The 242,953-nt window shown below is 39.4% G+C and overlaps 1 protein-coding gene across 2 annotated transcripts; it reads right to left on the bottom strand.

Moving 5' to 3' along the window:
• Positions 1-7,880: 7,880 nt before the first annotated feature.
• On the bottom strand, positions 7,881-241,381 carry LOC126474648 (ATP-dependent helicase brm-like). Of its 2 annotated transcripts, none has more exons than XM_050102137.1 (26): positions 241,365-241,381; positions 228,763-228,935; positions 226,215-226,373; positions 215,562-215,730; positions 209,663-209,927; positions 201,160-201,298; positions 174,871-175,032; positions 173,467-173,663; positions 168,260-168,401; positions 160,952-161,069; positions 149,430-149,597; positions 137,850-137,985; positions 111,197-111,278; positions 103,023-103,180; positions 76,673-76,850; positions 70,929-71,171; positions 57,168-57,334; positions 44,299-44,487; positions 39,274-39,604; positions 36,694-36,924; positions 36,241-36,408; positions 35,968-36,078; positions 27,444-27,745; positions 20,452-20,578; positions 12,716-12,887; positions 7,881-8,639 (listed from the first exon to the last, which is right to left on the bottom strand). In XM_050102137.1, exons 2-26 carry the CDS (start codon positions 228,913-228,915, stop codon positions 8,485-8,487), a joined length of 4,422 nt encoding a protein of 1,473 aa, XP_049958094.1. In that variant the 5' UTR covers positions 228,916-228,935; positions 241,365-241,381; the 3' UTR covers positions 7,881-8,484. The 2 variants fall into 2 exon arrangements, with proteins under 2 accessions (XP_049958094.1, XP_049958086.1); XM_050102129.1 differs by lacking the exon at positions 241,365-241,381 and adding an exon at positions 240,740-241,051.
• Positions 241,382-242,953: the final 1,572 nt, after the last annotated feature.

The following is a 242,953-nucleotide window of genomic DNA, read 5'->3' as shown; positions in this document are numbered from 1 at the left end:
TCATCATTTATACAGATAAAAAGTAGTAAATATATAGGAAAGGAAGAGTTGCAGCGTCAGAACGAAAAGTGATACATCGCTCAGCAACGAAGAAGGACGTAAACAGTGGGCGTTACATGGTGAAAACGAATCAACTGATAAAATAGTAAGTCTGTAATTAAGCATAAAGCCACGTAACACTGCAGTTGAAAGGATACTAACAGTGTTTTGGGTTTGTTTGATGTTCCAATGATGTTGTCTACTACGCCATTTATATATTGTGAAAATCAAATGAAACAATATAGTTCCAGAGACCTTTCAAGTTGCCATTTATATATTGCAAAAACCAAATGAAACAATATAGTTCCAGAGGCCTTCCAACTCTCAGACATACATGATGTATATATAAGCAGACTGGAGTGGTGAAAGAAAATTCGTACTACGGCCAAGATTTGAACCCATGTCTCCTGCTCACCAGGCAGATATGCTAACCAATACGCTACCCTGGCACAGTGGCTTTGCACAACTGCATGGATTACCCTGGTATGCCTCCCTACTCAATCAATCCAAATTACCATTCAAGCCTCAGCCCACTTGGTATGCCCCGTTAACTTGAAGGGAACACCAAGTGTGCTGAGACTTGAATGGGAATTTGAATTGTGGAGTGAGATGTGCTAGTGCAGTCCATGCAGTTGTGTGAAGCTAATGTGTCAGGTCGGTGTATTGGTTAGTGCATCTGCCTAATGAGCAGGAGACTTGGGTTCAAATTTTCATTCATTGCTCCAGTCTGCATTTATACATATTGTGAAAAGCAATGGACCTATAACAATTCCTTGAGATATGCCTAAAGCTACATTTACATCTTTGACTTCTCTCCATTAAGAATGACAAGCTGTGTTTTGTTTGCTAGAAACTGTTCAATCCAGTTACACAGTTGATCTTATTTTGTGCAAAAGGCAACAGTGTGGAACTATATCAAATGCCTTACAGAAGTCTGGCAACACAGTGTCAACCTGGATACTGTTATCTACCGCCATCTGGGTCTTGTAAATCAACAAAGTGAGAAAGGTTTCATACAACTGTTGTTTTCGGAATCCATGTTAATTTCGAAAGAGGAGATTTTTGGACTCTAGAAATGTCATAATATGCAAGTGTAAAGAAGTCTCAAAATACTCATACTGGTATCCCATCAGGCCCAGGAGCTTTCCCTCTGCTCAGTGATTTCAGTTTCTTTTCTACTCCAGGGCCATTTTCTCATTTTTGCAATCATTTAAAGGTGACACTACAGCACAATCTTCTTATCTGAAGCAGTTTTAGAAAAATATGTTTAATATTTCAGCCCTTTTTGCATTATCCTCTGTTTCAGTGTCATTATGGTTACAAATTACATGGACAAATGGCTTCTATATGTGCACTGATTTGACATAAGACCCAAACTTCTAACCATTTTCTGTCAAGTCGGGAGACAGAATGATACTTTCAAGTTCATTGAACACTTCACATTTAGTTTTCCTTATGCTAATTTTGGCTTTGTTTAGTTTTTGTTTATCTGTGAGGTCTGGCTATATTTAAATTTGCAGTGAAGCTCTCTGTGTCTTTATAGCAGATTGCTAGTGTGACTGACAAACCACAGTGGGTCTTTTCCATCCCTCACAAATTTGCTCTACACATACCTGTCTAAAGCATATTGTACAATGCTCTAGAGCTTTGTCCATTGATACTCCATGTTATTAGTGCTGGAGAATTTTGATGCTTACAGCTGAAGTGATCTGAAATCCGTTTCTTGTCACTCTCGCTAAGCACGAAGGTCTTCCAACCTTTCTTTGTATTCCTGTTTACAGCGCTATTCAGTGACGCTGTAATGGCCTTACGATAACTGATTCCCTGGTCTGTGCTAACTGAGTTGAAATGCTTGGCTCTGTTTGTCTACAGCAGATCTAATATGTTGCCTTTACTAGATGGTCCTCTGGTTAACTGCTCAAGGTAACTTTTGGAAAAGGCATTTAGAAGAATTTCACATGATTATCTGTCCCTACTACCAACCATAATCTCTTGAGTCACCATCTATAGCTGTTAAGTTGAAATATCCACCTAACACTACAATGTGACCACGAAATCATGCTACATATTCTTCTAGTTTCTGCTCAGGTGTTCCACCAGTACTTCTCCTGAGGCAGGGGATCTATAAAGTATCCAATGGCCATGTTTGATCCACCTTAAAACTTGTCTTCACTGAAATTATTTTGCTTTAGGAATCTGTGCTAATCTCACAAGATATTATCATATTATTAATGCTTATAAACATGCCTTCACTACCAGCATTCAACCTATCTTTGTGATATATGTTACATCTGAAGTTTAGAACTTCATTGCTATTGACATCAGGTTTCAGCCTGCTTTCTGTTCCTAGTATATGTGGGCATGTTACAGTTTATAAGCGAGACTAGTTCCAGGACTTTTCCATAGACAATTCCTGCAGTTAACTATTACCATATTAACATTTTCTTTCTGCTAACGGCTAAGACAAATGTTGCCATTCTGGATTTAGAACATATCCTATCGCATCTGTGGGAGATTTCCGTATCCTAAAAAAACTCACATGTGCATGCCACATGTACTCTGCTATCCTAGTAGCTGCTTCGTGTGTGTAGTGCACACCTGACGTATTAAGGGTGTCCTATAATTCTCCACCTGATACTGGAAGTCGAGAAACCCATATACAAGGTTGTCATAGAATTGTCTGAACATCTGGTTTAAGCCCTTACACTTCCTCCAAACCAGAAGACCACAATAAGTTCTGGTAAGTATGCTGTGAAACTATAGTTCTGCTTCCGCCCCATGGGCGAGACTAACTGCCATCACCAAATTGGCTGACTGCTTGTAGGAACTGAGGACGGCCTCCAAAATCAGGGGAAGGTGTCATTCACGCTGACACGAGCCATGATATGCAGTCCACATCTCAGATGAAAGCTTGCGGAAAGCAAATAGTGTGAACATGAACATCCTTTCACGACATGTCCACTATTTCCCCAAGGAGCTTTATCAACTGTCTAACACTGGAGCTCCCAGTGACAAGCAGTCCTACTTTGCGCGTTTGTCCAGACCTATTAGAAAGACTCGCCACATTTGCAACAGGTGGAGTGTCTTTTGCTGACTCACATGTACTGAAAGGAGTATACTGGGCACATTTGTATGTGGCACCTAAATAAGATAAGAATATTAATAAATTAAAATGAAACTAGTATACTATAAACAATGAATGTCTCCGATAGGCTCGATAATGCGGATCGCTGCCTGTGTGCGACCACAGAGCGAAAGATACTGTACTGTTTTGTTGGAATAAGAGAGTGCTGGGCGCACAGTTGTAGGTAGCTGTCTGTGGCAGAAAGATGATGGAGTAAACAGTTTCTGCGGTGTGCTGTGTGAAGCCACCACGAGTTAGATTAATTTAGGTATGTCAATATTGTTGAACTTGGAAGCAGAAGTCTTCATGTAAGCAAGGTAAAGATTTAAATAATTATGATTTCTGTTTTTTCCAGCGTGTTAGTACCGATGAGTTGGCTTATAGTTTGTAATTGTTGAGTAACACCAGAATGTACGTAAACATTTTTGATCAAAAGGCTAGTTGGATATTTCATTTTTGTAATGCTTTTAAAATTTGTCAACAGAGCAGTATGTAATTTGATTATTTACATTTTTTTAAAACTTTTTTTTATTTAATTAAGTTTGATAATACTTGCTGTTTAAATCTCATCGTTTGTGAATCAATTGTGTAAAATGTAACTTTGTCAGATGTTTTTCAAAAGCCAAACTTAACTTGCAATATAATTTTACTAAAAAAACTAAGTGTTAGTAAGTCACCATAATCAGTACCGCCTCCTAGTTTTATCAGCCAAATGAATTTCATGTGCATTTCAAGTATTATGGCCAGCATTGCACACTGCTGAGCCTGTAGCTAGCATTCATATTTTTTTTCAGAGACCAAAATATATCACATTACTCGCTGCCTTAGAGGTAAGACAATTTAATTTATTTGTTATGTGAGCAGTGCCAGATGATTCAGTGCCTAAGGGGCTGAATGTATTTTGCATTGACTCTGTTTCTTTATTGTCACTGGGAGTTGCATAGCCCAATCGATTCTTAAAGTTTTGCTAACAAGTAAGTACACCACTTGCAGTTACAACACGCCACATGACAATTAGAGTTTTGTACCCATTCCACAGTTCAGACTTCATTCAACGTAACTGTAAAGTTTTATTTCACATTTTTTAAGGAACATTACAGTACTTTCAGCAGTAGACAGTACCACACGCCTCTTTTTAAGATGTTAAGGGGACAGCTGTACACATGATACCCACTTTCGCCTTCCACCCAGAGAATTGTGACCCTGTTGCTGTTCACCAATCACTGTCAGGTAAATGTTGACCATCTGGGACATGCAAGTCAGAAGACGCAGCAGTATTGGGGGCTCAGGTGATGCTATAGGCTCCGGAGGTGTCACAGCATTTGTCTCAGATACACCAACACAACCTTAGATCAGAGTAGCACATTGAAGCCTATCGACCTTAGCCAACATAGCTTCCGGCTATTTGTGGACAGTGGCCAATTCTCCCTGTATCCATACACAATTTGCACAGTTCCTAGCCTTCTTTAAACAATGTTTGTCTGTACCATAGGTAATGTATCACTAACCTAATATGTTAAACTCATTCTACTCTGTTACACTCACTCTACTCAAACGATTAAAAATACAAAAATCTTACAACAAAATAAATATCACAACTAAAAACAGGTAAAAAAAACAACTACTGTTCACTTGAACACTTAGGAATGCCACTAAACTAAACAATGTATATAATCTGGGTGCAAACAATAAACTGCTGCTGCTACTGAACTCTGCTCTGCTCTGAGACAAGGGATTCAGTATGGGTACGATAGCCATTGATGTGTAACGGTGCTCCAAGGTGGGAGAAAGAAGTCAACAGGTTGGACAATTTTTGGAGGTGGTGTCCGGACTGCTCTTCCAGATATTGGAGGGCAAGCGTTTCAATTTTGGAAATGTGATGTATGTAGTTTGGATTGTGGAAGCAGTAAGGGTTGTTCTGTGATCCCCATACCTTGGAAGACGTGCTTCTGCAACACATCCTTTGCTATGGTAACCTTCCCGGCCTCAATCTCCATAAACCCCACAGCCTTCACCCAACAGCTTCCCCTTTCTCTGTTCTGTCACCCCCTCCAATCCCTGTCACCTTCACTGTGTGCTGCATCCTAACCCTCCCTCCTGCACTCCTAGCCAACAAACTTGTTGTCTCCATCTGAGCTGCTAGCTGCCAATCCACAAACCCTCTTCCTGCCTCCTGCCTCTCTCCCCATCTATCCACCCAACCCTGAAAGTTTATTTTCATTCCATTTATGTATATTTTAATAAACACCCATTTTACAGTCAGAAAATGTGTCAATTGCCCATCACTAATTGCCTCATCATAACTCTATAGCTCTCTAATTTCGTGACTGGCCACCTGAAAGTGACCTTTACAGTTGCACAATATACCGTATTTACTCGAATCTAAGCCACACTTTTTTTCCGGTTTTTGTAATCCAAAAAACCGCCTGCGACTTAGAATCGAGTGCAAAGCAAGCGGAAGTTCTCTAAAATGTTGGTAGGTGCCGCCACAACTAACTTCTGCCGTCGAATATATGTAGCGCTACACAAGCATGCTTTGTAGGCACAAAGATAAATACTGGCGCCAAAACCTCTGCATCAGTAAATAAATTTTTAAAACAGGTGGAAGACGAGCTTTTTTTCTCCGCCCCGAGTTTCGACCACTGCATTTTCATACATTATCCAATGAAGTAAATACAAATTCCGTATTGTTCATCTTCGAATGTAGCAGAATTTCAATGTACTACGAAAATCCGACTGGCAAGACTGTTTGGGATGTTTGTCAATATGGCCAACTCTACGTTCTGAATTTTTTCCTACCTGTGAGAAGAGATGGTTGCTAATAAATAGGAACCTGATGAAATATGAATCACATACAGTATTCTCTTCACCATAAGAATAATACGAATATATACATTTTGCCATGTATTCTTTCGTGTTTGCTGCTATCTCATTTAAATCCTGTCTGCCTAATAAACTACGAAACTAGAGTGAGACAACAGCAAATGCGGAAGAATATATGTATAATTTCATGTTTATATTTGTATTATTCTTATGCCTAATATGATACAGTCAGAAATGAAGAACGGCAACTGACTAGATTTTTAAATCTAAGATGACTCTCACTTCTGTGCAGAATCTGATGTAAACACGCACTATCAGAATGCGACGAACAATGCATGACACAGTACAATAATGTATTTTCAGCTTACAGTGACGTAAACACCTATAACAAAGAAAACGGCACTTATCAGATCAAAGCAAAATAAACAATCGATTCAAACCAGACGAAGCACGTGAAAAAGGAAGGGTACCTGTATAAATACGGACGGAGCGCCTGACGCATAGCAATGGCTACCTGGTAAAGTTTAACTGCTAAGCTTACAACTTGAACCAAACTACTGTAGGTGTATCGCCATTCATTCGACCTAAATTGTCTCTCATATTACAATGGACCAACTTTGTTTCGATTTCGAAGTGCGGCCTTAAATTATTCCCTCCCCTTGAATTTCGAGTTTCAAATTTCAGGTGCAGCTTAGATTCGGGAAATTTTTTTTTCCTTTATGTCGAGTCTCATTTTTCGGGTGCGGCTTAGATTCGAGTAAATACGGTATTTCATTTGCTCAGCTATCTAAACTTAATACCTAATTAACAAAAATGCTGTTCTAGACTGAGAGGATTTAGTTTACATACAATATAGTAAGTGTAAACTGATTAAAATTAAATTCTTCTGGGTCCTGTGGGACCCAATAAATTTGAAGAACATTCTTCCACAAGGTCATGTTTAAAATTATTTTATTTGTACTACCAGTTCCAGGCACTGCCTTTTCAGAAGTGCATTATTAGCAGACTTCAGTTTACTGGTAGAATACAGGGAAATGTAAGCAGTTACAAAGGAGACTGCTTACAAGTTATTTGTGCGAGCCATTGTAGAATATTGCCCAAGTGTGTGGGGCTCGTACCAAATAGTACTAGCAGGGGATATTGAATGTATACAGAGAAGGGCAGCACGAATGGTCACAGGTTTGCTTGGTGTCACTGATATGTTGAAATAACTGAACTGGCATACTCTTGAAGACAGATGGAAACTATCCTACAAAAATCTACTAATGAAGTTTCAAGAACTGGCTTTAGATGATGACTGTAGGAGTATACAAACAGCCACCTGCATATCACTTTCATAGGGACCGTGAGGATAAGATTAGATTAATTACAGCATGCACAGAGGCATTTAAACAATCATTTTTGCTATGGCTTTGAGCACTATGGGACTTAACATCTATGGTCATCAGTCCCCTCATTTTTGCTATGCTCCATGCATGAATCAAATGGAGAAAAGCCCTACTAACTGGTACAGTGGGACATACAGTCCACTGTGCATTCACAGTTGTTTGCAGAATGCGTTTTTGTGAGAAGCACAGTCATCAACGCTCCTCATCTGGTAATGTTTACTGAGTTTTAACTAATATAATTTGAAAGACATTGGTATCACCTTATGAAATAAAATTTCATATTATTATTGAGTAAAATTGAAAGTAATTATCAACAAAGGAAGTTCCTCTTTCACAAATTACATTAGGTAGCAGAAGAGAATGGATGCACGAACAACAAACACACAATTTTTGTGGGCTAAGTGATAGACCATATTAGACTTGGAAAATGAGTTCTTTTGACACCGTACAAATTTTTTCCACGATTCACAAAACTGCATATTTTTTACAATATATTGAAACAAAAATGAACAAGAATTTATCACATTTATTGAATTAATATGGTAGGATGCACATATTTCACCAGGAAACATACAGCACAGGGGACTGTTCTCACAGTCTAGAATGTCAATATTTCAAATTATTCTACCAAAGAACTCTGCCTGTATTATAGATATCAGGTAACGTGTGAAATTTGTGAAGTATGACAGAATTAACATTATATTTGAGGCAAACACTAAAGCAACATTGTATGAAGCATGATTTAGTGATTCTTCAAGGAAAGTAAATGATATTTGCAATTTCTGACACTTTTTTGTTCTACTTGATACAATGCAACAAATATCAATTGCAGTGATGTAAAAAGATAACTTGAGTATTTGCTACAGTAGATTGGCAAATGATGGTTTTTTTTCATGCTTATGTCAAAATTAAGCATTGAAATTACTGAAAGCTATGTAAAGTTCCATATGACAAACATCTATAAATAGACAATGTAAACTGAGGATGGCAACACACCAAGCAATAATAACATATGTTACATTCATGTTTAATAATAGTTTTCAAGTTAAATGAATGCAGTGCTGGCAGAAATTATAAAAATCTCACTGGTCAGTATCCTCTATTGTTAAGTTAAGATAAAGGGGGACCATCATCAGCTTCTTCTTCACTTTCATGATGAAGTCTCCTTGCTAATTTTTTATGACTTTTGCGACCAGTTTTCAGTCTGATATGTACTTTCACTCCCTCTGTGGCAGCTTCTGTAGTTTCTACTTCTTCTGTAGCCACTGAAAAGAAGTATAAGAATTGAATTAGGCTCTTGCAGCAATATGAAACTGCTCATTTTAAAATGGCTACTGCAGCAATTAATTGTTATACAGTGTGTCTAAAAGGAAATAGGACTGTATGTAGCCCTTTGAAGAGTGCCAGTGCCATAATTATTTACATCCAAAGTGTTTACTTTAACAATGAGCTTCAAGGCTCTGTTAACGTAGGATTACTGTATTTACCCAATTATAAGACAATTTTTTTCCCAAATTCATCATTTGAAAAATACATTTACAGATGAAGCTTTGGCTATTGAGATCATGTGCAAATTTATTTTGAAGAATTTGGAAGGGCAGGTTGGTCAAATGATACTCGTATTTGAACAGGCTTGATACATTATTGACTTTGTTCGCACAACCATGACTTGTGCGGCTCTAGTGCAAGGGATACATGAGGAATTATTAACTAGCCAATACAACAATCTATTGCTCTTCTGAAAATTTGACAATTTTTTTGAAACCCAGGTGGAAACAGCTGTAAATTCTATCATCTTACAAACCTGTATTGGTGTATCAGCTCCTGGCTCCATACAAGCAATGACAGAGGGGCGGGCAGATGATATTTTTGGAAACAAGAGACATTGAACATTCTCATGTCAGTGTATGCAAGTGAAATCTGTCAGGATACAAGCGAAATCCAATATGTTCCCACGGTAACCAGAAACTCAGAAGTCGCTACATATTTGGAAAAAAAAGCAGGATATTGCGGAGACATGGCTTAGCCACAGCCTGGGGGATATTTCCAGAGGCTGTGGCTAAGCCACGTCTCTACAATATCCTTTCTTCCAGGAGTGCAAGTTCTGCAAGGTTTGCATGAGAGCTTCTGTGAAGTTTGGAAAGTAGGAGATGAGGTACTGGCATAATTGAAGCTATGAAGGCGGGTTGTGAGTCGTGCTTGGGTAGCTCAGAAGGTAGAGCACTTGCCTGTGAAAGGCAAAGGCAGTTTTATTTGTCATGAAGTTTCATATCAGCGCACACTCCACTGCAGAGTGAAAATCTCATTCGGGAGTCCACAAATTAATGCAAACGATTTCTTTTCATTTATTTTATTTTGACTTGTGTTATCATGATGTAGACAATCAATAACTGACATACATTTAGAAGAAGTATAATATTAACTTTTTAGACAGATATTTTATGTCAATAAAACAGTTTCTAATTTTAATTAGCCGGAATATGATAAAAATAAACTTTTCTCAAAAATTGTCTTAAGAAAAAAGGGGAGTCATCTTATAATCAGGCTCATCTTATACTCATGTAATAAGGTATTTGGTGGAAAATGCATTAAGTTAGTTAGTTACGTGTTCCATAGATCAATAGCATGGAAAAACCGCTATGATGTGGAACGTGTTAAATGCACAAGAAATGTGTACAGGAAACAAGTTTTTTTGTTTACATTATAGTGTTATACCTAAATATTTCTATATCTATCCCATTCCCTTAAATGGCACAAAATGCATATATTATATCTCCAGATTTATTTACTCATATTCAAGAATTCATCTATGGTATAGAAGGAGTTGTCTAGGAGGTATGATTTCAATTTGTTTTTGAAACTATTACTGCTGTCTGTCAGACATTTTACTTCATCCGGTAATTTATCAAAAAGTTTTATTGCAGCATATTTTACCCCATTCTGTGCCACAGATAGGTTAAGTAAAGGATAGTGTAGGTCTTTCTTTTTTCTGGTATAGTAGTCATGAATGTCGCTGTTGATTTTAAACTGGTCCATGTTGTTGAGAAAAAATTTCATTACTGAGTAAATGTACTGTGAAGCAGTCGTAAGGATTCCTAACATTTTAAACAGATGCCTACAAGATGTGCGACTATGAACCCTCCTATTTCAGAGGAAAGGTTCTTGCCTAAGACTATCAGAACTTCTTTGATGGTTAGAAGGTAATTAGTTACACATACTCCACGCTCTTATCAAAAAGGAAATACTGTTTTCCTTCTCTGTTAGTTATGCACCATATTATTTGACATATACTCAGTGCCCACATCACTATATACAATTAACATACCCAACATCCAACATGTCCATAATTTACCACCAACATATACTTTTGTTCTACAACCATATTTTCTGTCATTTTATTGGAAAGATCAGCATATTATCATCTGGCAGGAGCTGTCAGGGTCTGCATTTAGTAAACTCACGTGACAATTTTCCATTTGCGCTTTTAACCAACAGTGCGGCTCCCCCCGTTGCAGTTTCGAGTCTTCCCTCAGGCATGGGCATGTGTGTTGTCCATAGCGTAAGTTAGCTGAAGTTAGATTAAGTAGTGTGTAGGCTTAGGGACCGATGACCTCAGCAGTTTCGTCTCATAAGACCTTACCACAAATTTCCAATTTTTTTACCCAACAACAGTACAAGATTGGGTACTTCCTGGGTTCCAGTAGCAAATATGTTTTAATTAAGTTTAATATAGTTTTATCTTTTTAAAGCGCTGTCATAAAAAGATGTAGGGACTAGGGGTTATTAGCTCAACTATGTACAACAATGCTCCCCAGAGAGGTGAGGACAGGGTGGAATTAAATTCACCCCACACATGGACTGCCTGTTGAAGTAAACATGAGGGGTAGGATAAGTAATCGCCCTCTTCTTAATGTAATTCCATCATTCTCCCTAGTGTATCCCAGACATACTCTATTGGATTCAAATCGGGAGAGCAAGAAAGCCATGCCATGCATGCAATATCTTCTGTTTCCAATAAAACATCAACCACACATACTCTATAAGGTTGAGCATTATCGTCCATCAATACGAAGTCTGGGCCCACAGCACCTGGCAACAACTGCACATAGGTCCCAAAATCTTGTCTCAATACCTGATAGCAGTTAAACCTTGCCAGTTCATCTGTACAATTTCGTGATGGGGTGTTCGTGGTTAACATAATCGCTGCCCACATCATTAGGGTCCTCCTTGATGTTGGTCTCTTTCCACACTCTTTGGGTCCTGAGATCGAGTTCCATGTTCCCTCCAGATGTGAATCCATTGAGAATCATTCGCCGGACCAAATCGGGACTCATCCGCAAAAAGAACATTGGCTCACTTTTCGACCGTCCAGGTGGCATGTCAACGACTCCACTCTAGAAGTTCCCTTCTGTGAAGATGTGTTAGAGGTAAACATGTAAACAATAAAGGCCAATGTTTTTAAGCCTTCTGCACACTGTTTGCCTCATTACGACATGCTCAGTGGATGCTGTGGGGTCAGATGCCAGTTGCCGACACACTACTAAAGCGGTACTGTCGTGCCCTCACAACTAAATAAAAGTCCTCTCTTTCTGATGTCAAATGGTCCGTCCTGTCCTGGTCTTTGGGATACAGTTTCGGTCTCTATAAACTGTCACCGCATCTGAGAAACAACAGAATGATTCACATTAAGCCACTGGGCCACATCAGTTTGCAATTCTCCTGCTCACATTCTTCCTATGGTCCTCCACTGCAGAGTGTCTGGTAGGCTGCTTCTCTGTGCCTTACTGCACCATTTGTAACTGTGTACACAGCAGTTGCGGATAAGGACTACCCGGCAAACACTACCTCATTTGATTGGTGCCCTGACGTCATCGTTGGCATGGTTGCCAATCGACTGGAATGCTACCTTCTGTGCAGAACACAATTGCATGGACATATGCTGACAGTTTGTATGATTGTATCATGAATTAGACACAGAACGGTAAAGTAGTGGTTTGTTGCTTTAATTTTGGACAACAGTGTAGTTTGCAACATACTTATTTTATATAATATCACACTCTAACATTGAACAATATGGATGTTATCTGTCAGTGTCAAAACACACACACACACACACACACACACACACACACACACACAGAGAGAGAGAGAGAGAGAGAGAGAGAGAGAGAGAGACTGGCAATGTGGCTTAAATTTTAAATTGAGTATGAGGCAACTGTCCGTTTTTAATTTGGTTGCAACAATATTTGAAAGAGCAGCGTAAGATTTTATCAGTAGGTCCTCAAAGTAAATTCTTAAGAAGTCAACTTAATAAGTGAGCTTGAACATCAAAAGCACTTACCTGCATCAGAATCACAGGATGGTACTTCTAACTCCACCTGCTGCCTCGCTGTTGAGAACACACTTTCCAGTACAATAGAGTCTTCATGCAACAAAGACGATTCTTCATTGTATTTTCGTGCATTGCGGCACATCAAATTGAAGTCTCTCTCCAGGTCATCGACAGTACTGTACTATGTTAAAATGGGGACATAGTAGAGTTAATCATCAAGATAAATATCTGTATAAAACATATACAAAGACAACAACACTTTGAGCATATTTACCACGAAAGTACCAGTCCTGTGAATTTTAAAGTCACCTCTTCCACAATACTGGACAGGAAATTAGAATGAGCAAAAAAGGAACTGCAGCTATTAATGGTGCTGGTCAATAAATGATACATCAATTTTCCCCATGTCTATATTATTGAACTTATCTTTCAAGTGAACAAGGTCAGTATTACTTACTACATTTACCAACTATGTTTTGTGCAAATGGTGTTTTCAGAGAACTTTGCTTCTAATAGATTTGAGTTTATTGGTTGAAGATAGAGAACAGACACTCATTTTTTTATGCAAGATGCAACAAATATCCCATCAAATCCTAGACATATGGTGAAATTGAAAAATAAAGAACAGATTTCAACTGGTTATTGAAGATAAACTATGAAAGACAGAAAAACATTTTACATTTCACTGCACAGAGGAAGGTTCAAAGTTCTACATTCCATGGACACTATACCACACATCCAACATTAGCACTATGTGTTGATCAAGAAACACTGAAACAGAAGTCAGGGTTCCCACAGGCTCTGGAAATAATGGAAATTTGAAAAAACACTGGAAAAATCTCATTTCTGTCTCAGTAGATGAAATGGTTAGTTTATTGAGGTGTTATGCATCCTTGCTGGCTCGGTGCAGCTGAGTACGTGCACTGCTTCTCTAGTCCCTCATTCCTATTGCTTCTTTCATTCCAATCACTCCCCTAATCTTGCAGTCACGGCTGCCACCACTTCTTGCCACTAGCCTAGCAGCTGCTGAGGAGAGGCAGGGAGGCATGAGAGTGGTTTATTTGGATCTGATTTTCAGAGACCGAAGATGCAGGAGCTGGAGACAGCGGTCATGTGCGCATGAGTTGTGTCCGAGTGACTGTGTGATGTATTTGTGCTCTCATTTTCTGACAAAATCTGAGGCTGAAAATGTAATTGTAAGAGTGTGATTGTCTTTTCTATGTGCCTGTCTGCATCTTTATGGCGAGCTGCTACCGATCCTCGTTATAAATTGGCCCTCAGAGTATTTGAACAAGTTATCTGTTGCATGGATTGATCACCGATGTCTCAATTCATTAACATGCTGTCTGTGGCTCATGAATAGCTGGCAACACGAGTGGATTTCCATGATGGGCAAAAACTGGAGGCTGTCTCTGTGGGTATCTGTAATGGATTGGGCCTGCCGATTTGAAGCCATTCGGATCCCACTAATATGCAGGCTCTGCCTTTGGATCTAGTCTCACCGATCTGCCTGCAGGCCGGGTCTGTTTATGTGTGACGTAATGCAACAAATTTTCATGTTTTATCCATGGACCCAGGACTGCAGTGCTCCTCAGCAGGCAGAGAACATGGGTGATAAATTTCAGGAACTGTGACTGTCTCACTGCAAGTACTTTGTGCAGTGTGGTGCTTTATAAACATTTTATTTGTTCTAGCAAATTTGGCACTTCAAATGTAGTTTATATGTTAGAAAGTATAGACGATAAGAAGAAGAAAATTGTGTCAGTTGCTGGCGGTTTGTACACTATGTACTCGCATATTTCTAAAAAGAAAAATCACACAATACCTGTAAAATAATAGACATAACACAGTGGCAATAACCGACAATAATGAACATACTAGAACCAATATTTTATTGGCACTTACCTACAGTGTTGGTTTACACAATTCTTCCCCTCCTTATACACTTCTTTCAAGAGGCCTACTTTTTTCTGAGGTTATTTCTGATATCAACGCAGGTATTTTAAATCTGTCTTGCAACTCCAAGGAAATGCGCATTTTTATCACCAAATGTGTTTCGTTTTATTGAAATAAAATAACATCAGTGGCCTTCATGAAACACATATACCATTTGGCTTGCTTTCTCTGTATAAAAACAGTTCATTACAAAAGATATTGATGTTAGTACTTAAGATTTTTGCTCACGCCAGGAAACGCCATCTGCTTGCAAGTTTTTTTTTAGATATTTCCTCAATTGCACTATTGTTTCTTGTACCGTAGCTGCAAAGACAGATCGTCTTACTCTTGATATCTCAAAATTTGTCAGGGAAAACTGCTAAAACTTGTCTGGAAATCAGGGAATTTCACTTAGAGAAACTTGTGGCAACCCTGGCACTCCATTTCATTTTACATGAGAAACAACAGGTCCCAGTAACACCTCAAGGAGAAAGTGAGACATTCATGCATGAAAATGAAATCATTGGAATCTTCATGGTGCTGAGTAAAGAACCAATTTTGCAACATGTCCAGGTATGACATTTCTCTCACAGTTTCCTCCATTAAAAGAAAATTCCATACACTTTGTGAACATAAATGCATTAAACACATTCAGTTTCAGTGAGGCTCTTTCACGTTTGACCACAATGCTGGATTTTGTGACCCCCCCCCCTCCCCCCCAAAAAAAATTCTTACATTATGGCAGTTTACTTTATCTAACAGTGGATATGTTGATTTGCCCAAATGGTGAGTCAGTCAGAAAAAGTGTCCTCTGCCATATCCTGGAGTACTGAAATGCAGAAGTTGTACTTTGTGTTAAGGTCACCGGGAGAACTGCTGCAGCAACTGTAACTTATAAGGCTTCATATGCAAGCGTCATTTCAGAACACACCACACTATTGTTTGAGAAAGTTGAAACTCCTGGCCACCTCATATTGTGGACTTCCAAGGGCTCCATGTGAATGCATCCCAAATATGCTCAAAATTTTCATCAAATGTGTGTGGCCAACCAGTGCTCTTCGCTTCACATATGCAACACATTTCCAAGAATTTTGTATGCCTGCTTACAGCAGGATTGGGATCACGTGTCTCTGACCTGGCTATCACTGACACCATGACCCTGTCAAGCGTGGGTACTCCAGTGTTGTGAAAGAGCTGACTGGTGAGCGGAATGGCACTCTGCTGTCTTCACTGATGAGGGCAGGATATACATGTGTATGGATGATCCCCATGAGCTGCCTATTCCAGAATGCATTTACCCACAACATACAGGTCCCACCCCAGACTTTGGTTTGTGTGTGTGTGTGTTTTTGTGTAAGGGGTGGGGGCATCAGTTACAACATGCAGTCGGTTATGGTGTTTCTGCAGGGTAAAGCAACCAGAGACTGCTACATTGGCCAGGCAGTTATCCTCAGGCTACCGCCATTTCTTCGAGAGGGAAGTGATGGGCTTTTTCAGCAGGACAAAGCACATCCACATATGGCTGCTGCGATGCAACACGCTCTTCGTGGTGTACTACAACTTCCCTGGTCATCAACATCACCAGATCTCCCAGCAAACTGAACACGCATGGAACATGACAAAGTGGGAACTTACTCGTTCCCCATGGCCTGTAAGAGCCATCACAAAATTGCAAGAAAAGGCACAACATGCTTGGGAAAATCTATTGCAGGATGCCATCAGGACACCTTTATTATCATCTGCATGTGAGGATACATACGAGTTGCCTACAGACGGGGGTACAGTGCTTACTGATGAGACTGATCTGAATTTTTATCATATACTTCTACAATGATGAACTGTGTGTGCCCCTCACACGTCAATAAGTGAGGTTGTCCAACAATGGAAAATCCAGGATGGAATATAACAATATTATGAAAAGGATAGTTCTGCTCACCATATAGCAGAGATGCTGAGTTGCAGATAGGCACAACAAAAAGACTGTAATGCAATAAGCTTCTGGCCAACAAGGCCTTTGTCAAAAATAGACAACACACACACACACACACACACACACACACACACACACACACACACACACAACTGACACACACATGAACACAGTCTCTGGCAGATGAAGCCAGACTAGGCTACATTGTCCTTGAGACTGTCACACTCCCCTCTCCTAGCAGTGTGTAATCACTGTCTGTAGATGTGAGCGTAAACACTGAAGTGGTGGTGACGCCCACAGAAGGTGTCATACCAAACTAAAATTTTTCTAGACTTGTACTAATAAATGGGTAAATGTTTCTTGGTTTTCTTGTGGCATCTGACTTGTGTGTTTACTCAAGTTGTCAACAACTTCCTTTTTTGTTGTCACTGTCAGGAGTTAGCTCTCATTACTACATCACGGAAATCAAGACAGTCTCTGACGGCATGTGGAAGGAACATTAGTAGCCTTTCAACATAGCGCCCATTTTTATGCACCATTAAGGGAGCAGGGACTATTTTGGTTGAAGTTGTTGTTATAGTTCTAGCACAGTGGCTTCTTTGATGACCAAATTCCAGTAGGTAGATACAAAGGATAAGATTTTCATTTCATCAACTATAATCATATCTTTTAGCAGTGAATGTCATAACTCACTGAGTGTAGTAGAGGCATTGAGTAGTTGAGAAGCACACAAACAACTATTGAAAACTTTCTATTTGTGTCCATGCAGTCCTGTACACTGAGCCTGTATTCCTCTGCTGATGAGTACTTAGGTCGCTGCTCAGCCTCTCAACAGCCAGTTCTGCTCTGGGCTCTAGACCAACTGCTAGCCGCCCTCACTCACGTCTATGCTTCAGACCACAACGATTGCTGCTGCTACCCATCAGAAGTGCCATCTCACACATTTGCTGGGATCATCAGCTGCTTGGACATCTGTCAGTCACTCCTGTGCCTGGGCCTGCATCTTGACAGCCTATGAGCTCACACCCTCGTGGTAGAGTGGCGTTAGAGTGCCTGCTCAAGATTCGTGCACTCCAGCCCCCTGCTCATGGTTTACCAGCTGCAGTGCCAGGTCCTCGTCTCACCTGTTACCCATCCGCCACCCTCCTCCACACTGACACTGTTGTTGCCACGCCATGTCGTGTTCTGCCTGGACAATACAGCCATGGCCGACACTCTTCCTGAGGGTGGCACTGGCCAGACAGACAGGGATGACAAGACGTCTTCAACATGTGTGTTTCTGTGTTTCTGTCTTCGCATTTCGTTGGAGCAGGGTTCGTTCTTTCTCAACTGTTCATGTGTTTTTCAATCATATGCATTTCTGCTTGTGTCATCTGTCTTGATGGGGCAGCAAATTCATGTTATTCTGTTGTGACAGTCTGTATTCACATCCTACTATAGTACACCTCATCCACCTATGTACTGGATGTGGACTCTTCCTTTCTTGGGTTCTGTATCTAAGCTCATTTGTGTAGTTGTCTCACTTTCGGTAGGCATTCTTTTTTCCATTTAGTTTTCATGTTTCTTGGTAGATGAAAGTTATTGGTCTACGGAATAGTTTGAGTGGTCCGTTCATGTACTGTCCAATGTGCATTCTCTCACTTGCTGTTGTTGGTCTGGGTTGTTTTCAGTAGTTCCTTAGCGAGTTTCTCATCTTTCTGTGGCTCACTGGAGCCATTGTTGCCTCGAGCCTTTCATCCAGGGTCAGCCAATGCTGAATCTGCTATGGAGCATCTCTCTGCTCACTCTGGTACTACAGTTTTTCCCACAGTGTTCTGAGTGGGCACAATCAGGACCTGTGTTCGGATGGGGTGTCCAGCAGTTTGTGATTTACAAGGTGGATTACCTTCCATCAAGTTTGTTGCAATGTTGTCATATCGCAGAACACACCCTTTAATGTTCACCGAGTTCTCAGATAGAAATACTTTTGGTATCAACCCAGCCCTCTCACATGACAATGTCAGATACAAACTTCTCTTCGAAGGCCCATCAGCTTCAGTCCAGTTGTCATTGGCCTAGTCGTGGCTGGTCATCTGATTGCCAGTCCCATTGGCGTTGATGCCCGCTCTCTCACCAGCTGGCCCTCCAGTCATTACTAGTTCTATTCCAGCTGGCACTTAAGATGCAGTTACCAGCCACCGCTGCCACTGAAGCCGTCTCAACAATTTCAGTGAGTGGTGCCGCGGCTGTCCATTCGGGCACTTCCACAGCCACATTCAGCCTCGCCGTAGTCAGCTCTCTTGGCACTGTTACCAGGTATCACCACCACAGCCTCCTCTATGACCGTCGCCACCTATCCTGTTGATTCCATCATGTTTTTCTGAACCTTGTGCTGAACATTTGCCACCAGCCCTGCCTAAGCCCGGTTTTCCCCGTCATTGACTATGGAGCTCAGTGGCTGTTCCCCTACGTGGGTGAAGTGTGGTCCTTTAGTTAGGATAATTTTTGATTGTATTAGATTGTATTACAGTGCTCACCAAGTCCCTCCTCCCTTGGGTGCTGAGATGATTGTGCTATCTCTCTTAAGGGGGCACGAGTGTAGTACATGCAGGGCAGGGGTCCTGCATATTCGGCCATCACGTCCACAGATGTGCTTTGCAGGCTAAGTACAGTTCCTGCTTTACGTTGGGTCACATCTGCTGTTGAAGCTGATTTATACAATGTCTCTAGATATTAGCGACAGTTAATGTATTTCTCGTTAACTTTATCTCAAGAAATGTATGACGTATGATAAACATGTAATATTTTCTTTGCTGTGAAGATGGTTTAAAACTGAAAGTGGTTGCAAAAAGATATTATAATAGACAGCACAGTGTCATCCATTTTTTGAAGTTGCGTAGCGAGGTTGCTTTTCAACAAAAGATTCACTGGGCCGTTTACCGCCAAGCCTCCCGCAGCCGCTACAATGTTTACGCATGCAGGTCACAGTAATCAGCACTGTAGTTGCAGGCAGTCTTGTGTCCATGTCACATCACACCTGTCTTCCTCTGCTGACGGGTACTTAAGTTGGCCCTCAGCCCCTCAATTGCCAGTTTTGCTCCGGGCTCCAGAACAACCGCCAGCTGTCCTCAAGGCTATGCTACTGACCATAACACCTGACACTGCTGCTACCTATCACGCAGTGCTGTCTTACACCTTTGCCCTGACCTTGAGCTGCTGAACATCCATCAGCTACTCCCACGCCAGGACCTGCCTTTCGATGCCCCATGAGTTAACAGCCTCATGGTACAATGCTGCTGATCATGCATAGTACCTCCTGATTCATCACCACTACTGAAAATTATGGATTTCACCATTGTGGGCACCCACTACAAGTAATCTAGATGGACTATTCAAATGTACTCAATAGTGGACTTCCGTTCTCTCAAAGCTATACTGAGTTTAGTTCTAGGTTAATAAACAATGAATAGTTGTTGCAGCATGTGAATTCAGTTGCTACCAGTCAAACAATTCAAGCTGGGGTTTTATCATAAACAAATCTGATGTGCCAAAAAACTAGGAACAATTATCCAAGAATTTCACTGCAAAAAAATTACAGCCTCATAATACTAGTAAATAAACAAATATCTATACAATAGGATCCTGCTAATAAATCGGAAGAGTCTGACTGGGCAAACATTGTCAAAAAACAGATGAGTCAGCAATTGTGAACACTTACCATATTAAGTTGCCTAACACTATAGATATGCAATTCAATAATGAACTTCACATTTTTCCACTAAATACCCAAATACAATTAATATTGTAAGATTAGGAAAGCACTCCTCTCAATAGGATGTATCAGAATTTGAATCCTGGTACGTAACACAGTTTTAGCGTATTACAAATTATTTATATTTACCTTGTTTTGATCAATTTTTCGAAGCAATTTCTTGATGTCTACTGGCCGCTTTATTATTTCATAATAGTGGGGGCACTCTTTCTTTGATGGTAATTTCACAAAAGGTTCACTGATATTTCGCCCATTTCTGGAATAGAGGTTGTCATTAAAAGTTGCTGAAGTGTAACTTATGGTGCATAATTCATGCCTCTCTCTAATTTCTTTCTATTAAAAATAAAATAAGAACATCAGTAAATTTTATAAACATGTCTGCAGTCACACTGAATAAATTAATAATTGGCTTTTGGCTCACCAGCATGAAAAGACTGTCACATTCCAAAATAATATTGCAGGATAGATTTAAAAGTACTACAACAGTTTCACAAAGACGGGGAAAACATGGGTGAATCATGTCCTATCAATTTCAAACATTTCATATAAATATATAATTTTTAGTGAATGTCTGCAATATCTAATGCAACCAACAACCACCAATGCAAAAGTGGCAGAAGACCTGTGACATTCAAAGACATACAGTATAACCCTGCTTTTACATTCCCGGAATTAACATTTTCCTGCTGTTTATGACATTTTTTATCATTCCCATCAAATTTCCTATGACCACAATATTAATTTGCACCTGAATTTGTCTCAACATATTTATAATTTTCCCATGATTTACGCATCATGGGAAAAAAAAAAAAAGCCGAGAAACAAAATGACACTGGCACAATGTTGGCCGTCCAGTAGTGTTTAAAAATATTATGTAGTTAAGTTTCTTGACACCAGGGTGCTTAGCGGATTTGAACCAGTAAACGTGTAAAAGTTGGAAAAATTTGTGCTGTTATCTACCGCCGCTGCCAAGCACTTCTTGGCGTGATGGCTGATGGGAGTAACTAAGTTCATTCGAATAAAGATATCATGACCATTCACAAACATTTCCAAACTCTCTACCATGCAAATGCAGTTTCGTAATTGTTGTGATTATCGTGACGCCTTTGTCAAACCATATTTAGCATGTTTTAGCATTTGCCCTATTGTAGCACTAGTTGACACCATCATTCACACTACATTACTCGAATGTTTTTCGTTTAAACGCATCACCGGTAACAATTTTTTTTTCATATTGAGCAAAATGTGTTTTGAGAATTTATTCTCGTTGTCAAGTGCAGTATTTTTTAACTATCTTTTGTGATGTTACACAAGCAGTGTGAGTGATAGTCTGCATGTGTGTGGTTTTCTACATAACTGAGGATGCACAGCACCTGATAACCTCAAAAAGATGACTACAGTGCTTGAGAGGCATAATAACACATATGCAAACACCACACAAAATACTTATGTACATATTTGCACTTGACAACGAGAAAAATATCTCAAAACTCATTGTTAAGCATGAAAAAATACGTAACTAGTGCAGTATTTCATTATTTAAATAATGAATAAACACTGATTATGATATCTGAAATTAAGTCAAAACGTTTTTACTTCCCAGACAGTTATCAATTCCAGTTACATCAGCGGTTTTTATTAGATAATAAACCTTTATTGGATAATAAAAAAAAGTCCCTGACAAGTCTTTTGAACCTGTTATGTACATATACCATGTACAAAGTGCGAAAATGCAAGGGGGTATCCTATACATAACTTTTACAGCTTAAAATGTTATTTCGCACATTTTACACCATTTTTTTGGAGTCCCTTGAAAAATGTAAAAGCGGGGCTTCACTGTATATGAAAGCTTACAGACAGGCGAATGGTAAAAACAGAAGCAAAAAGGAATGGTTGTTAAGTTATCAATATCTCCAAGCAGGAGAACAAAAATGACATATTTTAGGCTTGTTGTGCATAGTTTTGGAATAAGTCCCAAACAATCTAAGATTAAGCCACAAAGTAAGAGTCTCCTGCCTCATCACAGAAAGCAACTGAAAGCATTTTAAAAACTATCTGAGCATTATATTAAGTTTGTAGAAGGGCACAACTTAAACAGAATCAAACCATGTGGCACATGAAACAAACAGGGAATGGTACTGGATAACAAAGTTCTTACATAACAACTATATGTCCTCTTTTTAATAAGAGATGAAAATAGTACAACAATAAAACAATACTATGTTTTAAATAATAACACTAAATAGTAGTAGTATTAATAGTAATAATAATAATAATGAATAGATTAGAAGAACAAGCTGACCCACAAATAGAAGAATACCAGGCTGGTTTTCGCAAGGGACGATCATGCATAGAGCAGATCTGGAATCTGAAAATGATTCTCCAGATGAGAAACACCCGAAACACAGTGGTTACTTCTGTAGATTTTAAAAAGGCCTACGACTCAATAGACAGAGTAGTGCTCTGCAAGACGCTGGAAGAATTCAGCATTGACAGAGAGACAAGAGCAATCATTCAGGAAACATTAACTGACACAGTCTCCAAGGTTAAATTTATGGGGGATATCTCGGAACCATTTGTAATCCAAACTGGAGTGCGACAGGGTGACGGACTTTCACCATTACTCTTTAATATCATTCTTGAAAAAAATCATCAGGACATGGGAAAAAGAAGTCAAAGGAATCCAAATTGGCATTAGAAAAGATAATAGATTCAATGTGAAGTGTTTAGCTTTTGCAGATGATCTTGCAATCCTCACAAATAATAGAAAAGAAGCCACTAACGCCATAGAGAAGTTACACGAAATTGCACAAAGAACTGGCCTGCAAATCTCATATGAGAAAACCCAGTACATAGAAAGAGTGCCACAAGACAAATTGCCTATTGTGACAACCCATGGGAAAATCGTACAAGTACCACATTTTAAGTACCTGGGAGAAACCATCCAGCCATCAGGGATCAACCTAAAGGCCAATGAGGAAAGAATAAAAAAACTACAGAAAGCATATAAACTCACGTGGAACCATTATAACAAAAAGTCCATATCCATTAACGCAAAATTGAGGCACTACAACACTGTCGTACTTCCGGAGGCACTGTATGCATCTGAAACAACACAAATAGGTGGGCAAACTAAAATCAAAGAAATAGAGAAACAAGAAAGGAAAATTCTCAGGAAAATTTTTGGCCCGATACAAGAGCAAGGAATCTGGAAGAAGAGACCAACATCAGAATTATATAAATATACAGACAAGATTACAGATACAATAAGGAAAAGAAGAATGCAGTTCTACGGACATATCCACAGGATGAATGAAAACAGAATTTCAAAGCGAATTCTTAAAGTCATCAACTCAGGCAGGGGAAAAACAAAATGGATAAAAGAAGTTGAAGAGGACCTCAGACAAGCACACATAACAGTAAACGATGCAGAAAATAGAACTGAATTCAGGAACATCATCAAAAAACATAAATTTGACACCACTACACAGAAGACACCAGGATGCAAATGGACAGCGGAGCGAAAGAAACAACACAGTGAACACATGAAGAAAATTTGGGCTCAGAAAAAACATAAACAATCATCATAAAGGAATTCAAGTTCAAACGCTCTCTTAAATGGGAATAATCGAAATTAATAATAATAATAATAATAATAATAATAATAGTGTCTTTTCCTATTTGGTCAAAAGCTGATTATAACCTAAAACCTGCTTAAACTAGTTTTTTTCTGTTTTTATTATTCTTTTTGATAGGACATGGCATGGTGTGATGGTTTATGTTTGGATGACATCAGAGAAAACTATACTGTAAGCATATATTTCTAACAGATATGCATATATGGGGATTCTGAATGTCAATGAACTTGATTACATTAATAATTCTGTTTTATATTCATCATCTTTGCAAGAAAATCAATTGTGAGTCTTTAAGGTTTCTTATCAGTTAAAATGAGTATGGTGAATTAACTGTGCTTCCTTCCAGGAGTGGACAGATGTAAGTACACCATATGTTCATTGCAAAACTAGTGACTGTGGTGCCAAAACATTTTGAAATGTTGTGGTACAACTACGAGGGCGGTTCAGAAAGTAACCTCCGATTGGTCACAGTGCGGGTTGTGGGGGGAGTAGCGACGCCATCTGTGCGTTCACGCACTCAACAGGTCAGTCGGCATCAAGCCGTGGTCGAGTGAACGTCGTACCTGCGCTAGTTTAGTTTTTGTGGCAGTTTGAAATGTGTGCTGCAATAGAAAACCCCACCAAATGTGAAGTGCGTGCTGTCATAAGGTTTTTTACAGCCAAAGGATATTCTGCAGCAGCTATTCATCGTGAGCTTTGTGCCGTGTACGGACCAAGAGTTATGAGTGAAGGAGTTGTCCGTGAATGGGTACGTTTATTTAAAAGTGGACGAGAAAACGTTCATGATGAAGAGAGGAGTGGTAGACCATCATTGGTGACTGACGAACTCGTTCAGACAGTTGATGCAAAAGTTCGTGAAAATCGACGTTTCTCAATGTCGGAGTTGTCTACTGGTTTTCCACAGATTTCTAAGACTCTCTTGTACGAGATAGTGACAGCAAGATTGGGTTACCGTAAGTTCTGTGCACGATGGGTGCCCAAAATTCTTACCGACCACCACAAAACTCAAAGAATGGCCTCTGCATTAGACTTTCTGTCACGTTATGAGGACGAAGGAGAACCATTGTTAAACAGAATCGTGACCGGTGACGAAATCTGGATTAAGTACGTGAACCCTGAGACAAAAGAACAATCAAAGATGTGGGCACATTCAAATTCACCTACCAAACCAAGAAAAGCCTCGCAAGATTTTTCTGCCAGAAAACTGATGGCAACGGTGTTTTGGGATGCCAAAGGGGTGCTGTTGGTTGAATTCATGGAACGTGGTACGACCATTAATCAAGACGTGTACTGTGAAACAATGAAAAAGTTACGACGGGCTATACAGAACAAACGCCGTGGTATACTGACTTCCGGTATCGTTTTTTTGCACGATAACGCCCGTCCTCACTCTGCTCGCAGAACAACGGCCCTTCTTGAGTCCTTCAAGTGGGACGTTATCAACCATCCACCTTACAGCCCAGACCTGGCGCCAAGTGATTATCGCCTCTTCATGCATTTGAAGAAATGGCTCGGGTCACAGCGGTTTGATGACGACGAAGAGCTCAAAGATGCAGTCACAGGCTGGCTCCAGGCACAAGCGGGTGATTTTTATGCAGAAGGAATTTCAAAGCTTGTGAAGAGATACAATAAGTGCCTCAATCGCTATGGAGACTATGTAGAAAAATAGTGCAAAGATGTAGTTGTAAGATGTATGTATTTAAATATTTTTATTTAACTTGGTGTATTTTTTTTAAATCAACCGGAGGTTACTTTCTGAACGGCCCTCGTAATAATGAGTTTGAGGGAAGACAGTGGTCTCTCATGTCTTGGGGCGGTGCCAGTAATCTCCATCAGCATAGCCCAAGGTTACAGTAGGCCCCAAAAAAGTGTACTGACACAGGCTTTGTTCTACGAAAGTCAAAAGGGTCACCACTCTAAAAGTGCTAGCTTGAGCATTGGCTCCTTGGGTGTGGAGGACTGTATGTAAGGCACCGACAGTCAGTGAGAGGGACTATGCATGCAACAGATGAAATGACACACACAAATGAAGTTACGGTTAAAATGCAGTACGTTTTCATTGTAAGAGGGCTTTAATGAATTTGAAGAATAACGACAAAATTGTGCAAAGCACAATGCATAACATGAATGAGCACTCTTTCACAAAGCAACAATGTATAATACATTGTACAAGGTCACATGAAAATAGGGCAAACAACAATCCACAAGTTGTACAAGGTGGTATTAACAGGCAGACGTTTCAAAGCAGGACCTACAGAATAACCCAAGGAAAGAAAGGAGAGAAAGACCTCTGTAAATGGAAGGCCTGTATGAATGAGAGCAGACAACACATAGCAGAAGACAATTATGGTGGTTGGTAGACAAGACCAAAACTTTACTTCTGTTGTCAGACCATAGGAAGTATGCAGCTAAGTTACAAATTTCATACAGCTAAAGGTATTTTATTACAAAATTATTATTACTACTATTATAACTGTTATTTGTACAATGTTGCTGCTGCTGTCAACAAAAGTAACATAGTAAACTTACAGCATAAACAAACACAGTATTTGTTTGGTGTGAGAATGGTGCCTTCTCAAAACTAATTATAGCCATATGGGTCACCCAGGTTGTTGCATCCAACTGAATCTACATAAACGAACAAGGCATGAAACAATAAGGCAGGGTTGATGCATTTTTTTGTTGATATGGTATTCTCCTAATTGTTTTAACTAATGACAAGACTTCTTTTCTTCTTCAAATTTTTATGGTTCTTGAATGCAACAAAAATAATCATGACTATTCCATGTGTCACTTGTGCTAAGTACCCAATTCAACTCCCCCCCCCCCCTCCCCTCCCCCGAAAAACAACACACTAATACTTTCAATGGCATGCACGCTTTTTAGTTGGCCCAACTACCCAGCTATACACTTTAGTTGCTTGCTGCATCAACAGCATACCGTGGGGCTTTACAACATAGCTTTCATTTTTTGAAATACATCAATTTGCCACACTGGCTGTTGTTTTCAGGATTAAACCATCCTTTTACTTCGGAATGTTGGCTCTGTAGTCATTCTCAAGGGCAAAGTATAACCTCACAAACACATGTACTTTGATTAGTCAATGTACTTGTCTGCATCACACAATTATGTTGACTGTAATGCAAGTATTTTGTTGAAGAGTTATACTTTGCGCTTGAGAATGGCTATGCAACCAAAACTAAGTAGTAGTAGTTAACAATATACAATAGCAGCCAGTGTGGCAAACTGATGTCATTCAAGAAATGTATCACAGCTGCTGACTCCACTGCAAGTAAGATATTAGTAACTGTCATTTAAAGCCTTTTGGATACTTGCTCTTATTCTGAGAGCAGCGGCATTAGATACCTAGCAGCCAGTGTTCTAAATACTTACTTGCTGAAATACCAGTTGCTAGAATCAAACTATTCAGAGTATAGTACTTTGTGACCTGTTCCAAAGACAAAAGTAATGTTTTTGACTAACCGATCTGTGTAGTTCATGACAATGCCGAGAATGTTGTGCAGGCACTGTCTCAAGGCAGCTTGCTGGGGAGTGTCACAGGCATCTGCTCCCTGTTGGCTGCGCCGCTGTTTCTTGTGTATCACTGGTGTAACCTCTCGAGACGGTCCTGCAATTGCATCATCTCGTTCCACAGACTCTATTTCCTGTATTTCCACATGCTTTCTTTTGCGTGTCTTCTTCTTTATCGATGAATGCTGTCGCTCTAACTGTTCCTGTAGAGGATCTTCTCCATCCACGTGTTCCTCTTCCTCACCTTCAATTGCCTGTTCAAATAAATAATTAGTTTAAAATGTTCAACAAATACTCATACCTATTATTGTATTTGTTTAAATATTCATTTAATTTAACTATTAATCTGTAGGGGCAAAATGAAGCTGCCACATAGATAAGAAACACTGACTGATGTTATATGAATAACATCTGCATATAATGAATGATTACTACAGTAAAAGTAATAACTGTAGATCCACACAGGAGATCAGCTTTAAATCACTAATAATGGGGAGGTGGTGTGGAAGATGACAGCTGAACTCTACTTATCAGGAATTACCACATCATTCACACAAAATGTCCTGGAAAAAGAATGAACAACCGAAATCAGAGAGGCTGCATTAGGCAATAAACCTAATTCCAAATCACACAAACAATATTTTCTGAACTCAATCTATTTTAGCAAACAAGAATAAGAACAAACACAGTCAAATGAACCTTGGGTATTTGTGCACAACACAGAAGCAATAGGCAAGGATGAGGCCTTTACAGGCTCATTCAATTGAACTAAAAATATTATTTATGTTTGGATTGAACTGCCTAAAATAAGTACTTTTTATTGTAACAGATATTAGCACTTCTTCCTGTTCCATTCATGGAGGGAGCATAAGAAGAATGATTACTTGTATGCCACTGTGCATGGTGTTACTAATGAAATTTTATCTTTCTCATTTACACAGGAATGATACCAGAAGCTGAGTAGTATTGGAAGAATCAAACTATTTTGCCTGCCAACCCAATTGGATTCCCCACATTTCCATTACTGGCCACTGCATGGCCAATTAGCTAGCTACATTGTTCCCCAGGTGTTGTAGATGTGTGAAAGTGCATCACTTGGGTTTTCCTACAGTGCTATGGATGTCTGAATGCATCCTGAGCTATTCACCTCACTCCTGCAGACGAGTTACTTCCATATCTCTGTGAATAAAAAGATGTCGAGTATTTATAATACAAATACGTGTCTTATTGTGTGCTATCATTTGCAAAAAATCTTGTTTTGATATCTTGAATCATTTATGAGATGTGACGAATGTTATGACTACATGATTCGTGATGCACAATGATGTGAATGGGCACATCGCATGTGACCCTCCTTCAGATATAAAACCCAATAATTCGACAACAGAATGACATATCCCCCAATTTTAAATAAAATTTCGATATCTTATCTATATTTTATTCAGTGCAATGTTTGAGCTAAAATCAACCATATGCGAAAGTTTACGCAATGCATTTTTACCTCTGTGAACTCTTTAAAATTTCACACAATGTTTTACTTAATTTGATGCAGCGTAGTAAGTATGATGGGTAATGAAAAGAAATTCAGTTCTTTATCAACTGAAATATCAGACTGCAAGATGGGCAAAAGTCAGTTCTTTTACTTAATAATTTTTAAAAAGTTGGACGATAAGTAATTCCTGTTGGCCAAAACGTTGTCTCTCAGCAGGCTCTAGCATTTGGTGAGCAGTGCAGTTATAATAAAAGTCCCCCTCAGCACAGGACGCAGAGAGCACATCTGTAGCAATGAAAGAGTCAATCCAATGTCCTATGGATGCTACACATTTGACCACCACTTCAATATTGCATGGATAATTGTACTGTATGTAATAACTTTCCTATACATAGTACAGTTTCTCAGCACCCTGGCAATAAATTTGAAGGCTGCTCTCTCCTAGAGAAACTGCCAAAAAATCAAAGGCTGCATTCTAGTTAATGTGCAGCTGAGCTCCACGTGAACCAGAAGTGATGACAGTGGACAATAATGCAATTATAAAGGTAGCTGCAAACAACCTCCAAGAGGGCTTACCCTCTATCCTCAATCTCACTTATCGTGCTTCCAACGGAAGGGAATAAAATGTCACACCTAACTGAGTAATGCCTGAAAAACTGAGCATATTGTGTTTTAATGTAATGTATTTCACATGAAACGGGATTTGTACCCATTATGTTTGTCTCATCAATACATAAAAAACTTGGAAGCTATCAGGTACACACTAATTATTGAATTATATCAGGGAAAGAACTGGTCCAAACATGAACCCTGTGGGATGCCCCAATTTACAGTTGGCCTTATGTGGTATAATTTGTGATGTTCTCCAGAAAACTAGCAAAATGCTGAAGGATAAAAAATAAATGCGTTATGGGTGAGAAAATCAACTCTGCCTGTTGGAGGAAACCTCAAACTGCATGGTGACAATAATTATGGTACTTGTTAGGTCTGCTACAGGCTTCAAAAATCCAGTTTAAGCTGGTTATGCATGGTAACTAAGTTATGAACTATTTATGATAATTCATTAAAATTAACCTTACAGTTGTAAAAATACACAAAATATTCTCTCTTAAATCTAAGAACTTCTAGTCCAGACAAAAATTAATCTTATTTGCAGTAGTGTCAGAATGTATATATAAAAAATATATATGTATATGCAAATGTCTATCTTGGCATATAATGCTGATGAAAAACTCTTGGGTTTACAGGTGGGTGGCAGCATTAAAATACCATGACATTTTGACAGACATCATAATCATCATTTTCGGATCAATTGCCGAGATATGTGGATGCTGTTATACAGGTATGCCCCCCGCCAACTGGCCACAGGCAGCCAGGTACCATTCGACTGGTGGGCAGGAAGGAGGGTGAGGCTGCGGTGGTGAGGATAGCAGAGGATAGCAGGCACACCGTTTGCATCTCTGCGTGAGCATTTCACTTGTGTCTTGCAAGTTGGATGGTGCTGACCGTGCTCTTGGCACACTGCCCGCTATCGCAGGATTTCGAGTGGCATTCAAGTTGGTATCGTTTGTCTCTGTTGACTAGGATCTCATGAGCCTGTATTTAAAAGGATTCTTTTATGATGTTGTCCTAGTAGCCAGGCACTTGACAAAGTACCTTCAAGTTCTGAAAGTCAAAGGTGCGGTATTTCCGGATGCTATGTTCTGCTATTGCTGATTTCTCTGTCTGTTCCAGTCACACACCCCTGATGTGCCCCTCGCAGCATTCCAAAATACAGTGCTATGTTTGCCACTGTGCTGTTGGCCACAATCACAGGCCACCTGGTATGGGTCACAATATATTTACTTTTGCCTCTGTATACGGTTTCTGGGGCTGTTTGCTTATAGACGATACAAGACTGCATCACTTTTCACCTCCAATTAGCAGTCAGTCAGCATGAAATCAGCAGCTTCCCAATGTGTGTGACCCCTTAATGGGCTGACGGAAGTGGCTTGCACTGTATGACTCTACATAAGTTACAAGACTTACTAATACTTAGGAGATTTTTCTTTTTTTTCCTGGCAACCTTTCAGGATTTGGTCATTCACTATATATTCAAGGTTCACACTTATGTGGCCAATAGTACCCTGGGCAAACACAGTGCTGTATTTTGAAGTGCTGTGAGGAGCAAATCAGGCATGTGTGACTGAGGCAGATAGAAAAAACAGTGAGATCACAGCATAGTATCAAAAAGACCACACCTTTGACTTTCAGAATATGAAGATGCATTGCCGAGCAATCGGGTATTGGGACAGCATCATACAAGAACCCATCGAAATACAGGTTCACGAGAATTTGGTCAACAGCGATGAAGGATGCCCGCTAATTACCGCATGGAATCTTGCATTTGCATTAATACGCTGAGAGTGCACCCAGCACTGTCCAACTCGCAAGATTTGGTTGGAATGCCCACACAGAGATGCGAACGGTGCACACGCTACCCCTGCCACTGCAGCCTCACTCCCTGCCCAGCCGCCGGCCAGACAGTCCCAGATGCCCGTAGTTAGGTGGAGGGAGGCACACCACTAGTACAAGTATTACAGCATCAGCATATCTCGACACTGTCGGAATATGATGAGTATGACACTTGTCAAAATGTCACAGTATTTTGACACTGCCATCCAGCTGGAACCCCGAAAGCTTTTCACCAAAAGAAAAATATGATTTTCCAATTTTCTGAAGATATTAGTATATTGTAAATTAATATTTCATATTAGGAATTATGACAATTTTCAAAAGTAAAATTAAGAATAATGTTTCAAATATCATACAAATAGAACCAAGAAAAATGTTGTGAGAAAGAAGTAAAAGTTCCACATTTTTGAATAATTTTACAATTTCAAATTACTTCTCAAAAAAAAATTCTCAATCTAGTACAAATGTATTTTACGTATCAAATCTTTAGTCTGCAATATTTGCGAAAGTAAAGCTTAAAAGATGTAAAACATATCATGAAAAGAAGAATGACAGGTACATTATACACTAGGTATTTAGTTTCTTCCTCTAGCATTAACAAGAAACAGATCTGTGTTTCTCATCCAACACACCCACTTGAAAAGATAAGAATGAATTATAGAGTATGATACGCTATACCACGTAAATAAAAAAATCACATTTATGATCGCTGCATAACATGTAACTTGTTTTCATAAGTTTGGCAACTAACAATGGAGGAAAACACTTCTACAACTTGATAAAAAGATAGGACGTAACCATGAGAAAATGACAGAACATAATGGTATGCAGATGAGTGCCATATATTTTTGTACATCTCTTTACCGTATGTCAACAAAATAAATTCTGGTAAGGCCAAATCAGGACAAAAAAACTGGAAATTAAAATTATATTACAATGAAATAGTTTAAATATAATCTGGAAAATACAGAGTCAACTAGCACAAATATTACATTTTGAGAATTTCATTGACTCTATTACATTTTGAGAATTTCATTGACTCTGAATCCGTCCTGGTATATGATCTCAGTTTAGGGAGAAGAGAGTATCATTATACTTTAAGGTAATACACAACAACGTGTTTGACAATTCGCTGATTTAAAATCCAGTTTCCAGTTTATTCCTGTGTATCAGTATCTTTAATTTGGTGTAATTAATTCTGTCATTTTCTACTGTTCCATAACTACAACAAATTTTTGGCAAGATTTAGTTATTCCTACATGTATCTTGGAAGTATTTTCATGAGGTATTTATTTTGAGTGTAGCCTGTACCACCCACAACTTCTATTTGGAAAAGCACTTTCCAACAGTGACAGCTGTGTTGGAGAAGTTGAAGACTGAAATGGAAGAGTGGAACAACCCTTTGGCACGCTATTCAAAAATTGTGTTTCAGATACACGAAGCTCAACAAAAAACCTGTGCTGATGCAGAATAACGAAGTAGCAGATAAAAGAGGTGAGTTCTTGCAGGATAGTACAGGATAGACTATTTATCATAGTGATGAGAGATGGTGTGGTGCAAATCATTCCAGAAAGTTTTATTAGCAGGAAAAAAAAAAAAAAAGGGCTTTTGTATCAGAAAATATATACAATTGTCACAGAGGAAGTACTCAGGAGTGGAATGGCTGGAAAGGAGGAACTCAAACATTGTCCGGTTCAGGAAAAAGGATTATAATGTGCCACACTGGGAACAAAGATGAGTTCAAGCAAAATGCTGGTTTATGTTTTATTGGGCAAAAAGGTGTTCATGACTTAACAATGACTGCTGTAATGCACATCTGTTGTTTACTGTTGTTAACTCAAGGAGCCTCTGTAGTTACTGCATTGACATTGCTTATACACCAGGAATAAAATCATTCTCTGGACTTTTTGGACATACAGGATACGTTCCCTCTCCATCAGGAACCAGCATCCAATAAAATCAATTTCTGAACTTTTTGGACATACAGGATATGTTCTCCCTCCATCAGGAACCAGCATCCAGGTAAGCTCAGTGCATACTGAGACTGAATTAACAAGCACTGATCCAAAGTGTCATCTGATACTCCAAACTGTGCCCAAGAGCTATCAGTGGACCATTTGGCTGAAAAACTAACATCAACCTGTCAGCACCTGCACACTTGGCTGCATAATTGGAGAACATGTTTCCGAGTGCAACATAGCAGACATCAGTATTTAGTTTAAGATTCAAGACATCGTGATCCTTGGAACTACACCAGCTTCTCTAAACTATATGGGTCACAATTATCTCTCCAGCTCATTGTTTAGTCTGGCAAAACAGTCTGCTAGTGCCAGTCCAGTCCTCCTTCCAGCGTTGCCTCCCTAGTACTCTCCCCACTTTTTACCATTTTCTATTCAGGTTCAATCTCTCTCTCTTCTTAGCAATGTCTCTCTCTTCTTAGGTAGATAGCTTCCCTGTCTCTAGGACCTCCTACCTCCACTGTGATCTGGCATTGCTTTTATCTAATATTGCATTTTATAATGATCTCCTGATCAAAACCTACTGCCTTTTCCTCGTAAATAATACAAGCTCCACTACTAACACTAGAAGCCAGACATATGAGGCTGCTGCAGCACTACTTCCATATGGTGGAGAGCTGTCATTTCCCTTATCCAGTGTTCTTATTTTGATTTTTGCTTGGTACCTCCTCCCTCTTTTCAAAATGTGAAATTGCTGCAGTAATGTCAAACAAAACATATGGGAAAGATTGGTTCTACAAACCATATCAAGGGAAATGCTCTGACATGCATCCCATTTAAACATTTTATTTCATATTGAGAATTTATTCTACACGAATGTCATGATAGAATACGAGGGTAGTTTGAAACATTCCTGGAACGGAATAGAAAAAAAGTACTTACATCACTGAAACTTTTTTTATTTTTCAATGTAGTCCCCTTGTAGATTATAGCACTTGATCCAATGATGTTCCGGTGCCTTAATCCCATCTTGAAAATGAGTTTCTCCAGGCCTGCAAAATCGTTGTAAACTCCAGCTATCAATTCTTTGCTTGAAGTAAATCTTTGTCCACCAAGAAAAATTTTCAGTTTTGTTAAGAGATGGAAGTTGAAGGAGTCCTATCGGGTGAATAAGGCGGGTGTGGCAACAATTCATATCTTAGTTCATGTAATTTTGCCATGGCAACAGCACGTGTGCAGGCGCGCGTCTAGAGTCGCAGCATCCATCTTGCAGATAATTTTTTCATTTCTAATTCTTCAGTTAAAGTGTGATATACCCTTTCAGGTGACATCCGACAAGTGTGAGCAATTTCCTGCACTTTCAATTGGTGATCGTCCATGACCATTTTGCAATGATTTCTGGAGAAGTGACACATCTTGGCCAACCACTGCGCATACCATCATCTAAGCTCTCCCAATCAAATTTAAATTCATTTGTCCCAATCAAATTTAAATTCATTTGTTCACTTGGTAACAGGTAAATACGAAGGAGCAGAGTCCTCCAGTGTATTCTGGAAATCAGCATTAACGTCCTTTGCCTTCATATCTTTCTTTACGAAGTATTAATCACTGCCCGAGTCTCGATTTTTTTCCATCTTCGCAAATCACTATGTGGGAACAACAACAGAGCCATGTCATTGCCATAGCTCTCTTCCAAGAGCACTGACAAACCCCGTGTTTACAGGGAACATTCCAAAGAAAATCAAGTGAATAACTTGTCCCGCTAGTGCTGACCTCTCGTAGTGATTCTGAGAACTTTTCAAACCAACCTCGTAGCTGCAAGTTTGTGATGCTATAGTACTTGCCTTTTAGTAAAGTAGTGATAAATAATTTCAATTTGTATGGCATGCAAGTCATGAAATTTTGGCTTGAAAAATCTGGAAAAGTTGTGCAATGTTTTGTTGGTAAGTGCAGGAATGTTCCTTGTGGTAACTGCAGGAAAAAAGAAGAAGAAATCCGCCACCCATTTCTCATCCCACGATTATGGCTGCACCTCTTCTTTCATTTCCGTAAATATATAGATTTCCTTCTGAATCACAGAAAACAAGTAAAGAACTTTTCCCCTGCCATCCCAATGTACTGCACTATGGCAAGTATGTCACCATGCATTGCTTCCATTTTTCACAAAAGGCCTCTGATGAGACAAGGTGGTCCTGTATAATATAAACCAGTGCATCAAGATTTTGATATGACCAAACAGTCTCGTGGGTGACCTAGCAGACACATGATCCCAGGGCATGATATGCAAGTACTCTGATGCCCATAACTCATGGGACAGAGTTGAAACAGCCTGATCTGTGTTACCACATGTCGCACCACACAAAAATCAGGAGCACCTACTCATTTTGCAATAGGAGATGCACTTATATGCTAGCAAGGGCAAAAGATACAACATATGTTTGTGGTTACCATTTGGGTATATTTTAACAAAAATATAATGAATTACCGTTCAGCTAGTTTTTCCAAGGAATACTAACGTTCTTGTAATTGTTCACAAAAAGGAAATTTGCAGAATCAAAAGAAACAGTAGTACCTTCAGCCATTCCTTGTCGGTGAGGCTATCTGAATAATCTACCTCTTTGCGCTGACGTGTACCTCGGCCATACACTCTTTGCTCTTCCTCTTCCTCACCAGACCACTCACCCTGGAATTGCAGTAAGCAATAAACTTATTTTAGACTGTAAAAGTGGCATGCATGTTGGTAAAATTATTGCAATAAAGTAAGTGACTTTTTGCATAGAAAACATGTTGGTCTCCATGATACTGCTACCATCAGATTTCATGAAATAATGTTTTTTAACTCAACCTCATCATCTTTCAACAGCCATGCAGGAAGCTCCTCCTCTCCCATGAGACGAGGCTTTGCTTCTTCAGTCTTTCGTTCTATATCCATCTTTTGGAAAACATCAAATTCAGCTTCACTTCGAGCTATCATCTGATTCACAGTTTCATCATCAGGAACTTCATTTTCTTCCTGAAAATGCACAACAATATGTCAAGTTTTGTGATTATGTGCTCTCTTTCTATCTACAAAAATTTAAGTACTGCACTATGATTTTCGTTGTAATATGAGGCACAAAAAAACTGTAACTGATATGACTTCCTGGAGAGTACTACTTGGTCCATAATACATGTGACATTAGTGCAGATTACAAGAATCTGTCTGCTGTGGCTTAGATGGATTACTAATTAATAAAGAGTAGGCATACTTGCTGCGACAGTGCTAGAACTCATATAAATCACAGAAAACTGAACAAACCTCATCATCTGCTTCATCTTGTCGTAGAATAGTCTTTAGGAACTGCTGTCTTTCTGAGCCTGTTGATTTCTGATCAAACATTCCAGCTTGTATAACTTTCTCATCCATGTTGAGCTTGTAACGAGCAGCTGCCAAAATACGTTCCTCTACTGAATTTACTGTCATCAAACGAAGCACACGTACTTCATTCTTCTGCCCAATTCTATGGGCTCGATCTTGGGCTTGTAAATCCTGAACAACATCAGAAAATGGGTACAACAGAAACAATAAAATCAACGTGATTAGCAACAAGCCAAGAGAAAGACATGCTATAAATGTACTGGGTGGAATAGTTATAAAAAATGTCTATGAGGCTTTTTGAAATATGGAACTGTATTTCTGGACGGCAGTGTTAATGCAATAAGGCACTACATAGTGACTTTCTTTAGCTGCTGTTTGGCATTAATCTAAACAAATGTCACTGTCTCATTGCCTTTGGCGAAACAGTTGTGGCAAATTTTGTGAATGGGCAAACATGAAAACCCTTGGAGAATTATGTATACATTAACATACCATGAGTGATTAGCAGAAAGTTACAATAATATCAGTAAGGAAACAATTTCTTGGTGTTCTGCAGCTATAATCTATTCACAAACCATTATGTTGGTCAGTTAGGTAGAACTGTGACAATTAGGTTATCAGAGGAATTAAAGAGTGTGAAAGAAATTCAACTTCTGCAGGACATCTTTTAACAGAAAACATACGACACAGAATGCTGTTTTAGTTTCAAAAGACCAAACATGACTTACATTTTTTCTCTTTATTTAATTAATTTTAATCACATACCACATCCCTCACTGAAACTTTTGTTTCATGTATATTTTGTTTGCGTTAACACTCAAGCAGTCATGCCTACGCATAAAGTGCGCGAACCAAAATAACATTGTCTGTTATCGTTCAATTTTTGTTTTACAACTGTGAGCCCATATCCATTCCTTCATTATTGCTTCAGCTAACACAGTGATAAGTTGTGTTGTCATATGTTTAAGTGAGCACCAGTAATGTAAAATAAACAGCAAGCTTGCTGTGAAAAAATTTACAATCTGTGCACGAAAATGCTCCAGATTAAGAGCTAGCAGCGGAATCCCACAATGAGGCAGTTGTCTACGAGAAAATTAGTTACTGAATGAGTGTTTGGCTGGGACATGATGCACCTGCACTCTTTAATGCTCTGAGTGGGTCATTACCGTAGGATAATGCGTGCACGTGGCACGAGAGTGGTACAATAAAAGTTTTTTTTAATTATAAACAGTGATTTAGCTTATTTAATATAAGTTTATTTCATCATTTTTTAATTACACCAAGATTAAATAGTGATTTTGCTTGTACATGTGCACCTCAGTAACATAAAGACAGCTATCCTTTACATGTATACAAATTACACAGCAAGCCCACTCATGTTATGAAAATCAGCACGTCCGCTCGAGGGTAACATTCTGCTGTGATTATGGAAATTATTCTGTGGTTACAACTGCACATGTTAGAAGTTTAGCACAGAAGAATGATACATGATTAAGAAAGTAAAACTGTCCTCAGTCTGAAAATTAGTCTGAACATCATAGTGCTCTAGACAGGGTCCTGTTGAGGCTGGTGTGCCTATGCATTGAGTTACCCTACCCAGCCAGTTATAGACAGACCTACATTATGGCATCGATTCCAAATCACAATACTTAATTATAACACAAATACGATGAATACTTGTTAAATGTAGGTGGTTCGCACATGTATGTATTACTGTCATTTGAAAATATAATTTTATTACTGTGTACTCACAGTATTGACATCATTTGTTGTACTTTTACTTGCAATAATTGCGGTTTTAATCGTCATATATCATTTTGTATGTATGTGACCATAGAAATGAAAGCAAAGTATTCCCCATCCGTGCTGCATCTCAGCTTGCATTTGGATTTGTGCAAGTTGTTGAGTAATCAGCTGACATCCCACTTTGGTGAAGTTTTTACTGCTAATTGACACTGAACTTTTGTTTCAGAAGTTCTAAATTTAGTGGACAATATTCTTTATTGGTAACTGTTAATGTTTTTAAATATTTTTGTTCTCAACTACAGGATCTGGTGATGGCAATAGCTGAAATATGTTATATCAACTCTTAGTGTTTCATGAAAACAAAATTCGCATTTATTTTGCACTTGTTATATGACAGTTTTTCACCATAAGTGAGGTAATTGCTATACCACATATCTGCTATTCAAACAGTTTGACAACAGCAAGGTTTATTCTTGTTTACTCATTTGAAAACCAGCCTAAAAGGACACCATTTTCAGATCTCTGCACACATCCTACAAGAGGTATTTCAAATTTCTTTCAACAGTGGAATTACCATTAGTGTGGGATATCAATTCCATAAGAGAAAGTTTTGGAGGAGACAAAATCAGCCAAATTGTATAGTAAAACAGTAAAGTAATATGACCAAGTTCTGTTTATTTTTAAACACAACTCACATACTGTTACGAAATGTTGTATCACATGTTGCACACAAAACACAAAAATGAGAAGAAAACAAATAAAACAAATTCTGACCTGATGAGGATTCCAATCAGAATCAAAGATAATGACAGTATCTGCTGATTGTAGATTCAATCCAAGGCCACCTGCTCTGGTGCTCAACAAGAAAACAAAATATTCTGAGTCTGGAGCATTAAATTTCCTCAGCAGTTCACCACGTTCTTCCGCTTTTGTTGTCCCATCCAGTCTGAGGTACTGAAAGCCACGCCAACCCAAATAATCCTCCATTATTGTCATAAGCTGTGTCATCTGACAAAATAGCAGCACACGATGGTTTGATGCCTTCAGCTTTGGAAGAATTCGGTCAAGAAGTTCAAATTTACCAGATGCTCGGTACAGGTCTGGCCTAGATTACAGATGTGATGTAAGTTTCATACTCAATCATTATCAGAATTTAAATAAACTTTATATTAGTTACCTAAAAGGAATAAATTCACAATCAATAAATAACAGCAGAGCAGAGAAACACATAAAGAAGCATACACAGGATTTTGAATCCTGGTTTCTTTATGAATGAACATACAGGAGAAACAGTCAAAGAAAAAGGAATTTTGTAATCATCATGTTATCTCCTAATTATGCTCAACCACGGATCAAAGGAAATACAGTAGGACAGTAAGCTTAAACAACGTTATATTAGTGACAGACTAAACTGAAAAAAATGTTATCTGTGGCCATTTTGCAATACACGCAAATACAGATGCAAATTCGTCTCAAAACATGAAAATACAAAATTATCTAATAGATGTTATTTCGTAGCGAGCTGTAACAAGAGTACCTATTGTATCAGAGATAGTTGGGAAAGCTTATTTTCTGCACATAAATATCAAAAGTGTAACCAATTTTCGGTTACTGCCATTTCATATCTTCTCGCAAAGCCTGATTTGTAAAGATAATGTGCATAAGAATGTGTTTGAGTAATGAAAACTGCACGAATAGTATGATGTATCAGTGCAATCAATGCTCCGGTGCCACGCGAACTGTGGGGAGCTGAATAATCTGTGTAAGATACACACAGCATATTCAACTTAGTACTCAGCCATGGGACTCAGCACGTTAGAACAAAGAAACGGGTACATTTGTCTGCTAGTCAAAAGTTCAAACAGGTGATATAATATGGACATTTTTAACATGATAGTTTTAGGTGCCATGTGTTGCTCGTTGTTTCTCTTTCCATATTTTGCAATGAGTGAAAAGACTAATCCTGGTCCATCATGGAGTCTGATTATGAACCTCACACACCCAAAGGTATCAGTGATCTCTATGACCACATGTCCGGTCAGCTTTTGCGGAAACGCAGAACAAAGAACAAAGGTGTAGGCTAGTGCCCTCCAAGAACGAGGCAGGGCTTCTTTCCCAGCATGACTACATTCCACTCTGATGGTCACAATTCTAATTTGTTCATGCTCCTGGCTGAATGGTAGTTTATAGTGGCCGCATGCTGCACTATAGTGATGGAACAACAAAATCTGTCAATGTATTTCCACGCCATCGAAATTATTTTGCTAACATGTGAATAACATTATTTTCAGTCCTACTTCTATATTAAGTACCTTATCAATTCTATCTGTAGCGGTGCCAAGTATGGGTTGCTTGGCTATGAATGATCACAAAAGGTTGAAAGTAATATTTTCTAATTATCAAATTGGAGAGGAAAAGAAAAACAATATCAGGTAGCATCTTAAAACACATACATCTACATCTACATCTACATCTATACTCCGCGAGCCACCTTACGGTGTGTGGCGGAGGGTACTTATTGTACCACTATCTGATCCCCCCTTCCCTGTTCCATTCACGAATTGTGCGTGGGAAGAACGACTGCTTGTAAGTCTCCGTATTTGCTCTAATTTCTCGGATCTTTTCGTTGTGATCATTACGCGAGATATATGTGGGCGGTAGTAATATGTTGCCCATCTCTTCCCAGAATGTGCTCTCTCGTAATTTCGATAATAAACCTCTCCGTATTGCGTAATGCCTTTCTTGAAGTGTCCGCCACTGGAGCTTGTTCAGCATCTCCGTAACGCTCTCGCGCTGACTAAATGTCCCCATGACGAATCGCGCTGCTTTTCGCTGGATCACGTCTATCTCTTCTATTAATCCAACCTGGTAAGGGTCCCATACTGATGAGCAATACTCAAGAATCAGACGAACAAGCGTTTTGTAAGCTACTTCTTTCGTCGATGAGTCACATTTTCTTAGAATTCTTCCTATGAATCTCAACCTGGCGCCTGCTTTTCCCACTATTTGTTTTATGTGATCATTCCACTTCAGATCGCTCCGGATAGTAACTCCTAAGTATTTTACGGTCGTTACCGCTTCCAATGATTTACCACCTATGGCATAATCGTACTGGAATGGATTTCTGCCCCTATGTATGCGCATTATATTACATTTATCTACGTTTAGGGAAAGCTGCCAGCTGTCGCACCATGCATTAATCCTCTGCAGGTCCTCCTGGAGTACGTACGAGTCTTCTGATGTTGCTACTTTCTTGTAGACAACCGTGTCATCTGCAAATAGCCTCACGGAGCTACCGATGTTGTCAACTAAGTCATTTATGTATATTGTAAACAATAAAGGTCCTATCACGCTTCCCTGCGGTACTCCCGAAATTACCTCTACATCTGCAGATTTTGAACCGTTAAGAATGACATGTGTTCTTTCTTCTAGGAAATCCTGAATCCAATCACAAACCTGGTCCGATATTCCGTAAGCTCGTATTTTTTTTACTAAACGTAAGTGCGGAACCGTATCAAATGCCTTCCTGAAGTCCAGGAATACGGCATCAATCTGCTCGCCAGTGTCTACGGCACTGTGAATTTCTTGGGCAAATAGGGCGAGCTGAGTTTCACATGATCTCTGTTTGCGGAATCCATGTTGGTTATGATGAAGGAGATTTGTATTATCTAAGAACGTCATAATACGAGAACACAAAACATGTTCCATTATTCTACAACAGATTGACGTAAGCGAAATAGGCCTATAATTACTCGCATCTGATTTATGACCCTTCTTGAAAATGGGAACAACCTGCGCTTTCTTCCAGTCGCTAGGTACTTTACGCTCTTCCAGCGATCTACGATAAATTGCTGATAGAAAGGGGGCAAGTTCTTTAGCATAATCACTGTAGAATCTTAAGGGTATCTCGTCTGGTCCGGATGCTTTTCCACTACTAAGTGATAGCAGTTGTTTTTCAATTCCGATATCGTTTATTTCAATATTTTCCATTTTGGCGTCCGTGCGACGGCTGAAGTCAGGGACCGTGTTACGATTTTCCGCAGTGAAACAGTTTCGGAACACTGAATTCAGTATTTCTGCCTTTCTTCGGTCGTCCTCTGTTTCGGTGCCATCGTGGTCAACGAGTGACTGAATAGGGGATTTAGATCCGCTTACCGATTTTACATATGACCAAAACTTTTTAGGGTTCTTGTTTAGATTGTTTGCCAATGTTTTATGTTCGAATTCGTTGAATGCTTCTCTCATTGCTCTCTTTACGCTCTTTTTCGCTTCGTTCAGCTTTTCCTTATCAGCTATGATTCGACTACTCTTAAACCTATGATGAAGCTTTCTTTGTTTCCGTAGTACCTTTCGTACATGATTGTTATACCACGGTGGATCTTTCCCCTCGCTTTGGACCTTAGTCGGTACGAACTTATCTAAGGCGTACTGGACGATGTTTCTGAATTTTTTCCATTTTTGTTCCACATCCTCTTCCTCAGAAATGAACGTTTGATGGTGGTCACTCAGATATTCTGCGATTTGTGCCCTATCACTCTTGTTAAGCAAATATATTTTCCTTCCTTTCTTGGCATTTCTTATTACACTTGTAGTCATTGATGCAACCACTGACTTATGATCACTGATACCCTCTTCTACATTCACGGAGTCGAAAAGTTCCGGTCTATTTGTTGCTATGAGGTCTAAAACGTTAGCTTCACGAGTTGGTTCTCTAACTATCTGCTCGAAGTAATTCTCGGACAAGGCAGTCAGGATAATGTCACAAGAGTCTCTGTCCCTGGCTCCAGTTCTGATTGTGTGACTATCCCATTCTATACCTGGTAGATTGAAGTCTCCCCCTATTACAATAGTATGATCACGAAACTTCTTCACGACGTTCTGCAGGTTCTCTCTGAGGCGCTCAACTACTACGGTTGCTGATGCAGGTGGTCTATAGAAGCATCCGACTATCATATCTGACCCACCTTTGATACTTAACTTAACCCAGATTATTTCACATTCGCATTCGCTAATAACTTCACTGGATATTATTGAATTCTTTACTGCTATAAATACTCCTCCACCATTGGCGTTTATCCTATCCTTGCGGTATATATTCCATTCTGTGTCTAGGATTTCGTTACTTTTCACTTCCGGTTTTAACCAACTTTCCGTTCCTAATACTATATGCGCACTATTTCCTTCAATAAGAGATACTAATTCAGGAACCTTGCCCTGGATACTCCTGCAGTTTACCAATATTACGTTAACTTTTCCTGTTTTTGGTCTCTGAGGACGGACGTTCTTTATCAACGATGATAATGTCCTCTCTGGTAAGCTGTCAGGTATTTTATCGTTTCGCCCAAGGGGGGGTCCCTCTAACCTAAAAAACCCCCGTGTGCACGCCACACGTACTCTGCTACCCTAGTAGCTGCTTCCGGTGTGTAGTGCACTTAGTTCGCCAGTGGGAAAATACTCCTCAGCAGAAGCAATCAGAAACTTAAAAAAGCAGAAAGAAGAAAAAAAGTGAAGACCATTTCGGGGAAAAAGCTAGAAATTTTTGCAAAAGCATACATTCCAATCAAAAAGCTCTCCAATCTCAACTTTTTTTAACTGTCAATTTCAAAGCACTAAGGTTTAATCTTCAAGCAAACAGCATGACAATCTTTCAAATTTGTACATTAAATCTTTTACACACACATACACACGGAAAAGAAGAAGAAAGAAAGAAAGAAAAGAGAATTTCGCCAAAAAATGATGTGAATTTTGTAAAAATAGGTGTCTCACATTCAGATCTCTGTTAGCTCTGTGTTTACTTACCCAGTAACAACGGTTCCCTGATATCCAATATGATCACAATAGGCTTTCTCAATATGCTGGAACATGAATGGATGATTGCATAATTTTCTTAACTGCATGATGATGTTAAGTAAAGCCTTAGCTCCACCTCGACCTTGCTTTCCCTTTTCTGATCCATCAGTAAGCAAAACACCTTTGTTTTGCATATGACTGTAATAAATGTACATAGAAATAAAATAGTTAACTGTGAACCCCACATACAAAAAAATCTCAAGTTTATGCCAAAAAATAAATTATTAATGTTAATTTTTAGCCTCCAATACTGAAGTTATTGCACATAACTGACGCAAGAAGTTACACAGAGGTTTTATTCTCCACTGTGGCAATGCTACAGCCTAAATGAAACAAGCTAATTATATACATTGCCAACATTTCAGAGTTTCACTGGGTGATGTGAAAGTACTTACGAAATAGTATCAATGTTTAAACATGCTGACGAAATGTATTTAACAAGGTATGAATAAAGATTTGTCCATGACAGTGAGCAAAGCTATGTACTTTGATGGCTTCTTGAGGAAGAAGAAAATTTCCATTGCAAGGCATCTGAAAAAATTTTAATGACTTCTCACACATTCTCAAAATCTGAAACACAATTCACAAGACCTAAAGTACGCTAATTGTCAAACACTGCCAGTGCAAGGCTTTCACTTGCCGGAAATTTGGTGACAACATAATTTTCTTGACTGTTTCCTGCATTTACACTGAAGTGCCAAATAATCGGCATGCGTATTCAAGTACAAAGATATGTAAACAGAAAGAATACAGCACTGTGGTCGGGAACTCCTATATAAGGTGACAACTGTCTGGCACAGTTGTTAGATTGGTTACTGTTGTTACAATGGTAGGTTATCAAGATTTAAATGAGTTTGAACGCGGTGTTATAGTCAGCGCATGAGCAATGGGACATATATGATTATTTTATGAGTGTACCATGAATATCAGGAATACAGTTAAATGTCAAATCTCTGACTTTACTGCAGCCGGAAAAAGATCCTGCATGAATAGGACCAATGATGACTGAAGAGAATCATTCAATGTGACAGAAGTGAAACACTTCTGCAAATTGCGACAGATTTCAATGATGGGCCATCAACAAGTGTCAGCATGTGAACCATTCAACGAAACATAATCGATATGGGCTTTTGGAGCTGAAGGCGCACTCGTGTATCCTTTATGACTGCACGATACAAAGCTTTACGCCTTGCCTGAGCATGTCACCACCATCATTGATGATCGGAAACATATTACCTGGTCAGGCGAGTTTCATTTCAAATTGTATCGAGCAGATGGACATGTACAGATATAGAGATAACCTCATGAATCCACAGACCCTGTATGTCAGCACGGAACTGTTCAAGTTGGTGGAGGCTGTGTAACGGTGTGGAGCATGTGCAGCTGGAGTGATATGGAACCCGTGATACAGCTAGATACAACTCTGACAGGTGACATGCATGCAAACATCCTGTCTGATCACCTGGATCCATTCAATTCATGTCCATTGTGCATTCCAAAGGACTTAGACAATTCCAGCAGGACAATGCGACACCCCACATGTCTAAGAATTGCTACAGAGTGGCTCCAGGAAACTCTTCTTAGTTCAAACACTTCTGTTGCCCACCAAACTCCCCAGACATGAACATTACTAATCATATCTGGTATGCCTTGCAACATACTGTTCAGAAGAGACCTCCACTATGTCGTACTATTACAGATTTATGAACAGCCCTGCAGGATTCATGGTGTCAATTCACCCCCGGCACTACTTCAGACATTAGTCAAGTCCATGCCATGTCGTGCTGCGGCACTTCTGCTTGCTGGCGGGGGCCCTACATGATATTGGGCAGGTGTACCAGTTTTTTTGGCTCTTCAGTGTATTTTTGAATTGTAACAGTAACCATTATCTGCAGAGCGTATTTTTATGTATATTTTGGTACCAAACATTGTATCTGTTGGGTTACTCTGAAAATATGAAAGCCTGCCCTTGATGTACATCACATATTCATCATATGAACCTTACCCTTTGAAATCTGACAAGCCCTCAAACAACCTAATCCTCCTCAAGCTACAATACTGTGTTTCTGAGGAATCAATAGCAATACCTTGATATGGTTGTGAATTTTGTCTCAATATCATTGTTTCAGCATAAACTAGTGTTTCAAATATGTTTATCTTTTGCCACTCTCCATGAATGGAAAGTTTCCTAGCCCGTGACATGGTGATTCAATGAGCACAGCATGCTTTCAGGTCTGTAACTGTTACGGGAAACTAATCTTATTTACCATCAATTGAATCAACAACATACTGCTTACATTTGTGGTATCTCACTTGCAACTGACCTGAAACATAGTGTTTGGATTAATTCACAAAGAACTTGGAGTTCTCAAAAATTATGACTCAGGAGTTGAAGTGCCATGGAATCTTATTTTGGATTTGAGGCTGTAAGAGCAATTATTAGGAATGTTAATTACACATAGTTAGATTTTCAGTCGGTAATCTTAGAAGTATGTCACACTTTTTATTGTTACAATGGCATAAATTTGCTGTGTCAGCATATTTTATTGCATGTCAGTGTGGACTGACTTGATGGAGCCCACCACGAAATACTTTCCTATGCCATCCTCTTGATTTCAAAGTGGCACTTGCACTCAATAACCTAAGTTATTTGTTGGATATATTCCAATCTCAGTCTTCCACTACAATTTTTATGACCTATAGCTCCCTCTACTAACAAAGAAATTATTTCATGGTGTCTTAACACATTTACTATCCTTGTGTCCCTTCTTCTATCACTCATATGTTTTATTGCCTTCCTTATAACCTGAACCACTACCATCACACTTGTTTCCAAAAGTGAAGTCTTTTGGATTATACTTCATGTGGATTGGCCACTGTAGTATCTAAAAGTCACAAACTCCAAATTAAATATTACTTCACTAGCAACGTGGGCTCTATATAAAAAAATGTACATCTAATGCGAATTACGTTGATAATATCTGTCACCGCACTGAAATTGACAGAAATTTAGTAATGATTATAAATGTCATTGTAAGAAAATGTATTAAAGAAGCTTTCAATCCCATCTGATATCAATAAATTCTGGCCCTTGAATAACAACACAAAGTATATTAATTATGTTGTAATGTAAGACACAAGTTAATGGTTTAGCCATGAAGAATAAGAGTTTATTGTTTCACATTCAAGTGCCCACAAACATACAAACTGTAGAGTCGGCAGTAGAACACATCTGAGGACAATCGCCTGCCGCTCTGTCCTTACAAAGAGAAGGGCTCCAGTGGACGATGCAGAGGGTGCTATGCCCTGTGCACATATCGCAAGAGGCCTTTGGTGGCCAGCCTGGGCAGATGCCAACAGTGGACTGTTCGCATGTAATGTGTTGGCGGCCACATCTGCAGCGATTATCCAACTATGATGTACAGGATTTTACCAACCCCCCCCCCCCCCCCAACCCCTCTGGGGGAAAGGACACTACTCCGTACAGGCATAAGGCAACTGTTGACACATCGATGGGATCAGCAGCAAGCACTGGTAGTGGGAGAAGATGCTGGGCAAGTAACAGAAGAGAGGCTGGACAATGAGGAGACATGAAGCATCTACGTCCGCCAGCTCGAAGTAGCGGAACTGTGCTGATGGCAAAGGTGCCAGCTGTTCCAGTGAAGGTGCCAGGGATGCCGGTGCAGAAAAACCCAACGGCACTGGGCCAGCCAGCGGTGGAAGTGCATACAGTAGCAGTGCCTCGTGGGAAGGGCCAGCAGCAAGTGTGAGGGCACCAGACCCCAGACGAGAGGCAAGAGGCGATGACATCCACAAGGAGGGCAGGTCTGTCTGTTCAACAGGGATGCTCCGCAAGACCTGGAGAGGTGCTGAGGGAGGAAGCCGAGACAGCTGCAGCAGACTCGCAGCTCTCGCCGTGACATAAAGATGCATCTAACATGATGCCGTGTCACCAGCCTATCACCAGTGGCGCCATACTGAGGTGGTGGCAGTTCCAACTGTAGACCATGGCCAGAATCCATTTCGGTTGGTGGCCAAACCCCCATGTCCAGACCACAGAGTCAGGAACATACCACAACAAGGAGTGTATCAACGGACATTGGTAGGACAGCATGAGCAGTCGAGGAGAGTGCAGGGTTGATGGCCATTAAGCATCTCAGCCGGGCTCCGATCCCTGCCGGCGTAAACCTGTAGGAACTCAAGAAGTGTGTCAAAGCGTCCGCTGTGGAAGAGTCTGTGACATACTTGTTAATTTGTACTTTGAACATGTGGAAAAGACGTTTTGCCTTGCCATTACAATGGGGTGGAAAGGAGGTGCACTCACGTAACGAATGCAATGTCAGGTGCAGAAATCACGGAAGGAATAAGCTGCTTGTTGTAATTCACCAACCATCGAGTAACAGGAGACAATGCCGCAGATCCTAAGTCCACATAAGTTTGCGAGTTCAGCAATATTGTCGCAGAAGAAGCTGAGTAGCACCGTGGTGTAGTGGTTATGATACTAAACTATTGCATGGAGGGTCGTGAGAGCAAAACTCACATGTTGTTGTTGTTGTTGTGGTCTTCAGTCCTGAGACTGGTTTGATGCAGCTCTCCATGCTACTCTATCCTGTGCAAGCTTCTTCATCTCCCAGTACCTACTGCAACCTACATCCTTCTGAATTTGCTTAGTGTATTGATCTCTTGGTCTCCCTCTACGATTTTTACCCTCCATGCTGCCCTCCAATGCTAAATTTGTGATCCCTTGATGCCTCAAAACATGTCCTACCAACCGATCCCTTCTTCTAGTCAAGTTGTGCCACAAACTTCTCTTCTCCCCAATCCTATTCAATACCTCCTCATTAGTTACGTGATCTACCCACCTTATCTTCAGCATTCTTCTGTAGCACCACATTTCGAAAGCTTCTATTCTCTTCTTGTCCAAACTGGTTATCGTCCATGTTTCACTTCCATACATGGCTACACTCCATACAAATACTTTCAGAAACGACTTCCTGACACTTAAATCTATACTCGATGTTAACAAATTTCTCTTCTTCAGAAACGATTTCCTTGCCATTGCCAGTCTACATTTTATATCCTCTCTACTTCGACCATCATCAGTTATTTTATTCCCTAAATAGCAAAACTCCTTTACTACTTTAAGTGTCTCATTTCCTAATCTAATCCCCTCAGCATCACCCGATTTAATTTGACTACATTCCATTATCCTCGTTTTGCTTTTGTTGATGTTCATCTTATATCCTCCTTTCAAGACACTGTCCATTCCGTTCAACTGCTCTTCCAAGTCCTTTGCTGTCTCTGACAGAATTACAATGTCATTGGCGAACCTCAAAGTTTTTACTTCTTCTCCATGAATTTTAATACCTACTCCGAATTTTTCTTTTGTTTCCTTTACTGCTTGCTCAATATACAGATTGAATAACATCGAGGAGAGGCTACAACCCTGTCTCACTCCTTTCCCAACCACTGCTTCCCTTTCATGCCCCTCGACTCTTATAACTACCATCTGGTTTCTGTACAAATTGTAAATAGCCTTTCGCTCCCTGTATTTTACCCCTACCACCTTCAGAATTTGAAAGAGAGTATTCCAGTTAACGTTGTCAAAAGCTTTCTCTAACTCTACAAATGCTAGAAACGTAGGTTTGCCTTTTCTTAATCTTTCTTCTAAGATAAGTCGTAAGGTTAGTATTGCCTCACGTGTTCCAACATTTCTACGGAATCCAAACTGATCCTCCTCGAGGTCCGCTTCTACCAGTTTTTCCATTCGTCTGTAAAGAATTCGCGTTAGTATTTTGCAGCTGTGACTTATGAAACTGATAGTTCGGTAATTTTCACATCTGTCAACACCTGCTTTCTTTGGGATTGGAATTATTATATTCTTCTTGAAGTCTGTGGGTATTTCGCCTGTCTCATACATCTTGCTTAGCAGATGGTAGAGTTTTGTCATGACTGGCTCTCCCAAGGCCATCAGTAGTTCTAATGGAATGTTGTCTACTCCCGGGGCCTTAGACTGTACAATTTTAATTTATATACATGGTTTGAGTACATTCTAGAAGTATCCACAAATGTCAAGAATCACTCTACTGGAATGTTATGTAGTTGTATATATGCTGTATGTGTTCTGGCCGGACACAGTTCGCCCCATGCTCTTGTATGTGCAAGTGGTGAATAAACCTTCATTAAGTGAAGTTAGTGTTCATCATTAATCTAATTACATCTTCTTCTATGTGACATTATTCTAGTGGAGGTGCTGGGTATTGGAACTTGTGATAGGCCACATTATCGACAACACAGTGGCTCCTATTAGGCCATGACAGAGCTGCCGTTTACGTGGTGAGAAACCCGAGTTCGAGCCATATTCAAGAGATCACAATCTATCAGAGACAGAAGAAGCAGAAGAGGACATTACAATGACAGCAACTGTGTGCCACCACATGAGACACCCTTCCAGGTTCTCTGATGACGATGGCCAAGATCGAAACAAGTAGTTGAAGGTATATGAGCATATAGCCATATTTAACAAATGGGATGACACCATGTGTTTGGCTAACGTATTTTTCTACTTGGAGGGCACTGCCAAGCAATGGTATGAGAACAACGAGGAGTAGTTCATAAGCTGGGAAGTATTCCAGGCGGAACTGCGCAAGTATTTCGGCGACACACAATGACAGAAGTGCAAGGCTGAAGATAAATTAAAGTGCAGGGCACAGCATCCAGGAGAAACTACAGCATCCTACATTCAAGACGTCTTGGAGCTGTGTAAAATAGTGGATCCTAGAATGAAGGAGGAAGATAAGGTTGCACATCTCATGAAGGGTTTTGCTGAGGGCACGTATAAAGCCCTACTCCTGAAGGAGGTTTCGACAGCAGATGACTTCATAAAATGGTGCCAGTATATCGAGACAATGCATGAAAAAAGAATTAGATGCAAGAAGTTTGAATGGCTTCCAAATGTCGTATCAATGTCTGTGATGGAGGAAGAAACTGATTTCACAAGCGTTCTTCGTCAGATAGTGAGAGAGGAAGTTCAGAAGGCACTTGGATTGCATGGCGAGCAAAACACCGAGACACTTCAAGAGGTCATAAGGGAGGAAGTGGAACAGACATTGAACCCAATCTCTCGTCATTAATTTCCCTTTAAAACAGTGAAAAAGTTGCGACCCATGCAGAGTTAGGTTCCTACAATGCCGCATGAGGAACCTGTTTGGGCACCAAGGAAGATTGGCGTCTGGAGGACCCAGGATAACCAACCAGTATATTTCCACTGTGCATGAGCGGGACATGTGGTGCGCTATTGTCGAGAAAGGCGGAAGATATTTGATGATGCCCATACCAGAATACAGCTGACCGATCTTAGCCGACGCCAACTCCGGGACGATGAAGATCAACAAGAAGATGTGGGTGCAGGCCAATGCAGGTCACCATCGCTGCAAGCTATCCGCTGAAGAGGACGCTACCCAACACACCGATCAAGGTCTCCATCACTGTTTAGAAGCTCCAGCTGATCACCTGGCCGCTGCAACCTGGAAAACTAAAGGGAGCAACCTTCTTTGGAGGTGAGGCCGCCAAAGAGAAAAATCCTCCGCCGTCGATCACTGCAAAACTGATAGGAAAATATGTCGATATCCTCATGGGTGGCCAACCAGCCCACGCTCTTGTGGGCTCTGGAGCATCTTAATCAGTCATTTTGGAGAAGTACTGTCGCCAGTTGCAGAAAACTGTATTCGTTGACAACAAAACATCTCTGCTGAATGTGGCTATTGGGAAATATGTAAAACCTACAGGAAGATGTATCATTCGTGTGAGTATAAGTGGCCATACACAGCCCTTAGAATTCATCATCTTACAAAAATGTAATCATCAAGTCATTCTCGGATGGGACTTTTTGAAAGCTTCTCAGGCAATTAAAGATTGTGGTCACTCAAAGATTATGCTAGACAAGATGAGATACTGTGGACAGGAAGATGCGCATCTGAGTGTGTGGAGACTATGTGTGCTGAATGAAGTGATCATTCCTGCAGTCAGCACTAGAAAGGTAGCTGTCACGTGTCGTGCCATGCATCAACCCATGGGTCTTGTAGTGGAATGTAAGAGAGCCACACCACTGAAGAATAACTTGGTCATCCCAGCCTCTGTTGTCTCCTTTAAGAACAGATACGGCGAATTGTGGATAGTTAACTGTCACCGAGAACCACAGATCCTTCCAAGACGCATGAGCGTAGCAAATGCTGAGCCATTAATTGAAGAACAGCTGAGCCTCATAGAAACCTCCCATGCCGAGTCTGTGGGCGAAATTAGCGCTACCACTACAAGACACAAGATCTTCTAGCTTGACTATCACCAGATATCACTAAGGAACAACAGAAGAAGCTACTTGCCATTCTTCAAAAGTTCTCTGAATGCTTCAATCCAAGGTGAAGTGCAAATCAGACAAATTGACGGTGAAGCACCGGATAACCACTGGAGACCATCAACGAATAAGCCAGAGAGCACACTGTGTGTCAGTAACGGAGTGTCAAATAATTCGCAACGAGGTAGAGAAAATGATGAAGAATGACATCATTCAGCCATTACAGAGCCCATGGTCGTCACCAGTGGTCCTCATCAGGAAGAAGGATGTCAGTTGGTGCTGTTGTGTTGATTACAGGAAGCTTAATAAGATATCTCATTTACCCTCTTCCACGAATTGATGATACACTAGACTGTCTTAAAGCGGCTAAGTTTTTCTCAATCATGGACATGTACTTGGGATACTGGCAGATCGAAGTAGATGAGGCTGATTGTGAGAAAACTGCATTCATCGCCCCTGTGGGCCTGTATGAGTTTAAGGTAATGCCATTTGGTTTGTGTAATGCACCAGCAACTTTTGAACGGATGATGGATAATCTTCTACATCACCTGAAGTTGATGATGTGTCTTTGTTATTTTATGACATTATAGTGTTCTCAGAGACATTTGATGAACTTATAAAAAGACTGAAGGCCGTTCTTAAGTGTCTCCAACAAGGTGGACTGAAACTAAATCCAAGAAAGTGTCTCTTTGCAGCAAAAGAAATCACAATACTTGGACACCTTGTGTCAAACGAAGGTGTGTGGCCAGACCCAGAAAAGGTGAGATCTATAATGGAATTTACTATTCCTAAAAGTATTAGAGACGTGAAAAGCTTCCCCGGATTATGTTCTTATTACTGTCATTTTATCAAAGACTTTTGTATAAAAGCCAGGCCACTCCAAGAGTTGTTAAAAGCTGATGCTAAATTTATCTGGGGTGGTGCTCAACAAGATTCTTTCAATGTCCTGTGAAAAGCTCTGACGATTGACCCTGTACTGTATGATGAGAGAGCACCTACAGAACTACACACAGATGCCAGTGGGTATGGGATCGGTGCTGTGCTGGTGCAAATTTCGGATGGAAAAGAGAAGATTATAGCCTATGCCTCTAGGACACTTACAAAAGCTGAGATAAACTACTCAACTACAGAAAGAGAATGTCTTGCTGTGATCTGGGCCACGTGCAAATTTCGACAGTCTCTCTATGGAAGGCCATTCATATTTGTTACAGACCATCATTCACTTTGTTGGCTGACAGGTCTTAAGGGTCCAACAGGACGACTTGCTGGGTCTTCAAGAGTATGACATTATCATAGTGTACAAAACTGGAAGAAAACACTAAGATGCCAACTGTCTCTCAAGAAACCCTGTGCAAGACCATCAAGACATTGATGATGATAGTGACTGTCTCGCTGCTCTCCAGGATCTCTCTGGTGAGCAGAAGAAGGACGCCAAAATATCTCAAATTACGCTTGCCTTAAATTGGTCAGAGGATGTGAAAGGACAATTTAAGGTAGTTAATGGATTATTTTGCAAGAAAAACTTTGATCCATTTGGAAAGAGTTGGCTACCTGTGATTCCTGAACACATGCGCTTAGATGTTCTACAGAAATTCCACGACACACTTGAGGCCGGACACTTAGGATTTATTAAGACATATGAAAGAATCCGCAAGAGATTTTTCTCGCCAAGTTTATTTAGGAGTGTCCGTCACTATGTGTCGCACTGTCGAGAGTGCCAGAGGAGAAAGGCAGTCCCTCAGAAACCACCTGGTCGAATCATACCAATTCCACCAGCCGAAACGCCTTTCCAGCGTGTTGGGATTGACCTACTCGGACGATATCCAAAGTCTGCTAGTGTCAATAGATGGATTATCATTTGCACTGATTATCCGACACGCTACGCCATTACAAAAGCTGTGAAAACAGCCGAAGCATGCAAGGTAGACAAATTCATTGTGGAAGACATTGTATTAAAACACGGTGCCCCAAAGTTATTAATTACAGATTGAGGGAAAGTTTTCTAATCTAATCTTGTGACACAGATAAATCATCAGTGCAACATTATTCATCACATGGTGACTGCCTAATATCCGCAAACTAATGGGCTTACTGAATGCCTTAATAAGACCTTGGCCAACATGCCATCAATGTTCAGCAGAGCAACTGGGATGAGGTGCTACCTTTCGTGAAGTTTGCCTACAACACCGCCAAACAAGACACCACGGGATTTACGCCCTTTTTCCTGCTGCACGGGCATGAGGCGACTATGACGACGGACACTGTGTTTCTGTTACATCCTGATGATACGGATGACGACTAAATCAGGCAGGTGTTAACCAGAGCAGAGGAAACTCGGCAGTTAGCTCAACTCTGCACACTGCAGGCTCAAGAAAACAATCGCCGAAGGTATGACGCGAGCCACCGCCCTGTTGTTTACCAGCCTGGTGACCTCGTCTGGATCTTCACTGCTGTTCAGAAGATTGGTGTCTCTGAGAAGCTCCTCAGGTGCTACTTTGGACCTTATACGATTGTAAGACAATCGTCTGATGTTACTTATGAAGTTGAAGATTTCGACCCCGACACAAGACGACAAAAGATCAGAGATACGGTCCATGTCCTTTGAATGAAGCCCGACAAGGATTCTGCAACACAGAGTAAATTCGAAGCTCCAGTGACAGGCAACAAGCAGAAAGGTGACGAAGAGTGTAGAGGCAAAAGAAGTTTTAAGATCACCACCAGGGCTAACACCAGTTGTCGGAAGTTGGAGTACCCAGGACTGGTGACTCATTCCTGGACTAGGAGGACGTAACACTGAGATGCTGTTCTCTTAAGGAGGGAGCAATGTCACAGAAGAAGCTGAATAGCACCGTGATGTAGTGGTTATGACACTAAACTGACGCGTGGAGGGTCGTGAGTTCAAAACTCACATGGACTGTACAGTTTTAATTTATATATTTGGTTCGAGTACATTCTAAAAGTATTCAGAAATGTCAAGAATCAATGTACTGGAATGTTCTGTAGCTGTATATATACTGTATATGTTCTGGCTGGAGGCAGCGCGCTCCACGCTCGTGTATGTGCAAGTGCTGAATAAACCTTCGTTAATTGAAGTTCGTGTTCGTCATTCATCTAATTACACCTTCTTCTATGTGACAATATCAAACAGCTGTCCAATTAGAGCTGACAACATCATACAGCTGTACCCATGTCCAATTAGAGGCAGAGTACTTTTTGTCTATCACTCACCCTTCAATAAACAGATTATCAGTATGTGTAAGCACTGAAGACACATGGTTAACATCTATGTACATATTTGCAGGAAAGGCTTGGTAATGACACAGTGATTCACACCAAGCCTAAATATGGTCGCTAGCAGCACAAGACCCCTTGAAAGATTGAGCAATATTTAACACTTCATCCAAAAGATGCATTTTCACACTGTGTTGCAGGTTGATACAGCTCCTTGTCGGGAGCCAACCAAATGATGGCGTCATATGGCAGCATAAGAATTGTGACGGGCATCAGTAACAAACTGACATTTGCGACTGAGGCTATGGGGTTCGGCCACCAAAGCCACGTAGGACTGAAGGGGCTGTTTATGATGATTGGTGGAGCTGTTTATAACAACAATAGAACTAGACATGTGCCACAATGACATGCAGGTGTTTACGGTGATAATTAGACAACAATTCACACATTTCATTGAACGAAAGTGATTCTGGATCCTGGAGCAGGTCTAACTGGCACAGCAACTAGTAAATCCAAGGGGAAATCCAAGACAGAAACATAGCCTTTTTGTTAGCATCAGAGACACCACAGACAAAGAAGTGTTGCCAAAGCCACTTCTCATACGCTTCCCAGTCTTCAGCCACATCATCATAAGGGGTGAATGGCGAGGGTATGCCGACAGCATAGAAAATGTGGCCGAAAAATCAGCAATAGTGACCATAAAAGTCTGTTGCTGCTTGACAAGAGACTCGAGTACTGGCTCCATAGACATGAGAACCGAAGGAAAAAACTGAGCACACAGATGCGAACACCACACTTGTCGTCATTTTGTATTGTAATGTAAGACACAAGTAATAGTGTGGCCACAAAGAACACAAGTTTATTAAGCCACATTCAAGTACACATAAGTATACAAATAGTCCAGTCAGCAGTAAAACATGTCTGAGGATGAGCGCCTGCCATGCTGTCATGTATGGAAGAGATCCAGTACATGCTGTGGCAGATGCCGTGTCATGTGCACAAGTCTCAGGTGGCCTTCTGGTGGCTGGCCAGTGCAGAGGCTGCTGGTGAAGTGTTTGTATGTAGTGCTCCCGTGGCCACACCCATGGCACATATCCAAGTATGATGTAAAGAGTTATAGCAAATTACAATTTGCCAAATGATCAAGATATTAAGAACACATTTGGAATGCAAAACTTTGAGACTAACATTAAACCACATAAATTATATGAAAATCTACACAGTATTTGCATACCTGTACAAAACCCGCTGCAGCCCTGACATGTCACATTTTATAATGTATTCCACCTTATCCGGTAACTGTGCTTCAACTTCTTTCTTCAATCGTCTCAATAAGAATGGCCTCAGGACCTTGTGAAGCCGCCGAATGATTAAAATGGTTTCTTCTTCATTCAACTCCACCTAGACAGTTTTCAAATATTTAGATACTACTGTTAAATTCTGACTTCTCTTTGTGTCTCCTTGTCTTTCTTTCTCGTAACACACAGGGCTTACGGCTGTAATATCATATACTGCAATAATAATTTTTGTCAATGAGTACTCTTTTCTCTGTATTCTTCCAAAACCTCAAAGTTTCTGAGATTCTCTTATAAACAATTACATGAAATAATTATTTTTCAAACACATTTGTCTCGCCAAATGTTTCTGAAGTTCACATAAAACTGTTGATGTATTGTCAAGTGGAAACATACAACCCCACAAATCTTTATATAATAATTTGTCGAACAACAAAAAATCAAGATGGGTTGTAACAATATTATGAAAAAGATAGTTGCTACTCACCATATATCAGAGATGCTGAGTCACAGATAGGCACAAGAAAAAAAGACTGTGAAAAAATGAGCTACAGCCAACAAGGCCTTCATCAGAGATAGAACGCACACACACGCACGCACGTGCGCACAGCCAACGAGGCCTTCATCAGAGATAGAACACACACACACGCACGCACGTGCGCACACACACACACACACACACACACACACAAATTCAACTCACACAGACATGACAGTAGTCTCTGGCTGCTGAGACCTCAGCAGCCAGAGACTCAGTGCTCCCAATCTCTCTGTATATAGAGGAAATTCTGTGTGCAAGTGTGAGAAAGTGTAAATGTTTGCACAGCATGTGTCCCAGGCAGAATGTGGGACCAGTCTGGTGTTCACCTAGTTAGAGGAGGAGGAGGAGGAGATTAGTGTTAAACGTCTCGTCGACAACGAGGTCATTAGAGACGGAGCATAAGCTTGGATTAGGAAAGGTTGAGGAAGAAAATCGGCCAGGCCCTTTCAAAGGAACCATCCCGGCATTTGCCTGAAGTGATTATGGGAAATCATGGAAAACTTAAATCAGGATGGCCGGAGACGGGTTTGAACCATCGTCCTCCCGAATGCGAGCCCAGTGTGCTAGCCACTTCGCTCGGTCACCTAGTTAGATGTGGTAAACTGCCTAAAATCCACAACCAAGCTGGCCCCCGCACAGACCCCTCTTTGTTAATCTGCCAGGAGGAGTTGATTGATGCCAGGGTGCCTGTTCTGTATCTTTATGCCATTGTGCCGATCGTTTCGGTACTCAAGAGCACCGAACGGTCTAGTACTCAAATTAGAGTCGCTGCATTATTCAGTATGCATTTCGGTAGCGATACCGTTCGGATCTACAGAACCGAAGTGCTGTCGTCGGTTCGTGTCGCGGAAGCCAATCAAAAGCAAGTGGCCGCAGATCCGCGCATGTGCACTGCAGTGCCATGGACACAAAGTGGCTAGCAGACGACACAGGTGCGCTATTCTTCCAAGTACCGAAAATTGCGTTTACGTTGCCATAACGCATGACGCCGCATTTCATTGAGCTGACGTCCCCGATTTCATCGCCCTTGCCTCCTCCTTAACAGTATCAGGCACAGTATATCCGTTTCCATGATTTTCAGCTGAAATGGGTAAAATGTTTTACAGTTTCTCTGATCGCATGTTTCCATGCATGCATAATAACAACAGCCTATTTGACTGTATTCTGCAGATTGTCGTAAATGCCACATTATGTCATCTTATTCTCGTTCACACTGACATCGTGTTTTGGATTTTACGTTTCAGAAAATTAGTTAAGAATAGTGTGTAGTACCACATTGTACTAATACATATATAAAAACACCTGAAAAATTGATTCTGTCAAAGAATAAGAAGATAAACAGAATGTGGTTATAACTCGCTCCTAGAGATCCAAATGATTAAGTAGCCCACTTCTCTATATGATACGTCAATGATTTGGGTCTTAAAAACAAAATTGAAGAAACACATTTTCGAGAGCTCCTGCAGTTTGTTGAAGTTTATAATACGCATCTCATGAATGAAAATGTTTCATATATGGTGCTACAGTCTAAAAATATTATGGCAGAGATCTCTCATCTCTGTCTACTGTGGTTGAGGATTCGATTGCAGATAAATACTTGTGACAAGCAAGATTATGAAGATGACTGCTGCTAGTTACATTCCCAGTAATTTAAGCTGTGCTCTTAGATTCCTGTCTAAGATACTTGGAAATCGCTACATATTCAGAAAAAAATGGTGAATTATTTCTGACAAGAAAAAATGTAAAGGTCACTGTCGGTTGTTTCACTCACTGCGATTTCATCTCCAACAATTTCATATTTCGTATTTTAAACACACAGAAATCATGAAATCATTACTGAGGAAGTGCGCTCTTACATGTAAGTAATAGCGAATATTGCAGAAAAATCTTAACTTACACGAATAACAATGTCTCAGAATGCATTGCATATATGAAGAGGAAAAAAACAATTTTTCATTCATCCATGCATGAACCCGTGTCCTTTTGTACGCATTCCAGTGCGCTAACCACTTGGCCACACCAAACAACAGATCGACACTGCTCAGTTCTTATAGTATTGAGGTAGAGGAACGTAGGATGACTTTATTGCCAAACGGTGCTGTGCAAGTCATAAATGCGTGATAGTTCGGAAGGTTTCCAATATCAGGCTTCACATAATTGCTTTCCATTGTTACTTGAAAGTTGTAAACACGTTTCGATAATTACTAACTAAACCATTTGTGGGAAAAAGTACACAAAGACACTAGTAACGTCAGTTCACACTCATGTAATATATGTAAGCAGAGCCAATGTCTTGATATTTAATGATCTTTAAACTCTTATTTGCATAAAAAATAACACTTTTTTTTTTTTTTAAATGTAATCATGCACAGTAACAACCTAACCAAACCATATTTCTAACAACGGAAAATAGTCTATTATGAACTCACTTTCCAACCGGATACGTCCTCTGGTGATTCTTTAGTAACACAATCACTAAATCCAAAGCTAAAACTGCTAAATTTGTTTAAAATAAAACAAATTACAGGTGTACATAAAAAACAGCTCACCGATCGACAAGGCCAGACCGAAATCCAAAACCTCTTGGTACAACTGTTGTAAAATCGGTGGGAGGACCGTTTGGTAATGAGTCTCAGAAGCTTATTGAATAGGATATTTCGATAAAGAACTGAAAATGACGTCAATACCGAGACTAAATTACTACACCAATCGGTATGAACAATACAGAATAGGGCCCCTGGCATATGTCCCCATCCTGGAAGCAGTCAATGGTTACTGGGATGGACGCAAGAAGAAAAAGTGCTGTTTCACATACTTTTATGTAATGTTCAGATTACCCTGTACTCCTCACATAGAGCATAGCCTTTAGATTAACTGGCAAAAAGATTACAAGATATGTATATCTCCTAACAGTTAATAAACAGCCTGTCAGTACCTGCAATTACACAAACACAATGTCTGTTAATCAAATGATTACTTTCAACACAAAATATGACACGTGTCTCATATGCAGCACTTTTGAGATAATATTTGTTACAACAGCAGCTTTTATTCTTTCATCCTACATCAATTTCTCCACAAGTTATAGTTCAAAATTGAAGTTAGAAAACAACATGTTTACAAGAAAATTCATGCCACTGACACCAGCACTTGTATCATTGCTAATCACCATAAATAAGCAAACCCCCCATCACTAAGATCTACTGTGTATGTGGGCTGCCCATCCTCATTCTCTGTCAGGACTTTCACTGTCTTTCATTGTACTATGAAATGAAGAGTGTTTCACCCAACATATTTCTCACTTCCTTGCCATTAAAGTGATGTAATATACTGGTCTAGCATTAGAAACCTCTTGCTCAGAGTCTCATGATGCATTATGTGTATCCCTGAGAACAATACAGGTGTAAGACCTACTTCCTGCATCCACCCACTATTTCTCATGCGGATACAGTAATGGCCACCTCTCACCCCACAATGTGTAGAACAACTTGTGAGAGAAGACATAGCACATTTGGTGTCCTGGTTAGGAACTGAAACGAGAATTTGGAAACTGAGATGAGAATCTGGCTGCCTGTCAGTAGAAGATAGTACCTGCATTTAATACCTACAGTCTCCAGAGGGCTTCACTATTGGAATTTCACCATATTACAGACACCATGTAAGTTTTGGATGAATGCTACATTTTCGCTTCCTCCATTAAAAACACAATTCTGTGATATGGAACCCACACACTACCTGAAAATGACAATGAACCATTCACTAAGATGAATTGGTGCTGCCCAAGGTTCACAGAGGATGGCTTTAGGAACTGTGCTTTTCTAACTGTGCAAGACATGACTTTTACAGCTGTGCATTCTGAATGATTTTGTTCACCTTACATGCATTATGAACATTTCCTTCAACTTCCACGTACCCGATTTTCATATCCTGCTCTTTAATCTCAGAGATATCGGGTGCTTATAATTAAACTGACAGTATTCCAAGAGCCGCAGTGCATACTGTATACATCTCAGGACATTGAAATATTGTATTTATGTTCATTAATTAGTGTGCTTGTGGAGTATGCCAAAACAAATAATAGTTCTACTCCCTACCACCAGGTGAAAATATGGTGTTGTAAACTCTTTGTCACTTAGTAATGATTGCTGATTTCCTTTATGAAGTGACTGTTGGTGTAAAGGGTTAAGAAAGTTGAAGTTTTCCATACAAAACATGATGGCTATTGAGAAGAAAGACAGTGCACTGCTGGTAAAGCTGTTTTATCAGAATATCAGCAATAGCAGCTCCGCATTGCAAGAATACTGCAAACATAAACAGGTGTGAATAGGCCCCATGTCAATAAATAGGCTAAAGAATGTGATCAAGAAATTTAAAGAAACATGTGAATTAGCTGGTGCAGCAGTGAGAGGGTGGTGGCCCATTCTCATGGCAGTTGTTGAGAATGTTACTGTAGCTACAGCCAACCGGGCAGCACATGCTCTGCAGCCAATGCTTGAGCAATGTCACTGGAATTGACACTACCCTGGTCAACAGTTCAAAAGATTTTGTGACACATTTTAAGCAGGTATCCCTACTAGATTCAAAATGTGTACCAAATGAAGCCCCAAGACAGACTACAATCCCAAGGCTTTGCTGTTTGTTTTTTAGGATGCATGGAAATGGATGGCACGTGGCCAGGAAAAATTCTTTGGATGGGCAAGGCATATTTTACTCTGCACAGAGCCATAATTGTACAGAACTGTCACATATGGGGTTCTACTCTGCCATATGTTGTCCAGGAACACCCGCTGCACTCAGCTTAAGTGACTGTGTGCCATGGTTTCACAAGCTCCTTCATTCTCGATCCTGTTTTCTTTGAGGAGATGACACGTCACAGGCCTGTTGGGAGTACAGTGTCATCTGCATGTTACAAAGACCTCCTTGTGCAACACGATTCCAGATTTGCAAGACGACATAGTGCCTACATCACTACTTTCAGGAAAGATGGGATGACATCAAATGTCACTTTCCAAGTGAAAGATCTGCTTCGAGACACCTTCGGTAACAAGATCATCGTCTCTAGGCAATTTCAAAATGTGTGACACTGTAGATCTCTCAGCCAAAATCCATGTGACTTCTGGTTGTGGGGATAGTTGAAAGATCAGGTCCAACATCGATGCATTCAGACTCGTCCAAATCTCAAGGGTAGCATACAAAGACATATTGGTCTCATTACACTCAATAACTGTCAACCACATGTTATGGAAGCAGCTTATTGTTGAGTCGGGAGACCACACCGAACACATATTACAACTTGTGACCATATCCTAATAAATACGCAAGAACAACCACTCTCAAGTGTTTGATCATTCCTCCTCTTTCCCTGTGCCGCACCACATTCTGACTGCTTACAGCACTGTAACTTCACCTGGTGGCAGAAACTGGAACTATTATTTTTTCAGCACACTCTGCAAGCGCACCAACCGATGAACATACATACCATGTTTCAGCATCCTGCAACGTATACACCCCATTCTGCAGTGCTCTGAACGGTGCTAGTTTAATTATAACCACCCATTACTTCATCAACCTATGTACCCATTGTCTAAGAATGTGTATTTTTCATATTTTAAGTTGGGCACCATCATCCTTTCTTTCTTACCTACATATATAATTAAGACTGACATAAAGCACAGTTTCTGAAATTACAAAACAAACATAAAATAGAAACTTAGGAAAGACAAATAAAGTAATTCTACAGAATTTTCATAATTTTATGTTCCCACAGGGTGTATACATGGACAAGGAAAAAAAATTCACGGATTTCCCGGTTAAATATACACTTTCTCCCGGGTGAAAACATACTTTTTCCCTGTTAACTGACAGTAAATTTTCTCTCGGAACTGTATAACTTATCAATCCTTTGAATGATTATGGTTTTATAAACGGGCGTAGAATTTCCCGGCGCTTTAGAAAACTAAACACGGGGGGGAAAAAAAACACGTTTCGGAAAGATCTTTGATGTCCAGCAACATGTATTACGAAAGTATAAATTCGAATTCCACCAAACACCGCATGTTACTTTCCGAACATTGAAATCGAGATTGTGATGCGCTTTTGTAAGCCAGTCATAGCTCATGTCACGTGATCTCGCCAGCCGATGACAGTGGGTATTCAGAGCTTAGGACACGTGATGTAGTCAGCCAATAGCAACATCACTGGTAAGTAGCGCGCACACACAAACAGAAAAAGTTAACGGTTTAAAATTAATATACATAGTGTTGCTATACGAAACGCAAAGCTTTCACATATAATATTGGTCTGTAAGATTAATAAGCTGCAAGAGAAGCTAAGCTTTCACATGTAATGTTGGTCTTTTATGCGTGTATTACAATTTACGATGTATCACACAAATGTGCCAGTAAAATTTTTAATAACGACATAAATGTCTGATCTTCTGGGCTCGAAATTCATCCAAATGGCTCGTCATCAAGGAGTTGATTTTTAAATGAGAGTCAAATGCTCTGTGATTTAAGAAAATCATCGTACATTCTCGCACATAGTTCAACTTGCGTAAAAAGAAATTTGCTTTGATGGTAACGTTTTTCAAACCACCATTCGGAATATTTTCCTGCGACCTGTTAGAAATAGGTTCGTTTCTACAGTTGTCAGAGAGCGCCATAAGACGGGCGTCACCGCGCTTGCGCAACTACGATGCCATAGGGAGCCCTTATGTTCGTATGTGTAAAACATTAAAAGATCTTACATTATGTCATAAAAGAAACAAGACATCAGAGGATACTCCAAGAGCATCGGAATTTTGTGACCCATACTAAAACGTGCACATTTAAAGTGCACATTCGTATGTCCAGATTCCTAGTGAAGTAGGCCACGACCTGATATTAAGCTTATCAATGTGGTTTTCGGGATGTAAATTTTCTCGGAGTACCAATACTGTGTTATCTCATGTTTGGTTGTGCTAGAAGTTGAAAACGCGCACTTGAAATGCAGCGAACAGTGTGTGGAATTAAACACTTCGTTTCAAATATATTGTCTGCCTCAGCAGAAAAGATTAATAAAAGAAAATTTCTTTAACAAACTGACAAAAATAACTTCATTGTTCTGCAAGGCAATTAATGCTTGACTGTCACGAAGGTGGAAATAAAATAAAATCTGCAACTAACAAGACAGTTTGTTGTTGTTGTTGTGGTCTTCAGTCCTGAGACTGGTTTGATGCAGCTCTCCATGCTACCCATCCTGTGCAAGCTTCTTCATCTCCCCGTACCTACTGCAACCTACATCCTTCTGAATCTGCTTAGTGTATTCATCTCTTGGTCTCCCTCTACGATTTTTACCCTCCACACTGCCCTCCAATGCTAAATTTGTGATCCATTGATGCCTCAGAGCATGTCCTACTAAATGGTCCCTTCTTTTTGTCAAGTTGTGCCACATACTCCTCTTCTCCCCAATTCTATTCAATATTTCATCATTAGTTACGTGATTTACCCATCTAATCTTCAGCATCCCTTCTGTAGCACCACATTTCGAAAGCTTCTATTCTATTCTTGTCCAAACTATTTATCGTCCATGTTTCACTTCCATACATGGCTACACTCCATACAAATACTTTCAGAAACGACTACCTGACACTCAAATCTATACTCGATGATAGCAAATTTCTCTTCTTCAGAAACACTTTCCTTGCCATTGCCAGTCTACATTTTATATCTTCTCTACTTCGACCATCACCAGTTATTTTGCTCCCCAAATAGCAAAACTCCTTTACTACTTTAAGTGTCTCATTTCCTAATCTAATTCCCTTAGCATCACCCGACTTAATTCGACTACATTCCATTATCCTCGTTTTGCTTTTGTTAATGTTCATCTTATATCCTCCTTTCAAGACACTGTCCATTCCGTTCAACTGCTCTTCCAAGTCCTTTACTGTCTCTGACAGAATTACAATGTCATCGGCGATCCTCAAAGTTTTTATTTCTTCTCCATGGATTTTAATACCTACTCCGAACTTTTCTTTTGTTTCCTTTACTGCTTGCTCAATATACAGATTGAATAACATCGGAGAGAGGCTACAACCCTGTCTCACTCCCTGCCAACCACTGCTTCCCATTCATGCCCCTCAACTCTTTATAACTGCCATCAAGTTTCTGAACAAATTGTAAATAGCATTTCACTCCCTATATTTTACCCCTGCCACCTTTAGAATTTGAAAGAGAAGATTCCAGTCAACATTGTCAAAAGCTTTCTCTAAGTCTACAAATGCTAGAAACATAGGTTTGCCTTTCCTTAATCTTTCTTCTAAGATAAGTCGTAAGGTTAGTATTGCCTCACGTGTTCCAATATTTCTACGGAATCCAAACTGATCTTCCCTGAGGTCGGCTTCTACCAGTTTTTCCATTCGTCTGTAAATAATTCGCGTTAGTATTTTGCAGCTGTGGCTTATTAAACTGATAGTTCGGTAATTTTCACATCTGTCAACACCTGCTTTCTTTGGGATTGGAATTATTATATTCTTCTTGAAGTCTGAGGAAATGTCGCCTGTCTCACACATCTTGATCACCAGATGGTAGAGTTTTGTCAGGACTGGCTCTCCCAAGGCTATCACAGTAGTTCTAATGGAATGTTGTCTACTCCCGGGGCCTTGTTTCGACTCAGGTCTTTCAGTGCTCTGTCAAACTCTTCACGCAGTATCGTATCTCCCATTTCATCTTCATCTACATCCTCTTCCATTTCCATAACATTGTCCTCAAGCACATCGCCCTTGTACAGACCCTCCATATACTCCTTCCACCTTTCTGCTTTCCCTTCTTTGCTTAGAACTGGGTTTCCATCTGAGCTCTTGATATTCATACAAGTGGTTCTCTTTTCTCCAAAGGTCTCTTTATTTTTCCTGTAGGCAGTATCTATCTTACCCCTAGTGAGAAAAGCCTCTACATCCTTACATTTGTCCTCTAGCCATCCCTGCTTAACCATTTTGCACTTCCTGTCGATCTCATTTTTGAGACGTCTGTATTCCTTTTTGCCTGCTTCATTTACTGAATTTTTATATTTTCTCCTTTCATCAATTAAGTTCAATTTTTCTTCTGTTACCCAAGGAGTTCTACTAGCCCTTGTCTTTTTACCTACTTGATCCTCTGCTGCCTTCACTACTTCATCCCTCAGAGCTACCCATTCTTCTTCTACTGTATTTCTTTCCCCCATTCTTGTCAATTGTTCCTTTATGCTCTTCCTGAAACTCTGTACAACCTCTGGTTTAGTCAGTTTATCCAGATCCCATCTCCTCAAATTCCCACCTTTTTTCAGTTTCTTCAGTTTTAATCTACAGTTCATAACCAATAGATTGCGGTCAGAGTCCACATCTGCCCCTGGAAATGTCTTACAATTTAAAACCTGGTTCCTAAATCTCTGTCTTCCCATTATATAATCTATCTGATACCTTCTAGTATCTCCAGGATTCTTCCATGTATACAACCTTCTTTTATGATTCTTGAACCAAGTGTTAGCTATGATTAAGTTATGCTCTGTGCAAAATTCTACCAAGCGGCTTCATCTTTCATTTCTTAGCCTCAATACATATCCACCTATTATGTTTCCTTCTCTCCCTTTTCCTACTCTCGAATTCCTGTCACCCATGACTGATAAATTTTCGTCTCCCTTCACTACCTGAATAATTTCTTTTATCTCATCATACATTTCTTCATCATCTGGAGAGCTAGTTGCCATATAAACTTGTACTACTGTAGTAGGTGTGGGCTTCGTGTCTATCTTGGCCACAATAATGCGTCACTATGCTGTTTGTAGTAGCGTACCCGCACTCCTATTTTTTTATTCATTATTAAACCTACCCCTGCATTATCCCTATTTGATTTTGTGTTTATAACCCTGTATTCACCTGACCAAAAGTCTTGTTCCTCCTGCCACCGAACTTCACTAATTCCCACTATATCTAACTTTAACCTATACATTTCCCTTTTTAAATTTTCTAATCTACCTGCCTGGTTAAGGGATCTGATATTCCACACTCCGATCCATAGAACGCCAGTTTTCTTTTTCCTGATAACGACGTACTCTTGAGTAGTCCCGACCCGGAGATCCGAATGGGGGACTATTTTACCTCCGGAATATTTTACCCAAGAGGACACCATCATCATTTGTCCATACAGTAAAGCCACATGCCCTCAGGAAAAATCACGGCCGTAGTTTCCCCTTGCTTTCAGCCGTTCGCAGTACCAGCACAGCAAGGCCGTTTTGGTTAATGTTGCAAGGCCAGGTCAGTCAATCATCCAGACTGTAAAGGCTTCTGCCCCTCTTCAGGAACCACACGTTTGTCTGGCCTCTCAACAGATACTCCTCCGTTGTGGTTGCACCTACGGTACTGCCATCTGTATCGCTGAGGCACGCAAGCCTCCCCACCAATGGCAAGGTCCATGGTTCATGGGGAAGACAACACATTTTAGCCTTCCATAATTATGTGAATGTATTTTAATTTACTTGATAGCTCCTGGCTACAGAAATCTGTTTTGTTTTAATTTGACGTGAGAGCAGTAGATGAAGAGAAAACAGCAAAATCACTAAATGTCAGCACGGGTCACATGGAGACTACCCATTTCCCCACTATAACTCAGATTGCTCTGCGCATCAGCCCCGGGTGTACGATATTTCTGAACTGGGGCAATAGCCCGCCATTCCCTCCAGCATTTGAAATAGGACGTAAAAAAAAAAAACCATTTTGTAGCGTACAGTTTTCTGAAGAGTCTGATGCATAAAGCATGTGTGTTCCAGGAAATGTAACACGTGTTATTTGGTCGTAAGTGTGCCAAAGTGCAGTGCCTCGCCTCCTCACACAGCATTCTTCTATCGTACGTCTCTGTACTTCGCTCTGTGGAATTGAAACGTGTATATTTTGTAATGGATTCCATCAAACTATAATCAGGGCAGTGGAAATTGAAATGTCCTGTGGTGTCTCTCCTGCTTACAGTCAGCCGGTTTGACATCCTGTCCCTCTTTTTTATTAAAAAGAAGAACTCTTCAGAAAATATGCACTCTTTATTCCTTATCAGCTAACAACTTGCTGCTTTGTGTGACATAAAATTAAATATAGGATACATAGACCCAGTAAAGACATGAGACAAGCAAGACAATACACATTTATTCAATCCTTAGCTCCTAGAGTTTTTTTCTCTCTAATATTGCTAAAGCTTTACATGACGTATTTTCCTTTCTGCGAAAGTTCGTCAAACGTTTTGCTACATGAAAAATCGAAATGTCGCTGTCTAATACTGCAAAAGCTGTTAATACAAATAGGGCCCAAGACTGGTGTGGTTTCCCGATCTGATTATGTCTATTTTGTCACTGTCTGCTAGATAGAACAAACTAAGTCTTTCTAATACTGCAACAATTGAAATATCAAATGCCTATTAGGCCCACTACAAGCAAAAAGCTTTACGTTAGGCAATAGTTTCACACTTCATTCATACGCTCCAGTTTCTCAAGCATGAGGTCGAAAAATATTAGTATGAAATTTTTATACAAACTTGGAATCGTCATATTGTTCCATAATTTGTGTGATGTCCCGATTTCTTCTCCTTCCTCGTTCTAACAAACAGTCTTGTTATCACTAATTCTGTAACTATTCCTGCCAATGTCAAAGCTTATTCACAGGTTAACTTCACTAACTCTGCTAGAATCACCGGATTAGTTATTCTGCGATTATTCTCCGGTTAGGTGTTGTTACATGCTCGTACAACTCGTTTTCCGTGCTTCTTCCAGAATAGAACTTAAAGCGGCTGCTAGCTGGGGGCTGTACAACTGGCCCTTACTAGTATAGCAATCTGGCCAAAAATTTTCCATCAAAATTTCATTTTCTTTGGTAAACCGAGAAGGTAATATGTGACCTTTCTTACCTGTTATTCGTTTATTTCCTCTCCTGTAATCTGAATCTATAGATTTCGCTAATAATTATAACAACGCTCATCATTCGTAAACCCAATCAACCAGACAATCAGACAGCGGTTGGCATTCAGCCGTTCGGCTTTGCTCCGGTGAGCTCGTATAGCCGCTTTTGCCTGTATGAAAGTTTGTTTCTACATGCAACAAGGATTCCCCTGACAGACACATCATGTACACTATGCACGCATTCACAAATCAACTTACGATTCACTCAGAAATCAACTTAGAATGTGTTCAAAAACCGACAGGGATGCGTTTCAAAGTCATACGAATAATCGATAGACTTACGTGCGCTGGATGCTAGTTGCTTTGGGAAACAAGGTTTTTTCCCCCCTTGAGAATATGAATTTGCCCTCCCCCTCCTAGATCTAGTCCTGCTGCGGATGCATGAATCTGGCAACTTGGGCGCTCCAGTAAAATTTTTCTCAGTAGCATCTACCTGCTTGCTGCGACTGCTTACACAGTCAACAGCCACATTTCTGTAGCCAGAAGCGGAAGAAGGTACTACTCAACTGTGCATGCACTTGATCCTGCTCGTAACTGCTAAAACAAATCTAATGTAAACAGTTGTGACGTCATGCTCATCGGAGGCAATTTGTTGTTACGAAGCATCGCATAGTCTTCCTACAGCTCATTTTGCTGTTGGCAGACGCTTATATGAGCACTGTGTTTTGTTGCTGTATATGACGCACTTCCTTTGAATTTAAGTTTTATTTTCGTTTTTTCTCTCGTTCATGTTTTATTGCTGCAGTATTATCTGTAGTAGCGAGATACAGTAATATCCTTTGTTAGAGTATCGGTTCTTACCAGTCAAAATTACAAAAATTGAACTGAAAACAAAAACAAGGAAAAATTCCCGGAATTCTAAAAAATTCCCAGGTTTTTCCCGGTTTTCTCCCAGATGAAAAAATTCCTGGGTTTTTCCCGGATCTCCCGGTTGTCCTGGGTCATATACACCCTGTCCCATCTCACCCATTTTCTTTTGAAAACTGAAATATTAAGTATTTTTTATGATCAAGTGAAAATCTCACTACTTCCACTCTCTCTCAATTATCCCTGGCAAAAAAGACTCTTCAGTACAACAACTGGAGATTTACAACATTTACACAGTTATATGCACTACTGTAATTTGCTTCTTAATGAATAGAGCTTTGTTTACAGACATAAAATCACATGCACTCAATGTTTCAGTAGGCTACCTGTCCAATATTACCTTTTCACCTGTAGTTGCAAAGGGTGCATTAAACCACTGCTCAAATGTGCTGACACATTTGAAAATAGAGGGCAAAAGGAAGTTTAACAAAGCCCAGAGTTCTGGAAGTTTGTTTTGCAGTGGTGTTCCTGTCAGGAGCAATCGATGTGGAGCAATATAGAATGTATTCAGAACCTGGGTCAGTTTGCAGTGGTGATTTTTCATTCGGTGCCCTTCATCAATAATCATGAATTTCCATCGCAGCTGAAAGTTAGAAAAATAAATGACATACAGTTACTGTCAGTGGCAAATGTACAGGCAGCACATTGTATACACAATTTTTTTCTCATTTGTAAGTTTACTCCCTCTACTCCAACCAATATTCAGTCAACATTGTAAGTCATAAATCCAATTAAGGCAATCAAGATTAACTCACTTGGGAGGGTAGAGCTCACTAGTAGGAAAGGGAAGGTTTAAGAGTTGTGACTGTGAAATACTCATTCCGTGCCCATGTTCTGATTTAAACACAGTTTGATTACTGGTCATTTCAATTAAAATAGTCAATATTATGGGAATGTTCAATATTCAATAATTTAGAATGGGCAACACACGCAAACATAATCATTGTTTATATTTGACGAACACCTCAACCCCAACAATTTTATTTTGCTTGTCGCTATTGTTACAATACCATCTTCATTATGTTTAGCATAATTCTAGTTTGTACTCCATGAAAACCGTGAAACTTTCCTTGACATACTGTATTTCACTATACTGATCCTCATTATTCACACATAATTGTTAACTTTAACCATTTGAGGCACTTTTAATTTAATAAAATTACTTCTTTAACAACTCACCGTTCAGAACCTCTTCCTCATTCTACTAATCAATATCCTTGCTTTCATTAGGTTTCCCCTGTTTTACACAGCAGAAAACAAGTACAGAGGTTAAAGAAATGTGCAAACTTTCAGAGCCAGTGGCTCCTTCTGGCAGAAAGGTTGAAGGGAGAACAAAGAGGGGTGAAGGAAAAAAACTGGCAAGGTTTAGGAAATGAGGAGAGTTCACAGGAAGACTGTCCTCCTCATCCCATCTGGTAAGTCTGCCCTAACCTGTGGATCTGGGCAACTTTCCCCATTTCCCAAACCCTGAAAGTCCTTTTGCTTCATCCCTCTTCCTTACTTTTCAACTCTTCTGCCAAAAGATGTCACTGGCCCTGAAAGTTTGCATATTTCTTTAACCTTTGTGTATGTTTTCTCCCTCTGTTGCTTGGTGAGCAGATTCTTTATCTGTCCAATTACATTATGTTTTTAAAATCTGATTATTTTCATTGATATAAATTAATTTTGGTCATACACTGCCAACTACAATGTTGTCCAAAATTGAAGTAACAAACTTCTCTTTACCTATCCTGTGTCTAATCCATGATATAATCATACAAACCATCAACCAGCTGTCCGTACGACCATGTTCTGCATGGAAGATGGCATTCCAGTCAACGGACAACCATGGCAATGATGACATCAGGGCACCTATAAAACAACATAATGTTTGCCGGACAGCCCCACATCAACAATCACTGTGTACACACTCACAGATGGTGCAGTATGGCACAGAGAAGATGCCTAGCAGACTATCTGCTGTGGAGGGCCAGAGAAAGAAGTATGCAAGACAGTCACAAACTGATGTAGGCCAATCACTTAGTGTGAATTGTTCTGTTGTTTATCAGATGTGCTGACACTGTATACAGACCAAAACTGTATCCTGAAGACCAGAACAGAGCCAACCATGTGTGATTTCAGAAGAGAGGACCTTTATTTGGTTGTAATGGCACAACAGTACCTCCTTAGTACTGCACGGCAATTGGCATTTGAGCTCGCAGCATCCACTGAACATGCTGTATCAAGGCAAATGGTGTGCAGAAGGCTTTCGCAGAGAGGCATTTACTGTAGGAGACCTGCTGTATTTCTACCTCTGACATGTCTTCACAGAAGGGACTGTCTAGAGTGGAGTCATCAACATACCACCTGGGTGGCTGAACAGTGGGACTATGCCTACTGTTACAGATGAGTGAGTCCCAATCTAGTGTGGAGAGTGGTTATCAACGGATTCACATCTGGAGGGAATGTGGAATATGATTTTGGGACCCAAACATTATGGAAAGAGACCAATATCGATGAGGATCCCTAATGGTGTGGGCAGGGATTATGTTGACCACTCAAACCCCTCTGCTTGAAATTGTACAGTTGAATTGGCAAGATTTAACTCCTGTCAGGTATCGTGATGAGATCATTGGACCTCATTTGTGGTTGTTGCGAGGTGCTGTGGGTCGACTTTGCACTGATGGACAATAAGGCTCGACCTCATAGAGCACAGGTGGCCGATGTTTTCTTGAAAACGGAAGATATTGCACACTTGGCGTGGCTTGCTTGCTCTCCCAATTTGAATTCCATGAAGCCTGTCTGGGATGCACTAGGGAGGTGGCTTGCATGACATCAGCATCCACCAACAGCTCTCCTAGACTGCAAGCAGCTTTGGAGGGAGAATGGGTGATATTACCTTAACATGAGACTGATGACATAATTCACAGCATGTCCCATTGTTTTCAGGCCTGTGTTGCTGCCAGAGGTGGTCACATCCCATACTGAACACATTAACCAGTTGTCAGAATGTGGTTGTGTACATTCTGTATTCATTGCATTGTTTCTACTTTACTATCACCTGTTTATACTATTTTGTTGTAAAATAAAAGCAAACTTTCAAAATTCCCATTAGTTGCTTCAATTTTGGACACCGGTGTATAATAATATATGTATATGAATATATGTATACGTATATAAATTCGAACAGCAATTTGCATACTGTGCTATCTATGACCATTCTTGTTAATGAAAGCTTTGTGTTGCTTCATTAAGGATTGCTACTCTCAAACTGAAAAACAATAAAGAGAAATGAGCTAATTCGATAGTGGAAAATTTCAATTTTGTAAGTTTCAAAAATGATACAGAAACATTCACCAACCACATTTCATTTCAAATACAGAAACATTTAGCAAACAAATATGGTTTTCAATCATCATTAAAATGTGTACGGTATGTGGACAGCACACGGTGAAAAAAAGGAGCCAGTGATTAAAAGTTTACAGAGCACTCATGAGAAAGATTCCAACTCTAGGAAAAGTTGGGACGATTTCACCAAGGCTCTGATAATATGGTAATAAGTCCTGTCAATCTGCTTTTACAGAATAGATTATTACTGGATGGCTTCATATTATTCTGAAGTATGTGAGAAGTTGTTCCTACTTGTAACTCGTGAGGTCGACTATTTCTCATTGCAATGTGTTTTGCTGACTTTGTGTGGAAAAACTTGTGGTGGCAACCATGTGGCTTTGTGAGGCCAAATTAAAAGCTGTACGAGCTCATACACAGCGACACTAGCATGGAAGTTGTGAAGTGCCATCAAACTGAAATGTTTTCAACATGCTGTGTACCACACAACACTTATTTATACAGGCAATTAAAACAAATTGTAGTATGACACAGTCAAAGTCAACAACAAGCAATTATAACGCTTCCTATTATACATGAAGGGCTTACAATATGACCCAAATGTGAACACAGGATTGCCACAAGAATCAGGTTTCGTGTGCCTTTTAGTTAGTACACTACCAATCTATACACTACATCCCTGGTAAAGATAAAAGCTCTGCAATGTGCAGAGAATGCATATACAAATGCTGAATTACTTTTCTACAGAGTAAATTTGATTACCACAATGTTAATGCTCAAAGAACAAGAAATGAGCTGGAAACTGTCCACAGCAAAACTACTCACAGCAATGTTTTCTCAGCACAAAGTGACTCATCTTGTAGTAATTATGCTAATCCCATACCACTTTCTTGGCAAGAGCATTGTTAAATACCTCAGATATTTCAGACTTCTCTCACTGACAAAAAATTAATATAAAATGTACTGCTCAGAAATGTCAGATGATTATCAACATAAACACAGCTATGACAGATTTTGGTGAGGGCTGAATATCCACACAGCTTTAAAGCTTTACTGAGCAATGACACATGCAACACTAATTACATGTGATGTTGTTATAGACCTGCCACGAATCACTGTAACTGCTAAGACAAAACTGACAAATGTCAACATATAGTGCTGAGAGTTTGTGTGAAAGTAATGCACTCCAGCCAAAGTACTACACTGATCATTGATGTACAAGAGCCTATAAATCATATACACCAACACTATCACTGTGCTACTTTTCTTTTGAAAGGTGCTCCAAGTGAACAAAAAGATGTGAAATCATTTGCTTCAAGTTTGTCAATGAATTGTTTAACACTGAATTTCTAAATTATTAGGACTCTTCTTCCACCATAAGCATACTATTTCAGGGGATTTCCAGCGTGGTTATAAGGTTACCTCAGCCAAACAATTTTAAAATCACACCTGTGAAAGCAGTAACTTGCATTCCTATAGGATATGACACTTACCTAAATAATGAAATTTTGATGTAGTTGTGTAGACAAAACATCAATCAATATTCACTCTGATGACTTCAAAAGCACTCTGTTAGAACCACATAATAAATTCCAAATTTGCAGGAGAGTCATTTATACAAATAGATGTTACGAACAATTACTGAACACAAACATGCAGCTTGGTTATTTGCTGACAATTGACATGACAGTTTTGTTAACAACATAGAATTTTAAACCATACTTTAAATCAGAAGTATTGACTCGGCAAGTGTACAGATTTAATAACAACAAAATACAGCCAGGTGTACAGGTTGTGACAACACATGCTTGCAAATGAAATAGTAGGGATTTTATTTAAGAAAGCACCAGTTCTGAGATTTCTACTTATTCTATTAAAACCTACCTTTAATTGAAGGCTAGCAGTGACCAGAATTGGACATATCTTTTTATGACGGTTACAATTATAATTTGTTTTTGATTCTTCTTAAAAATGCCTACAGCATCTATTTGACATTCTCCTAAATAACTGTTCTGAGAATCCACAGTTATTTTCCTTGTTCGTATTTGACATAACATGAGTTGAAATTAATTTTAGATTGAATGTTTTGTAGAATCTGGATAATCCTCATACACTTTTTAGCGGTTTCTCCTGAAGGCACTAGTTTTGAATTTCATTTCATTGCAAAGCTATCCACTAGCCTTTCCCATCATAAAATTTATATGATGTAGGTTCTTCTAGTAGCTAGCAAGAGTCCTCAACTTTTTAGATTACCTTTAGCTATAACCTTCTGTTAGTACAGAGGTTCATTAATGAACAGAACTTTACTTTCTGATTTTAATTCTAAATATCAAACTGATAATGCTTCTTCTATTTGTTATTGGAATGATGAACTGAACTGGCTTGTTAGGGATGGAAACTGCCAGTTTACCTCTGAGTCTATAAACTACAGAATTTTCAAAGTGGTTTTCATCAGTGGACACACTAGCTTGCGTCACAATTTGCCAAATTATGATGAACCAAGAACATAATGTATTTAAAATATGTTATTATTATTTTAAAGAGACATATACTTCAAAAAATCGTTCAGCGCTACATATGTTAATGGAACAGGAAGAAACCCTAATAACTGTTACAATGGGACATATCTTCTACCTTACAGCTTATGATGGTTTGCAGAGTATAGATGTAGATGTAATTAAAGCACTTAACAGACACCTTGAACAACCTCAATAATGAAAATTTTAACAGTAAAGGGCCATAATAAGGAATACTTACTTTTGCCAGTACAGCTTTGTCCTTAATGATGTATTCATATGTGGTAAGTAGCACATTGAATTTTGCAGCTCGCATTTGACTTTGTATGTTACGCCTCACTGCAGGCGACCCTTTGTAAGCCACAACTATCACGGAAGGTGCCCATTTCTCAAATTCAAGTACCCAGTTGGATAAAGTTCTGTTAAAAATGATTACAGATTAAACAGAGTACTAATTTAAAATGAATTTACATAATTACAGAGTTCATTCTTGCATACTAAAAGCATTCATTGTGCTTCACATATTTCAAGTAGTATACTATAGGAGCTAATAACATCTAGGGTGTTATATCCTAGCCACTAATGCCACCCGAGCCCGCTGCCAAAAGGTTGGCAGCATCAAAGTCCGGACGCCGTCCGCATAAGCAGCGCCAGCGAGACAGGAAATCGCCGCAAGTCCGCGCGCGCCACTGCTGGCTTCTGGGTTCTTAAGCGCTGGAGTCGCGAGCGCTAGGACAGTTCTGTATTCGCCGCTCAGTTGTATACTCGCCACCGTATTGTGTACTTGCTAGTCAGTTGTGTGTTCATCGCAGCAGAGTTGTTGTTTGTCGTCAGCCGACGCTGACCTAGCCGCTCCGACTCGAACTAGACAGATCTCTGTAGACACGGAGTTCACTACTGCGTTTCTGTATCTTCGTTAATAAAGATAAGTACCGACTTTTATTTAATCAGAGTGTTTAGGTTTTCATCTTTCTGTTCACTGTTCCAGCGGACCGGTCGGCCCGCTATTAAAAGTGTGGCGGTGACTTCGTAAGCCGTTTGTACAGTGAATTGCTTGTCGCTACGAACGCCGCCACAAAACTGGCGACGAGGGCTTCTGAACTCGTTTGCAGGGCTGGTTCAACTTGTTTCTGGTTATACTAATTATAGCGATAAAATTTTGGGGGCTGGTTTAATTTGTGTTCACTATGTCTGCCGAATTACAACAGTTGATCTTGTTACAGAGTCAGCAAATACAAAGTCTGGTAGAAGCAATCGCCAAACAAGCGGCTAATCCTCCAACACAAAAGGAACAACCACAGGCAGAACCACCTTTCCGTGCTTTTGATGCATCAAGAGAAGAATGGCGAGAATATTTCGCGCAGTTGCAGGCGCACATGACAGTCTACAAAATCGCGGGTACTGAGCGGCAGCTTTATTTAATTTCCACTGCAGGCGTGGAAGTCTATCGACTACTTTGTAAGTTGTTCCCGGAATCCAAGCCAGAAGCTTTAGACTATGACGTTGTTGTTAACAAGCTTGCTGAGTATTTCAAGTCGCGAGTTCATGTGGCAGCAGCCAGATTCAAGTTCTTCAGATTAAAGAAACTGCCACATCAATCGAATAAACAGTGGTTAACAAATTTACGGGGCCTCACCCGTCAGTGCCGATTTAATTGTGTGTGTGGAGCTTCCTACAGTGATGTCATGTTACGAGACGCTATTACTCAAAACATTGCAGATTCTCGTATTCGTGCTGCTATCTTAAAGTTGCCTGACCCGTCATTAGAGACTGTGATGAACATCATTGAAGCCCAAGATACTTTTGACTATGCTGAGTGTGAGTTAGATCAGCCATGTATTTCTCAAATTGCCTGTGCTAAGCAAGCTATGTCACGCCCGCAGCCCCACCGGCAGAGTCAGACTGTCAACACTAGCCGGCCGCGTCATGTTAAACACATTCGTCAGCCGCGTGTGCAAAATGATAGAGTTAAGTCTTGCCCTAAGTGTGTTCTTGCTCATCCTCGTGAATGTTGCCCGTTGAGAAACGCGGTTTGTCACTTTTGTCAAAGGAAAGGACACATCCAGACTGTTTGTTTGCGTAAACGCAAGAACAATTCTAGTGCTGCCCAGTCCATGGATATTCATGTTCTTCAAAGCCAGCCCGCCCAGAAGGTCGCGTTTAAAGACTCTTCCACGGTTCGTGTGGGTAATAAACTTGTTCGCAATAAGCCACCCACCCAGCCCTCTGCTATGCGACCCAAGCGTAATTCAAACGCTGTAAAACGTAATGTACAGACTGCAAGTGAAGCGGGAGTTGTTCCACCCGCCCAACCCACGAGTTGTCGTAAGCAGCGAACACGCGCTAAACGCACTGATTTTGTGTCTTCCGCCTCCACTGCACCGATCCAGAGACAGTGTAATAAACTATTTGTGAAGCTACGCATCCAGGAGAAGACCTTCAATTTTCAATTAGACACTGGTGCGTCTGTGACTCTCATAAATAGTGCTACGTATGCGGCTATCGGCCGCCCTAAACTTTCAGCGGCAAAACATTCTTTGGCTACTTATAGTGGGGAACAAATTCCTGTGTTAGGTGTATGTAGCGTGCCAGCCACATTCCGTGGCAATACAAAAACAGTTTCATTCACGGTGCTCCGCGCTACAGACAGTGTAAACATTTTCGGATTAGACTGTTTTGACTTGTTTGGCCTGTCTATCCAAGACAGTGTAAACATTTTCGGATTAGACTGTTTTGACTTGTTTGGCCTGTCTATCCAAGACAATGTGTTGCAAATTAATTCTGTTGTTGTTCCTCCAGACAGCATAACCGATTTGTGTAAACGATACAGTGACATATTTGAAGACGAACTAGGTTGTGCTGCGAACTTTGCCGCTCATATTACGTTAAAAGATAATGCTCAGCCTCGATTTTGTCGTGCTCGTCCAGTGCCTCACGCCCTCCGGGCACCTGTAGAAGATGAACTTCGTCGTTGGCAAAACAACGGTGTTATTCAACCCGTTTCAGCGAGCCAGTGGGCTTCTCACTTAGTTATTATAAAGAAACCGTCTGGCAAGTTAGGTTTGTGTGCTGTTTTTAAGTCGACCGTTAATCCTCAGACTGTCATTGATTCTTTTCCTTTGCCTAGACCGGACGAGCTGATGGATAAGTTAGGGGAAGCTCGTTTCTTTTCCAAAATTGATCTCCGTGAAGCATATTTGCAATTGCCCCCCGACGAGCAATCACAACAGTATTTTGTCATAAACACATCGTTGGGGTTGTTCCGTTTTCTGCGTTTGCCTTTTGGTTGTGCGTCAGCTCCAGCTGTTTTTCAGCATTTTTTGTCACAACTTCTGGCTAATGTGCCATCGTGTCGCAACTATTTAGACGATATTGTTGTGTCCGGTCGGACACCTGCTGAACATTTCCGTAATTTGGAGTGTTTGTTTACAGTGTTGTCTCAGGCAGGCCTACGTTGCAACATCGATAAATGTTCATTTTTCCTTACGGAGATGGAGTATCTGGGACATGTTATTAATGCTCAAGGCATTCATTCCTCCCAGTCACATTTAGCAGCTATTCGTGATTTGCCCGCCCCTCGCAATCTGCGTGAATTGCAAGCGGTTCTTGGCAAGTTGACATATTATATTAGGTTTATACCTAATGCATCACAGATTGCTGCACCGTTGCATCGTCTCCGCCGTAAGAATGTTCCGTTTGTGTGGTCAGCTGATTGCCAATCAGCCTTTCAGCAGCTTAAAGAGGCTTTATTGAATGATCGTTGTCTGGTCCATTACGACCCTAACAAGCCTCTGGTGTTAGCTTGTGATGCCTCTTCTTTCGGCCTCGGTGCTGTGTTGTCTCACCGAGTCGGTAACACCGAACGTCCTATTGCGTTCGCATCTAAATTGCTAAACAAAGCTCAGTGTAATTATAGCCAATTGGACAAGGAAGCGTTGGCTATTGTGTTCGGTGTCACAAAATTCCATCACTACCTCTATGGTAGATCATTCTATTTAGTAACAGATCACAAGCCCCTGACGTCACTGTTTCATCCGTCTAAACCAGTTCCTCAGCGGACAGCTCAGAGACTACAATGTTCGGCTCTTTTGTTATCACAATACCAGTATGAGATACTGTATCGCCCTACAGCTCAGCATGCAAACGCTGACGCGCTTTCTAGATTGCCGATTGCTGCGGATGATGTCTTCGATTCCTCTGACGACTCTTGCCATCAGATTGACGCCGATGAGCATCAATCCCTCCGGGATTTTCCGATTGATTATCGTCAGGTGGCATGTGAGACGGCTACCGATCCTCATCTGAGTTTATTATTACGTTTTGTCCAACGTGGTTGGCCGTCCAAGGCAAAGGACATATCGGATCCTGTGGTTCGTCGCTATTATCCACAACGTCATCTGTTGTCTGTTTCGCACGGAGTTTTGCTGTTACGCACCGAGAATGACCAGCTTCGTGTAGTGGTTCCCCAAGTGCTCCAGTCCAAGGTCCTCGACTTGTTGCATCAAGGTCATTGGGGAGTGTTCCGCACCAAGCAGCTTGCCCGCCGTCATTGTACATGGATCGGCATTGATAAGCAGATTACGCAGATGTCTACAGATTGTTCGACGTGTGCCGAACACCAAGCTGCTCCATCTCAATGCTATTTTGAGTGGGCACGCCCTGCCGGTCCCTGGCAGCGAGTACATATTGATTTCGCTGGTCCATATTGGCATTCTCGTTGGCTCATCGTGATAGATGCATTTAGTAATTTTCCGTTTGTTGTGCCCATGCAGTCTACAACGTCTGCACAAACTATACAGGCGTTGACATCAATTTTTTATATTGAGGGTCTTCCAGAAGTTTTAGTGTCTGACAATGGTCCACAATTTCCCTCTGCTGAATTTGAAAGTTTTTGTTCTGCCAATGGCATTCGCCATGTTCTTACTCCGCCGTTCCACCCTCAATCGAATGGTGCAGCGGAACGTTTTGTACGCACATTCAAGGATCATATGGACCGCCTTCGTGCTACGCACTCTCGTCAGCAGGCCCTCATCACGTTCCTGTCGTCGTACCGGACCACGCCACGCGACGGCCCTTCGCCTGCGGAGCTTCTCCACGGCCGTCGTCATCGCACCCTACCACGGTTGTTGCACCCCCTGGATCGACCCGCCGCTTCTGAGCATCGCCCGCGTTTTCAGCGCAACGACGCCGTTTTTTTCAGAGTTTATCACGGTCGCCGTCGTTGGGAACGTGGTACCGTGATAAGTGTCCAGGGTTGCGGTTTTTATACTGTTCAAGGTGCTACTGGGGTGCACAGGAGGCATCAGAACCAGTTGCGCCACGCTGGCCGCCCGGATTCTGCCGCTCGTTCTTTGTCCACAGATTTGGTCCGCGACGGGTTCCAGCCGCGCCTTCCGACTTCGCTGCCGCCCCCAGGGCAGCAGCAGCAGCCGTCGCCGCTACCACGCCGACAGCCCGTCCCGTTGATGCCTCCCGCGCAGCTTCATCCGGGAGCGCCCCAGGTGGTCGCTCCGGCGCCTGCGGTCCCTCTTCAGTCGCCACCGCCTTCGGAGCTGATGGACGTCGACCCCTCAGCCGGGCCGCCTTCCCAAGCGGTGGCTGTGCAGCCTGTCCTGGAGCCGCTTTCCTTGGGCACCCCCAAGGAGTCTGACACCGCATCGCCTTGTCCGGCGCCCACTCAGCAGCCGTCGACGCAGCGTCAGGAGACGCTGCCTCTCTTCGTGGGTCCCGACGCCTCGTCGCGTCCAGTACCAGAAGCTGGTCACAGGCGTGCACCCTGACCTCGGTTTTCAGTCGGTGTTTCCCGAGGCCCTGCGCAGACAATGCTGGGGTGCGGACCGGGGACTGCCACCGACAAGTCTCCGGCCCGGTCTCTTCTGCTACGCCTGCGGCCAGACCCCTCCCCCGCCGTTGACGCTCGCCACGTCATTATTCAACGACGGTGCGGCGATTTGGGGGGGGAGGAGTGTTATATCCTAGCCAGTAATGCCACCCGAGCCCGCTGCCAAAAGGTTGGCAGCATCAAAGTCCGGGCGCCGTCCGCATAAGCAGCGCCAGCGAGACAGGAAATCGCCGCAAGTCTGCGCGCGCCACCGCTGGCTTCTGGGTTCTTAAGCGCTGGAGTCGCGAGCGCTAGGACAGTTCTGTATTCGCCGCTCAGTTGTATACTCGCCACCGTATTGTGTACTTGCTAGTCAGTTGTGTGTTCATCGCAGCAGAGTTGTTGTTTGTCGTCAGCCGACGCTGACCTAGCCGCTCCGACTCGAACTAGACAGATCTCTGTAGACACGGAGTTCACTACTGCGTTTCTGTATCTTCGTTAATAAAGATAAGTACCGACTTTTATTTAATCAGAGTGTTTGGGTTTTCATCTTTCTGTTCACTGTTCCAGCGGACCGGTCGGCCCGCTATTAAAAGTGTGGCGGTGACTTCGTAAGCCGTTTCTACAGTGAATTGCTTGTCGCTACGAACGCCGCCACAAAAAAGGGCATCTCTGAAGACTTGATTACAACCTCCATTTATATCTGCTTGAGATAGGCATCTGGAACTTTCATAAAAATGTTTGTCCTATTTGTCGCATATTTAATTAATGCATCATAGCTATATTGTAGTAGTTGCAGGGTCTAGGACAATGAATATGTTCACGAAGTAGGAAAAAGCTCAGTGAGTCTCTAATATCACCACAACCAGACAAGAATATAGCAGGCATTTTATGCAACATATAAAACTGTATTGTCGTTGTCACAAAAATGAAGTCTTGATATGATCAGTTCCAAAATATTGCAACTGCTATGACAAAATTAGCAAATGTCAACAAACAGTAGGAGTGAGTACCACTGTCCAAATTCTCTTTCTCTCTCTCTCTCTCTCTTTTTTGTAAAAGTGCTCAAGCTAAACAAAAAGATCTGTACCAAATGCTTCAAATTTGTCAATAAATTGCCTAACAGTACATTTCTAGATTTTTAATGACTCTTTCTCAATCAAAAGCAGCATACTTCATAATTTTGGTGGAGTTTCAGCAAGATTGTAATGCTACTTCACATTATTTCAGACGATTTTCAGCAAGATTATACTGTTAACTCATCCAAACATTTTTAAAATTGTACCAAGAGGAAGTTAGAGCTGGCATTTGTTTTACTGTCTTACCAAAAGTGAATTAAGATCACTAGAAAATTTAACAACAGTGGGATGTTTTCTGTACGAAGACCTGAGATAATAGTTCACAGAGCCTCACATGTGTTACAAGGTCCAAATGATCTATAGATAATACCTTAAACAAGCATTAATTATTTTGTATAGACTAAAGACAACTTGTTGCAAGTTCTTTGTCCAATTACGGCACTCTATGGCCTGACTTAGCAGCCATAACATAATTACATACTGAACATCATAATTGTTGTGACTCGCCAATCATTCAAAGCACCGCGGCGCAATTACGAGCGTCCTCTATGTGCGGCGCTGTCTGCCAGCCACGCAGCAGCTGCACCGCCTAAGCGGCCAGCCGAGCAGCGGCCACTAGACTGGGACCCAGAGCTCATTCGAATGCTCTTGCTTGTCAACTTACTCTGTGACTTATATGTGTTGTGTCGTTCTGAAATATAGGTGTTAAACTTGATCTTATAACAATTGGCGACGAGGATGGGATCTTTCCTTTTCACCATTGACCCACAGGTTTCCATGGCTACTGTCGAGCAACTATTGCAAAATCTCCTTGAACAGCAAACGCTTCTAACAGCGGCGATTCGCGATTTCGTCGCGGCGTCAAATGCAGGGCGTTTCTTGTCGTTGGCTATACCTCCTTTTCCTCCTTACGACGAGACGGTGGAAGACTGGTCTGATTATGAAAAACGTCTTCGACAGCACTTCTTGGCAGTTCATGTCACAGACGAACAACCATGTAAGTCTCTGTTCCTTTCCTGGATTTCACCTCAAATGTATCGGTTGTTGTCGCAATTGGCTCCTTTGAAGGATCCTGCGTCTTTGTCCTTTGCTGAAATGTGCTCACTTCTGTCTGTTTATTTTCAAAAGCAAAAGCATGTGGTAGCCTCTCGTGTTGCCTTTTATCGTTGTCGAAAACAGCCACATCAATCCTATCGCGCTTGGGCTGCTGAACTTCACGGCCTCAGTCGAAAGTGTCAATTTTTTTACTGACGTTCACATAGAATCCTATGCCGATTCCATGGTATGGGATGCTATTATCCTTCAGTTGGCAAATCCGACTCTAGATGAAGTTCTCTCCATTGCGCAGTCTTTTGAAATTTCTCGCGCCGCTGGCGCGCAAATAGAGGCGTGGGGTGATGTCGGGGAAATACAACCTCTGTGCGCTGTTGACGACGCGTGCGGCGTGTCCCCGCCAGCCGATGTGGCCGCAGTGCGCTCCCATGCGCAGCCTCGGCCTAACCGCAAACAACCCGCTAAGAAACTGCAGCAAAACCCCCGGCAACTTCTTTCATGTCCGTGGTGTTTTACGAAACATTCACGCGAGGATTGTCCCCAACATTGGGCTGTGTGTCAGAATTGCAAAAAGAAAGGTCATGTGTCTTCCGTTTGCAAATCCGACCGCATACATGATGTTTATGAACGTGACGCTGATTCTGATTCTGTGTTGTCTGTGTTCCCTTTCAGGGAAGTTATTCCTCACTGTCCAAATCCTTGGTCTAGATGTTCGCATGCAGGTGGATACTGGTCCTGCTGCCACTATAATTAATTCTCAGACGTGTCTTCAGTTGGGTTCTCCACTCCTGTCACCTGTCACTCGGCAATTACGGACATACAATAAACAGAAGATTTCTCTCTTGGGACAGTGTAATGCTGAGGTATCTTACAAATCCGTCGTTCGCACTGTCCCCATATTTGTGGTCAACCAGAGTAACGCAGAGAATCTTTTTGGTTTCGATGCCTTTCGAGTTTTTGGGTTCTCCATAGATGACTCTGTCAATATCGTCTCTGATGCTATTCCTTATGCTCAACTGGATTCCTTGTCGACGACATTTTCGTCCCTTTTTCCTGCTGGGTTAGGCCATGCAAACAACTTTGAAGCTCATATCATGCTCAAACCCACTGCTCGGCCTAAGTTTTTTCGGGCTCGGCCCATTCCTGTGGCCTTCGTGATCGGGTAAAATGGGAGTTGGATCATCTCACTACTTCAGGGGTCTTGCTTCCTGTCACTTCCAGTGAGTGGTCCTCTCCTGCCGTTGTTGTTGCTAAGCCAAATGGTGATATTCGTCTCTGTGGCAATTTCAAAGCCACTGTAAATGCTCAATGCCTCATCGACACTTACCCTTTGCCCCGTCCTGAAGAACTGTTCACTAAACTTGCTGGAGACCAGTATTTTTCTAAAATTGACCTGTCAGAAGCTTATCATCAACTTCCTCTCGACGCTGCTTCCCGGCAGTTTCTGGTCCTTAACACGCCTTTCGGCCTCTATCAACACCAATGTTTGCCATTCGGGGTTGCTAGCGCCCCTGCTCTCTTTCAGCGATTCTTGGAACAATTACTGCTCCCTGTCCCTGGGTGTATCAATTACATGGACGACATTGTTGTCACTGGCTCCACCACTGAAGAACATCTTCAAAATCTCCGCACACTTTTTCATGTCTTACAGACTGCCGGTCTTAAGTGTAATCTTCAGAAATCACAATTTTTTCAGGCATCTATCACGTACTTGGGCTTCCAACTCTCTCGGGATGGTATTCGTCCGCTCCAGCAAAATGTCGCTGCTATCGATGCCCTTCCTTGCCCTACATCAGTTAAAGAACTGCAGGCTTTCTTGGGGAAAATATTATACTATCACAAGATTTTACCGTCTGCTGCTTCGGTGGCTCAGCTGTTGCATCGCCTGTTGCATAAAAACGTGTGTTTTCACTGGTCCGTGTCATGCGATCGGCTTTCCAGAAATTGAAGACTATGCTGAAACAGGCCCCGTGCCTGGCTACTTATCGACCTGGCCAACATCTTGTTCTTGCCTTAGACGCCTCTCAATAAGGGGTCGGTGCAGTCCTTGCGCACCGTTTTTCTGACAGTTCGGAACAACCCATTGCTTATGCCTCCAAAACGCTCACGGATGCCCAACAAAAGTATTCTCAAATTGAAAAAGAAGCTTTGGCCATTATTTATGCTCTTCATAAGTTTGGTGTCTTTCTCTATGGCTCAAAATTTCATCTTGTTACGGATCACAAACCACTTATTTCCTTGTTTCATCCATCAACGTCACTTCCCGACAAGGCTGCACACTGCCTCCAGCATTGGGCTCTTTACTTGTCTCGTTTCAATTATGAGATTAATTTCCAGTCAACGGCTCAACATGCAAATGCTGATGCTCTGTCTCGCCTTCCCATGGGTCCTGATCTGGCATTCGATAGGGACGAACTTTTGTGTTTCTACCTGGATGTTGCCGAGCAGCGGGATGTGGACGGGTTCCCCATCACTGGGGACAGGCTGGCGGCTGCTACGGGTTCTGACCCTACCCTCTCCTGGGTTTTACACAGTATTCAGAAGGGTTGGTCAGATCGCCCGTCCACTAAGACTTCTGATCAGTTGCAGAACTACGACGCTTTGCACTACCGCCTCACAGCTAGGGATGGTGTTATCCTCCTTTCCACTGACAATGCTTCGCCGCGTGTTGTGGTACCTGCGTCTTTGCGTGCTTCGGTCTTGCGCCTCCTTCACCAAGGGCACCGGGGTGTGTCTCGCACAAAATCTCTGGCGCGCCGTCATGTGTACTGGCCTGGCATCGACTCTGAAATAGCACACATGGTCGCTGCCTGTGGCCCTTGTGCGTCACAGGCCGCTGCCCTGAAGTCATCTTTGTCACCATGGCCTTCACCTGAGAAGCCCTGGGAGCGCATTGATGCTGACTTTGCGGGACCCTTTTTAGGTACTTATTGGCTCCTTGTAATTGATGCCTACTCTAACTTTCCTTTCATTGTCCGTTGCACATCGCCTACCACCGCGGCAACCACCAGTGCTCTCGCCCGCATTTTTTCTTTGGATGGCCTCCCCTCTACTCTTGTTACTGATAATGGTCTGCAATTTGCCTCTTCCGAATTTGCGGATTTTTGTGCTCTTCACGGCATTATGCATGTCACGGCCCCGCCGTTCCATCCACAATCAAACGATGAGGCTGAACGAATGGTCCGCACATTTAAGGCTCAGATGCGGAAACTTCTGACTTCTTCTGCTGCTGATGATGCGCTTCTCCAGTTTCTGGCGTCTTACCGTTTCACCCCCATGGGCGACCACACCCCGGATGAGCTCTTACATGGCCGACAGCCCCGCACGCTACTTCATCTTCTGCGGCCTTCCACCTCATGACCGCGGGTGCCTTCACTTGGCCGGTTCACCGCCGACGACCTCGTCTGGGTACGGGGATATGGCAGGCGGCCAAAATGGAGCCCGGGCCGCATCTTACGACACCGTGGCAGACGCCTGTATGAAATCCAGGTGGACACGGGTGTTGCAGTGTGTCATTCGGACCAGCTAAGGCCTCGTGTGCCGGCAACGCCTGTTCCGAATGCCGCTACACCACCTTCGGCTCTACCTGACGCTCGGGCTCTTGGAATCTCTCAATATTCACAATGCAGCCCTCTCATCGTCATCGCGATGCCAGCACAAGAACGGACGCCACCAGGAGACATGCCCATGCAGGAACCGGATGACCATCCTCTGTCAGAGCAAATCTACTCGCCTCCTCCTCCAACGGTCGCTGACACATCGCCCATGTCTCCTGTCATATCAACTGGACTTGCCGCAACGGGCAGATTGGTGCATGGGGCCCCAGCAGATTCGACCCCTACGTCTCCTGTCATCTCGACCCGTTATCATCGGGGACACTTCCGTCCGTACAGGAAGCCTCCTCCTCGAGACTTTACGGCGAGTCAAACAACGCCTATGGACGTTAGCCATCTCCAGGACACCTCCATCAGGACCAGTGCAACAATTTCAAAGGGGGGAAAAGTGTTGTGACTCTCCGATCATTCAAAGCGCCGCCGTGCAAATACGCGCGTCCTCTACGTGCGGCGCTGTCTGCCAGCCATGCAGCAACTGCGCCACCTAAGCGGCCAGCCGAGCAGCGGCCGCTAGACTGGGACTCAGTGCTCATTCGAATGCTAACGTGTACACATGTCTTGCTTGTCAACTTACTCTGTGACTTATATGTGTTGTGTCGTTCTGAAATATATGTGTTAAACTTGACCTTATAACAATAATGTTTATCAGAAAAATTATAGTCTTCCTGAAAATATGGCCTTTCAAGGTGATTACTGTAGCACCCAGAAAACAACATATGCTTTTGGGGTTCAGACTCATGCAAAAAAATTACTAACAAACAAATGGATAACCCAGAGTATAAAAATTTCTGGTGCCAGGAAGAGGAAACCCCACAACGAACTGAAATATAATAAAAACGAATGTTTTACTGAGTATGTTCGTCATTATAAAGCTGTATTTAAAAAAGTTGTGAAGGCAGCCAAACAAATGGCAAACAAGTTCATTGTACAACATAAAAGTAAAACAAAAGCAGTGTGGTCTGTTGCCAAATCAGAGTTAGGTGTTAGAGTTAGTAGCAATGAACTATCTAAGATTAAAGTAGATATAACTTTATTGTACAAGCAGCTCACATATCAGAGTGTTTAAATGAATTCTTCATAACTGTGGAAAAGACAGATGATGATGTAGCAGAGTATCAGAGTAAAGTAGATCCCTTTGGAATCCACCAAGAAGCTGAGTATCTTACGGATTTAAAAAAATCACAATAAAGGATGTGGAAAAATGTTATATTATTATTTAAAAATAAAAACTCTGCTGGGTGGGATGGGATACCCACTAAAGTGATTAAAACCATGTGTGGTACAATAGCACCTCCCCTAACTAAATAATTCAAACGGTTTTTTGAACAGGAACGCTTTCCAGACTTTTGAAGTATGCCCAAGTCAGACCTTCGTTCATGAAAGGGTCGAGGGAAGACAGTACTGCCAAAAGTGTAAGAGAAAGTAGCTGCAAACCAGATCAAAAACTTTTTTGTACAAAATTATATAAGTAACCCATTTGGATATCAACCAGGCAAAAAACACTCTGGATGGAGTGAATAACTTTACTGAAAAGGTAGGCAAATCATTGGATCAAAGGAGTAAAGTTGCAGGTATCTTCTGTGATCTCACAAAAGCGTCTGACTCCATAAACCATGACTTGCATATCTACAAATTAGACAAATAAGGGATTAAGGACAATAATCTAAATTGGCTACATCATACTCAAACAACAGAAAACAAAGGGTAAGTATCACCACATATGCAGTGAATTATTATTCTAAATGGAGTATAGTATCACACAGTGTGCCTCAATCCTGTTCCTGTTCTGTGTAAATGACTTACCAATAAATATAAGTTCCCCATCAGTTCTGTTTGTAGACAATTGTTCTGTTTTAATTGAAGATGATGATGCAGAAAAAATTCTGAGCTCCTTCAATGCACACTGGATACCTCAGAAAACTGGTTCCAGTTAAATGGCTTGAAACTGAACATTGCAAAAACCCATGTGGTACATTTCAAAACAAAACATTTAAAATTTGTGGAACTTAAGCTGGAATACACATACTGAATTCCTATCAAATACTAGCAAATTCCACTGACTTTGAGTACACAAAAAAATTGCTCACATAGTTATTTTGAATCTGTCATCAGATATGGGACAATTTTCTTGGGAAGTTTAAGTAGTGTATCTCAAATATTGAAACTGGAAAAGAAAATTGTCAAATACATGTGTACTGCACAGCAAACAGTCTTGTCGCAGATTATTTCGGAAACTACAAATCCTAACTGTTCCTTCCGTACACATTTATGAAATTATAATTTTCCTATACATCAGACAAAAATTATTTGAGGAGAATCACTTTAACCATACATATAGTAGTAGTAGTAGTAGCAGTAGTATGGTATGGTATTCTGTCTTATGGCAGGTCTTTGTCATGGGTTAAGCCTCTTCCACTTTTGTTTGTCCATAGCCAGTCTTTTCATTTCTGAATATTTGTCTCCTTTTATATTGTCCAGCATTTGATATCTTCTTTTTCCTCTTCCCCCTTTTCCCTCCACCATTCCTTCCTTCAATAAACAGTCCCTCCTCAAACAATGTCCAATCCAGTTCACTTTTCTCTTTCTGATAACTTTCAGCATGTTTCTTTCTTCTCCAACTCTTCTTAATACTTCCTCATTCCTAACTCGGTCTTCCCATTTCATTTTTTCCATTCTCCTCCATATCCACAACTCTAATGCCTCCAATCTTCTTTCATCTTCCTTCCTCAATGTCCAGGTCTCCGCACCATATAGTGCAATGCTCCAGATGTAACATTTGGCAAGTCTTTTCGTCAGATCTTTGTTCAGTGGACTACAAAGTAATTTCTGTTTCCTCTTGAATCCTTCTTTCGACATTGCAATTCTTTTCCTAATTTCTGTTGAGCAATACATACCATCCATTATTACACTTCCCAAGTAATTGAAGTTATTCACTTGCTCTATTTCCTCTCCCCCTATTTTCATACGGCATTTTCTCCCCTTTCCTCCAATTACCATGCTTTTCGTTTACTTCTTACATATACATACATATAACACAATCAATAAAAATAATTTTATACTACCCACACACCAGTTGAAATTATATGCACAGACTCTGCAGTATATGGGGACGACAATATACAAGTTAATGGGCACAAACAGATTTAATATAAACGAAAAATTTTAAAAATGAGGCAATAGCAGATTCTGTGAGAGAAATGCTACTATTCAACAGAAGAATTCATAGAGGATGAAATGATAATTTGAGCAAGATGAAATCATAATTTGAGCAAGGGGTAATTACGTGTTAGAGTTTATCATACATATATATGATTGGGAGCTCCAACATTAGGCAAGTGATGGAGCCTCTTAAGGAAATAGCATACAGGGCTGGAAAGAATTCCAACGTGCACTCTGTTTGACTGCCGGGGGGCCTCATCCAAGACGTGGAGGCGGCCTTGCCTGCGGCTATCAAGCGTACAGGGTGCAGTCGTCTGCAAGTAGTTGCTCACGTCAGCACCAATGATGCCTGTCGCTTGGGTTCTGAGGCAATCCTCAGTTCATACAGGCGGCTGGTGGATTTGGTGAAGACCGCTGGCCTCACACGCGGGGTGCAAGCAGAGCTCTCTATTTGCAGCATCATTCCCAGAGTGGATCGGGGTCCTTTGGTTTGGAGCCGAGTGGAGGGTCTCAACCAGAGGCTTCGTCGACTCTGTGACGGTCTTGGCTACAGATTTCTAGACTTGCGCTATTGGGTGGGGAATTGTAGGACGCCCCTAGATAGGTCAGGGGTGCACTACACAAAGGAAGCGGCTACTTGGGTAGCAGAGTACTTGTGGCGTGCACATGGTGGTTTTTTAGGCTAGGCAGTAGAGCGAGGTGTCCTGATGAACACACACCAGTCGACGTGCAGGCAGGGAAATCAGGACGTGCTCAGTGTAAAGACGCTTCAACTATCAAGATATTAGCAGTAAATTTTCAGTGTGTTCGGAATAAAGTTCCTGAATTTACTGCCCTCCAGGAAGCCTGTGGCATGCAAATTATTCTGGGGACTGAGACCTGGCTGAACCCTGAGATAGAAAGTTCTGAAATTTTTAATGAGGGTTGGAACGTATATTTTAAAGACAGATGACACATCGTAGGAGGTGGTATCTTCATTGCAGTTGACAAAAATATTGTGTCTACTGAGGTCGAGGTAGAGTGTGATTGTGAAGTTATCTGGACACGTTTAAAAGGGCTAGGAGAAATAAAGTTAATTGTTGGGTGTTATTACCGGCCACCAGGTTCCAACGTGACAGTTCTAGAATCATTCAAAGGGAGTCTACACTCTGTATCGCAGAAGTGCCCGGATCATGCTATATTAGTCGGAGGCAACTTCAACCTACCTAGTATAGAATGGGATGTCTATGGATTCATTACAGGTGGTACAGACAAGCTGTCGTGTGAATTACTTTTGAACACATTATCCAAAAACTGTATTGAGCAGCTAAATCGACAGCCAATGCGCAATGGAAATATTTTAGATCTGGTAGCCACGAACAGACCAGACATCATCGACAGTGTCAGTGTTGAAACAGGGATTATTGATCATGATGTTGTCATTACGACTTTGGTTACGGAAGTTATAAAGTCGGTCAAGAAGGGTAGGAGAGAATTCTTACTAGAAAGAGCAGATAAGCAGTTGTTAGCATCCCACTTAGTAAATGAATCGATTTCATTTACTTCTGGTACAATGGACATGGAAGAATTATGGGCAAATTTTAAACACATTGTAAATCACGCATTGGACAAGTATGTGCCAAAAAAGTGAGTTACGGGCGGAAAAGACCCACCGTGGTTTAATAGCGCAATTCAGAGAATGCTCAGGAAGCAAAGACAGTTGCACTCGCGGTACAAGAAAGATCAGGAGAATTAGGACAGGCAAAAGTTAGTAGAGATTCGTGCTGCTGTAAAAAGAGCGATGCGCGAAGCATTCAACCACTACCACCGTCATACCTTAGCAAAAGATCTTGCTGAAAATCCAAGGAAAGTCTGGTCTTACATAAAATTGGTAAGCGGGTCGAAGGCTTCCATCCAGTCACTCACTGATCAGTCTGGCCTGGCAACGGAAGACAGCAAAACAAAAGCTGAAATTTTAAATTTAGCATTTGAGAAATCTTTCACGCAGGAGAATCGTACAAACATACCCTGTTTGAGTCTCGTACAGATTCCCGTATGTAGGACATAATGATAGACATCATTGGGGTTGTGAAGCAGCTGAATGGGTTGAAAATAAATAAATCGCCAGGTCCTCATGGGATTCCAATTCGGTTTTACAGAGAGTACGCTACTGCATTGGCTCCTTACTTAGCTTGCATTTATCGCGAATCTCTTGCCCAATGTAAAGTCCCGAGCGACTGGAAAAAAGCGCAGGTGACGCCTGTATATAAGAAGGGTAGAAGGACGGATCCTCAAAATTACAGACCAATATCCTTAACATCGGTTTGTTGCAGTATTCTCGAACATATTTTCAGTTAAAATATAATGAATTTCCTTGAGACATGCATCAGCATGGCTTTAGAAAGCATCGCTCCTGCAAAATGCAACTCGCCCTTTTTTCACATGATATCTTGCGAACCATGGATGAAGGGTATCAGACGGATGCCATATTCCTTGACTTACAGAAAGCATTTGACTCGGTGCCCCACTGCAGACTCCTAACTAAGCTACGAGCATATGGGATTGGTTCCCAAATATGTGAGTGGCTCAAAGACTTCTTAAGTAATAGAACCCAGTACGTTGTCCTTGATGGTGAGTGTTCATCAGAGGTGAGGGTATCATCTGGAGTGCCCCAGGGAAGTGTGGTAGGTCCGCTGTTGTTTTCTATCAACATAAATGATCTGTTGGATAGGGTGGATAGCAATGTGCGGCTGTTTGCTGACGATGCTGTGGTGTACAGGAACATGTCGTCGTTGAGTGACTGTAGGAGGATACAAGATGACTTGGACAGGATTTGTGATTGGTGTAAAGAATGGCAGCTAACTCTAAATATAGATAAATGTAAAAATAATGCAGATGAATAGGAAAAAGAATCCCGTAATGTTTGAATACTCCATTAGTAGTGTAGCGCTTGACACAGTCACGTAGATTAAATATTTGGGCGTAACATTGCAGAGAGATATGAAGTGGGACAAGCATGTAATGGCACTTGTGGGGAAGGCAGATAGTCGTCTTCAGTTCATTGGTAGAATTTTGGGAAGATGTGGTTCATCTGTAAAGGAGACCACTTATAAAACACTAATACGACCTATTCTTAAGTACTGCTCGAGCGTTTGGGATCCCTATCAGGTCGGATTGAGGGAAGACATAGCAGCAATTAAGAGGCGAGCTGCTAGATTTGTTACTGGTAGGTTTGATCATCATGCTAGTGTTACGGAAATGCTTCAGGAACTCGGGTGGGAGTCTCTAGAGGAAAGGAGGCTTTCTTTTCGTGAATCGCTACTGAGGAAATTTAGAGAACCAGCATTTGAGGCTGACTGCAGTACAATTTTACTTATATTTCGCGGAAAGACCACAAAGATAAGATAAGAGAGATTAGGGCTCGCACAGGGGCTCGCCTGGCTGTAAGAGAATATGGAACCAACAATGTGATGTGCAGACACTGCACAAAAAACCTCAACCTTCTGATTATGCAAAGGTGTTTCATGGAAGTAATGTGGATTCTCTGCTGCCCACAACCTGTGATCTTGTGAGTTGACATAACCAGTCAACTGAAACTTTCATCAGGCAGAAAGGACAGATCCATGTCCAAGCTGTTCATTATTATCTCAGTGAACAGCCACTCATAAAACGGGAGGCACTCAGGAGCATCTGCTGGTTTTAATGCATGACTCTCAGTAGGGATGCATGTGCAGCTCCAGGTGGAGTATTTGCTCACATCATCGATGGGATATGTCGGTCTCTTGCGACAGATGTCAGGTTGACTTGGTAGGACTATCAAGCATTTTCTCGTGAACTGCAGCAGTATTTTCTGGTTCGTGGGCATGTTTCGGAATCTTTTTTGATTTGTTCAAAACAGTCCTGTCAGATGCCATTTTCGGAATAAACTTTGTATGGCAGTCTTTGCTGGCACAAAGGTACTATTAAACTTCTCAGCAAACAACTGTCCACACCATGTCCACGAAAATTTGTTGTCATGTAACTTTCACAATAACACCTGCTGCTCCATTGTGAGTACCATCGTCCCCTTTGCACTGCTCTACTCACACTGACACAGCCCATACCAACTCTGAACCAGTGTGGATCACACGGTGGGCGAACATGTGGTGTCAGCATCACGGGGCGTGGTTACATGCATACATATACATCCAATCATATCCAGTCATTCAGCCCACTTTTATTTGCCCCACCCTTTGTTGTTGTGGTCTTCAGTACGAAGACATGTTTGATGCAGTTCTCCATGCTTCTGTATCCTGTGCAAGTCTCTTCGTCTCTGAATAACTACTGCAACTTACATCCTTCTGAATCCACTTATTGAATTCATCCCTTCGTCTCCCTCTACAATTTTTACCCCCAGACTTCCAACCAATACTAAGTTGGTAATACCTTGCTGTAATGTCCAGTCAACCAATCCCTTCTTCTAGTCAGGTTATGCAACAAATTTCTTTTCTCCTCAATTCCACTCATTAGACAGGTGATCTTCCCATCTAATCTTCAGCTTTCTTCTGCAGCACCACATTACGAAAGCTTACCTATTCTCTTCTTGTCTAAACTGTTTATCATCCATATTTCACTATCATACATGGCTACACTTCATACCAATACTTTTAGAAAAGACTTCCCAGCACTCATATCTATACTTGATAGTAACAAATTTCTATTCTTCAGAAATGCTTTTCTGCCATTGCCAGTCTACATTTTATACCCTCTCTACTTTGGGCATAATCTGTTATTTTACTGCCAAAATAGGAAAACTCATCTACCACTTCAAGTATCTCATTTGCTGATTTAATCCCCCCCAGCTTCACATGATTCAATCTGACTACATTCCAGTACCCTGGTTTTGCTTTTGTTGATGTTCATCTTATATCCACCTTTCAAAACGCTGTCAATACCATTCACCTGCTCTTCTAAGTCCTTTGCTGTCTCTGACAGAATTACAATGTCATCAGAAACCTCAAAATTTTTATATATTTTCCCTGAACTCTAATTCCTTCTCCAAATTTTTCTTTGATATCTTTCACTGTTTGCTCAATGTACAGATTGAATAACATTGGGGATAAGCCAGAACCCTTCTCAATCAATACTCTTATGACTGAGATCTGGTTCCTGAACAAGTTGTAAATAGCCTTTCACTTCCCTGTATTTTGCCCCTGCTACCTTCAGATTTCAAAGAGAGTATTCCAGTCAACAATGTCAAAAGCTCTCTCTAAGCTCCACCCTGTATCAAACACAAATATGCCAGTAAAATTTTAAATAATGGCATAAATTACTGGTCTTCTGGAACTGAAATTTTTCTAAGTGGCTGGTCCTCAAAATGTTAAAAGTTTCGAAGGAGAGTCATATGCTCCATGATTTAAGAAATTCATGGCACATTCTCATGTGTAACTTAACTCATCTTGCAAAAAAGGGTATTTACTTTGAAAATATAGCATCTCAAACCATCATTCACAACATTTTTCTGAGACCTGTTAGAAATGTAAACAGTTGTGACATCACATTCATCGAAAGCTGTCTGCATAGTATTTGTCCTAAAACTTTTGACACATTTTGTTTGTGGCACCATGTTTTGTTGTTGTAAATGGCGCATTTTCTCTGCAATGGAAGTTTTATTTTGGTGTTGTTATATCATTTATCCTTTATTGCTACAGTATTATTCTGCAGTAGCAGGATCAAGTAAAATTCTTTGTTAAAGGATAAGTTCTTACCAGACAAAATTACAAAATCTTAACTGAAAACTAAAACAATGAAAAATTCCCTGAATTCTAAAAAATTAATGAGCTTATTCAGATGAAGACATTCACACACTTTTCCTGGATTTCCCATTCATCTTGGAGCGTGTACACCCTAACACATCAGCATGGTCTGAAACATTTTCCTAAATGATGTGTTCAAAATGCCCTTTGTTAATAAGGTTATGTGAATCAATCCACTATTGTACTGAAAGCCTGTAGTGCTGAGTGGGTTTAGATTTGGAGATATGGAGATCAAGGAATTGGTCCATCTCTACCGATCAGTCTGTTGCAGAATCTGTTATTTAAAAGGCTATGAACAATAATACTGAAATGAGGAGCAGCTCCATTGTGTGTGAAGTACATGTTATGCCACACTCATAAAGACACATGTTCTAACAGAACAGGTACAGTATTCTCAAACAAAGAATAGCAAGTTTGTTCGTAGAGCTTGGATGGAAGAACATGAGGCTCCAACAAAGTCATCAACAATGCTGGCCCAGAAATTGACAGAAAATTTTTGTTGATGACATGATTGCATAATTTTGTGAGGATCCTGTAAAGTCCATGCAGATTGTGAAAACTTAAAATCTGATCACTTTGAAACCATGAATAGCACACTAAAATGAGGGTTGACACATTGTTGAACAAACCATTCACTGAAGTGTACCCATACCCGGGCAGGAAAATAAGTCGCTGATAGTGCCTGCACATGCTGGACATGGTACAGACATCGCAGGTTCTCAAGTAGCCCTCTCCAGTCATGTGGCCTACATTACCTGATGCAACTATTTGTCTTACATTGACACTAGGGTTGCCATCAAATGAATGAAGATGTTCCTCCTCCAATTGAGGTGTCCTCATCCTCCTTGGCCTCCCCCAATTGTAGGCAGTGGGCTTAAATGTCCCCCACAAGATAATTTTTGAACATTTAACACAGGAAAACATTTTATGTAATGCTGGCGTATGTCGTTTCTGTGTGTTTCCCATGATAAATGCGATTATGATAAAAAATGTAAAATGAGCTCTAACACAGAACCAAAGCATTTCCAGTCCCCTGTCCGTATAACACATTTTCTTCCTTTTTTTTGTGAGGAATGTTTCCTGAAATTTAGGCCATATCTTTTTGTTACACTCTGCGTAAGTTCCTATGTTTTATTGCAACATGGATACACAATTTGATATACAATGATTCATGAAGTTATTAGTCTTACTAATGACTTCGTCAGCACCTGGTCATACAACAGAAGAAGCTTAACGAGACATCTTTTGATCCTATTGGTGGGATTAAATTGTAAATGCGTGTTACGAAACAGTTTGAATATTTATATCTAAAAACAAAGATGATGTGACTTACCAAATGAAAGTGCTGGCAGGTCGACAGACACACAAACAAACACAAAGGCTATGAACCTTAATCCTACTCCCAACATCACCACTGCTGAAGCCCAGGCTATCCGTGATCTGAAGGCTGACCGGTCCATCATCATTCTTCCGGCGGACAAGGGTTCCACGACCGTGGTACTTGATCGTCGGGAGTATGTGGCTGAGGGACTGCGTCAGCTTTCAGACAACACCACATACAAAGTTTGCCAAGGTAATCCCATTCCTGATGTCCAGGCGGAGCTTCAGGGAATCCTCAGAACCTTAGGCCCCCTACAAAACCTTTCACCTGACTCCATCAACCTCCTGACCCCACCGACACCCCGCACCCCTACCTTCTACCTTCTTCCTAAAATTCACAAACCCAATCATCCTGGCCGTCCCATTGTAGCTGGTTACCAAGCCCCCACAGAACGTATCTCTGCCTACGTAGATCAACACCTTCAACCCATTACGTGCAGTCTCCCATCCTTCATCAAAGACACCAACCACTTTCTCGAACGCCTGGAATCCTTACCCAATCCGTTACCCCCAGAAACCATCCTTGTAACCATTGATGCCACTTCCTTATACACAAATATCCCGCACGTCCAGGGCCTCGCTGCAATGGAGCACTTCCTTTCACGCCGATCACCTGCCACCCTACCCAAAACCTCTTTCCTCATTACCTTAGCCAGCTTCATCCTGACCCACAACTTCTTCACTTTTGAAGGCCAGACATACCAGCAATTAAAGGGAACAGCCATGGGTACCAGGATGGCCCCTTCGTACGCCAACCTATTCATGGGTCGCTTAGAGGAAGCCTTCTTGGTTACCCAGGCCTGCCAACCCAAAGTTTGGTACAGATTTATTGATGACATCTTCATGATCTGGACTCACAGTGAAGAAGAACTCCAGAATTTCCTCTCCAACCTCAACTCCTTTGGTTCCATCAGATTCACCTGGTCCTACTCCAAATCCCATGCCACTTTCCTTGATGTTGACCTCCACCTGTCCAATGGCCAGCTTCACACGTCCGTCCACATCAAACCCACCAACAAGCAACAGTACCTCCATTACGACAGCTGCCACCCATTCCACATCAAACGGTCCCTTCCCTACAGCCTAGGTCTTCGTGGCAAACGAATCTGCTCCAGTCCGGAATCCCTGAAGCATTACACCAACAACCTGACAACAGCTTTCGCATCCCGCAACTACCCTCCCGACCTGGTACAGAAGCAAATAACCAGAGCAACTTCCTCATCCTCTCAAACCCAGAACCTCCCACAGAAGAACCACAAAAGTGCCCCACTTGTGACAGGATACTTTCCGGGACTGGATCAGATTTTGAATGTGGCTCTCCAGCAGGGATACGACTTCCTAAAATCCTGCCCAGAAATGAGATCCACCCTTCATGAAATCCTCCCCACTCCACCAAGAGTGTCTTTCCGCCGTCCACCTAACCTTCGTAACCTCTTAGTTCATCCCTATGAAATCCCCAAACCACCTTCCCTACCCTCTGGCTCCTACCCTTGTAACCGCCCCCGGTGTAAAACCTGTCCCATGCACCCTCCCACCACCACCTACTCCAGTCCTGTAACCCGGAAGGTGTACACGATCAAAGGCAGAGCCACGTGTGAAAGCACCCACGTGATCTACCAACTGACCTGCCTACACTGTGACGCATTCTATGTGGGAATGACCAGCAACAAACTGTCCATTCGCATGAATGGACACAGGCAGACAGTGTTTGTTGGTAATGAGGATCACCCTGTGGCTAAACATGCCTTGGTGCACGGCCAGCACATCTTGGCACAGTGTTACACCGTCCGGGTTATCTGGATACTTCCCACCAACACCAACCTATCCGAACTCCGGAGATGGGAACTTGCCCTTCAGTATATCCTCTCTTCTCGTCATCCGCCAGGCCTCAATCTCCGCTAATTTCAAGCTGCCGCCACTCATACCTCACCTGTCTTTCAACAACTTCTTTGCCTCTACACTTCTGCCTCGACTGACATCTCTGCCCAAACTCTTTGTCTTCAAATATGTCTGCTCGTGTCTGTATGTGTGGATGGATATGTGCGTGTGTGCGAGTGTATACCTGTCCTTTTTTCCCCCTAAGGTAAGTCTTTCCGCTCCCGGGATTGGAATGACTCCTTACCCTCTCCTTTAAAACCCACTTCCTTTCGTCTTCCCCTCTCCTTCCCTCTTTCCTGATGAGGCAACAGTTTGTTGCGAAAGCTTGAATTTTGTGTGATGTTTGTGTTTGTTTGTGTGTCTGTCGACCTGCCAGCACTTTCATTTGGTAAGTCACATCATCTTTGTTTTTAGATATATATTTCCTACGTGGAATGTTTCCCTCTATTATAACCATATCATTAGTTTGAATATTTACAAGCACATATTAGCAAACATGGAAGTAGAAAGCCTACTAATGAAGAATGTGTGACACTGAGAACAAATTTTATTTTCCTACTTCTTTGGTTGAGGATACTGTGACTAAAGTCATTCCTGACCTCTCAGGGCTGAGAAAATTGTTCTCCAAGTTTCCTGCACTCTTCTTCTAGGACTGAAAACAATAACAATGTCAAAGAAGAGAGAAACCTTCCAATCTGTGGACAAATTTCGGTGGCAAGGAAAGAACAGTAATGGTCGGAATAGCACAACCGACAATGGTGAGCCACATCGAATGCAGCAATAGCACTTCTGGCACCAACAGAGTGGTGACAGGGTTAGCTGAATAGGTATTATGCCCTATGTGCTACAAAGGATGCTCCTGGGTCAAATGTGCTGCAAGAGAAGTTCCTGTAGAGTGTTACTGATGTGTTTTCCTGTTGACTTATTCTATCTTCTTGATATGCAATAAAATTAAATCATAAATTCTAATCTGAGGTACTTTTACAGAGTAATTGTTTCATACTTTGTTGATGACTAAGATCTTTATTTTCACTCCATTTATTTTTTATCTGACCATTAAAAAAAATACAAAATGAATCTTTTTAAAATGAATGACATGATTTCCATTCATGTCATACCATCATCAACATTAATACCAGTAGGTAGCACAAACCTTCACAACAAGGGGACAAAATAGTAATCTGCAAAAGAAGATAGTTGCCGGTAAACTATCATGTTCTGTCCGACTTAAAGGTGCAAGTCATTTGCAGTCAGTAACAAACATTTTAAGGATGAGATAAGCAACCAGTACGACTACTTTAACTCACAAACTTTGAAGCTAAATCTTGGTTCAAAAGTTAAAAATGTGAACATGACAACAGAATTATACAATGAAATATAAGCAGCACAATATTAGCACAATGAATTTAAACTATAGTAATGGAGTTTTGGAACAGCAGTGACACAGACCAACCACTCTTTTGAGGTTTATATTCCAGTTGGCCCGTCCTTTAGATTCCAATTGGCCTGTCCTAGTCTTGAGACAATACTGTATTCCTTCTTGCCATTTTTATTAAGTTCCAAAGAAGAGCTTCTGTGAAGATCATACCAATTTCATTTCTTTCTGACACAACTGAGATCTGTCGAACACAACAGGCTTCTTTTCTTTCCACAGTCTTGTTCACATCATGACTCACAAAGTTTTGAAAACAGTATCATATTATTAACAAATAAACAAGCAACAAGAATCAGTATGCACATAGGAATTTATAAACAGACAATACATGCAAGTAACAATCAGTGCAAATCCAGTGACAGGATTTCCTGTATACACACACAGGAAACAGCCGTGTTCTATTGGAGAAGTATGAATAATCTTTTATTAACAAAGTAAAACAGCCAGAAAAAGTTTTGTTTTAAAAATATGATATACAAACTAGTTAACACATTCATCACAGTGCTCTGCAGACATCTCAGTATCTCATCTGCAGAATTCCTATTCAGCTTCTGATATGTACACTTGCATGAAAATGTTTATATCATTATTGGAAAAGCACAACACTTCAAAAAATTTCTTTAGTGCAAATCCATACCACACGGATTCTTACGGTGTGAGGTCTGCTTCAGGAGTAATAAATTAATCAGAATCTCCACTGTAATGTACTACCACATTCAGTTGCATACAGTGATGAAAAAGCACATTGTCTATTGCCTGGCTGTCAGGCAACTGAAGTTTAATCATATTTTTAAGTATTTTTAGAGCTTCAAACATGATATCAGAATAATTATGATATCCTCTGGAAAACAAAAAACAATTTTTGTAACATAAACAGCTTTACTGGTGCAAAACAGGGTTAGAGCTTCAATTTTCATCACAACTGCAATAAAATTTGCCCTATTGCTCCTTTTCTAGCATTTTTTTATGGGAGGGATACACATTTTGAGAAGCTATTATTTACCTGAATTCTAGATCTTGAGCTGACAAAAACTGTCCTCCTTTGCACTTCATGAAAACTGATACATGTGCTGTTTGAAAAGAAATCTCAATCCCCATTTCTCTAGCACCCACAGTATCAGTAGATCTATTAACAATGCAGCTGTTTTTGTGACAAAATACTGTAAACTGCTCACAGTCTTTACAATATGATGTTGCACCTGTTGGTACACAATCCCTCACGAATTATTGATTCATTCACATGTGTAACTTGTTTAATGGAGGTAATGGCTGCTCTTATCTGTTATAACATAATTATTATACCACTTCCTCAATAAAATTTCAAGAACTACTAATAACATTCATTCATTTAACTATTTTTGACTCAATAATTATTGTAAAATATAAAACAATACTTACGACAATGGTACTATAATAAGAAAGGGACCATTGACTTTCTTCTTCTCCATCAGATATGTTATTAATGCGATAGTTTGTATAGTTTTGCCTAAACCCATTTCATCTGCCAGAATTCCATTTAAATTATTGTTATAGAGAGAGACCAACCACTCAAGACCCTGTAAATAATAATTTGTGCAGAAAATCAGCATATACATGTAGAAGTCGGGTTAAGGAGTTGTTACATTCTTCATAGAACTAATAATAAATGCATAACAGTAAAACATCAAATGCATATCCGTCTAACACTATGATATGGGAAAAGAACATGAAAGAGGTACCTCGTTTCATGGAGATGATTCTAATGCTCTACGAGACTGACTGAAGACTTTGGAGAAAAATGAGTTATGCTCTCCCATTGGTAACCCATATAATCATGATATTTGAGTGACAAAAAGTAGATTTTTTTCAACATACTGTATTTCACAAATGCCTAAATCTGTTCTCAATGAAAAAGAAAAATAGAAATTTGCAGTGGTGCTTTATAAGACAGTCTTGTAAAACGTTGTAAGTAAATACAAATGTTTTATTTCACCTTTGAGCATGTGTACATGCAATCGGTGTCATGAAAGTTAACATAATAATAATAATAATAATAATAATAATATAAACTTGGTCAAATGTCACTGACTACAAGAAAATAATTCAAGATAGATACACTACATATTTAAATAAGTGCCACTGACAACAAAAGTTTCCTAACAGAGCAATTATGCGATAAATGAACCTCGTAGTTGAGTGAATGGCAAAGATACAAAGTCATCAAATAGATAATTAACAATAAGTTTGCAAAACAGTAATAATAAGTTACACAGTGTGGCATATGTAAAGTCTGTAGGTAATTTATTGTTCATTCCTGTAATAACAAATGTAGGTCATTTGACACCTATTCATGGAACTCTTGAGCAGAATAAATTACTTTACTTTTCATTCATCTTGAAAGACTACTTTTAAATTTATTAAAGAAACAATGTTCATGACAATTAAATGCAAACATCTCAAAAGGTGGTGAGCATAAAATGAACGTAGCTTCAAAAATGTGTATTTTGAAGCATAATTTGATGGCGCGGAATATCAGTAAATGGTTGTCATTCATACTGGTGCGTTATCAAAAAAACATTAACATCACAGATGCTATAGTTTTCAATTTATGTGATAGGAGCACTTCTGTCACATTGCATGTGAGGCTACATTTAATTAAGTATGTGAATCAGGCCCACAGTTCACTAAAGGTTGTCCATGCCTATTGTACATCATGAAATTCTGCTAGGGAAATGCAAGATAGTATGACATTAAAGGTCTTCCCTTTGTATGGAAGGAGTCACATTTTAATAGAAAACACATTAAATATGATGTGCCACAAGGTTCATTCTTGTAATAACAAATGTAGATCATTCGACACCTATTCCAGGAACTCTTAAGCAGAGTAAATGGCTCCTGTTCTTAGGCTGCATAAATGAATTACTGGGGATACTGGAAGGCTCTTCCAAAACTGTAATGTTTGCAATGACACAAATAAATGAGTAAAGGATACTAACACTTCCACACCATGCATAGCACACTTACGAGATTAATGGAACGGGATATTTACATCCAACACTTAAACCCTTAATCTTATAACAATCCATACTATGCAGTTCCAAACAGATAAAAATGACTTACACATACCAGAAACAGAATCAATGGGCATACACTGGATGAGGTTCCATTTACTGGATATCCAGATGTGTAATAAAATGATGTGGCAACAACATGCATATATCTTAACCAAAAAGCTTCATTCTGCCTGGTTTGCACTCAGAAAAATCTCTCACTGTGTTGACCTTCAGACCAGGTTGCTAGCAAACTTTGCATACTTTCACTCAAACCTACCCAATGACATAATCTTCTGGGACATTGCAGCTATGGTGAAAAAATAGTTTATTTTACACAAATGTGCAACTGTGTAGATAGTGGAGCATCTTGCAGAAATCTTTCCAGATACCAGGAATTCTTACACTTATATTATGTATAAAAAGAGCCCTTACACCTATTAGTGGGCATAAATATGGGGTGCATCCACTCTTTGCATTAAAGCACAAGCAAATGTTTGTGGAGGAATGACAGCCAATTCTTCCTCAAGAGCCAAAACCAGAGAGGGTAGTGGTGTAGGGACACTGGGGTCCGGAGAGAAGTCAACAGTCTAACCATTCCAAAGGTGTTCCATTGAATTCAGGTCGAGACTGTGGGCAGGCTAGTCCATTTCAGTAAATTTATTATCCGCAAACCATTGCCTCACAAATGGTGCTTTATGACAAGATGCACTGTCATGTGGATACAAATAACTACATCTACATACATACTCAGCAAGCCACTGTACGGTACTACCAGAGGATACCTTGCATCACTACCAGTCATTACCTTTCCTATCCTTCCCACAAGAGGAGCGAGGGAAACACGACTGTCTATGTGCTATCGTACAGGCCATAGTTTCATTTATCTTCATGGTCCTTATGTGAAATGTACACTGGCAAAAGTAGAATTGTTATGCAGTCAGTTTCAAATGACAGTTCTCTAAATTTTCTCAATAGTGTTTCTCAAATAGAACATCACCTTCCTTCGAGGGATTCTCAGTTAAGTTCCCAAAGCATCTCTGTAATACTTGATTGTTGACTGAACCCACCAGTAACAAATCTAGCAGCCTGTTTCTGAACTGCTTCAATGTCTTCCTTTAATCTGACCTGGTGGCGAACCACAAATACTCGAGCAGTTGTCAAGAGAGGGTTGCAAACAATAATCTTCTCTGAAATTTTCCTCTATTAATACTGTTTACAATGCTGTAAAATACAGGATGTCCCAAAATAATGTATACACTCTTTGAAACAGAATATCTCTTTTATTAAAGGAGACAGAAATATCATTTTTGTGGGTAATAATTTAGAAGGAGGTGAAAAACTTAACATGCAGTAATCCAGGCATACACACAATCCCCGAAGAAATCTGTTAGGTAATGCCCCCATGAGACAGGGATCTGCAGAAGCAGTGTTCGTAGAATTTTGGGGTCTCAGAACTTTATGCCTTATATTCCAAGACTTCTCCAAGCTCTCAAAGAGGATGATCCTGATAGGTGAAGAGAATTTTGTGAGGGGTTCATTAACAGATGTGAAGAAATGCAGCATTTCCAAGATCGATTTCTCTGGTCAGATAAAGTGACGTTTAAACTTGATGGAAGAATTAATCACCATAATTGCATGCAGTGGGCCAGGAAGAACCCATACGTAACCGAGCAAATGCATGTTAATCCACCAAGAGGAATAATCTCATGTGGTTTGTCTTCTAGAGGGTTAATCAGGCCATACTTCTTTGACAAGACTGTCGTGGGCAACTTATACTTGGAAATGATAACTCCTGGTCTTAGCGTTGCGTTTGGAAATGCAGATTATTACTTTCAACAGGATGGGGCGACACCGCTCTTTCACCTGGATGTGAGGGCATTTCTGAATCGTACATTCCCTGCCAGATGGATACGATGAAGAGGGATTGTGGAGTATCCCACTCGATCTCCAGATTTAACTCCTCTAGACTTCTTTCTGTGGGGTGCTCTCAAGAACACAGTTTACGCTGCGAGACCACACACACTGGATGATCTTAGAAAGCAAATAGAGCAAGCCTGTGATGCTATTCCATTGGAAACAATAAAGGTGGCATGTCGCTCAGTTTTACAAGTTGTGACAATAAAGTAATGAGACTGATTTTCTTTGCAAGATGTGGCAACCCTGCAGGCTTGCGTAGGCACAATATCTTTGACTTTGGTCTATAAGCTGCTTCTAGGCCAAGCGGCACATAGATGCAACTGCTCAGTCGTGAGTTGTGCTGTAATAAGTTAACACGTGTTTGTGTTTGTGTTTCTCGTCACGGAAATGGAACCTACTAATATTGTGTAATGGTATGCCATTTCTTTTTGGGTTAAATTGGGTGAAAACGCGACGACAACTTGCAGTAAGCTTCAGAAGGCTTTTGGACAGAAGGTCATGTCAAGAGCTCAAGTTTTCATTGGCATAATATGTTTAGTGAAGACAGAATGAATGTTGAAGATGAAAACCGCAGTGGACGACCATCAACCTCACGGATGGATGCCAACTTGGCCTGGGTGGGTGAACTCATACAATCTGATCGGAGATTATCCATGAAAATGATTGCAGAAGAACTGAACATCAATCGAGAAATGGTTCATCTAATAATAACTTAAGATCTTGGTATGAGAAAGATTTGTGCAAAAATGGTCCCTAAAAATCTCACACCACAACAGCGAGAAACACAGAGAAATGTGGCAGCCGATCTGTTAGACCAAACGGAAATCAACCCAGAATTGTTGATACGTGTTATCACTGGTGATGAAAGTTGTTTTTTTTAGTATGATCCATAGACAAAACGCCAATGTTCACAATGGTGCTCAAAGGGATCACCCAGACCAAAAAAAGCTCACATGTTAAAGCCAAAAGTTAAATGCATGCTTGTGTGCTTCTTTGATTCCAAGGGAATTGTTCATAAAGAGTGGGTGCCTCCTGGACAAATAGTTAACCAATATTACTACAAAGAAATTTTAGAAAGACTTCGTAAAAGAGTTTTTCGTGTCCGTGCCAACATTGCTGATAACTGGATTCTGCATCACAATAATGCACCATCCCATACTGCTCTGTCAGTACAGCAATTTTTAACCTCAAAACAAATTTCAGTGCTACCACAGCCACCTTATTCACCAGATATCGCTCCATGCGACTTTTTTCTATTTCCAAGAGTCAAAATGGCGGTCAAGGGACACCATTTTTAAACAACACAAGATGTCCAAAAAAGCTGTGACGAGGGTCTTGGAGGATATTAAAGAAGATGAGTTCCAGAAATGTTACCATCAATGGCAGAAGTGCTGGAAAAAGTGCGTGCAATCAGAAAGGAACTACTTTGAAGGAGACAACACTAAACTTGACTAAAATGGCAAGCAAATTTTTTTTTCAAGTCAGTCTCATTACTTTATTGTCGTACCTCGTAAGTTGTAGTCGAGTTTGAACATTTACCACCGTAAGTCGGACCATGAGGCACCTAACAGCACTAAAATTTTACTTCTAATCCATTTCATTAGAGAGATGTTCAGTTTCAAAGAGTGTACACATTATTTTGGGACACCCTGTATATTCATAACCTTCTGCATTTAGCAGTTTCTTACACGCAATTAGCGGACCACAACATAACAATGAAAAAGACCACCATACTGTAACGCTACCTGTGTTGTACTTCACTGGTGGCACTGCACATAATGGCAGCAATGTTCTCCAGGCATTCACCAAATCCAAATACTTCCATCAGATTACCACAGGGCAGTGTGTGACTCATCACTCCAAATCACTTGTTTCCAATCATCCACCATTCTGTGGTGTCTCTTGTGAGGAGCTGCTCAACCATTGTAACCAATTCTTTTTAACTGCCTACTCATAATCAACATGCTACCTGGACTGGTGTTAGCACTTTGGGACTCACAAGTGACTTTTCCCATTGATTTCATGTGATTTTTTTTACAACCATCCTCAATGCTCGACAGTCCCAGTCTGTCAGTACATGAAGTCTACTTGCCCATGATTTAGCTGGGTTTTGTTTGTGTTTCCAATTCACAACCAAATTAGTAACAGGTGACTAATGCAACTTTAAAAGAATTGAAATGTCCCTGATAGATCTGTTACTTACATCAATATATGTAAATTGAAGGTGGAGAGGGGAAGAAAGGAGAGGAAACTGCTGTCAGTTGCATTGGGACATTATGTGGAATCAGCGGCGAGCAACTGTGTGGACTATCTTGGCATGCCTCATGGCTGATCCCACACCCATCGAGCGCCACCTGTCTGCAGTTCCTGTCCATTCCCTCCATGTTCGCTTCTCTACAATTCGCAAAGGAGATTGGACATATTTGTGCATCCGCACTGAAGAAGGTGAATCCATTGTCCAGCTAGGCAAATCAGTTATATGAATGTGTGGTATCTGTTTTTTCAGACATGTGCGAAAGAACAGACACCACACATTCATATAATTGATTCGCCTAGCTGGGCAATGGATATGCCTTCTGGAGTGTGAAGCACAAATACATTCAGTCTCAGAGTAGTGAACATGGAGCAAATGGAAAGGGACTGCGGATAGCTGGTGCTCGATGGGAGTGTGAATCAGCCATGAGATGTGCTGAGATAGTCCATGCAGTTGCAATAACGCTGTGCCCCTGGATGATGCAGTGGTTAACGCACCTGTCTAGTAAGCAGGAGATACCAGGTTTGAAGCCCGATCCAGCATAAATTTTCACCTGTCACCGCTAATTCCGTGTAATGTCCTGCAGCTGACAGCACTGATCCCCTCCCTTTCTCTTCCTTTCTTCCCCTCCAATTAACATATAATGTATCACAGCTGCGGATTCTGTGTGATGTCTGTTCTTTCAGACATGTCCAAAAAAACACACACCATGCATTTATATAAAGTGACATCAAATGGCTAGTCCACATTCGAAGCCACTGAGCTTTCCTGTCTGATGTTATTGCTTCTCTACTGACAACACAATATTCCCACCTCCTTTCACACTGACAGGTCCAACTACTGTGACATATACTAGTTAATTCCACATTACATAGGTGTGTCAGAAAATTTTTGCTCTGATAGTGTGCATGTCACTACATATACTCCCCTAACTGCATCTGTAGGTAAGTATGAACTCAGTGCATCACAACCAGAAGATTAGAAGTAAGAATAATTTCCATATAGACTACGCATCTCTCTACGCGGTTCTGAATGGAATTTTATATACTGGGGCAAAAATCTATAACAGGACACTAGTGGACATAAGGAAACTGAAAGTAATCAAATATTTAAACACAAAGTAAAAGAATATCTCATTAACCACTCCTTGTGCAATAAATCTGAATACTTGGAGTCAGGAACCTTAATTCTGCTAACTCTAGTGTTTGTATCTGATAGTTCCTGATTTTCCCAGCATATAAACAGCTAATAGTGGCTTGTGTATAGCCAAAATGCCTGATCTGAAGTAGTAACAGCTCAGCAGTATAGGTGAAGGAGTAGCTGTTTTTTAAATTTTTTTAAATCTAGTTGTTTTTCTTCTACTCTAGAAGTAATTACCATAATTATCACCTTTAGTAATTATCACTTTTAGTAATTATCACTAGTCATAACGGCTACTTTTACCTGTTAACATATAACTTGAACTTATTCAACATGCTTGAAGGCTCTCTTTCATGGCAGGATTGACAGAACAGGGCATGTGAATGAATGAATGAATGAATGGAGTACATATTATCAAACGGCATATGAAACTGTGTATCAAATGGCATATCACACACATCCAATGAACTGAACGTGACACTTTACATTCCTCAAGCTATATTTATTGGCATAAACAGATTCAAGCAATAAATATTTACTATAAAAAGTCTTATGACTTAAGTAATAAATTTGGCAACATAATTTACAGCCTATAAAATTTTGGATAACTGTAGCGGTTGGTTGCTTGTCATTTTTAAGAAATTGCTAAGTTTAAATTTGATGATATCCAAGAATAAATAAAAGTCTTGTGGCTCTCACTCAAGTGCAAGCATTTCACTATGATACTATTTTAACAGCTTAGGATCCTATTTTATAGCTTATTTACTCAAGCAGCTTCTCACCTAGCCTTGCAAAACTAGATAATACCCCAGATCCTAACATGGGAGGAAAATCCTAGAGGGACACTGGGAATCACAGTTATGACCTCCATATTAGTATATGGTGATACTAACTGTTATACAACTGACAAGGTCTCCATAACCTTTAGTGTATTCTCTAACACATTCAGTGCACATCCAGAAACAGGTATTAAAAGTATTTATCATGCACAAAGCTATTGGGAGGAAATTTTCCATCTGTCTGAAGCCTAACATTGTGCCCCATTCAGACATTCTAAGTTCACATTGTCCTGCCACAGGAAGCAGGTAAAATTATCTATGCATTCAGAAGCCAATTAAATGTCTGTACAATTAATAAGATGAACTTGCAGCCACTATCCTATAACTTTCATGTTGTCATTAGTTTACATATGTGAAAAGAAAAGAAAATTATTTTTAAAAACAACTTACTTTTATTTGGTATTCCTTCAGTTTTCCATTCACCATGATAGTTGCTTGTTCTGTTACCTTTTCTGTTATGGTGTGAGCAATACTGAAAAGCAAAAACTAATTCTTAGTACTTACTGGTCAGTGGTACTGTCCCACAAAATATTTCAACAGATAAGGTAAACAATGCACAATAATTGAGAGAAGATGATTATGATAACTGACACATCTCCAATTTGATACAATAAGAAATCAATACTTGAAGCCTGGTAATTTATGATAAGTCATGATTGCCCCATCTTCTTCCAGATTCAGTTTAAAAAGGTTGCATCGAAAGTAAATTCTTGTGCTTGCCTGACTACATCTCATTTCATCATTACCACGTCACTGTGATACATATGTAGAGATGAGCTGCAGACCATCTTTGTGATGAATGGTGCTAGATATGTGTACTAAATCTTTCTCGCAACATATCTGATGGGGATTTAGATGAAAATCTTCGAAATTATTATATACACTGAATAAACAGCTGTCATAAGTTGCAAAGTTATTGTTTCAACTTAGTCAATTTCTACAGTCAATATTATGTAACACATACTGAATGGAAGTACATTATTATTTCCAAGACCAGTCACAACTCAAAACACAACACTAAATAAAGGTAGTAATTTGTAGATTGAATCCGTATATTATATGGTGGCAGAATAACCACGGTTAACAGTACATTTCCCAATGTAATTCAAATTAGGTTACCAAAAGTTCTTTTTCCATATTACTTTCGCAGGAGATTGAATTATAAACATTATGGATTACAGACTGCTAATGTTAAGTGAACACACAGTCAGATTATTTCTCCCTATTCCTCCCATTTTCCTCTCTCTTCAGAGCCTGGCCTACTAGTATACTGACGTGGCATCAAGAATGGCACTTCACACAAATTAATGTTGGAAAAATACATAAAAATTTCTTATTACTGTGAGAAAGAAATTAATTGCCCTAAAGAGTTAGTAACTCCTCCGTCAAATGTAGATTACTTTAATGTTAACAGAGAACATACACCAATATCCTATAGGAATTAGTGCAATCTGGCAAGCTATTATCAAGATTCCACTCAGCTGACTGGTTTTATCTTTGGAAGACTAATTTTGTCACTGGCAATAAACAATATGAAGTTCAGAATAACTGACTGTCTTCAGCAAATGGTGAAGAATAACTTCTATGATAAATGGCAACAAGTTAATATTTTTCAGCAGTGTTCTTCATCCAATTTTATAAATACCTTAAAGTTTCAGAATCTAGTGTGAATTATTAATGAGTTAAAAATATATATCTTGATTGCTTAATGAAATACACTCTTAACATCCAAACTGTCAAAACCATTTATGGGACAATTCAGAAGTTTGACCACCTTCAATTGTTGCCTGAGATTGGCACCACTAACCCAATTAATGCAATTTATTGTGTCATGGTAACAGCCTATCAGTTCCATTCCATTTCTGATTAAGGAATATACCATCAAATGGTTAATTACACTAGAAATTTAGTTCATTATCTTGTATTAATTCAATTTCTTCAAGCAATTCAATCTTTGAAATTTTTTAAAATGTTATTATTATACGTGTTAAAATGAAATGGGTCTATACAAAACAAAATTATTCTGTAAATAAACAAAATTATTCTGTAAATATCAAATTCCGTTTTCTTTGGCATTTGAAGGTCACAACAGGAAGCAGAGAAGATTAGCCTCACACAATGCAGAGATTCGGAAACGGGATGGAATAAGCCTGTGCAAAACATAGAACTCAACAGAAATATTTTTTTCTTCTTTAACTAGAACCTATTGAGTTAAGGATCATACACAAAGATAATAACCATTAAAATCTTTTACATAACTGGAATGGAAAGTTGATCACCAAAAACAACTTCTAGGCACTGCCTCCCATTGATTATGTAACCTTGACAAACAATCTTGTAAAACTGCTTCACATTCAAAGAAATGCAACAATCAGTTTCATTCATTCTCTTAACAGTTTAGATGACCTGTAATCTGCCAGCATTTTAGGAAGGGAAGAATGTTACAGTTTAATAATGTCCCATCAATTTTGAGGTCAATACTGCATAAGAAAATTTACTGTGATGTTAAAGTAATTTAGCATCTAACTATGCTGATTTACAGAAACCACAAAAAAAAGTAAATCTGAATGACTAGATGAGGAACTGCTTGATTCGTAAAAAAAGAAGTTTTGGTGCTGTGACCTTTCAGGAGAAGTTTTTGAAATTTATGCTTCTTAAAACATTATTTCAACACTTTTCAGAGCATTTTAAAAGTGTAAATACAACATTTGTTTTACAATGCTTCAACCACAGCAGAAATTCTATTGTATCACGTCTAAAAATACGTGGTTCTCATTTTATTCATCAGCGGTGTCAATATTGGCTCATCACCATAACCACTACTTCATGTTGTTCACATTGTCTCTTATGTTGTTCACATTGTCAATTCTCTATTCATTTAATATTCCACCTTCTTCTTTTTTCCATTTAATATTCCATGTGTCATGGAAGACTTGATATAGAACAAACTTTAACTTCAGGTACTTACTGATCAGCATTACAACAATCCAATTCCCAATGTACGACAACTTCTTCAATTTCATATGTCACAAATATCATTTTTCTTCACACTGATAAGATTGCTCTCTGTATGCCACCCATTCCTAGATTTGTTTTGTGGTCATATAGAACGATTTCCACATTTTTTACCACTAAATCCCCCCCCCCCCCCCTTCTCTCTCTCTCTCTCTCTCTCTCTCTCTCTGTGTGTGTGTGTGTGTGTGTGTGTGTAGCTGCACACACACATCATCAGGGTACGAGATTTTTCCAGATATTTTGTAGCCCAAGTTTGGAAATAAATAATTTCGTTGAGTGTTAGTGTAACCTCATACTAATTTTGAGTATAAATGAACTAGCTTTATTAGTACAATTATATGCATTTTTGTTAGACAGGATAATCATTCACAATGTAAAGTTTTAATTATTATGTAAGAAGATTTATTAGCGGACAAGTCCTTTTTTGGTGTATTTTATTATCTGTATGAGGTATTCTGCCTGGTCTCCATACTGTTACAAGAGCGCTGATGACGTATTTGGAATCTTGACCAGCAAAGTGGTCATAGATGGCAAAGCGTCTTCTACACCAGTCATGCTGTCAAGGAATACCAATGACCAGAAGTTTATATCAATAATGTACATATGTGTGTACCAAGGCGACAGCAGGGGGGGGGGGGGGGGGGGAAGCTTGTTATTCATTGTCCAGATCTCCTCTAACAAGATATTTATCATCCCATATGTGTTCTATTTATAGGTGCAATACAAGGCTTAAAAAATTAAAACATCAGAATTGCCAACCCCTGGTTTTCAGTACAAATTAAGTTATTCTACAGATAAGAATAATATTTAACATATCGGGGGTTTGCAGACTACATTGAGCTGAAGATCATGAAAAGGTAACCTAAAACATACACAAACGCTTGCAGAGTGCCTGTGTTTATAGCATTTGCTTATGCCATGCCCAAAATAAAATTTAAGTTAGGGTAAATATTACTGTAATCAGCTGCTTCAATGTTTACGAACGTAATATGGCCCGTACCTTACATAAATCTGAATGGTCTCCTGCCAGTAATTCAATAATTCTGTTGCTAAAAACGAAATACAATTCTTGTAATGTAACTTATACTGTACACTAAAGAATAATTATTCAAGAAAAATTATAAAAATTTACACTTTTTTATTAAATCTGCTTCAACTGCTTTCGAAGGTAATTTTAAACACTAAAAACAGAAACACCCATGACATTCTCCCCTTTTAAATTACAAAATTCTTATTTTGAAAAAGATAATTCCACATTATTTTGAAGATATTTTATTGTATTTTAGCTGAGTGTCCCTTATTGTATTCTTGGTCACTGTTCTGTTGATGTGGTCTCTCATTTCTTGGACTTGGGCAATAGCTGGTCGCTCCATCTATCTTCATTTGTTCCCTGAACAGGGAAGACAATTTCTTCTATGAGTCCATCTGGATAGTCAACATTGTAATCTCTGTTCTTTTCAGCTGATTACACCAAATGGAAACAGTAACTCAATGATCCACACCCACCAAGCTCCTTCATTTCTGGAAGATCTTCTGCTTTGTGATGTTTATAATAATAATAGTAATAATAATAATAATAATAAACTTCAATTAATCAAATTTCTGCTTTAAATTCTAAACAGTCTTTATGATTGGTATTTTTGGTTTGAACTGTTCAGTACTGTTAGTGCTGCCATTCAAAGCTGTCTTCCCATTAAACATTCTGTTGGTGACAACTGACTGGAGAATGGTACTGCTCTGTAATTTTATTCAATGCAATTGCCATAGACACTGTTCATTAGATGCTCTTTAATGATCTTGACACCAATGTTGACTATTGTGTTGCTTTACAAAAATTGTGGACTAGTTGTGATAAGCTGAAAAAATCACTCTTTTGAAAATTTTATTAATGCACATTGGAGTAACAAACCAAGTCATATTGTCATACACAAAATTCTCTGCTTCAGAATACAAATGCAGATTTCTGGATAACGAGAATTGTGGTCAATTGTAAGAACGTATCATCTACCATACTATTTGGGTAAATCAAAAATCACTGTTGTGGCTATTGTGGAAATTTCCATCTTTGTCTACCTGATGCACTTAAAGCATCGTTTCATCAGTTCTTCAGAATCAGTGGAACATCCTGGCATCATAATGACTTTTGTATCTGCACTTTGTAATTCCTTGGTCTCTTTCAGGGATTCTTGTTGAGATAATATTTGGATGTGGTCCAGCACAATAGAAATCCACGCTGCTTTCAAAGGTAGACTATTCTGTACTAAAACCTTCCAGAATACCTTTAAATCACTGCATAACTATTTTTTCTAATCAATCTTTAGTGCTGTATTACTGTAAACATTTGCTGATTGGATTTTGTAGTGCTTCAACAACATCTTGAAGTCTCTCATATGTTACAGGTAGATGCTGGTAATCATGTTTATATAGCACATGATGTCTGGTTCCACATAATCCTTATCTTCAGTGCATCACAGTGGTCTTTATGACAAGACATATGCTACGGCTACTGCTGACTCCTTTATACATACAACTACTTATACACAGCACAAGCCACAGTACAGAATGTGGTGGAAGATACCATGTGTCACTACTAGTCATTTCCTTTCCTGTTCTACTCGGAAACAGAGCGAGGGAAAAATGCCCTTTTGCCTCCTTATGAGCCTTAATTTCTTGTGCCTTATCTTTGTGGTCCTTATGCAAAATATGATGGTGGCAGCAGAATTGTTTTGCAGTCAGCTACAAATGCTAGTTCTCAAAATGTTCTCAATAATGTTCCTCAAATTGAATGTTATCTTCCTTCCACGGATTCCCATTTGTGTTCCCAAAGCTTTTCTGTAATACTTGCATGTTGTTATAAACCTACCAATAACAAATCTAGCAGGTGCCTCTGAATGATTTGATGTCTTCCATTGATTTGACCAGATGCGGATCCCAAGCACTTGAGCAATACTCAAGAATAAGTCGCACTAGCATCCTATAAATGGTCTCCTTTACAGATGGACCACACTTTCCTAGAATTTTCCCGATCAACTAAAGTGAACTTTATGCCTTCCCTACCAAAATCCTCATGGGCTCATTCCATTTCACATAGCTTTGCAACATTATGCCCGTACTGTGTCAAGCAGCACACTATTGGTTGTTTTTCCACTCATATATTTTTTTCTACATTCAGAGTTATATTCCAATCATTACACCTACTAGAAATTTTCTATAAGTCATCTTTTATCTTCCTCCAGTGACTCAACAGTAACACCTTCCCGTATGCCACAGCATCATCATCCAACAATCTGAGATTGCTGCCCATCCTGTCAGTCATATAATTTATGTATATGGAAAATAATGGCAGTCCTATCACACTTCCCTGGGGCACTCCTGATGACTCACAGTTGAGGACAACATACTAGTTTCTGTTACTCAAGGAGTCCTTGAGTCACTCAGATATCTGGGAACCTATTCCATGTGCTTGTACGTTTGTTAACAGTCTGTATTAGGGCACCACGTCAGATGCTTTTCAGAAATCTGGAGTTATGGAATCTGCCTACTGCTCTTCATCCATAGTTCACAGTGCATCAAGTAAGAAAAGGGCAAGCTGAGTTTTGCATGACTGATGCATTCTGAAATCACTCTGATTTGTGGACAGAAGCTTAATGGTCCGACGGAAATGTACGATACTGAGACTCAGAATATTTCCAAGAATACTGCAGCAAATTGGGATATTGGTCCATAATTTTACAGGTCTGTTCTTTTACCCTTCTTATACCTTGAAATCACCTGCACTTTTTTCAGTTGCTTGGGACTCTATGCTGGGCAAGAGATTTGCGATGAATGCAAGCTAAGTATGGGGCCAATGCCATAGAGTTCTGTCTGTAAAACTGAAACGGGATTCCATCAGAGCCTTGTGACTTATTTGCTTTCAACTCTTCCAGTTGTTTCTCTATGCCACAGATGCTAACTGCTATATCTTCCATGCAGGAGTCTGAGTGATGGTCAAATGATGTTATATTTGAATTAATCTCATGCTTGAACAATTTCTTAAACATGAAATTTAAAAATTTCAGTTCTCCTTTTGCTATCTTATACTGCCACACAAGACTGATCAACAATGGACTGGATAGAAGCCTTATTCCCTCTTAGCGATCGATTTACATAGGATCAATTTTCTTGGCCAGATCTTTTGCTGGGTATGATGGTAGTAGCTGTACACTTTGTGCATAGATCTTTTCACAGACACGTGAATCTCTACTGGCCTCTGCCTGCCATCATTTGTACATTCTCTTTTGAACTGAGAGTGCAACCAAAACTTTGCTTCCTCAGCATTTTCCGAATTTTATTGTGAAACCATGGCAGGCCTTTTCCATCCCTAATCCACTTACTAGGCACATAGTTATCCAGAGAAAGATTTACAAACTGTTAAACTTTGCCCATAATTCCTCATGTCCATCTTACTGAAACTACGTGAAGTCAATTCACTGTCTAAGTGAGATGATAACAACTACTTATCTGATCTTTCTAGCAGAAACTCTCTCCTGGTCTTCTTGCTTTTGCAACCATAGTTGCTATACTGACATCATGTTCACTAATTCCCATCCCTTTATGATGCTGTCAATAAGATTCAGTCTGTTTATAGCTACAAGGTCTAAGATATTTCCATTGTATGTAGTCCACCAAACTAGCTGCTCAAGACAGTTATCAGAAAACTTGTTCAAAAGTATTTCACAAGGCTGTCTTGTCTGTACCGCCCGCAATGAATGTATAAATGCCTGAGACTACACTCTGAAGGTTAAAGTCACCTCCAACTAGTACCGGGTTATTACAAAGGATTGAAGCGATTTCACAGCTCTACAATACCTTTATTATTTGATATATTTTCACAATGCTTTGCACACACGTACAAAAACTCAAAAAGTTTTTTTAGGCATTCACAAATGTTCGATATGTGCCCCTTTAGTGATTCGGCAGACATCAAGCCGATAATCAAGTTCCTGCCACACTCGGCGCAGCATGTCCCCATCAATGAGTTCGAAAGCATCCTTGATGCGAGCTCGCAGTTCTGGCACGTTTCTTGGTAGAGGAGGTTTAAACACTGAATCTTTCACATAACCCCACAGAAAGAAATCGCATGGGGTTAAGTCGGGAGAGCATGGAGGCCATGACATGAATTGCTGATCATGATCTCCACCATGACCGATCCATCGGTTTTCCAATCTCCTGCTTAAGAAATGCCAAACATCATGATGGAAGTGCGGTGAAGCACCATCCTGTTGAAAGATGAAGTCTGCGCTGTCGGTCTCCAGTTGTGGCATGAGCCAATTTTCCAGCATGTCCAGATACACGTGTCCTGTAACGTTTTTTTCGCAGAAGAAAAAGGGGCCGTGAACTTTAAACCGTGAGATTGCACAAAACACGTTAACTTTTGGTGAATTGCGAATTTGCTGCACGAATGCGTGAGGATTCTCTACCGCCCAGATTCGCACATTGTGTCTGTTCACTTCACCACTAAGAAAAAATGTTGCTTCATCACTGAAAACAAGTTTTGCACTGAACGCATCCTCTTCCATGAGCTGTTGCAACCGCGCCAAAAATTCAAAGCGTTTGACTTTGTCATCGGGTGTCAGGGCTTGTAGAATTGTAAACGGTAAGGCTTCTGCTTTAGCCTTTTCCGTAAGAATTTCCAGACCATCGGCTGTGGTACGTTTGGCTCCCTGCTTGCTTTATTCGTCGACTTCCGCGGGCTACGCGTTAATCTTGCCCGCACGCGTTCAACCGTTTCTTCGCTCACTGCAGGCCGACCCATTGATTTCCCCTTACAGAGGCATCCAGAAGCTTTAAACTGCGCATACCATCGCCAAATGGAGTTAGCAGTTGGTGGATCTTTGTTGAACTTCGTCCTGAAGTGTCGTTGCACTGTTATGACTGACTGATGTGAGTGCATTCCAAGCACGACATACGCTCTCTCCGCTCCTGTCGCCATTTTGTCTCACTGCGCTCTCGAGCGCTCTGGCGGCAGAAACCTGAAGTGCGGCTTCAGCCGAACAAAACTTCATGAGTTTTTCTACGTATCTGTAGTGTGTCGTGACAATATGTCAATGAATGGAGCTACAGTGAATTTATGAAATCGCTTCAATCATTTGTAATAGCCTTGTATTGCATAATCTGGGTATTTATGTGCTACTGACTGTAAACTTTCTTTGAATGACTAAAACTGTCATAGCATCCTTGGGTGGTTGGTAAAAAGTCTAACAATTAACTTGATTTCACCCAGACATGTTATACACAACCAGATAATTTCACTGCCATACTCAATTTTGACCTCAAAGGAGACAATATTTTTGTCAACTGCACTGAACACTCCCTCTCCTATGGTGTCTAATCCATCTTCCCGGTACATATTCTAAGACTTGCTAAATATTGCAGAGCTTTCTACTTAGGGTTTCATCCAGCTTGCAAATACACAGAACACATGTATAGGCTGACTGTCATGTGAGAGGGAGATGGGGCTTTTCTCCCCACACAACTCCTATACCCTCGGCCACTTAATTCTAGTATTTTCACACTCATGACTGACTGCCAGTTTACACTGTCCACACTTGGCATTACAGCAACCAGAAAATAAAACCCCTCAGTGTATTTTGACCACATCGGAAGTCTTCCCTAATACGTAAATACGGAGACCTTCAATTCTTACTTCTATGCTAAGTACCTCATCAGTCCTACCTGAAGCATTGTCAAGTATACGTTGCACAGCTATGAATGCCCACATAAGGTCAAAACCTAATTCTGCAGATTTGCAGAAAAAGAAAAAAATAAGATGAGAAACTCCTTAAATCAGGGGTGGAAAATGTTGCTGCTTCTGACAGGAACTGTCTTTTGTTGAAATCTTAAATGAAACCAAAAGAAGAGAACAAGCAAAGGTCATTTTGGTGGGGAAAAAACTGTTCAAGCTTTTGCAAAAGCAAACATTCCAGTCAGAAAGTGCCTCAATACCTTTACAGTCAATCTCAAAGCACTACTAAAGGCTTCAATATTCAGGCACATAGCATGACAACCTTCTACATGTGTACAGCTAATCATTTATAAACAAAAAAGATAGATGTGAAAACTGCCTAGAATAGATGCGAATTTTATCAAAAACAGATGCTACATTTTGAGATCCCTAATAATGGATTGCAGAAGTGACAATTTCAAATATAGTAAATTAACTCCACAGCAGAGACTTTGTAATAGAAGTCACTAGCTAATCAGGTATGATGGCAATATTTACAGATATCAAATGCTCCCGATGGATAGAGAAAAATAATTATTTAAACACAAAACTTTTTTAAATGATGCGTTTTTAAAACAGACCAAGAAGCATGAACTCATACAGGTACCTTGAAACACATACAAATAAGTCACAAAAATCTGCACTTGTGAATTTTTAATAACTATGACAATACAAGTAAATTTAAATGAATAACATGGGGTGCATGCAATACATAACTGATGCATGAATAATTCACTTAAGTCAGTAATAATTTTATTTCACTGCAAATATTATGATCTGTTGTTTGATTTTTCTGCTTTTTACTCTTGTCTGTGAAAATTTTTTCAATTGATTTAAACATTTTTTATGAGATTACAATACACACACTTGGTAAATTCCAGGTTTATTTTAGTTTCTCTTCACCTGAGTCAACCAATATTTTGCCTGCTCCTATGTATACCTTGCGAAAGTCTGTGATTAGAAATTAGAGAGAATATAACTCATTCCTACCGTGAAACATTTGTGACTGGAACAAGAAAAGGGAGAATTTGCAGTGGTACACAAAGTACCCTCTACCACACACACCAGACACGAAAGTGAGTTAATATAAAATTGACGATACTAACTTTCAAACATTTCCCACTATTGCAGCATTGATATACCATACATAAACAAACATAAAATCAACCATTATGTCCATATAATATCTACCTCAAACAGCTGTACCTTTTAAGGGGTGACAATGTAACTGTGTATCAATTAGAACTGTTGAACCAAATGTGAACTACAGGTTGTACATAAAGTCCAGGAACACTTTCAATTATTTATTGCACAAGAACCAAACACTGTACAGATATCATATATCTCATTTTGAAGAGAAGCCCTGAAAGTTTTTCTTTTTTAATATGTATACCGCCACACCGTACTTTGAAAATTTGCTGATAGTCGGCGGTGGTCGTGAACATGGTGAGTTCAGGTGCAGAGCGAGCTTTCTGTGTGTTGGAGTTTGACAAAAACAAGTGTGCTACACCTATTCAATGGACGTTTAGAACCATGTATGGTAAGAATCCACCAACAAGGAAGGCCATTTACCACTGGCACAACAAATTCGTTTTGATGGGTTGCTTGTGCCCAGCAAAGAGAAGCGGACGTCCCAGTGTGAGTGAAGTGAATATGGATTGCATACAAGAGACATTCATAAGGAATCCAAAGAAATTGGTGCGTCGTGCATCCCGTGGACAAGAAATGGCTCCAATGACAGTGTTGAAAGTCCTGCAACAGAAGCTGTTGATGAAACCATTCAAATCAGAGCTAGTGCAGAAGCTCAATGATGACGACAAAGACAAGCGTTTTGAGTTTTGTTCTCAGTTGCAACAACTGAATGAGGATGGGGATGGCATTGTTGCTTGCTTAATTTTTAGTGACAAAGCCACTTTTTACACTAATGGGAAAGTGAACAGGCATAATTGTCGAATATGGGGTACAAAGCATAGCCTTGTCACGTCGAAAACTGTACGGGCCATTCTTCTTCGCCGAGAGCACTGTCACTAGATATTCCTACTTGGACATGTTGCAGCAATGGCTGATGCCTCAAATGCAATCAGTCTCTCCATTCATCCTTCAGCAGGATGGGGCTCCACCCCATTTTCATCATGAAGTTCATGGGCACCTGAACACGGAGCTGCTGCATTGATGGATCGGCCGTGCTACAGAAGGGGACAACTGTTTCACGAAATGACCTCACCAATCACCAGATCACACTCCGTGTGACTTTTTTTCTGTGGGGACACATTAAAGATCTGGCGTATGTACCGCCTCTGCCACGTGATATAGCAGAGCTGCATGAGCGAATAAGGGAAGCGACTGCCACAGCTGACGATGCCATGCTGGGATGGATATGACAATAATTTGATTACCATATTGACATGTGCCAGGTCATTCATGGTTCACATATCAAATGTTTGCACAAAAAAAACTTTCAGAGTGTCTCTTCAAAATGCAGTATCTATGAAATCTGTACAATGTTTAGTTCTTGTGCATACATGATTGCAAGTGTTCCTGGACTTTATGTACACCCTGTATTATAGTTGCTACAGTCAATTCTAGGGGGTTCAAAATCAACAATACTAACTGTATGCCAATACCAAATGTGATCTGAGAATGCAATGTGTCTGGCGTAGCACTTATAATAACTGCTGTACCAAAGCTTCGAACTCTGCAATCGATCTGTCTATCTGATCCATGTCTATTTTTTTTAAAGTTTCATTTTAAAATTAATTACACATCTGGCAGGATCATAACATTTCATAATACAAAGCAATTCACAACGATTTTGGTGATTCCAAATGGCTATAACTATTTAACATATAGCAGTGCATCAATAGAAAATACAGAGAATGTAAAAAAAAGTTAAAATCAAATTTAAATACTTTACAGAGGTTCTATATGACTCTCAGTGGTTAGATGATCAAACAGTAATCCATTTCATGCTGTACATTCTAAAGCATGTTTGGGTCACTGATTTGAGCACTTCAAAAATCCTTATTTGAGTTCTGGGCCTGTTTTCGGTATGTTTGCGGAACATATGCGAGGTTTTCCACATAACCCCATAGAAAGAAAACCTTGGGTGTCAGGTCCAGAGATATAGATGGCCAAGAACAGAACAAAGCATGATCATGTCCAGTACAACTGATTCAAAGGTGGTGAAGCAAAAAGCAAAGCTCTGTGTTTGATTGCCTTGTCATCCTCTGCCAATGGCATAATTTGAATAGAATATGGAGAGGCATGGGGTCAGTACACTGTTCTCCCTGTTGTTGTCGGCTTTATTGACCTTGAAGCCACCACCTCTCAATAAGGTAGCTCCTTAATTGGCATCACAAGGGTCAGTGTACCTCGTTCCAGTCCTGCCACCAGCCTGTTTCAGTCCTCCTGCCAAGGAAATATCCCTGGCAGTACCAGGAATCGAACCCAGAACCTACATACCACGATGTGGGGATGCTCGATATTGTATAAAGATGTAATCTGTGGAATCCATATCAAGCTGTGGCATCAGCCATTGCTCAAGCACGTCCAGTTGAATGTTTGTTGAAATACAGCTCAACAGCTGAACTTTTGTTGAAACACAGCTCAACAAAGCGTGCCACTATGGCATCTGAGGGGCAGTGGGAAAGTAATTTTGGATGAGAGCAGCAAAGCAGGTGAGGGGGGTAGGGTTTGAGTATGGCACTGTACTCCATGGAGTCCCCCAGTGGTCTTTCCTTGCTCCACCACTATTTCTCATATATATAAATGACTTGCCTTTGTAGTATAAAACAAGCACCAAGTTTTCTGACAAGAGTAACATTGTGCTAAAAAACAGTCCACTGACTAGAGACAGATGCCACCTATGGAAATACATCCATTTCTCATTTTATGAAGCAATTTTATTTGTAAGAGCATGGTTCATAAGTCCTTAAGAGGCCTACATACCATTGGTTTAGCTGCACAGCTTATCACATCAGATGTCACATCTCAGCATTAAACTGTATGGTTCTGAGGTAACTGTATATTTCAGGCAGGCCGTTCACCCGCATGATTTTTAGCAACTACCAACTATTTGGTTCTTCCATTTACAAGCTCTGTGATACTGATTCCATCCCAGAAGACCCACATAACCATCAACCCCCAAAGAAATCCTTAGGCCCATCCCAGAACCTTTCCCAAGTCCATCTCCTAGACAAAGACGACCTGCACACCCTCCCCTTACATGTTCCCCAAAATTCACAAACCAAAAAATCCTGGACACCCCATTGTAACTGGTTATTTGTCCCCACTGACAGAATTTCAGTTGCCCAAAATGTAGCCTCTCACATCACATCAAAGGCACTAATAACTTCTATCACTGACTCAACACCATTCCCACCCCTTTACCTCCTGGATCCCTGGAATGTTGTGTCACCTCCCTATACGCCAACATCCCTCATGCCCATGGTTCTGCCACTATCGAGCACTACCTCTCACAATGCCCTTCAGACTCCAAACCCATTACCACATTCCTCATACACCTTGCAGTTATATCCTGACAAACAACTACTACTTCTTTCACAACTACTATTCCTTTGAAGGGAATGTATATGTATCCTGAGCCACAACTACTACTCCTTTGAAGAGAATGTATATAAACACATATGCGGCATATCTTTGGGCGCACGCACACACACACACACACACACACACACACACACACACACACACACACACACACACAACACCACTCTCCTATGCCAATTCATGACACGGCCATCTTATCCTCATTCCTCCACAATCTCAATGTCTTTGCTCACATCTGTTTCACCTGGTTCTCCTAAACCCAACATGCCACATTCCTGGATACTACATCCACCCCTCTGATGGTTCCATCCAACCTCTGTCCATATTCAACCCAGTAGCCACCAAAAGTACCTGCATTTCAACAGCTGGCATCCCTTCCACACAAAAAAATTGCTCCCATACAGCCTGGCTATACGTGGATGGCATATTTGCAGAGACTATAATGTGCAAGGCTTACCTAGTCCACCCACTGAGCACATGCTACTCCAGTCCTGTCACAGGCTTATCTCGCCCCATCAGAGGCAGGGCCACCTATGAAAGCAGCTATGTCATACACCAACTCTGCTGCAAGCACTGCACAGTTTTTTATGTTGGTATGGCAACCAATCAGCCGTCCACCAGAATGAATGACCACCACCAGGTGGCTAAGAACAAAGATGATCACCCAGCCATATAGCATGCTTGATACCAATTGCTGCTTCACAACTCAGGCCATATGAGTCCTCCCTTCCACCACCAGTATTTCTGAACTACACAGATGGGAGTTATCTTTGCTACACATCCTTTGCTGAAGTAACCCTCTTGGCCTTAGTCCCTGTTAACCTACTGTACCCACACTCTTTACCCAAAAGTTTCCCTTTTCTCCATTCTATGGGCACTGTCACTGTTGTTAACACACTTTGGTCACTGCCCACAGATATTACAGGTCTATTATGATTTACATAATAGTCAGCACTCAAAAAATCTCTGAGCACGGTTTCTTCATGACGCATTATTTCTGGGCAGTGACAGCTTGAAATCAGCTATTTGCTCTTTTAGTTCTTCGGAGAGCCAATAGATGGATGTTCCTGCTTCTGCAAAGTGCTACACGACTTGAAACACACATTACAAGGGTGATCACTCCCATACATGACTTGAAAAACGTTTTTGAGGGGTGATCACCTCTCACACATTTGTTCTTGCAGTGTGCTTCTCCATCACAAAAGTTTGTTGTAAAATGGGGGATAGTTTGACGAATGAATAAATTCTAAGGCTGGATCCAAAATTGATGATGATGTTTCTGAAACAGATAGTACTATATTTTTCTCCTTCATCTTGTAAGCACGAGCCACACAAAAAAGCTGAAAAATCTACGGCTTCTGGGTGACTGCAACAGTCACTGTGGGCTGATTGAACCTGTTAAACATTCACTTGCAGCTTTCAGTCACTTCACTTGCTTGATACCATACAAGTAGACTACTATACTCTGTTCATTCTATTTAAACAGCAACATACTCTCGTCCCCCCCCCCCCCCCCTCTCTCTCTTTGGTCTTATGACTGGGATGATCACCCAAGCGTTGTAAAACGTTAACAAACCAAATTCTAATAGTGAATCAATAGTAGACTGGATGACAGCAAACGTATTTCCAGGTATGTAAAATTTTCACATAAAACTGTTCAAGAGTATCACGTGTACAATCAAAACTATGGGGGAGAGGAGAATAGAAAATGTGTAAGAGGAGTGACTAGTAAATGAAAGCCTGTACTGGGCACTGCCAAAACAAGTGTGTCTGTACTGCTGGTGATCTGCCCATACTGCCAACTACTGCTCAGCCAGGCCCTCCGATGTGAACTCGAGGAAGTCCGAAGGTACTTCTCATGTGACAGCTATGCCAAGAAATGCTCAAATGACAGAGCCTCAGTTATAGCCAGCACAGAATAGCAGTACCCAGCATACACTGACGAACCGCAGATTTAACATTTAGACAAAATTTTGGCAACAGTGCGATGCACATGAGCATGCAAAAGACAAAGCATCCTGTGTGCTTGATGGCCACAATAGAAAAAAGCTTTGCTGGAACAAATGGAACCTTGCAGAAGTAACACTGTATCCTCACCCAGTGTATGATGCTAAACTGGCTGTGGTTGTGGATGTCAGCCAGACTGCCACAGGCACACTGCTTAAGCAGCATGTTGGCAGCAGCTGGTATCTACTCAGCTTCTTCTCGCAGAAGCTATCAATGTCATAATGTGCTTGTAGTGTCTGTGATCATGAGCTGCTTGCAGTATATGAGGCAGTAAAACACTTCTGCCTGTCTGTAGAAGCTTGTTCCTTTTGTTATTTACATTGACCACATGCCTATCGCTCACACATTTTGGGTCACCACCACCAAATGTTCACCATGCCAATCGTGGCAGTTGGAGTATGTGCCACAGTTCTCAATGAACTGTGACAACCCAGTGTCAACACTACTGTGTCACTTGTCACCACCTGCTTTCCTTGGCCAGGACTCCATAAAGACTGCCGTCAATGGGCATGTACCAGCACAGCATGTTTTGTTATATTAACTGCCAACCAGACTTTCATTGTGTGCTAGTGTCTACTGAGACAAACCATATATGGCTATGGACTGTGCACAGTCTGCCGTTGCTGTCACTAGCTGGCTGTATGCGGACACATCCACTGTATGCTCTGCCAGCCCATGTGGTGATATCACTAAGAGCTGCAGAATCCCTATGGACTGGTGCACTGCCATCACACTTGGACGACTTGAAATGGTGAAGAATATGTGCAAACTTCAACTTCTTTAACGATACGACTTACTTGAGTTTTCATGTTTTAAATTAATATACAGAGTGTTGCTACTAAAAAAGCACAGCTTTCACATATAATATTGATCTCTTAAGGTTAATAAGCTGCAAGAGAAGCTAAGCTTTCGCATATAATGTTGATATTTTTTGTGCGTGTTAGACTTTAAGATACATCACAAAAATGTGCCAGTAAAATTTTTAGGCGAGTCCAGTGACTTGTCCTCAAAGTTTTCCACAAATAAATTAGTTACCACAGAGGAGAGAGAGCTTCCGGTAGCACTACATCAATCTGCTCATAATAACAACATGAATGTCTGATCTTCTGGGCTCGAAACACTTCTAAATGGCTCGTCATCAAACGCTCTGGGATTTAAGAAATTTATCCTACATTCTCGCAAATAGTTCAACTTGCGTAAAAGGAAGTTTAATTTGAAAGTAACACTTTTCAAACCACCATTCGTGATATTTTCCCACGACCTGTTAGAAATAGGTTCATTTCAGTAGTCGTCAGATAGCGCCAGATAACAGGCACCACCGCGCTTTGGCAGCTGCTATGACGCAGGAAGTCCATATGTTCGTATGTTTAAAACATTAAAAGATCTTATATTATGTCATAAAAGTCAAAAGACATCAGAGGATACTCCAAGAGCATCGAAATTTCGTGAACCATACTAAAATGGCACACTTAAAGTGCATACTTAAAGAGAACAGTCAAATGTCCAGATTCCCAATGAAGTAGGCCTCGACCTGATATTAAGGTTTTCAGTGTGGGTTTCGGGACGTAAATTTTCTTGGAGTACCAGTACTGTATTAACTCATTTTTGATTCTTTATTATGGCATAATGCCATACGTGCCAGAAGATGAAAATGTGCACTTGAAATGCAGTGAGCAGTTGAAATTAGCCGATAGTGTGGAACCAAACACTTTTGCTTCAAACACATTGACTGCTTCAGCGTAAAAGATTAATAAAAACCAAATTTCTTTAGCAAACCAACAAAAATAACTTCATTGTTCTACAAGGCGATTAATGCATGGCTGTCAGAAAAGTGGAAATAAAATAAAATCTGAAACTAATAACGTAATTATGTGAATGTATTTTAATTCACTTGATAGCTCCCGGCCACAGAAATCCATTTTGTTTTCATTTGACGTGAGAGTAGTAAAGGAAGAGGAAACAGTAAAATCACTAAATGTAAACATGGGTCATGTGGAGACTACAAACTTCACCACTATAACTCAGACTGCTCTGCGCATCAGCCTCGGATCTACGATATTTCCGAACCGGGGCAATACTAAGATAGTGGCGGTCCCCCCCCCCTCCCCTCAAGTGTTTGAGATACAATGTCAAAAATGAAATAAAAATTGAATTTTCAAAAATATGTTCATTTTGTAGCGCACATCTTTCTGAAGAGTCTGATACATAAAACACATATGTTCAAGGAAATGTAAGACATGTTATTTGTTCTTAAGTGTGCCAGAGTGCAGTGGCACCCCTCTTCACACAGCATTCTTCTATTGCCCATAACTGTATTTTGCTCCATGGAATTGAAACGTGTATATTTTGTACTGGATGCCATCAAACTATATTTAGGACAGTGGAAATTAAAATGTTCCGTGGTGCCTCTCCTGCTCCCAGTCGCTCGGTTTAACATCCTGCCCCTCTTTAACCTCACAATTAATACTGGATGGGATTATTTGTAATCGGGAGAACCAGAACTGTTCAGAAAATTTGCATTCTTTATTGCCTGTTACTGTTAGCTAATACCTTTCTGTTTTGGGTGACATAAAATTAAATATACGATACATAAAACCAGTAAAGACAATAGATAAGCAATACAGTACACATTTCTTCAATCCTCCTCCTCCTCCTCCTAGAATTGTTTTCTCTCTAATCTTGCTACAGCTTTACATGGCATGCTTTCCTTTCTGTGACAGAATCTATTACCTCATCAAAGTTCATCAAACGTTTTGCTACATGAAAAATCGAAATACCGTTGTCTAATGCTGCGTAAGCTGTTAATACAAATAGTACCAAAGACTGGTGTGGTTTCTCAGTCTGATTATGTCTATTTTGTCACTGTCTGCTAGATAAAACAAAACAGGCCTTTCTAACACTGCAGAAATTGTAACACACACCAAATAAACAAGACTGTTTTGGCACAAATGGTCATTTTTATAACACAACAGAATATAATTCGCGAAGACCAACATAAAATGTCTATTACACCTGCAACAAGCAAAAGGCTTTATGTTAGAAACAGTTTCACATTTCATTCATACGCTCCAGTTTCTCGAGCATGCGATCGAAAAGTAGTAGTACGAGATTTTTATATAAATTTGGAATCGCCATATTCTTTCCTAATTTGTGTGATGTCCCCATTTCTTCTCCTCCATCGTTCTAACAAACAATCTTGTTATGACTAATTCTGGAACTATTCCTGCCTTTGTCAAAACTTATTTGCCGGTTAACTTCACTAACCCTGCCAGAATCACGGCTTTAGTTATCCCTGATTATTCTCCGGTTAGGCATTGTTTTGTTCGTACAAACCATTTTCCACGCTACTTCCAGAATAGAACTTAAGCGGCTGCTAGACGGGGATTGTACAACTGGCCCTTACTAATGTAGCGATCTGGCCAAAAATTTTCTCACAAAATTTCATTTTCTGGACACACCAAGAAGATAATACGTAATCTTTCTTACCTGTTATTCTTGTTAGTCGTTTATTTCCACTCTGGTAGTCTGAATCTATGGATTTCTCTATTAATTATAACACCGCTGATCATTCACAAACCCAAACAACAACAAAATCAGATAGCGATTGGTGTTCACTCGTTTGGCTTTAATCCGCTCAGCTTGTATAGCCCGGTCCCCTTTTGCCTGCAGGAAAGTTTATTTCTAGATGCAACGATGATTCTCCTGACAGAGACATCACGTACACTATGCACGCATTCAAAAATCAACTTATGACTTTTTTTTTTTACCATGGGACCAAACTGCTGATGGCTTCAGTCCCTAGGCTTACACACTACTTAATCTAACTTAAACTAAGTTACGCTAAGGACAACGCATACACCCTTGCCCGAGGGAGGATTCAAACCTCTGATGGGGGGAGCCGCACGAACCATGACAAGTCGCCTCAGACCACGCGGCTTATGATTCATTCAGAAATCAACTTACAGAGTGTGTTCAAAAACCAACAGGGATGCGCATCAAAATCATATGAGTAATCGATAGACCAATGTGCACTAGATGCTATTCACTTTGTGAAACAAGGTTCTTTCTCCTCAAGAAGATGAATTTGGTGCCCCCCCTCATAGATCCAGGCCTGCTGCACATGGGTGAATCTGGCAGCTTGGACGCAGCAGTAAAATTTTTCCTGGTTGCATCTAGCTGCTTGCTGTGACTGCTTACACAGCCAACAACCACATTTCTGTAACCAGAAATGAGAGAAGGTACTTCTCATATGCCATTCAACTGTGCATGCGTATGAGCCCGCTCGTAACTGCTAAAACGAATCTGGTGTAAACAGTTGTGAGTCACGTTCATCAGAGGCAATTTGTTGTTATGAAGCATTGCATAGTCTTCCTAAAGCCCCCCCACACACACACACATTTTAATGTTGCAGTATTATTCTGCAGTATCGGGTTACAGTAATATACTTTGTTAGAGTATCGATTCTTACCAGTCGAGATTACAAAAATTTAACTGAAAACTAAAACAATGAAAAATTCCCGAAATTCTAAACAATTCCTGGGGTTTACCCGGTTTTCTCCCAGATGTTAAAATTCCCGGGTTTATCCCAGATCTCCCGGGTCGTAATACACCCTGAATGGTGTGTCATCTTTGATTTTGAACTTCCATATGTAGTCACCGATATTACCTGGACGATCAGAAAATACTATTTCATATTCCATTAGAATTTTATATAATCTCGTTTTTTTTTTTTTTTTTTTTTTTTTTTTTTTTTTCACCGGTTAATGTTAGAGATTCATTAACTTTGTCTTGTATGTAAATTCGATGTGTTACTTGATCTACATTATCGATCTTGGGTGACAGTTGTGCTGTAGCTGTTAATCGCAGACATTAACACTCAGTTGTTTGCTTTACAATGTAGCTATCTGTCACAAATGGCGTCCAATATCTACTGTCCCCTTTCCCAAAACATAGAATATTTTCCTCAAAGTTTAAGATGAATTTAAATGCTAATAACCATTCTAAACCAAATAATATATCTCTATTGATATTCTCTACTATTAACAGCATTTGACGAAATAATATATTTCCAAAGCTGCAGTTCACTTTCAGTTTTGTACTTTACAATCTTACTTTTTGTTCCTGTTATTCCAACTATATAAACTCCATTTACTAGCAATAACGGTATGTGCTGTTTAGTCTGTAATGAGTTAAAGAATGCACTAGATATGAGTGATACTTCACTACTTGAGACAATAAATATGTTAACTTCAGAAGTCTCCATGGTCCCTACTACTACAGGTTGTGAATTGTTGATAACTAGGTTTGATTCTTCTAGGAGTAACCATTCTTTTGTAGGTATTCTGTGCATGAAATTAACATACTTATTATGAACCAGGCGTCCTAGTGTATCTCTACGATCTGGGCCTTGGTCCTGGATCCTGATCGCACCAAATTTTCCTCATTATTGCTAATTACTGGTTGGTTATAATCGGGATATTACACTACCATTCTGGATTCTAGAGTTACTTTGCACAAATTTCTGTGAGGTTACTGGACCTAGATTCGAAAGTGGATGCTTCTTTTGATAATGGTCATTGCAATTCTGCTTATTATACTGGTGTACTTTTGCGATGTTGACTTCAAGTTTTTTGAAATTATTCCCATTATTCCTCTTGAAATTCGAATTTTCCCCTTGATGTAAGGTTTCATTACGATCTTTATTTAGGGTATCTAGTGCATCAACGAAGGATAACAATTCTTCAAATGTTTTCCAGCCACTACACAAGATGTTTTTTCTTGCATAGATGGGTAATCGTCTAATTAAAATTCGAACCAACCCCTCTTCCTCCACTGTCTTATCTAAATAGGTCACCTGTGTTAGATGCCAGTCGAAATATTTCCTCATTGTACCCCAAGTGTTACTGTAGTATTTCGGGTCTCACAAATCTCGTATTAGTTTCTTCTGCACACTAGCCTACCAGTATTTCTATTTAAATTTTTCCTGGAAATCTCCTCACGAAAAAGTTCTCAATATTTACAGTACCCCATTTTGAGGCTTCCCCTAAAAGGTACCCCACAGCAAATTCAATCTTTTTAGAATCTTCCCCGTTCTTTGGCAAGACTTGGTTGAATCTTTTCAAAAAATGAGTCAGATGTACCTCTCGTCAGGCTTGAATTTAGGGAATTGTCTCGATAACCCAAATCAGTAACAACTTCACTAGTCAACACAACACTGGGTGAAGTTCCTCGTTTTTCTACTTGTTCCTGGATAAGTTTGACTTCTCTCCAGAGTTTGTCTATGCCATTCTTGGTATCAGTAAGTTTGGAAGAAGCCATAACTGATGCATTCCTAGAGGTTATTCTCCCAGTGACTTTCCGATCTATAATTTCTGCTACCTGTTCCTCCAGACTACTTACATTTATGATATCAGAGCTTGCTATCTTCTCTTTGAAGCTTCTTTGTGCACTGTCTATTCGTGTACTTACACCTGTAATTTGCGATTGAATGACAGGCATTAATTCGCTACGGTTATCAACACTCTCTTTCAAAGTACGCCATCCCTGCTTTACAGCGTTAAACTTAGCATTACATACATCCTCCAATGATCCTAACCTTTCATTAATCTCTAATTGTATACTATTGCATTTCTCGTCAATATTCATTCTAGTCTTTTTGGCAGATCCTGAAAATTATCCATCTGTTTTTGTTTGAAGTCAATAAACATTTGATTTACTTGAACGTTTAAAGAATCAGTCAATTCCTTCTTTAAATCTAATTTCAAATTTTCTACTTCACTATTCAGTCTTAAAAACATCCATGCCTTCACATTGATTGCTAAATTCTTTGCTATGTGCGTCAACTTTGGCATTTAACAAACCTAGATCTGTTGCTTGACTATTCAAGATTTCACTCTGGTTATTTAGAACTTCACTCTGAGCATTTAAACTAGAATCTACCAAACCTATTTCTTTACTCAGAGTTGCATTTAGTTCCTTACTTAAAGTACCATTTTGAGCAATTGAAGCTGTCCTCTGGTCATCTAATTTACAATTTAATTGAATACTTTGATCTTGTAATTCATCGTTTAAAGTTTTGATCAAATTTACTAACTCCAACTAATTAGGTCCTTCTTTTGTAACTCTCATAGCCATTGTTGGTTCCTGAGTTTCCCCAACTTCCTGTTTGTTATTCATATTTTTACCCGCTCTGGACCTTGTGAGCATTTAAAAATTAACTTTAAGTATAATAACTACACTAATATAGTTCATGCATCACTTTATACCATGTTGTATTTAAACAATCAAGTTCTGTTTTACGCTCACCCGGCGTAGAATTTGGGCTGTGTCAATGAGCAGATGTGTAATCAGCACCGGTGAACAGCAACTGGTGCCGGTGGCATCGGTCATTGGTTTCCACGTAGGCGGCAGTGAACAAAAGAGGAAGCGGGTCAGCACCGGTGAACACCAACTGGTGCTGATGGCTTCGGACGTTGGTTTCCGCATCTGCATCCCCTCGATGTGTGTGAGAGCTATCCACTCCCCACACCAGATCTTCTTAGTCAAAATGATCTCGGCATATTTCTTCTTAGAGAAACACATTGGAATCTTCTTCACTATTTCTCAATTCAAATTTTTCTCTTTTGAATACTAGGGCATGTCCCGAAGTCCCAGAGCAAATTCTTTATCGTGTTTGGTTTAGTTGCTATGGCAACATACAACATCCACTTTTCTCATTTTTGGTCTTAGAATTCCTGTTTATTGAGTCATTTTTCACTGGTCGCCACGTTCTAACGTTTTGGACGACTTGAAATGATGAAGTATGTGTGCAAACTTCAGCTTCTTTAATAATACGACTTACTTGAGATGGTCAGCCGACTTTCCTAGCTGGTTAGCCTGCTGCTGCAAACTCCCGTTCTCTTCTTCTCTGCAGTATATCACTGGGAACAGGAATTTCTCAAGACTCTTTCTACTTATAAAAATAAGTAGACGTACACAGTTACTTTTGCTTCACTTAACAACATATATTCAAATTTCAGACTTTTACAAATCTCACTCTCCACATGAATAAATACTGTTAAGTATGTCTCCTCGTGTGTTCAAATGTTAGAAACACAGTTATGTTTACAACAGAGTTGGCTTGCTAATCACAACTCTATTATACAGAAATCATACATCTGTCTTGCCTCTAGCAAGTTTAAGTTAAAAGTTACTAAAAATGTTTTTCCACTCAATTATTCTTTCGTCACTAACAATAAGTCACAGTTACAAAACAGCATAGAATACCACAGAAGTTTCTTGGTTCTGCTGTCTGCTTTCATTATGACTTCCATGGCGCGACCAACAAGTACTTGTCGGTGCCATTCGACCACCGTGTCTACAGTCTTCTCACTATAAACTTCAGACCTGCACACACAGGCAGGTGACGCGCAGTAGGTAGGGTTCCTTTCTCCCCATTCACATCTAAAATATTGTGTGCTTGAGATGGTGGAAGGTCGAGTGGTTCTAGAATTTATGCCAAAATTCTTGAAGCACTACAAGTGGTATGTGGCATGCACTAGCGCACCAACTTTGGCAATGGGGTGACGTGCATGGCATGCAGGAGACAAAGCGGAGGCCAACGTGAGTTGAGCAATGGAGCGACGTAACGGATTCTCTTGGACTCAATGCGTACAGAATTATGTAGTCAGCAGTAACCGCTGGTCCACCTTGTATCATTGCGACCACAAAGTACATGGACCTTACAGGTCACGAAGACTGTTACAGGTTTCATCTGCTCATGCGTCCTTTGTTTACCTGTGGTTATGCGATCGGACAATGAGCTCAATCACTGAGGAGTATACACCCTCAAGAAACAGTGTTCGAGCAGAACTATTGTGCAGTGGCTGTTTCTGCGGTCACATGATAAACTATGCACAGACTTTTGCTATTAGAAAATATTGTTAAGTGGTAGTGTATTCCTTTACGGTAAATAATGTGCAGACAAATTCTTTGTCAATTACAGTCACACCAGACTACAAACTGATCACAGTGCATGGGTGTGGCGATAAAGCCAGCCCATTGCACCACTAACTAGCAAGCAGTGATCCTACACATTCCCACTTCACTCACTTCAGCGTCCGAGACATAAGTTATTATGATCTATCTACCAGCAATAACAATCCATTGTGAATTACTGACTTTTCTCTACCAGGGATCTAATGTAAGTCACTCGAAAATGTTATGAATTTCATCGCAACTAGGATTCAATTTCCAAATTGTTCAATATTTATTCCTTAAAATCAGTATTTTTCTCAAAGTGGGGCTCATTAAAATCAAATTTCAGTAACCTTGCTCTTATGGCAATTTCAGTGGGACTGACAGAAATATAATTACATGTGCAAATTCCTTAAAAGGTGGTTCATTAATACAGGGTTCTACTGTTATCATGTGAAGTCTACTACAAAGTTTCAACAACCAGGATTTAATGAGGAATCTAGGAATATACTGCATTGCTGTAGGATTATGAAGACAAGGTTGGACAAGCTATGTGTGCAGAGGTATTTAAGCAGTCATTCTTCCCATGCTACATGCATGAACAGAATGGGAAGAAAGCCCAATACGCAGTACATTTGGAGGTATCCTCTCTGCCTCACACTACACAGTGCTTTGCAGAGTATGGGTGCAGATGAAGGTGTAGACCATCACATTAATCTGGCTTCTAAGCCTGTTTTTTCCAGACATTTAAGCCAACACTTACTCCTTAAACTGTCTAATGTTTTCCTGCGAACAGCAGTCAACACTGTTAATTGATAGTGCACTACTGTACCTACTGGTTTCCATTAGTGAACAGATGACACTGTTCTGGATCTAGGTTATATTGATTCATGGATTGGCTACAGCTCAGTTGACATTTGGTTCAACTGATGCAACAGATTCCTGAAATAGTAACAGTGCACCAACATGAATTATTTCTGGAACTGATATCTTCCTGGCAAAATTTCTGACACATTTGTGAATTTCAGTAGCCTCTCGGTATAATGTAATGTGATAACTGAACTTAAGAGATAAACTGAATACGAATAAAAAGGAGGACACATGTCTTGTCACTCAATATACATGTTACCCATTGTTTAATTTCTAAATACCCCTGTTTTTGGCACCTCCAGCATCAAAGAGCAGTAACATTTACAGAATATTATATCAAACACTGGTATTAAGCATCAATTAATCATCACTATTACTCTCTTACCTTATCATACAATTTAGAGATTCTCTTGCATACCTTGCTGGGCAAGCACTACTATGAGAAATAATATGGCAGGCAATGGCTCAGGAATAGTTTAGAATGTGGTTTCACAACAAAAATCTTAAAAAAAAAAAAAAAAAAATGAGTATGAGTTCCGGTATGGTACACAGTTTCACCTTGTCAGGGATATTCAAATCAGTGCACACCCAACTGCCAGATGAAAATGATATTCTGCCGGATCCCCCCCCCTTCCCGCCCCTCCATTCTACCCCACACATATACTCACACGTTCACTTGCTGGATTTACTATGATCATGTATGTGGTTATCTGCATATTCTAAGCAGGTATCACTGTAAAAGCAAATACAGTTCTACTGACAGGTTGCTATTATCTAACTGTCCACTTTTTTCTATGGCTGGCTATACACTTATTTTCTGTGGTTTTATTACATAATATTACAATTGGTACAAAAATTACTTACCTGTAGTATGTTTGTTCTTCAGTGTAATTCTTGTATTCATCATCTTCAGCTTTGGCTTTCTCAATTACAGCACGTGCTCTCTCCTCTTCTGACATACTGTCACCAAATTCTTTTCCCCTTCGGTTCTTTGTTGTATCTGAAAATCCCAAATTACAAATATCATTCGTAGTGCAAATTTACAAAATTAATAGCTCACAGTATGAATATATATTAAAACAAAGAAAAAAAAAACAGAAGAAGAAGAAGAAGAAGAAGACCTAGATCAAAAGATAAGGCTTTCTTTTTATGAAATTTTAGACTTCGTCCTTCTCCTGGTTTGAGACCACAAAAAAACTGGAGCATACAACATAAGCCTAACTTGATTGTTTAAGTTGATCACTCCATGCCTTAATACTGCAACATCAGTGCCACAACTTGAAAGGTGATTTACATTTATTTATTTATTTATTTCATATTCCATAGATCAGGCAGTGAGTGAATCACAAGGATATGGAACATGTAATATTGCACAGGATTCAAATACAACTTTCATGACAGTTAACGAAATAATGCAAATAAAACATCAATTACAGAACATATACAAACTTAATGCAATACGAGGGGCGTTTGAAAAGTCCGTGTAAAAATAAAAACTACTTACGTGTTTGGGGTAAACCTTTTTAATTTTTCAACATAGTCTCCTTTTAGACTTATACTTAGTCTATCACTGTTCTAATTTGTTGATCCCTTCCAAATAATAGGAAATGTCCAAGTCTGCAAAATAGCTATTAGTTGCTGCAATCACCTCCTTGTTTGAATAAAATCTTTGTCCCGCCAGCCATTTCTTCAAATTGGGGAACAAATAGTAGTCTAAGGGAGCCAAGTCTGGAGAATAGGGGGGATGTGAAACAAGTTGGAGTCCTATTTTCATTAATTTTGTGACCACAACTGCTGAGGTGTGTGTTGGTGCATTGTCGCGATGGAAAAGGACTTTTTTGCGGTCCAATCGCCGGCGTTTTTCTTGCAGCTCGGTTTTCAAATAGTCCAATAACGATGAATAATATTCACCTGTAATAGTTTTTCCCATTTCCAGATAGTTGATGAGGATTATCCCTTGTGAATCCCAAAAGACAGTCGCCATAACCATTCCGACTGAAGGAATGGTCTTCGCCTTTTTTGGTAACCCACTGTTTAGATTGTTGTTTGGTCTTTGGAGTATAGTAATGTATCCATTTTTCATCTACAGTGACGAAACGATGCTTAAAATCCTGCAGATTCTTCCTGAACAGCTGCAAACCATCATTGCAACACTTCACACTGATTCTGTTTTTGGTCAAGCATGAGCAATCGCGGAACCCATCTTGCAGATAGCTTTCTCATGTCCAAATGTTTATGCAAAATATTATGTACCCGTTCATTCGAGATGCCCACAGCACTAGCAATCTCACGCACCTTTCATGGATTTTATCAATGATTTCTGGAGTCATAACCTCCACAGGGTGTCCAGAACGTTCAGCATAACTTGTATCATGTGGATATATGGCCACTCCGAAAATTTTGAAACTACTTATAAACTGCTGTAATCGAAGGTGCAGAGTCACAGTAATGTTTCCCAAGCTTCTCTTTAGTCTCCTGAGACATTTTGTCTTTCAGAAAGTAATGTTTAATCACCACACGAAATTCTTTTTCATCCATTTTTTGACAATCACTTGACTTCCTTGATTCACACGAATGCCAAACACAAAGAAATAGATCAATATGGCTGAAACTTGGTGTGCGTTCTTTCCAAAGATGCTACTAACTAAACATGACCTCGATACGTGCCAGTGGTGCCATCTCTTGGACTTTGCGCGGACTTTTCAAAAGCCCCTTGTATTGCGTTCCACAGTAGAAGGATGAGAAATATATACAGGAAGCAGGATCATGCTAAACATTACAATAAATAAATATATGAATAGAAAAATCCAATTTTCACTTGTCTATGATAGTGCCCAAATTAATATGAGAAATTTCAACATACTTAAGAAGGCAATAAAGTTGAAAAATGTGATACAGACATTGTAGATTACACTGTTCTTGAGTGGAGCAATGTAATCACATTAAAATAGAATTCCATAAAATTAACCAAAACTAGTTGCACAACAACTGTAAGGTACCATAAAAAAAGTTTCCTCTATTAGGAACTCATTGAGAATTCATTTGAATTTGGACAACTGTTTATAAAGACATTTAATATATAATAGGAGTGCATTAAACAGCTTAATGCTCGGGTAATAAATGTCTTTTTGAACAGATTAAGGCTTGTCAGCTCAATATGCAGACTGTTCGAGGTTCTTGTGTTGTAGTTGTGATGTCTTCTGCTGTGTTTGTACACAAAAAAGTTACTATAGAAAACAATCAACTAGAACAAAATATACTGCGATTTGATGGTTAAGGATCCTTAGAAACAGGTAGCTGCAAGAATGCCTCTGGTGAGCACCACTTATTATTCTAATGGCCTTTTTCTAATTGTCATTTTTTTGCACGTGAAAATTCTTTTTGCGAGAGGTTGATTCCCCTAGAATATAATCGCATTTTACATTAATGACTGACAGTAGCCAAAGTAAGACGTCTTAATGGTATCTGCTTCACCAATTGAAACAATAAACCATAGTGCAGATGATGCTGAGAAGTCTTTTAAAAAGATGAAGAATGTGGGTTGACCAATTACATCTGGTGTCTATGTAAGTAGCCAGGAATGATATATCCTCAACTATCTGTATCGACTGATCGCTATACTTTATGCAAATTTCTTCAAGGCTCCTTTGTGGTGATAGAACCTCATACAATGGGTTTTATCTGCAGTGAATGAGACATCATTTGAAGAAAAACAGTTTATGAATTCAGTTAAAACTTTGTTCACAGTTTGTCAAAGAGGATTGTTGTGGTATCATCTGTGAAAAAGATAAATTTACTCTTTGTATTGGAACGAGGTAGGAGCTCATTAATGAAAGTAAGAAATATCTGTATATCTGAAATAGAGCCTTGTGGCACACCACAACTTAAGGTGCTCCACTCAGAGGAAGCACGTTCTTCAAATAAGCCATTCCACATTACAATGTGCTTTCAATACTTTATATTTGATTGAAGCCATAAACTGACAGTACCTGTTAAACCACACTACTCTGTCTTTTTCAAAGGAATTTGATGGTTTACACAATCGAGGGTTTCGAGATCACAAAAATACCCAGAGGTGACTTTTTTTGCTGATGGCTTCCAAAACTTGATTGGTAAAAGAGAAAATTGCTTGTTTGGTAGAAAAACCAGCATGAAACCCGAGGATATTGTGAAAAGTTTAGGCAATCAATAATCATTCTGTGCACCAGTTTTTCCAAGAATTTTTGAAAAGATAGTTAATAGGGTGTTTGGGTGATGACTTGCGACATTTCTTTTATCACCTTTCTGAAGAGTAGTACATATCACTATAGCTAATTTTTGTCTATCAGGGACAATTTCATCCTGCTGACATGTATTGCATATGTTACATATGTCTAGACTTATGGATTTACAAAAATATATTAATACTTTATTAGAAATATAATCGATAACAACAGACTTTTTTGTTTTTAATTGACTTAATTACACTTTCAATCTCATTTACTGTAACATGGGATACTGAGGTTTGCACCATTCTACTGGGGTACTGAGGTTCGCACCGTTCTACTGCTAACAGCTTTCTGTAGAAGACCCATTTCTTCATCCGCACATCGTTTAGAGCCAACCTTCTCTGCTGCTGTCAAAAATGTTTGATATTTCTGCAACCATTTCAGGTTTCTTTACAATACTGTTACCTTGTTTAATTTCTATGCATATCACATTCTCCATTTTCCTGTTAGTTTCCCTCTTTATCACATTCCAAATTATTTTTATTTTGTTTTCTGATTTCTGAACTTTAAATTTTATGCATGCACTCTTAGACTTATTTATTACCTTTTTAGGGTGCTACATTAAAGTTTGTAATGTTGCTGTTTCTTTGGGTCACTAAGGTAGCTTCAAAGAGCATCACAAATTCATTTTAAAACATGTTACACTTTTTGCTTACACCTGTTTCACTGAAAACTGGACTCCACTCTATCTCTTGCAGGCTGTAGTTGAAATTTTTAAGGTCCTCATCATTCATTTCCTAAAAGGATTCCAAGAATATAAAGAACCGTTGCATTAATAGATGTCAGTGAGTGTAAGTAGTTGACCATAATGTTCAGAAAGGCCATTAACAACTGGGCATACACTGACACTGTTGACTCTTGATCTTATCAATCAGACTTTGACAGTTATCACTCACATTTGTCGGAAACTCTACTACTGTCATCATGTTAAAAACCTCAGCTAGATGTTCGAAATCCACTTTACTACTGCTCTCATTAAGAAAACAGACATTAAAATCGCCAGAAATTATTGAATTCTTGGGTTTTGAGGACATTAGGAATAAACGAGTATCTAGCGACCTCAGGAATACATCTATGTTCCCTGTAGAATCTCTATAAAGTGCTAACACTACAACTGACAAATCATTTATATTAAACTCTACTCCACAGATTTCAATATGTTGCTCTGTACAGTGGCTCTTTAAATCTAATGCTCTAAATATCACGTTATTTTTTGCATAAATGCACCACCACCTTTCTCCAAGATAGTTCTGTCTCATTGTGCTGCTAGACAGTAACCATCCAACTGCACCATTTCAACAACATCTCTTGTATGGTGTTCACTAAAACATAATACAAGGTCATTGTTAATAATGTCATCATCTCTGATGATAAACACTTCATTTTTCACAATATTATGAAAAGAAAAGTTGCCATTCACCATTTAGAGGAGATGCTGAGTCACAGATAGACGCAACAGAAAGACTGTCACAAATAAGCTATCGGACAACATGGCCATCGTCAAAAATAGACAGCAAACAAACACACATTCACGCAAATGCAACTCACACACACCTGACTGCAGTCTCTGGCAACTGAAGGCACAGTGTGGCTTCAGTTGTCAGAGACTGCAGTCAGGTGTGTGAGTTGCATTTGTGTGTGTGTGTGTGTGTGTGTGTGTGTGTGTGTGTGTCTCCACGCACACGCACATGCACACCAGTGGGTGTCTGTCGCCAATTTCTGACAAAGGCCTTGCTGGCCAAAAGCTTATTTGTGACAGTCTTTTTGTTGGGCTTACCTGCGACTCAGCAGTGAGTGGCAACTTTCCTTTTCATAATACTGTTATATTCCACTCTGGATTTTCCATTGCTTGACTTAATTTTTCACTATTTATGTGATTAACATTTTGTCTAATAAACCATATATATTGGCATTATGTAGTGTAGCTAGTGTGTCACTGGCTGAGAATTTTACTGTACTAAAAAAACATCACTCTTGTCCTACTGTTGTATTGTTTTACAAAGCAGGCATTTTGTGTTTGGTTTTGATTTCTGTCATTGACAGGTATGGCCTGTGTAGCACAAAACCACACATTCAGTTTATTGTTATCTACTTCTTGGATCCATATTATTACTAAGTCCTTCCCCAATATGTTAATGTGTAGACCGTGGGTTGTGTGAAAACTTCTTCCTGCGCAGCTTGTGTTGACAAAAGTTACATTTTTAAATCTTGTGCATGCATTTTTGATCTCTCTATTTGCACTTTGCTCCTCTTTTTTTACATATGACCAATCTGGTAAGTGATGACGATTTCGGAGAAGATGTTCACATCTGAGCTTCTCAGCTCATGCAGTTTTCTTTAGAGTGAGATCACTAGGTCTTCTGTTTTGTTTCTTGCAAAATTGTTTGTTCTCGCTAAGAGCACACAGGATGAAACAGCTAAAAGGGAAGCAAACTGTGGACAAAATATATTATCATCCACAAGACTTATGTCTGACTTAATGACTCATATCATTTTAATACCTCATACATCCAATATTATAAAATCAGTTTGTGCAGTTATACAAGTAAATAAAAACTATGTCTTTCGATTTCCATGTAAGATATTGTATCTGGTAGAGGGGTTTACAATTTTGCCTCCCTTTTTATCAAATTTTGTTAACTAACAAATGGGACTGTTCAAGTAGTTTTATGCAGACGTAATTTTATTTTTTAATTTTACTTTCTTACAATTATATACAGGCAGTTTACTTTCATTTTGTCTGTGTGCTCGTTTGTGTCTTCTTCGAATTAACAGGGTATCAGAGCACATATCCCCATTTTCTACACATTTTATCGCTCCCTGTGTCATAATAAAGAGTGGTTACTTTTTTTTTTTTCAGGGTGTACACGTAGACAAGGAAAAAAAATTCCTGGATTTTTTCCCAAACTTCCCGGTTAAAAATACACTTTCTCCTGGCTGAAAATACACTTTTTACGTGTTAAGTGACAGTATACATTTCGTCGGAACTGTAAAACTTATCAATCCTTTGAATGGTTAAGGATTTACAGACCGGCGTAGAATTTCCCGCACTTTAGAGAACAAAACTCTGGGAATAAAACACGTTATGGAAAGATTTTTGATGAGCAGCAACGTGTACACTGCATATTTTTGTATTACGAAAGTATAAGTTCGAATTCCACCAAACACCACATGTTCTTTTCTGAAGCATTGAAATCAAGATTGCGATGCGCTTTTGTATGCCAGTCATACCTCATGTCACGTGATCTGCCAGCCGATGACAGCAGATATTCAGAGCATAGTACATGTGATGTAGTCAGCCAACAGCAACATCACTATTAAGTAGCGCAAACACACAAATAGGAAAAGTTAATAGTTCAAATTAATATACACAGAGTTGCCACAAGAAGAGAATAGCTCTCACATATAATATTAGTCTCAAAAGTTTAATAAGGTGCAAGAGAAGCTAAGCTTTTGCATATAATGTTGATCTTTTTTTTGTGTGTTATACCTTAAGATACATCACACAAATGTGCCAGTAAAATTTTTAACGACGACATAAATGTCTGATTTTCTGGGCTTGAAAGTCTTCTAAACGATTGTCTCAAAGAGTTGATTTTTAAATGAGAGTCAAACACTCCGTGACTTAAGAAATTCGCCATACTTTCTCGCACATAGTTCATTTTGCATAAAAGGAAATTTACTTTGAAAGTCACGCTTTTCAAACAACCATTCCCAATATTTTTTTGTGACCTGTTAGAAATAGGTTCTTTTCAGCAGTTACCAGAGAGCGTCAGATAACAGGCGTCACTGCACTCGTGCAGCTACAATGACGCAGGAAGCCTGTATGTTTGTGTGTGTAAAACATTAAAAGATCGTACATTATGTCATAAAAGAAACAAGACATTAGCGCATACTCCAGGAGTCAGAATTTCGTGGACCATACTAAAATGCATAATTAGGCTTAAAGTGCACATTCATATGTCCACATTCAGAAGTATATTTTCTTGGAATACCAGTACTGTAATATCTCATGTTTGGTTCTTTATTATCGCCTAATGCCATACATGCTAAAAGATGAAAACGTGCACTTGAAATGCAGCGAACAGTTGAAACTAGCCAATAGTATGGAATTAAACACTTCGTTTCAATAAACTGACTGTCTCAGTGGAAAATATTAATAAAAGCCAAATTTCTTTAGCAATCCGATGAAAAAAACTTCATTGTTCTGCAAGGTGATGAATGCTTGACTGTCAGAAAGGCGGAAATAAAATAAAATCTGAAACTAGTAATGTATTTTAGCCTTCCATAATTATATGAATGTATTTTAATTTACTTGACAGCTAACGGCCACAGAAATCTGTTTTATTTTCATTTGACGTGAGAGCAACAAATGAAGAGGAAACAGCAAAATCGCTAAACGTAAACATGGGCCACTACAACTCAAGTCTGCTCTGGGCATCAGCCCCGGATCTACGATATTTCTGAACCAGGGCAATACTAGATAGTGGTGCCCTACCCTCCCTCGAGCGTTTGAGGTAGGATGCCAAAAATTTCAAAAAACTGACTTTTCAAAAATATGTCCACTTCGTAGCACTCATCTTTCTAAAGAGCCTGGTACATAAAACATATTTGTTCAAGAAAATGTAAGATATGTTATTTGGTCTTAAGTGTGCCAAAGTGCAGTGCCACACCTCTTCACACAGCCCTGTTCCATCGCACGTCACTGTATTTCGCTCTGTGGAATTCAAATGTGTAATATTTTTTAACGGATGCCATCAAACTATATGCAGGAGAGTGGAAACTGAAATGTCCTGTGGTGCCTCTCCTGCGCCCTGTCGGCCAGTTTGATATCCTGCCCATCTTTTTTTTATAAAACACCCCTCACTATTAAAACTGGATGGGATTATTTGTAACCAGGAGAACAAGTACTTTCCAGAAAACTTGCACTCTTTATTGCCTATTACCTAATAACTTGCCGTTTTGTGAGAGATAAAATTAAATATAGGATACATAAAACCAGTAAAGACAAGAGACAAGCAAGACAGTACACATTTCTTCAATCCTTAAGTCCAAGCATTTTTTTCTCTCTAATCTTGCTACAGCTTTACGTGGCACGCTTTTATTTCTGGGAAAGAATCTATTACCTCATCAGAGTTTGTCAAATGTTTTTCTACATGAAAAAATGAAATGTCATTGTCTAACACTAAAAAAGCTGTTAACAGAAATAGTACCCAAGACTGGTGTGGTTTCTCGATCTGATTACATGTATTTTGTCAATGTCTGCTAGATAAAATGAAAAATAGGTCTGTCTAATATTGCAGCAATTGTAACAAACACCAAATAAAAAGAGTCTGTTTTGGCACAAATGGTCATTTTATAACACAACAGAATATAATTCACAAAGTACCAATATCAAATGCCTACTAAAAGCAAAAATCTTTATGTTAGGAAATAGTTTCACATTTCATTCATACACTCCAGCTTCCCAAGCACGAGATCGGAAAGTAGTAGCACAAAATTTTTATATAAATTTGGAATCATCATAGTGTGATGTCCCCGTTTCTTCTCCTTCCTTGTACTAACAAACAACCTTGTCATCAGTCATCACTAATTCTGTAACTATTCCTGCCATTGTCAAAGCTTATTCTTCCGTTGACTTCACTAGCCATTCCACAATCACCAGTTTAGGTATCACACGTTTATTCTCTGGTTAGGCATTATTATGTGTTCGGACATGTTTTCCATGCTACTCCCAGAAAAGAACTTATGCAGCTGCTAGCTGGGGAATGTACAACTGGCACTTATTAGTGTAGCAATCTGGCCAAAAATTTTCTGTCAAAATTTCATTTTCTTGGATGGGCTGAGAAGATAATATGTAATCTTTCTTACCTGTTACTCCTGTTAGTCTATTTTCACTCTGGTAGTTTGAATCTATGGATTTCGCTCATAATTATAACAATGCTGATCATTCGCAAACCCAGTCGACCACATAAAAAGCGACTGGCATTCACCCATTCGGCTTTATTCCGCTCAGCTTGCATAGCCCCACCCCCTTTAGTCTGCAGGAAAATGGATGCTATGCACTTTGTGAAACAAGGTTTTTTTCCCCCTCAAGAATATCAATTGCTCAAGTGTATGGGACGTGTGCCAAATGGGACTAACAGGGGATATTGAATGAATACTGAGAAGGGCAGTATGAATGGTCATGCATTTGTTTAATCCATGGGAGAGCGTCACAGTGATACTGGGGAACTGAACTGGAAGACTCTAGAAGAACATACATAAACTATTCCGAGAAAGTCTATTAACAAAGTTTCAAGAGTCAGCCTTAAATGATTATTCTAGGAATATACTACAACCCCCTATGTATTGCTCAAATAGAGATCATGAGGATAAGATTAGAATAACTTCTGCACACACAGAGGCATTCAAACAATTTTCCTTACATGCTCATTACCTAAATGGAACAGGAAGAACCCCTAATAACTGGTGCAATGGGACATAGCCTCAGCCACACACCTCATGGTTGGTTTGCAGAGTATAGATGCAAATGCATATCATGAATTTAAATTCAATGTTGGTGAAAATAAAGCCTTGAGGAATCATCCAATCATCAGTAATCATTAAATCAATCATTCAACTAGTGATTCTAACAAAGGAACGTCCCATCGCACATCCCTCAGATTTAGTGGTAAGCTGGCCCATTGGATAGCCTGTCAGAAACCGAACACAGATTAAGCATGAAAAGAGGAAGAAGATGTACTGAAATATAGAAAAAAGAAGAAAAATAGGAACAGTGAACGGTCCAGACTTAATATGTGCAATATCGAGTAACATTTATTGCCACTGAGTTGGGGTTGTGTGGTCATGGTGTCGGACTGTGACGGGGCAGATCTTGGTTCAAATCTCACTTGATCCCATTTTTTTTTCTTTTTTTTCCTTCTTCACAAAATTACAAACTTCCTGTCCCATCATTGACATGCCTGTTCGCTGTATTCAAATTTGTATATGTGTTGTGGTGTAATGTCAATTTGCAACAACGGTGTGTAATGAAGAGACCTCCAGACATACATACCTCTTATTTGCTCTACACAGATACCACATGTTAAGCCTCTTGCATTTCATTTTGGAAGTTTTGACTCCAGGATTTCCTTAGTTGTAACACAGTTCACACCCGTTTATTTGTTGTTTTAATTTCTGCGAGAGGTCTACGCACATCTTGCCAGCTCTCACTATTCATCACAAAACATGAGTCATGTGGTAAGAATATATTACCGTCGCAAGTAAATGTGATGTATAGTGACAGCAGGTGAGGTGCTGCATAGACCTCTCACAGAAATGAAAAACAACAAATGAACGGGTGAGAACTATGTTAAAACGAAGGAAATTCTCGAGTCAAAACTTTCAAAATGGAATGCAAGAGGCATAACATGTGGTACCTGTGCAAAACAAATAGGAGGTACACACATCTGGAGCTCCCTTTGTTACAATGTTACAAGTTCCTGTCGCACACTGACATTACACCACAACACACACACAAATCTGAATACAGTGAACATCAATGAGCGAGTGGAAAGTTCATAATTTTGTGTGTGTGTATGTGTGTGTGAGAGAGAGAGGGAGAGGGTGGGGGGGATTAAAAAAAATAAAAATTAATAAAAATAAAAAGTTGGAACCGAGTGAGATTTGAATCCGAATCCCTCCCCTCCATCGCACTCCAACACCACGACCCCACAACCACGACACAACGGCCATTAGTATTGCTCGATATTGAACATATTAATATCGAACCGTTCACACTGTCTATTTTTTCTTCTTTCTTCCGCAGTTTAGTACACCTGCTTCCTGTTTTTATGCTTGACCTGTGTTTAGTTTGTGACGGGCTATCCAGTGTATCCAATAGGCTAACTAACCGCTACATCTGAGGGAGTGCGATGGGGAGTTTCTTTTGCAAGATCCTGGTAAAAAAACAGTGCACGCTTAACAGACAAAATTAAGACTTCAAGTATCAATTCATGCCATAGCTTACCCCCCGCGTGCGCGAGAGAGAGAGAGAGAGAGAGAGAGAGAGAGAGACGGGGGGTGAAGGGAGAGATGGTGGTGGTGGTGGTGGTGGTGGTGGTGGGGGGGGGGGGGGGGGGGAACGGGAGGGGGGGGGGGGGGTAGCAATAGTCTAATCACTATCAAAGCTTACCAGTTAGTCCTTCATCTCCTTCATCGCTGGAGCCTGAGTAATCCTCTCCATCTTCTCCTCCTTCGTCTTCATGGTCACTATCGTAAATTACCTGCCATCCAGGGTTAACCTGCAGCCATGAGAGCAGGTTTCTGGTTACAGGTGCCGACTCTCCTCGTAAAATCTTGCCTGTGAAATTTATGACAGGAAAATTACATATGACTAAAATACTTCTCACCTTCTATCATTTGGCTTCATAGTGGAAATGACTCTAGGTTACACTAAAAATAACAGCTATTCCCATAATTTAATGATGAACTGCAGAGAGCTACGTGCCATGCTTTGTTATTTAATAATTCAAAATTGCAATCTAATTTATAAATTCAAGCATAATCAATCTTTCTTCTCCTAACTGCTAATGTTCGATGAAGAAGAGAATAAAAAGAGACAGAGAACTCACTCGCCTATTACAAAATTAGATGAAGGAAACAATTATTGTGCTGTAGAACAATTCTCAATACATATTGCTTGAAGTTATGGAAGAATATAATATGAAACATAATCAAAATCTGAACTCATCCACTTTTGAGCACATATTTAACAATCACTTGTAAAAGGTTACACAGAATACAAATGTAGATGGTCAGTCAATGACTGCATCAGCTCTGAATACTCAAACCAAATGTCTTATTATGTTACAATTTTCGCACAATTCACTTCTCTACATTTGCCTATTGTCCCAAAACAGCTTTGACACAGCTATATCATTTTGTGTTCTCTGTAAACAATTATCTGATAATTTAAAAATATTAATAATAATTCTAGCAATAATAATATTAATAATAACAATAATAATAATAAATAACAGTCGAATTGAACACATCCACTCTTTGCTGCTTGTGCATATAGCTGTAGATATGGTCTACTAGATGATACAGCATTCATACACTATGATGTAGAATGGGGAAAAAGAAACATAGAAATAATTATGTTGGGAGACAGATAAAAGCTCTATTACAATGTTCCACCAACCACAACATAAAGACTGCCATTTCTGCCTGATGTCAGTGAGTCAAATAAACAAATATACATCAACTGTTGTGTCAGGCACAGTAAATTGAGAACATAAGCCTATGGTATAGTTTGTTCAAGAATATTTGGGTATAATATCCCGTCAACATCAAATTCATTAGAGATGGAGCACAAGATCAGATTAAGGAATGTTCGGGAAAGGAAATTGGGTGAACATTGTCAAAGAAACCATCCCAGCATTTGACTTAAGCGATTTAGGAAAATCATGGAAAATGTAAATCTGGATGGCTGGACAGGGATTTGAACTGTCAACCTCCCAAATATAAGTCCAGTGTCTTTTTTTAACTGAGACAGCGTTATTAAATTTATTAAAGAAGGATGTTCCATATGTAACAAGGGAATACCTTTCCTTTATTTGAATGAGTGGTGTCTGTTTCTTCGAAATAAGACACCACGCAGATTCCAAAGCTGTGAAACACTATGTGTAAATGGAAGGGGGATAACTGCTGTCAGCTGCAGTGGGACTTTAAGCGGAATCAGTGGCAACAAGGGAAAATTTGTACTGGACTGGGATAGGGGGTGCTCAGTGTGAGTGTGGATCGGCCATGAGGCATGCCGAGATAGTCCGTGCTGTTGCAATAACGCTGTGTCCCAGATGGCGCAGTGGTTACCGCAGCTGCCTAGTGATGAGGGGATTCCGGGTTCGCATCCTGGTCTGATGCACATTTTTCCTCATCACCAATGATTCTGCTTTAATGTCCCATTGCAGCTGACAGCAGTGATCCCCCTTCCATTTACAAGTATCTTTCCATTTAGGAAATAAAAATATGCCTATGTAACACCTACGGTGGGATGCCCTTTTTGTATTAAATGTTTTACCTCAGTGATCAGGGGATACCTGGTTCGCTCAGTAGAAGTAAAAATGATACTGGTGATGAGTTGTATCAGCTATGAAAAGCTGATGACCAAACTGAAAACAGAAACTTTTTTCTATGAAACTCATCTTGTTCAGTTTTCTCATAGACAGAAGTCAGCAGACAGGAGAGCTGAGGATAGTGCTACATTCTTGAACTTCTCAAAGGCGTTCTATAAAGTGTGAGTGTGTGTGTGTGAGTGTGTGTGTGTGTGTGTGTGTGTGTGTGTTTGGTACATACGGGCACTCAACAGTGAGGTTATCAGCAACGTTACATGCATTAAGAGAGACAACTGTGGAAAAAATTATTAAAATGTGATCATACATGCTAAGACAATGGGAAAGAATAAAAGATGCTAAACAGGAGACTAAATCGCAAGCACAATGACAATGGAGCTAACAGGAAGGCACATGAAAATGTCATTGGCTGCCCACTTACGTAAAATACGGGTGAGCCAGTCACACTGTGAACACACAATAACCCTGGGTTCGGTGTGGGGCGGCAGTGTGGTGAGTGGACTGCTGTAGCCTGTTGTGGGGTTGTGTACCACTGAGGGTCGCAGCGGAGACAAAGCCTCTCCATCATTTCTAGGTCCCCAGTTCAATAAATACATACATACATATATAAGTAATCTGGAAACTCTGTGAAGCTGATCATAGATGATGGCATTGTATGTAAAAAAACTGCAACACCAGATGTAATGCAATGGAGAGAGACCTGCATAGGATTAATGCTTGGTGCAAGGATGGTCAGCTGAAGTTCAACATTAATGAATGTGTTGTATTGTGCGTAAATAAATGGAGAGACCCATTATTGTTTAGTTGCACTATTGGCAAAAAAACTTAGAACTACTTAAACCTAACTAACCTAAGGATATCACATACATCCATGCCCGATGCAGGATTCGAACCTGCGACCATAGCGGTTGCATGGTTCCAGACTCTAGCACCGAGAACCGCTCGGCCACTCTGGCCGGAAAATGACTGTCGGTCTGGGACTCTTTGTCGAGTAATATTAATGGAGTGGAAATACAGGATCCGAAGACGAGCAGTCTGTTTCATCATAATTGTCTATTAAGAGTGAGAACCTCAAAAAAAAAGTTATTATCTTACTTCAGTGATAGCCTCTACAAGAGAGAAGATGTGCATCACAAGCAGGTGTTCCGAAAGAGGCAAGCAACACACATCTTTCTCCCACATATATTTTGTGAAATTGCAGTGAAGGTAAAATAAGAGCAACTTGATCTCATAAAGAGGCTTAGCAACAGTCATTTTCCCTTACATCATTTGTGAATGAACCAAGGAGAAAGAAATCTTAGGATTCAACATCCCACAGACAAGGAGGTCATTTGTGTTGTGGTCTTCAGTCCTGAGACTGGTTTGATGCAGCTCTCCATGCTACTCTATACTGTGCAAGCTTCTACATCTCCCAGTACCTACTGCAACCTACATCCTTTTGAATCTGCTTGGTGTATTCATCTCTTGGTCTTCCTCTACGATTTTTACCCTCCACCCTGCCCTCCAATACTAAATTGGTGATCCCTTGATGCCTCAGAACATGTCCTACCAACCGAGCCCTTCTTCTAGTCAAGTTGTGCCACAAACTTCTCCCCAATCTTATTCAATACTTCCTCATTAGTTATGTGATCCACCCATCTAATCTTCAGCATTCTTCTGTAGCACATTTCAAAAGCTTCTATTCTCTTCTTGTCCAAACTATTTATCGTCCATGTTTCACTTCCATGCATGGCCACACTCCATACAAATAGTTTCAGTAACAACTTCCTGACACTTAAATCTATACTAGATTTTAACAAATTTCTCTACTTCAGAAATGCATTCCTTGCCATTGCCAGTCTACGTTTTATATCTTCTCTACTTTGACCATCATCAGTTATTTTGCTCGCCAAATAGCAAAACTCCTTTACTACTTTAAGTGCCTCATTTCATAATCTAATTCCCTCAGCATCACCCGACTTATTTCGACTACATTCCATTAAACTCATTTTGCTTTTGTTGATGTTCATCTTATATCCTCCTTTCAAGACACTATCCATTCCGTTCAACTGCTCTTCCAGGTCCTTTGCCGTCTCTGACAGAATTACAATGTCATCGATGAACCACAAAGTTTTTATTTCTTCTCCATGGATTTTACTACCTACTCCGAATTTTTCTTTTGTTTCCTTCACTGCTTACTCAATATACAGATTGAATAACATCGAGGAGAGGCTACAACCTTGTCTCACTCCCTGGCCAACCACTGCTTCCCATTCATGCCCCTCGACTCTTATAACTGCCATTTGCTTTCTGTACAAATTGTAAATAGCCTTTCGCTCCCTGTATTTTACTCCTGCCACCTTCAGAATTTGAAAGAGAGTATTCCAGTCAACATTGTCAAAAGATTTCTCTAAGTCTACAAATGCCAGAAACGCAGGTTTGCCTTTCCTTAATCTAGCTTCTAAGATAAATCGTAGGGTCAGTATTGCCTCACGTGTTCCGATATTTCTACGGAATCCAAACTGATCTTCCACGAGGTCGGCTTCCACTAGTTTTTCCATTTGTCTGTAAAGAATTCGCATTAGTATTTTGCAGCTGTGACTTATTAAACTGATAGTTCGGTAATTTTCACATCTGTCAACACCTGCTTTCTTTGGGATTGGAATTATTATATTCTTCTTGAAGTCTGAGGGTATCTCGCCTGTCTCATTCATCTTGCTCACCAGATGGTACAGTTTTGTCAGGACTGGCTCTCCCAAGGCTATCAGTAGTTGTCTACTCCCGGGGTCTTGCTTCGACTAAGGTCTTTCAGTGCTCTGTCAAACACTTCACGCAGTATCGTATCTCCCATTTCATCTTCATCTACATCCTCTTCCATTTCCATAATATTGTCCTCAAGCACATCGCCCTTGTATAGACCCTCTATATACTCCTTCCACCTTTCTGCTTTCCCTTCTTTGCTTAGAACTGGGTTTCCCTCTGAGCTCTTGATATTCATACAAGTCGTTCTCTTTTCTCCAAAGGTCTCTTTAATTTTCCTGTAGGCAGTATCTATCTTACCCCTAGTGAGATAAGCCTCTACATCCTTACATTTGTCCTCTAGCCATCCCTGCTTAGCCATTTTGCACTTCCTGTCGATCTCATTTTTGAGACGTTTGTACTCCTTTTTGCCTGCTTCATTTACTGCATTTTTATATTTTCTCCATTCATCAATTAAATTCAATATTTCTTCTATTACCCAAGGATTTCTACTAGCCTTCGTGTTTTTACCCACTTGATCCTCTGCTGCCTTCACTACTTCATCCCTCAAAGCTACCCATTCTTCTTCTACTGTATTCCTTTCCCCCATTCTTGTCAATTGTTCCCTTATGCTCTCCCTGAAACTCTGTACAATCTCTGGTTCTTTCAGTTTATCCAGGTCCCATATCCTTAAAATACCACCTTTTTGTAGTTTCTTCAGTTTTAATCTACAGTTCATAACCAATAGATTGTGGTCAGAGTCCACATCTGCCCCTGGAAATGTCTTACAATTTAAAACCTGGTTCCTAAATCTCTCTCTTACCATTATATAATCTATCTGAAACCTGTCAGTATCTCCAGGCTTCTTCCATGTATACAACCTCCTTTTATGATTCTTGAACCAAGTGTTAGCTATGATTAAGTTGTGCTCTGTGCAAAATTCTACCAGTCGGCTTCCTCATTCATTTCTTGCCCCCAATCCATATTCACCTACTATGTTTCCTTCTCTTCCTTTTCCTACTGACGAACTCCAGTCACCCATGACTATTAAATTTTCGTCTCCCTTCACTATCTGAATAATTTCTTTTATCTCATCATACATTTCGTCAATTTCTTTCTCATCTGCAGAGCTAGTTGTCATATAAACTTGTACTACTGCGGTAGGCGTTGGCTTATTATCTATCTTGGCCACAATAATGCGTTCACTATGCTGTTTGTAGTAGCTTACCCGCATTCCTATTTTCCTATTCATTATTAAACCTACTCCTGCATTACCCATATTTGATTTTGTGTTTATAACCCTGTAGTCACCCGACGAGAAGTCTTGTTCCTCCTGCCACCGAACTTCACTAATTCCCACTATATCTAACTTTACCCTATCCATTTCCCTTTTTAAATTTTCTAACCTAACTGCCCGATTAAGGGATCTGACATTCCACGCTCCGATCCGTAGAATGCCAGTTTCCTTGCTACTGATAACAACGTCCTCTTGAGTAATCCCCGCCCGGAGATCCGAATGGGGGACTATTTTACCTCTGGAATATTTTACCCAAGAGGACGCCATCATCATTTAACCATACAGTAAAGCTGCATGCCCTCAGGAAAAATTATGGCTGTAGTTTCCCCTTGCTTTCAGCCGTTCGCAGTACCAGCATGGCAAGGCCGTTTTGGTTAGTGTTACAAGGCCAGATCAGTCAATCATCCAGACTGTTGCCCCTGCAACTACTGAAAAGGCTGCTGCCCCTCTTCAGGAACCACATGTTTGTCTGGCCTCTCAACAGATACCCCTCCGTTGTGGTTGCACCTACGGTACGGTTATTTGTATCATTGAGGCACGCAAGCCTCCCCACCAACGGCAAGGTCCATCGTTCATGGGGGGAGGTCATTGGAGACAGAAAACAGCACAGATTGAAGAAATATGAATGTCGTTTGTAAGGGAAACATCCTGACATTTGCCTTCTACAGTTTACAGAAACTACCGGAATGGAACAGGAAAGTGGATAAATAATAGTAACAAACCAAGTAGATTTTGTCACACATTACAAGGCGGCCTGAAGAGTGTAAATACGAGGGCAGTTCAATAAGTAATGCAACACATTTTTTTTCTGAAACAGGGGTTGTTTTATTCAGCATTGAAATACACCAGGTTATTCCCCAATCTTTTAGCTACACAACACTATTTTTCAACGTAATCTCCATTCAATGCTACGGCCTTACGCCACCTTGAAATGAGGGCCTGTATGCCTGCACGGTACCATTCCACTGGTCAATGTCAGAGCCAACGTCGTACTGCATCAATAACTTCTTCATCATCCGCGTAGTGCCTCCCACGGATTGCGTCCTTCATTGGGCCAAACATAAGGAAATCCGACGGTGCGAGATCGGGGCTGTAGGGTGCATGAGGAAGAACAGTCCACTGAAGTTTTGTGAGCTCCTCTCGGGTGCGAAGACTTGTGTGAGGTCTTGCGTTGTCATGAAGAAGGAGAAGTTCGTTCAGATTTTTGTGCCTACGAACACGCTGAAGCCGTTTCTTCAATTTCTGAAGAGTAGCACAATACACTTCAGAGTTGATCATTTGACCATGGGGAAGGACATCGAACAGAATAACCCCTTCAGCGTCCCAGAAGACTGTAACCATGACTTTACCGGCTGAGGGTATGGCTTTAAACTTTTTCTTGGTAGGGGAGTGGGTGTGGCGCCACTCCATTGATTGCCGTTTTGTTTCAGGTTCGAAGTGATGAACCATGTTTCATCGCCTGTAACAATCTTTGACAAGAAATTGTCACCCTCAGCCACATGACGAGCAAGCAATTCCGCACAGATGGTTCTCCTTTGCTCTTCATGGTGTTCGGTTAGACAACGAGGGACCCAGCGGGAACAAACCTTTGAATATCCCAACTGGTGAACAATTGTGACAGCACTACCAACAGAGATGTCAAGTTGAGCACTGAGTTGTTTGATGGTGATCCGTCGATCATCTCGAATGAGTGTGTTCTTACGCTCCGCAATTGCAGGAGTCACAGCTGTGCACGGCCGGCCCGCACGCGGGAGATCAGACAGTCTTGCTTGACCTTGCGGCGATGATGACACACGCTTTGCCCAACAACTCACCGTGCTTTTGTCCACTGCCAGATCACCGTAGACATTCTGCAAGAGCCTATGAATATCTGAGATGCCCTGGTTTTCCGCCAAAAGAAACTCGATCACTGCCCGTTGTTTGCAACGCACATCTGTTACAGACGCCATTTTAACAGCTCCGTACAGCGCTGCCACCTGTCGGAAGTCAATGAAACTATACGAGACGAAGCGGGAATGTTTGAAAATATTCCACAAGAAATTTCCGGTTTTTTCAACCAAATTGGCCGAGAAAAAAAATGTGTTGCATTACTTATTGATCTGCCCTAGTATAAACGCAGATGTGTGTGTCAATAGATCACTGACTACATGATTTTGGAAAGGAAAAATCTAGTTATTGTATGGTACTTTGAGACGATTTGGTAATATATCTTATGCAAATATACAGTTATAATGACCAATCATCAAGTATGTTTTTGTTCACAAAATGCAAGTTGATCTTCAATTGTTTAACTATAAGGGCATTCATATCACATGAGTTCATATTTGAAATACAGAAATTGCCAGGGAATCGCAACATAATTTCTTACAGTTTGTTGTGATTATTGCATTTAAAATTATTATAAGAGACACAACCTGTAGTAAAATAAAAAGGATAAATGTTACAACAGGAAGTGATTGAAAAAAATGTTCAGAAATTCACATGCAACATCAAAGCCGAACAAGATGCAGACATGAAGTTGATACTTGTGATCTGAATGTAGTATAAATTCACACCTATTAACCAAAACAGCAAGAGATACTTTATACATATCCAATCAAAAGAAGTAATGAATGTTTAATCATCCTATTAAAGAAATAATAAAAATACATTCATCTCATCCTGTATCAAATACTATGGGAAGTTTTATGTGGGAGTCAAATTGTCTGTTTTGGTGTAAAAAGCGCAAAAAGTTACCAAATAAATTTGCACAATTTGAGAAAGTCATTAATAGTCTTCTTCCTGACAGCACTAGAATGGCACATGTATTATACTGTTCAGCCAAAAACCAGCTGTATATTCAATGACTATATTTAGTTTCTGCCACAAGTCCAGGACACTGCAGCATTTATTACTAAATGGACAGGAGTACGGAACTGTGAAGTTAGTAAAAACTATAACTTACTGAGCCAATGGTTGGATGCTCATCAAGTCAAATTTAAGTCATCAGAGATTGATGTATATGATTAAAAAATTCCATCGCTACCATGTCAGATCATTAAAAATAAAAATAATAGTGCATCTAAACACTATCAAGGCATTACACATATGGTTTAACAGTACTTGCCTAGAAACAATTTCAATAAACATAGCTGTTATTGTCAATAGGTCATAGCTCCAATTCTTTGTCCACATCATCGCGTGGAAAAACATCATCTGCATTAATACGATGTATCAAATAAAATTAACTCAGTGAAATCAACTTGTATGAGAGTTACGAGCTTTTTTGCTTCGTGGGAGTTGTACCCACAGTACCTGACTGACCCGGAGTAGGCTCTGCACTCATTCCAAAATAAGAAAGTGAGCAATGCACACGACAAAACTAAGCTGACTGCAAAAAAACCTTTTGTGGTAGCTGCAAAAATTGTTTATTGAATGTGACAGTGCCATATATGAGGCAGTACAAGACAGACTCCTACTGATATGTTATGCCACCTAGCTGTGTGTACCATGAACTGAATTTTCAGTAAGGAATGTGAATAAAGAAAATAAAGTTCAACTTCAGAAGTTTGATTGTATTTGGGTGTTGGTCTAACAGTGATATTGTAGGCAATTCAAGATGAAAGTTTCTTGGAACTGTGATGCTGCTTGATCTTGTGATTTTGGGCAGCCTTCTACCTCTGAGGTACAGCTGGAAGTGTCACGAGGTTAAAGAGGGTGACCAGACAGTAACTGTAATACATTTACAAACTTTTTAGGGAGCATTTAGCATGTTATGGAAAACTATTTTGGAATCATAGAATACATGAGAACATGAGATGGATAATTTCATAATTTTGTTAAGATTAGGGGTTTTCTTGTACAAAGAATTCAAATGAAACAAATAAACTGTGAATAAGTAGGGTGAAAGCAAGAGATTATTATACTTTGAAATCCAATGAGAAGTATTGGATAGTTTTGTTGCATTCATGAGCAGTTGAATTAGTGACAGCTGCTGTGTTGGGTGAGAGAGGGCAGGATTGGGGGGGGGGGGAGAGGAAGAGAGAGGTATGGAGGGAGGGGGGGACCTCGGGTGGGGTGGGGGGGGGGTGGGGGGGGTGGGGGGAGGAGTTCTGCACTCCTGCCTTCACAACAAATGGAACTGTTGTGTTTGTCATATCATTGGGATGCCACCATATTTTGTACTGCAACATTGAAGTTTCCACACCAACAAGCTGAACACAAGTTCAGATTGGACAAAGCTGACACACACAACATAACTCAGAATGACTGGACAGGAATTTGCAATTTAGCTCTTGCATTGCAGTTGCATGCAGGATGAGTAATATGTGTGATATCAACACACTTGATAATAGACTGTTTATTTATTTATTTATTTATTCGTGTTCCACAGATCCAGTACACAAGAGAACTGTATGGATATGGAACAAGTCATAATTATACACGAGAACAGTAGCCTACTTATAGTTGCTAATAGATACAAATTGCAATATGTGTAAAGGAACAAACTATGTTAACAATTACAAGCTTAGGCACTTGCTAAAGTAAAACACAGGTATAAAACAATACAATAATAAAGTACAATTATTTCGTATTAAGTTATGACTTTTCTAGAAGTGAAGTAAATTGTTATTTTGACATAGGTCATCATGTTCAGTTACAAAGTGTAACAGCAAATATTACCAGTCAATGTGCCATAACTGACTCACAAAATAAAAGAGTGGGTGCCAAATGAGAAATGGTTGGGAGATTCCTTATCCGAGATTGTACAGGCTGTTTCATGTGGCATCTCATCAAGGGTTATCATAAGTATCTCAACTGGGGAAATTCACAGCTATTAGAGTTAACTGTTATAAGCAAAAATTTTGTCAAAATGATGAAGAACAATACAGAGACTTGGGGAAGCTTGTGTAGCACACTAGGTAATCTGATCTTAATCTTACTGATGACGCTGGGTACATAACTGAGTGAGTTATGCTTGTCTTGGGTATAACTTTTACTAATCTCTGAATTGTGGACAAATTTTAAGCAGTCATGGATAACAGCAGTCCCTCAACGCTGTTTTTTATGACTCATTTAGTCTGTACCATCATACATATTCATGGCAAATATGGGCACCACATGCTACTTGGTAGGTGACTCTAGTGCAGTGGCTGATTAAAGGAGTTCCCTTCAATACTGAGCTCTTAGAAGTGATGCCAAAAGACAAATAGATTCAAGGAAACAGGACATATGAAAGGAACAAGCAAGTCACACAGTTGAAAGATAAGCTACAATAAATCTGATTGGCAAAAGGGTGTGACAAGGATTTTTATACCATCTCAGTCAGAAGGCACAGCAACAACAGCATTATATCTTGTTATGGACAAGAGTTTGAGATGAGCTCACAAGTCTAATGCTTCTAGTTAGTTACTTGCCTGCAAAAATTAAACAAATGTGCTTCTTGTGTAGTATGCATCACTGGAAAAGAGGAGCGCTGCATAGCACTTGCACCTGACAGTTCCATTTCATACAGCATGATGATCTGCTGAGAACAAACTTAAATATAAGCATACTTATTATATATTATCATTAATGTTATCTTACCAGTAGATGACTCCATCACAGCATATTTTATTTCAGTAGTCTGTGGATTTTCTGCTGCAAGACTAGCAATAACTTCTGGTTCCATAGCACGACGCATCTTTTTTTCCATTTTCTTTTTCTGTATTGCAAGAGAAATGTACAATAGATATGTGGTAAGGTAAAACATAAAGTTTATATGGCCATGCCACAGAAGGTATCAAAATCATCACAATGTTTTACACTGCAATCCAATAAAGAAACGCCCATTTACAAACAACTTCAGAAATATTTATTACTATGTGACAAAATTGCTTCAGACCTGTATCAAGATTACCTTTATAATATCATTTCACTAGCCTCTTTGGTTACATAAGAATAATACATACAACTTCCTGATAGTATTACACAAGAAAATGATGCTTTGAGTCGCAGATAGGTACAACAAAAAGCCCGTCACAAAATCAGCTCTTGACCAACAATGCCTCTGTCAAAAAACAACAACAACAAGACACACACACACACACACACACACACACACACACACACACACACACACGCGCGCGCGCGCGCGCGCACACACACGCAAACGCAACTGACACAAGCATGACCAACAGTCTCTGGTAGCTGAAGCTGGTAATCTGGCTTCAGCTGCCAGGGACTATGGTCATGTGTGTATGAGTTACGTTTGTGTGTGTGTGTGTGTGTGTGTGTGTGTGTGTGTGTGTGGGGAGGGGGGGGGGGGGCATGCACACGTGCATTTGTGTGTTTGTTGCATTTCTGTCGTCTCCTTTCTACAAAGGCCTTGTTGGCCGAATGCACATTTTGTGACAGTCTTTTTGTTGAGCCTACTTGCAGCTCAGTATCTCCACTATAAAGTGGGTAGTAACTATCCTTTTCATAATATTGTTATAATAATTTGATTCTGACTACAAACTGATTAAGGCAAACTACAGTTTAAACATGATAAATGTTCATAACGCCAAAGTATGCAGAATAGATTCCCACAGTTAGCAACATGATGAAATTTACTGCCCACTCATCACTCCCCACCCCACAGTCATTGTAGTTCTCAGCCAAACTGGTGTCATTGACCCCCTCTAATCCTTCTGTAGTGCTGTGCTTGAGCAACTGTGACAATACCTAAATAAAAGATCATATTCACGATTCAATCTAATTCTCCAACTTGTGCTCTTCCCGCGATCTACTGACGTCTGTTGGTCACTATGGGTCTTACCCCTGTAATTTATTCTCATGTACAATTGTAGTCAGTTTAATATGATTTATTTCATCTGTTACACATTTCATTCTCAGCAAATTTTCCTTCTTGTTTCATCTGAACATCACATAATGTTATAAAGCCAAACAAAAGCTGGCAACATTTTTACCCAGTATTCTAATACCAAATTTCTCATCTGCAACTTGCTTAGTAAATCATTATAGTTGCTCATAATCAAATCAAATACTGATCTTGGTTCAGAAACAAGTAATATTTTTTGGAGGACAACACTTCTACTTTTGGATGTTACCTTTACTTAAAAAGCAGCATAGGTTTGTTCACAGAATCCATACATCTACGAGAACTTTCACTGCAAAGCTGTTCAAATACAACAAGAATTTGTAGGATGATAGAATTTGGTGTTGTTTCCTCCCAAGTTTCGCAAAATTGTCAAATTTTAAGCAGAGCAATGGATTGTTGCAGAATCCTACACTCTTTGTTAAACAACATGAAGATGTTAACCATAGCAGCAACAGTTTAGTCTGTGAATATATGACAACCTTTTATTTTTTTCAAATGATGGATTGGGAAATAAATCTCATCACATAATCGGGTAAATATGATATACAACAAATAAAATCCTTAATCTCTTATACCGTATTTACTCGAGTATAAGACAACCCTGAATGTAAGACGGCCCCCATTTTTTAAGGGTGTTCCTCAAGTGGGGGAAAGAAAAAATAAATAAATAAGAAATAAACGTATTCTGTCTAATCAAAATTACAAACTTACTCTGCTATAAAGTATCTGCTTAAAAAGTAACATTACTTATATTCTAAACTTAGGCCATTTATTCATTGTCTACATTTTGATAATACAAGGAGTAATAAAATAGATAAAAAGAAACTGTTTACATTCTTTTTTATCTTCACTGACTTTTCTATTTATTTAGTCCATCGTTTGTGGTACCACTACTTTTAATCATCATTTTCATCATCCTAACAAGATAACTGTGAAACTTAATCATCGTTGTTACAAATATTTGGCTATTTCTTCTGAATAGGATGCTATTTCTTGGGTCGTACAATGTGATTTATTTCATCTGTTACGACATTTAATTCTAGATTAATTTTCTTTCTCACTTCATCTTAATTTCACCATCTTCCATCTTGCTCCAAAGCTGATTAAAATCTGCTCATGTTTTCACCAGTATTCTAATATGTGAACAGCAACAGACTTCCTCATTTTCAACTCACTTGGTAATTCATTACAGTTTGTCACAACCAAATAGAGTACTGACTTGGGTTCAGAATCAAGTAATGTTTTTTGACAGAAATGATTTTTGCCTTTACATGTTACCTTTACTTTAAAATGCAGCATGAATGTACGGTACGTATACGTTATCCATACATGTACGACAACTTCGTAAGTTGATAGAATTTAATGCTATTTCCTTGAGTGGTTCACAAAATCATCATTTTTTTAAGCAGAGCATTAGATTGTTGTAGTGGCTAGTACATAGTTTCACACATATCCCTTGCACATTGCACTGGCACAGGAAGTCAAACGTCAAGTCAAATGTCACCTGATTTTCGAGCAAGGTCAATACTGTATCGAGCACTTCAGCATACCGGGAAATCTTGAGCTTGTTCAAATGAACGCATTGTTTGCTAAGTCCTACTCTTCTGCATTCCAAAAAATAAATCTGCACAAAACCTCAACAGCTACAGCTTCATCTGTAAATGTAAGACAATCACTATATTTATCTATTTAACTATGTAAAAATGTTGATCTCAGCAGCAATTTTAATCTGCAAATATAAGATGACCCCATATTTTTAGACTGACAAATTTGGTAAAAACCATTTCTTATAACTGAGTGAATATGATAATTTGTATTTAAGATATATTAGCAAAAGCTTACGATAAAGGCCCTAGATCTAAGATGATAGAAGCTATGAAAGATATAGGTATGGATGATCACCTTTTACAAATTATTATTGAAATGTACAGAAATAATGTGGTACAGATTAAACGAGGTTCAAAGTTATTGGAACCTATTAATGTCACTAAAGGTTTGCGACAAAGTTGCAGTATGTCACCCATCTTGTTCAATTTATATGTGGAAGTGGCTCTCCAAAATTGGAAGAACAGCTGCAGAGGAATGGGAATTACTGTCAATGATGTACAGATATTTTCATTAAGTTTTGCTGACGATCAAGCTATTATAGCACACGATGATTATGACCTTGACTTCATGTTATGCTGGTTATATCAAGAATACAACAGATGGGGACGACAAAGGAGTCTAACAAAAAAAGAGTATTTGGTGGTGAATAGTGATGCTAAATTTGAAGTACACATCAATGACAAAGCAGTTATGAGACGGGCAGGGAAATTTAAATATCTCGGGGCACATATTAATAAAAATGGATTGGGACATACAGAAATAAAATACAGAATACGGCAAAGTAGAAAAGTGTTAGCATGTATGAATTCTTTTTGGTGGGATAAGAATGTTTCCAACAGCAATAAGAAAAGAGTAGATAAGATAATGGTTGATAAGATAATGGTTGATCAGTGCTATGCTATAGATCAGAACCAAGGATCTTAAAATGCTGATTTCAAAAGAAGACTAATAGCTGTGGAAAAGAATTTTTTGCATAGGAGTGCCGGAACATCAAGAATTGAAAGAAAAACTAATGATGAAGTAAGAGCTAGAATGAAGGCAAATTATACAGTGATAGAATTGAAAGAAAATCATTAAAATGGTACGGACACATAATGAAACTGCTAGATCATCGGTGGCCAAAGAAGGTTTATGAATGGAAACCACCTGGCAGACAAACACACGGAAGACCATGACATTCTTGGACAGTCCACATAAATGGAGAAATGGAACATTGCAGTATCGACAAGGAAGATGCGCTGGATAAAGAGGTTTGGCGGAGGATAACAGGAATACAATAAGATGTTGTTATTAATTAATCTTTGTATTGATTAATCCTGTAATAATAATTACAATAAGTATATTACCAGACACACAAAAATAGTTATTATATGATATGTGTTTTCTTTTTGCCATCTTTTTCCAAATAATAGAAGGGGAGCTTCCTTGATTTTGGACACAGATGCTGAACACAATTGGCATGGCAGGCCACTGAATAGAATATGTCTTTTGTCTCATCCTAAAATACTGACTGATTTACAGAATTTAATTAACATTAGCAATTTTACAAATTAATGAGCAATTGAGTCTCATGTCCATCTTGTGCATATACTTCACTAATGTGTTAAACAAGATAAACACTACAAGGGACACCCACTGCAAGTGGTTCCACAGAAAGTTCTACTGAGCAATAGGAAATGTTGAACTGAATGGGAATGGAAATGTCATTGTCTAAAAGCAAACATAACTGGAAACTTACTTAATTCTATTAGAATCTAACATTAAACTTAATCAGTATTAAGGAACAGATGTGTCATTTACAGAAATTATGATTCATGTGTTTGCCATAGGTGAACAGTGACAATGTTTTGAAGTAAATAAGAATCCAAAATTGTTAAAATGTCATAACATGATTCTGCATGCAACATTAAGAATGGAATGTGTACATAAATGTTAGAAACACAACCAATTTTAACTGTATTAATTTCAGCATATCTGGAAAAGATATATGAACTGTACACACTAAACATTGTAGAGATTTCCAACATTTTTTGTGAATCTCCAGCAATCAACAACATCAATATCATATTTCAATTGGAACAAGTTTATTACAAATACTTACAAAGGAACAGCCTTCTCAAAATAAAAAGAAAAGAGACATTAGCAATAGTTAAAATTTGCTTTAGAAAGTAAATTAATCTACAGCAAACAAAAGAGAGGGGTCTGACGGAAGAAATATGGCTCTTTGGTGATTAAATGAGTAGTCAGCTGGGAAACCTGCTCAAGGGAGATTTAGCAGCGTAGTAAAAGAGTAAAATTGAACCTGCTGTTCCACCATTGACCATGGACCTACAGTAACTTTTCATTTAATTGTTGAATAGTCAAATTTCTCCTTTTTACAGACAAATGTATCTGTGATTACTAAAGTTAGTGCTTGCATATTCTCTGAAAATAAAATAATTACAGAGAAAATGTTAGCTACACAGTCTCTCAAACTAAAATATTGCCTCTGAGAATGATGAAGAAGATGGTGGTGGCATTTATTTCAGTTCAAACGTATGTCACAACGTAGTCATTCGTATCTAAAATCAACAAGGATTCTCGTACTAGCAATAAGGCATCACATAAGAAAGCAAGATACCTGAAAGAGATGACGGAACGAGATAACATATGCAAATGCCATTATTTTACTACTACTTCAACTTGGCCTGTTCACATTTCTCTACAGGATAAGGACTATTATATGGGTTTCGCAACGATAGTGACAGTTGGTGATATCTGTACCAGTTCCGCACCTATGCTTCTTGTCAGAAGTACGATCAAATGGAGTATCAAGTGACTGGATTGAGGAATTTTGGTAGGAAGGACACAGCATGTTATCTTGGATGGAAAGTCACTGTCAGATGTAGAAGTAACTTCAGCTGTGCCTCAGGGAAGTGTGTTGGGCCCCTTGCTGTTCATACTGGATATTAACAACTTTGAAGACAATATTAATAGTAAAATCAGGCTTTTTGCAGATGATGTGGTTATCTATAATGAAGTACTATCTGAAGAAAGCAGCATAAATACTGTCATATCTTGATAAGAATTCGACATGGTGAAGAGACTGGCAGCTTGGTCTAAATGTTCAGAAATGTAAAATGATACACTTCACAAAACGAAAATATAAATGAGTCACTGTTGGAATCGGCCAACTCACGGAAATGCCTGAGTGTGTAACACTTTGTAGGGATACAAAATGGAATGATCACATAGGTTCAGTCGTGGGTAAGGCACGTTGTAGACTTTGGTTTATTTGTAGGATAATGGGAAGCGCAATCAGTCTAAAAAGGAGTTCGCTCACAAATAGTTTGTGTGATCAGTTCTAGAATACTGCTGAAGTGTGTGGGACCCTTACCAGATGGGACTAACAGGGGATTCTGAACCTATACAGAGAAGTGCAGCACAAATGTACACAAGTTTGTTTAATCATCATAGAGATACTGGGGAACTGAACTGGAAGACTCTTGAAGACAGTCGTAAACTATCCTGAGAAAGTCTATTAACAAAGTTTCAAGAACCAGCTTACATGAAAACTATGGGAATATATTACAGCCCCCTACATATCGCTCATATAGGGATCATAACGATATGGTTACAAAAATTACTGCATGCACAGAGGCTTTCATACAATCATTCTTCCTGCGTTTCTTATGTGAATGGAACAGGAAGAAACCCTAATAACTGGTACAATGGGACGTACCCTCTGCCATGTGCCTCACAGCAGTTTGCAGAGTATAGATGTAGATCTGTCTATGTTGAGAATAAATCTTATTTTCCAATGTGAAACCGTTTTGAAAATGTTTACATAGCATGTATCCAAAGCAGGACCTGCATGCCAGCCCAGTACCGTTTTGAATACGTTTTCGTAGCTTGTAACTGAAACGGGATGTGAACGGCAGCCCAGGATGTATCTACCTAGATGTGGGAAACTGCCTAGAAACCACATCCAGGCTGGATGGCTCACCAGCCTTGCTGGTTAATCCGCAAAATGGATTCCATCTGGGGCAGCCCTGCCTCCTAAACTCATAGAAGTGGTGGTTTAATGGGATTGGTTAGTTGGGTTGGTAACAGGAGCAAATGTTATTGTGAATTTGTAAATTGTTTTCTCTGTAATTTGCAGGCTCTAACTCCACTATAACAATTATATACATAAATGAAGCTACAACATAAACTAAAATATGGGATGGCTGACAGGAGGCAATAACTAAACACACACTAGGTATGTATAACAAGTCTGAGAAATCAAATATTTTACTGCAGATCTCAAGTATAATATGCACCCAAAAAAACTGTACTTCAGCACTCAATGTGAATCAGTTTAAGTTTTGTGTCTTCTAAAACTAATTACTCCCTGAAACAATATTCCACACATATTTAAACATTAAGATTGCACCTGGCCTTACCCTTTTTTCTTTCTGTTGCTGTTGCTTTCTGCTTTGTTCTGCCTTGTGCTGCTTAACCATTTCTGTTAAGTTTGCAATGTACTCATCTGTTTGTGACAATAGGAATGAAAGACGTTTATCCTTCTTTTGGTCTATCAGTTTTCTGGTGAGAGAGATTTGGCATAATATTAAATTACATTGGTATACTATAAACTGTTGTAAAAATTTTGCATGCTTACATTTAGTTTCAGTGTGCATTCAGATAAAGATCTAGTTTTCAGAGATTCATAAACATTTACTCTTGTGTGTCATTATGTGTGTTCAGAGTCTCAGCCATTCTAAATTATGCTAGTTCAGTCAAATAAATCAGTAATTTACTTGATACAAAAACGTTTCTTCTCTCTGCAAACCTTCAAATGCCTGATACTGTTACGGGGCCAGGCATCATGCGGTTTGCCTGAGAGAATTGGACAAGTTGCATCATGAGAAGTTACAAAGAAAAACATTGTCAGCTGCCATTCCTAGGCAAAGTTTCATTATCTTGATAGTGACATGCTCACATGAAAATTAATTGTTGAAGAATAACACAAAATCACATGGAAAGAATTATCAAGCCTGAAAATTTCAGATCACTGCCAGTCTCAAAGTCTAAGAAATTTTTGATGATGTGATTGGAAGATGAATTATCAATTACCTAAATCTGACAATAAGACCATAAAAGTATGAATAAGAGACTATGTCAAGGCTATGTTCCTGATTTCCAAATCAGTAGTTGCAAATTAAATGCAAAATCTGATAGTATGTGAGAGAGCACGTCGAAACAAGTATGTTTAATCTTAACTCAGCATTTTCATGACTATTGAATTAAGGTGAATGGTTCAGTCACTCTGCAGACAGCTAAAGTTGAATACATGGCACAGCAACTGAGATGTTGGATAAAGTGTGTCAGACAAAACCATCATGGTGAAAATCGTTGCTTCACTGCTATCAAAGTACAACATGTTTAAAACAGCATGGACCAGTGTGGAAACAATGATGGAACATCTCATCAAAGTATGGTCCCACTTGTCTATGGATGATGAAAAAGTTGGTGATCATTGTGCGAAAGAAAAAGTCAATTCAATCTGATAAAACCAACAATTCTAAATAGCAAAAAAGCATCGACATTTTGCTCAGGAGTGCCAGAGAAAAAACGAGACACGGAGACATGATGAAGATAAATTAAACTGTGCATTTATTGTCCCTTCAGATAAAACATGTCCTGTTGTCAAAATGTGCAAAATGGTTCAAGTAAAATCAGTTACACTTGCTGGGAATGGTGGTACTAAAGAATGCTATGTCACAGGTATGGTAACTGTCACTGTCAACAAAGAAGCCGATGGCAAAAAAAACATTTTGTATGTAGTAGCTATCAAAAAGACTTTGTTTAGTGTCAAGACTCTGTAAATCAAATAAAAATCAATGTACTTTTCAAAGAAGATCAAGTTGTATCAGTTTACGAGAAAGAAACTGTAGCGGAAGATGTGAAGAAAGAAAACAATATTTATAGGTTGTTTTTGGTGACAAGATCCACTCAATCGAGGAATGAAGTAAATGTTACAGTGAATGATTTGAAACAGCAGCATGAACAACTGGGACACGTCAATACACAAATGCTTCAGCAAATGTTGAAGGACTTAATATAACAAAAGAAGATTTTTTTTTTGAGATCCATGTCACTTAGGCAAGAGAAAAAAAAAAAAAAAGACCAGACATACAACCCATTCCACAAACCAATGTGATTTATACTGAAGTCTGTGGTGTGATGTCAGTTGAACCAGTCAGCAGAGCAAAGATTTTTGTCACATTTAATAATTTGGCAACAGGATATAGGTTTGAGGATTGTTTATTTTGTCAGACCAAATCAATTTCCTGAATTCAACACTCTCATGTTGAAGAAGTTTGATTAAAGACTCAAAACCTTGTGTGTGGACAATTGTATTGAGCATTAATTGTCCCAAAAACAGCTTACTGGAAGCTTTGGAATCAAGCTTGAACCAGCCATTCCATACAGACTAGAACAGAACAGCTGATCCAAGAAAGATAATTGAACAATTGTTGAAAGTTCTCCAATAGTTATTACGGGCAGAAGCAGTTAATTCTGCTTCTGCATACTAAATGGGATCCCAATGAAATGCAATCTGAAGAAAACTCCATGCAAGTTGTGGAACAGATGAAATCACTATGTTGTATCTTCACATCTTTTGATCTGATGCTTCTACTCATATGCTAAAACAATTTTGAAGCAAGCTAGATGTCAAAGCCTGAAAAATTACTTTGTTGGGTACTAGTATTTCATCCATCCTCAGCAACTGTAGTTGTTTATGTCAAAGTAATCAGCAGCCAGTTGCATAAACTGCAATACATATTTCGATATATTTGTTGGACACCAAGGAGAATCTACAAATTATTCACTTTTGACCTCGCAAACTATAAACTTTTGTATCCCAAAATGTCATTCAATGAGGTCTGCAGCTGCACACCACCAGCAGCAAAAGAAGGTGATGATATATATCTACACATTAAGGATGATGACAATGATGAACTAGAATTTGTGCATCGTGACAAACAATCACATATCAGGCCATTACAAATACAGAAAGAGACAGAGCCTTCACAAAATGATATAAGAGTAGGAAACAGCCAACAGAAGAGCAACCTAGTCAGTGCAATAAACATGGCTTTGAGATCACTCCACCACTCACAAGCCAACAACATACAAAGCTGATTTCATCCAGTATTATCTTCCTAATCATTTCAAGGTAGCTGTTTCTGGTCCAGACTCGAAACACTAGAGAAAGGTGATTGTAGTGCAACTTGAAGCTTGTCAAGAGAGGAAAACGTATTATTAATTCAGCTAGAATTAAGTCCGCCACCAGTAGCTGAGTTGTCAGCGTGACAGAATGTCAATCCTAAGGGCCCGGGTTCAATTCCCGGCTGGGTCGGAGATTTTCTCCGCTCAGGGACTGGGTGTTGTGTTGTCCTAATCATCATCATTTCACCCCCATCAATGCGCAAGTCACCAAAGTGGCGTCAAACCGAAAGACTTGCACCCGGCAAACGGTCTACCGGATGGGAGGCCCTAGTCACACGACATTTTATTTACCTAGAATTAAGACACAAATAAGGCTATAATAAAATTTAGAGTACAAATGAGAATGAAACAGTGACTGAGGATGAAACCCATAAAGTACGAGTGGTCTATGATTGTAGCTCTTATAACCTAAAATTTGAAGTATGCAGTGAAAAAGTGAGTGATGCTGTTCAGATACGTTTTAGTGAGTTAAAAATTATTGAAATTTGCAAATTTTGCAAAATTTATGCCATAACTAATTTACAAAATAAAAGTGTGGGTGCCAAATGAGAAGACATTTGTTAAATATGCAGAGTTACAAGTTAGTAGCACCAATACGTTATTTCAAAGATAAATCATTTTGCCAAGTGTCAAACTGAGAAAATCCTTAGGAAGGAATGGCCGTGTCTCTGCACCCCAGAGTACAGATGATGAAAGGATACCAAGGTGACATAAGCAATGTGGACAAATTTGAACAGTTAAAAAAATTTTGTGTGATTGTGTCACAGATTAAAAAATGTTCTGGATCTAGTATTTAAAAAGTTACATAAATGGATGAAATTGCTGAATAAAAACATTGGATGTAAATACTTTTCAAAGTAGAATTCTAAAAATGTTTTGTATATAGTGACATTATAAAAGTAAGTTCAGACCAACCCGCACAATGGTTACCTGTAGAGACAAAAACACAGATGTACCCAAGAGGACTAAAGTGCGCTTACTATGTTCATGGCTCTCCTTTTGCATGCTGCTGAAGACAGTCAGTTTTCATTAGTTGTGTCCCATCAGATGATAGTATATGATAGCCAACAACATCACTGAACTTAATGACATCTTATGAAAGCTGCTCGATAAGTTTTCTGAATGAAGTCGTCTTTTTTGCTGCATTTTCTCTGTTCTAATTAAACTTCAATGACAGTAATACTTTTCTATGTCAAATTGTTGATATTTACAATCACCTGTGTTTCCCAAATATGATGTGACTTCCAAGGTTATGATTAAATTTGAACGCAAATGCACAGTTTAAATTGCTATAAATGAGAAGAGCAGTAATAACGTTTAAAATCATGATTATTGGATAGAACGTAATACTGCTTCTGCCCTCCCCCCCCCCCCCTCCCCCCCTCCATCCCAAAACCCTTGGTTGTGGCAACACTTTGATCTGTAGCATGCCTCAGATGCTATGTTAGACTGGAATGTGGCTATCTGGATGCCAGTTGTTGAAGCCAACAAGTGAGAACACCGGAACACGTGACTATGGCAACATGATTGATCTGCAGTGGAGCCCGAGATCCAGGTTTGGCAGGAATAGGATAAATTGACTGAGAGTTGGCGAAGGTCATGACTGTGAACACCCAACTAATGTGAGTGGCTACCTACATACGCCTCTTGATTTGTTGTGTTCATTTACCATCATGAACACACGGATCATTACCAACAGTAACATGCAACACAAGAGCCACAGACATTGTAATTGCACTTCTACTACACAAGGGACTAGCTTGCAACATTCTCAACAGCTACTAAAAAGAGCTGCACCTCACTTGCACAAGATGTAACATAAAGAAAATATTTTCACACAAAATGTGCCTACCTGCCTGAGAAACAATAAAAGTTTGTTTTTTTTTTTCAACACATTTACTTGACAATAAAAAACATGAATATTTTCAAATACTTTTTTATTACTACTAATTATACAAATAATGTAATTAAATGTGTTTTTCACCGACTCCTATAACTTTCCATGTAACACAACTCCACTTCTACAGGGAGCTGAATACAAACCGCATCTCATTCTGTTTACTGTCATAGTGGTAAATCAGAACTTATTCACCTTTAATAGCTCCTACCCCATGCACATTGATTCTCTTCATTCTAAATGTAGTATGCATGAGTTTCAAAACTTCAAGTAAGTATGATTCTGTAAAATAACATCCCACCAATGGTCTTCAATTATCTCCGATGTACAAGAGTCAACAAGTGAAATGCTTTTCTTTTTCCTTCTTTTTTAGCACAATTGTGAACAACTCTCACACATGAGCACATGACCTATCACTTACACTTCTTTAACGTACGTGTGTGTGTGTGTGTATGTGTGTGTGTGTGTAAAGCATACCTGTATCCCTCTTCATCTTCAGCCATTAGCCGCCGCATTCGTTCCTTTTCTATTCGCTCCTGTTCTTTCTTTTGTTCTCGTTCTGCATTGGCATGATAATTCATAATAGCACGGTTGAGACGTTGTATCTTTGCAGTGTTGTTACGATGGTATTCTTTATGATCCTTTGCATGTTGCAGAACAGCATTTAGGTACTCCTAGAAAATGAAAAGAATAAATACACAAATGATACATCTACAAACACCACTATTTCAAAACAAGTGTTAATGCAAATAAGAAATAATTTTCCTGCCTGTCCGTGTATGGATCTCTCTTGACAGAAGGTTGGGGAGGCAGGGAGGGGGGAATGAAAACAATGCCATGGAACTGAACTACTAAAGCATAACTTTTTTATTGCACAAGGAATTACCATAAATGCTGTTCTCTTTGGTTTTCTAACACTTCAACAGGCTCCTAAAACGTTGTAAGACAGATGTGACTGAATTTTCTCATTTTGACAAGACTAAAGGAGTGTCTGTCTTACTTGCTAAAAACTCTCAAAAGCCAAGATTGCGCAATTATTACTTTGTTTAAAACAACCAGTTTCAACAGACTTTGCTGTCATCTGCAGGTCTCAAAAAAAACTTTCTGTTATGAAGCATATCCATTTAAAGTTGGACCTCATGCCAAGTTGTCACGTTCATAAATATTTAATTATGACAAACCTTTTATTATGTGCTGTTTTTTGTCCATATGGCAGCTCAGTGTGAGGTCCAACTTAAAATGAACATGTTTCATAGCAAAAAGATTTTTTTAAGACCTGAAGATGACAGCAAAGTCTGTCGAAGACAGTTGTTTTAAATAAAGAAATATTTGGGCAATCTTGGCTTTTTAATATTTTTAGTAAGACAGAATTTCTCACCAGTAGGAACAGAAGTTATTAAGTACATCTATGAAACATTTTTATTCATGTAGCTATTTCCAAAAGGTAGGTTTTACACATTTTCATTTGACAGCAGAGATATTTCACTAACATTAAATGTCATTAGCTTTATACAACACTGTACAAAAACAGATAATGATTTCACATTTTCACCCATCATATACAATTCATCAATGACACTGATTACCGCTCTATAATAACCAACCCTGTCCTGTCTGCAACAACATTTAACTAAAAAATAAAATAATTTTTTTATTCTCATTTATAGGCTAATGTTCCAAAATGTAATTCAGACAAAAAATGCAGCTAAATCAGTGTATACAAACAGGTATAGAAATTTACTCACTTGGCGCTTTTGTTGTCTCTTCCTCTCTGCTTCCACTTTTTTATTCACATTTATAGACTAATGTCACAAAATGTAACACAGACCAAAAAATTCTGCAAAATTGGTGTACACATAATGGGTTTACAAATTTACACACCTGGTGCTTTTGTTGTCTCTTCCTCTCTGCTTCCAGTTTCTGTTGTTTCTCCAGCTTTTCTGTTGCTCTGGCCTCCCTAAGTGTCTGTCTCTTTGTACGTCTCAGGTTCCTTAAGAAAGATGAAGTTTCCAACATTGTATCTTTGCGGAAGCATCCTATAACCTGTACAGAAAACAAGGATAATGAATTTAGTAAGAAATATATTATGTACTAGCTGTTGAGTATCTGTATACAAAATACATAAAAATTTATAAGAAAAGCATGTATCTTTAAAAAGAAATGCTTTATATCCAAATAAGAAAAAGAGACATTCAAGAACAACAAACTATACATGATCAGCCTTCTTCCCATAACAATCAAACTAAAGCTATTTATTATAATTATCATAAAAAAATGAGAAAATTTGATCAAGCTGACATTAGTAGTAGATACACACTTCGACATCTACATCTACATCTATGCTCTGCAAACCATCATGAGGTGCGTGGCAGAGAGTACGTCTTATGTACCAGTTATTTGGGTTTCTTCCTGTTCCATTCACGTACGGAGCACGGGAAGAATGACTGTCTGAATGCATCTGTGCATGCAGTAAATATTCTAATCTTATCTTCTTCATCCCCATGTGAGCAATACATAGGGGGTTGTGTGGTGGCAAATAGTTTTAATCTGCCAGGAAGTTTCATATCAGTGCACACTCCGTTGCAGAGTGAAAATCTCATTCTGAGAACATCCCCCAGGCTGTGGCAAAGCCTTGTCTCCATGATCTCCTTTCTTCCAGGAGTGCTAGTTCTGCAAGTTTCACAGGAGAGCATCTGTGAAGTCTGCAAGGTAGAAGACGAGGTACTGGGGGAAGTAAAGCTGTGAGGATGGGTCGTAAGTCGTGTTTGGGTAACTCAGTTGGTAGAGCACTTGACCGCGAAAGGCAAAGGTCTCGAGTTCGAGTCTCGGTCTGGCACACAGTTTTAATCTTCCAGGATGTTTAATTCCAGCGCACACTCTGCTGCAGATAATACTTACAAGTTGATTGAACCTAACGCTAACATCTCTAACAGACCACCTCTGAATTGCTTCGAGATGTTCCTCTAATCCGACCTGGTAGCAATCCCAAAAAACTGAACAGTAATCAACAATGGGTCACACTACTGTTCTACATGCGGTCTCCTTTGCAGATTAGTCACACTTTCCTAAAATTCTCAACCATTCACCTTTCCTAAGCCATCATTACATCCTTGTTCCATTTCATACTGTTATGCAATGTTACGCCTAGATACTTAATCAACACGACTGTGTCAAGCAGCACACTACTGGTGCTCTATTCAAACGTTACGGGATTGTTTTTCCTACTTATCTGCATTAACTCACATTCTTCTACATTTAGAGCAAGCTGCCATTCATCATACCAACTAGGAATTTTGTCTAAGTCAGAGACACTCGATAATGACACTTTCCTGTAGTACACCACAGCATCATCCAAACAGCCACAGATTGCTGCTCACTTTGTCCATCAGACGATTTATGTATACAAAGAATAAGAGCAGCCCTATTATACTTTCCTGGAGCACTCCTGACAATACCCTTCTCTCTGATGAACACTCACTGCCAATGACAATATACTGGGTTTACATTACTTAAAATGTCTTCAAGCCAATCACATATCTGAGAACCTATTCCATATGCTCATAATTTTGTTAAAAGTCTGCACTAGGCCACAATGTCAAATGCTTTCCAGAACTCGAGAAATGTAGAATCTGGCTATTTCCCTTCATTCATGTTCGCACAATACCATGAGGAAAGGGCAAGCTGAGTTTTGCATGAATGATGCCTTTTAAATCTACTGATTTGTGAATAGAAGTTTTTCCACCTCAAAGAAATTTGTTATGTTTGAGCCGAATACATTCAAGAATACTGCATCAAACCAATGTGAAGGATATTGGTCTTTAATTTTGCAGGTCCATTCTTTTACTCTTCTTATATACAGGAGTTGACAGCACTTTATTCCTGTAGCTTGGCACTTTGCATCAGGTGAGAGATTCGCAAAAATACAAAGTAAGTAAGAGACCAATGCCACAGAGGGCTCTCTGTAAAACCAAATTGGGATTCCATCCAGACCTGGAGACTTATCTGTTGTCAAGTCATTCATTTGCTTCTATAATGCAGGGATGACTATTACTATGTCCTACATTTGGGAAACTCTGTGTTGGTCAAATGATGGCATGTTGTTATGATCCTCCATCATGAATTATTTCTGACATGTAAAATTTAAGACATCAGCTTTCCTTTTGCTGTCTTCTGTTGGTACTCCAGACCAGTCTATATCTGCATCTACATCTTTACTCTGGAAACCAGTGCAAAGTGCATGGCACAGGGTATGCTTCATTGCACCAGTTATTAGGCTTTCTTCCAGTCCAACTCACATATATAGCGCGCAAGAAGAATGACAGTTTGAATGCCTATGTGCGTGTAGTATTTATACTAAATTGTCCTCACGATCCCTATGTGAGCTGTAAGTAGGGGGTTGTAGTATATTCCTAGAGCCTTCGTTTAAAGCAAGTTCTTGGAACTTTGTTAGTACACTTTCTAGGGATCCATCTTCAACAGTCTCCTCGTACAGTTCCTTCAGCATCTCTGAGACACTCTCCTGTTGGTCAAAGAAACCTGTGACCATTCATGCTGCCCTTCTCTGTATTGTTGTTGTTGTTGTGGTTTTCAGTCCTGAGACTAGTTTGATGCAGCTCAGTAGGGTCAGTATTGCCTCACGCGTTGCGACATTTCTACGGAATCCAAATTGATCTTCCACGAAGTTGGCTTCTACCAGTTTTTCCATTCGTCTGTAAAGAATTCGCGTTATTATTTTGCAGCCGTGACTTATTAAACTGATAGTTCAGTAATTTTCACATCTGTCAACACCTGCTTTCTTTGGGATTGGAATTATTATATTCTTCTTGAAGTCTGAGGGAATTTCGCCCATCTCATACATCTTGCTCACCAGATGGTAGAGTTTTGTCAGGACTGGCTCTCCCAAGGCTATCAGTAGTTCTAATGGAATGTTGTCTACTCCCAGGGCCTTGTTTCGACTCAGGTCTTTCAGTACTCTGTCAAACTCTTCACACAGTATCGTATCTCCCATTTCATCTTCATCTACATTCTCTTCCATTTCCATAATATTGTCCTCAAGAACATCGCCCTTGTATAGACCCCCTATATACTCCTTCCACCTTTCTGCTTTCCCTTCTTTAGTTAGAACTGGGTTTCCATCTGAGCTCTTGATATTCATGCAAGTGGTTCTCTTTTCTCCAAAGGTCTCTTTAATTTTCCTTTAAGCAGTATCTATTTTACCCCTAGTGAGATAAGGCTCTGCATCCTTACATTTGTCCTCTAGCCATCCCTGCTTCGCCATTTTGCATTTCCTGTCGATCTCATTTTTGAGACGTTTGTATTCCTTTTTGCCTGCTTCATTTACTGTATTTTTGTATTTTCTCCTTTCATCAATCAATTTCAGTACCTCTTCTGTTACCCATGGATTTCTACTAGCCCTCGTCTTTTCACCTACTTGATCCTCTGCTGCCTTCGCTATTTCATCCCTCAAAGCTACCCATTCTTTTTCTACTGCATTTCTTTCCCCCATTCCTGTCAATTGTTCCCTTATGCTTTCCCTGAAACTCTGTACAACCTCTGGTTTAGTCAGTTTATACAGGTCCCATCTCCTTAAATTCCCACCTTTTTGCAGTTTCTTGAGTTTTAATCGACAGTTCATAACCAATAGATTGTGGCCATAGTCCACATCTGCCCCTGGAAATGTCTTACAATTTAAAACCTGGTTCCTAAATCTCTCTCTTACCGTTATATAATCTATCTGAAACCTTCTAGTATCTCCAGGGTTCTTCCATGTATACCACCTTCTTTCATGATTCTTGAACCAAGTGTTAGGTATGACTAAGTTATGCTCTGTGCAAAATTCTACCAGGTGGCATCCTCTTTCATTTCATAGCCCCAATCCACATTCACCTACTATGTTTCCTTCTCTTCCTTTTCCTACTGTCGAATTCCAATCACCCATACCTATTAAATTTTCGTCTCCCTTCACTACCTGAATAATTTCTTTTATCTCATCACACATTTCATCTATTTCTTCATCATCTGCAGAGCTAGTTGGCATATAAATTTGTACTACTGTAGTAGGCGTGGGCTTCGTGTCTATCTTGGCCACAATAATGCATTCACTATACTGTTTGTAGTAGCTTACCCACATTCCTATTTTCCTGTTCATTATTAAACCTACTCCTGCATTACCCCTATTTAATTTTGTATTTATAACCCTGTATTCACCTGACCAAAAGCCTTGTTCCTCCAGCCACCGAACTTCACTAATTCCCACTATATCTAACTTTAACTTATCCATTTCCCTTTTTAAATTTTCTAACCTACCTGCCTGATTAAGGGATCTGACACTTCACGCTCTGATCCAGTGAACGCCAGTTTTCTTTTTCCTGATAACAACGTCCTCCTGAGTAGTCCCTGCCCGGTGATCCGAATGGGGCACTAATTTACCTCCGGAAAATTTTACCCAAGAGGACGCCATCATCATTTATCCATACAGTAAAGCTGCATGCCCTCGGGAAAAATTACGGCTGTAGTTTTCCCTTGCTTTCAGCTGTCCGCAGTACCAAAACAGCAAGGCCGTTTTGGTTAGTGTTACAAGGCCAGATCAGTCAATCATCCAGACTGTTGCCCCTGAAACTACTGAAAAGGCTGCTGCCCCTCTTCAGGAACCACACGTTTGTCTGGGCTCTCAACAGATACCCCTCCGTTGTGGTTGCATCTACGGTATGGCTATCTGTATCGTTGTGGCACACAAGGCTCCCCACCAACGGCAAGGTCCATGGTTCATGGGAGGGGGGGCCTTCTCTGTATACATTCAATATAACCTGTTGCTCCTATCTGGTGTGGGTCCCACATACTTGATTAATATTCTAGGATGGGTCACACGTGTGACTTGTAAGCAATATCCTTTGCAGACTGATTCCACTTCTTCAGTATTCTACCAATAAATCGAAGTCTACCACCTGCTTTGTCCACAACTGAGCCTATGTGATCATTACAGTCATACTCCTACAAACTGTTACACCCAGGTATGAGTTGGCTTATTCCAACTGTGACTCACTGATATTATAGTCATAGGACACTACATTTTTTGTTTCGTAAAGTGCACAATTTTACATCTCTGAACATTTTCAGCAAGTTGCCAATCTTTGCACCACTTTGAAATCTTATCCAAATCTGACTAATTATTAATGCAGCTTCTTTCAGACAGTATTTAATTCTTGATAACTGCATCATCTGCAAAAAGTCTTAGGTTACTATCAATATTGTTCGCAAGGTCATTCATAAACAATATGAACAGCAAGGGTCCCAACACACTTCCCTGGGGCACACTTGAAGTTACTTCTACATCTGACAATTTCTTTCCATCCAAGATAACATGCTGTGTCCTCCCTACCAAAAAGTTCTCAATCCAGTCACAAATTTCAGCTGATACTCCATATGATCATACTTTTGACAATAAGTGTCAGTCAAATGCTTTTCAGACATCAAGAAATACTGCTTCTACCTGACTGCCTGCCTTGATCCAAAACCTTCAGTATGTCATGATAGGAAAGTATCAGTTGGGTTCCACATGATCGATGTTTTCGGAATCAGTGCTGGCTGGCACAGAGGAGGTCATTCTCTTTAAAATACCTTATTCTTTTTGAGCTCGGAATATATTCTAAGATTCTACAACAAATCAGTGTCAAGGATATTGTACGGTAGTTTCGTGGATCACTTCTACTAACCTTCTTGTATAAAGGTGATACCTGTGCTCTCTTCTAACTACTGGGCACAGTTTTTTGTTCGAGGGATCTATGATAATTTAGAGTTAGAAGAGGGGCTAACTTAGCCACAAATTCAGTATAGAATCTGATAGGGATTCCACTGGGCCCTGGAGCTTTGTTCAATTTTAATGATTTCAGGTGTCTCTCAACATTATTCATCTTTTCAGTGGTGTGAGGATTAGACTGGAGCAGTTCTCCAGGGATTTCATTTGTAAAGAAACACTTGAAAACAGAGTTAAGTATTTCAGCTTTTGCTCTGCTACCCTCAATTTCAGTTCCTGTCTCAATCGTTAGAGACTGGACACCAGCTTTGGTGCCACTAACAGTCAATGAATGATTGGACAGAAGCCTTCGACTCGATTAGCGATTTTGTGCAGGACCAGAATTTTCTTGCAGAATGACAAATCAAAACACCTTACAGTCATCTAAATTTCTAAATTGTTATTTTATTGAACAACCAGTTTTGGCAACATATTATGCCATCTTCAGGTCCCCAGACCAAAGTGTAGGAAGATTCCCATCTCTGGTACAGTCAAAATAGGGGCCAACATTCAATGACTGGCATCTGCAGATTTCTCAGAGTGCGATCACTTCAATTTGAAGTCACTGAATGCTGACCACTATTTTGACTGGACCAGAGATGGGAACCTTCCTGCACGTCACTTAGGATGCCTGAAGATGGTGCAATATATCACCGAAACTTGTTGCTCAATAAAATAATAATTTGGAAATTTAGATGGCTGCAAGTTGTTTCGATTTGACATTCTGTACTGAACAACTGAGGCCCTTCAATCATCTGTGTAAAGATGGGCATACAGAAAATTTTCTAGGGTTCTCCGCAAGGCCTAAAACTATCAAGGTGGTAGTTGTTGTATACTTTGTGCATCAATTTTAAAGGATTCTGAGAGAGTTTTGGAATTAATTTAAGCAAAAATTGTATTAACATCCTTTGAGAAATAAGGCATTAATTTAAACTACATTAATATACTCATCGATATAAATGCCGATACTTCATCTTCCAATAGACTTCTTCACAATAGTGGGAAATTCACAACTGACAGAAGAGTAAGGCAAGGAAATTCCATATCATTAAAACTATCGCCAATAATCCAAGAGGGAGTCTTCAAATCTTGAACATGGGAAAGAGAAAGACTATATGTTGATGGAATGCACATGTACCTCCACTTTCCCGATGATTCTGTCACTGGATGCCTGTCATGCAGATAAACTTCGACATTGCATGGAAAAACACAGTACGGCAAGTCTGAATACAAACAGAAAATGATGGACCAAGGTAGTTATTTGTTGGATTCCATGAAATTAGAAAATACCAAGTGGCAACCAACTAGACGATATGTAGATGACATTACATAAAAAGGTAGGGGCACTGTGGGTGTCTACGGCAAAAGACCATAAAGCACAGAGAAATCTGGAAACTGCTTTCATTCAGCAGTGGATGTCAAATAATAGATGTTAATAATGACAGATCAAAAAATAGTTCATTTTCAATAACATAGGGATGAAATATTGTCTGACACTGATTTCAGGTCAGCTGATTCAAATTCTGGCGGTGGGCGAAATTGCAACCACTAGCATTTAGTTGCCAGGAGTGTAGACATAGTGCCAGACAGTGACTAATCACACACTTTATACCAGTCTCCTGGATTTAATTCCAAAACTATTCACAGAGTCCGACGGAGCTAAGATTGTGTCATGCTGATGGTGATCTACCTGTCGATGGGAACGTTAAACACAGCAACTCACTTGCTACCATTCAGGAACATCGAGGTAATATGTGTAGCAACTACACATCATTCTCCTCTTTCCTTTCACCATTATCAACAAAATAAACGTGATATTACACTCCACATATCACCACCATTATCATCATCATCATCATAACAATTTACACTAAAAAGTCACACATAATACGTTACATTCACATTTGCAAAGAAAGATTCCAATGTATGGAAACAAGCGAAGTATTTCTGACTTAGGTGACTGAACCCCAAATGTACAGTCCAGCCATCACTGTCATACAAATTCATATATTAGTGCCCAACTGATGGCCACAACTGCTGGAGATCAGGTAGAGCTAGGTCCAAGGCATGTACATATTTCTCGGTAACTTCTGGATCTTTCAACAGGATATGAGTCAGTAAACCAGATGGAAGATGGCATGTAAGTATATGAGGAATGATCTTCAGACCATTCTACACAACTTGAGAGTGGTAGTGAATTATCTAGCTAAAATTGCAGGTCACATGGGGGATGTTAAAGTAGGGCTGTTGAAGTAAACAAATGAATCCATATGACCTCATATTAGGATGCTACTGGACTGCTGGTGGGTAGAAATGCCACAGGCCACTTAATCCCACATAGTGAGATGGCACACAAGAATACTTCCACTGTCTGAATGATGCTTTGTGGGCAAGAGGGATACAATGCCTCATGTGGCTTTTAAATACTTCTACCCTCCATCAGTATGAACTTACGTGTACAGCAACTGGTTAGTTCAAACATCTTTATCCATATTTTGAGCATACAAAGACAGTGGTACTGTGTCATACTGATTTAGGCACCTTGTGACATGTAGTGAGCATAACTAAACGTTGGTGCAGTGGATTCTGCAACCTGCAGTCAGGCAGTTGTCCAACAACTGTTTGGAAAGTGATTTGCTGCACTTTTGCACATGTTAACTATTGTTGCAATCCACAATAGGCACCAGCAAGATGTGTCAGCATGTTGTTGCTCACTGCTGTTGTCTATGGTGGTAAAGTTTCTTCCATGTCAGGTACTCAAAGTACCCCTTGAAAGTATGTCCAGTGACTGCATAACCTCAAAGGCAGAAAGAACCATATGCCTGGAATTCACAATAGGGCTGTTAACAAAGGCAATATTATTCCCAATTTTGCCAGTTTTGCATTTGTCTGTTGGAATGACAGCCAATACATGGACTAGTCACACTCTACTTATGTGATGTACCAAATTATTTTACTCACTACGGCAACAGCCCCCCCCCCCCCCCCCCCTGAACCATGGACCTTGCCATTGGTGGGGAAGCTTGTGTGCCTCAGCTCAGCGATACAGATAGCCTTACTGTAGGTGAAACCACAACAGAGGGGTATCTGTTGAGAGGCCAGACAAACGTGTAGTTCCTGAAGAGGGGTAGCAGCCTTTTCAGTAGTTGCAGGGGCAACAATCTAGATGATTGACTGATCTGGCCTTGTAACACTAACCAAAACGGCCTTGCTGTGCTGGTACTGCGAACAGCTGAAAGCAAGGGGAAACCACGGAAATAATATTTCCCGAGGGCATGCAGCTTTACTGTATGGATAAATGATGATGGCGTCCTCTTGGGTAAAATTTTCCGGAGGTAAATTAGTGCCCCATTCGGATCACCGGGCAGGGACTACTCAGGAGGACGTTGTCATCAGGAAAAAGAAAACTGGCGTTCACTGGATCAGAGCGTGGAATGTCAGATCCCTTAATCAGGCAGGTAGGTTAGAAAATTTAAAAAGAGAAATGGATAAGTTAAAGTTAGATATAGTGGGAATTAGTGAAGTTCGGTGGCTGGAGGAACAAGGCTTTTGGTCAGGTGAATACAGGGTTATAAATACAAAATCAAATAGGGGTAATGCAGGAGTAGGTTTAATAATGAACAGGAAAATAGGAATGTGGGTAAGCTACTACAAACAGCATAGTGAATGCATTATTGTGGCCAAGACAGACACGAAGCCCACGCCTACTACAGTAGTACAAATTTATATGCCAACTAGCTCTGCAGATGATGAAGAAATAGATGAAATGTGTGATGAGATAAAAGAAATTATTCAGGTAGTGAAGGGAGACGAAAATTTAATAGTCATGGGTGATTGGAATTCAACAGTAGGAAAAGGAAGAGAAGGAAACATAGTAGGTGAATATGGATTGGGGCTATGAAATGAAAGAGGATGCCGCCTGGTAGAATTTTGCACAGAGCATAACTTAGTCATACCTAACACTTGGTTCAAGAATCATGAAAGAAGGTGGTATACATGGAAGAACCCTGGAGATACTAGAAGGTTTCAGATAGATTATATAATGGTAAGAGAGAGATTTAGGAACCAGGTTTTAAATTGTAAGACATTTCCAGGGGCAGATGTGGACTATGGCCACAATCTATTGGTTATGAACTGTCGATTAAAACTCAAGAAACTGCAAAAAGGTGGGAATTTAAGGAGATGGGACCTGTATAAACTGACTAAACCAGAGGTTGTACAGAGTTTCAGGAAAAGCATAAGGGAACAATTGACAGGAATGGGGGAAAGAAATACAGTAGAAAAAGAATGGGTAGCTTTGAGGGATGAAATAGCGAAGGCAGCAGAGGATCTAGTAGGTGAAAAGACGAGGGCTAGTAGAAATCCATGGGTAACAGAAGAGGTACTGAAATTGATTGATGAAAGGAGAAAATACAAAAATACAGTAAATGAAGCAGGCAAAAAGGAATACAAACGTCTCAAAAATGGAATCGACAGGAAATGCAAAATGGCGAAGCAGGGATGGCTAGAGGACAAATGTAAGGATGCAGAGCCTTATCTCACTAGGGGTAAAATAGATACTGCTTAAAGGAAAATTAAAGAGACCTTTGGAGAAAAGAGAACCACTTGCATGAATATCAAGAGCTCAGATGGAAACCCATTACTAAGCAAAGAAGGCAAAGCAGAAAGGCGGAAAGAGTATATAGAGGGTCTTGAGGACAATATTATAGAAGTGGAAGAGAATGTCACGAAGATGAAATGGGAGATATGATACTGCGTGAAGAGTTTGATAGAGCACTGAAAGACCTAAGTCGAAACAAGGCCCTAGGCATAGACAACATCCCATTAGAACTACTTATAGCCTTGGGAGAGCCAGGCCTAACAAAACTCTACCATCTAGTGAGCAAGATGTATGAGACTGGTGAAATAACCTCAGACTTCAAGAAGAATATAATAATTCCAATCCCAAAGAAAGCAGGTGTTGACAGATGTGAAAATTACCGAACTATCAGTTTAATAAGCCACGGCTGCAAAATACTAACACAAATTCTTTACAGATGAATGGAAAAACTGGTAGAAGCCGACTTCGGGGAAGATCAGTTTGGATTCCATAGAAATATCGGAACACATGAGGCGATACTGACCCTACGACTTATCTTAGAAAATAGATTAAGGAACGACAAACCTACATTTCTAGCATTTGTAGACTTAGAGAAAGCTTTTGACAATGTTGACTGGAATACTCTCTTTCAAATTCTGAAGGTGGCAGGAGTAAAATACAGGGAGCGAAAGGCTATTTACAATTTGTACAGAAAGCAGATGGCAGTTATAAGAGTCGAGAGGCATGAATGGGAAGCAGTGGTTGGCCAGGGAGTGAGACAAGGTTGTAGCCTATCCCTGATGTTATTCAGTCTGTATATTGAGCACGCATTAAAGGAAACAAATGAAAAATTTGGAGTAGGAATTAAAATCCATGGAGAATAAATAAAAACTTTGAAGTTTGCCGGCGACATTGTAATTCTGTCACAGACAGCAAAGGACCCGGAAGAGCAGTTAAATGGAATGGACAATGTCTTGATAGGAGGATATAAGATGAATATCAACAAAAGCAAAACAAGGATAATGGAATGAGGTCGATTAAAATCGGGTGATGCTGCGGGAATTAGATTAGGAAATGAGACACTTAAAGTAGTAAAGGAGTTTTGCTATTTGGCGAGCAAAATAACTGATGATGGTTGAAGTAGAGAGGATATAAAATGTAGACTGGCAATGGCAAGGAAAGTGTTTCTGAAGAAGAGAAATTTGTTAACATCGAGTATAGATTTAAGTGTCAGGAAGTTGTTTCTGAAAGTATTTGTATGGAAGGTAGCTATGTATGCAAGTGAAACATGGACGATAAATAGCTTAGACAAGAAGAGAATAGAAGCTTTCGAAATATGGTGCTGCAGAAGAATGCTGAAGAGTAGAGGGGTAGATCACATAACTAATGAGGAGGTATTGAGTAGAATTGGAGAGAAGAGAAATTTGTGACACACCTTGATTAGAAGAAGGGATCGGCTGGTAGGGCATATTCTGAGGCATCAAAGGATCACCCATTTAGTATTGGAGGGCAGTGCGGTTTGTAAAAATCATAGAGGGAGACCAAGAGATGAATACACTAAACAGATTCAGTAGGCTGTAGGTTGCAGTTGGTACTGGGAGATGAAGAAGCTTGCACAGGTTAGAGTAGCATGGAGAGCTGCATCAACCCAGTCCCTGGACTGAAGACCACAACGACAACAACGGCAACAGGAATCCTATCACCACCACACAGTACCTATCTGTAATTCAACTGTTCATTGATATATTGTATAATCATTGGTACAACAAAGTATATTCAAGAGTACAAATATTTTGCATATAATTAACTGCAACCTATGAAAAGAAAATCTCAAATAATTTACCTTTTTATGTGAAGAGAAAACAGTTTTTAAAATGTCGCCAAAGAGAAAATGTCGCCAAAAGAAACTAGCTGCCCTGAATTCTGTTAAGTTACTTGTTATGTGTTAATTACACCATGCAAGTACCAGAGAAAGCTAACTTTGGAACTATCAACAATGTATAAATCAATGATATATCTTTAATATACATGAGCTATATTTTCTTTTATGTCATACTACTTGCAAAATGCTATAAAAGAATCAAAATTCATAACTGAGTGACATAGTAAGACACAATGGTAGAGTGAGTAATGTGTTTTTTCTATATTTATTTATTTATTTATTTATTTATTTGTCCATATAAATCTCTTTTTAAGTACATATATTGTACACAGGATATTGGACAGAAAACATTTTTTGGCTATTGGATTTTCAAATATCAAACATAAATTTTATAAATTTTTATGACAAATTGGATCTATACAGTTAATAATTACAAATTTTTGAAATACTGGATATTTATAACTTATTTCTACAATTAAAGATACAAATTACATTTTTTCTTGCATAAGATACTGTGAGACTGAATAGTAGCAGTTTTACAGAAGGTAGGATGTCACAGACTTTTTAAAGCTTTTGGGCTGTCTCTCCAAGATCACAGAAGCTTACTTTGTAGACACTTTTATTCCATGAGGGAGAAGGGGAAGACTTTATTTTGCAGGGGGGGGGGGGGGGGGGTCATTGCAGAGAAGAGGAATATACTGCATTAATGCCTAACAGTTACTGATATTTAAAGCATTTCCCACAGTGACATATTTAGTTTTAATTTCTGTACACACCACAGTAAAATAAAGGGTGACAATAATTGAATCATACAGAAAAAAATTAATTAGTTAGAAACTATGGTGTGCACACACTTTATTCAACTTGTAAACATCACTACAGATATTCAGATTTATGACATGCTCGATACGCCTGCCACCACTGGCGATGATGTGGCACAGACGACCAGCTAAATTCTGCATGACCCACTGAAGTGTTGGAACATAGATGCTGTCAATCACCTCCTGAATGGCTGTTTTCAGCTCAGCAGTGGTTTCATGGTTAATTTCTGTACACCTTGCTTTTAATGTAGCCCCACTAATAGGAGCCGTAGGTGTTCAGATCTGAAGAACATGGTAACCTATTGAAACCCATGCCAACGGCCTCTGGGTACCCCAGAGCCAAAATGCTCCTCCAGTACATCAAACACTCTCCTGCTTCAATGGAGTCAAGCTCTGTCCTGCATGAACCACATGTTGTCAAAATCAGGATCACTTTGGATAATGGGGATGAAATCATCTTCCAAAATCTTCATGTAACGTTTGGTAGTCACCTTGAAATCACAGAATATTGCATCGATTACCCCATGACTGGACACTACACACCACACAGTCACCCATTGAGGGTGAAGAAACTTCTCGATTGAGAGATGTGAATTCTCAGTCCCCAAAACGCGCCAATTTTGCCATACAAATGAAAGTGGGCTTTGTCACTAAAACAAACCATATACACACAAAAATTCCCACCACGCCCCAATGCTAACCGTACGGTATGAAAGTCCTAATACAAACGATTCAGAAGTCATGATGATTTTATTCCATATAGTTCAATAATTGTCACCTTGTATATCCTGCAGTCACTCGTAATCATGACATTGCCTGACAAAGACAGAACACTCACCCACAGCATTTTTGTCACAAAGAATGTGAATGATTTTCTTACTGCAGATGCAGGACCTGTATTCGATAATTAAAGCAGTGTTTGTCTGTAACGATTAGTTATGGCACAGTTCCCTTTATCTATGGAAAACCCTGAAAATAATACACTCTGGTTGTTCTGATGTGGTTTAATTTTTCTGCTGATGTAACTATTCAAAAACAATCTTATTATGTACAAAGATTTTTCTTACATAACGCTCTGTTTGGAAATCTATTGTTGGAAGTGACTACTTGTTGCTTTAGGTTCATGAATGGTCTTCATTTCTCTTAATTCACAAGAAATGCCTCACACACATGTAAATACAGGGTGCATAAGCAGACGAGAAAAAAAAAATTCCTGGATTTCCCAGTTAAAAATACACTTTTCTTTTTTTTTTTGGGGGGGGGGGGGTTGCACTTTTTCCTTGTTAAGTGGCAGTATACTTTCTGTTGGAGCTGTAAAACTTATCAATCCCTTGAATGGTACAGGTTTTATACACCGGCATAGAACCTGGCAATTTAGAACACAAAACATGGTTTGGAAAGATCTCACATGTACACTGTGTACTTCTTACTATGAAAGTATACATATGAATTCCAACAAAAACAGCACATTAGTTTCTGAAGCACTGAAACTGAGATTGTGATGCGCTTTTGACAGCCAATGAGAGCAGATATTCAGAGCATTGGATCTGTGATATAGTCAGCCAGTAGCAACATTACTGTTAAGTAAGGTGAACACACAAAAAGGAAAAGTTAATAGTTTAAATTAATATATGTAGTATAGCTACAAGCAAAGCTCACCTTTCACATATAATATTGGTTCTTTCTTACACGTGATACCGTTTCAGATATATCAAACACAAATGTGTCAGAAAAAATTTAGGTAATGACACAAATGGCTGGTCTTCTGGGCCTGGAATTTTTCTAAGTGGATGATATTCGAAGTGTTAAGTTATGAATGAGTCAGATGCTACGTGATTTAAGAAATTCATCCAACATTCTCACACATAACTCACCTTGTGTAAAAGGAAATTTACTTTAAAAGTAATACTTCTCAAGTTACCAAAGGCAATATTTACCTGCGGCCTGTTAGAAATAGGTTCATTTGAACAGTTGCCAGAGAGCTCCAGAAAACAGGCATTATTGTGCATGCACAGCTACCATGACATAGAAAGCCCATGCTTGGGGGTTTGCTCTGTTCATACGCCTTTCGTGGCATTTCTGTTTGGAATTTTGTGGGTAGTGGTGAATCACTTGACCATGTGCAGCACTGAAGCATGTTGTTCAGTGGGGACATATAGAGTTATTGTACTTAGGGCAATTGTTTTATCACATCCTACCCAGATAAGGAATGCAAAATAAGAAAGTAATACTTGGCATCATATTCATTTAGAACTACGACTCTACTACTCAAAGTACCCTAATATATATTTCACTATGTGGTGTCTTGGTTCCCCACCGCCCTCCACCCTTGTACTCTGCAGTACTGTTATGAAGCTTTACCAATCAGGTTTATATTAACACAGCACAGCAAAAAGATAGTAAGAAGGAAGGCAAATTTCTTGCAAAAATAAATAGAACAGTTGTTTGTATACACCAGAACTAATAAGTTTTTCATGAATTTTTCCAACAGTATAAAAATTAACAAGGTTACCTGCGAAGCCAAGAAACTGTGTAACTGGCAGTTTATGTTCTACTCCAGCAGTAAATATAAAGCCTTGGGGGGAAGTTAACAATGATAAAACACAGTGTCCTACCAATCTATGCTTAATTTTCTTGGAGTACCAGTACTATATTTGGTATTTTGTTATGGCAGTATGCCGTATATGCCAGAATATAGAAACCTGCACTTGAAATTCTGTAAAAAGTTGAAACTAGTCAATAGTGTGGAAAGAAACACTTCATTATAAGTACATTATCTAGTTCTGTGGAAAAGATTAATAAAAGCAAATTTCTTTAGTAAACGAACAAAAATAACTTCATTGTCCTGCAAGACAATTGAGGAATGAAATAAAATAAAACCAGAAACTGTAACCAATAACATATTTTAGTCTTTTGTAATTACGTGGATCATGAATTCACTCGGTAGCTCCCAGCCACAGAAATCCGTTTTGTTTTCATTTGGCATGAGGCCTATTAATGAAGAAAAAATAGCAAAATCATGAAATGTACACAATGTAAACATGGGTCACTTGGAGACACCCCCCGCCCATCCACTACAGCTCAGACTGCTTGACGCATGCATGAATCTGGCAGCTAGGGTGCCCTGGAACATTTTTTGCGGCTAGCATCTGGTTGCTTGATGCTACTATTTACAAAGCTAACAGCCAAACTTCAGTTTGGTGCACGTTAGTGAGCCCATTGGAAACAGATCAGACAAAACTAATGTAAGAAGGTGTGACATCACACTCATCAAAAGCAATCTGTTGTTACAAAGTACTGCATACTTTTCGTCCTAAAGCCTTTGACAAATTTTGCTGTCAGCAAAAGCTTGTGTGTGCACTGTGTTTTATTGATATAGACTGCAAATTTTATTTTCAATTCAAGTTTTATTTTGATTTTTTTCTCTCATTTATGTTTTACTGCTGCAGTATTATTCTGCAGTAGCGGGATAAAGCAAAAGTCTTTGTTAGAGTATCAGTTCTTATCAGTCAAAATTACAAAAATTTAACAGAAAACTAAAACAATCAAAAATTTCTGGAATTCTACAACATTCCTGTGTTCTCTCCGGTTTTTTCCTGGATGAAAAAATTCCCAGGTTTCTCACGGATTTCCCAGTAAACAGCAAAAATTCTTCATGTGGCAATAAATGTAATCTTAACCTTCAGGTAAGGAAGTGGTACATACTTGATTCTGTTGATTCTGGGTATAACGGTGGCAAGCAGAATAAGAAAAATGCCTCTCCCCTCTCACCAACATATTATGTCCGACATGTGCTTCACATATTACGTCCAACACGGACTTCACTACTGATAGGCTGGTTAAAATGATCACGTCACATGATCTCTGCTGTTTCCATGATTTGGAGACAACTAATTGATCACACAGTACCTGTTTTTGTCTCAGAAAATTGTTTTTTTTTTTAAAAAAAAAGAGGCTATAAAGTCTGTTCATCACAATTAAGAATTACCAATGACTCAATGAGAATGCGACAGTAAATGAAAGTGAATGCAGTGATTAACATGCAGAAGACAGAGAAAAATACATGCAAGCTGTCCCCACAATTCAAGGCTCCTGATGTCTGTGGAGACAAAGAAGACAATGATTGTGGAGGGTGTGGAGGGGATTATGGAATGCTAAGAAATAATGTTATTAAATGTAATGTATGAGAGATGCATCGGCCTTATGTAGTGGGACTTTGAATTTCGCCGCGCTACACTCGTTCCCTCAGATAAAAATTATACCGTCGCAGCGGTATGAGCACTCGACGGCAGAGAAAATACTAAAATTGTAACTTTTTTTTGTTTTTCTATCTGTTTCATTATTGTCTCTCGAGAGCGGAAGCTTAATGCAGATATGATCTGATTAAGACGAAAAAACTTATTAATGTTTAGACATTGTGGAAGTTGTTATGAAATTCGGAGGATGGAGAGAAGCAACTAAAATAAATTGCATTTAATATCAAGACGGTTTTGTGTACATTAGAAATTCCTGGACAATGAAACTTATTGCAAGATTTCGGAGCAGACTTTTCACGCACAAATGAAGTAGGAGATTTTTGAAGACCTGGACGCCGCACGAAACAAGAAGACATGTTAACATGGTTAAGAATTAACTCTAAGCTACGTCATTTCCCCCTGTCAGTTACATTTTGTTATTCTCTGTTCTTCTTCAATAATTTTTGTAGTGGAAATTGGTTTAACTTTTGCTCAAAAACGCCACAAGGGCCATCCCAACATTAGCTTTTCCGAATCACGAAGTCCGATAGCTTCTCTGTAACACGAAGTCCGATTTGCTTTTCATTCTTTCCCTTTTTCACGGTCATTTAAGATTTTAAATCCCCCTTTTTATTCACCATTTCTTCCCACCATTTTCAACCTTTTCTTTTCATTTTTTTTCTTTTTTATTAACCACTACAACTGGCGACCGTGACAGGACGCAATTTTCGGATGTGTAGTTTTTGAGCAAATTTGAAACTTTAATTTGTATTTTTTCCCAACTGAGAATACCCAAAAATCCTGAACTTTAAAGGGTAACTAAAACACCAACTTTATTGTACCTAAGCAAATGATTATACTACAATATTGTAAAGAATTTTTGCAACTAATTCAATCTGTTTTTCTTTGCATGGCATATATTGATGCAAAACTGTTATTTTGAGACCTTTTGGTGATTATCCGATGGAGATGTATTAAGAAAATACATATTTTGACTAATATGACTTACGCAGAAGTGATTGATCAGCCGCTGCAGGACAGAAAATTTAATGGTGAATCACACAATTATATTTCATTCAAACATTCAATCGCCAACTGCAGAATCCATTTTTCCCTTTCCACACATCCTGTAGTTTTCTTCTAGATTTTTCCAAAATTATCTATCTCTATTGTAGTTTGTGGTGATTATAGTATTGTTGTAGCATATGAAGATCGTGAATTTGACCGCCAAACAGTCATTTGTTACGAAAAATTTTGTCCGCCCTGCTGCATCTTTCTCAACCATTGTTTGCAATAGAGCAATCATTTACATTGACGAGAAAATATTTTAACCTAAATCTGAGTCAAATCTTTATTAATCAGACTTATATTATTCCCTTTTTGACTTACGATTATACATCCTATTAAAATGGAACGCGGTAAGGTAGAGATAGTTTCGGCAGATGTGTTAAGTGAACTAGATTCATCGTTCAACCAACAAGAAAGTCCGCGTTTCCCTCCATGGACGAGTTCAGAGATAAATGCAATGATTTTGCCTCAAATTCGCAACATTTGTGATAATGCACAGATGGCGACTTTAAATGACGAAATGTGGAATGGACGCGAGACTAGACCGTCAGCGCCATTGTTAACATCAATGTCAGAACCAAATAGGAGACAAATTCAGCAATGTGACACAAATCGAACACAGGAAACTGACAAACTGGACCGACTATTAGAGTTATTTGCAGACATGAAACGAGACGTTAGTCAGAAAATTGACGCAAAACTGGAAGCACTTGGTCAGGACTTTAGACAAAGGCTAGATAAAAGCGACAAAAAATTTGACGTATTAAACCGTACTATGACCGAAAATTTTGAACGAACGACAAAACAGATGACAGAATTAAATAACATCACTCGACAGCTCAACCAGCGATTTGAGACACTGTCCGACCGAGTCACTAAACAGGAAGAAACTTTGGTTACATTCACACATGAAACAAAAAGCAATATCACCCGATGTGAGAATCAGTTAACTCAAATAGTTAATGTGCAGCAGGAAGTGAACACCTATGTGGAAGAGTTAGCTCAGGCCCACACTTCAGCTAGCTCCACCCAAGAGAATCTGACTGAAGAAGTGGGAAATATTACCCAACAGCTCACAATAGTAGTTCTTGAACAAATCCACCTCAAAGAAAAGATAGAAAAATTAGAAGACCGAGCGGACCACGCGTCACTAAGCAACGACACCAACATGGCCGAAAGAATTGCACACGAATGTAATTTGTGTGACGACTATCTGGACAAAAAACTTGAAACAATTACACAGGACATACTTTCAAAAACAAAGACACATGTTAAAGATGAGACAAAACACAGAGGAGACGAAGTGACAAAATTACGAGACAATGTTGTGCCGTGTTTGGCGATTGGTGCAAATGCATCGTCAGGGAACGACAGAACAGCTAAAACCATGGCTAATGACACAGACAGAACACCTATTGTGGAATCACCTATTTCAAATCAAAATTACAATGTGCCGCTTTCTTTTCCACCAAACGAGCAATATTACGGTACCACACCTAGAGTAGCAAGTGACCTAAATCACATCAATACAGTTATGCCAACCGGCACGTCCGATGATACGTTTGTAAGACATGGGTATTTCCAGACATTTTCCAGTGAGGACAAGCACAAAGTCCACCCTATTGTGTTTATTAGATCATTTGACGGTGTTTTTCCACGTAGTTGGTCAGAAGTCGATAAAATCAGATACGTCACCAATCTCATGAGAGGACGAGCAGCTAAGTGGGGTGCCGCTATGAAACAACAGTGCCTTACGTTTGAACAGTTCGAACAAGCCTTCTTGGATGAATTCTGGTCCGAGAATGAGCAACAGAGTCTAAGGAGAGAAGCGTGCAACCCCGAGACCTATGACCCTAAAAAAGACACATTAAGACAATACTTTGAGAGGTACCTAGACAAGACACTGCACTGGTACAAACCAGCCAACTTGCCAGTGATAATTGACACTTTAAAGAGCCATTTACCCTTTCCATACCGAGACAGATTAATAGGAGTACCGGAGAATGACGTTAAGACCTTCTTGAACTTCTTAGACCAAATGGACGTATTTTACAGAGGCGATTCAAGCCATTCAAATTTTACGCATATTAGTAACCAAAATCAGCACCCACCCCAAAGGAACCGTAGGGATGGTGGTTGGTGGAACCATCCGTCCACGCCGCAACACAATACGATGCTTGCGTGCGAAACATATTCAAATGGAAACGTGTATGACGGCAGGAACAACCGCAGAAATTCGTGGAATAATAATAACAACAATAATTATCACCCATATCAAAATGGTAACTACATGCAAAATGAAAATCACAGACAGTAGAACAACAACAACAACAACAACCACAATAGGAGATGTGAGAATAACCGGTACAACCAGGGCTACCTTGGCAGGAACATGCCATATAACAGACATAATTACCACCAAAACAATAACAATCCCAACAATCACCGACAAAATATGTGGAACACACAAAATTCACACATGACAAATCATAACCCTCCACGGAATCCGCCACCGTTCCCCAGTACAGTTATGCACTCCCCACCACGAAGTAGCAATAACAATTGCGGCGCGCCATCAGCTGACGCGTGGGCGCCAACCAGCCAGAATGTAAACATAGTGGAGCTGGTCAATGAACCCGGCCAAACACAGCAGACCATGGAAAACAGTCGACGACCGAGCTAAGCGCTCGTGCTTCGGTCGTGAGGTGTTGTATGAGCGCAACGGCTCAGACGATTTGTTTCCTTAGGTACGATGACAAAATGACAGCAGAACAGGAATTAACCGACGAGAAAAACATTAAATCAGACAGTTGTGTTAAAAGAATTCATACAAGCTATGGCATGGGTTAAGTTTAACGATTATGATGTACAAATTTTATTTGATACTGGTGCTGCTGCAAGTGTGATGTCAACCGCATTCTATAATGAATTGAAGCAAATTATAAACATACCTACATTACCTGTTCAGAATTGGCACGTGGTTAGTGCCACAGGTACTAAATCTAAGGACATACGCATGCAAGCCCTAGTTAACTTCACGTTTTCCAATACACAGTTCAAGTGTAATTTTCTGATTGTAGACAAGCTTATCGTACACTGCATCCTAGGGATGGATTTCTTGAATGAACACAAAGCAATCATAGATTTAAGTAATGGCATATGTCAATTATCTGTAGGAGAACAACTAATTAATGTTGGACTTAACAAGACGATTGAACCACGACAAAAACATTACGAAGTAAGTCAATTTCAATTGGTATATCCTACCATAGTTAGTGTATGTAGTTTAACACTTGAAGATTCAGACTATCAGGAGACTGAGCAGGATTTATTGTATCAGAAATGTGTCGAATCTGACTATTTAACGAAACAACAGCAAGAAGAATTGTACAAATTATTATGTGATTATGCACAAGTTTTCAGTGAGAGGCCTGGTGTAATCAGAGGTTATAGCTACAAAATGGATGTTAAGCCACATAAGACTTATTGTAGGACACATTATAATATTCCATGGATGAAGAAACCTGCAGCTTTACGTGAAATCGAGCGTATGTTGACCTGGAGTGTTGTGTCGTAACAGAAGACATGGACATTGCTTCAGATCACGCACACGCTCAATCTTATGGTGTCACCGGACTTAACACGCCATTTATGCTGGAATAACAACTTGTAATGAACACTATGTGAAAGTGAATACTGTGCAAGACTGTCACAACACAGCGATTTTGAAACTGCTGCACGCGAAATTCAGTGATGCTATTGCGCATGCGCAAAGACTACATGCTGCCAGAGATTGGGAAACCAACGCTGGAAGCGCACAACATTAACTGTGCTGGCGAGCAGCTTGCTCAAACACACACTATGTAAATAAATGTATATTAATTTTGTAAAAAGGATCAAAACTGTAACAATTGTATTTAGTATATAGGTTTAGAAAGTAAGTATTGACAAAGATTATCCCCTATGAATGCACGTGGCCTTTCCTATGAAAATATGTATATATATTGACATTTAGGTATATCTATTGTATTGTTTGCTAGCCTGCCACGCTAAATGCTTTAGTGTGACAGTCGAGGGGGCGATGTAGCGGGACTTTGAATTTCGCCGCGCTACACTCGTTCCCTCAGATAAAAATTATACCATCGCAGCGGTATGAGCGCTCGACGGCAGAGAAAATACTAAAATTGTAACTTTTTCTTGTTTTTCTATCCGTTTCATTATTGTCTCTCGAGAGCGGAAGCTTAATGCAGACGTGATCTGATTAAGACGAAAAAACTTATTAATGTGTAGACATTGTGGAAGTTATGAAATTCGGAGGATGGAGATAAACAACTAAAATAAATTGCATTTAATATCAAGACGGTTTTGTGTACATTAGAAATTCCTGGACAATGAAACTTATTGCAAGATTTCGGAGCAGACTTTTCACGCACAAATGAAGTAGGAGATTTTTGAAGACCTGGACGCCGCACGAAACAAGAAGACATGTTAACATGGTAAAGAATTAACTCTAAGCTACGCCATTTCCCCCTGTCAGTTACATTTTGTTATTCTCTGTTCTTCTTCAATAATTTTTGTAGTGGAAATTGGTTTAACTTTTGCTCAAAAACGCCACAAGGACCATCCCAACAATAGCTTTTCCGAATCACGAAGTCCAATAGCTTTTCTGTAACACGAAGTCCGATTTGCTTTTCATTCTCTCCCTTTTTCACAGTCATTTACGATTTTAAAACCCCCTTTTTATTCACCATTTCTTCCCATCATTTTCAATATTTTCTTTTCATTTTTTTTTCTTTTTTATTAACCACTACACTTAGATCAGAAATAATAATGGCAAACTTAAAAAGTTGACAATTAATATTGAAAACGTATTCAAAGAAACAAGTCGATGTGTTTACAACATAAATTCAGAGAGATATAGTACTAAAAACATAAGTTCATGCCCCAGTTTCAGCTACATGAGAAATAGTTTTATACTTACTTCAGACACTATGTGATTATTTTACATGATTTAGATCCTCAATCCCCCCCCCCCCCCACTTCTCCCTATATCTCTTTTTGTTGTACCTTCTGTACTCTTTTCATCTTGTGGTGCAGCCAAGAAGTCATCCATCCAAAGACATGCTTCTTTCCCGCTACCCTCTCCCCACTTCATCGTATCAGGCAATTGCTTCCACTAATCAAGTATAAATAATTCGTTTTGCCATGGCCATGGTAGTGTGCGTTTCAGTGTCTGTGTGTGTAATATCTGTACTACTACTAGAAAAAGAGCTATACTCTGTTCATCATAAGAATGAATCTGATGTAAGAAAACACAAACATGATGATTAGTCAGAAGCCATAGCATATATACACTGGTGTTGTTACACTCTTGGAAGTAGGCCCCACTTATGTATTAGATATCTTATTACTTAGTTATGTTAAATGAAACTTTATGACATTTTAATGTATTAACAGCCATAAACATTTTTCTTAATCACGCTTTAGCTATGTAGTTTTATTTAAAAAATTGTGTACAGTCACAGTCACAGTCACTGTACTGTTGTGCTCTGACAGTCAAGCTGATAATACGCCGTGTAAAAATGACTAAAGCTGTTTTCTGCGCTGTAGTGAAACACCCATGTGGAACACAGTTAAAAATTATCAAGAAATAGGTTGTTTGTACAGTTTTTCCTAATTTACAGAAAAAATTGGCTTTGAAGTTATCTGAAGGACTGCATTTCATAAAGTTGAGATACAACCATACACTGGTTATATACAGTGGAATCAGTAGCGCAGTTGATTCTTACTCTGGTGTAGTTCATAGTTCACTGGTTCGTCACACTTTTTTCTTTCATTCGATTTGAAATACCTACATCTGTAGTTGTAAAAGTCATCATAATATTTTATGAATAATGCATGTTTCCTTTTTTCTAATTACATACCGCACGTGAACTTGCTGACTTCATTCCAAATGCAAATTCTTCATTATTGATATTTTATGAAAGATTGTTAATAAAGGTTGCATAAATTAAGAAAACATAAAAATTTAATATTTTAGGACAAAAATAAAAGACCAAATACTTTTTATTTGTAGTGTATCCATTGCTTTATACCACGGATGTAGTCTTACACGAACCAGAGTGATAGCTATCACAGAAAAGCGAAAACAATCATTTTCACAGCATCAAGTGCAGCATACAAATGCTTTATTTTTACATTTGCCATTGTAACATTAATTACAATATGAACCCAACAGAACTGATCTGGAGTCAAGTTAACAGAGTTGTTGCAAGAAATAACAAAGACTGCCTAAGCTGCCAGATGCACTGGAACTAACACATGCAGCTTTTTCACATGTCACTGCTAAATGCTGGCGAGGTGTAGAACGGCACATTATGAAAGGAGAAAATGCGGTGCCATGGAGGCTATGTGTATTCTGTTGCTGATCAACTCATTATCTACATAGCACATGAAATGTATTTCTCAGTTTCTGATAAGGAAGGAGCTGAGAGATTACCAGACTGTAATCAATACCTTCAGTTTCGAACAATATGGTGAAATCCCTGCAGTACGCTTTTGCATCACACATTGCTTACTTTGAAAAATTACACTATGTCTAAGTTGGGAATTTTAATCACTCTTGTTTGTTAATTATGAAACTATGTTAGGTGAGAACAAGAACATGTTATGCTTTCCGTCTGGTCACCTATGAAGCATACGGTATTGCTTGAGTTTCGTCGAATATTATTTTATTCTGTTTAAAAATCAAATGACATTTGAAGCTATATTGTTTCCCTGCCCACCTCTTTTTACGTCTGAGGTGCAACTGCTCACATCATTGCAGGTTAATTGGTCCAGCTGGCTGGCCAGTGCTGTCCAAGTTAAATGCGTTGCTAAAGCTATTGTCCTGCTTTATCGCCCTATCTATGTGCACGTAACACAGCACAAAACGTATCCTTATGATCATACTTGATTATACTGGACATGGCCCGGCTTCCACTCCACGTGAAATGAAATCCAGTGAGATTCGCGCAAATGCAGAAGAATACATAGTGTAATGTTTACATCAGGTTTATTTTTATGATGAACAGAGTATAGTACTCGAAAGCTAGTGTCAATGCTGTTTTCTGTTATGTGTTTCTGTGTTCCACGTATTGATCCACTGTAGGTGAGTGGTTACTTTTCCCTTACTTTACATATTGTTCCATCCAGGAATTTCCATTACTGTTATACTATCTCGAAAAAGGATTTGTCCAAAACCTAGAAAGTTTTCAGTCCTGTTGACAGTTAGGTGGGTTGTTACCTTTATTCCTAAATTATTTACATTCCACTAAGGCTTTCCATTATCATATTTAATCTCTACTTGAAATAGATATGACTCTGCTCTGAGCTTTAAAAATAATTTCAACCAGTTAGCCACATTTCTTAGGCACCAAAGTGTGACCTAAGGGATGCCAGATATAAAAGCCTAGCAATTATGTGTTTTGATGCAAAAGCTGTGAATGGGACACTTAAATCTCAAAACCATAGTATTTATGGCCAATAATCAAATAATTAGTTCATTGTCAAGCTCTAATGTAAGGTAATAAGATGTAAAATAACACTGTGCTGCTGTAGCACAGCTCGGTAAACATCTGCATCAGTGTGAATTGCCCCATGAGACAATGTACGTCGCAAGAAAGAGATGAAATTTTACTCACTGCAGCAATCGCTGAGCGGCTTCTACCACGTAAGTGTCAGGAACATCTTAATGTTTACTCAGGTGAGATCACATAAGCATGCAATATGTATTTCAATTCAATTACAATTACCTCAGATCGCAAGGACCTTTGAAAATTGAGAAGCCGCAGTGCACGGAGCTCAATTTCAGCTTTGACTCTTAAGTCATCAGGCATTACAGCTGGCAGATTATTTAATTCCTCGATTCTATGAGCTATCCGTGCTGCTAATCTGTAATATGAAAGTTAAATAAATAACATAAAATGTTAAAAGATAATGAAGATTATTTTTCTACTTCAATTATTTTCTTGTACATATAAGCTCTTATCATCACATTAGCTTAATACATTCACAGAATTTTAAAATTTTAAATCTTATAGCTCAAACCGTAATTATGCAGGCCGCATAAGTTTACAATATGGAGGGAAGATGAAAAGTCTTTGACTGGCAGTTAAATACTGTTTTCTGTGCAAGAAATACATTTGCATTTAAATAGTCCTCTTTTAGATCACAGCACTTGCCCAGTTTTTCTCAATGAGTGGATCCTATGCCTGAATTGTGATTATGAAAGGGCACCAGACCCCCATCTAGAACTGTCATATTCTCTTCAACAGACTCTCATTTTCCAAGCACTAACTGATTTTGGATTGAGGACAACGATCTGTACATTGGATCCCTCAATTATCTCATTTCCAATACAGTGTTGTAAAAAGATACAGTCTTAATAAAACATGATTTTTAAATAATAATAATTACTATTATTATTGTTGTTGTTATTACAGTCCACAGCTCTATTCCCACATTTTTTATCCAGGTGGTACAGAAGACAACGCGGAATTAACCAGTTACTGTTTAAAAATTTCTGGTAATATTTTTGGGAAACAGTGATCTTGTAAGCTATATAAAATCAGCAAAAAAACAGGATAGATTGTGAAGGTTATTTTATTAAAACGACGTGTTTTGACCTAGTCTTAGGCCATCTTCAAAACAACACTGTGAAAAAGAGAAAACATGCTAGTTACATAACAAAGTCAGTGACTTAAAATAAAGTCATTTATACTCATTAAAATTAAAGAGTCATTACCCATCAGATGAAGTTGATGATGGCTAGAACAGTCAGTTGACCTCAGTCATTGAAACTTCTGCTGCTGGCTGCTCAGCATTGTTCTATATAGATCTGATGAGGGCATGTTTGTGCTATATGACATCAATGTCAGTCAATGAGGAACAATTTACATAAATGACACATCACCTGAAGATGCAGTTTATCTAAAAGTGAATAATTATAAAAAGTAGTACCTATATGACAAAACAGAATGTAAAAAGTAGTGAGTAATGTAATAAGATAAATTAAGAAGTCTTTCTCTTATTTCTTGTAGTACCATCTGGTGGGAATAATTTATTTAACTAGTATTAAATATCCATAGCATCTGCTATTTAATCAACGGAATGTGTATATAGAATAAACAATGGATTAATGCAAAATAATTATTATCCATGGTAATTATGCAGTTGAATAAATTATTTCCACCAGATGGGACTACAAGAAATAAGAGAAAGACTTTTTAAGTAATCTTATTACATTACTCACTATTTTTAAGATTTTGTTCTGTCCTATAGGCACTACTTTTTATAATTAATCACTTTTATATAAAGTGCATTTTTAAATAATACGTAATTATTATTGGCTGACATTGACGTCATATAACAGAAACACACCCTTATCAGGTCTATATAACACAATGCTGAGCAGCCAGCAGCAGCAGTTTCAATGACTGTGGTCAACTGACTGTTCTAGCCACATTCAACTTCATCTGATGGGTAACGACTCTTCAATTTTATAAATGGATTTTTTTAAGTCACTGACTTCTTTATGTAACTAGCATGTTTTCTCTCTTTCACAGTGTTGTTCTTAAGATGGTCTAAGACTAGGCTGAAACCGGTCTTTTAATAAAATAACTATCGCGATCTAGACTGTTTTTCACTGATTTTATGTAGTTACTGTTTTACCCTATGAAAGTTAATAAATATGAATAATCTCTTCCACAACCATAAAATGCTATCCATAACCTTCCCTGCAAGTGAAGCTGACTTTGCCATTTTAATACACAGCTACTAGCACTCATTTCTAGCTTTAACTGCTATTTTACAACTGCCATACTTACCACCAACTTAGGGGTATCCCAAAGCTTTTGGGAATATGTTTCACCAACTATGTCTATGCCTGTCACCTTGTAGTAGTACACTGCACCAGGTGTTTGAAAACTGCTACAACAATCAGTTTCTGTTTGTCGTTGAATCACTACTATTGTTGGAACACATTGCTTCACTTCTGCAATATACATTATTATGAGCTGTATCAGTTCAAACCATTGTGTGATAAAGTTTCAAGGACTGTTTTCACATTTGGTAAGTAAACTCTAACACCGGTAGCAAATATTGACAACATGTAACAGCACACAAAAGGGATGTGGGAAATCCATTTACCACCAGTTTTAATACCTCACAAGATGCCCTGGTGATATATGTACCACCATAGTTTTTTGTCCTACATTACAAAAATGAAATTATCAAAAAATAAATACAGTCGATCACATTTCTAATAGGATAGCAAACAAATTGCCTTCACTGAGTTGTTACAAAAAATGTGCTCGCTAAAGTGTTTGGGGGGGGGGGATGTCAAATGGGCAACTTGGAGCAGGAGAGGCACCACAGGACATTTTAATTTCCACTGTCTATACTTTTACAGATAAATTCATAAAACTTTGTCAGCATGACCAGGAAGAGTTCAGGAGTCACACTCATAGCAATGGAAGTTCAAAAACATAACAAAATAATTTATATATATATATATATATATATATATATATATATATATATATATATATATATATATATGAAATTTCATCATTTTTTCACTTACTATTGGATACATTTCTTGCTGTAGGTATAGTTTTCTTTATCAGTAAGAGAGAGTCTTCGATGAATTTTGAACGACATACAAACCATACTTACGAGTGCATGAAACTCTAGAATTTATTTAATTTATGAAAAAAGAATGAGCTATTACATTTTAAACTTCATGTTTAGAAAAAACTCAAATTTTATAGTTAACTATCTCAATTTTTAACACAGTTTTTAATAGATTTGGAAAATTTGCATTAAGGAGTTGGTGTTTAACAAATAGTGCAAAATTCATCGAAGATTTCTCTTACTTATGAAGAAAAGTGTACCTATAGCAACAAATGAAGCCAATAGTAAGTAAAAAATGATAAAATTTCACATGTAAAAAAATTACTTTGTTATGTTTTTGAACTTCCACTGTTCTGAGTATCCTGAATCCTTCCTGGTCATGGTGACAAAGTTTTATGAATTTATTTGTAGAAGTATAGACAGTGGAAATTAAAATGTCCTGTGGTGCCTCTCCAGCTTCAAGTCTGTCCATTTGACATTCTACCCCCCTTAAGGCCAGCAGCTATGCCGTAACTTCAAGGTCTCTTTGATGTTATCTTTCAACAGGATACTGCATGTTGGCTGTACTGGACCTACCTCGAAGCAAAGGGTGTTCTGCTATTGCCATGTCCAGCACATTATCCAGATCTCTCATCCACAGAAAATATCTGATCATGGGTTGCTGAGAGACTGGCACACTGCAATTCACCAGCAGCTTTGATCAATGAATTCTGGTATCGAGATGAAGCAGCTCAGAATGACAAACCCGTACCTACAAACTGAATCATACTATACTGTATATGTATATAAGTAAAATTTCATTATTAGCTATCCTCTCTGGTTTTGCAGTTTTAATAGCCAGAAATGTAACAGTACAAAGTAATCAGCAGCCAATGCTTTTCTGAAACCAATACCAAAAGATGGCTGGACAGGGATTTGAAGTACATTCCTGTCAAATACATCTCCAGTGTCTTAATCAGTCTGTCACCTTGGTTGGTCTCTGTCTTGAGAGATCAATCAGAACATTTTGACCACCAACATACCACTGATAGAAACCCATCCAAGTGATACAGGCATCATCTGGCGAGGAGTAACTGCTAGTCAGACAACAACATATGGTGCAAGTAGTATCAATAAGCATGCTGTACATGTGTAGAATGGGGAAAGTGTGCAATCTACCTAAGTTTGACCAAAGGGAGATTGTGATGGTCCAGAGGCTCGGCACGAGCATTTTTGTGTGCTTGAGTAACACTGTGCTGAGTGTCTTCAACATGTGGTGAAACCACATCCAGACATCATGGGACTGGGCAGCTGCTCCTCATTAGAGATGTCGGATGGTGTAGAATGACCCACCCCTCATTACAGATGTCGGATGTCGTTAGCTGGGCAGACTGGTAAAACAGGACAGGCAGCGAACTGTGGTGGAACTAGCATCAGACTTTAATGCTGTATAAAGTACAAGAGTGTCCGAACCCACAGAGCACCGAACACACCTAACAATGGACCCCTGCAGCCGACGACGCATGCATGTGCCAATGTTAACACCACAAAATAGGCAACTACGACTTGAGAGGGCACATGACCATTGGCCCTGGATGGTGGCGCAGTCCAGAGCGTTGCGTAGTCTGATGAATCCCAATAACTTCTTCATCATGCTGATGGGAGGGGGCAAATCTGTCATCTTCAAGGGAAACAGCTCCTCGATACCTGTACTGTGGGACAGAGACAAGCTGGCAGTGGCTCCTTTATTCTCTGGGGAAGATTCACGTAGGCATCCATGGGCCCAGTAGAGCTCGTGCACAGCACCATGACGGCTAAAAAGTATCGTACACTGGTTGCAGACCAGGTACAACCCTTCACAACAACCATGTTGCTTGACGGCAGACAAATTTTTCAAAAAGATAATGCACCATGTCAGAAAGCTGGATTATGGCGGAGTGGTTTGAGGAATAGAGTGACTAGTTCCAGTTGATGTGCCAGCCCCCAACTCGCCGACTGAACCCGATCGAACACATCTGGGTGTGGGGGAGGGGGGACAGAGACAGAGACAGAGAGAGAGAGAGAGAGAGATTCACTTGAGAGTAACTGCTGAACGCTGACTGGGATATGACACACGACAATGTTTACAATGTGTTTCGGAGAAATGAGAAGAGTTGATTACAAAAAAAATTCTGAAAATAAGTGTACTATTTGTGTGAGCTTTTCAGTAACTTACAGGAATGCAAAAGAAAATGAATCTGCCAAAACAAAACATAAGTAATAGCAAATATATACATGAAATATCTTGGTACAACAAAATTTTATTCAAACATAAAGTGATGTGTTAACTTGCCAAAAATTGTTCTTTAGGGTTAATTTTTGTACTTAAGCTATCACTCAAAATATGTTCACAGTTCATAAATTTCAATAAATGAAACCCACTCATGATGGTGCAGAAATACCTTTGGGTCACACGAAAAAACAGTGTTTTGCATAACAGATAGGCCTTATATCCAGTAATGCTACCATCAAGTTCTGTGCCTCATTCCAGATATTAACAACGGAAACCATGTACATAAGACCCAGAAACCTAGCAACAACCAAGCTGATGGCAGCTGCTTCACTGCGACAATCGAAGAAAACAAAACAGGTAAAAACTAACACGATATTTATTTTAGGCATGAAGGAGATAAGTCTACCACAAATTCGTTGCCCAAGGTACAACAATTAACCAATATTATTGCCCTCAAATGCTAAAAGGAAAATATGAGGCACTGTACAAAATAATTACCTGCACTGAGACAATCTACTCCACCATAATAATACTCCTCTCCCTCCTCTATGTCACACAGCCCTGAGCGACAGGCAGTTTTTTGGATTGACGAGGAAAACAGAAGTAACAATTGCTTCACACCCAACATATCCACCTGGTTTCACCCCTTGTAACTCTTTCCTGCCCTTACAATAAAAAGAACTCAAGGAAGGAAGTATTTTCACGGCATAGGAGAGGTAAAACAAAACCTTCCGCACGAATTATGCAGCATTACTTTTGGCAACTGTAAAAACTATTTCCATCAATACATGAAATGATAAACCATGAGAATTAGTCTAATGGACACTATTCCGAAGATAATACAAATAAATGCACATAAAATGTGTATAGTTCTACTTTTTATTGTCCCCGACACATTCTGGCAATGTGTTGTACACACAGTAGAAGTGTACATTTCATAGTGATTATGTATAAGGTGGCAGACACTGCTCTGTGAGTGCAAAATGCCTCTTAACTTCCAAGAAGAAAAGATGTTGTCCAACTCACATTTCGCTCTGAACAATGAATCTGGCTTAGAATATTTTGAGCTTTCGAATATATACTTGATTTGATTTTTTTCTGCCATTTTTCTCTCCTCTCACTTCCAATATTTCACCAATTGTTTAACTTAGTTATCATTCCTCTCAATAGTTTCCCTCCATTTCCTACAAAGGCATCTTCCAGTTTTTCTCCCTTTAATTTGCTGGTGTCTTATTTTTTCCTCTTATTTCATGGCATTTTGCCTTTCACAGTGCCCTCACATCATTCAAATCTGATTATACTCAACTTGTCCAAGCATCCAGCTATCTATCATCTAATTTCAATTGTACTTGTTCCTTAAAACCTTATTATTGCTTTAATTTGTTTAAAGCTTAAATATCAGTATTAATTTATTATTTCAAAAGATTTGAGTATGATCTGTAAAACTAGAAATTTTGCCATTTTATTTGTGGCTATTTAAGTCACAGTTCCATATGTGTGCACATTTGCATAGGAGGGTGGTGAACAATTCACTCTACTTCATGGATTGTCACATTAGCTGTTGTTGAAATCATAAAAATGATAAGGAATGGTACTTCATGGAAAGACAAAAAAGATGATGAACTGGTTGATTATGAACATTTGCCAACATATAATGTAGTCACATAATACACCACCCATTGTTAATCAACAATTAATGATGCAGTATAATTTACAACAATAAACGCTGAATACTTGTCTCTCCACTGTAAGGTGAAATCTGACTTACAAAGCAGTCAATGACCATTAAGTACGTGGGGGAGTTGGAAAATAAGTTTCCCCTGTCGACTGTGGTCAGAGTTGTGTGTGAAGGGAAAAGTACATTGAGACATTTATCATAGCGCTTTATAAGCTTCAAAAAGCCTTCCAGGAAAAAATCAGGGCACTGAATATGGAAAAAGTGTTAAATGGCTTGTTTGACGTCAGCATTGCTGCCACAGCGCCTTCCACCAAGAGTCTTCTTCAAAGCAGGAAACAGATGGAAGCCACTTGGTGTGAGATCCGGACTGCAAGGCGGATGGTGTAGGCGCTCCCAACCAAGAGTTGCAATATGGTTTTGCATTGCTGTCGCCGTGTGTGGTCTTGCATTGTCATCCAACAGCAGAACGCCAGATCTGAGAAGGCCAGGCCGCTTTTTCCGAATCACCTCTTTCAGTTTCGACAGATTAGCACAGTACCGTGCAGCATTGATGGTTGCATACTCCAGAAAGTCCAGAAAATGGTGAGTAGCACTTTACCTGCAGACGGAGTGCTTTTGAACATTTGCATCTGTAGTGGCCGTGCGCATCCGTCCAGGTCTCGGTATGTCCTGCATGTGCTGATGTCCATCACTGAATTGCTGGCACCATCTCCGCACCATTTGTCTCGACATCACACTTGACCCATACACCTCAACAAGGTGGTTATGAATTTCTGTTCCTGATACTCTACGTGCCCATTCATAGCGGATAACAGCTCTCACTTCTGCCTTTGACGACGACTCCAAAATGCACCTTCTCTCCATAGCTCCATGAAAAGACTGAGCAGCTGGCCTCCGCTTTGCGCAGGCACTGCGACAGCGCCAATATGCTTGATCACGGTTGACCTGTACCCAATGGTGTATCGGTCTTTTGCCCATATCACACAACTCTGCCCACAGTCAACAGGGGAAACTTATTTTCCAATTCCCCCTCGTAGTTTTTGAAAAAAGAAAAAACGTAAAACCTATAGAAATTTTCAGCAGAGGTAATCACAGATATTTAATTGTTCTGTAAATGCTAACACGAACCTGAGTGAATATGTTGCGCCAAACAAAAATTTGTGCCAATTTAGGATTTGAACTTAAATCTCTTGCTTACTGCAAGCAATCACATGAACCATTAAGCAACCTAGGTCACTTTCAGGCCCAACTCAAACTTTAATAAGCAGATTTGGAACAAATCCCAGTCCTGTACAAATATCCACTGTCACAAAGTATTCATTACACAGAAGGATTAGCAATTGTCAACAACTTTCACTGACTGAATTCCATGCCATTGTAACTTATCCCTACTGATTCCATTTTTCATTTCTGTGAATAAATTCAACTGGGAAATATATGTCTTAGCTGATCACAACAAATGTTGGAGATTGACCAAAGCTGAAATAGTAATAAAATGCTAGTTAAGGATCTGACACAAACAGATAATATACATATTTTTCTAAGTACAATCTGATCGCAAAATAATTAATAAATAAAAAAAGACTTAATACACTTGTGAATAACTGATTAACTAGGCTATTATCTTATCAATTATTTCGATATTAGTTAATTAATAAATAACAGCACACATATAAAAAAATATACTACTAGCCTGTTTTCCCGCTCATTAAGCAGCACAAGAGGATCTATGCCAACTGGTTTGCTGACAGGAGTCACACGGTTCTGATGAGGAAGTGACTGGCCAGTGGCAGCAGCACGAGGAGCATTTGGTGTTGAAGCAGAAGAGGCTCCTGTCGGAGCTGATGCAGAAGTGTGTGCTGATGAAGGTGTCGTTCCCGTAGCAGCTGTTCCTGTTGCAGGTATTGATGCTGTGGCTGAGGAGATCGACTGTGTCCTGGGGGTGCACGCAGCCATGCCTGAGAGTGTAAGATATGTGACTACAGATTAGCAAATGGAACAAAAACACTAATGTGAAAAACATTTATTTTGTATGAATAATTCAATAAAGTATGAACAGCCAAAGAGTAATGAAATGCACACTGTAGTTACTCTCTATACTCCTAAGTGCTTCAAAGGGTACTCTATGGCATTGGCTCCTTGCTTAGCTTGCCTTTATTGTGAATCTCACAGCGCAAAGTCCCAAGTGACTGGAAAAAGGCAAAGGTAAATCCTTTTTATAAGAATGGCAAAAGAACGGACCCACTACATTACAGGCCAATATCACTAACATCGGTTTGCTGCAGAATACTTGAACATATTCTCATATCCAACGTGGAATGTTTCCTCCATTATATTGAACATATTCTCAGTTAGAATACAATACATTTTCTTCATACCGGCAAGCTAATGACCACCAGTCAGGATGGTTAAGTACTGCTCATGTGAAACTCAGCTTCATCTTTTGTCTGGTATACTGCAAACTATGGATGAAGGGCAACAGGCAGATTCCATGTTTCTGGAGTTCCGGAAAAGGTGTGACACAGTGCCTCACTGCAGGCTGTTACAGGAGATACAAGCATACGGAATAGGTTCATACATATGTGAGTGGGTCAAAGACTTCTTGAGTTACAGAATCCATCACGTCATCCTCGATGGTGAGTGGTTATCAGAGACAAGAGTATCGTCATGTGTGTTCCTGACAAGAGTATCATCATGAGTGCTCCAGGAAAGTGTGATAGGACCACTACTGTTCTCTATATACATAAATGATATGGCAGACATGGTGGGCAGCAATCTGTGGTTGTTTGCTGATGTTGCTGTGGTGTGCAATAAGATGTCAGAGTTGAGTGACTGTAAGAAGTTACAAGATGACTTAGACAAAATTTCTGTAAGTTAATGTGGATAAGTAGGAAAAACAAAACGGATGTTGGTCTCCATAAGGTTCCCTTTCTGTGCAGCGACCATGGAATATAAAATTATAAAGAATGTAGCAACCAATTGCGGAAACATAATTTATTTATCTTCTTGCAAATTGATTTCAACTGATATCAGTCATCATCGGTGCAAAAACAAATACAAGAGACAGGGCATAAACAACTGATTAAAAAACAAAAGAATTGACAATAAAACATAGTTACATCAATTCCAATATACAGGGTGGTCCACTGATTGCGACCGGGCCAAATATCTCACAAAATAAGCGTCAAATGAAAAAACTACAAAGAACGAAACTTGTCTAGCTTGAAGGGGGAAACCAGATGGCGCCATGGCTGGCCCGCTAGATGGCACTGCCATAGGTCAAACGGATATCAACAGCATTTTTTAAAAATAGGAACCCCCATTTTTTATTACATATTCGTGTAGTACGTAAAGAAATATGAATGTTTTAGTTGGACCACTTTTTTCACTTTGTGATAGATGGTGCTGTAAGAGTCACAATCATATGGCTCACAGTTTTAGACAAACAGTTGGTAACAGGTAGGTTTTTTAAATTAAAATACAGAACGTAGGTACGTTTGAACATATTATTTCGGTTGTTCCAATGTGATACATGAACCTTTGTGAACTTATCACTTCTGAGAATGCATGCTGTTACAGCTTGATTACCTGCAAATACCATATTAATGCAATAAATGCTCAAAATGATATCCATCAACCTCAATGCATTTGGCAATATGTGTAACGACATTCCTATCAACAGTGAGTAGTTCGCCTTCTGTAATGTTCGCATATGCATTGACAATGCGCTGATGCATGTTGTCAGGCGTTGTCGGTGGATCACGATAGCAAATATCCTTCAACTTTCCCCACAGAAAGAAATCCGAGGACGTCAGATTCGGTGAACATGCGGGCCATGGTATGGTGCTTCGATGACCAATCCACTTGTCATGAAATATGCTACTCAATACTGCTTCAACAGCATGCAAGCTATGTGCCAGACATCCATCATGTTGGAAGCACATCGACATTCTGTCATGCAGTGAAACATCTTGTAGTAACATCGGTAGAACATTGCGTAGGAAATCAGCATACATTGCACCATTTATATTGCCATCGATAAAATGGGGGCCAATTATCCTTCCTCCCATAATCCCGCACCATACATTAACCCGCCAAGGTCGCTGATGTTCCACTTGTCACAGCCATCGTTGATTTTCCGTGGCCCACTAGTGCATACTATGCCGGTTGATGTTACCGCTGTTGGTGAATGATGCTTCGTCGCTAAATAGAACGCATGCAAAAAATGTCTGAACATTGTTGGTCAGATGATAATAACAAATTAAATATATACATCAAAACTACAATCGTCAAAATTGTAAGAAGAGATAAACTCACTAAAAATATGATTCCATTCACACAAATTTAGGAATGAAACTTATTAGTCATAATTACAAAACCGAATACTGGTATCAATGGCCATCTGCCGTTCTACATATGAACTACAAGTGCATCAACAGGCACATTTATGTTACTTCCAATAGGCGATGCTATGTTACTGAATGCACAAATCCAAAGTTGACAGAGTTCAGGTAAAAATTATAGTACAAATAAACAATCGTATTACTTAAATAATGCGATTAACAATGTGTTGCGCATATAAAGAATCATATAAGTGGATAACGACTTTAGATCTACTATGCAAAGTATAGCCTCATGAAATAATGTACCATGTGCCCTTATGTGTCTCATAAGTATGGTGGTAATCTATACAAGGATTGCCATATCACTGCCAACCTCAGTTTAGGTGCGAAAATTGGCAATTGCATTGTTGGATGGTAAATGGTTTTTGGTGTTTCGAGTTGGTTTTACATCTTTTGAGTATGCTGCTCTTGTTGTTTGTGATTGACTTTTGAGCACCTATTTTATCGCTGGAGGTTGGCAGTGATATGGCAAGCCTTGTATCGGTTACCACCATACTCATGACATGCATAAGAGCGCATGGTACATTTGTTTATGAGGCTATAGTTTGCATGGTAGATCTAAAATCGTTATCCACATATATAATTCTTCATACGCGCAACACTTGCTTAATTGTACTATTTAAGTAATTCGTTTGTTTATCTCGTACTGTATTTTTTACCTGAACTCTGTCAACTTTGGATTTGTGCATTAAGTAACATAGTGTCATCTATTGAAAGTAACATAAACGTGCTTTTTGATGCACTTGTAGTTCATATGTAGAACGGCAGACGGCCATTGATACCATTATTCGGTTTCGTCATTATGACAAATGAGTTTCATTTCCTAAATTTGTGTGAATGGAATCATTTTTAGCAAGTTTATCTCTTCTTACAATTTTGACGATTGTATTTTGATGTATATATTTATTTTGTTATTATCATCTGACAAACAATGTTCAGACATTTTCAATTATAATTGTTTAAATTGGTATCATCAATGACCATCACTGTATAATTTTTTTGTAATGTGATATTTCTTATTGCTTGTATTTTATAACACTTTTTTTATTTTATGTAGAGGGCACTTATTGGTAGGTCGGCGCCACCTCATGTTGTCTTGTTGTAGTGTTGACCTATGATGTGTCACTTCATGATAGAAATCCGCCAAGGACAGTACTTCTACTTATGGCATGTGTCGGTTAGAAAAATGGTATGTTATGACTTTGAATTTTAATTTCAGACATCTGTATATATTGTCATTGATGTAACTATGTTTTATTGTCAATTTTTTTGTTTGTTAAAGCAGTTGTTGTTTATGCCCTGTGTCTTGTATTTGTTTTAGCACCGATGATGACTGATATCAGTTGAAATCGATTTGCAAGAAGATAAATAAATTATGTTTCCACGACTGGTTGCTACATTCTTTATAATTTTAAACTTCTAATATTCAGGTACATCATTAGTAGTGTCCTGCTTGACACAGTCACATTGTTTAAAAATCTGGGTGTAATGTTGCAAAGCAATATGAAATAGAACAAAAACATGAGGATTTTGGTAGGAAAGGCAAATGGTAGACTTCAGTTTATTGGGAGAATTTATAGAAAGTGTGGTTCATCTGTACAGAAAACCACTCATAGGTTGCTAGAGCGACCTCTTCTTGAGTACAGCTAGAGTGTTTGAGGTCTGTATGAGGTCAAATTAAAGGAAGACATCGAATCAATTCAGAGGCAGGCTGCTAGATTTGTTACTGGTAGGTTTGAACAACACGTAAGTGTTACAGAAGCTTTCGGAACTCGAATGGGAATCCCTGGAAGGAAGGTGACATCTTTTTCGAGGAACATTATTGAGAAAATTTAGATGCCGTCATTTGAAGCTGAAGGCAGAACGATTCTGTTGTCAGCAACATACGTTCCACATAAGGACCACAAAAATAGAATATGAGAAATTATGGCTCATATGGAGGTATATAGATAGTCATTTTTTCCTTGTTCTATTTGTGAGGAGGACAGGAAAGGAAATGACTAGGAGCGGTACTGGGTACCCCCTCTGCCAAGCACCATAAGGTGGACTGCGGAGTATCAATGTAGACGTAGATTTAGAGATCCCAGAATCTGAGGGGAGGGACACACACACACACACACACACACACACACACACACACACACACAGGAATCTGCATATGATTGTTAATGATCTTACTTGTTTGTTCTACTTTAGGCAGCAACTTATTAAATCCCATAACAGTAACAAGAACAATGAAAAGAAAGGCACTGACACTTTTAAGAGATGTCCCAAATTTGTAATAAGTTGTGTCTGCTAAAGAACACATTTAGGAAATACCAAACAGTAAACACACAATAAGTTAGCAGTAAATGCCACATTCATTTTACAATCTTTTCATACTAATTTTCAAACAAATTGAAATATATTTCTTGTTTTATGTTTATTTATTGTATAAAATAAAATTCCTACTGTTTGAAGTACTACAGAGTGGTCATTACATAATAATGGTGATGGAAATTAAAATGTTACTAGATATTTCAAGTTCATCTAGGATACCGATAATTAGTTAAAAGATAGTGTGACTATGGCACTATGAGAGGAGAACGATACACCTACGAAGCCACTAATTTTTAGCACACCACGTAAACAAAGCACTCCAAAAAGTGAGATATTTTAAAATGAAACTATGTGCAGCATTTATTTTTTGGAATGAATTTTACTAGTAACTCAACTGTGGAAGGCTTGGCCTGTGTCTTGAATATTTAGCACTTCATCTTTTAGGGAAAGACCCAAAACGCACAAAATTCAGCCATTATAAATATTACATTGATGCAGGAAACAACAGAAATGGCTGCAGTAAAGGCAAAAAAGTACTCTTATCGTAAACAGCAAACATCAGCCAATGTATTAACACAGTCAATAGCAATTAATTTCCTACTACAGCAACAACTTTTCTAATAACTAATTTGAATAAGATAAACTGATTTGAAATTTTGTGCTAGTATTGTATAAAATTTGAGAATTGTGGAAAATAGTATCCAAGTACTTTTCTAATTCGGCAAGATTAACTGATACATCAATTAATATGATCAATAACAACAAAAATTTTAATCCACAATAAATATCATAATGTAAGGCAATATATGTAACTTATAAGTAGATGGCATCTTTTTTAATATTGCCAACTTATATGTTTTCTAATCAAACCTGTATCAGGCACAGGAAATCCTCCTTGCCGAACACCCTGTATAGCAGCTGACAAGTGTCCAGTAAGTGGCATGTTACGTGCTAACAGCCTATAGGCTGCTATCTGTGCTCGAAGTTGGTAAACCTGGTCTCCACTGAATGGTGGCTTATCCAAGTTGTTGTGTACATTCTGAAACAATGAAATCTGAGAATGTTGGCACCTGTAAACAACTATCTAACCAGACAGTGGTTTAGTGTAATTCTAGACAAAACTGTACTGTCATATGGTCAATTAGTCTGCATTAAACTGACGATATGCAAGGTAACATATTATTACATGTATTGTGTAAATTAGTTAACAAAAGTAGCAATGTCCTTAGATGATTCTTAAGTTGATGACATACGTTAATCTTTTACACACACACACACGCACACACGCACGCGCGCGCGCGCACACACACACACACACACACACACACACACACAGAGAGAGAGAGAGAGAGAGAGAGAGAGATATATGATGATTGGGTTACACATTTAAAAACACGTTGTTCAAAAGAAATAGGTGAGTGGTAAAGGTAATCCAGTACATCATGGAGAAAGTTTCATGTTTTGATCAGGGCGATATAAGCCAACAGTATTACTACAGGAAAGGTAAGTAAAGATCTTTCACTTACCTAGTAGATCAGCTAGACACCACAGTTATAAGTGGTGCGTGTCTGAAGTACTGGAGCTTCTTCAAAAGTCACGAGTGTTCAGTGCTAGTATTTATTTTAATACAACTAAAGGTGGTACAGTGGCTCAGTGATGCCAATTACCAGGCATTTTGGTAAGGTGAGCCACTGGTTAAGGCAGAAGCTGACCGGTCATAGTGTAACATAACAAATGCCATTGGAATGCCCCATTACACTAATTTCACAATTAAACTCACTTCCAAACATTGGGGTGTGGGATGGGTGGTATTCAAAGAAGATCAATTCATGTCTATCCAGGAGTGACTACAGAAATAAGCAATACTTACTTCTTGCTCACTATGCATCAGAATAAGCCAAGAACACAACTTAGCTGCTGCAAACCTAGTGAACAGCAATAAGACAAAAAAAAGTTAACTCAAACACTCCATAATAGTTTTCATGGAAAGTAATCTCTCTACAAGCAGGTTGACAGTGCTGCATACTGATGATAGGTAACATGGTATTTTTGAAGATAACAGCAATCCAACATTTCACAATAAGTAAAAATCAAAACAGTCTATGGCTGCAAGTATTTGCTTTATTTAATGACCAGTTTTAATTGTAATGATCATCTTCTGATTGAAGAATGTGGATATTTATGAATACCAGAATTATGATGAGTTATCAACATTACAATATTAGGTGGCCAGCAACAGTGGTCATTTGTGTGTGTGAGTTGTGTTTGCATAATTGCTGGGAGGTATGACGGGAGCGAAAGAAGTGTCAGCTCTTTACATTATATGGCCCCTGAAACAGCAGCAGCCAGATGACATGTATTGAGTAATACACTTGGGAGACAGGGGGGAACATTGCTGTCAACGAGGATTATAAATTTAACTGCTCCTTGTTTGAGTCGCACCTACTGAATTTGTCTAGTATCTGCAAGCAGCAAAATATTTCTCTGCTCCATGTTGCTACGCAAACTATCTGCAAAGCACATTAAGTAAGTAGATCAATGTTCTCTTAATTAAATCATGGGAGGAGGTAGGTGGACCAATGTTTTTTAAATAAATTGTAGGAGAAGGTAGGTGGATCAATGTTTTTGAATTAAATCACAGGAGAAGGCAGGTGAATAAAGATTGGTCAAGTTACCCAGTATCCTCATGCAGATTGACTGTGTAGTTATTTTACCACGACATCTGATATATTTCCGTGTCCCTGCAACTGATCTATAAGACATGCTTCAACAGATGATGTCACTTGAAATTAACTAACACATTGAAAAACAGTAAAGAAGACAGTAGTTTCCATTACATCACTAAAATACGACAAGAAGCAGCCTTGGTCAGGGAATACAACATGATCGAAGCAAACCCTGAACTACCGGTACACATCAATATACCTGATCTGAGTATCAAGAGGCTTCATTCAAGACATCCTCCTCTTGCTCTCGACAGCCTCACTGGGACTGACATCAACTCTTGGAGAAGAGAATGGCTCCAAAAACAACTTGCCATTTAATGCCTTGTATTACTGACGCATTTCCTGGGTTTGATCAGCCCCACAAGATCTGGTCAACTCTGAACCGACTAAGAACCAAGCGTGGAAGATGTGCTGACTCACTCTTTAAATGGGGACTGCTGTCTTCACCAGCATGCAACTGCAATGCGCCTAAGCAGACCATCCAACACATCAGAGATGAATGCAGTGCCACAGCATTCAGTGGGGACTTTGAAGAATTCCTCATGGCATCCCAAAAATCCATTGAATATGTACAAGGACTAGATGTTTGTCTGTGAATATATGTAATGTAGAATAATTGATCCAGTGCTGAAATGTACTTAAATGCCATACGCTAGATAAATAAAATCAATTATACCACTAGATATACAATGCCTCTATTCTTGTCTCTCATTGTTTATGTCACAGAAACATCCCACTGGCTTATGCGAAACTGACGCATTGCCGACTTACGAGTAATAGATAAGTACAGCTCTGACTGCCGCTGTCCCTGATCTAGACTGCAGCTGTGTGTGTGTGTGTGTGTGTGTGTGTGTGTGTGAGAGAGAGAGAGAGAGAGAGAGAGAGAGAGAGAGAGAGAGAGCAGGAGTGGGAGGGGGGTGTCTACTTCAGAAGAAGGCCTTTTGGCGAAAAGCTTACTTGTTTAGCAGTCTTTTTGTTGTGCCTGCCTGCAACTCAACATCCTTTCCGTATTGTCAACACAAATAGTAGTGTGATTCATACAGTCTAAGGAGGAACTAAAAAAACATACTTGTGCACTTGAAGTTAACAAAAGAGGCACATATATATATATATATATATATATAGTTATAATAGAGGGAAACATTCCACATAGGAAATATATATCTAAAAACAAAGATGATGTGACTTACCAAATGAAAGTGCTGGCAGGTCGACAGACACACAAACAAACACAAACATACACACAAAATTCAAGCTTTTGCAACAAACTGTTGCCTCATGCCATGTGACGAAACATATGAATCAATAAAGAAAATTTACACTGAACACCTATTTTTCATCGCTGTATTACAGGCTGTTGTTGCTCTTGCATTTCATGATGTTATGACTCTGTCCATCTGTTTTCTGCCCTGGCTCTGCACCGCTCATGCTTTCTTGGCACTATTTTTGCAAACCCAATGTGGCATTTTTTGTGTTTTGAGATGCTGCTTTCAATTAACTTTACTGTGTACTGGGTACGTCGCAGGCACCTATTTACAAGTTATCATTTACAATTTTAAATAACATTTTACTGTGGACCTATGTTTATACAATAGTTTTCAACTTATTCTATTTTATTTTCTCTAGAATGTTAAAGATCATATCCCTGACTTTGAAACACGCCATTGTAAACAGTGCTTATGGTCAGTGGCACCCAGTAGCTAAGCCTCCTCACCTATTTGTACTGCAGCTGTAAGCACAATGTGCTGATGATGGCCCAAACAGGCCTTCAGTGTTTACCATAATTTTATCATGTTTTACACTATGTGAAATGCCAATTATGGCTGTATATTTTACTTGCCTCTTTCATTAACTTCAAGGACAGCCTCTTTCATTAACTTCAAGGACGCAGGTATGTTGATAGTTCCACCTCAGAAAATGTGAATCACACTATTACTTGTAGTATTGGTAACTTAGCACAATACTATTATTCATAAATATGTAATTACTTTACATCAATCTGAAGACAATCATTGTGATTGACACTGGTCACTGAATAAAACAAATACTTGTGATCATAGATATTGTGGCTTTATGTACTATCTGATAGATGTCATATTATCAACATGGTGCTCAAAAGACTGAAAACATTGTTTCGAAAAACATAATGGATCGTAGGATACAAAATGAGCTGTGCAAAGTCCTATGGTCAGTTGGTATTTAATTCCAAGCCTGATCAACAACTAGGGAAAGATTAAGAGAAGAAGCATCACCACCTTTGTTTCACTTGTTCCAATATTGTAGTGGTGGAATTACAAAGTACGCAAAAATCAGCACTGTCCGATATCTGAACTCTTGCATTACACAAAATGGATATTTCACAACTCAGAAATACATGGGTAAAAGTTTCCAACACTTTTTCTGTAATATATTGGTGCCTCTGCTTACTCCTTCATTTTTTTTTATGGATAACAGTTCTTGTCCCACGAAAGTTGAGCTCTCAACTGGTGAGTGACCAACTAGAAGGTGAGTACATCATTTGAAAACTGCCCTGTGTACTCCAAAGATATCAATATCATTGAAAGGTAACTCCCAGCACTTCTGACAGACATCCATAAAAAGAACAACTGCACTCCTAGCTTTTAGAGCCACAGGCTCCTTCTTCAGGGTAGAAAAGAGGAGAGGGGAGTGCAAGGGTTGGTCAGCAGGAAACCATGTTAACAGATGGCCACAGTGTCTGAGGACAAAAAGGGGCAAATCTGAACAAAAATGTTTCACCAAGTAGAAGGTTGGTTTGTCTTAATCTGGGTTCTGAATGTACTGCCACCTCTCGGAACTCCAACATAACCTATTACTTCCCGTTTCCCAATCTGAATACAGATGGTGTGATTCCAAAAACTGTAAGTACTGTCTCTATTTTTGTTTCTAAGAAGAACAATGGGTTCACCGCCTCCTGAAATACAAGCCAACCCATCGGTCTCATAGTGAAATTCCAGGTGCTCTATGCTTCCTTTCAGTTTATATTCATGAGACTTTTCTTTTAAAATTTGTATACATTAACAGCAATCAAAGCAGACAGAACTCATGCAGCAACCTGTTCAATCTGAAGTTGGTATAATGTATTATACACATCAATCTGGTTGCTGCAGTGTGAGCTTTTCCCCAAAATTTTCCAAGTTTTACGGAATAATGAAATTGTCTTCTTCGTTATCACCTCACAGACAAGTTATTACTTATGTCTAACACTTCATTAATCAGATTCACAATGTCAAAAATTATATCTATTTGAGAGTGCATAATTCTAAAGAATTCTTACAATTACATTTACAACATTTTTGTATTTCTTTGTTTCACTTCAAGGTTCTGTACTGTATCTCAACCCTCCAGAAAATTAATACCTAATTCATTACTACAGAATACCATTTCTATATTCTTGTTAAAAAAACTGAATTTTTGGGAGATCAGCCTTTCTGATCACCTGAACACTGAAAGAATTAATTTTTAAATTTCTTCATTCACCCATTCATCGTAACCTGCAGATTCCATCATGCATGGTAGCCTTCAGTGATGTAAAATTAGTCAAGAAACAAATTCAAAACAAAACAGATGGAACATATGCTCTTGATGCATTTAAGTCTACACTGGTGTCACTAAAGGTCACAGGACTCATGGTACGTCTACTTTATAACCACAATTATATCTAAAAACAAAGATGATGTGACTTACCAAACGAAAGCGCTGGCACGTCGATAGACACACAAACAAACACTAACACACACACAAAATTCTAGCTTTCGCAACCAACGGTTGCTTCGTCAGGAAAGAGGGAAGGAGAGGGAAAGACGAAAGGATTTGGGTTTTAAGGGAGAGGGTAAGGAGTCATTCCAATCCCGGGAGCGGAAAGACTTACCTTAAGGGGAAAAAAGGACGGGTATACACTCGCACACACACACATATACAGACACAAGCAGACATATACAGAGGCAAAGAGTTTGGGCAGAGATGTCAGACGAGGCGGAAGTGCAGAGGCAAAGATGTTGAATGACAGGTGAGGTATGAGTGGTGGCAACTTGAAATTAGCGGAGATTGAGGCCTGGTGGATAACGGGAAGAGAGGATATATTGAAGAGCAAGTTCCCATCTCTGGAGTTCGGATAGGTTGGTGTTAGTGGGAAGTATCCAGATAACCCGGACGGTGTAACACTGTGCCAAGATGTGCTGGCCGTGTCTGTGGCTAAACATGCCTTGGTGCACGGCCAGCACATCTTGGCACAGTGTTACACCGTCCGGGTTATCTGGATACTTCCCACTAACACCAACCTATCCGAACTCCGGAGATGGGAACTTGCTATTCAATATACCCTCTTAAGCCTCAATCTCTGCTAATTTCAAGTTGCCGCCACTCATACCTCACCTGTCATTCAACAACATCTTTGCCTCTGCACTTCCGCCTCGACTGACATCTCTGCCCAAACTCTTTGCCTCTGTATATGTCTGCTTGTGTCTGTATATGTGTGGATGGATGTGTGTGTGTGTGCGAGTGTATACCCGTCCTTTTTTCCCCCTAAGGTAAGTCTTTCCGCTCCCGGGATTGGAATGACTCCTTACCCTCTCCCTTAAAACCCAAATCCTTTCATCTTTCCCTCTCCTTCCCTCTTTCCTGACGAAGCAACCGTTCGTTGCGTAAGCTAGAATTTTGTGTGTATGTTTGTGTTTGTTTGTGTGTCTATCGACGTGCCAGCGCTTTCGTTTGGTAAGTCACATCATCTTTGTTTTTAGATATATTTTTCCCACGTGGAATGTTTCCCTCTATTAATTGATATCATTAATTTGAACCCAACAATTACGTTTGTTATTGTCACTGTTGCATTTCGAAATCTTTTCTGTCGTCTTATTTTCTCTTTTTGTTTTTGCCAGTAGCTTCACTTTGTATTCACCTTCTCCTTTTTACCGTAATCTACTATACAATTTTATCCCACCTATATATACTCAATAATACGTCACCCACTTCCAAACCATAACCAAAAAATTTTTTTCCGCTTTCAACACTACCGCTGCTATAAAATCCACCGTTTCTAGTCCACAAACAGTTCCTTTCACCTATTAAACAACCATTTCGTCTAGTTCTGATAACTTTCGCTTTATTTCCATTTCTGTTTTTCCCACATCACCGATAATTTTTAGCCGCATCCCACAGGTTTTAACGTCATTATTTCTTCGCCAGACAATTGTTAGCCTCATTTTCATAATCTGCCACCACAAAAACACTCTTTTTCATACATTTACATGCCGTTTTTTCGAAATTTTACCGAATCTCTCCATCCTTTAACGCGTTTTGGCGGCAACACAACCACCTAACCTTTGTGCACATCGTTGTCTACCAACCCAAGTTCTCCACAGGATCAACATAGCCCAGCTTTAACCAACAATTTTTCGCCTTTTTTCACAACAGATCTACAGTTAACTTTCTCCAGTTATTTTCATTTTCATTTCAACCTCATGTTACACTTTCCACCTCCTAATACCATGTCACCCTCACAACACCCCCACAACGACCCCATTAAGTTTTATTTACATTCCCTCCACAAACACGCCTTCACCATCGCCAGATTGCGCTCGCATATTTTATTTTCTCAGGCTTGTCTGACATTTGGCATTACCCCCAAAGGCCTCACACTTAAAGTTCCCATCCCTGGCTGCAACCCTTCTTTCCATCAGTCCCTATACCAGTTCCAAACTGAACAATCGATTGCTCTCACCCACCTAATCCTTCACCTACACATCAACTCAGCCAATGAACACACCCGTCAACTCCTATCCTTAATAAAAGTCCTCAATCTCTCTTCTCCCACATCCACACCGGCTGTTCAGAGCATCCTCCTACAGGCCAACCGCAAATTAGAACAGCATGTCACCCTTCACCTCAAAACACTATCCAATCTCCTGGTTTCCCACCTCCGGAAAGGCAACTCACTCACCCTTCACAACCTTTCCAGCAAACCTCAACCTCCTCTCATTGCACACAAACCCAGTCTCTCCCATCTACTCAATCTCCCACTTCCAGCTCCATTCCCTCCAAAACCTCAAAATTCCAATCAACACAATCTGGAACCACAACATCCTAATTCAGTAGTTAACCTTTCCTCCAAACCTCTCTCCCAATCCGAAACCTCTGTCCTATCCAAAGGCCTCACCTTCAGCCCCACTCCCAGATTCAACCAAACAGCCCTCGTCAAAGATTTACTGTCCTACACTCGTACTCTCTGCTGAAGTATCACTTTGCCACGAAGAAAAATGATCCTAATCCTACTCCTAATGATCCAACTCCCCAAGACACTATCCAAATTGAACCCTGCCTGGAACAGTTCCGTCCTCCGTCACAGTGGGACCCACCTCCTCTTCCTCAAAATCACCCTCTCCAAACCTTCCAGGAATTTCTGACTTCCAGCCTTGCCTCTCAATCCTTCTTAAAAAACCTTAATCCTACTCCCAACATCACCACTTCTGAAGCCCAGGCTATCCGTGATCTGAAGGTTGACCGGTCCATCATCATCCTTCCGGCGGACAAGGGTTCCAAACCGTGGTACTTGATCGTCGGGAGTATGTGGCTGAGGGACTGCGTCAGATTTCAGACAACACCACGTACAAAGTTTGCCAAGGTAATCCCATTCCTGATGTCCAGGCGGAGCTTCAAGGAATCCTGAGAACGTTAGGTCCCCTACAAAACCTTTCACCTGACTCCATCAACCTCCTGACCCCACCGACACCCCGCACCCCTACCTTCTACCTTCTTCCTAAAATTCACAAACCCAATCATCCCGGCCGCCCCATTGTAGCTAGTTACCAAGCCCCCACAGAACGTATCTCTACCTACGTAGATCAACACCTTCAACCCATTACATGCAGTCTCCCATCCTTCATCAAAGACACCACCCACTTTCTCGAACGCCTGGAATCCTTACCCAATCCATTACCCCCGGAAACTGTCCTTGTAACCATTGATGCCACTTCCTTATACACAAATATCCCGCACGTCCAGGGCCTCGCTGCGATGGAGCACTTCCTTTCACGCCGATCACCTGCCACCCTACCTAAAACCTCTTTCCTCATTACCTTAAACAGCTTCATCCTGACCCACAACTTCTTCACTTTTGAAGGCCAGACATACCAACAATTTAAGGGAACAGCCATGGGTACCAGGATGGCCCCCTCGTACGCCAACCTATTCATGGGTCGCTTAGAGGAAGCCATCTTGGTTACCCAAGCCTGCCAACCCAAAGTTTGGTACAGATTTATTGATGACATCTTCATGATCTGGACTCACAGTGAAGAAGAACTCCAGAATTTCCTCTCCAACCTCAACTCCTTTGGTTCCACTGTCCTATCCTGGTCCTACTCCAAATCCCATGCCACTTTCCTTGATGTTGACCTCCACCTGTCCAATGGCCAGCTTCACACGTCCGTCCACATCAAACCCACCAACAAGCAACAGTACCTCCATTACGACAGCTGCCACCCATTCCACATCAAACGGTCCCTTCCCTACAGCCTAGGTCTTCGTGGCAAACGAATCTGCTCCAGTCCGGAATCCCTGAACCATTACACCAACAAACTGACAACAGCTTTCGCATCCCACAACTACCCTCCCGACCTGGTACAGAAGCAAATAACCAGAGCCACTTCCTCATCCTCTCAAACCCAGAACCTCCCACAGAAGAAACACAAAAGTGCCCCACTTGTGACAGGATACTTTACGGGACTGGATCAGACTCTGAATGTGGCTCTCCAGCAGGGATACGACTTCCTCAAATCCTGCCCTGAAATGAGATCCATCCTTCATGAAATCCTCCCCACTCCACCAAGAGTGTCTTTCCGCCGTCCACCTAACCTTCGTAACCTCTTAGTTCATCCCTATGAAATCCCCAAACCACCTTCCGTACCCTCTGGCTTCTACCCTTGTAACCGCCCCCAGTGTAAAACCTGTCCCATGCACCCTCCCACCACCACCTACTCCAGTCCTGTTACCCGGAAGGTGTACACGATCAAAGGCAGAGCCACGTGTGAAAGCACGCACGTGATTTACCAACTGACCTGCCTACACTGTGACGCATTCTATGTGTGAATGACCAGCAACAAACTGTCCATTCGCATGAATGGACACAGGCAGACAGTGTTTGTTGGTAATGAGGATCACCCTGTGGCTAAACATGCCTTGGTGCACGGCCAGCACATCTTGGCACAGTGTTACACCGTCCGGGTTATCTGGATACTTCCCACTAACACCAACCTATCCGAACTCCAGAGATGGGAACTTGCTCTTCAATATATCCTCTCTTCCCGTTATCCACCAGGCCTCAATCTCCGCTAATTTCAAGTTGCCGCCACTCATACCTCACCTGTCATTCAACAACATCTTTGCCTCTGTACTTCCGCCTCGACTGACATCTCTGCCCAAACTCTTTGCCTCTGTATATGTCTGCTTGTGTCTGTATATGTGTGGATGGATATGTGTGTGCGTGCGAGTGTATACCCGTCCTTTTTTCCCCCTAAGGTAAGTCTTTCCACTCCCGGGATTGGAATGACTCCTTACACTCTCCCTTAAAACTCAAATCCTTTCGTCTTTCCCTCTCCTTCCCTCTTTCCTGACGAAGCAACCGTTAGTTGCGAAAGCTAGAATTTTGTGTGTGTGTTTGTGTTTGTTTGTGTGTCTATCGACGTGCCAGCGCTTTCGTTTGGTAAGTCACATCATCTTTGTTTTTAGATATATTTTTCCCACGTGGAATGTTTCCCTCTATTAATTTATAACCACAATTACTTACATGTGACATGGGCATTGAAATAGCACTGGTGCACTGACTTCTCAGCTCCAGCAGCTGACTATAACGAGGATCATTCTCAAGACCCATTTCTTCCATTGATTTTACAGCTTTATCGAGTCCATTTAGTGCCTCTTGTATAGTCTGCTGATCTGCAGACACCTGAAAGGACATAAAGATTCATATTGCATTATGAAACCCTGACACAGGCTTCATCATCACAATTAATTACAGCCGAACAAACTAAGCCTTCTTTTTCACATAAGGTAACACCTCACTGAAGAGCTCTCCTACGCAAACCAGTTTTCAAATGAATCTGTAAGAAACTGAAGAATGACAAAAATGTAAAATTCTTGAAATAACTTATGCAAAGACAATGGAAATGTTGCAATACTGTTTCACTGGATGACAAGAAGCTTAAAAGCAGTTATTTTTTCAAACTTAGAAACACATTAATTCATTCTGACCATGCACTAGATAAACTATTAATTGCTGGATATAATCTGAAAATTTTCTGAAATCACAATCAATTTTTGAAAATGGAGATTCAGCTAATATATGAATGTGTTTCCCCACAATATTAATTTAATTAACATACTATCACATCACCACAATTATCCCTACAAGTGATTTATGCTTGGAACCACTGAGTGAAACACTTTGGAATCACAACCTGCATTCATTCATGAGAGAGAAAGAAAGCTATGGTAGTTTCTTAATGAGTTGACACATTCTTACTATGTTCTTCACAGCAATGTCTCATGTAAGAGAATTTCCTTAACGGGTCTTTTTGTCCTTGGAAATAATTAGGGATCATAATGAGAAACAGATGAAATAAGGAATTACAAATAAGCAAAAAACCATTAACTATTTGGAGCAACAGAGCATACTTTATGACAATCCCTACTAACTGGTTATCTTTTTATACTGTCTGCACATTGTGATAAAAAGCCACTTCCTATTTTCCACACTTTTAAGGCTCTGAAGATAATGAATACCTTGACTACAATGATCATGCACTGGTTTCTCAGTAACATGAATACATGAAAAACTCAAGTTACCACCATTTTGAGATAATTTTTTTGGGGTACCACTTTGCACCTGTTACAAATGGTTTAGCGAAGTCTGTTCTGCTTCTAATCTCAACAATAAGTTAATCCAACCTATTATTCTTCCTATCAACTTTCTAATAATTCTTATATGCTTCACTGTCAATTAATTAATCAAACACGCATCATTCTCTGTCAATATAAAGACTAATTTTTATATCAACCCAGTGTCTTCATTGCCTAACCAGTCTTGAAGTTGGAAAACTATTTCCAACTTAATGTTTTAAAACTCCTAATGCTACTTGGCACACATCATCTAAGCATAACTGATGAACTTTAAATACAGCAAGCACTGATATACTAATTCACGTCCAAACTTTCACAAAGTAATGATGAGTTTTCTGCAAAATTAAAAAAACACTATCTGATCAAAAGTGTTTGGACACCCCTATGTAATACAGAACTGACTACTATATATCATGAGAGGTGGACCTGCCAATATCAAAGGAGAGCCCCGTGTTGTCAATAGAGAAACAGTAACAGCACACTGGGCCAATCAGAAGAGCACAGTAACTTCAAACATGGACTAATCATTAGATGTTACTGGAGTAACATACCCATCAGGGAGAGGTGCCAAAGCTGACTGTTGGTGATGTGATTCTGAAGTGGAAACACAAAGGAACAATCACAGCCAAATCAACGCTAGGCTGGCCTCAACTACTGAGACTGTTGAGTGTTGTGGACGGTGCTTGTACAAAATCACATGAAATAAGTGGAAATAATGGCTCATGAGTTTCAAGTGGTACCAATAGACCAGTGAGTGGAATGACTGTGCACAGGAAATTAAAATGAATGGGGTACAATGGTTCAACAGTTCCTTGTAAGACAAATATTGCTGTAGTCCATGCTAAACAATGCTTAGGTGGTGTAAAGAACGATGGCACTCAGCAATGGATGACTGGAAATATGTGATTTGGAGTGACGAATCATGCTACACCCTGTGGCAACATGACACGAGGGTTTGGGTTGAGGAAAGCCTGGAGAACATTACCTGCCGTCACGTGCACTGCCAACAGATAAGTGCAGAAAAGTGGTGTTATGATATGGGACTGTATTTCATAATAAGAGTGTGGCTGCTTCATTACACACAAGAAAATGCTAAATGTGGAAAAATATGAAAACAAATTTGTAGCATTGTATTCTTTGCACAGTAGAACAGTTCAGAGACAATGATTGTATTTGCTTGACAATGCCCCTATCATAAAGCATCATTTGTCTGGCTATGGTTTGTGGACAACAACTCTGTGAAGTAAATAGCTTGAAATCTTAAGTGAAAAAAAAAAAAAGAAGTGATAACAGAAAATGAATAGTTCCCATTTCTTAATTTTACTCTTCACAGTTTGATGATTTTGTTTTAAGTTTCCTGCCAATTTCCAAGAAGTAAAAGCAGACTCTCAAATAAATGTACAATAGACTACAATATATTACAACACAATACTTACAGGTGTGGGGAGTTTTAGCATTTGACTTGGGCCATTCCAGAAAGGTTGTGATGCTGAGGCTACACCAATAGTAGCTGATGGGTGATTCTGTGGCTGGTGCAATGAAAAATGTGAGCCCACTACAGGTGGGGCTTCTGTCTGAGCTGCACTCATTGTTAGATTTTAATGCTATCCTGAAAACATGTTTACAGAGCACTATATTTATTTGTCAAACAAAATGTTCATTTTTAACTTATTTAAATAGCATATAAGTTTGCAAGAGTAAGAAACTATGTACTTTAAAGTGCTTCACGCCTTCCTTTGGAAAACTGAAACAGGTTTTTGTCCCTTTATATGAGTCTCAATTCCAGTTTCTGATGTAATATGCAAAAAATATAGCAGCTTTGTCAGTACGTTTCTTCCTCAGATTGTTTATGTGCAGACTGCAAGAACCACAAATTAATCACGGGTCATTCCATGACAAGTCACCCAGGCCTTGACACCAACCATGTCAGATTTTGATGAAACTTGGTACAATTACTTCTTTTATCATCCTGAAAGCACTTGTAAATTTTTTTGCTCTATCTCTTATAGTTTTTTTTATAAATTTTTAAAGTTGTTAGATTTGGCGTTGTTTCAGTAGTCGGAAATCTTAACTTAAACGTGTCCTCACAACTAAAAAAATTTGTATATTAAAGAATACTCAAGATATCAGTATGAAATTTTGGAATAAGCTTGTGTATTATATCTAAATGTTAAAAAAAAATTACCATAAAGATATATTAAAATCCAAATGAAAAAAATTTACAAGCTTTTTATTATTATTTTTTTTTTTTTTTTAGCTAACAGATGTTTAGTTTTACAAAAACTGCAATATCTAGAGTCTCAGACCTGATAGAAAGCTCAAATTTACTTTAAAATACTCTTAATTGTGCAGGCTATTAGATAAAAGAAAAATTATGTTGGCTTTTTAACCTGTTTAATAGTTATCTAATTTTTAAAATAATATTAATTATATTTTAAAAATAAAAAGTACCAAGTGACTTAGACACCGAAAATAAGTTTTTGTCTTCTTGGAGTAACAATGTACGCTTGGATTTTGTTTTGTTACTCCTGTGTTTTGAAGTAAAAAATTATTACACTGTTATATATTGCTTGGATAGTATTTTATTAAGTTTATTCAAACTTTCAGTAAGTCCTGTTACTTAGTTTACAGAGATTCTTTTCCAATATCCTATAAAAGTAACCAGAACAGTAATCAGATCAAAACTGAAATCAGTATGTCAGATATTCAAACCTGTAGTGTATGGTTATTTAAAAAATCTGACTGTTTCCAAACAACCCACACACCTACAAAAAAGTTACAACCGGTATGTGAATTGAGTAAGGAAGAAAAAGATTTGATCCACTTACGATCTGGAATTAATCTGTGTGAATTTAAGAATATATGTTCACACCACAGCTACTAATTTTTAAATGTTTTTGAAAAGTATCAAACAACATGTGTAGACCCACTAAAAAAACACAAAAAGACCATCAAAAAATCGTTGAGAAGTGTAGGCTTGGATCTTTCTAAACAATTACTGACAAAAAATACTAGCATAAAACCTGGACAAAAGCTTTGCTCAACATGCCGTAACTTTTGCAAGGAAAAATTAAGAGTTGAAGTCAATGAAAGTGAAACAGATGATGAAGTCATGGTTGAATTAGAATCATTGGAATCCAGAAATGAATCCCTCGTACAAACAAACATTGCTCTTGATAATTTAGGTTTAACACCGATAAAGCTTCATGGCTTGTCAGAACAAAGTAAAGGGTCTTATTTTAAAAGGAAGGTTAGCAGTATTGAAAAGACTCCAAAAAAGACGGTTTCAAAAGCATTAAAATATGATGCACCAAGTTCTGATGATTACGAAGAAGATACAAGTGTGGTTGAGAAAGCAAAGGATTTTGATGTAATGATTCCTCTTATGAAAGAGAAGATTTCATCTGTTGGGAGGTCTAGAAAAATCCGGATTCTGACCTTGGCTCCAGATTCTTGGAGTCGAAATAAAGTGATGAAAGAATTTAATGTGAGTACATGGTGCGACAAGCTAGAAAGCTAAAATCTGAAAAGGGTATTTTGGAAACTCCTGGTCCAAAAAAAGGTAAAACTCTTTCTGAAAATACAGTAAGACTTGTAACAGAGTTTTATGAAAAGGATGAAAGTTCCAGAGTGCTACCTGGAACAAAAGACAAAGTAAGTGTTCAAAAAAATTTGTACATACAAAAAAGACTCATTTTGTGTAACTTGAGAGAACTCTATTATTCTTTCAAATGGGAGAATCCTGAGATAGAAGTAGGATTTTCAAAATTTTGCTTCTTGAGACCTAAATGGTGTATCCTTACTGGTGCTGCAGGCACACACACTGTATGTGTATGCAGTATCCACCAGAAGGTTAAACTATTACTGAATGCTGTGAAAATTGAAGAAAATTAAGACGCTTGTGCGCAACACGGAAAACCAAAACTGCATGCTACATCATTGTGACAGCTGTCCTGCAAATACTGCACTAACTGAGTACTTAACTGAAAAACTAAGTGAAGATTATGATTTAGAAGAAGAAATTGTAATCAATCAGTGGGTTAACACAGACAGGGCAGAAATGATCAAACAGTCTATCAGTGTTGAAGACTACATTTCTTTATTGGTTAGGTCATTGGAAAAGCTCACCCCGCACTTGTTTATAGCAAAATCCCAATCAGCAGCCTTTACAAGATTGAAAGAAGACCCACCACCCAAAACAGAAATTATTGTGATGGATTTCAGTGAAAATTATTCCTTTGTTATACAAAATGAGATCCAAAGTTACCACTGGAATAGAGGTGGTTGTTCTCTACACCCAGATGGAGTTTTTCTAAGAAATGAGGAAAACAATGTTTTTGTTTCCAACCACTGTTTTATTAGTGATGACCAAGAACATGACACTAGTTTTGTTAACTTTGTACAAAAAGAAATTACAAAGTGGCTGTCATTACATCATACTGACATTGACTCACTTCACTACTTTGCAGATGGTTGTGCTGGGCAGCACAAAAATAGAAACAGTTTTAAAAATTTGACTGAACACTTGAGAGACTTTAATTTGAAGGCCCAACACTCTTTTCTTGCAACAAGTCATGGGAAGTCAATTTGTGATGGCCTAGGAGAAACTATTAAAAGAATTTTAAGGAAAGCCAGTCTACAGCTTTCAGACGAAGAACAAATAATGACAGCAATCAATGTGTGCAAGTTTTGTGAAAAAATATTGAAAACATTCATTTTCACTTTATTGACAAAAAAGAAGCTGATTTGCTACGGTTAAAACTAGAAAAACGTTTTTCAGCAACCCGAACCATTCCTGGAACAAGAAGTTTTCATAACTTCAAACCACTTCCAACAAACAACCTTGAAATTAGATGGACTACAGATAGTGTAAAACCCTCCTTAGTCTTTTCTTTCCATTCTTCTTCTGATTGGGTTTGTGTTGAACCATCCATAAATAGCTATGTGGCTGCAAATTATGATGGAAACTGGTATTTTGGACTGGTAAAAACAATATTCAATGATGAAGAAGATGCAGAAATTCTATTTCTACATCCTTCAGGACCAGTTGCATCATTTTATTGGCCTGAAAGAGAAGATTCTTGCAAAGTGCCTTTGGAGCACATAGTCTGTGTAGTAGACGTACCTCAAGCAAGCAGCACTGGAAGAATGTATTACTTCAAAAAAGACTGTATCAAAAGAACTGAAAGCTCTTGGATGAAGTGGAAAAACAGTTTGAATCAGCATGAATGATTATTAAAAAGACAAAATTACTCAAAAAATTCAATGTTTCAAGCAATCAGTTGGGTTATACATAAATGTAGTAAGTACACTATCTTTGTACATAATTCTAATGTAATCTACTATAATTAATAAACATGTTAAAAAGCCATCATTATTTTTGTTTTATCAAGTACATGTTTAAGAGTAAATTAAAACAAATTTGAGCATTCTATCAGGTCTGAGACTCTAGATATTGCAATTCTTATAAAACAAAACATCTGTTAAAAAAAGAAAAAAAAAAAAAGACATATATTTTTTTTCATAGAAAATATTAATATATTTTAATAGTATCATTTTTATCTTCAATTATGTATAATAAATAAACTTGCTGCAAAAATTCATGATGTTATCTAAAAGAGTTTTTAAGATAAGCAATTTTAAAGTTTTGAATACAAATTAAATTTACCATTTCCGAAGGTTCGGAAAATGCAAAACATAAAAACTACAAAAATTTATTAAAAAAACTATAAGAGATACAGCAAAAAAATTTGCAGGTGTTGACAGGATGGTATTAGAACCATTTGAGCCAAATTTCATGAAAATCTAAGGAGGTGGGTGTAAAATTTATTTTTTATTGGGTGATTTGATATGGAATGACCCTTACACTTTTCATTACACTTACAAAAATATCCAATAGAAATTCATCATTCAAATAATTCTAAGAAAATCTACATCTGCAGCAGCACTCACTCAATCATCAAAATTGTGTGCGGCAGGGAGTACTTTTTATGTATCACATACTAAGGGTTTTTTTTTTCCACAAAGTTTTGGAAAGAAAGATTCCTTATACATCCCTAAATGAGCCGCTACCGTATTTTCTACCTTATCTTTACCTTATTTTCAGCCTCTATGGGAGCAATACAAACATGAATGAAGGACATCCATAGGTTCAAGAACTACAATTAAGTTAGGAATCTAGGAATGCACTACAGCATCCTATGTATCACTCCCCAACAGTATCTGAAGACATGGAAAGATTTATTGTAGTATACATGGATGCAGTTAATATGTATTCCCATGCTTCACAAGCAGATGGAATGAAAAGCCTTTATAATGCATGGTACAATGGAGAGTATCTGCTGTCATATACTTCAGGATGATTTGGTGAGTATTTACATAGATCTGATGGTAGTTAGGCTCATTCCCAGAAACATAAAAAAGACGATTGACATGAATATATGGCAGAATCATGCACACCCCCCCCCCCCCCCCCCCCCCCGTTTACCTACCAGAGATACAGACAAATAGGTTTTAATATTTTATTTCACTTAATACCTTAAATCTGATCTTCCTTAAGTTTACAGGATGCTGCAACTGCTAAAACACAGCAACTCTTAGATTTCAGTCATTGCGTGACAAAAAAACGAACTTGAACAGTATGTTGTTTCATACTGTAATATGTGGGCTAACTATTTTAAGGTACTATGTTAAGCTCACCTGCCTGTCCTATATTACAAGTAAATACTCTGTACATTATGTAATCAAATGGAACCAAATAAAAATCAATCAATCAATTACTTTGTAAAATATTATTGGCATCAAATAAATTAAATGAACAAAACTCATTAACTGACAGTACCAAAGAGTTTTGTAGTAAAATATGAATCCTGAAGAGTGTATCATGGTTACCTATTGCATACAGGATCCACTGTAATCCAACTGGTTGTGGATGTAACAGCTGTTTATGAGAACTACCACACCAGGTTGGAACAGAATTTGCAGCTTTTAAAAAGCTGAGAAAGTGACAGTACTAGCAAAAAACATACAGAAGCTTTTAAAAAAATGTATTAAAAATACTACAATTAAAAAAAAAACACCTTTAGTGCAGTTTATTTGAATTAGATTCTTTAAAACTTGGGAGCATCTACACGAGCCAGATTCACATTTTTCTTGATTTCCTTAAAATATTCCATACAAATGATACAGAGTATTCAATAGAATCACTATTTTCGCTGTATCCTTGTGAGGCAGATGTAGTCTGTCACTCCAATGTAAATATAGTCAACAAGATGTTTTTAAAAAAATAATGAGCTAAAATAATCTTCAATACCGGAACCACCATGAATTTTTGATAATCAAAGAAGAAAATTATTGACTATCAATGTACATGATCAGCAATACCCTTACAGTTGTCCATAACCAACACAAAAACTATAGCAATAATAGGTGCATTTCTTTTGATATACATCAGCTAGTACATACTGATGACTGAGCCACAAAAGCATCGATCAGAAGGCTCTTCAAAGATGTTAGAATTCCAGAACTCACTTTTAACTACGTTCAGATAATTTGGAGAAGGGCTAAATCTAATGAAAATATGAATGGAACCTTCACTCTTTATTAAAGCTTGTCCTTTTGCTATACATGGAATAGGGTGTTATTGCCCTCAAATTCAAATATGTACTCGGTAAACACCTCTGTTTTTTAAGGCAAGCTTGTAAATACAATATATCACCAAGAAAATTTTTCCTTAAGACCCAGTGACTGGAAATATGCAAATAAATCTAGCATTATTGGCTCTGACTCAAAACAATGGGAGATTTGCCTATATAAAAGAACAGAGAATGCCGTACATGACATAGCCTCCATCTCACAAGGAAAGAGATATGAATAATTCTAGATGAATGCAATTAAATTAAAAAGAAGAGCAGGTACCAAGAACCTCAGCTCAACTTCAGTGTAAGAAACTGCCTTGTGAAGAAAACTGAGGAATGGGAGCAGCACGCTATACAACAACGAAGCCCAAAACCATATAATACCACATAGTGTACAGCACACTGTTACGTGCTAACCACATTTTGTCACCCTCATAATCTCCAAGCGAAGAAAAAGACAGAGGAGATTGTAATAGTTCTCTACATAATAAACTGCTGTATCCTAAGAAACATTAGGGACAACAAAGCACACTATATGAAATATCAGGGAAAGTAAAGTAAGTTACCTTGAAACGGGTAACCCTTAAGCAGAGAGTAGGTTCTTACACATTATGTATAACATTAATAAACTCCATTGCTGTCCAGAAAACTTACTGTGGAGTGCTTTAGTTAATAAATGCTAGCTTAATTATGAATAATTAAAATTATGTGTGCCATATGGTTATAAATTGGCATTTCACAGCTGTTAAATGACTAAAAAAAACGGTAGTGTATCAGCTGTATGTGAACTGAACTTAGAAGCAAAATTTTAATTTGCTGCCATAATGTTACCGAAACAGGAAATTATAGTTTCTTTGGTATACTGAATCACAATGAACAACAGTTACTTCCACATACGGACTGAATTCAACAAAATTTGGTGGTATCAATTTAGTTATTAGATACCACAAGAGAAATGTTAACTATTTGCTAATTACAGTGACACCTCCTAACCAATTCTGCATAAACAACTACTCCATAAGGTAGGCAGTGTGTCTAAATAACATACGTAATTTCCATCAAAACAAAACAGATTATGCATTTCTGAATTTCTGGTCATGAGAGACTATGACTAAAATCTGTAATGAACACAGAAGAGCCAAAAGACCAATTAATAACTCAAAGCTAAACCAGCAAATAAATAAATGGAATTCAATAAAACTGGATAAAATAATAATCAATCCAGATACTAATGAAATGATCAAAATCCTTTTAGACCTGTTAACTGAACATTCTGAAGCATGCTGATCTAAATGCCACAAAGAATTGCACCACAAAATCTTAAAAATATGAGTGAACCCACATTTAAGTAAATTAAGAATCGTGATGCTACTACATTATGGTAAGTCAAAGAATAGCAAAGCTGACAAGGAAATTTATGTGAAGGTTAAGCTCTGCGGGTCTGAAATGAAGGCAACAAAGTCCAAAACAAGTGAGACTCATAAACTGAGCTCAGTAGATAAATGCAAAGTTGCTTGGAAAATTATTGAAACATAAATAAATTTTGGTGGTAAAGCGTACAAGATAAAAATTCCACCTGACATTCTAAATGTACCTTTTCACCATCCCCATTCACATTAAGTACTAAGTAATGAACTTCATTGCTGGCTGGAAAACTTAAAGATCATAAGATTCCTAATCTTATGACATACTTAGCTTCTCACAATGTCAGTTCAGGTCCAGCCTTTCAATGGACAAAGCAATCAAGACTACTGCAGCACAAGCTATACAGTTGTTTGAAGTAAGGAGATGAGCTATACAACAACACTGTTGGACTTCAGGAAAGCGTTTGATATGGTCTCACAATACTCCATCACTACGGAGTAAGTGAGAATGCTTCATGCTTAATGCAGTCTTAGTTTAGCAAGAGGAAACAGTTAATGAAGAAAAATAATCAATATTTGTGTTATCTTCTGGTCACAAAAGGTGTACCACAATTATCTTTTCTTGACCTTTTCTGTTTGTTAATTATGTAAATGATTTATGCACATTTGTGCTATATGATGCAGTGCTATATGTAAATGACGCACCGCTCACTACATATGACACAACATTGAAAATTAGAGTACAGTATGATGGCAGCAATCGGGAGTCATGTCACTTGGTTTCATGCAAATGTACAACAGAAAAATAGTAGAAATACTGGCAACATTGTATTCTATGCGAGTCCTCCAAGAAAACATAATAATAAACTCTCGAACTATTAGGTTTTCAAACAATGGACTGTCCAGGTTGGAATACCAAAAATATACGGAAAAGATAGATTGTTATTTACTGTAAAGACAACACGTTGAGTTGCAAACAGGCAAAACGAAAAGACGCTTGTCCATTAGCTCACAAACATTCACACAAGAAAGCACACCTTACACTCACATGAGTATCATCTCCAGCAGGTCAGACAGGAATGCAACAGTCACGTAGAATGGGAGCAGCAATCTGGTGGAGGCGGGGAAGGGAAAAGGATAGCAGGTTACGCTGGTGGGGGGGGGGGGGGGGGGGGGAGCACTGTCTTGTGGAGCATACAGGGCCCAGACTACTAACAGGCACTGTGGGACAGGGAGGTGGGGAGGAGAGGGAAATGGGAAGCGAAAAAGGAGAGGAGTGGTAAAAGGGAAAGACGTGCAAGTCCTTTGGCAGAGTGAGGCACACAAAGAGGGTGGGACATGAAAAAAAGGGAGGAGGCGATCGGACAGAGGGAGCTGGAAACATTTGAGTGGATGATGTTGGGACAGTAGATTGAGGCAGGGATAATTTCAGGAGCTAAGAATGTGTTGCAACGGTAACTCCTATCAGTGCAATTCAGAAAAGCTGGTGGTGGAGGTTAGGATCCAGATAGTTTGATTAGCGAAGCAGCCATTGAAATCACGCATGTTATGATCAGCTGCATGTTATGCCCTAGGGTGGTCTACTTTGCTCATGGCCACAGTTTGGCAGTGGCTGTTTATCCTAGCAGTCAACTGGTTGGTAGTCACACCAATATAAAAACCTATGTAATGATTACAGCAGAGCTAGTACAAGATGTGGCTGTTTTCACAGGTGGCCTGGCCTCTGATGGGCCACTGTGAAAGCGGCAATGTCATAGACCAGCTCTGCTGTAATCATTACATGTCTTTTTATACTGGTATGAATACTAACCAGCTGTCAGCTAGGATGAACGTCGCTGCCAAACCATGGCCACGAGCAAAGTAGACTACCCTGTGGTACAACATGCAGCTGAACACAGCATGCTTGATTCCAATGGCTGCTTCACTGCACAGGCCATCTGGATCCTCCCCTCCACCACCAGCTTTTCTGAACTGCGCATATGAGAGTTATCATTATAACACATTCTTCACACCAGAAATTATCCTGGCCTCAACCCATGGTAACCTATTGTCCCCACACTGTGCACCCAACTGTTCCCACCCCCGTCTGTCCTATCACCTCCTCACTATTCTCACCTTCCACCCTCTGCCAATGGACCCACCCATCTTTCCCCTTCCCGACTTCTCCAGTTTTTCGCTCCCCCCCCCCCCCGGCCTCCCCTCCCTGTCCCACAGTCTTCTAACACTATGCCTGTTCGCAGTTTAGTCCCTGTACTCTCTGTTAGACAGCACTCTTCTCTCCCCCCCCCCCCCCCCCCCACATGTAACCTGCTACCCATTCCCCACCTACTCCATATTGCTGCTTCCGTTCTACGTCACTGCAACAGTTGCATTCCAGTACGAGCAGCAGGATATGGTGGTCACATGTGCAGGGGTGTGCTTGTTTATGTGAACCAAAATGTGTGTGTGTGTGTTTCGTTTTCTGACAAAGGCTTTGGCCAAAAACTAATGTCTAAGAATCTTATCATTGTGTGTGTCTACAGTTTAACAAGTCCTCTTTGTGGTGAGTAGCAACCTTTTCCTTATGTTAGGTTTTCACACAGACTACAACTCAGCTGGGATTCCCACATATGGAAACTGTGTGGCACATTGCCATGCTTCATGTGTCAGCTGTATAAGTTGGAAAATAGTGTTAATAAAGTACTACTACATTTCACTTTCTTCCAGATTCCCCTGGGGTAGGGAATTCTACTATAGGGTATTCTGTAGGCTACAAATTGGTGTTTAACTAGCACAAAAAACCATGCCATACACCAGGTTGGCAAAGACCCATAAACCTACAAATACCTTGGTCTTGTCTAATTCAACAAATTATCTGATGTGGCCACACAGTACCGGTATATAACACTAGAACTAGCATTGCAAACTGGATTAAAAGTAAACAATTGTGCTCTACTCAAGAGTTCCAGGAGTGTTTGAAAAAAAAAAACACCTATATTTTTATGTGAATGAATAAGCATCTGTATCACATAATTAGAAGTGATGCTGTGATTTTGTTATTGTTTTGTACTTATTGTCATTTACCTAACTGTGTAATTATTTATTGTCACTGAAATAATTACGTGGTGTGTTTATCCTGAGAATCTATTATATATTGTTATTACCAGTTATCTAATTAAGCAGTGCATCCATCTTGTATTGCTTTCTTGTACTTATTGACATTTAACCAACTATTTTCTTCAACAACACCATATCATGTAAAATTCATCAGAGTTAGAGCTTTTTCACAACACGTTAAATACAGGTTATGGTGCTATCCAGTTAAACTGACCGATACCGCACACATTCTCATTTAATGTGTTGTTGATCATCTGCACATAGTCACTGGAAGTGTGTAATATTTCACAGTTATGGAACTGCTTTAGTTTGTGTAAAACAAAATTGAATTCCTCAATGTAGTTCACCATACACAGAACACATTACAAAAGCTCCGCACTGTGAATACACTGCGGCCCTGAATAAAGCAACACAACAAAAACTGTCAATGGTCAATGAAAAAATCTACACCAAAATATCAACAACATAATTTAAAATATACAATTTCCAATTACTTGCATTTCCTTGTGCTAGGCAGCAAAAATTAGTTGCGAAAGAAACAAGAGTGACCTTACTGATTACTGTAACACCACAAACGTGGGATGATTTAATTACATTATGTGGGTATTTTTGCATTTCAGTAGCCACGAATTCGTGTGCTCTCTTCTGCAGAATTTAAATAGAGAAGGCATTACATTTTCTGGTTGGTAACTACAAGGAGAATTGACATTTTGATAACGTTTTGCAAAAAATTTGTTTTATTGATTTCTTGCAGCAAGACCTATGATGTCAGTCACAAATACTTTCATTCTCTTTATTCATCATCACATTATTCGTTCCTTTACAACATTATATTCTGTGAGAAAAAAAATGTTCTTCTGAAATGTGCCAAAAGATCCAATACATTTCGCCCAATGTGTCGAAGTTTTCTTGTTACAAGAGTAACCGAGGTGTCAAATTTTCATGCAGTGGAAATATAATTTATTTTTCTAAACTGAATATGACTGTATGAGCATCAAAGGCTGCCATAAGATTCTGCAATACTGTTAAGGCAAGCAAACGAACATTAGTAGCTTTTTCACGAAGATTCATTAAGTATTGACAGCTGTCTGCATACCATATTTATAATGTGTTCGGCTTAAGTGTAATCTTATGTCCTATTGCTAATTTCACAGAGAATTCGAAATCACCAACATTGCACAAGTTTTTTTTTACAACAGTTAAATTTAGAGCTTCAACAATACACAAATAAAAAAAATAATATAAGGGATTGCGATTCGTCGATCTCATCAGCTCTCCAAAAAACAGAGAACAACTAATATATGAGCAATACGTACACACAGGTCAGTTAACAAACGTAAATCCAAGTCGTAACGTAGACTTATCCGGCAATGCGTGATTTGGTATTTTTATTTTGTTGAAACACCACCTCCGTAGGCCTGAGCCGGCTACGCAACTGATCAGTAACCCAGAGCATCCCTTCTTCACCTAATCATCGTATTTTAATACACACATCCCTCACGGTTCACGTATGCTAAAGAATAGCGATAACATTTTCAATCCAACAGACGAACTTCTTTTTCGCCACAATCATTATCAACAAGCCTTTCATCGAACATTGCAGAGAAAAATTACAAAGACGTATTTTTTTTTCTAGAATAATCTCTGTACATTCTCGAACTGTCAACTGCGATAAATGTCATCGCTTTTTTTTTTAGCATTAAAAATACAATTTGTATATTATGTAAAAAAACTAAATACGCATCGTACAGCGCAAAAAAGTGTGCAAGTCTTTGGCTATTGGCTTATTCCTACAAGATACATTCAGAACAATTTCGGTAACATCAAAATCTATGTTGCAGCACGATACCGAAACTGAAACTTTCGTGTCGTCCTACGAACTGTTAACTACAATACATCATTAATTCAATAAATTTAATGTTATGATTTCACTCTCCTTACTGTAGCACAGCACAACGGCAGCAGAAAACGTCACTAATAATCGAGACACTTCAAAAGCATAACAAAAGATTTCGTAATTATAATGAAAGTTTATAAAATGGGAGCAGTCCATAAACTATTAACTAATAAAGTGATGTGAAGTTTTAAACAGTACACGCCACTTGCTGTGGCGTCATTTTCGCTACATGTCGGAAACCGGCTTAAAATCCAGCATATGCCGATAATTAAAGGACGTTGGCACTACTGTTGTACACGATCGATCGCGACGAAACACAAAAATGTGGTCGTTTCAAATTTACACACACACTATCTTTCCGCGTAGTTTGGAGAAACACTATGATTAATTTATTTACACGCTGTACACTAAAATAAACTGTTTAACTCATACATGTTAAGTGATTTCGCGAAAAATAAAAGATATGGACATACAAATAAGCATTCTCAGAACTAATGAAGTGTATGTTCTACAAGTTAATGTCAAAATTGGAGCAATAACGGTAGATTTTTGCACTATACGTTTTGGATGACATCGTATTAAGACTATTCCATTCCTCTCAGTTGACTGCTATGGTACTTAATCGAAGGGCAGAAAGACCTGATGAGAGATCGTGAGGGATGAATGTACGAGGGCGTGCTGAAAAATAATTCCTCAGAATTTTTTATGTGAAAATTCTTAAAGCTTTTTAAATAAAACAAACGTTATTAACGTTCTTCATCCTTATTCTTCATGCTTGGACATTTATTTCGCAACATAGTGACCCTTGCGACGGACACATTTCTCCCAACGAGAGGTCACTTTGTTGATACCTTTACTACAATAGTTGACATTGTTGACGGAGGTACAATCTCACTTCTATTTGCACTGCTTCATCACTATCAAAGGGAAGCCCTCGAGCATGTTCTTTAAGTTTTGGAAACATGAAAATCGGATGGGAGCAAGTCGGGACTTTATAGACGATGATCCCCAGGCTTCGAATTTTTGCAAATGTGCAGCGCTCATGTGTGTTCTGGCATTGTCATGTTGAAGGAGAGGGTGCACCTTCGAATTCGAAACCCGGTTAGTTAAAGTTTCAAACCGCTGTAGAAATAACACCACTGGTCAGAGTGATGTCAAATTGCAACGGAGTATTATCAGAGAGGAGGGAAAACGTATGGCAGAAGAAACATAAATAGTTACAAAATGTAGCAACAGATGGCGCTGTAGGCAACATAATTTCATAGTGGTTGACTACAAATTAAAAATGAACCATACAACAACGCCTATGGCGTACTTTGACGTTAAATAAACTGTACTACTCAGTGTGCATGGATGTACAAGTGTGATACTGTTAGTTACATAACCCCATCCGCCACACATCACATCGGATGAGAAAAATTGGTTTTTAATTGTCCTGAAGCCAAAACCGTACAAAAAGCATCACTCGCAACGGTTTTTAATTGTCCTGAGGCCAAACACCGCGTAAAAAGCACCAACCAAATGGGATTATTTATTTCCGTGTGGCTGGCGCAAAACATGTTCAATATGCTGTCCACCGTTTTCTGCAACAGGTTGAAATCGAGAAACAGCATGTTCCACAACTGATAGAAGT

Source organism: Schistocerca serialis, chromosome 1 (assembly GCF_023864345.2).
Source record: "Schistocerca serialis cubense isolate TAMUIC-IGC-003099 chromosome 1, iqSchSeri2.2, whole genome shotgun sequence".
Taxonomy (NCBI): Eukaryota; Metazoa; Arthropoda; class Insecta; order Orthoptera; family Acrididae; genus Schistocerca; species Schistocerca serialis.
The sequence above is the reverse complement of the archived record's forward strand: the minus strand, read 5'-3'. Positions and strand labels throughout refer to the sequence as shown.

Coding starts and splice junctions, on each gene's coding strand:
- LOC126474648 (XM_050102137.1), bottom strand. CDS start 228,915: ATGAGTGCAGCTCAGACAGAAGCCCCACCTGTAGTGGGCTCACATTTT. Junction 71,172..76,672: donor ACAAAGCTGTACTGGCAAAA/GTAAGTATTCCT, acceptor TCTAACTTTCAG/CTGCGATGGAAATTCATGAT. Junction 36,409..36,693: donor AAGATGAAGCAGATGATGAG/GTTTGTTCAGTT, acceptor GTGCATTTTCAG/GAAGAAAATGAAGTTCCTGA.